This window comes from Anolis carolinensis, chromosome 5 (genome assembly GCF_035594765.1).
Source record: "Anolis carolinensis isolate JA03-04 chromosome 5, rAnoCar3.1.pri, whole genome shotgun sequence".
In the NCBI taxonomy this organism is placed as follows: Eukaryota; Metazoa; Chordata; class Lepidosauria; order Squamata; family Dactyloidae; genus Anolis; species Anolis carolinensis.
The window spans coordinates 53,194,277-53,482,634 of record NC_085845.1 but is presented as its reverse complement, the minus strand read 5'-3'; the positions used below and the strand labels follow the sequence as shown (position 1 = coordinate 53,482,634).

Here is a 288,358-nt window from a genome sequence, read left to right as displayed (position 1 = left end):
GGAAGAAGAAAAGATAAAACAGAGGGCAAAAAGAGAGGAAGATAGAAAAGTGAAATCAAGAATTAAAAGAGAAAGAAATCAAGTGCCAATGCCACTGGTTCTCAGCCTCTGGGTCCCCAGATGTTTTGGCCTTCAACTCCCAGAAATCCTAACAGCTGGAAAAACTGGCTGGGATTTCTGGGAGTTGTAGGCCAAAGAACCACTAGCCTAAGAAGATGTGAAGAAAAAAGTTCTGTGTTGCAGATCTTTTGCTAAAAATTGAGCAGTCCACATGCAACGTCATATGTACCTTCGCAGTGCTTTCCACTCCCTCTGTCTGAGCCCTGGTTCTCACTGCAGTCTAAGGCAAAAGAGGGGAGAGAATGAGGAGAGGAGGTGGTCAGGTAAATATTCCAGGAAATCTATAGAGCTTTATTGCAATGCAATCTGCAGGAGCAAAGATCATCATCATGAGGTTCTTGGGGCGGGGGGGGGGGGGGAATGTTAGAAGATTGCTGTCATTGGGATTCTTTCTTGATATGGTTTAGTATTTACTTTGACTCACAGATAAGTAGATCCAGTTTCTGGAAGTCGATTTTTTTGACTAAAACATCTAGACTTCTCCATGGGTATATTGTAAAATGGTACAGCATGAGAATAGCCATACTACTTGATTCTGTGGCATTCTATTCAAAAACAAAAGGAATACTTGAAATTTTTTAAATTAAGACTACAGAGCCACATCGATATTTAGGACTAACTGCTCATTGGTATCAGTGCATAGATCAGAAGCAGAGTATACCTATGTTCTGTTGAATTTGCCAAAACAGATTCATGAACAAAATATGGAATATAGAATGTGCATAATTGCATACTCTTCGAATAGTGTATTACCCGCCATGTATTGAAAGTATAGTGTGCTGTCAAAAATCCCCCTTCTAAAATTGCATTTGCATTTTTTTCATAACACTCCAAATGTTTTAAACATGGAAACAGTGTCCTCTGGAATAAAGATGGCATTTGAGTTTTAAAAATGAGAATATAATATCAAAGTAGGACAAGCTTCAGGCTTTTCATGTTTTAATGTTATTATGTATGACATTATACCACTGTAATCTAATATTCTGTTATGGTGTCACAGCACAAAAAAAAATCAGAATAAACTGATTACAGATCACTCGGGACATGAGATCTAAAAAGCCTGTACAACACCAGCAGAAATTACATACATAGTCATTTCCCTTCTTCCATATATCAGATACATATTTAGAAACCTGAAAAAATGATATAAGGCAGTAGAGGTTTGCATTTTTATCGTAAGTCCTCATAAGTCGTATCAAATTCATTAGATTCATACTTACGAGGTGACATCCAACACGTGGGCATGGCCTGCACCAAAAACTTAGAGAATCTAAACTTACCCAATACGTTTTGGTTTGCATTTTGGATATCTCGGAAGCCTCCCAAAGTCAGTTTTATTTCCAGTGTAAGGAAGCAAAGCAAAGCCCAAAAGGCTGCCTTTCCTCTTTAAATTAACGGCCGTTCACCATTAGGACAGGGAAAACAGGGGGAAAAGCACAGAATTCTGAAAAATGTAGCTTGGGAAGGCAAGGAGCCTATGGCAGAGAATGCAAAAGGCCCTGCCTTAAACTACATTTCCCAGAATTATGCTTGCATCAGAAAGTCTCAATCAGGAGAAGGGAGAAATTTGTCCCTCTGTAGCAGCAGCCAGACAGAGTTCCAATGAATGGTTGATTCTGCAAAGAGGAGGACTGACTGATGCTTCTAGTAAGTAAGTAATTAAGTAGTAGTAGTAGTAGTAGTAGTAATAGTATTTTTTTAAAACAGTGCTGGGCTGGGAAGAAATGGATGGTTCTTGGGAATTCCTTCCAAGTCAATAGGGGAAGCATATTAATTAGTTTAGAGGCTGGATGGCCATCTGTCAAGAGAGTTGTGATGATGCCTTTCTACCTGGAAGAAGGGAGTTGGACTAGATGGCCCTTGAGGGTCCCCTCCAACTCTAGGATTCTATCAAAATATAGAATTGTTTTCTATTGGTTAATATATGAGAGACATTCAATGAGATAGCTGTTGCGGCTGTTATTCAAAAAAACTTTTTTGTCAAAACTTTTTTTAAAAACCCTAAAATCAATAGATGTATGAATAGTTTTAAAAGTTGGAGGAAATGATTCTCTGTTATCTTGTGTCATTGTATAGAAAATTCAAAGATATAGCTCTTGTAGTTTTTTTATAAATTGCCCAACAATTCATGAATAAGTTGAATGTTCTGAAACTTGATGGGCTAACAGTGGTAAATGTGCCCTACCATTGTAGCAAGTTTCACCCCAATAGCTATAAAAATTAGGGAGAAAATGAACCCCTGAAATTTCCTCTATAATAGTAATTATGTGCAATTATGATAATGAAAAAGTAACGAAATTTTCACTAACAATACTTTAGAAACAAAACTCCAGCACCCCCTAATTTTGTAATGGCTTTTGAAACAATTTTTTTCTTGATCGCACATGCCGGGCTGTAGCGCAGGCTGTTGAGCAACCAGCTGCAGCCAGCTGCAATGAATCACTCTGACCAGGTCATGAGTTCGAGGCCAGCTCGGAGCCCTGTGTTTGTCTTGTCTTTGTTATGTTAAAGCATTGAATGTTTGCCTTATATGTGTAATATGATCCGCCCTGAGTCCCCTTCGGGGTGAGAAGGGCAGAATATAAATACTGTAAATAAAATAAATAAATAATGCCTATAAGGCAGAAGGTCTAGAATATGGCATTACAAATCATATAAAGACTTGGAAAGGTTACATTTTTGGACTACAATTCCAAAAATCATCCAACCAGCATGGTTTGATCATTCAGTAAGCTGCAGTCTGAAAAAGTAATTTGTCCAAGCATTTAATGCCTATATACTGTGACACTGCTACTCCTTTCCTATCTGGACTGCTAAAATAGATGTGGACAGCAGTGATGTTTGCTCCTGATTAGGTGTGGAAGCAAACTGCAAAGAATATAAGAAAAAGAGAAGAATCCATCCAGGCCATTTTGGTCTCAGAAAGGTCTCTCTGAGCTGAATGGGTTGGTGAGGCATTTATTTAAGTGGACTGGAGCACTCCATGTTGCTGTAATTGGATGCACTAGAAAATTGTTCTTATTCCACCAGGGAGAAAGCAAAAACTACAGAATTGGCATCCCAGACAGTTACCGTGAGAATTAGATTCTTTGTGAAGGCCCTGGATGCTCAGAGAAAACTAAGTGGGAAAGGCCAATATTTTTTACATTTGAACTGCAAGATGTATCATGAAACAGTAAATGACAAACACAGGCATAAAACTATTGCTTTGCTACTAATGAAAAATTTAGAACCAGTTTTCATTCAATACCTCTCACACTGAAAACAATTCTAAATAAATTTCCTATTGCCAATTTGATATAATGCTTAGGAAGCAGATACATCAGGATATATAGAAAGACATTTTCTGTGAGAGGTACCAGTGCCAAAAAAATCCCTTCAGGAAAATGGCAACCCAAGTGAAACAGCTGGTTTCCATATGAAACACTGAGGGCTTGGGTGAGCAGTTGGTACCCCTTGGCCTATTTGTGAAAGTGTTCTGCTAGCAATCACTTCCTAATTCTGGTACCAAAAAATACCCTGTGATTGTAAAGTTGCTAGTCAAAAATAAGTTTAAAAAAACTTATCGGAACAGTGGAACTGTAGGAGGATGAAGTCATATCCCTAACAAGAAGTACGGCATCGGGATAACAGAGTGGTGACTCTTCATAGTTGCACAACTATGGAGAGGTGCAATAATGATCTTCTTAGGGCTCTTCCAGACAGGCCCTATATCCCAGGATCTGATCCCAGGATTTCTGTTTTAAACTGGATTATATGAGTGTGCACTGCCAGATAATCTGGGATAAACAGAAAACCTGGGATCAGATCCTGGGATATAGTGCCTGACTGGAAGGGACCTTAGTAAGCTGCCACTATCCCTGATTTTGTGACTATTGCAGAATAGCAACTTCATGCCATAAAGTCAAAAGCTTCAAAAAACAAATTTTCCAAGTTCTAGTTCTCATTGATCTTATCTGGATGCCTGATTCTCATAAAAACAAAAGACAGCTTTGCACTTAAAATATGCTGTAGCTATATTTAATTTTGACTACTCATACAAATAGTGATGTTGAAGGTGGTATAGGGATGGGATTTTCATTTTTTTAAAAACAGCGAGGAAGGAAAAGTTACATAGACTCCAGCCGCTACTTGAACAAAATCTGTAAACATGAGGATTTATTTTGTATTTCCATAGTAAGGGTAGTTTGACATGAAGATGGCGTACTTCACTGATGATTGCCATGATATTTTATTTTGTATTCTTCAGTGTGACCTCTTGTCGTCTTTTTCTCTTTTGGGCACTAGTAAGCAAGCTTTTTTTTCCATGTCAGGAGCAACTTGAGAAAATGCAAGTCACTTCTGGTGTGAGAGAATTGGCCTTCTGCAAGGACGTTGCCCAGGAAACGCCCAGATGTTTGATGTTTTATACCATCCTGTGGGAGACTTCTCTCATGTCCCTGGATGGGGAGTTGGAGGTGACAGAGGGAGCTCACCTGCTCACCCCGAATTCGAATTGCCAACCTGTTGATCAACAGTCCTGCAAGCACAAGGGTTTAACCCATTGCACACCAGGGTCTCCAGTAAGCCATCTAATCTGCCCTCATTGTGATAGTGCATACTGAGAAGGATGAGGATGCCTATATCTGTCTGTGGCCCCTTCCACACAGCTGTATAAAATCCACATTGAACTGGATTATATGGCAGTGTTGACTCAGATATTGTAGATTATCTGCCTTGATATTCTAAGTTATATGGCTGTGTAACTCCCCATTGCTCTTAGATCAATGTAATCAGGTTAACTACCTGGTTCATTTCTTTTTGCTTTCCAAATTGGTGATGATGGCAACATCTTGAATCAGAAAACCAACATAAAGAGAAGGCACTTGACATCCTGAAACCCTTCAAAAAGAGATTGTATTTTTAAAATGCAAATGACATAATAAACAACTCAGCTATTGTTTCTTAAGTTTGCATTTTTTTTCAAACCTGGAGTGATTGATTCAGAATTTATTCTTCATCAAAGGTGCATCTACTCAACTGGTTGAATAAGCTTAGAAATGACTAAAGACATTTTGCTTCTTGAGTTCAGTGTTTAGAAAAGTAGCTTTTTTTCAAGCACTGCCTGAAGTGATAGATGAGATGGCATTCCACCTCATCACCATGCAGACTAGTATTTGAATCTCACAATAATAACCATAGAACAACATCCTCGCCACACCAGAGTAGAAAGCTGGCATTTGAAGTACACTGGCACCCAGAACTCTCTTTTTAAGCTTCTCATTGCCATTTCCCACCAGCTGCTCCATATGGTAGATGCCTCACTCTGTCTACAGCAATGGTTCTCAACCCATGGGTCCCCAGATGTTTTGGCCTTCAACTCCCAGAAATCCTAACAGCTGGTAAACTGTCTAGGCTAACATATTAGGCCAGCTCTGGTGAGCATGTTATTCATCCTTATGCTAGTATGTTTTAACATTTTGCAAAATCAGACTTCCACCAACCTGGCACCCAATTAGACTAGAATGTCTGGATTGGAGGTGGTGGGCATTTTGTGCAACACACCTAAAGCACCTTTTTGGAAAGAGTGGGCTAAAAACCTTTGTTTGTTTTTATCTTGTTGCTGCTGCTCTTGTTATATTTACTCATGCAGTAATATGCATTAGGCAAATCACTATTGCTGCCCTGGAATATATTGGCAAACTGACATAATGGGAAATGTGCTTATGGCAAACACAGCAAAATTCTTGGATTCTTTCAAGGACACCCCTCTTTCCACAAGAAACCGTTGAAGAACATGTGCTCTTTTGATAAATCCATTATTTTAATTGATGTTTATGAACCTCTGGAACAATGTTCATTAATTCACAACAGATTCATAAAGGTAAACAGTGATCTCAATTCTGAGAGGAAATATTCTTTATGTACTGCCACCAGAGCCAAGAGCCCCTCCATCACCCCCAACATTGGAAAAGCTTACTGTACATTGATTGTTTCGCAAACATTCTGAGGAAGTAAACTGTAATTACCCTGCCCTCCCTTATGGACATTTATGAAATGTGTTCTCTGTTGGAGGGGAGGACAACAAATAATCCATAGGTTGTTATTTCCTCATCTCTCATTGTGATGTCTCCTGGATTATCCATCATTACTAAGTAAGTTGTTAGGCCCCTCAATTTTGGCAGCATTGGAGCAACAATAGCAACAACACTGTGTTTTCTCTTTAGAACAAGGTAAATGGAGAGTCTGCTCTCCATGTGACTTGTTGTAAATGAGAGGTGAGGTTCTTTCCCATATTTTCAAAAATATTGCGCTAATATATCAGTGCACTGATACAGTGAAAAATTCAGTAGCATAGCAACAAGGATAGGGTGTTGGCCCCAGTGGGTTCTGGGGAGAGAATAACAATCAAATATGGAGGGTAGGTGGTGGTAAGGATGGTAGGTAGGTGGTGGTAAGGATGGTAGGATATCCCATCCCCAGAAGCTGTCCACCTCTATTCTATGGTAATGAGAAGTGGTGGGAATCATGTGAGCCTCCATATCTTATTTGAGTGCAACTCCAATGATTCCTCATAACTGGAGATGTTAACGAGGAGTCTGGAGGTGACACAATTCCTAGTTCAGTTGGGCAGTGTGGTGTGCAGCATCCAAGAAAGTTTCTATGCATCCACTTTCTAAAGGGCCGGGCTTTAACACAGCAGGTTAATTACTAGCTGCAATAAATCTTACCAATCGAAAGTTTGGCAGTTCGAAGCCCAGGGTTGGGGTGAGCACCCGACCTTCAGCCGAGCTTTCTGCCCACATAAGCAGTTCGAAAACAGCGGTGAATAGATAAATTAGGTACCGCTTAAGCAGGGAGGTATTTTATGACACCATAAAAAGGAAATACCAGAAAATGCCGGCGATCAAAAGAAAGGAAGAAGTCTGTGATCAGGGCTGTGATCATGGAGGATGGAGCGACACTGCCCCCTGTGGCCGGAATCAAGCACAACCTCCAGGACACCGAAGATGGGAAAATGCCTATATGCACACCTCTATCTGTTGTCTGTCCTGTTTGTATAACGGCATTGAATGTTTGCTGTATATGTGTTCTGTGATCCACCCTGAGTCCCCTGTAAATGCTGTAAATAAATAATAAATAATAAATTGTCGTGGTGGCATCAGCCTATTCATTTCTGCTTCTCCTGCTTCAATGCTCTCTAGGCCCAAGCTATTCTATAACCCCGAGATAGAGATAAAGTCAAAGGTAAATTGATGGGAACCCTCCCAGGCTTCTTGGGGCATGCTAAAAGTTCATAGTATCTACACACAATGAGTACTTGTGCAGTAGTTCTGTACTCGTTCTCTCTATCTTTGATATCCTCCTTAGGTAGCAGGTGGCAGGCTACAGTGAGAAAATGTCTCTACAACAGACTGTGACTAGTATCAGATCAAGAGGCACTAAGATATCTCACTGTGTGTATGCGAATATTCCAAAATAAAATTCAAAATCCAAACCACTTCTGATCCCATGCATTTCAGATAAGAGATACCCAACTTGTACTCTCCACATGATTCAATTGGTAACAGATTATTTTAGAATTCTTGGAGACAGTTAAAGTTGCAAAGGACTGGGGAGGAGGGTCATCTAAGCTAGTACTTTGTTTAATGCAGGAATCTTGCAACTGCTGGCATTCTGAAATATCCTCAACTCCTTCATCAAGAGAGAACCCTTTGCCAACTGTGAGTATACTCTCTTCATTATGAAATTCTTCCTATGTTTAAGTTGGCTGCTTAATCATGAGATTGTTTATTTCATAATTGTTCTATTTTTATGTCCAGGAAGGAGGATTTTCTGCCTCAGGTGCCAAAATAATTTGACCAGCCTTAGGCATAATGTACCTTGACTTGGGAGTGGAGTGGGGAGTCCAACCATTTGCTACACTGCCTCTGGCAATCAAATGCTTTGGGCTGACCTTTCTGTTTAGTAATCGTGATTTAAAAGCCACCTGCGCCAGTATCAGATGAACTAAACAGACCTTTGTCATTGTTACAAACATGCACATATTCTCTCTGTTACCTTCAGGTCCTCCCTTGCTTAAGATCATAGATACAAACAATCAAGTCAAAGGAGAGAAAAATAAACCTACTAATTCACTCTTTAGAAAGTATCCAGAAATAATATTGTAAGGAATGACTGATTAAAAATTGTGATGTTAGAACTTGCAGGTAATTTGTGATTTTAGCTATATGTTTTTATGTGAGAGAAATAAGGTCGAACATTGTGAAAGCCACCCACTGCATGACTACTCCCACCAGACTCAAATCAAGGAAGGGCTTCATAAGAATCACCACTCCTCTTGATGTTCCTCCAGCAACAGCAAGAGTGTCCCTCTGGGCTGCTAAACCAGGCAATCTCAACTGGATGGCCCCACATGAGGGTCTTCCTCCAGGGGCAAACCAACAATGGGCAACTTGGAAGTCCCTAAATAGACTGAGAAGCGGAGTGGGCAGATCAGAAGACAACTTGGCAAGGTGGCACTGCCTGGAGGAATCCTCCACCTTGTGTGACTGTGGAGCAGAACAAACAACTCCGCATATGTATGCTTGCCCACAATGTCCTGTCTCATGTACGGAGGAGGAGTTGTTTAAAGCTACGGACAATGCGGTCACTGTTGCCCGCTTTTGGTCTAAAACTATTTAGCTGCTTGTGATTTCCTTTATTTCATCACTTTTACATTTATTTATTATGCAATGCTTTTGACACGATTGTGTGTGTGTGTGTGTGTGTGTGTCATTGTTAACTTCCCCCTGAGTTCTTATGAGGAACAGCTGGGTGTACAAAAGGAGGGAGGAAGAGAGACTAGAACCAGAGATCTGAGCATGTTCTTGCAGATTTTTCTCTTATTTTATACTAGCCTGGGTTATTTGAAAAAGTCAAATTTTTAATTGTCCAAAATGCATAAGGTTGTGGATGAACTATAACCCACATCATGCCAAGTGAGCCCCAATAAACTCCCTCAGTACTAAAAGTTTGTTATGTTGGGCAAGTTTGCTTTCTAGATCCATCATCAGTGGGGTTTACTGTGCTCTCTGGATGCAGTGTAAACTATAGCTCCCACCATGATGGGTCAGTCCCCCTCAATTCCCTCCAGTAGGTTCAGTTGGTCATGGGGTTGTGTTTGCCAAGTTTGGTCTCAGTCTATTGTCAATGGGAATCCCAGTGTCTCCAGATGTAGGTGAACTACAACTCCCAGAAATGACAGTCAGTTCCCCCCAACCCCCTCCAGTAAATTGGTCATGGGGGTTCTGTGTGCCAAGTTAGGCCCAGGTCCATTATTGGTGGGGATCAGAGTGCTGTTTGATTGTAGGTGAGCGATAAATCCCAGTACCTGTTAATGTGGGATTTGTGTATTGGTAGTGTTTAAATGAAATGTGTGTCTTGCCTGTATTGCATACTGATTGCATCATCCAGAGTATACTATAGTCTGGAAAGAGTTAATTACTAAGAAGCTGTGATGTCCTTGATATGTGGCTGGAACCAGGGAGTGTCCAGACACAAGTGTGTGTGCATTGCTGATTGCATCTGTTCAGTTCAGTTTTGAGTCGAGTGCTGTCTGCTGGGAGTCAAGTCCTATGTCCATTGTCACCAAGTCTTTTTGTCTTGGTTATTACTGCTTACAGTAAAACTTTGTATATAGTTTTACTAACGTCTTGGTTGTCATTTCGTTCTGCATTCCACTGATTCCATCCAACTGCTGCTGCGCCGCAATTACTCTGACGTTACCTACAAATCCCAAATGTGAAGGCCAGTTCCCACCAAATCCCTCCAGTATGTTCTGTTGGTCATGGGAGTTCTGTATGCCAAATGTGGTCCAGGTCCATTGACAGTAGGAGTCACAGTGCTCTGTCTTGATCCAAGGTGAACTACAACTTCCATCATGTTGAGTCAGTTCCCCAAACCCCTCCAGTATGTTTAGTTGTTCAGTTGCTGATCAATTCTGCTCTGTTCACTGTGTGGCATAGGAAAGGGTAGGAAAGGGTTATGGGAGAGGCAGTGTGTGGGATCATGCAAATTCCACACTAATAGAGAGAGAAAGGAACACTGGGAGGTGTCTTTGGTAGAGGAAAACAGAAAATCTAGAATGAAATTGTCTCTGTTTGAAAGCCTTCAGTTGGGCTGTGGGCAGTATGGTGCTTGTGGAGGATATTGGCAGGGCTCTTGGACATGTTCATGACACTCTCTATAACTTGCAATGTTCCTTGGAGAGAGGGCCATTGGTGACTCCTCAGAACTGGGAGTTTTAGCTGTCTGTGGAGGTGGGAGCCTGTCTGTGTAAATGAACACCCATGCCACATACACACATACAAATTTTTACTTTTACAGTGTTCCCCCACTACTTCGCAGTTCACTTATCGCGGACTCGCTGTTTCACAGGAAAAATTATTTATTTATTTATCTGCCCCATACCCCATTGCTGCCCCCTTGCTTTGTGCCTGCCATGTTGCTCTGGCTGCCTCTGCTCCTGCAGCCAGGGAAGAAGGAACGCCGCTCCATCCGGTCAGTGAGTGAGCGAGCGAGCGAGGGAGGGAGGGTGGGTGAGAAAAGTGAGGGTGGGTGGCAGCGCTGACAGGAGCCTGGATGAGGCAGCCAGGATCATGTTTCTGACACCGTTCCAGCCGGGCCACACCAGAAATGTGGAGGACTCAGAAGAGGGGGCAGAGTCCTCCATGAGTCCTGCCCCTCTTCCAAGTCCTCCACATTTCCAGCGTGGACTGTCTGGAACGGCAGAAGAAACAGGAGCCTGGCTGCCTCTTCCAGGCTCCTGCCGCCACTGCCGCTTGCCCTCACTCTCTCACTCACCCTCCCTTGCTTGCTCACTTACCGAGTCAGAGCAGCGTTCCTTCTTCCCTGGCTGCAGGAGCCATGGCGGGCTCGGAGCAAGGGTACCGCCAGCGCTGGTAGGAAAGGCTTCAATATAATGTATAAATATTAAAATTAAAATAGTGTCCCTACTTCGTGGATTTTCACTTAACGCGGGTGGTCCTGGAATGTAACCCCACAATAAGTGAGGGAACACTGTATTATGTGTATAGATGAGATCGGAAAGTACCTTTCCCCCTCCAAAAGTGTGTGTGTGTGTGTAGAGTGGAGGAGAGAAAGATGTGTATGGCATAAATGGGGTTACAAGGAAAATGCAATGCCAAACAGATCTTTTTCCATCAATGGTACTTTGCCTGTTTGCAGACCATTAAACCACATTGCCCAGATTTTTATGAAACAAAGGGAATGAAGATAGCTATATAGACACACACAGGGAGAAGAATTATCTAGCATGGCTTAGATTGTTGTTGATGATTTCACATATGATTTGAATGAAAGCAGAGTCTGGCTGGCATCACCTACAAAATAGACCCGACAGCTCAGATTTGCACATCCATCCAGAGTTTGAATGAAAGTGTTTGGAATGCCGACTAACACCTGAATACCAAATCTGTTCAAGGAAAAAGGTAAAGGTTTCCCCTTGACATTAAGTCTAGTCAAGTCCGACTCTAGGAGGTGGTGCTCACCTCCATTTCTAGGCCGAAGAGCCAGCCTTGTCCGTAGACACCTCCAAGGTCATGTGGCCAGCATGCTTGCACAGAGCGCCATTACCTTCCCGCCGAAGCGTTACCTATTGATCTACTCACATTTGCATGTTTTCAAACTGGTAGGTTAACAGAAGCTGGGGCTAGCACCGGGAGCTGACCTTTTCCTGCAGATTCAAAATGCCAACCTTCCGGTCAGCAAGTTCTGCAGCTTAGCGGTTAATAAAGCTGCATTTTAGAGCAAAAGGAAAAAAATGTAAGAAATCCAAAATATTAGTTTGAGAGTAACCTGAAACCTGAAGCAGTTGAACTTTCCTATGATCTTTAGAAAACAAAAGAACTTCGGTGACTCTGTGATCAAGTCAACCTGGTAGGTTTTTAGAGCATAACTGACAGATAAGTATTTTAAATTGTCAGATAGGTGGATAGATAGATGAAGGTGAACAGCAGGGTAGAAGTCATTCTTCTTGCGGCTATACCTGCCTCCAATAAAATAGCAGGCTTCTGCAAAGAAATATGTTTTCTTAAAAAACAGGTGTGGTAAATGGAGCAGGTCTATATGGCAACTGCATTATAACATCCCCATTGTAAGCTTGTTTTGCTCACAGATGGGACAGAAGAGACTGTTCCTGCCTCGCGCCTGGTGGGTGGGTGGACAGACAGAAGGCTAGGCAGACCAAATCACTATCTCTGCCACTCCCAGTCAGCCTCGAGCCAAAGAACATACAGCTATGCACTGGCAACAAGAGACACAATTGCCTTTTAAAATCAAAACAAAACTACTGGGCTTCCAGAAGGTTTTTTTTAGCATGAAGGAAGAAGTTTCCACAACCTGTCCACACCCCTCTAGTCTTAGACAGGAAAACAACTGTGATATTTGCTCATATTTCTATTTAGGCTATAAGGTTGCCAGGATTGCAGTACACAGCAATCGATGCTATGTGGAGGAATTTATTTATAAATAGAGTTTGGGAGTACATTTTATGCACTGCTTCTACAGTAGCAGCATTGGCTGGTTTCTTGAGATAGGACGGAGCACACTCTAGTGGCAAACTGTGCACTGCACAGCCTCTTTCAACAAGACCACAATAAACCCACACCAGGTAATACCTTTATTTTGCCAAACAAAACGAACTCTAAATTGTGTGCACACATTTGAGATTGCAATCTGCCTTCATTGGACAAGGTAGGAAAAGAAGGAGACAAAGGAAAAACAAAGCAACCCCCCTCCCAAAAAGCAGGCTTGATTTTCAAATCCCTCAAGTCCACATTATGTTGTGAGTTCTGATTGAGGAAAGTAAAATACAACATATACCGTCAGCTCTCCACATTTGCTGGAATTAGGGGCGGCAGACACTAATTCATTAAATCTGTGAATAGAATAATCAAATCTGCAAAACGTGGAGGGTCATCTGTATTTGATATACGGACAAATTCACTTTCTGGAAAATGACTGGAAAAAGGATGTTCAGAGATATGGTAAAAGGTTATGGTTTTCCTTTGACATTAAGTCTAGTCGTGTCCGACTCTGGGGGGTTGGGGCTCATCTCCATTTCTAAGCCGAAGAGCCGGTGTTGTCCGAAGACACCTCCAAGCTCACGTCGCCGGCATGACTACATGGAGCACCATTACCTTCCTGCCAGAGAGTACTTATTGATCTACTCACATTTGCATGTTTTCAAACTGCTAGGTTGGCAGAAGCTGGGGCTAACAGTGGGAGCTCACTCCGCTCACCGGATTCAAACCACCGACCTTTCCGTCAGCAAATTCAGCAGCTCAGCAGTTCAACCTGCTGCTCCAAGATATGGGTACCTTTCTCTATATTTAATATCTGCCAAGAGAATCTATTTATCATCAGGTCTGGCTAGAAAAATGGAAAATACAAGCAATCCGGTGGTGCAGTGACCGCTTTTGAATATGAGATGGAAGTGAGTTTTTTCTATTATGTGGGAAACTCCAAACCAAGAAGTAAATAAAAAAAAACATTTTGGAATAAGGTCCATCTCAGTGTTTGCCCACACCTTGCTCAGACAATAGACTGCCTCTGGGGCCATGTACAGGCTATGTAGCACACAGGGGAAAAGACTCAGGGGAAACTGCCAAAGAAAGAAATAGACTAGTATTTGAGACAATTGCTACCCTTTGCTTAATAAAGGAGAATAGAACAAGGATATGAGAACAGAACTCATAACCAAATGTGGGTAGAATTCTCTTCAAGCAGCTGGTAATCTGAATATGAGCCTTGTACTACATTTACAGCTCAGAGAAGAGCAGGATGAGACTTCAGCAGAAGTGGGTGGAAAATGAGAGCCTTTTCTCTCTACGTATCTTTAAATATTCATGCTCAAAGTTCCCACTGGAAAAAGATTAACTAGCTAATACTAGTTCCTTCGGGTGAGAAGGGCGGGATAGAAATATTGGAAATAAATAAATATTTGCTTAGCAATTGGACAATGACCAGAAAAAACCATACAGCCATTATAGTGTTACCTATATTCCTCTGTCAGCTCCTCCCTTCCCTTCATTTGATCTCTATCCCGAAAATACAGCAAGAGCTCTCAACAATGTGCCTGCGCTGCAGATAATGGCAGAATGACTACAGAACCTAGAGGTGTGTTGCCAGAAAGGACACTACAGAGCCAAGTTTCTTTCACTTTGAAGGTGCCACCTGAAAGAGAGAGAGCTGGGGAAAGAGGATATCACACAGTACAAAATATTGTGAAAAGCAACGCTAAGTGAACATTGCCAGATAATATACAGCTGCAGAAAACAGACAGCACCAGCATCCAAAAAAGACAAAGAGGTAAAGGTTGAGTATCTAGAAATCTGAAATCTAAAATACGTATTCCAGAAAGCAAACCTTTTTGCTACCTGCTGCCTGCTTCTACCTTTGGGAAAGGGGGCTGATCACATGTCCAATGCGCACTGAATTTATCTTCAAGGAGCCCTGATGGGGAAAGAACAGGAGAAAGTGGGGAAATTTCTGTTTACATAAAGCTCCCACACATGTCCCAGATGCTTCTGCATTCATTCTCTTCCCTGCCAATGGTGACCTGTGGGTGCCCTGGAAATGGACCCAAACTTTTTGTACCAAGCATTTTGAATATGGGAGACTAAATAAAGAAAATTGATGATGATGAATCATAGAATCATAGAGTTGGAAGAGACATCATTGGCCATCCAGTCCAACCCCCTGCCAAGAAGCAGGAAAATCACATACAAAGCTCACCCGACAGATGGCCATCCAGCCTCTGCTTAAAAACCTCCAAAGAAGGAGCCACCACCACACTCTGGGGCAGAGAGTTCCACTGCTGAACAGCTCTCACAGTTAGGAAGTTCTTTTTCATGTTCAGGTGAAATCTCCTTTCCTGAAATTTGAAGCCATTGTTCTGTGTCCTAGTCTCCAGGGCAGCAATAAAAACAAGCTTGCTCCCTCCTCCCTATGACTTCCCCTCACATATTTATACATGGCTATCATGTCTCCTCTCATGTCTCCTCTCAGCTCTTTAAGTCACTCCTCGTAGGCCTTGTTCTCCAGACCCTTAATCATTTTAATCGCCCTCTTCTGGAAACATTCCAGCTTGTCAACATCTCCCTTCAATTGCGGTGCCCAGAATTGGACACAGTATTCCAGGTGTGGTCTGACCAAGGCAGAATAGAGGGGTAGCATGACTTCCTTGGATCTAGACACTATACTCCTACTTATGCAGGCCAAAATCCCATTGTCTTTTTTTGCCGTTGCATCACATTGTCAGCTCATGTTTAACTTGTTGTCCACGAGGACTCCAATATCTTTTCACATGTACTTCTGTCGAGCCAGGCATTCTCCATTCTGTATCTTTACATTTCATTTTTTTTCTAAGTGGAGTATCTGTTGAACTTCATTTTGTTAGTTTTGGCCCATCCCTCTAATCTATTAAGATTTTTTTGAGTTCCACTTCTGTCTTCTGGAGCATTTGTGATGGCACGCCTAAGCCTTTGGGAAAACAATGGTATTTGGCTTTACTCGGGGGCTATCTGAATACCTTCTGTTAAGATCAAGACCCTTAACATACAGAGGCACTTTAGGCAAGGTGGAAAGATAACCAAATGAGTTTACTGAAAACAAGATGAATAAAGGGTTAACTCCACCCAGGACTATTGTAAGATAGCTTAAAACAATACATTACAAAAGGAGATGTTGCTGGTCGCAGTTATCTCTCTGGAGTCTTTGAAAGTCCTCTGTCTCTGGTGCAAAGCAATGGCTCACAAGCTGGAGCTCAAAGGCTGTCTTCCTTCCTTCCTTCCTTCCTTCCTTCCTTCCTTCCTTCCTTCCTTCCTTTCTGAAGCCTAAGCTGGCTTCTGATGACTCTGGGACTGGTGGTATAAAAATACTGCTGAATGCAGTGTTTAGTGCTAAGGATGCCTGTTTTGGATTGCTAGGCCTAGGATTTCCAGACAAAGTCCAGGCCTTTAAACACTGTAGTGCTGCTGCAGAAAGAAAAGAAAGAAGCTTAACAAAAAAGCTCTGAACAGGCAAATGGAACAGACCAACTAAGGCTGGCCTCTAGGGGATTTTATGTTCCACCCCAAAACTAATACAAATTGAGGTATCTGCACTATTGGGAAAACCTAAACAGAGGGAACTGGAGCAAAGGAGAGGAAAAGACTTCACAGTATTAGCTAGCTATCCCTCCCAATTTGGTGTCGTCTGCAAATTGGTGATCATTCCTTTTAGCCCTTCATCTAAGTCATTAATAAAGATGTTGAATAGAAACAGGCCCAGGACGGAACCCTACTTATGGCACTCCACTCATCACTTCTTTCCAGGATGAAGAGAACCCTTAATTGCTTAACCAATTACAGATCCATCTAGCTATAGTTTTGCCTAGCTCATATTTGACTAGCTTGTTTGCCAGAAGGTCATGGGGGACCTTGTTAAAGGCCTTACTGAAATCCAGATACGCTACATCCACGGTGTTCCCTGCATCTACCCAGCTTGTAACTCTATCAAAAAAAAAAAAGAGATCATGAGTGTTGCTGCCTCTTCTCCTTCCCTCTGCAAGTGAAATAGAAAAACCAGGTCTCATCAAAATCCAGCTAGCATTACTCTAGTGAGCTTGTGCTCAACAAGAAGTCTCTGAAATAAAATTTGACCCATGGTTGAAAGGGCTCTCACTCCCTGCCATCCATTTTTAGGGGTGCTCTTAAAAAACATTAAGTACATATATAAAGAATGTGGGGTATAAGAGTCATAATATTTTACATACATAGCTATTCGTACTCTTAAAAACATGGCTTATTACATATATAAATATATAAATAAGAGCTCATTCCCTCTGAAGTAATATTCAATAAGCAAGATGTTTAAGAGCACAGTTGCATGAATACAAATTAATAATATGAGTCATATTACAAATGCATGCCAATGCACAACTGTATTGTGTTCAATTGTATTATACGTTTAATTGTTGATTCCAGATCACAGTGTTGGACATGGCTATCGATGCTGTTGTCAAGCTGGTGCCTGCATAGAGCTCAGAAAAAAGTTCATATCAAATCTTTCACTTCAGTCTGCCCATGATTCGTAATGTACAATTGGGTTCTCTCTTGGATTTCTCCTAGCTCCTGCTGGGATGAAACAACAACAGATGGTACAGACAAAGCTAAGAAAAAGCAACCAGATTATAATTTAGTTCCTGTCTGATAGCATTTGAGAGTGATTTCCACCACCCCACCCACCATGCAACAAATGAATTACATTAACCCTACACTGATTCTTCTGCCACACATACATCTCAACAAGCACAAACACAAGCCAAAAACATTAGGCATGGATATTCTGAAGCAAAGCAGCAGGTTTGAAAAACTCATGACTGGCATAAATCCATTGCCTACAGCAACTCTTTGCTTAAGATACATTGCCATCTAGCAGCGTACAATGTAATCTACAGCCTACACACCATAAAGAAAGGCTTTTAAAGTGCCTTTTTAAAGTACCCTGTCACTCCAAACAATAAGAAAACATTGCTTCTGTGGTTTTCCACTAAAATGATGGGTGGAGGGAGGAAGAGAGGAATAGAAGGGTGAGGAACCACAAAAGATCGGGGTGTGAGAATAGGAAAAGAACAAAGCAAAGAACATTTTAGAAGACAGAAGAGAAATAATGGTAAAAGTAGTTCATCTTTGTCCAAAAGATTCTGGTCAGGACTTTATAGTTCTCTGTGTCCATATATACAACAAAATGTTCCTCATATAAATTGATTATTACCATATTTTTTCAGCAACTTGTGTGAAGTTAAAAATGTTGCGCCATAAATTTCTGGAATGACAGCAGCACACCAGTGTCTCAAGTATGACCTAAGATCATGCTGGCCTTCCAAATGTTGTTGGACTACGCTGTCATCATTCCTGACCATTGGTTATGCTATCTTACCGCAAAGTTGTTTGTAATTGAAAATCAGTGACATAAAGATTCTTCACCACCTTTAAACTGGAGATTAATGAGGCAAACTGGTTACAGGAAAGGCAAAAGCTGCAAATCACAAGTTTTTAACCTGACTCAGCACTTAGAAGACGGTTTTGAAAGGCAGAAGATTACAGGAGCTGTCTTCACAGATCTGTCAGCAGTTTATGACACTGTAAAACATCACCTTCTCCTGAGAAAAATTTATAATATAACACAGGACTACCACATAAGCCGTTTCATAGGAAATCTGCTACATAACAGGAGCTTTTTTGTTGAATTTCAGGGCCAGGTAAGCAGATGGCAAAAACAGAAGAATGGCCTGCCCCAAGAGAGCGTGCTTACTCCATCAATGTTGATCATTTAGAGAAACTGTCAGCAACTGTCAGAAGGGAGAGAGCGTTTCATCAATGCTGACGATGGTTGAATGCTCTCCAAAGCTCTGGGTGCTCTTACTGCCTGTGACGGCGCGAGTGGCGCCATCTATATGTCAAACTATAAGTTTCAAGATTTGAATTGTTGTATCATGCCTGATTTTGCCCTTACTCTGTAAACGTAGTTGGATTGGTTATTTATATCTGTCAATCAATGTTGTTTGTACCTGTTATATTGCTCACTCAGCAAAACTGTTTGGCTCCACCTCTTCCTGGAGTAGGACTGTGTTTCCTCCTTTTCATTTCATCAGCAAGTTCTCTATCGGATGGACGTGAAAGAGAGGCTTGGCTCAAAAAGCCCTTCAAAAGTTACCTCTCAGCACCAATTCTGAGGTTCTTACCCTTGGGACTCACACTTCATGTTCAGGGCCAACCTGAACAACGTTGAGGAGTCTCAAGCGCCTTCACATCAGTCCTTTGGCAACAGAGGAAGACTCTTGTCTTCAGATATAGGTCATTGGACTGAGGCGGAGTTTGCTCCGGCATTCACAGCCAGAGAAAGAGGGATCTGGACAAGCTTCATGGACTTAAACAACCAAAGACTGTAATGTATATTTTCTTTTACCCCCTTTGTGAAGAATAAACCCAGTTTTTGAGTTAACTACAGTGTTTTGGTCCTTGGGAGTTCCAGTTTCCCTAAAGGAGGGCAAGAAGCAATCCCCTGGGGAAAGATGTCACGTCCATGCCTCTTTCACTAAGAGTACAGCCCCAGGCGCGACGGCGCACTGCCTATTACAGAAAAACCCAGCTGATTCCTAATTCATCTAAAATGCAGACATGTGCTTTTCACCTTAAGAACAGACAAACATCTCAAGCCCTGAGGACTTCCTGGGAAGGAATCCCACTGGAGCATTGCAGCACACCTGAACCATGCTCTGACTTACAAGAAGTACTGCTTGACTGTCAAGCAAAAAGTGGGTGCTAGAAATAATATCATACAAAACTGACTGGCACAACATGGGGACCACAATCAGACACAGTGAAGACATCTGCCCTTGCACTTTGCTACTCTGCTGCTGAATATGCATGCCCAGTGTAGAACACATCTCACCACATTAAAACAGTGGATGTGGCTCTTAATGAGACATGCCGCATTATCACAGGATGTCTATGCCCCACATCACTGGAGAAATTATATTGTTTAGTCGGTATTACACCACCTGACATCCATCGGGAAGTAGCAGCCAATAATGAGAGGACCAAGGCATTGACATCTCGTCTAAGTAACCATTACATATTTGATGCACTTTATCTTATCCCAACAGTTAGAAACAATCTTAACATCTATCTCATCCCAAGTCTTCTGTCAACTTGCAGCACTTTGGCTTCCCATTTCATTCTCTCGTTTACATTTACACTCCGCACACTTTGGCCCAGTTCGTTTTTATAATTTTTGCTTTGGTTTTTAGATTATGTTGTTGATATTACTGTGCTTAACTGTATTTTTGTGATCTGTTTTTGTTGTTTCGATAATTGTAATTTATCCAGGCTTGGCCCCATGTAAGCCACCCCGAGTCCCCCAGGGAAGATGGAGGTGGGGTATAAAAATAAAGCTATTATTATTATTATTATTATTATTATTATTATTATTATTATTATTATTCTCTCCAGCCCATCCTCTGTTCAGATGGCCTTAAATCAAGAAATAGTTTTCTAAGATGTACAGAGATGCTCGCAGGAATACCTCAGTAAGCAAGAGTACAAAAGTGGCAGTCTAGAACCCGGAACCTCAATGCGTGGCTGATACCGGATGAGAGACTCCCCCTTGGGCACACAGAAGACTGGGCGACTTGGGAGGTGCTGAACAGATTGCGCTATAGCACTACGAAGTGCAGAGCCAATCTTCAGAAATGGAGCTATAAAGTGGAGTCCCCAACTTGCGAGTATGGAGAAGAGCAAACCACAGACCACTTACTATAATGCAGTTTGAGCCCTGCCACATGCACAATGGAGGACCTACTTACAGCAACACCAAAGACACTCCAAGTGGCCAGCTTCTGGTCAAAGGACATTTAGTATAATGCCAAGATTTTAAAATTTGCTTGTGTTTTAAAATGCATTATAAATATATTCTCAATTCGCTTCTGATGCGATAAATAAACATATCTGTAGATATTAAAAGATTATACTTAATACCAACCCCCTTTATTCTCTTTATGCTCTTAGTGGAAGCACCAAAGAGCCATCACTGCCAGGCATTCAAAAGGGGACTGCGGGCAACTGTGTGGGAAACTCTGGGGCAGTGCCTAGCTTTGTCCCCTTACCATTGTTGGTCATGGGCTGCCATCCCATGGCATTTCCCTGCTGTCCCTAGGTTCCTCCCATGCTGTCCCTGGTTTCTTCAATGGGGATGCAGGTAGTCAACCATATCCTCAGCATGCTGTCAGGATGGAGCCTAATGGAGCTCCGCCAGAAGTAGCCCTGCATCATATGATGGGCTCCAGCCGACTCCTTCCTGACAGCCTGCTGGCAGTGTGCTAGGAATGCGGGGGGCGGGGGGGACCACATCTGATGAGGTGGTAAGCTCACACTTTTCACTACTTTGTGAAGAGGAGTGGTTCATTTTTGTGATATTAATTAATAATGTATCTTAACTTTTATCAGAAGAAGGAATTATCCTGTACTCTATCTTAAGCAATAAATGGCTTTCTATCCCTTTAGTCTTCTAAAATTACTGTAAAAGTTTTAAATGGTTCTAAGTTGTTTTGGTTGTTGCTATCTCGAGATCTTCAATATTATAATTCATTAATAAATTATTTTGTTTTCTTCCTTGGTGGAACATGGATCATGTGTATTACTTTCAGGAACAAACTTCCACATCTACAGATTTTTCTTTTGTTGAGTAAGTTCCCTTTTTAACAGAGATGGTGATCTGCACTCAGATGCCCTAAACTACAGCTTCACTACAAAAGGGAAACCAAAGGAATTGCATATACTGAGGAATTTCATCTTTGTAGGGGAAAAGGAAGTAAAGGGAAGCTAAGTTATCTAGCAAGCAAGAAGGCCCAAATTGTATCCAGGTATTAGGAGTGGTTCCCAGGAGACAAATGGGGTCTACCCACAAAAGATCTGAGTCTATATAATGTATGTGTTGGCCTCCAATAACCTGAATCAGAATTATTTTTTCAGAGTTATTTACTACGGGCAGTTCCTAAGTTATGAACAAGATAGGACCTGTAGATTTGTTCTTAAGTTGAATTTGTGTGTAAGTCAGAACAGGTACATTTTTATTTCACCTCATTTTCTGTTCCTGTGATAATTGGACTTTGAAAAATGTGACTTGTTGTGGAAACAAGGATTGATGAGAAAGCTTCAGTTGAGACATCTTTTAACCATGAGAACTCTTTCATGAGTGAATTTCTCTTCCTAGGGTAGATTTCTCTCAATTCCTGTTGTCTCACCTCCAATTTTAACTAGGAGTTATTTGTAAGTTGGATGTTTGTAACTCAAGGAGTGTCTGTATATACTTTAAATATAAAGTACCATCAAAAATGATGGTTTTTATATTAAAATAGTAATGCCACATACATTTTAATTATATACATTAACAATATTGGCACTTCTGTTATATTTTCAAGTTACTGAAATGTAATTAACATTTTAACATTGTCTAATGTTTAAGGGATCCACAGACCATTGGGCAAACTGACACCCTGGTCAGTCAGCCATTTATCCTCATTTTATACAGCCTCACCTGTAACAAAATTTGAAAAAAATCTGTTCCTGGTTTCAAAGAGTTGTTTCTTGTTTAATTGTGTGGCCCTACTTATTTTGGAGCCCCGGTGGCGAAGTGCGTTAAAGCACTGAGCTGGAAACCGAAAGGTCCCAGGTTCAAACCCCGGGAGCGGCATGAGTGGCCGCTGTTAGCTCCAGCTCCTGCCAACCTAGCAGTTCGAAAACATGCCAATGTGAGTAGATCAATAGGTACCGCTCCAGTGGGAAGGTAATGGTGATCCATGCAGTCATGCCGGCCACATGACCTTGGAGGTGTCTACAGACAACGCCGGCTCTTCGGCTTAGAAATGGAGATGAGCACCAACCCCCAGAGTCAGACATGACTGGACTTAACGTCAGGGGAAACCTTTACCTTTTTACTTATTTTGAAAGTAGTTTAAACTTCAGAGACTTCGTTTCTGTGGCTGCCACAAATTATGTTGAATTGGTTGAGGCTCTTTGAGATATTCATTGAAAAACTATAATAAAATGTGCTGCAGGATGTCCCACACAAACAACATTTCTGCAGTTTGATAACCTTTTTCCATGTTTTTATGATAGAATCAATTAGGAAGTGACATTTACAATCCAAGAACAAAAATCATGTTACATAGTATAATGAAACAGCTTTGACACTATCAGGCACATATCTTATAGGATTCTCAGCCTATATGCAGTAAACTTGTCTTTAGAGATCAGGCCTATATTCTAGAACAGTGGTTCTCAACCTGTGGATCCCCAGATGTTTTGGCCTTCAACTCCCAGAAATCCTAAAAGCTGATAAACTGGCTGGGATTTTTGGGAGTAGTAGGCCAAAACACTTGGGGACCCACAGGTTGAGAAACACTGGTCTAGAATAATATAAAGTATCTGCATTAAGTGATGGAGGCTTTTCCTGCTGTCATGGTTGGAAATATCATCCTACTGTGTTATGATTTCCAGCAGAGCAGCACTCCAATGGTCAGTATGGCTAGGGGACATTTGCAATCATAGAAATAGTGCCATAGTCATAAACACAGAGCAGTTATAGATCCGTAACTCTGGATTATAAATATATAACTGCAATGGAAGCTCTCCTTTAAAAATACACAACATTCACTGGGGAGTTGTGTGGTTTCTGGGCTGTACAAAAGTCATCTGACAGTCAAGTCATAATGCTGTAATCAAGGAATCATATAATCTAATATTACTGCAATCATGCAGTAATCAAATAATTCCCCAAAGTTTTGATTGACTTGACAGATTCCATATGAAGACATTATTTATATGGGTAAGAAACATAAACCACCTATGAATAAACAAACCCTATTATGTTTGGCCCTCAGAAGCCTGAATGTGTTCATCAAGATTCTTCTTTTCTCAATTTGTTTCTAGAAAAGCTACTGACAACAACAAATGAATGCCTTTTTTAAAGTAGTCACTAGTCTTGTGCATTCGGGGTAAACCTTAATCCGTTTCATGTCTCGGCTTTCAGTGGGGCCCCGATCCGTTTCTACTAAGCTTCCCGAAATCAGGAGGGCAGATATTTGTTTTCATTTTTTTGGTGCTGAAATATCTGTTTTCTTTCGGCCCATTATTGAAGGGAGGGGGCTTCCCACCCAGGCTCCTCTTCCCAGTGCACACTTTTGCACGGGGTTTGCCTCACCATCTGAGGAGTCAAAGAGCTCCTTGGCCGGGGCTGAAGACCCATTGCATCCTTGCTCCACAAAGCGTAGGCCCAAAGCACCCGGACCTGCAAGGCCCTGCACCCGAACACCGAGTAAGGAGCGGTCCTTACTCAGTGGTTGTGTTCAGGGCCTTGCAGGCCCGGGTGCTTTGGGCCTATGCACGCAGCAATTGATATGAAAAGCAGGCTTGGAGTCGGTACCCATTCCCGCCTGCCTTTCGGAAAGAGTTTCTTTTCGTTCCAGGGGGCCTTTTCATTCCATGCCATCCAAATGGATGGTATGAAAAGGAAGCATGAATGAACTCCTCAGATGAATGATATAAATACCGGCCCCATGTCTAGTAGTCACTAATACTATCCCCCTCCCCAAATCTGAAATGATCAAATAATTTTCCCAAGATAAATATAAATAACTGTATTGGAATAGCTAGTCATTGGACTAGTTTCCAAATGTATAACCTGATCTGGATCACAGATTAGGGCCAATATTAAAAAGGGCATGCCGGTGATTTTAAGAATGAATCATGTGGCTGTGAAATGTAATGTTTTACCCAGAAGCTTTGCAGCTTAGTTTGCTCACTCATGAGTGCATTCTCCAATGGAAAGACAAGTGACTGAGTCAACGCTTTCTAATTAATCGAGTGAAGAAAATGAAAGCATATTGGAGTTACTGGACCATGAAGGTTTGTGTGCCAATAGTATGACCTCTAATGAAAATCGAGTAGAACAACAACACTTACGTCATGTAAATTCATTTTTAATATGTCAACTAAATCGACAATAGCCACACACACACAAAATCTAAAGCAATAGCTTGCTGCGACACCACAGTGTTCCATCAATAATATTGCAGAAGAATATTATCATGACTATCATTGCACCCAAAAGCTGACATAGTCAAATCTATTTGTTTTGATAGAGGTATTAGGTACATGTAACATGCCAGCAAATTGCTACTGAATCAATATTGTTTCAATAATACACATTGTGCCTTGGTCCCTTGAGAAGCAAACAAATGGGGACCACCATCCATTATAAAGATGTGAGTCCTTATCATTTTTATGTATAAGGCTCTGAACTGATATCATTAGTATGGCCTTATACACCCCTGGGCTCTGCAAAAAATACTGGCACTTCCAACAATAAAATGAATTTCATTGTGAATAAGATGTAACAAATAGTCAGAATTAATTTGCAATTTTTAAACATTATGTTGGGTTTTTGACCACTAACTAATCAGGATTTTGAAATACAGTAGAATCTCACTTATCCAAGCCTCGCTTATCCAAGTTTCTGGATTATCCAAGCCATTTTGTAGTCAATGTTTTCAATATATCATGATATTTAGGTGCTAAATTTGTAAATTCAGTAATTACAACATAACATTACTGCGTATTGAACTGCTTTTTCTGTCAAATTTGTTGTAAAACATGATGTTTTGGTGCTTAATTTGTAAAATCATAACCTAATTTGATGTTTAATAGGCTTTTCCTTAATCCCTCCTTATTATCCAAGATATTCGCTTATCCAAGCTTCTGCTGGCCCATTTAGCTTGGATAAGTGAGACTCTACTGTAATGGCATTTTTCCTGTATAACTCTTGGAGAAGAAGCTGGGCAGGTTTCACTTGCTTTTGCCCTGCTACTAGAAGGACTCTTTTTTATTCATATGGATTTTTAAATTGATAGAAAGTTTAATGTGTGTTTGTTGTACTTTCTTTTAATTCAATGGTGTTTAAATATATTTTTTCATGTCAGGAGCAACTTGAGAAACTGCAAGTCACTTCTGGTATGAGAGAATTGGCTGTCTGCAAGGACGTTGCCCAGGGGACACTCGGATGTTTGATGTTTTACCATCCTTGTGAAAGGGTACTCTCCTGTCCCTGCATGGGGAGCTGGAGCTGACAGAGGGAGCTCATCTGCACTCTCCCTGGATTCAAACCGGCAACCTTCCGGTCAGCAACCCAGCCTTCAAGACAGCAGTCCTGCCAGCACAAGGCTTTAACCCACTGAGCTTTTATTTTTAACATTGCAAGTGGTCTTGAAACCCAGTTTAGGGAGAAAGGCAGAAAATAAATCAAACAAATAAATACTCAATAATATATATGGAGGAACTGTTGGAGCTCAGGATATGACCTCACAACTCTACAGGAAATTATAGCCTCCTTGATAGTATGTGGGAAATTGCAATATCCAGGATCTAGGAATTGTAGTTAAAAATGTAAAGTTTCCAAATTTAGAATTAGATCTTCTCATGGATAATAAGTCAGTCATTTATTATGACTATCAAGTAGAGAAGCAGGACTTTTGCTTTTATGCTGCTTACTGACTTTCTACAAGCATTTGGATCCTTGCTATAAAACAAAACCTTGGTGCTAAGAGTCGATAAAATAGTGTGAACCAAAAAAAGTGTGATGGCACACTGGGGGAAAAGGAAGGCCATGCATCTGGCTACCCAACGGCGATCGGTTTACCCTTTAATATACCTCAAAGCCTTAAAGTAAACACTCTTGAAACTGGTTAAAGATAACCAAAAATATGTTTATTGAACACAGGAAATGGTAATTTCAGGCAGGATTCTTGAATACTGATTCAGAATAACAAATAATAGAAAACAAAGATTGTTGATTGAGTTTAATCACACAGAAAATAAACTCTTTGAAATAATATGAGGTAAAATCACGGAAATTATAACAAAATAAAACTATATTGATTTTTGAATGAAGGCTATAAAGACTATGTGAGGTAAGCCCACAAAGCTATGAGGTAACTATAAGGTGAGTACTAACTATAAGGTGAGGTAAGTACTTTTCTAAATTGGTAAGCACTAGGCTATATGGTAAGCACTAGGCTATAAGGTGAGGTAAGTACTAGCTGTGAGGTGAATACTTTAGGCTTTGATGGTAAATACTCTCTTTAGACCAGTCATGGCCAACCTATGACACGTGTGTCAGCACTGACACGCCTAGCCATTTTTGCTGCCACATGCAGATTGATTGGATGACTATGTCTTTTGTGGTGAAATGTGGTGTGATTTGGTCCAGTGGTTTTGTTGTTTACTCCATGGGAATTATGCACATTACATATATATATATATATATATATATATATATATATATATATATATATATTATTGCATATTATCATTTTATTACTATTATATTATTATTATATTATTCATTATTCATGACTACATTGAAACTAGAATAGAGAGAAATCAGCGTGGAAACTGCAAGAGGTACCATAGATTGTTGTACATGGAAATAATGGTAGTAAATAGTTTTTGATTTATTAAATACAGTTATATATTACAATTATATATTTTTGTTATTTAAACTATACACATTGCGAAATTATGGGTTTTTTTCTTGAATTGACACACCACCCAAATCATGCTAGGTTTTTTTAGTGAATTTTGACACACCAAGCGCAAAAGGTTGCCCATCATTGCTTTAGACTATGGTATCTTTATAGTAAGCACAAGCTGTGAGGTGAAATCTTTCTATAATGTAAGTACAAGCAGTGGTGGTATATGCACTAGGCTAAGAGGTAACTATAAGCTATAAGGTAAGTACACAAAGCTATGATGGAAATACTAGTTATGATCTATACTATCTATGCTGTAGGTAAGTACATAAACTATGGTAAGTACAAGCTGTGAGATAGGTACAAGCTATGGTGGTAAATACATGATATAGGTTGCCTGTTTGATTTGCCAGGCCCAAAGAACCCAGACAATAAGCAGGGGAGAGAAAAACTAAGTAAGACATCACAGAAGGACTATGATAAAGTTACCATGGTGCGTTTACTATTATGTGGGAAACAGTCAGAGCCCCTCAGTGGCACAACGGGTTAAACTGCTGAGCTGCTGAACTTGCTGACCAAAAGGTCGGTGGTTCCAATCCGGGGAGCAGAGTGAGCTCTCGCTGTTAGCCCCAGCTTCTGCTAACCTAGCAGTTTGAAAATATCCAAATGTGAGTAGATCAATAGGTACTACTTCAGTTGGAAGGTAATGGTGTTTCATGCAGTCATGCCGGCCACATGACCTTGGAGGTGTCTACAGACAACGCCAGGTCTTTGGCTTAGAAATTGAGATGAGCACCACCCACCCAAAGTCGGACACGACTAGACTTAACGTCAGGGGAAACCTTTACCTTTAGGAAACAGTCATGTGGATTAAAAGAGGGAAGGGGAAAGATAGTAGAGCATACAGTTGGTCATGAAGAAAGCTTGGTTTGATGGAATTCAGTTAATCGCTCCACTAAGGGACTTTTACCTGCAAATGAAAGGCAAGAATAATGAACAATTGTTTTCAGATTACCATATAACTGCACAAAAATTCTATGACACACTTGCAAATTTATGATGTATCCAGATGAATGTAACTTATGAGCCAGCTTTGAAAACCTATTGGAGTTGAATTAACCAGCTTGATGATTTCGACACCATATAAAGACATTAATGTTGCTGTCATCATAATAATTAATATATCAACTGTTAAGATTATTAAAATGGTTAATGAATTAGGAGTGGCAAATTAAAATTAACTTCAAACTCTAGAATGAAGTGCGAAAAAGCAGACTGTAGGGATGTACTTTGCTTTTTATTAGAGCTTCAAGGTATGCCAACTAGGTGCAAAACTCAAGCTCAAGAAGGTGGAAGTAGAATTTCAAAATTAGGTACCTCTGAGCAGATATTGCACCTAAGAACTGTTTTCCAGTAAAACCAGGAGCGCACATACAAACTTCACACATTTAGATCTGCTTCTTTGCTGGGAACCTTTGAAAACCCTGCCTTCTACACATTCTCATCTTTTGCTTTCTTTGACAACATGCTTTTGGGTTCCCTGCTCCCGAGAAGTTTTTCACTTTCAAAATTCTAAAGAATCATATACATTTATGTAATAATCAAAGATTGTATCACTCCTGCCATGACCGCTACGAAATAAGGGCTGTTGTACTCACGTGTGTGCATTTCTGTATGGATTACTAATGCTAGATTGTGTAATGATATATTAATGATGATGTATTTAGTTTATTAAACTTTTCATTGGCACCAATTTGTAGATCATCTGAGTTTTCAATATGTACTATAATATAGACCATGTCTACCTTATTTATCCCAGTTCTGTACAATATTTACTAATACATTGCTCTGTTTGTGTATAATGTATTTCAGATGTTGCATGCAAGATTTTGGCATTGTTATGCCTATTTCAAATTAACTATCATTAGTCAACTTAGCTTTTTCCATCCTATCAGAAGGTGCATTCGAGAAAGGTCTGCTGTAGATTTGTTATGATAGGGATATCCATGATGAAAGAAAACTTAAACAACTCAAGGCTTTGGCTCTAATATATCAAATTATTAGTTGCCCCTGGCATAATTTTGGAGACATTGCATTTTGAATCCCTGAAGGCACACTGTGTGCAATCTTGTCTACTTATATATGTTTATTCGGGTTAGTAAAGGGAAAGGTTTTCCCTGACATTAAGTCTAGTCGTGTCCAACTCTGGGGGTTGGTACTCATCTCCATTTCTAAACAAAGAGCAGATGTTATCCATAAATGCCTCCTAAGTCATGTGGCCAGCATGACTGCATGGAGCCCCGTTACCTTCCGCCAGAACAGTACCTATTGATCTACTCATATTTGCATGCTTTCAAACTGTTAGGTTGGCAGAAGCTGGGGCTAACCGCAGGAGCTCACCCCACTCTCCTGGATTTAAACCGCCGACCTTTCGGTCAGCAAGTTCAGCAGCTCAGCGGTTTAATCCGCTGCGCCACCGGGGGCTCCTTATTTAGGTTAATAGGCATTTAAAAAACTGAAATATTTTACATGTGACTTGATGCAAGATATATGTCAACAATGCTATTGTAAATTGTGCTTTTGTTTCTTGTTATCATCTTTGTATTGTCTCTTTTCTTTCTTATACCTTTTAACAGCCCTTGAAGCTGGCTTTAATATTTCTAAGGCTTTGAGCGTTTGAGCAAAGCCTGCAATAGCGGCGACTGGCCACATTAGGGAGACAGTGAACCTCACAAAAGGCACACATGCACAAAACAAAGGCAAGGATTAATAAATCCTCACAAGCAGTGCAGTAATTTCAAACTTTTTTCATGTTTTTTTTAATAGAGTTCTAAGAAACTTCAAAACGATAACTGAAACTGAATTGCAAGCCCACACAACCTATTTATACTGAAAAATTCAAACTTCCCTTTTGTCTTCCTGCTGCTTTAAACAGGTAGCACTCATCTCCTCTTTCTTGGAGGAGATGATTCAGTCTGTGAAGTTTTAAAAAAAGGATGAAACAAATAATTGCAGTCAGCTCTCAGTAACTGTGGATTCTGTGTCCATGGATTACCGTATATAATCGAGTATAAGCCTACCCGAATATAAGCCGAGGCACCTAATTTTACCAAAAAACCTGGGATAACTTATTGAATTGTGTATAAGCCAAGGGTGGGACATGCAGCAGCTAAATAAAATAAAATAAAAATAGATACCAATAAAATTACATTAATCGAGGCATCAGTAGGTTAAATGTTTTTGAATATTTACTGTATTTCAAAGAAAAACAATAAACTAGCTCTATAAGTGGAAAAGTAGGGGCAAAAAACCCAATATGGTATTAACAATAACCTAATAATAATAATAATAATAATAATAATAATAACAACAACAACTTCATTTGGATTCTATCTCCCCATGGGGACTCACGCCAGCTGCCAACATAGTAACACAGGCAAACATTCAATGCTTATATAAACAATGCAGAGCTAGATATAGATCTATAATTATCGATACTAATTTCACATATGCATTTCCCATGAAACATTTGCAAATCCTCTGTGTGTGTGTGTGTGTGTGTGTGTGTGTGCATTTCACCTACAATATTTGCAAGCTATATATATATATATATATATATATATATATATATATATATATATATGAGAGCCCCGGTGGCGAAATGCATTAAAACGCTGAACTGCTGAACTTGCAGACCGAAAGGTCCCAGGTTCAAATCCCAGGAGCAGCTTGAGTGCCCGCTGTTAGCTCCAGCTCCTGCCAACCTAGCAGTTCGAAAACATGCAAATGTGAGTAGATCAATAGGTACCGCTCCGGCGGGAAGGTAACAGCGCTCCATGCAGTCATGCCGGCCATATGACCTTGGAGGTGTCTACAGACAACGCCGGCTCTTCGGTTTAGAAATGGAGATGAGCACCAACCCCCAGAGTCAGACATGACTGGACTTAACGTCAGGGGAAACCTTTACCTATTCATATCTATCTAAACATGTCTATATATATTTGTGTGTTCATTTCTCCCCTGTAATATTTGCAAACCCTATATATAGGTAGGCAAGAATATATTCATATCTATACAGACATCTCCCTTTATAAAGATAATTATATAGGATTTGCAGAGACTTGCAAATATATGAGAGTAAATTCACATATAAAAATAATGTATATGTATGGCTAAAGATATACAGGTACATGGATCTATATTGTCAGGACCCTGGCTGCAGAGCACCAATAACCTTACACAGAGGCCAGTCTCTATCTAATATCTTTATTAAAGAAATATATAAAATCAATAAAAACAAGTGAAGAATATAGTTCAGAAGCAGACCTTTCAGATGAGGTCAAATATAGTCCAGAAATGTATTGTCCAATATAAGATATTAGAGTTCAAAGTTTTAATCCACTTGACCGAAACACACACTTTGCCAAGCAATAGTGTGGGGAAATAACAGAGTCTTTAAAGTCCAATGAAGCTTGACAACAAGGCTGGAAATAAACTTGATTCTTGACTAGATCCGTGACTGGAGGCAAGACGAACATGAAGCATGAATAGAGTCCGTGGTAAAACCGTGAGACAAGGCAAGGCTTGAAGCTAGATCCGGAAAGCAAGGAACTGGGATTACGAAGTCCACACACGATCTCTCTCCTCAAGCTGATCAATTGACTCCGCAAAGAATCCCTCGCGCCAAACACCTATATTGGGTCTCGTTTTCCCGCCAACAGAACTCTTTCCCTAGAGAACGAGAAGCGAAACCCAACTCTGTCCAGATGCATGACTCCTTAGAATTTCCCAAGGGAAGCAGACCTAATCAGCCATTTGTTTGGCAGCGATTCTCAGGCTTCTCCGATTAGCCTCCCTGACTCCCCTATCTTTAGAATAATTTTCCCTCCTGGAAAATGGGGGGGAGTTCTGCCCAAGGCCTGTTTGGCTGAATTCTTGAGGGCAAACATCAACATCCTGCAGGTGAAGAGACTCCGGCTCTTGCTGAACCGGCGAAAACCCCATGTTTTCCTCTTCGTCTGCCACAATAGTACTAGGAACAGGACTACAAGGCCCATGAGTCATCACATATATGTATATAGGATTTGCAAAGCCCTGCAAACATATGAGGGTTTGGAAAATTCACATATAAAATTAATGTAGATAGATAGATAGATAGATAGATAGATAGATAGATAGAGGTACATAAGGATTGCAAAAGCTTGCAAGGGGTTAATGCCTATATATCTGTAGGAGGGTTTAACAAATATTTCAGGGGAAAATGCTTTAATAAGATTAATGAATATATATTTTTCTTCTTCCTGACTTGCAAGGGCGTCTTTCCCTTTTCAAAACATTTCCTTGATTAAGAGCGAAGGAGGCTTTGTTAAAGAAAACACACTGATAAGAGAGGGTAAGAGAGAAATATACCATATATTGCAAGCAATAGCCTGCAGACTCCATTGCTGGCCTTGACCTTGACCCCATTATAAGCCAAGGGAGGCTTTTTCAGCTTAAAAAAAGGGCTGAAAAACTTGGTTTATCTTCGAGTATATACGGTAAACCATCCACGACTTGAAAATATATAAATAGATTCCAAAAAGTAAACTTCGATGTTGTCATTTTAAATAAAGAGCACCATTTTATTAAACCATTGTATATAATAATAATAATAATAATAATAATAATAATAATAATAATAATAACAACAAGAATAGAAGACAACAACAATATTAACAACTTTATTTATATCCCACCACCATCTCCTAAGAGGGACTTGGGATGGCATACAGAGCAGCACATGATGGTGCCATACAAAACACATAAAATACATCACCAAAATTATAAATATCAATAATAACACCAATTGACATAAAACAACAATTACAAAAATTAACAAAAACTCAAATTAAATAAAATACTCAATTAAAATGCACCAGTAGTTTCTCTGGCTGCGAGTGTGGTAGAGGCTCCTTCTTTAGAGTCTTTTAAGCAGAGGCTGGATGGCCATCTGTCAGGGATGCTTTGAATGCGATATTCCTGCTTCTTGGCAGGGGGTTGGATCGGATGGCCCATGAGGTCTCTTCCAACTCTATGATTCTAGTTAAAAAAATATGCTATAAAATCAAGGTGAACATCCCAACCATGAACCAAGTTAAATTGTCAACATTAAATGCAGAGTAATATAGTGGAATATAGTGGAATATTCATGGATTTAGGTATCAACAGGGGCAGTTGGTTTTGGATCCAATTTCCAGTGGATATCAAGGGTCCATTGTAATGTATTAAAAACATTACTGTCACTTGGTAATTACTTCCTGATGATTTTGATGTAAACAATGCAACAGGTGCACTGTGCTTAGTAAAGGTAAAGGTTTTCCTCTGACATTAAATCTAGTCGTGTCCGACTCTGGGGGTTGGTGCTCATCTCCATTTCTAAGCCGAACAGCCAGCGTTGTCCATAGACACCTCCAAAGTCATGTGGCCGGCATGACTGCATGGAGCGCCATTACTTTCCCACCAGAGCAGTACCTATTAATCTACTCACATTTGCATGTTTTCGAACTGCTAGGTTGGCAGAAGCTGGGGCTGACAGTGGGAGCTCACCTCGCTCCACAGATTCAAACCGCCACTGGGGGCTTATGTTTGAGTCGGCTTATACTGACATAAGCACCTATACCAACATTTCTTATCTTGGTGCCCTCCATATGTTTTGAACAACAGCATCCGTCATTCCTGATCAATGGTCTGGTTAGGCTTGGTAGGAGCTGCAATACAAAAATGTCTGAAGGGCATTTGGAGAAGGCTCCCTAAAGTGTCAAGGATGTATTTCTCTTTGTTTGTTTGTTTGTTTGTTTGTTTGTTTGTTTGTTTTGCCCCTACTGTTTAAGCAAACATACTGGGAAAGAAAGGTAATGTGTATGAGAGAAACGGGCAGCGATCCCAATGACACCTGGGCAATGCCAGTTATATACATTACTTTTTATATACAAGACGAGGGACCAGCACCAGTTTGCTCTTCTGTAATGGTAATACAGAAGCATTAAGTAAGAGGAAGGAGTGTCTTAATTTTTAATTGATCACTCAGACCCCTTTTAATGACGTTTTCAAATAGAGACTGAACATCCAGTTGCCAAAGGTGTCACAGCAATTGGTTTCTTGAATTAGGAAAGATTTGAACTAGAAAATATTTCCTTTCCCTTTCTATATTCCATGGTTCTCAACTTGAGTAGCACTGGCATAGGGAAAGGTTGGCAATCTGTCAAAAATCACACTGGCTTGGAGTATTTTTGGAATTGTAGTCCACAAAACTATATTTTCTCATTTTTGCAAAGTACTATGTTACAGCTCAGAAGTGAAGATAGTGTTTTTGCCTAGAGGTGAAAAAAATGTAGATTATCCAAGTTTTTTTATGTTTGGAGGCTATGATTCCTGTGATCCCCAAAAGAGTTGACTGCCTCTCTTCTCCTAATCCTGAATCTTTCAAAAGGAAATTAGTAAAATGAAAAAGGGGAAGAGTAAGAAAATAAGATTATAAGAAAGTAAGTGAAAGGTTTCAGATCGGATAGATGAGAAATGTGTTTTTCCCAAAATCGTGTAAATTTTTCTTTCTCTTCAGAACTCGAAAGAGGGTATAATATAGATTTGATAACTTTTAAAATTATTTTAAAATGATTTAAAAGTTACATTAAAAGTCAAAAAGTGAATCATGAAAAGAATCAGAATCATAGAATCCTAGAGTTGGAAGAGACCTCACAGGCCATCCAGTCCAACCCCATTCTGCCAAGAAGCAGGAAAATCGCATTCAAAGCACCCCTGACAGATGGCCATCCAGCCTCTGTTTAAAGACCTTCAAAGAAGGAGCCTCCACCTCACTCCGGGGCAGAGAGTTCTGCTGCTGAACAGCTCTCACAGTAAGGAAGTTCTTCCTAATGTTCAGGAATCTCCTTTGCTGAATTTGAGGCCATTGTTATGTGTCCTAATCTCCAGGGCAGCAGCTTGCTCCCTCCCTCCCTATGACTTCCCCTCACATGGCCTTCATCACGTCTCCTCTCAGCCTTCTCTTCTGCAGGCTAAACATGCCCAACTCTTTAAGCCACTCCTCATAGGTTCTCCAGACCCTTGATCATTTTAGTCGCCTTCCTCTGGATACATCTTCCTTAAGTTGCAGTGCCCAGAATTGGACACAGTATTCCAGGTGTGGTCTGACCAAGAAATATACAGTATAAACACAAAAAAGCCAAGAAAAAAACTGATAATGTTTTTAATGAAGTAAAGCAATGAATGTAAATGCCAGTTTGAATTTAAATGTGTAAAATGGCCTTTCTGAGTAAACAACTGAATTAGATTTTATTGTAGCATCTGAACTGCCTATTTAATGCATTAATCTTTCCCCACTAACACTTTCCCATCTCTAGCTGAAAGTAAAACTCATTGATTCTCTCTTGTGTCTCCATTTCAGGATGTAGTGCAAGAAAGCTTAGCAAGCATGATAAATCACATCAAAGGCTTTCATGTTCAACATGCAAAAAGTTAGCAGGTTCATTGATCCAATTAGCATCTAGGGGCTGCTTCCTGTGCAATATTTTATACTCTATTGCCAATAAGCAAGTGCAAAATAAAGACATCTTAGATGGTGCTCACAGATTATAGATCTTTCTTTTCTCTTCAAAATACATTGATATAAAGAGTGGAAAATACTTGTTTTCCATATCACAATTACATTTAGCGTTACCTTTTATTGTAAAGCAACTAAAACAGTAAATGCAGTTAAACATGATGCATAGAAGCATAGAATGGGAAGGAGTCTCATGAGGCATCACATCCAACTCCCTGATTGATGCATGATCTCCAGGTAAAGCACCTCCAGTTCTACATTTGTTTGTGGATTTTGGGTTTCGTTGTATTTCCCCAGGATTTATAGTCTGTGAAATATTTAGAATTCTCTGCCAGTGAGTTTTGATCATTCACCAAACTTCAGATGTCAGGATTCTGTTGGATGCAGTCAAGGTAGTATCATAGTGCTACAAGTTTGCACTATGACAAATGTACAGATATGTAAACTCCACTTGCCTAACTTCCAACAGACCTCATAACCTCTGAGGATGCCTGCCATGTGGACAAAACGTCAAGAGAGAAGGCTTCTGGAACATGGCCATACAGCCCCGAAAACTCACAGCAACCCAGTACATTTATTTCTTGGTTAAAATCAGTTACAGAAAGTTTCATACTGCATCTGTAGTACTTGAGAACTAACACAAGAGGTCGGTCTTGGCATATAATCTGGAACTCAATGGTGGTTTTATTACAGTAGAGTCTCACTTATCCAAGCTAAACGGGGCGGCAGAAGCTTGGATAAGCGAATATCTTGGATAATAAGGAGGGATTAAGGAAAAGCCAATTAAACATCAAATTAGGTTATGATTTTACAAATTAAGCTCCAAAACATCATGTTATACAACAAATTTGACAGAAAAGGTAGTTCAATACGCAGTAATGTTATGTTGTAATTACTGTATTTACGAATTTAGCACCAAAATACCATGATATATGGAATACATTGACTACAAAAATGGTTTGGCTAATCCAGAGGCTTGGATAAGCAAGGCTTGGATAAGTGAGATTCTATTTCCATTTGAGAGACTAGCCAGCCACATATATTCTGCAAAAAGCTTTTTTACTTATATGCATTACACCACCATGTAAAAATCTGGGATTACATAACAGCCTTTTATTCTTAGAACCAAGACAATAATGTCCTATCCATTTATTACAGGGGGGACCCATACATACTAGAGATGTATGCAAACATTTTTCCTTCATTTCCTTTGTGCTATTGTTTTGTTTTGACCATTCATCTACACAAAATGAATGATGACATTTTCGTAGGAAATGAGAGGCAACACGAAAACAAAAGCCACACAGTCATCGTGCTTGCTTTTGTTTTAGCCCTGTAACAATAAGCAGGTACAGACAGAGGCCTGCTTTCCTATTTCAGTTTATGTGTACCAATGGGTGTGAATAATAAGAATATTATTAATAAAAATAGTACTCTGGGGAAGATCCAAACGTTTTAAAAGTTGGTGGGCTAAAAGGGATTGAAATGCCCTCCGTGTGTGGCGATTTTCACCCCTCTAGCCCAAAAATAAAGGGGGGTGAGCCTCGGAAACCCTCCCATTGCCGCCAATGGCATGAAAATTTTCATGTTTTTCTTTCGCCAGACAAAAATTAATGCTGTATAGGTGTCCCATTTTCATTAGTGGGAACCAAATACCAAAATGAGACAACACGAATGAAACAACACAAAACGAACAGCAATTCTATACAAAAGCACAGCACTAATACAAACATCTCAGTTGAGGCATACACTTGCAGTCTTAAAACATGAAAAAATATTCTCTGGTTGGAGCTATCTCTTATCAGTTATTGACTCTGCACACTGCAAATATATTGTGATATGGAAGAACAAAACTCATGCTGAGTCCAAACGTGCATAGCAATGAAATCAGAAATTCTACCAGCTTGTTTATCATATTACAGCTGGGTTCCTTGAGCAGGCCAGCAATCCATAGCCTCATCTACACTGACTGTTCAATGCATTTTGAAGTTGGCCAGACAACAAAGTCTCTGAAAAGCACACAAAAGAAAGCCCTTAGTATGCATCACTGCTCTGTGGTTTGTGTAATCACAAACCTCTGGGCCTCAAACTAGTTCCAGGAATTCATATGTAATCAACTGCACAATTAAAAGCAATGGTTTACTATAAACCAGGAAATCCCAATTGGATGCCCCCCCCCCACGAGGGTCTGCCTCCAGGGGCAAACCAAGAATGGGCAACTTGGAAGTCCCTGAACAGACTCAGAAGTGGAGTGGGCAGATCAAAAGACAACCTGGCAAAATGGCACTATCTAAAAGAATCCCCCACCTTGTGCGATTGTGGAGCAGAACAGACAACTCCACATCTGTATGCTTGTTCGCAACGTCCTGCCTCATGTACAGAGGAAGAATTGTTTGAGGCTACAGACAATGCAGTCACTGTTGCCCGTTTTTGATCAAAAGATATTTAGCTGCTTGTGCTCCTTCTATTTTTATCAGTTTTATACTAATTTATGCAATGCTTTTGATACAAAATGATGATAATGATCTGCACAATGAAATCACTTTTTTCAATGCTGGTTTAAAACCAACTTAAGTGTTCAGTATAAATGGGGCCTATTACTTTGGACCACAAAGCCCACAATCCTTTAGCTTTCTGGAGGATTATGGGAGCTGTAGTCCAAAAAGTGAGTTTGCCAAACTCCACTGTATGGTTCCTTGGCAGCTGGATTTGTAATGGTGCACCTGCAGACTGCTTCTATTGACTTTGGCAGATTTTAGCAAAAACTAATGGGAGAATCAGTTTTTGCAAATACATCCAAGTTACAGCTAATGAATTATATATTGCCCCCATACTTGCTTTACAGATAGCATCTCCCCCACCCATGTTAAACTTAACCCTCAGAGTGGTATGTTTCTTAAGAATTAATGTTTCTTGAGTTGCCAGAGATACCATTTGAACCTAATCCAATCCAATAAACTTTATGTTGTCGAAGGCTTTCATGGCCAGAATCACTGGATTGCTGTGAGTTTTCTGGGCTGTATGGCCATGTTCCAGAAGTATTCTCTTGCCACATCTATGGCAGACATCCTCAGAAGTTGTGAGACATATTGGAAACTAGGTAAGGGAGGTTTATATATCTGTGTAAGGTCCAGGGTGGGAGAAAGAACTTTTGCCTGTTGGAGGGAATCAAGGCCAGCTAACATCTCCCAACAAGGGATTCCCCCAGGCAGGAATCAGCCAGGCCTTGAAGCTGCAAGGCTTTTTAATGCTAATCAAGGTGATCAGTTGCAGCATTCACAAAATTCATCTTTTGCTCTCTTGCTTCATTTCTTGATCTTTGATCATTTTTTCCTTCAATGCTTGGTTCTGCTTCCTACTTTTGCATTCCAATCACCTTATATTGCCAACACAATTCTGTTTTAGTGTATGGTTGATTTCCTCTTCAATGCTGATGTAGTGTCATTTGATTTTCCAATTTCCTGCAATGGGAATAGAAAGAACTGTTTGGTGGGTTGGAAGCAGTTTCTTATTGCAAAAAACAGTCTGTTAAGAGTCTTTTCTCCAACAGCAGAAGTGCCTGTCTTAGAGAATGGGTTAGCAAGAACCAAGTGGAAGCAGGAAATAGGTTTTAGAATCTCCAGAAAGAGGAATAATAAAGAAATCTATTCTTTAGATAGAATATCCTGATTCCCACTGAAGAATAAAAATACTAGGGAGATATATTCCAGCATGTCATCCTCGATGAAGGGAGAGAGAGAGAGAACACATGCCCAAAAAACAATAAATGCTCAGTTACAATAAAGAGCAGTGATTTGAGTAACCCTGGATGAACCAGATAATGTAATCTGCCCACAATGCTTTGGTATAGGTGACAGGCAGTTGAAATAAGCAGGCAACAAAAGAAAGATCAAGTTGTTTTTAATTTCACTTTGTAAGGCATTTTATACCTAGCAGATAAGAGAATAGTGGGAATAAATGTGGAAGCTGTTGCATCTTTCAACAAGAATATCATTCACTTACCGTGCTTTCTAGCTTCCTGGTTCCCAATCTATTATATCTTACATTTTTCCACATTTTATTTTCTTGCAACTTGTAACTGAAATGGATTTAATTGGCATTGTTAACACTTGATTCGAACACGATACTCAACATTAAATGTATAAAAGTTGTACTCAAGATACGCAATACTAAAAGATAAGTAAACAAAAACAGGTACTGCTACATTGCGTAGCAGTGTTGTTGCAACAACATCAACAACATGGAATGAATTCCACACATGACTGCTTAGAAAGGGTTTGCCCAAGGCATAGCTGGATGGATCAGCTGAGAACAAAGAACAAAGAGATGATATTAATCTATGTAGTCCCTTTCTCCTAGCGATATGGCTTTCCTATCATTAGCTAGAAAGAGCATAAATTGATTGGGCCAGTTTGCCGCAAGGGCATCCTTTTAGTGAGAAGTTAGAATAGGTCATATGTGTGTGTATGTGTGTGTGTGTGGATTAAATGACAGTAGGAATACACTCTCAAGCCTATGGCTGCACATTTTGGAGTGGGAGAGAGTTAATTGTATTTGAATTGTCATAAGTTTGTTTTGTTTAAAAGCAGTTTAAACTCCAGCAAACTTTTTTGTTAAATTAACCACCACATGTCTTAAAAAATACACAGTCCTTTATGTGTGTTGTGTTTGTTTCAAACTAGAATGCTGAAAATCTATATTTAAAGCCACAGCTTGATGATGTTTACTGATGGGATTATGTTGTAGAATTAGCACACTTTGCCATCTGTCCATACAGACTTTTATGTTGTTTGTACCTATTAATATGGCAAAATGTGTAAGTATGATGAAATACCACAATTCACATGTGCCCCCATGGTCGTATTCAATATGAACTTCTTGAACAAATTCAGAGAGCCTGATATATTAATAAAGGTTAGTGGCTAGAATCATACTGGGATCATTTCCTTCATTCTCTCCCTGTCTTTTGCTCTTCTTTGCAGGACAGAGGTCTGATCCATCTGGTGATCTTGTGTGCATAAACACTACACAACATGGTGCAGCACCCAAATGGGAGACAAGGGGCTCTTTCATCATGTTTCCATATTTCACAGTATAGCTCCTCTTCTCTAGGCCTCAAGGTGAGAAAAAATTGAGGGAGAGAGCAATGCCTCTATGTAGCTGTTGCGAAAAGCCTACTATTGATTCTCAGTGGTTCTCAACCTGTGGGTTCCCAGGTGTTTTGGCCTACAACTCCCAGAAATCCCAGCCAGTTTACCAGCTGTTAGGATTTCTGGGAGTTGGAGGCCAAAATATCTGGGGACCCACAGGTTGAGAACCATTGCTTTAGGGAATCCACTTAGAAATTTCACTTTCTCTCCAACTTCAGTGTTGGCTGCCTCGGGAATCACTGATTATGGTATGGCAGGTACTTCTTTGTGGTTTTTCTAATTTTATTCTTAGCTTTCCCAGTTCTCTTCTCACAATTATGAGAAATTCAATGTTTGAAGCCACAGTGAAATTTCTTTCTTGGTCTGGGGTATGTTGGATTGCAGTTTTGTTCAGAGGAAAAAAGCATGCTACAAATGTCTTTCTGCTTTGGCTCATCTTAGGAAGTTGATTTCTTATTCTTCTTAATTTAACTTATTTCTCACCCTCTCTGTCTCCCTCTACAACTCCTAGTCAAATGTTTCTCCCTTTCTAGCTCTTTATATCCTTCCACCAACAATTTCCTTCCTAATATTCTCCTTGTTCCACAATCCTTTTCTTTTTCTCATTCTTATCCTCTTAGTTTCTACATGAGCCCCCGGTGGTGCCATGGGTTAAATCCTTGTGCCAGCAGGACTGCCGACCAAAAGGTCGGCGGTTCGAATCTGGGGAGAGTGGGTGAGCTTCCTCTGTCAGCTCCAGCTCCCCACGTGGGGACATGGGAGAAGCCTCCCAGAAAGATGGTAAACCATCAAATATTCATGCATCCCCTCGGCAACATCCTTGCAAATGGCCACTTCTCTCACACCAGAAGTGACTTGCAGTTTCTCAAGTTGCTCCTGACATGAAAAAATTTCTACATCTCTGAGCTAAACATCTCGTTGTTCCCTTCTTTCTTCTATACCGTTCTCCTCCTCACCCAGAATTCTTAATAATCTTTTTCCATATTTCTCTTTCTCCTCCTACTACCCTTCACATATCTTAATGGTCATTCATCTGCTCTCTCCTTTCTTAGCTCCCTCTCACTCCTATCCTCTTTCTCATCAAATTTGCTTGGCTATGTTTGTCTTTGCCCCCACAACAAAACATGGAAACCATGTCAGCGTGGGGGTCAGGGTGCATGCTGGGTGGGTTTCTTCAAACTCCATCAATCATCTTCTCCAGCACCCTGATGAATTGGTTGCAATCGTCTGCCACACCAATTCCTCTTCAATGTCAGACTCAAACACATCTGTTGTCTGAAGTCCAAACATTTATTTCAATATCTATAATATATATTTACAAAGCACAGCAAAAGCCATCACTCTGAGCTGGCATTTCTCTTTAGCCTCTCACCTCTGCAAGCACCAGCTCAACACACACAGAGATAAGAAAGCACATTCCTCAGTCTGCAGGAAGTTCTGACCTCCAAAACCGGAAATCATGCCTAATAGGTCATAGCAATCACAACAGGCTGTCAGTCAAAACTAGCCTGCTGTTAACTGTTTCATTACTGAAACACACTCTCTTGCCTAACAGCAGAAAATACTTGATTTACATTTCATACACATACAACCATAATCCAACAAACCATGAGTGGAATATGTTATATAAGAGCCAATTCCATTTCATTCCACTGCACTTTTGACTATAGGTAAAGGTAAAGGTTTCCCCTGATGTTAAGTCTAGTCATGTCTGACTCTGGGGGTTGGTGCTCATCTCCATTTCTAAACCGAAGAGCCAGCATTGTCTGTAGACACCACCAAGGTCATGTGACCAGCATGACTGCATGGAGCGCCATTACCTTCCCACTGGAGCGGTACCTATTGATCTACTCACATTGGCATGTTTTCAAACTGCTAGGTTGGCAGGAGCTGGAGGTAACAGCGGGCGCTTAAGCCGCTCCCAGGATTTGAACCTGGGACCTTTCGGTCTGCAAGTTCAGCAGCTCGCCGCTTTAACACATTTCGCCACCGGGGTTCTGCTTTTGACTATAGATGTGCCTAAATAGAATGCCATTGTTGGATTCTCATCATCATCTTCTCCTCCTCCTTCAGCACCACCACCACAATCTCCAAATATTTAGTGATTATTAGTAGCATATTTTAAAGGGCAAAGAAAAATAAACAACTATTGCTCAAAGCAGAACTTAACAAATGGTCTTTGAACAGACTAGTCTCTTTCATACTATACAATTATAACAAGGAATACGACTATTCATCACACTACCAATTACTCCCATTTGACATAACTGCCATCCTATACAACCCTGTGATTTGTAATTTAGACAAGCACTAAAGCTCTCTGGCAGGGAAATTTAAATATGTCACAAATCAAAAACAAGAATTATACAATATAGAGCCACATCAGTTAATGATGTGGTATCAAGGTGGTATAGCTATAGTGACAAAGAAACCTACATCTTTGATGTGTTCAACATTAATGCAAGTATCATTATTTCATTTGGTCCTGCTCCAGTTTGGACCAACATTTGGTTTTAGGCTTTAGGCTGTTGTTATAGTGTGCATCTTCAAGTCATTTCCAACTTATGAAGACTTAGAGTGAACATGTAGTAGTTATCATGGCAAGATTTACCCATAGGGAGTTTGGCTTTATTGTCTTTGGCAGCTGTCACCCAGTGGGTTTCCAGGAATGAGTAGGAACTTGAATCCTATCCTCCTGGAGTACTAATCCAACACTTAAACTGGGATGTTTATCAGAAATATTTAGCAAACATCTAAGCTTTCAGTAAGTTTCACTGTCTTCACTCTGACTTACTACTAACATTTTTATTCTGCTTATCACTATACCTCTAGTGTCTGCCAAATCAGGAAGACATTTCATGCATCAGATGAAGCAGACTTTGACTCAGAAAAAAAGTTTATACCCCAATAAGTATGTCAGGCTTTAAGACCTCTCAAAATGGTTTTTTCCCTAACTGCTCCTCCTCTGGGGTTTGTATACTATCTGCCTTCCAAGAGTCATCTTTGATCTTTGTAATACAACCAAAATGTGACACACTTTCATACGGGTCACATTTTTACATTGGCTAGGAGCAGCATTACACTCCCTTAGGAATCCTAAAAGATTCAGCCTAATATATTATATTGCTAGTGCTCTGCAAAAACCAGAAAAACTTAAAAGAGTTTAAGAAGGTCAGGGTGCTTATCTGTAACTGTATTTCTTTGAGTGGTCATATGTGAATTCACACAATTGGCTAATCTGTGTAGGCAGAGAACACTGTTCGGAACCTTCTAGAATCACTAGGCAGAAAGGTTATGGAGGTAACCCCACCCACAATCCTGAGGCTATATTAGCCTGGGTTGCTACTGAAACCCCTGTTTTGAGAGCACCTGTTTGAAGCTCCTGTCCGGGTGCAGATTTCTGTAATGCTTCAGAAAAACTTGAACCCAAGAGTCAGAAAAACAAGAGGGTCTGCCCATCTTTGTAAATGCCAAGAAATAGCAGACAAATTAACAGAAGATAAGGAAAGGGCCTTTTCAGACAGGATTCCCAGGAAATTGAGGATGTCAGCATTGGTGGTCTGGTGGGGAGAAAACCTCTTGCCTTCCAAAAAGGCAACAAAACACCCCCCCCCCCCCAACGTATAACTTTTTAGTGTTAGGCTTATGGCAAACCTCCAATATGTGGCAGATTGCCAGGTTCAAAGAGGCTAGAAATCGATCCTCCATGCTGTTAGGTGTAGGGTTACGACATTGAGAGGTCTATGCAGGAGGAAAACAGCAATATTTGTGTTGAGACATCAGAAGTAGTTGGTGGAACCAATATCGCCTTGGCCACCATGGGATGATCCGGATGCACCAAGTGGCATTGGTCTGGAATTTCTCCAGGACTCTTGGGATTAATGGTATTGATGGAAAGGCACTCTAAGGATGGATTCAGAGGGGCCCTGGTGCAGATCCTCTGGCATTGAGCATTGATGGCTGTGGTGAAGAGGTCGATGCCTGGATAGCCCAAACTTCGAGGGTTATTTTTTTTTAGCCATTTTCTTGGCCTTTTTCTTTCTGGCTTCCTCTGCTTTGTAAGCCTTCCCCATTGTCAGGGGTTTCTCTGGAGACAGAGTGGGCTCTTGGATTTCGTCTTCTTTGAATGAGAAGCAGCCACTTCTTCTGTTGAATGTTTCATGGCAGCCTTCACTGATGACATTAAAGGAGAAACAGGTTTCCCCAAAGTGAATGCGGGGACTGATGCTGAGGGGCCCACGTCTGAGTGCTTCGACCCAGTTTGGGACTTTGAGGTCAAAGCAAAAGGTGAGGAAGAAGGTGAGAGGGCCTGCTGCTACAGGGAGAAACGAAGCCTTGCCTCCTAATTCTTCCATGCTTGAGGCATAAAGGTCTGGCAATGGATGCAGGAATGTCCTTCGCCTAAGCAAAGAAGGCATTTAGAATGCCCACCTGTGTCAGGGAGTTTACCCGAACACTGCTCACACCACTTGAAGTGAGTTGTGGAGACCACACTGAACTAGGCTGCAAGCACTGTACTCATGGAGCGAGATTACTCAAAAGTGGAAGCCTTCACAACGCAAGGTTTTAATGGAAATTCTCATTAGAGGCTACAGCAGAGACTAAATTTTATAATAGCAAAGTCCAAAGAACTAACGAACTTGAACCGACTGCAGTGCAGACGAAAAGAACTGAGGGATTCTGGCAGCAACTGGGCCTTATATAGCCTTGGGATGGTGGGTGGAGTTACCGCCGAAACGTTTCTGCCTGGTGATTCCAGAAGGTTCTGAACAGTGCTCTGAAACTGTAAAATTACCCTATTTTGATTCACAGACACCACGAAGAAGAAATATCCCTCCCTCCCCCACCTCTCTCTCACACACAAACACACACCTTTACTTGTTATCTTACAGCAAACAAATGGAATGCAAATACTTAAAGAAACACCTCTCTTGGCATTAATCCAAAGCCTCTTTTGGTCCAACATCATTACAATCACATGCTGATTGCCATGGAAACTAGGAAATTCAGAAACAGATCCAAATGTCTATAGTGGATGCTTAGAAGCAACAAGCAAAAGAGAATGCTTTTCTCTGAATCTTATACTATGATAGTTTAATCAGTATTTCTGTGTTTCTGGACACTTTGAAATGGAAGGAGTGCATATTCCTCTTCCTTTAGCCAAGAAGGAACTGACTAGTTTCAAATTATGGGTTGGGGGAGGCAAAATTGGGGCATTGCCTTTCCAAATAATTATATCCTTCCAAATAATGTTTTCCTTCATTCCCCAAATCTTTCACACCTAGAACTCCTACATTTGCTATCCTGCTTTCCTTTTGTACCTTTTCCCTGTCCCTTTTATTTAGACGCCAAACTGTATTGCTAGGTGCTCAGCTGAAGCTTTAAGTAACTGAAATGCTAGATATTTTAGGACTGAAGAAAAATTTCATGTAGAAGCTGCATGATTCTTATTTGTTGGCGAATGACCTCATTTTTCCCCCACCTAGCTACACTTCTTGGATACAAACCTGTCTTATAAGATTCTCCAAAAATACTGAGTGAAATACAATTTTACAAAGAGTACTCAAGCAGCCCAAAGAATAGTGTGTTGGCACATGATGTGGTTTCTGTCACTAGATCTCTGATCTTTCTGTAGAAAAGCATCACCCAAGTATAACAAGGATGTAAGGCAGTTTATCTGACAGAGATCTCAAATTCTAGGTAACAGAATACCTTTGGTACAAAATAACCCATTACCTCTATATCTCATCTACTATAGGAAATGTTACAGATCTTCAAAATGGAACCTCAATTTGAGTGGAGAAGAAAATTTATTTTGCAGTTTTAAAAAATTGCTAGTTATTATCTAGTAAAGGTAAAGGTTTTCCCTTGACATTAAGTCTAGTCGTGTCCAACTCTGGGGGTTGGTGCTCATCTCATCAAGCTGAAGAGCCGGTGTTGTCCATAGATGCCTCGAAGGTCATGTAGCCAGCATGACTACATGGAGCACCGTTACCTTCCTGCCGGAGCGGTACCTCTTAATCTACACACATCTGCATGCTTTCGAACTGCTAAATTGGCAGAAGCTGGAGCTAATAGCGAGAGCTCACCTCGCTCACCAGATTCAAACCATCGACCTTTTGATCAGCAAGTTCAGCAGCTCAGCAGTTTAACCCTGCACCACTGGGGGTGGCGGATATTGTTTATAATAAAGCAGATATTTCAGTTACACTCAAAAATAAGTGAAGGACATTTCTGTCAAGCACACATCTCTTTGGCAGACTACAGTGTAAGTATTGATTCAGTCTAACTCCATGTTTTCAAGATACTGGCACACTGCATTTGAAAAGGGATATTTCACCGCTGAAACAAAGTGACCTTCACCAAATGAACCATCTTTTAAAAACTCTTAAAAGATACAATCACAGAAGTGCATGAACACAAAGAAATGGAGCATACGTTAACCTTGGCAAGACACATTAATATTTGCAGGGTCAGAAATATGCCTTGATTATCTGATAAGACATTGCAATGTAATTCAATCCTACATGAATGCTTACATTATTCGTATTTAACATATTTCTAGGCCATCTTTTAAGAAGTCATGGTATGAAATTAAAATGCAATAAAATTACAATTAATTCCACCTTCCCAAATATTAGCATTGTACATTTTAAACCACCAAGGACCATCTACATAAAGACATCAACTTCGTTCAGTAAACTAGCTCATTTATAGCACATGGTAACATTAGCACTCACTTGAAGGACTGTGATGATGAAGCAGAAAAATGTCTATTCGACTTGAGTTCTGCACTGGGGCATCATCACCAAAAAGGCCCTATCAGTCAGAGTGTGGTTAGTCCATGAGTGAAGGCTATTCTTTTACATAATCCTCATTACTTGCCATTGTCGTTGTCTGGAAAATGTTAACTGTTTAAAGAAACTTCAACTATTATGTATCTGTTTCCTTAGAATTATGTGATATGTTCTCATGCAGTATTTCATCTTGCCTGTTTCTTTTGCATTTTTAAAAGGAATACATTTCACATATCAATTTACTCAACTGAACTTAATAGGGTATCATACCAACAAATACCAAAGACCTGTGGTATCAATTGCTGATAGCCAAAACACTTTTGCAAATTCCATTGATTTAAATGGGTCTGCTCTGGTTGGGATTATAAAATGACTCAAGCTTCAGAACTAGTGTTTCACCTAGGCTTTTTTGGTTTATTATTTCCCTACTGGACATCTCCATAGCCTGATTTTGTACCTTTTTTCTGGGTCATTTTCATACATATGTAGACTTCTAATAATACAAATAATGTTCTCTGTTTTGTTCTATTTTTCAAAAAAGACGTTATCATTGTAGGGTTTATTATATCTCCATATATTATTAGCCTATAGTTTAGAATGTGTTACCAGTAGAAACTGTTTTTATGTTAAGTTTGAGCCATTTTGGAATCAAATATTTGCCAAAAAAAGGTGTATTGGATCTCGGTACAGAGTCACCGTACTTTAGTAATCTGAGTACTAGTCTATGATTCCAGCAGACCAAAGTTCAAATCCCCAGTCAATCATTGAAATCCACTGGGTGATGCTGAGCAAATCACACCCTTTCAGATTAAGTGGATGGCAATGGAATACTTACTATGAAGAAACCTTGTACCAAGAAAACCTGTCAGATCCAAACCTTAAATGTCAGTGAATATTTTGGGATGTGTAGCTAACAAAGCTGTGAATACGAGTAGATCAGAATGGTACAGCCAGAGAAATATTTGTGTGAAACTGAAATGAGCCAGTCGTATAATACAGGAAGAGGCATAATTGCCATCTGTACGATCCTTTCCCAGATTTCTTTCAACTGTTCAATAAAAACATTGTTTTGAACATATATAGTGAAGGCTAGTTAGAATTGACATATTTTTCATGTAGAAAAAGCCACAGCCTTTTAGATTGTTAAAACAATTAATACATCAGATAACTTAGAAAGCAATAGAAACCTTAGCATAAGGTTCAAAGACTCCTGTGATATGATATCAGCTGAACATGTAAAAGAGCTGCTTAGGTAAAGTCAATTATGATACTTTAATGACACATTTCATTTGTATATCCTAAAAACTTGCTATTAATTAAAAAAATGCAGGTCTCTCTTAGGTACATGGAACTACAGTAGAGTCTCACTTATCCAACATAAATGGGTTGGCAGAATGTTGGATAAGCGAATATGTTGGATAATAAGGAGGCATTAAGGAAAAGCCTATTAAACATCAAATTAGGTTATGATTTTACAAATTAAGCACCAAAACATCATGTTAGACAACAAATTTGGCAGAAAAAGTAGTTCAATACGTCGTAATGCTATGTAGTAATTACTGTATTTATGGATTTAGTACCAAAATATCACGATATATTGAAAACATTGACTACAAAAATGCGTTGGATAATCCAGAACGTTGGATAAGCAAGTGTTGGATAAGTGAAACTCTACTGTATTAATGTTTTTAAAGTTCTTCTGAAGATATCTGGATGGTTTACAAAATAACTCCTCACAAAACTACGCGCTAAGAACCTAGTTTGGTCCCTAAGTAATGGATGTTTTCTGAGACAATTAATTAGTGATAACTAATTCACACATGCAAGTGTGCACTTGGCATTCAAGCCAACAAATATGGGACCCAGCATTTATTCCAGCATTCGATCTCTTTGAAAGAACCAAAATTAATTTAGAAACAAAGAAAAAGCTCTTCATTCTTGAAATCAAGGCTTGGTTTTTCACTGAGGTGGCAAAGCTGTGCTTCAATGACAAAACTTGATTGCTAGGGAAGGTTAACAACCAGTGCTTCTCTAAACATAGAAAAGGACATGTCAGGGAGATATCCAGGTTCAAGTATATAAGAATATAAATACTGTAATAAATAAAGTAACCTAGTTTCATAGGTCCAGGAATTAAAAAAATAAATTGAAAAACAACCATGTCAATCTCGATCTGCAAAAGTATAACGTAACACAGATTTATTGCCTTAATGACACATTACTTAAGCTGTTTTCCAAATCTTTTTATTGTTAGTTCATCAAGGACTATGATATGGAGGGAACCCTTACTTAAACTGAAGAGAGAAGGGGAAAAGATACTCAAGATAAGCAGCATGCCCCCAGTCCTTCGATCTTTGAAAGGTACTTTCTCCTCAAGTTCTTCCACAGGAATCAAGAAGTCAGGGTGTTCAGTCTTAGTGTATCAACATCATTTAGTTAACTTTAGCTTAGTTGGCAATACAGTGAGATGTTACTGTTCTTAAGTGTTAGCAGCATGTCACTGTATAAGTTTAAACATTTGCTACTGCCGCTAGTATTGGGATCTTGACCTCACTGAGACCAAAAATCAATGTTATACATGTGATTCATCCCCCCCCTCTCTCTCACACACACAAATTATAGCTTAAGCATATATACAGGACAACACAGAACAATACAGAGATCATTAACGTTATATTTATTTATATTCCAGCTTCATACAAAACTGGATAGAAGCATAAACATAGTACATTTCTACCATTTTCAACAAAAATATATAACCAATATGTACAATTATTGTATTAAAAATACAAAAGGATACAGACTCCACCAATGTCTTTCTAAAAGACATACAGGTACAAGTAGTATCAAAAAGTATGAGGAAATCACCAGTTAGTTGTACATTCTGCACTTGACATCACAGAGTGAACTGAGATTAGCAGTCCTATGGTCTACAATTACTTAATGCCTATATAACATTTGTGCAACTTGTGATACAGCTAGGTTTGTTTTGTCTTGCTATATGCACATGAGGTCCATAGCCTATATAATGAAACTGGCAAATGCATATTACATGTAAAATTACAAATGCATAATTGACAATGTGATATATAAGCAAGTAGACAAAAAGCCATGATTACAGAAGAAAGTAGAATTAAATAAAGCACTGACTTTATTCAATACAGTGAAAAAACACTGCAATTTGATCTTTAGAAGTTGAAGCTATTTACGTTTATCTACTGATCAATATGATCAGCTGAGTTCAATGAAAAAAAATCCAAGACCAGCAGTTCCTCACATCTGAGTACTACTCGGATTGGCAGCCTTCACTTTTCCGGAGTCTGTGCAAAACCAACATAAAAATAGGGGTTGGGGATGTCATTCCTCAAGGGTTAATAGCAGCTGTGAGCAGGTGATTGCTATCCATTGGCCTTCTCTACACATGAAGTGTTCCATAGAAGCCGTCCAGTTGTGAATAAGTTTGTACTACAAAGGCTGGCCGATCCTACATTGATTGTTTCTCTTTAAAAGGTCCATAATTTTCCAATACTAAGCCAATAGAAACAAGGTTCTTGGATCAGTATTAGGAGTTTGCATTAGCAGCAGTTTTCTCAATTGCATTAACTGTAGTGTTATTATAATTTATTTGTGACAACAACTATACAAGGGTGGGGGTAAGTGAAGGAGATATTTGAAAAGGTGAGGTTGCAATTTGTACTCTGATTGGAAAAAAAAATCTTTCATTCACCATCCTGTATTCCTCAAGACACAGCAGAGGGATACAAAAGGTTTTCTTTCTCCGCTGATTACTCGCAGTAAATTCTACAATGTATCAGCTGTGCTTTGAGTGGAACACTAAAAATGGAGCTCGAAAGTCAATGAAAGGCTGAATCCTCCCTATAGGTCATACCATCTTTATTTAGCCACAACAATCCCCCCCACCTCCCCAAAAAAGTAGTCCAGGCTGGCAAACCATTCTTAAAAAGTACAAAATAATACTGTAATTATGCAGGTGTAACTTTTTCTTCCGTTCTGCACACAACATTTAAAATAGCAACAAAGGCATTGTAAACAAACAAACAAGCACTGTGTACTTGAAGGATTCCAACACATTTTTTCCTAATAGGTTAAAGGCCAAAATGTAGCTTGTCAACTAGATGATCTCATTATCCCAACGAGGTGAAGTGCTAGGATCATGATTAAAATCTGAGGAAGAACAAAACAAAAATGCTTCCAGGCATCAGGGAAGTGCAGTCAGACTTAATCATTCTGATGTGTTGATCTTGGAATTTGGAATGATACTGTGTGATGTGGCAGACAGCGACAGTGGCAGCTGGGAGGACGCTGCACTGTGCATTCAAGCAACGCAGTTTGAAAAGTGCCAGGGCGATTTCTTCACAGTATTTCACATGCAAAGGGGAGAAGTGTGGGGGGAGAAGGGAGAGAAGAAGCCCCATGCTGCTTTAAGGCAGGGAAGGAGGCAAACAGGTCCACCATCCTTTACTTAGAGTTCCAAGGCTCCTATACTAGGGGCATCATCTTGTGCTCTCCTTTTAGTTGGCTCACTCAGGATCCAGAAAGCCCCACTTCTTTAGACGGCAGAGACTTGCTCATCTTCTGCAAACACAACAGGACAGAAGGGAAATAAATTTCATGGTCTTCAAAGCTAAATATCCCATTTTAGTTTCATTGAACATGGACACTTCTAAATATTTTGGACCACCCTTCCTTGGTTCCCCCTTTACATTAAACACTATACATCATAACTTAAATGGCACTCTGACATTTACAATTCAATGTCATCTAATTATTATTTTACTCAGCAGGGATGTAATTTTTACACATTTATAAGAAATAGTCTGCAGCCCTGAATGTGGCTGTATTAAACCATAGCCTTCAAATCTCCAAAACAAGAGCACATTTCATAACAGCTAGGCATACCAATCTGTGCAATTAACCACCTCTTGATTTTAGATCAAAAGGAAAGCTTTGAGCATTCTTTCAACAGGAGTTCAGTCTGAGAGAAAAACAACACACCATACTAAAAAATCCAAAAATATGGCATGAGCTTTGTTAACAGCTGAAAGACTTGAGAGAAACCTAGAATGCTCGTCATAAAAACAGCAATCTTAACAGCTGCTTTTTTATCTACTATAAACCATTAGGTAACAATGCAGATAAAATATGCTAAGAGCCTGGTAACAGTAGGACCATCTTCCCTGCACCTGCACCATCTCTTCAGGATAAAAAAGCACTTTGGAATGTATTCATTTTCAAAATGTGATAACGTGTTTACCATCCTCTTCTGTTGAAAACCCTTGAGACTGATAGTGAGCAAGATGTGGGTCTGACTCATTTGGTTTATGCCACTGAGATTTGTTCACAGGCCTGGCAGATGAATGACCCTGTGTTTGCTGCTGGGACGCTGGCGGTGAAATCCCTGGGGTTTCGCTGGAACGTGCCACCATCCTAGACCTCTGAAGTGCTACGTTGTAATCTGGTGGCTTTCGGGGTGGGTGGGAAACGCTTTCTGCGAAGTCGATAGGTATTCCTACATAACCAGGTGGGGTTGGTGGTGGTTCACGATAGCGACCCTCTTTTCGAGCTGCAGTAAAACAGCAAATTATTAGCAATTATTTTTTTCAACATATTTGTTGCAGAAATTATGACTATTTGTACTTGGCTGCATTAAATCTTATTAAAGGTAGCTCTAATGTGCTGCCAACAGAGGTCAGGTTTCATAAGAGTTTGGCATTAAAAGTAAAACAGAGTGTAGATACAAGTCAGCCAAATAGTAGAACATTTATATCTCTTTGATTTTATTATGATGCAGAATGTGTATTTTAACCTTTCCCATTCAAATAAAGCAAGATGCAAAAACGCTTTGTTCTGGCTGAATTGTGCCAACACACCCATGTTACATACATATACCAAGGGATTAGTATTATATGTAATATATGGATGTACACACATCACTTATAACACTTTTAGATGACATATCAATGCACTAGCAAAGATGCAGAAGATGAAAAAAGTGAAATGAGCAGTGAAGTCGGATAAAACCTGGTCCAATTATAGAAGTCAGCTTGTGATGAGACTATATTATGCACACAAGGCAAGATGGCACCTTGAAAAAGAATCTCAAGCTTAGGTTCATAAATAACAGTTGATAAGATGACATTGCAGTAGAAGCAATATGACAGTGTTTTCATCTTTTAGCAAAAATGCAAATAGCACTAACCCACTTTACACCTTGAATATTTGTTAGAGCTACAACTGTTTGATATAGAGTTTTCTGACCTGAGTTCACATTCTGATAAAATGAATGTTTTCCCTAAATTTCTCCAATTAACTTAAAATAATAAAATGTATTATTCGGATTACAAAGAACAAATCAGCATGTATACATTCTTCATGTACTGGGTTTTGCTTCCTTTCGTATGCACGGTAATTCATAAAAAACACAAAACTTTAAAAAGGTAATTTTTTGATGAAAAAGGTGGAGGAAGGATGAAAACTTTAAATCCCATGAAGAAATATTTGGGGTAAGCAAAAGAGGGGGTTCATGGGGAGTGTCCCTCTTGAAATGCACTTCTGGAGCATGAAGAGAGAATTATGATTTGTAATTGTTAGTTAGTTGCTGAAAGTGCTGTTACATTTGATTATATAATGTTTATCATATTGCTGCAGCAACAGATAATTAAGTGATCATTAGTTTTCTGGGTCCCTTTAGATAGAAGCTTGCCTCTCCACTTTAATTCTATGAAGCTGCAGGCCGAGGGAATCAGGCACTGTTGATTGTCAACAGGGAGTGAAAAGCATATAAAATGGAAGGTCCCATTGCTACTCAGTCTATATAGATCCAGGACGAACCTTTCTCCTTCCTTAAAGTCTTACTAGGGCTTGTGGGCCTTCACCTCTCTCTGTAACAGACCAGCTGCTTATTAAGTAATATAAAAACATGAAAAAGCCCTAACGTCCCTAAAGAAATCATGATCTAAACTTATTTATTTATTTATTTATTTACAACATTTATATCCCGCCCTTCTCACCCGAAGGGACTCAGGGCGGCGTACAAATTGGCAACAATTCAATGCCTACACATAATTAAAACAGCAATGAAAATCCAATAAAACAATTAAAACAATATAAAAATATAAAACATATTATTAAAATCCATTCCTCCAAAAACCTCGTGCTGTAGCCGTAAATCAGTCCGGAATAGTCTCATTTCTGTAAAATGATTTAAGCAGATCCTTTTATTCTCTAATATTGAATGACAAGTCCCATCATTTCCAGTGAACACAGCAACTGATGGGAACGAGGGAAGTTGAACTACCACTCATGTGCCACTAATAGCACCATGAAAGTGTGAAAAAAACCTTGTGATAATAGATTGTCACACAGATCATTCCATAAAAATATAGTGCTTATAGTATTCCTAATGATATAATGCTTATACACCCACACATTTAAGGACATTGGTCTAAACCAGTGGTTCTCAACCTGTGAGTCCCCACATGTTTTGGCCTTCAACTCCCAGAAATCCTAACACCTGGTAAACTGGCTGAGATTTCTGGGAGTTGTAGGCCAAAACACCTGGGGACCCACAGGTTAAGAACCACTGATCTAAACTTACTAATAAAGCTGGAAAACAGAACCAGAGTTTCCAATGATGATGAAATGTAGACAACATTAAGACAAGTTCAAGACACTATTTATCAGAACATCAACCCAATAATGGATTATTTGCAATAGGAAGCATAATTTCTCATAGCACAATGGCTTTACTGAAAAATCAAAAATCAGATAAGACTGTAAAATGATGTTATGTTTTGCTTTAAAAAATGGAAAAATATTTGAAAAATGCATATGAATATAAAATACTTTATCGTAAAAGAGTTAAACTTACCAAGAAGACCCTTTGTATTACTTGTTGACACAGCTATATGAGCTGACATGGGAACTGGCCGTGAGTCCTCTGCTGATAGAGATGTTATGCTACTGGTTTCAGCTTCAATTGACACATCCTTCCCACCCCTACGTTTTATGGTACCTGTATCACCTTCAGAGTCCTCTCCCCAGTAGCCTGTGGAGGAGGCCCAGCTTGCTCTGGACTGTGCTTGATCAAGGCCCTCCCTACCTTGACTCTGCCTGCCATACTTTGTGCCATGATCGGAGAACATCATCGGGTCCATGTGGCTGCCTGAGGCCCATAGTCCTGCCCCATCGCCTGAACTATCGAAATGAGCATGTCCAAAAGGAAGGGTTTCCCAACTTCGCTGGTGCTGTATTGTCTGAATATTGTCATGGGAACCACTTGAGCAAGAAGTCCAACTGCCACGGCCACTATCTGCCGCATCAAGTGATGCTCGATCTCCCTGATCCTGGGACAGTTCCTCTGTACTGGGTGAAGAAAGCATGGTTGCCCCAGCATACAGGCCTCTGTTCTCTGACAGTGGTGCATAGGAGCTACAAGGAAATGAAAATAATGAAAACAATATATATATTACAATGTATATAAGCACTAGCAACTAGAATACTAAAGGAACAGTGTGGCGTTCATTATTTTGCCACAAGTAGAAGTTAAATTTTAAATTTAACTTCTCTACAAGGAATGCACACCAACCTACAGTTTTACTTTCACCTCATTCCTCATTTATTATCATCATCATTATCATCATCATCATTACTATTATTATATTTATACCCTGCTTTATTTTTCCCAAAGGAAACTCAAAGTGGTTTAACATAAAATTACTGGCATACAATTTAAAATATACAAATATGCAAACATTAAAATAGAGTTAAAGATAAACAGTATTTAAAAAATCACAGTTAAAATCCATTAAAACATATTCAAAGTTAAGAACCACAGCATTTACCCAACCTTAAGGCTAGCTGTGGTCAAAGTTGTACGGAGACCTCAATAAAATTTTGTGGATCAGCTGAAACACAGTATCAAAAGTCCTGCCATGCATTATTTTTCCAGAGGGAAATCTAGATTGCGTTAGTCTCAATTCCCACTTATTGTTCCATTCCAATGACATTATCAAAACCCATCTATTTTATATGCAGCCTGGCTCCCAATTGGTCAGGGCGAAGTCCACATCCACGTTCTGCGATTTCTGTTATCTTATGCTATATATTGAAATCTAAATACCAAAAGGACATATCAACCTTGAAATCATATTAAAGCTATATTATCGCCATGCTACTCTTCCAAGTCATAAGGGTATGCATAGTTATAAAGTGATGCATCCCTAATATATGCTCTCAAGTGGAAACCTAAACCCTTCAAGTAACCTTTTAATAAAAAACATAATTACACAGACAAAAAAAAATACCCTAGGCTGTACTGATCTGGTTCAATCATGGCTCTTCTGTCAATTCTGCCCACTCCAAGATTAGTTTCCACAATGCTGACGGAGTGCCTCTGTCTCCTTTCATCATGTAGTGACACTGGCATTGAGTCAAATGAAGAATTGCTGACAATGCTAGACCTGGAAGAAATTTCACTGTGACCAGAGTCTGAGAAGTTATCCACTGTGCCACTGGGAGCAAGAGTATAACCTGCACAGGGAAAATAATTATGTCACTTAATTACCAAGTTTCCAGCATTTGCATTAAAATTCAAACTGTAAATCCCTTTAATCTGATTTTATATTTTTATCAGAAGAACAAATAAAATACAATGTCTCAGCTATTATACAAGTTGGAATGTTTGTCTTTCTGTCATGCATAATTGAACACAGAGTCACCAAACTTGATGTGTTATCTAATGGGGCTGAAATGACAATAATACGCTGCAGAAAATGGAGCCAATCCAGCAACCATTCCGTGTGCTTTCCAAACAAACACTTTGTATTTCTTATGCTTATGGTATAGTAATACACAAACCTGATGAAATAAAACTTGATATTTACATTTAAGATCTGATATTTCATATGTTGTTTATGTTTGAGGCTGATCAGTAAACTTCAGTCCAACCCCCCCCCCCACTCAGATAGCAGTTTTATTATGTTTTGCAATTAACATGGTATCAAACAGATTTTAAATACTTCAGATACTATTACATACATATTTGTTTTATTAACATTGTTTTATTTATCTATTTATTAAATGTATAGCCTGCCTTTATCTCAAGGTGAGCTTAAAGGCATCAATGCTTGATAAAGTTCCTAGTTTCTAACAATTGCTTAAGTCAATACACAGATCATTAAAACATATAAGGCATAACATTCAAAATGAAATAAAAGTACAGTGGGCCCTTGGTATACAATGAAGTTTGGTTCTGGGATGCCCTCATGGATATCAAAATCTGTGAATGCTCTGGTCCCATTATATACAATGCTGTACTAAACCGGTCATAGCAATAAAAGCAATAATCATGAAACAACAAAAGCTGAAATTATAAAAACAAATCAAAATACCATACAATCAATAATTTCATAATTGAACAGTTTGTTGCGCTTAAATGTGTATATTTACTTCAATTTTCAGACTTCATCATTTGAAGAGGGAGGGGAAACTTATTTGCATAATTGGATTGTGGGAAACTGAAAACAAAACCATTTGGCATCTTAACAGAACAACAAACTACATTCATCCTAATCATGACTGGAGAAGAAACCATTAGAGAGAGATGAAAAGCACTTGATGGCACTTATATACCTTTCCTTGGAGAGCTCTGAGGTGAAGTGGGAGGAGAAGACAGCTGTGACGACGCATTTGAAATAGTGTCCTCAGCTTGCTTCTTATGACGCTCTAAACTGCCTTCTTCAGAGAGTGAAAGTATTTTCTTTAAAGCTTGTGGGGAATTTATCCCTTCAAGAAAAGAGACACATCAACATTTCTATACATATATTGTATTAAATATAACAATGTTACGAGGATGAAAACACTGAGCTCTGGCAGTTTTTTCTAGTAAAAGCACATATGTTTTTGTGGTTTTTATGCAGACTACTGGTTGTATACTAATGGTTCTCATACCAATCAAGTTTAGACCATGGCTTCTGATCTGGGGGCATGTTTAGTGCTCAGTTTAAACTGGAAAGGAATCAAAACATACAAACAAGAGTAAATGATGTCTTCTTAGTCTGTATTGGTTTCAATGGGATGTCTATACAAATGTTCATCTTCAGAATGTGGAGGGAGATTTTCATTGAAAACAATGCATTGTAGACAGGCCAAGCTGCAGTCCAATGCTTATCTCTTTATTTGTTCTTCAAAAAAAAAAGCCCATATTTTGGGTGAATGCAGAGATCCAGCTTTCCTGTACTGGCTGTTTCACTCTCTGCCAGAGCAGCACGGCAAGCCAAAAAGCATCAGACCAGCAACCACAGTAATGAACTTCCATAACCTTTTTTACACCACAGTTAACCCAAAGATACTGCTTGCTTTACATTTAGTGACATTTGTGACATGGTGCTGTCATACCATCATGAAATACACAGAGTCAGCAGGAAAAAACAGGTGATTCTGAACATTTACAAAGCAACTGTTCTGATGCATAGCAAAAAGGTGCATATAGGATAAGTTGGAGTGTTTAGGGAATCCCCTGGCAGTTCACCTATGTTCTTGCTTTACATCAAAATTAATTTCTGACCTCCCAACATTTACCATGGTTTCCCTGGCATTCATGACTAATGTTCAAAAACTGTAATAACAAGAGAATATTAATAATTCAGAATTCTGAATATGCACTTAGCAAATATTTGGATATATCCATTTTATTAGTTATCAGCCCAATTTCATCTGCTTCAAACCACCAGGTGCCTTAAAATATATTTTTATTTTTGCAATGCTTGGCAATTATCACAAGTTATGTTTGATCGCCAACACTGATTTAGTTAGCACTTGTTCAATCAATGCAATGCAATAATAAAAATATAGGAAAGCTTGCTTTTTCCACTTTGCCATGTGTTAATTCTTTATTGTGAAAATAAAATACTTAACTTCTGTCAATCGTTTAATAAAAGTATCTTTAAAAATGTTATTGAGATTTTGTTGAACAACATCAAGTATTTTTTCTACAAGGCGGAACTGTTCACAGCACTTACCGAATGGTGGGAGGTCCTTGACTGGTACTTTCTTACGTGAAGGATAAAGCGACACAGCAGGGACCTGCAATGCTTGGCTTGGTTTGTGTTGCTGCTGTACTTTTTGCTGGAGTGCTGACCTATGTGCAACTGGAGATGTTTCAGGCTTTCCAGACCGCTTGTCCCCTGGAGTCTTGGGTACTGGAGCAAAAAGTAGAAAGTACACTGTATTAAGACTGTTATCAACATTGTATAGAAGTCCTTGGATTTTATATTAAACACATATAGAGTGAGAGCTCTGTTAATCTGTGTAAACAAAAACCACAGTCTTGTGGCAAGAAAGGTTTTATATTAAAAATTAACACATAGTGGATGAAAGGTCTCCCTCGATCCCAACTGCACAGAGAGAAGAAAAGGGAGTATCCCCTCCCACATTGCCATCCCCTTTTCATTTTGTGTCACATCTTATTCAAACTATAAACCTAAGAATAGGGAACTATTTTGTTGTTGCCTTGATTGTAAAATGCTAGGTACGACGATACGGCTACTTTAACAAACAAATGAAATTTTAAGTGGCCTAAACATTTGTGGAATACAATCAATTTCTTCAGACATTAATAAGTTTTATCAATATCTATTTTAAAAGTTACTGGGCAAATGAGGCACTCTTTGAGTTCTAAAACCTTTATCTTTTAAAGTCCTATGCAATACATTATCACAAACTATACTAATATGCCATCTTAACATAATAGTGGAGAAGTCATTAGTTTATGTCTGCACAAAATAAAAAAAATTGAGAGGCATAAGTAACCTCAGATTTGTTATAAATCTTTAGACAAGTCCAAGAGAAGTCTAGATTAGTTAGCAAGAAGGGAAATAAAATACAGATTGCTTATTATCATTTCCCTTCTTGCTAACCAATCAACACCTCTCTTGGCCTTGTCTAAAGATATATAACAAATCATGAGTCCCTAGTTAACACAAATACTAATCTGCAGTCAAACAGTACCAAAATAAGACATGCATAAACAAGTATTTCTGTTGCAATTTTATATTGATTTATTTAAATTAAAGGGAAAATACTCACATGTATTGCTGGCTGGTTCACATTGCAGAGAGAGGGCCTGGAGGCTCTCTTCATCCATCTCCAGGTCTAAATTAGAGAGATACTGCTTGACTTTACGAGCCATCTGGGCATCTTCATAGAGCTTTTTGGCATTGAGGAAGGAACTGCGCCGAACCCGCTTTTTGTGTCCACCTGTCTGTGCAACATCTAATACTGCTGCATTTGTACTTCCTTGACTGAGAGACCTGGGATGAAGGAAGACAAAATGATTGCATAAGCGTTACCCATCACCACATTCTTCATTGAACTTGAAACATGTAAAGGTCTGCATGAATATCAATCTATAGCAAAGCTGACATGCCTCAGTCAAGTACGTCATACAGCCAAAACAAAGAAAAGGATAACATCAAGAATACTATCAAACTCAGCTGTAATGGCATGTATGTATCTATTAAACTATGTCCCTGAGATCTAACCCGCAAAAAAGTGGAACTTTTTATCTCTGTAAAATGGCAAAGCTATTTTTCTAACAGTTGGCTGGGTACTTGAAAGAGAAGAGCATTAATTCTGGCTCATGTAGCAACAAGGGATTTCAGCCAAACTTCAAAGAATTTTAAAACAAGCTACATTCAAAAACATAGCAGAAAAGGCTCTTTGTATGCTTTTGGATACATCTATTAAAATATTAATTCCACTTATGACATATCAAAAATCTTATTCCCACCCACTGTCCCCAGCTGAACAGGACTTGTTAAAACTCTATTAGTTAATGAGAAAATAGCATGCAAATCTAAATGTTTCTCTGTTTGTGAGATATTTTGCTTCCAATTTGTTAACAGCAAAAATGAAGGCTGGTTTGTAGAAAGACGATGTAGTTAGTTGAGCTGTAAAAAACATTGTAATAAAATATAGAATACAAATAGATTTGGATAGCTTTTTAATTTAACAACTATACATTTATTTATATCCAATTTCTATCTGAACCACCATCATGCAATTTCATTTGATGACTTCTCTCTATGACTGGTTCGTATAAGGTAGTTATAGGCTGATAGATGAAAATGAGTAATCTCGTAGCTAGCATTTCTATAAGGTTTCACAGCTCTTGGATTTATGATTTCAAGCAAAAGCAACACTGGGATTAAATACGATGCAAGTACAAAAGGGTTAACAAAAGGGGGAAGCAAATAGGATACAATTCAGAAAAGAATGGAGGTCCGCACATGTTCTCTCCAACCACTTACCCCAGACTCCTCCACTTCTTCTTCCTGCAAGTGAGAGCCATGAGTATTGAAGCATGGATTTAAAGAAGAGACAGAGAAGGATTATAAGCTTAGAAGGAAAAGATCAGACTTTGGGACAAGTAGTACCAGAAAGCCCAGAACAGCCTTCTCCAAGTCAGCACAGTATAGAATACTATAATATTAGGATTAAAGCGTATTTCACATCAAGCTCAATTCACATTTATTTAATTACACCTTTAGCACAAGATGGTACTCTAAACCTTAGAATACATTCTGCTCCTCTGAACTTCCCATAATATATATTTCTTTAAAAACATTTATGCACTCAGTTGCCACTCTCCACACAGTGCACCAAATAGAATCATTTACATGTTTTAATAGATTTAGTGAAAATGCATTTATAACTACCTGTATTTAAGAAACAAATAGCAAGCAATTAAATGTTTATTAAATTCCCTTTACCTCCACAGCCCTTAAAAAAAAAAACTATCTAAGAGATAGACATTCTCCCTGTAATGCCTCTACCAGGAAAGGAAATTTGATTATTTTTTTTTAAAAATTGTTTGACATGTAAGTCTAGCTTTTGTCTTTAATTTTGTTATATTTCAAAGCACCTCCAGCTAAAAATGTACAAAACCTTCTTCCAGTCTGCCTTTCTTGACAGAAGAGTGGCCAGTTATGCAATATTGGTCATAAGTGCTGTAAGCATCCCTAAGCAACACTGCAAAACTTTCTCAACTTTCTTCCTGAAGGATAGATTGGTGGAAAAATTGGGCAGGTTTTGCTGGACAGTTTTCAGTAAGTTCCTACAGCAGTATCAAACTGCCCTGCTTCCGGAAGAAAACATTATAGGAGTGGGTTTCATAGCCCTGCATAGATGACCAGTTATTACCTTTGACAAAGGATGGCAATATTTCCTCCATAATAAGCACATTTATTGAGGGCTCTTATCTTGAATTAACTTAAAATTCAAAGATGCGAAACAATGGCTGCATCCCAGAGAAATGTGACCAATAGGCTAACATTACAGTTGTATTTCATTATGTATTTCACATGCATTTCTATTGATTAAAACAACTCACCTAGTCCTGAACATTAGTGCAGGATCCATGTTAACAGAAGCCATTCGACCCACATGACGGATCTCTTTCGCAATCATCCGCAGTTTCTCAAAATTAACCAAACCTTCTACTTTTGAGTCATTTCCTAGATGAGCGAAAACATTACAGGTAATAACTAGAGAAGTCTGCTCTTAATAAAAAAGATTAGATCCAATATAGTTTATGCTGTATTGATTCTAAATACCCAATACAAGGTAAACATTTAAATGTTTTTCACTTACCTTCATGAAGGAATGTAAGGTCCTTTTTTATTACAGGGAACAGTGGAATAATTGGGGGCTGTAGGTTTTGGCTATTCAATACATTGCGGTATTTTGCCATGTTCCTAGATGGATCAAACAAATCCTGAAGATCTTGAAATAATTTTTCATATTTGCTTGGAAGTTTTTCCCAAGTAGTACGCAGTCTTGCAACAGGGGCTAAATTCAGGCCGCTAAAGAATGAGTTTAAAAGATTTAAAGGTGATTAAGTAGGAGTTCAAAAGTTATTTAGTGTTCATTTAACAGATAGGCACAGCACCCCAAATGTGCACTCTTATATGACGTTTTTGAAGTAAGAACAAAAATAAATGAATGCCAGTTGGTTAAAACATCAATGCTATTAGATAAAAACTCTGATGTCCAAAAGGTATCTTTAAAATATGGATTTTGTATGGACTACATGTCCAAACAGTGTTTGTGAACTAAAGAGTGAACAAAAGATTATTATAGCAGTGATATTCCATTCTTTTCCTACTAAAGAACACTCAGATATTGCTTTCCAAGCAACGTGGAGGCAATAGACACATTTATAAACAAGGGCCATTTGGGGTACAAATATGTTGCAATGATCATCAGTAAGCATTTGTTACTGCCAGATGGAAGAATTGCAATGAGTAGCACACTGAAGTCTATTCAGGAACTGCAGCTGTAAAATGCTATGAGTCATTCCTTTAGTATACCAGCAAAGGGAGCATGTTATTACCAGAGGTTTAGAAGAGGCATTGACTAGCCCTGCTCATTTAGATGCTGTAGTGATATTGAGGATAAAAGCCCTCTATTGTCCAAGTCCTAGATAACTGTCATTCAGTTACAGCCAGTATCTTCAAGCTGAGATAGGCAACTAAAATTCTTGAATTAGGCAATCATAAAATTAATTGTTTCAGATCGGCTAACAAATTTTTACATGATCCTTCACAACAGTTATCAGATTTCTTCTCTCATTAACGATTTTGTATCAGAGTATTGTCACATAGCCCAGAAATGCCTTAGATTGCTGACGATTTTGATAAACACTTGATAAAGCTTCATTGTTTATATTAACACAGTAAATTACAATCATTTTGCCTACTGGCTACAAAACTGAAGAAAGTAATGGGTATAAACAGTATTCCCTTCTTATTATCTAGCATCTTTTCATCATGAAGTATCACTTTACACACTATTCCTTATTAAAACTTATGTGGAATTGCAGGAAAGAATTATAGTCTTGCTTACCTTATTATTGCAAACATAGAGTTGAAGTTCTTGCATTCCCTGCAGTGCAATGCTATCTTAATGAAGTGCTTAATTATCTTCATTCTTTTCAGTTGGTTGGTTTCTCGCAGAATCTCAGATGCTACCCAAAAGGTTTCTTGGTTTATTAATTCTTCAAACTTTTTCAAATTAGTACAGCTAGATTTTGATTTCAGTTTGAACAAGTCATCTATATACTCCGTAGGCTCAATGTTGCGGAACAGTTCAAAGTTACGCATTGAAAGCTGGGTTGCCACCTCAACAGTGCTGAGCTGTAGTAGTGAAATTTGGCTCTCTCTCAGCAATTCCTGAGCATCTTCATCTGAACATAATGTTTCTGTCTCCATGTTATTTTTCAGATAATACCTGAAAAAAGCAAGTTTCCCAGAAATCAATTCATATTTTTCATAAGGAAATAGCTTGATTTGAAATGACACTTCATTCTATTTAGTGAGTATCTTCATTTATAACCTGATATGGATGATGATGTCCTCTTACCTTCCACTAAGTTGTATTCTATCAGCTAGTTTAGAGAGCTGATCTGGAAGTCTCCGCTGCTTGATGACACCCTCTGGAGTGACTGAGACTTCACATAAAGAATAAGCATCAGGGGTAGTAGTGAGGGCAAACTCTCGGATTGCTTGAATTACCACTTCCTTTGCAGTTGTGTCCTTACTGATCATAATGTAGCGGCTTTGCTGATCTGCTTTAAAAACCCGCAGAACCTGGTCTGGTAAATCTGTAAGAAGAAATAAACCCAGTATTGTTATATAAGTCATATCAGCATCAGTTGCAGTAGGAACACATATATACTTTGGATGCCTTTTTAAACTTCTTGATCATTTCTTCTTGCATGGATGCCATCTACTATTCTTCTGTTAGTACATCATAGTTTTTCTGTTCTAAAAATGGAAAACCCTTCCAAGCAAGATAAAAGTAGAATAAACGTTGTGACTTATAGGCTCCTTCACGCTTTTACCCAACAAGTAAATGATTAGTACACTCTATTTTTATACATACTGACTGTATAAAGAAGCAGCAATAAACTGCTTAGTTTATCATGAGCAAGGCTTGGGTTTACCAGCTTCACCCTCTCCTCCTCATTCTGTTTTTACTCAATTATGGTTCAGACATATATTGGAAGGTGAATGCAGAAGCTTGTGGTTCACATTTGAAATGATAAAACTACAATATACTGTTGCATCCATATACAGAAACCAGACATGTTTACACATAAGGCTACAACATGATTTAGTGCTATATACATGAATAAATGCTTAGGCTCAAAGAGACCTCCTCCCCTGCAGTTAGTAAAAAAGACCTCAACTGCATTCATTTGCAATGAATACCAGCTTTTGGTCAAGTACAAACTTAACAAGAAAGCTTATCAGGTGTTCAACATGAGCTAGGTTACTTCTAGTGGCCAATGTTGTACATCTATATTTTTTTCCTTAAGTTATGTCAGGAAGATGAATGAGATGTGAGGAAGACTCTAGACACCATCCTATTATTCTCTCAGATGAACAGATTGAAAAAATCAATGTGCATGTAGTATTCATCAGTTAGGAATATATTCCTCATGTATTAAATGCAAATTCCACCCTCTTCTCATACATACATGTGTGTGTGTGTGTGTGTGTGTGTGTGTGTGTGAATGAGAGAGGGGGAGAGAAAGGCAGAGAAGTCGATCAAAAATATTTGGAAGCAGATCTTTGTGCAATGTTCTGCTCTATTAGAATAACAGAATCAGAAAACAGGAAGTCCCTAAGTTACAAACTTACAAATGACTCATAGTTAGGAACGGCAGTGAGAGAAATCTATCCCTTGGAAGAGAAATTCACCCCTGAATGGGGAAAAGGTGTCTTCACTAAGAGCTTCTCACCAAACCTTGTTTCCACAACAAGCCAATTTTTTCAAAAATCCAATTATCACAGGGACAGAAAGTGAGATGAAATGTTCTTAATAGGGGCCCAGACAGTGAAACAAGCACCACAAGGGTGTTAACCCCTTCCCTATACTACCCAAAGTGTGTGTGTGTGTATACATACATACATACATACATACATACATAGGTAAAGGTAAAGGTTTCCCCTGACGTTACGTCCAGTCATGTCTGACTCTGGGGGTAGGTGCTCATCTCAATTTCTAAACCGAACAGCCGGCGTTGTCCGTAGACACCTCCAAGGTCATGTGGCCGGCATGACTGCATGGAGCCCCGTTACCTTCCCGCCGGAGCGGTACCTATTGATCTACTCACATTTGCGTGTTTTCGAACTGCTAGGTTGGCAGGAGTTGGAGCTAACAGCGGCCGCTCCCGCCGCTCCCGGGGTTTGAACCTGGGACCTTTCGGTCTCCAGCTCAATGCGTTAACGTACTTCGCCACCGGGGCTCATACGTACATACATATATAGCTGGAGTTACACTTAAAAATATACCTGTTTCAACTTACATACAATTTCAACTTAAGAACAAACCTATGGAACCCATCTTGTTCATAACTTGGGGACTGCCTGTAGAGGGGAAGCATGCTTTGCAAAGGTTGAGGGGCATCACACAACAACATCATAATTGGAAACAGGTGCTTATAAAATGCACCCGCCATTTTGGAATCTTCCTTCCTCAGTGATATTTGTTGGAACTGGAAGGATAAATAGCATTGAATGGCAGTCATAGGATTACCAGGGTCTAAGCATGGAATTCTAAGCACGGTATTAGAGACAAGAGTGGTATTATCCTCTAAATTGAAGACAAATGACATCAAGATGTGAAATCTGTAGATCCAGATTTCTGAAGCACAAATGGGTTTCTCTATTAGAAATAAGGTCATGTTGAAAAGCGAATTGCCCTCAAAATTAAAAATTTTCAACAATAAAATCTGAGGAGGATGGGGAAAGAGGTAGGATAAGGGGGCGGGCTTCTGGGGGGGGGGTATGGGGAAATGGTAGGGTTTTTTTTTTCGTGTCAGGTGCAACCAGAGTTGCTTCTGGAGTGAGAGAATTGGCCATCTGCAAGGACGTTGCCCAGGGTGAAATGATGATTTATGGAATCCATTTTTTAATCTTTCCTACATATTGCATGGTTATCAACAGTGCAGGTTATCCAATTGCATGGTTATCAACATTCAAACACACATATGACATGGTTAGAACGGTCAGTCACATTTTGCTTAATGTGTTGATTTTTATACTGAAACACCTGGGCACAGTAATGTGATCCCAGATCTTCAGTTATTATTTCATCTACCACCAGCAACTTTATTTTAAATAAATAAACAAAAATATGAAGCTGACAAAATAAGAGATGTATAATCATCTTAGAAAATATGGTATCAGTGGGCAGGTTTTTTGGTTGCCAGATGGTAACTTAGAGATGATGGATAGAATTCAATAATAAAAAGTTACACAAGTGTCTAATTTTTTGTTACTAACGTTTGTATAAGAGATATTCCCTAGTGAATACATGAGCCAAACAGATGAGATAGATGTCCTTTTTAAATCAAGTGGTGTTTTATGCCTGCTGCCATGTTAAAAGGTTATTCTTTTAAAAATCAAATATGTTTTTGTGATATCAGTGTTGAGGTTCGATGTCTTTTTCAATAGCATTCTATATTTTTTACATAATTTAGATGTTTGAGCCCTCCAGATGTGCAGTTTTAATTAAAACTTTAATTGTTCCCCCTTTTTTGCAGGTTTAATCATGGTTGTTGGCATTTGCAGACTTCTCAATATTTTTTATAAAAAATCTGAAATACTTTCCCAGCCTGGTAAAGTTGTTTTATAATATATATTGCTGTTAATCTAAAATAAAAATTAAAGTATTAGAAATCCTCAGCATAAGGCATAGATACAAATGAACAACTATCTGACTACACACTTGCCCCAAGCTTCTTATTTCAAGCCATAACAAAATGACAGTTTTTGCAAACTTTAAAACCATATATTTTACCATTGCTTTGCTGAAATGAAACTGAGAGGTTTTCCTAGCTGGTCAAGTATTTTTATGTGACTGGGACCACCAGGCTGCATGAAGACCACAGAGTCTTTGCCTTTTGGTCCTGTGTCTTAAGATAAAACCAAACTTTACCTCTTTGAGCTTTTTGCCCCTACTTACATGTCTTTATGACCCCTTCCCACACACTTCTATAGGCATATTATCAAAGCACTTCTATTTCTATAATTTCTGATCACCTCCCACCCAGTTCCAGATGCATGACAATTCTTCCCACAACTTTGATGTGATATTTAAAAATCAAGCATAGATTAAGTTATCTTTGAAATTTGACATTCTGCAGCTTTTATGCAAAAATATATTGGAATTGTAGACACGCAATGTACATGACTGCACTGAAAGATATTTAGAGTTTTATTTTTCCATTTACAGAAATAACTTACTCCAATTTTAAGCAATTGTCCCTCTTGCTATGAATATCCCAACACTAAAACATTAATTTATAAATCTACCTAACTCAGAAAGCGGTTTAAAGGTCCTCCCTAAACTCTAATCTATTCCTCCAGGCTATAGGGAACAGAAATTTTGACAAGCTGCTTTCTTTCTGCTCTACTACATCCCATTTCCTGAATGCCTCCCAGATCCCCATCTTTAGCACGATCTGAAGTCACAACAAAACAATTTAGACTCTTATGTTTTCTGAAGTTTAACGTACATATTACAACTACAGCCCAACATTCCTTAAATGTCTTAAGGAAGCATTGTATGTTAAAGCAGAAACGAGAATTTGAAAACAAATACAGTATCACTAAAATGTATACTAGTATGTAGTTAGCACCAAAGCAATACAACATATCTATTTTCCTACTTCATCTGTTGTTTACTAGCCTTTTGCACTGACATTTTCTGCTTCTGATCATCTCTCCCCAGTCATTTTCCATGCCCTTATCTATACACTTTATACACTGAGTACTTATATTTCCTTGTCAGTCACTTAACTCTATCTCATCCACTTTGCACCTTACTCTTTACTGCACACATTATTTCCTTATCCTATCAGGTCCTAAGGCATACTTTTCCCAGAAAAAAAAAACTATTACTGAATTATCTTTATCTTGCCTTGTCTGTTATTTCACTACAATCTTATTTTAGGGGCATCAAAAAGCTACAATGCAATGAGTAACATGTTCTGGATGCACACATGGAGTCTCATATTCCACCCCCCCCCCCCCCCGATTCTTTAACATGTGAATCCAAAACAAGTTACAACATTTTCCCTGTCTGTACAGAGATTATGACAATGGCACATACTATATTTATTAGTTTTCTTCAGCATATTAAATATAAATATAGAGATAGGATTTAAATATGAAATGCATTTACACATCTAAAATCTGGAAATACAAACAAGTATTATCAAACTAAACCAAGGGCCATCTCAAATTGCATGTTGTATTTAGGCACATGTCTGATTGTCATTGTGGCACGTGTGAATTTTTCACACCCATACTTCTCAATTGCCACTTCTGTTATGATAAAGTAGCATTTTCACATTATTCTCAACTGAATACAAGGTGCACCTGTTTTTTATAGTTCTGTTTTAGCAGCTATTCACAAAATATGAGATGGTTCTATGAGTACCTATGAAAACCTGGTGCTCACCTGGTGTTGTGTTGAAATCTAAGATCCGATGATGTGACTGCAGTAAGTCAGGATTGCTTGAAGAGAGTGTCCCACTGACAGGCAGAGCAGGAGGAATGTGCTTGGATTGCCTCAATCCTACAATGCTGTCATCCTGAGACTGTCCAATTCCAATATCACTATATTGGTGGGGGGAATGCAAAAACCATTTAGTTGTTATGCTATCTACAATAAAGGTGGAGAGCATGTGAACCTGTTGATGTTCTTACACTATGACCCTGACAATCCTGAAAGATGGTGGCAGGGATTAATGGGAGATGGACTTCAAGACCATCTGGAAGGCAACCAGTCTGCACCCTCATCTAGAAAAACTGGAATTTCTTACTTTACAGGGAAGTGACTAACACATCTCTACCTATTTATACCAACAAACTTTACAGATGCAGTAGACTCTCAGTTAACCAGAATTCGAGAACCAGAACTTGCAAGCAACCAGTAAAAAAACTGAACTGCATTCACAAAGCTCTTTTTACAATACAGTAAAACTGTGTTACATGAAGTTAAGTTTGCATTACCCTTAATTTGCTTTTAACTACTTTATTTCAATATTACTATCAAGTCAATATAGAGTTTACAGTTCAGGTAATAACATTAGTTTGGCCCATTTTTAAGAAAAACTCTCAAGCAACCACAAACTACAGTTATCCAGCACCTACCAATCCCCATGGGTGCCAGCTGAGTTGACTGTATTTGTAAAAATAACAATAGTTTTGGGGAATGAACTAGCATGAAGATTTAACAAATGTATATTCACTATTATGGTAACAAATGAACTGGCTGCAGTACATTAGATATCAATGATGACACTATAAAGCTCAAGAGTATTATATTCAAGATATGCAAATATCTGTGACAACATATTTTTCAAGAAAAAAACTGCATATTTTTTCTCTTTGCGTCATTTCTGTGCTCAGATTTAATGCTTACTAAGAGCATTAAGTTTATTTTCCAAATTATGTTGCAGAACTGCAGTAAAACAAGTTAATAAGTTTACTATATAACTTACATTTCTAAAACAGTTAATCTCGAGCCATTAGAACATATAGGTAGTGGATTTATGTTCAAACTTATTTATAGTACAACATCTAAATCATAGTATCCATCAAAAATCCTCCAGTAAATTTAGTTAACTACAACTGTCTTTATTTTCTGATAAATATTGAATAATATACTGGAAAGAATTTTAATTCTGAATTTTAAAGATCAACAGGATACTTGAAAATATTAGGTGAAATCTGATATATAGAAATTCAAAATATTCTATTTAAAAAAAAATCTTGGCAACCATCACAATATCAATTAAAATACAAGACAGCCATGTAACCACCATGTCCTGTTCTATATTAGTAATTAAAGCTGGCAAAGATATATCTGCAAATCATTCTTATGTTTCTAAACTTTTCATTTAATTATTTAAAGAATCTTTCAAAAGCAAGTGCCTCATTAGAATCTGTTCTCAGCTACCTCCATTTTGAGCACCCTAACGACAAGGAAAGGGAACTGAATAATCACCATATATACCAGACTACATAATTGAAAACCAAAGGAACCACATTCTATATATACTGGGAAAACAATGGCAACAAATCAAGATGTCCATGGCCACGATCCAGAGAGCACATATGAGTCTCATCATGAAATAATGGCATGCACATTACAACTTTTAAATGTTTTATATCTGAATAGAATCTTTACACTATAAAGTGAAGTGTAAGTCAATGTGTTAGATCAGGTTTTGGATATGTAAAGTTTGTCATGTGGGTTTCTGGATTGTAGCCTATAACGTTCAGTGAGATATACTACGCTATGTAACCACATGGATTACACCAGCTGAATACAAGTATTTTTTTCTCATGCTTACCTAAACAGCTCCCTGAGCAAAACCCATCAAAATGCATGGAGAAGGAAAAGTGGAAATATCAAATCATATAGCCAATAAGACTGATAGGAAACAAAGTGCACATGATGTTTATGAATGAAAACATAATATAGTGAAAATATGAATATTTGGTTCAATAGGTGAGCTAGGATGATATGAGAAAACTGTGGAGGAAACTGTATTGATGATCAATTACTTCTAATGCCTGAGACCACACATCAGCACAAATGACCACATATCAGTATGGAATGGAGAATCGGGCACCAGAACATTAATGTGACTGCTCTTGCAGAGTTTGCAAGGTGGGTCATAATTGAATCATCCTCCTCTTTTGCATTAAAATGATAGAAAACAGTTACTTTAAACATCTATTTTCCTGTTTTATGCTGCAAATGATGTGGGGAAAAAGCAACCTAAAGCATTATCAGAGTAGAATACTCTTTTTAAAATGCTATGAGAAACCAAATAGGTCACTGCAGAGTTACTAAATTATCCTTGACTCCTCCTCCCTCCTCCTCTCAGCTGTCAAAGATGAGACAAGAATGAGTCAGATATCTAAGCTAATGTACTATGTATGAGTCAGAGGAAAACTCTATAGTGCTGTATGTCACACTTACTTATATGGTTTTTGAGGGAGGATACTGATGCGGGTTTTGTCTAGTATTTTCTTTAGCTTGTTTCGCCCACCAACAGTGTTGGCTTTGCTTTTCTTGGTTACTTTTTCCAATCCTATCACCTGCTCTACGTCAACAGCAAGATCTGGGATAGAGTAACGGCTTGCTTTTTTAATATCACCAATTTTAGGGAGATGAGGAGCACCATTTCTTTTGTCTTCAGATAACCTTGTTAGAAGTTCCTTAAAAACTGCAAAGCAAGAGAAAAGATGGAAAACATACAGAAAAAAACACAGGAGAAATTACCATATGCATCTTGTATAGAATATGAAATATTGTTACTAGCATTCAAATATGAAAATTATTTGACTTTGGATACACTGCTCCATTCTGCCAAATTCTCCAGATTTACTCTTAAGCCACAAAACTGACTCGTCATGGCATCTTTTATCCTCTGCATGATGGAGTTTTTAAGACTGAATGATGCTAAAACCATGTCAGTCCTTATTTATGAGATGTGAATGGAAAAGTGTTAACACATTGTCTTTCCATAAAGTCACAAAGTATACATGGTGGCAGTAATGAGCCATAACACAGAGGTCATAGAAGTTCTCTCACTAAACTAATAGGAAACCTACAAAGTATTGTGGCCTGTAGCAATCAGCCTCAAGAAATAACGTTGGTGACTTTACACTACCCATTTTAGAGCAATTCCAAAATGGCTTTCATTACGTGACAACTTAATCTCCTTTGCTAATATTAAAACATTATGCAAATATGCATAATGTCTGCCTACTTATGTATTTTATGTATGACATCAGAATATATTAGCACAAGTCGGTTCTGACCTTAATCTATCCTAAAGTTTAGAAGCTATCATTTGTATTTTAGGATTAGAACTTTACATTCCCTTACTGGGGAATGAATAAAAACACCTACTTATGAAAATACACGTATAAGTCTCAATTGCAGGTCAATTTATCACCTATTTTAAAAAAAAATCAGGAACATAACAAAGAAATTATTCAGATCAATTATTTGTTCAGCCTTCTACTAATAGTCATATTATCTCATCATTCTCAGATAATACATCAAAATGCAGATGCTAGAACAATGTAATGTACAGACTATTTCACAAGGTTGGCTCAAAACAACATGGAAACTGTTTCTACCATATTCTGCACAATTATGCCTGGTTAATCCATTGACCACTGGCCTATGGAGTACCTCACATTTCAGTTTTGTCCCCTATACTATTTAAAATAGTGAGAGGTCTCTGAAATTTGGAAGACACACGTTAACAGATTGCTAATGATACCCAAGTCTATTTATCCTTTCCATCCAGCTCCATGGAAACTACTTTCAATTCTAAACAGATATCATAAATAAAAGACTGGATGAGAGAAAACAAGCAAAAGTTTAATCCAAAAATAGAAAGAGGTGCTTCAGGGAGATGGATTCAGCCTAAACTGAATGGGGTTACACTCCCTGTGAAGACACAGGTTTTTAGTTCCACTTCTGAATTCAGTCCTAATCTTGGAGGCCCAGATTTCGGTGGTATCCAGGAGTACATTTGCAGAATCAGAGCCAACCATACAATCAACAGCTAGTTTGAAAACAAAAAAAGTATTGTCCCCACTCTGAACTGCTACTGGTTTCAGTTCTTCCCTATTTGAGGAACTCAAAAAATGTTGGGACTTTTAAAAAGTAGCAAAATAACCATTTGGAAAACTCAGTTTCAATTCAATGAACAGAAGAAGTCTTATGCAGATACGTGCAGAAGTAAAATTAGTGTATTAGAATATAACTGACACTGAAAGTATGCTCTATAACATACCAAATAGGTTGGTTTTCACAGTGATCGATAAATGTGTATTATTTCGAAGAATTTCCATGGCTTTTGATAGCTGAATGTTTTCGAAATTTTGGCCATTCACCTCTAATATCTAGGGGAAAAATGAAATATCATAGTGTTTCTGTTTACATTTAATTCTCACAATTTCAAAAACAAACAAGCCAAATTTAGATTACAAACCTGATCACCACGTTTCAAGCCTGCTTCAGTAGCTTTGCTGCCTGAATCCACACTATCAACAAAAATTCCAAATCCCTTTTCAGATCCTCCCAACAATATGAAAGGTAAAGGGGCTTCCCGAGATGGCTTCGTTAAGGTTATCATTCTTCGTTTTGCTTTAGCAGCACATGCAATATTTAGCAGCCTTAGATGTCCACCCATTTTCTGCAGAAGGGAAAAAATAAAATGAATGCAGAATGATTGGATGCAAATACTATGGCCAGCATATAGCATTACAAGCATTTCCTTCTTGCTTAATATTCATACCTCTCTTTCCAAATTGTTCTCAAATTCCTCCAAAAAACGAGTCATTGCAGGATCTCCCTCAAAATCATTGAAGTGATTGTTCACCCACAACAATACTACCCGTGTAACCTGTAAGAAGGATATAACATTAAGGTAGATTCTTCACATAAACACATTTTTAGATACTGTTTTCACCTGGTTTAATATTTGATATATAAACAAACGGTTCCCCAATTGATCATGTAACATTTCATTTTCAAAAGCAAGGTTTCATGGTTGCTTAAAATCTATCTCCACTTTCTTTTCAGGAAACCAAAAAACTGGCATCATATAGCTCACCGTAAAGCACATATGTAAATTAGAAACTCTGCCACAATTCTTTCAGTAAACTACATATGTTGAAATGCTAGCAATCGGAAAGGACATCTCATTTTTCCTTTGACAAACCCCAGACCTTTCAAGAAGAAAACTTAAATTGCTTTGTTCTAATTTTTTTCTTAGTATCCTTTTCAATCTCCAAAGCTATCAACGTCAAAGAAAAAGTTGTAGCCTTAAGAGTATTTTTAGAACTTTGTGGGATTCATTTTAAAAGAATTTAAAATAACAATTTTAATACATTTCCTTCACCCTCATAACAATGACTGACCAATCAGTCAGTAGATTTTTTCCAATCTTCTTTTAAACAGTTAACAACTTTGAATACTTGCTATTTTACTAAAATTAACCCAGGAAACAGTGTAAGAAATGTTTTCCAAGGGAGTCAGCTTTGAACTATTAAAAAAAAAGTTCACAAATAATTTTGGGGAGGGGTTGGTTCTTAAAAAATGCCCAAGAATCATGTTAGATTTTGCATGTTCCTGTAATATGCTTTTTAGTTATGCTACCTTAGTTCAAAGGAGAGACTTCACTCTTGCAATATCAGCACATTGATTCACTATCAATAGCAGGCATGGACAAACTTTTTTGAAAGAGGGCCACATGCAAGCCAAGGGCCGGTGCGGGTTCACATGTGGCTGTGCAGCCGCGTGTGCCCGCAGGGAGCTCCCCTTTGTGGCCCGCCATGTCCCCCCATGAAGAGGAGAGGTTGACATGTGGCTGTGCTAGGCTCCCGAGATCTGCACAGCTGTGTGTCCTCTTTGAAGGAGGACACAGTTGCCCGCCATGTCATCCCACGAACAGGAGGGCTTGACACACAGCTGTGCAGAGCTCTGCATGTGTCTGGGAGGGTTGGGGTCAGAGCTATGCCACACAGCTGTGGCTGGAGGCAAAAGCCCAAGGGACCGCCTCATGGGCCTGAGTTTTCCCATGCCTAATCAATAGCCACTAATCATTATACATATTTTAATAATGGACAGCAAATACAACTGCCACTTGTATGCATTTACAAAGTACTAAATGTATTTGTCTTTGCGAACAATAATCTGAACTTTAATAATACAGGACTAGACTTCAATATGAAAATAAATTCTTACAATGCACTGTTAGGGAATGATTAGATATGGTGTTTTGAAGGAAAATCCCTGTTTCTTGAGATGCCTCCAACAGTAAGGTAATTGCAGACAAGTAGTAAGACTTCCTAATCTAGCAGATTTCTAAAAAAGTAATATGTGGAATGTAACTATGTGATGTTGAAAGATGAGTAAAGAACACAAAATTTCACACTATGTATGGATGTGTATCCTAGTGCTAAAGAAAATAGCAGAGCTACATTAATCCAAAACCCCCACAATTTGGAACCAAAAAAAATGAAGCTCAGCACAGCAGCTTAGCCTTGAATGATTCATTTTTCATTCCATCACATCTTTAAGTAAAAATACTAGGTACATGGATCTGACTACACACAAACTGCTTATTTAGGTATTAGGCCACATAAGCCATAAACAGGAATTGCTATTTTTAATATACAATGTTCCTTCGCTACTTCGTGGTTTGCTTTTCGTGCCCTCGCTGTTTTGTGGGTTTCTAATAAACACTAAATAATAGTATAAATCATAAAATAATATTATAAATCCCTTATAAGTCCCTCTTTCTACTTCTTTCCTAAGGGGAAGCCTAAGGAAGAGAGAGAAAAGGAGGCTGAAGCAGCTTTGTTTTTGCCTCACAAGGCAGCGGCAATGGCGGGAGCACGAATGTGCGTGCTTGAGAGGCGAGGAGGGGACAGACAACACAAATATAGCATCCCTACTTTGCGGATTTTCACGTTTTGCATGTGGTCCTGGAATGTAACTCCCACGATAAGTGAGGGAACACTGTATAAAACAAATCAAAGGAACTAAGAATTCCTCAGTCTTTCCAGTTTACATAAAATATATCCCAAAGAATTTACTAATTCTTAATACACAAAAGGACATCATGGAAAGGGAGAAGAATCAGGAAATATATTTATACTCCTTTATACTATTGTTTTTAAGTTAGGTGTGCTCAGTATGTTTAGTCCTCACTAATTCCTCAGAAGTTTTATTATACCAATAATTAGATCAAATGTAAAACTAAATCTCAAACTCCTGTAAGACAGAATTTTAAAAAACTTCTTCTGAACTAAATAATAGGTGTGAAGGTAAGACGTGAATGCATCTGTCTCAAAAACATATGTGAATGAAATAGCTTAACTGACTCTCAGTTTTAGATGAAGATAGGCATATTACTGGTTCATTTAGGTACAAGTATTGAAATAAAAAGGCGGAATGCAAACTATAGTCTTTCATCTGTGTGGAAATGCTTCCCTCATTAAAAAAAAAAGATTTCCCCTGCTTTTCATCAAAATACAGGTTTATCGTTTGTTTTAGCTCCCAAATGACATATATTAGCATGCAGGCAGCTAAACTTTAGAAGGTCATTATGAATGCAACCTTATCCCTGAGGCTAGGATCATTGAACCATTCCAATAACTTCTTTCCCACTTCCATTGGACTGGAAAGGAAGGTTCTGTAAGTCAACAGGAAATCCTCTATAAATGTTGGATCCACGACTGAATGTTCTTCCACCAAATGCATTGTTAACCTTTCTGGCGTCCCCTAAAAATATAAATGTTCAAACATTAATGCACATTAACACAATTCTTCTTGTAACGTCTTGTCTCTTTAGTTAAAATTAAGATAGCATGGTGTAGTTAAGGTACAAGTAAAGGTTTTCCCCTGACATTAAGTCTAATCATATCCAACTCTGAGGGGTGGTGCTCATCTCCATTTCTAAGCCGAAGAGCCACCGTTGTCCATAGACGTCTCCAAGGTCATGTGGCTGGCATGACTGCATGCAGCACCGTTACTTTCCCATCGGAGCGATACCTATTGATCTACTCACATTTGCATGTTTTCAAACTGCTAAGTTGACAGAAGCTGGGGCTAACAGTGGGAGCTCACCCTGCTCCCCGGATTTGAACTGCCGACCTTTGAGTCAGCAAGTTCAGCAGCTCAGCGGTTTAGCCCGCTGTGCTACCCGGGCTGTAGTTACTCGACTATATTTGCAATCAAAAATGCTCTGAATTAAAAAAAAAAATTGGGTTTTTTTTCCTGAAAAGATGATTATTCTCGAATATCTACAAAATAGAAGAGAATCAGTACCGCATTAAGATATATACTAAAGCTAGATAATGAGAATCTGTTCATATATAAGATTATATAAAATGCCATTATGTACCCTGTGATATTCAAAATATACCTTGATAACAATATGACCTTTTCTTGTTCCAGTGCGATCCAATTCCCTATGCTCTTTTACCATAACAATCTCTCCTTCTTCTTCTACCTTTTGCATATTTTTTTCAACTTGGTTGAGGATGCGACAATAATCTTGCTGGGCTATGCACACAAACTAGAAAAGAAGACATATTGCAAAAGTTGAATCTTCAAACAAAATTATTTCATTTTTTTCTTGCTGTTTTTTCCTTGCTAATTGAAAGTATAACAGAAACAATAAAGTTAAAACTTTGACATGGTTAGTTTGATTAAAATACAATGAACTTTAGACTGTTACTTTTCCTTGATTTACCTTTGCATTAAGGAGCATGCTTTTTCCTCTAAATTTGTTATATATGAGATTAGTACCCACCCTGTCCACCTTCCGTAAAGACATGAACATTTGGATGTTTCAATGTGCCTTTCGATTTATCTATTGACTATGCCTCCCTAGTCCTATTCATGTTCTGGCCTTATAGCACTTTATTATCTGCTCCGTCCTTACAGGTGTATTGCTCTAGCCCTTGCCCCACCCTCCTAGATATGGACATGCCCACTGTTCTCAGCTGCTGGTTGCTGGTTTTTGTTGTACTTATGTTTTTATGATGTCTGTTGTTGGTTTTATTGTTTTAATTATTGACATGTAATGTTTTTAATTTGTGCTATATTTGATTTCTGTTTCTGTTGGGCTTGGTCTCCATGTAAGCCACCCTGAGTCCCTTTGAAGAGATGGTGGTGAGATATAAGAAGTTGTGGATGTTGTTGTTGTTGTTGTATCAAAATAGGATACTTTAGATAAGAAACTAAAATTGCACAGATTTCACAATTTCTATTTCAGAATACCTGATAATTGAGGTTATTATAAACAAGATATTTTTCTATCCTTGCAATGTTACCATGATTTTACACAGTGAATGAACAAATGTGCCTTTCTATAATTTCTGCTACACTAAGTTGCTGCATAAACAAGTATGCTAAATTCTACTATCATACTTGCCTTAGGAAAATGCATGATTAATTGATTCAATATGTGAATTAATGACTATTACAGTAATCTCATACCACTATTCCCCCTCTTCTAATTCCCCAAATAACAGTTTGTTGACATTTTATTTAGGGAAACTTCTAGTTTTTGTCTCAAGGGCCTATAAAAGTGATTGGTGGAAGGCAAATTCCTCCTATGTGGTTTCAACTATTAAATTAAATAGCGATTTCATCTCTATCATCATGATAGTATTTCCTATCATAAGCAAATAAAAACAAAATCTGTGAATATTTCCATCAGGCATGTAGGCCTCATCTTTCCAAGCAAATTGTACATTTCTAAATTGAACAATGCACATTATATTCCAAATTTCTTATAATTACCAAGGCTTGACAATTAATTTTGTTATAGGATATATCAATACTATGCAATTAGATGCCATGGCTCTGTTTAATAATAACTTGGAATGTATAGTTTACAGAGATATTTAAAACCCAATGGTACAGTTCAGGGTAGTAAAGTAAATAATGCTATGTACCTAACCAAACTATAAATTCTAGGATTCCATTGCACTCAAAGAGGGATCAAACTGCTATTGTGCAATATGGATATAATCATGTTAATAATTATATTCCATTTATCTTGAAACATCAAACTTAATCGTCTTACCTCAAATCTATTGAATTTGCTAAATCATTTCTTACTATGAACAGTTGATATTGATTTTCTATGCCCATAATTGAGAAAAAAAATTCACTGCTCAGTAAAAAACATTTTTTCCTTATTTCTAGATTAGACAGTCATATATTTATCTTGGTACTGTTCCAATTTCCGGGCAGAGACCACTAGGGGATGATAGAAAGAGAAGGACAGTCCATTGGGGGGGGGGGGGGGGAGAGAGTTGAATGCAGAAAACGGTTTTCCCAATTTTTGCTGGTTATTCCCCCTCCCCCCTCCTCATATCATAAATGAGGGTTGTTTACACAATGGAGACATGGGTGGAGGGAATAACAAGATAAGAGGGGGAAATGGTTTTCCTCCTTCAGCTCACCCTCCACCCCCATAAAATGGACTATTCTTCTGTCTCTAGCATCCCTAGAGGTCTCCACCCAGATAATGAACAATACCTTTATCAAAGTTATTATTTTCATATGAACCTAATGTCATAGCTTCATTCAGATACAATTTGAAATTATGGTTTAATGTTGTATGTTCACTCCCTTCCCATCCTGTTCTCAGAGTCTGGAATTCCCCCTTTCACATGTTTTAGTTCACTGCAATTTATCATTATGCTTGAACTTGGACTTGTAACTCTAAAACTCACACTAAACTATATTGTGACCAAACCATTCAAAAACGTGCATACTATTTTAAAAACCCATTTCAAGTTCTACCTGGCAGTCATCCACTTTGGTTCTCATTACTCCTTTCATGTATTCTTTGTCCATGGTAGGAGAAACACCAAAACTGTTTCCCATGCATAATATTTCTGTTCTTCCATCAGGATACGTGACCTCCACAGAACCATTTAAAATAACAGACCAGGAGTCCAGCTAAAAAAGAAACACAGCATGTAGAACATACAAACAAAGCAAAGCCATTTCACTTTCACAAGCAGGATTACACAAATTTTCTTTTAGTAATTGTTTGCATCAAGGAATGGGAGAGACGTGGGCATATACTATATATACTTCGAATTGTCGGTTGTGCATGGTGTGGCATAATGGCACCACTTTGCTGGATACTTTGATAAAAAATGTTTACACATAGAATATAGAAATACAGTCAATCATCCACATTTGTTGCAGTTAGGGGCACAAGTCACCCATGAAGTGAAAAGCCTTAAAAATTGCCTGAGAAAACATTGTCTAGGAATCTCAAGGTATCCCAGCGCATTTCTACAGTCCACTTCCATAGAAAGTTGACCACAAAACAGCACTAGATAACCCAGAGCAGTGGTTCTCAATCTGTGGGTCCCTAGATGTTTTGGCCTTCAACTCCCAGAAATCCCAGCTGGTAAATTGGCACTGAAGTGTTGAAAATCTGCATGTTTATTCAGGAATTTAGAAATGGGCAATGCTGCCAAAGACAAAGAAGGAGCAGAAGGCACAGTAACACTCCTCTCCATCTCACTTTAAAATCAATTTAAGCTGAGTGCGAAAGCTTGTGCAAGCCTGGCTCCAGTCAAAAAGCAGGACAGAATCCTACAGGCCAAGAGGGCAACAGCCAAGCATAACTAAAAGGAAGTGAATAATGGTTGAGACGTCTAGGGCCTTTAAGTTCCTAGACAAAGTAGAAAAAGTGAGATCTCAAGCCAATACAGTAGAGTCTCACTTATCCAAGCTAAACGGGCCGGCAGAAGCTTGGATAAGCGAATAACTTGGATGATAAGGAGAGATTAAGGAAAAGTCTATTAAACATCAAATTAGGTTATGATTTTACAAATTAAGCACCAAAACTTCATGTTATACAACAAATCTGACAGAAAAAGTAGTTCAATATGCAGTAATGTTATGTTGTAATTACTGTATTTACGAATTTAGCACCAAAATATCATGATATATTGAAAACATTGACTACAAAAATGGCTTGGATTATCCAGAGGCTTGGATAAGCGAGGCTTGGATTAGTGAGACTCTACTGTATATTAAAAAGGCACAACTTGCGTGGCTTACTCATGATAATCAGAGAGCTCCACAAGGAATTATGAACTAAACAGGTCAAAGAAAGAAGGCATAGGCCACGCCAGACATTGAGTGGACCTATGACAGATCATTCAGTGCAAAATGATATATATTGGTAGCAGTGAGGAAATAGGTGGCCCATTAGTCACTCACTGATTTTTTATTTGTTTAACACTGGGGTGTTGAACAAGATTCTGTTAAAGGAGTCTCCTGCCTACTAAAAGGGTAATCTCATGGTCTTCCTGTAACAAACTATGGTAAAGATGGGCTTAAATAATTTTTTACTTAGATTAATTTCAGTAACAGGGTAGCTGCAATGAAAAGGGTTTTCTGTGCTTCATTAGCTATGGCCATGGATGGAATTAATGCTTAGTCTACACCATCATGTTAGGATTCATAGAGGGCCTTAAGTTATGGGTTGAATTACTGAAAAAATGTATAATGGGGTGTTCAACTGGAAATCCAACTGGAGCTGGGAATGAGCCTAAAGATTCAAGTCCAAATTTTATTAGGGAGTACTATATTTTATGGTGTATCCCTATGGCTACTGATGTGCACAGTATGGGTTGAGGACTGAGTTGGATCAGACATGTTGTGAGAATTTATCCCCACCTTAATGGTAGTAGCAATAGGGCAGGAAGCATTTGCTAATACTAGGATGGAAGTGGTACAAACATCGTAATCACCTTACTCTGAGTGGGTTATGTGTTCGCCTTATTTGCTAGTATTTGCTTCTCAGTAAGGTACATTCGCAGATGCATTGTCTTAATTCCAGGAAAATAGCATCAGAAACAATATACAGATTGGTAATACTTGCAGATGATCTGTGGTTACTTGAAAATGGAGCATAACTCAACAACAGCAAGGATTTATTGTGCGCCACAAAGCAGTTTCTGATGTATGACGACCCTAATATGAGCCTATCATGAGATTTTCTTGGCAAAATCTGTTCAAAGGGGAGTTGCCTTTGCCTTCCTCTGAGGCTAAGAGAGTTTGATTTGCCCCAGTTCACTCAGTGGGTTTCCATGGACAGGGAGGTATCTGAATGCTGGTCTCCACAGTCATAGTCCAACACTCAAAGCACAGCACCATATTGCCTCTGCTTAGCTAATTATTTTGGACACAGTGGTCAGAGAAGGACAGGTTGCTTACCTGTAACCATGTTTCTTCGAGTGTACTCTGTGAATTCACACTAATGGAGAGGCTGCGCCTGCGCAGGTCCCAACGGAAACTCTTCCCAAGCTGAAGTTTAAATTTTGGCGGTAGCCACGCCCCTCCGTCCCCGGAGGGCATATAAGGCAGCCCTCGGCGTCTGCTCTCCAGTTCCTACGCCGCAAAGGCAACGAGAAAGGAAGAGGGTTTGCCAGAGGGGAAGGAAGGGCGGGCTTGTGTGAATTCACAGAGTACACTCGAAGAAACATGGTTACAGGTAAGCAACCTGTCCTTTTTCTTCGTGTACTCTGTGAATGCACACTAATGGAGACTAGCAAGCTTAGGTCTCGGAGGCGGGCTAAGCAAACCCTGACAACGAGAAAACTGTCCAAACATATGTTTATTAAACATGAAAACATCAAAGAAAACCCTGGTCCAAGGACCCATTAAGGTATTGCATCAAACACACGCCAAACACCGAAGGCAGTTCGGTCAGGCATGATATAACCCTTTAAGAGCACATGTGAAAAACAGGAAAACATCATTCCCCTAAGGGGGAAGGCAATAGCAATAAGGCACGGATCATCAGGAGAGTAGTGCAAACATGTACCAAACAGGAAAAAACAACAAGAGGGTGGCATGAGAAAAAGCACCCACATAGAAGTCATAAATGCAGAAGGTTAGGACAAGCATGAGGATAAAACCGCCCTAGCAAAGGCGGCATCCTTCAAAGTCTTTTGGTCTAACCTGTAGTGAGACACAAATGTAAGGGGGTTAGACCAGATCGCTGCCTTGCAGATGGAGTCCAGGGAAATGCCCCTTAGGAAGGCAGTCGACGTGGAGAGACCTCTCGTCGAACGCGGGCGGACCGACGGGGGAGGAGGTCTTTTGGCTAGTTCATAGGCCAGTTCAATGGCCTGAGCAATCCAGTGTGAGAGTCTTTGAGAAGAAATAGGATTGCCCAGTTTATCTGGGGCATGGGCCACAAAAAGTTTTGGGGTCTTTCGAATGTCCTTAGTACGGTCTCGGTAGAACAGAAGTGCTCTACGCACATCAAGGAGGTGCAGTCTCCGCTCAAGGGGAGACGAGGGGTCTGGGAAGAAAGCGGGAAGGACAATGTCCTGGTTAAGGTGAAAAGCAGAGACCACCTTGGGAAGGAAGGTGATGTCCGGACGGAGAACGGCGCGGTCGTGATGAAAGCGGAGGTAGGGTTCATCGACCCGAAGGGCCGCCAGCTCCGAGGGTCTGCGCGCTGAGGTTATGGCCACCAAGAAGGCAACTTTCCAAGAAAGGAGACGTAGGTCGGTCGAGGCCAAAGGTTCAAAGGGAGAAGCAGTGAGCTGGGAAAGGACAAGCTCGAGGTTCCAGCCCGGGGTAGGAGGTTGGGCCGGTGGGCAGATGTTGTTGTATCCCTTTAAGAAGGTCTTGACGAGGTGATCGGAAAACAATGATGGTCTACCATGCTGTTGAAAGCACCAGGATAGAGCGGCCAGGTAAGATTTCATAGAGGCAAGAGAAAGCTTTTGTTCTGCTAGAGACATAAGGAAGTCCAGCACAATCGGTACCGAGGTTGGGAAAGCAGTGATCCCTCGGGAGCGAAGAAAGGAACGAAAGCGAGAGACTTTATAAGTGTAGGCCCTGGTTGTAGCCGGCTTGTGAGCTGCGCGGAGGACCTCTTGTAAGTTCTGCGGGAGGGAGGTCAGGCGAGAATCCTCCAAGCAGTGAGATGTAGAGAGGGGAGATCCGGATGCAGAATCTGGCCGTTTTCTCTGGATAAGAGGTGTGGTAGGAGAGGCAGAGTGAAGAAGGTCGCCTTGGAAAGATGAAGAAGAGCCGGGAACCACGGTTGACGAGGCCAGGCTGGCGCTATCAGGATCGCCGACATCGGTACCGATCGGAGCTTCTGGAGGACCTTCGGTATCAGAGGAAAAGGCGGAAAGAGATAGATTGGTTCCGCCGACCAGTCCAGAAGGAAGGCGTCTCCCAGGCAGCCTGGAGAGGAGGACGGGAGAAGTCTTGCCCCGTACCGAGGCAGCTGAGCGTTCTGGGGAGAAGCGAAGAGGTCTAGGGTGGGGAAACCCCATTTGAGAAAGAGAGAAAGAAGAGTCTCGGGGTCGAGCATCCACTCGTGGGAGGAAGTCGTCATTCTGCTGAGGGCATCTGCCAAGTCGTTGTGGATCCCGGGAAGGTGAGTCGCCGAGATTTGGATGTTGTGGGCTATGCACCAATGCCACAGTTGGGAGGAGAGAAGCATCAGCTTCCTTGAGCCCGTGCCGCCCTGTTTGTTGATGTAGAATACTGCTACTGTGTTGTCTGACTGTACGAGGACAGATCTTTGGGAGATCAGGCGGGAGAAGGCTTTCAGAGCCTTGAAGATAGCAAGGAGTTCGAGAAAGTTTATGTGATTGGCCTTCTCGGAGGGAGACCAGAGGCCCCGAACAGTGAGGCCCTTCATGTGGGCTCCCCAGCCGAAATTGGATGAGTCTGTGGTTATGGTGATCGAGGGAGGAACCGAGTGAAACGGAAGACCCCTGCAGACGTTGGAGAGGGACTTCCACCAGAGAAGCGACCGACGAACATGAGGCGGGATCGAGAGAAACCTCGAGTTGGGGTGGCGAAATGGCTTGAAAACATCTATGAACCACCTCTGCAGGGACCGGAGACGGAGCCTGGCGAACGGGGTCGTGAGGACTGTGGAGGCCATGTGGCCCAGCAGTATTTGAATGGATCGAGCCCGAACTCTTCGGTGGGTCTCGCAGAAGATGATTTGATGACGGAGAGCTAGAAACCTGTCGAGCGGGAGCGAGACAGTCTGAGCGATTGAGTCGAACAGGGCGCCGATGAAGCGGATCTTGTTCGACGGGTTGAGGTGAGATTTTTCGTGGTTTAGCTGGAGACCGAGAGAATCTAGAAGAGAGAGGGTGTAGTCGACGTGTCGACGGAGTAGGACAGGGTCGGATCCGACCAGAAGCCAGTCGTCTAGATAGGGAAAAACTGTGATCCCCTGGAGCCGGAGGTGGGCAGCCACGACAGCGACGACTTTGGTAAAGACCCTTGGGGCGGTAGCGAGGCCAAAGGGCAAAACGGTGAACTGGTAGGTTTGGTCGAGGACCTTGAAAGAGAGGAAGCGCCTGTGGTTTTCTCGAATCGCCACGTGGAAATAGGCGTCTCGGAGGTCTATAGACACGAAGTAGTCTCCGCGGTGAAGCATCGGGAGGATGGAGGCGATGGAGACCATCCTGAACTTGGTTGGGCGTATGAAGACATTGAGCATGCGCAAGTCTAGAATTGGGCGGAGGCCCCCACCCCTCTTCGGGACCGTAAAGTACCTGGAGAAGAAGCTTTGAGGGTCCTGTGCCGATGGAGAAGGCCGAATAGCCCCTTTGGCGAGGAGAGCGTCGACCTCTGCGAGAATTTCTTGAGAGGGGTTGGAGAGAAGGACCTGACCGGTGGGAGGGAGTTCTTCGAATTCTAAGGCATAGCCTTCTTGGACAATTTTTAGAACCCAGGCATCTGAAGTAATAGATTTCCACCGGTGAAAGAAGGGAGCCAGGCGGTCTATAAAGAGACCATGAGGTTGATTTGGTGGAGGAGAGGGGTGCGGAGGAGTGAGAACGACATCGGTACCGGAGAAAGAGTCTTTGGAAGGAGAGATGGCGTCAGGAACGCCGGATAGGTTGACCAGCGGTGGGGGTGGCCCGGCCGCGCTGTCTTTGAGGTTGTGCGGCCCGACGGGGCTGTTGGCGATTTTGGTTGTTCGATACCGAGGGACGTCTGAAAGATTGCTGGCGGTAAGAAGGAGGCGGGAAGCGTCGAAAGCGTTGAGGAAACCACTTGGTGCGGTGAGCCTGGGGTTGATCGCCGCATTTAGTGGCTAGAACTTTAAAGTCATGGTTGGTTTTAAGCTTGTCATCGGTGCCAGCATTAAAGAGGCCCATGGCGTCGAAGGGGAGGTCCTCGATGACCTGCCTCGAGGAAGAAGATAAGCCGGAAGATCTCAGCCAGGCGTGGCGGCGAATGGCAATGGCGTGGGCGATCATCTTGCCGGCCGTGTCGCCCGTATGCTTAGCCATCTGGATTTGATGATGCGCTAACGAATCGGCCTCTTGTTGGAGGGTGGACATGACCGACCGGTCTTCGTCGGACAACTTCGCGAAGAAGGGCTGAGCTTTTTCCCAGAGGATCTGCTGGTATGCCCCCATACAGGCCCCATAGTTCGCCATTCGACAAAGTAGAAGGGCTCCGGAGTAGAGCTTTCTGCCGACCGCGTCGAACCTTTTACCCTCTCTGTCTGCAGGGGTAGTGGATTCACGACCGGAGGACTGAGAGGCCTTCACGACCATGGAATTCGGGTCGGGGTGGTGTTTAAGCCATTCTAAGGTGTCGTCATCCGTACGATACCAAGACTCGATTCTCTTCGAGGTAGGAGGGATCGAGGAGGGGGTTTTCCACGAAGATTGGATAACATCGAGGAGATAGGGTAAGAACGGCAACAGCGTGGCTGGAGGGGCCTGGGCTTGGACCCGTTTGAAAACCGGGTCAGTTACTGCTTTGGAAGTCTGTTTAATTTCTAAACCCAGGGCATCAGCCATTCTAATCATTTGCTCGGAGAAAGCCCGAATGTTGTCGGTAGGCGAAGGAGGATCCACCTCATAGGCATCATGGGGAGGAGAGAGATCGAGGCCTAAGGATACCACCGAGGCCGAGAGAGCAGAATCCGGGCGATCAATCTCTATCTCATCGTCCCCAGCCCCTTGAGGGGACTGGGGGGGAGATGACAACACAGTCTCTGGTGGCGGCACCGCCTCAAGAGCAGGAGCTATCTGCAGCCGAGTTTGTTTGGAGGCCGAAGCCTGGACCGCTCGAGCCAGGCGAGTGGTTTGTCTACCCCGTTCCGGTGTCGAGGTCGGGGGAAAAAGCTGCTGACGAGATGAACGATGAGAAGCAGCAGGTCGAGGAGATGGGACCCTGACCACTGTCTGAGTGGAGTGGTGGGGTGAGTCCTGCAACTCGCCGTCCGAGAGTTGGTGAGGAGAAGGCTGGCGAGGTCGCTGAGCGGGAGCGATCGGAGAAGACCTTCTAGAAGAAGTTGCCGAAGAAGGGACATCCATCTTGGAGGAGGCAGAAGAGGAAGAGCGTTGGGTTGCCCTCTTCTTAGCGAGCGGTTGTTTTGATGGAACCCTCAGGGATTTACCCGGTGTGGGAGGGATCATTGCTGAGTCGGATTGGGTCCGACGAGCTTCCTCATGAGCCCTTTTAAAGGCGATCTTCATCGCGGAGGTCGATGGAGGAGCCCCGAGCTGGGATCGAGCCGAGGAAACGGAAGCTACCGAGCTCGACGTCGAGGAAGGACCGACCCGACCAGAACGTGTCGACACCGTGGCCGTGGTGAGAGTGCACGGTGGTTTAGCGGCCTTGGACGACCTGGAGGCTCTGGACGCCTTAGACGAGACCGAAGGGGCTTTAGCCGCTGAAGACGACATCGATTCCGGGTTAAGCGGCGACTTCGTGCCCGAAGTCGACGGAGCGGGTTCAGGAGCGAGCGATTTTTCGTAGAGCGCCGCTCTAAGCCTCGCGGCTCTATTTTTTCGAGCCTGGGCCGTTAGGGCCAGGCAGAAACGGCAGGTACCGACGACATGTGCTTCTCCGAGGCAGTAGAGGCACTTGGCGTGGCCGTCGGAGTCAGGAATTTTAGCGGCACACTGAGTGCAGCGCTTGAAGCGAGTCGTAGACATGAGAATCCGAAGTGAACCTTGCGGCGGAAAAAAAGGAACTGGAGAGCAGACGCCGAGGGCTGCCTTATATGCCCTCCGGGGACGGAGGGGCGTGGCTACCGCCAAAATTTAAACTTCAGCTTGGGAAGAGTTTCCGTTGGGACCTGCGCAGGCGCAGCCTCTCCATTAGTGTGCATTCACAGAGTACACGAAGAAAAATATACTTTCAAACTCGTATAAAAGCAATGTATCAATCTCATGGAAATGTCAAAATTTAACCAAGCCAATTCATCCATACTGAATTCAATACATTAAAATAATACTACAACATTATTTCCTTGTCTGGTATTTTTAGGAGATTCAAGTAGTTACAATTTACTCACCTCTTCTCCATCATTTAGAACTATGGTCCCTGCCCTTTCTACAACTGCAAACACCATCACTGCACAGAGTTCTCTCCTCACTGACATTGTCATATTAGCAAAAGCTGGTAACTGATGCATGAATTCCAATAGTTGTTCTAAAAGAAAGTGGGTGAAGTGAGTTACACATATGTAAAAGCAAAAACATCTTAGTAGGAAAAGTTCAGAATTCTGAAACTAAGATTATTCCATAATGTTATACTGTATTTCACAAAAAAATATCCTAATTGTTTGTCAGGTGCTCACTCCAACACGGGCTGGTTAGTAGCCAGCTGCAATAAATCACTATGACCAAGAGGTCATGAGTTCGAGGCCAGCCCTTGTCGGAGTGAGTACCCAACCATTAAAATAAAAAATAGCCCTGCTCGTTGTTGACCTAAGCAACCCGAAAGATAATTGCATCCATCAAGTAGAAAATTTAGGTACCACTTATGTGGGGAGGCTAATTTAACTAATTTATGACACCATAAAAATCATCCAGCAGCTTTTGGAATGAGGAAATATCCAAAGACTAGGCGTCACAGTGGATGATGAAGCAGCTGCTCCCCCTCTGGCTGGAATCGAGCATACCCTCAGGAAGCTGGAGAAGGTTAAATTGCCTCTGTGTCTCTGTCTCTTGTCTCTATGTTCATATGGCATTGAATGTTTGCTATGTGTGTTTACATTGTGATCCGCCCTGAGTCCCCTTTGGGGTGAGAAAGGCGGAATATAAATACTGTAAATAAATAAATAATAAATAAATAAGACAGTGTAGTCCACCCCACGGCCAGCAGGCTGCAGGTGGCCCACTAATTCATTTTTGCTGGCACTTGCCCTTCTTACTGCAAAAATATTTTAATTATGTAATTAGATAGTAATGTTTTAATTATGTAATTCAATATTAATTATGTAATTCATTTTCTTTCTGGAATGTCTTTGGCCCTCACATTACTATACTAAACTTTGATTGGCCCTCAGGTAACTAAAGGTTGGACCACACTGGTCTAAGAGATTGATTAAATTAAGCATTTATCCTAAGCATATATGTTAAAAGGGTTCTCATCTTAGCACATCCTATCCACTGATCGAATTATTGTTAGGTGTAATATTCCTGAAAGCTATTATAGATTTCTGTAATTTATGTGGGATATGAACAAATAACAATAATAAAGGAATAAAGGAATAAAAACAACTGTTTGTGGTTCAACAGGAGCAGGCAACACAGCTATCAAGTGTGTATACATTTAACAAATAGTGATAGTCAATTCCACGATATTTGATTTTCTATTACTGCGTTAAATTCTAATTCATTCAAGTAATTCTGGAAGGATCTAGAATCCTACTAAAAGAAAAGCCCTCTTTCTGGCTTCTGTATTAGCTTACCAATATCATCATCTGTTCTGTCTATTGGGTCTTTTTCTAAGCAGTCTCTAACAATATCCCTACTCATCAGAGGATCAGAAGCCCTCTCAATATCTTCTTCATCATCGTCATCCTCAGAATCCACTGCTGTCTCTGGTAACCCGCTCAAGTCCATGTCACCAGCTTCACTTTCTGTGGCCTGGAATGATGATAAAAATTATTCTACATAGGCAATTCTGTGTCTTGGTATGATATATCATAATTAGCAACATGTAAATCACACATAAAAACTATACCACTTGGTGCTGAAAGAAGTTGTAAAATTTATTGCCTTGAATGTTCCTACCCCTACATCAATCTCCCTCCCTCTCCATTTCTTCCTAGTCCCTTAGCTTCTCCAAATAGTTTTTATGTTTTAGCTTTCAACATACCTGTTTTTTATCCTTTTAGATTGAAATGTATAATGTTTTATGAGACTGTACACCACTTTCTTTATGCTGGTCTATGACCATAATAAAGATTTTTGATTTATTTCAGAGATACTGGGTATAGTCTTTGTGAATTTGTAAATAATAACTAAGGAGTTGGAAGGCTATGAGTTAGAAAATGACACTGTCTTCAAAAGTGGTAAAAGGTGGATCAGTCATTCTAACATCAACACCTGATAAAATTCTAGAACAATATATAAGTAATTGGTCTGGGAAAGCGTAGATAAGAACTCCTCAGTTGTTGATAACAATGCCATGCTGCTAAGGGTCAGCATGAGTTTATCAATAGGTGATGCCAGACTATCCTTCTCCCTCTTAATTTACACTCGTCTAGCTAGATTGCCAGAGTATGGGAATACCATGAACATACTACATCTTGACTCCAACAGAGCACAAATTTCCATGATTTTCTATCTGATATGATTGTAAAAATGAGTTTATTTATCCTTTTGTTCTTAAGTAGATCTACATTTGGCAAGTAAATATACATGAATTCCCATTAATGCTTCTACACCAACCTGGAGGGATTGATTTATTCCTTTGTGCTGTGCTTTTTGACATCATTTCAACATTATTTGAATCAAAGTGCCATGGTGACGCTTATCAAATCTGCTGATAGCATCTAGCTGGAAAGAATACCAACTACACTATTTCCATCAGGCAGGGACACTTGGACAGAATTAGGGTATTAAAAGTGTTGCATTATCATCAAAGGCACAAATTTAGGATGAAGACATCTGTTGTTAGCAGATATACATAAAAGAAATCTATATGTCATAGGGGACCACAAGATGAATTTAAGCCCATAATCCTATTGGACCTAGTATAAAGACAATTGCAGAAGCAACAAGTGAGGAATTAATTGACCACCATGTGATTGGTGACTTCAAAGTCCGGCACCCATTACACAATGAGGTATCCAGCTATGACGGACACTTTAAAGAGCTAGGCATGTTTAGTGTAGAGGGGAGAAAGTTAAGAGAAGGCACAATGGTTATGAAATACCTACGCTATTATGGAGATTTCCAGACTGCTAGTGCTAGGTCTGTGCTGTAAGAACTCTAGGAGAAACCACTTTCCTCTTTGAGCAAGAGCTTCAGCTAGACATTGTTTTGACCAATATTATCAGCTGACTAGCACTCTCAAGGCCAGAGAAGAAGCTTTGTTAGTGTTACTATCACAAGAAAAGGAATACAGTTTTTCACATAACTGACAAATGTGGAAATGCCGTGGCTATGTGGGTTGTAATTGGTTAACTGAATCTGCACTTAGTATTGCTTATTCCTGGATCCTGGAGTTTGCTTTTGTTTCTCTTGCTGATTGTCTCATTCTGCCACAGTTTTACACCTGATATTCATTGTTTGGTAAGCAATGAAATAAGAGCTTCATTCTAATTTTTTTTTCTCTTTTACATACTTCCCAAAGTGCTCAGTTTTTCTTGCACACTGTAAATAAATATACCTCCTTTGAGATATGTGAATGTTGGTAATGTCATAAAGCTTTGGCACTAAATCTATTCCTTGCTAGTCTCTTGGCCATCATTGCAATATAATGGCTTTTGCCTACTGACTAATTTGATTTGTCATGTTATTGTCTGGTTTATTTTTACTTTGCATATATTATTCATTGTATTTATTTATGTTATAAGTTGCCCCCAGTCCTTTTGGGGAGATGGAGCGGGGTATAAATAAAGATGACGAGGATGATGTTAATTATTATTAAGGGAAACTGTGGCAGCAGTTTCCCCTAGTTTACTTCGATTCTCTGGGATGTTCTGTGAGATTCCCTGTCTCAAACTGGATTCCACAGAAGGCGTGTTGGTGACATGAGAAACATCCAGGGCTTCTGTTCACTTTGGAGACTATTCTATAGAGGTTTAGGAAGTAGACATTAGGATAAGTGATGCTTGGTTTAACAAGATTCTTTATATTTCCCCTATGGCTATACTCTGGAATCTCTGATGGAGCAGAAATGTTTGCTGTCACTTCAAATCTAGAACCAATGGATGAAAATAGTAAGGAACCAATCAGGGAAAACTACATCACACTAAGGGATTTAAGCAGATTACTCTGTGGAAGAGATGGGCTCTTCTTTTCTAGCTGTATCTAGTATTAGTCATTTAACCACCATTTGTTAGGTGAATTGAGCAGAAATTGGACTAAATTACTTACAAGAACCTCTCTAATTCTTTGAAAATAAGGCCAAGATTTTACCAAAATTTCTATAACATAATTATTTAACATAATCATTAGGGCCTTCCAAGAGATACATCATAATGATATAATGGTGTTAGCATATAGTATACAGTATTATTCCTTTTAATAATCAATAATCAGCTAACAAATCCAATAAAAAGCATGAGATCTCAGTGTGCTTCATGAATGCCAAGAATGGCAGAAGTACTTAAGGAAGCAAGTCGATTCCCAAAATCAGTTAGTAAAAACTGACAATGCCTGCCACAGAGAGGATGTTGAATACCAGGGTGGGTGAAATACACTGCATCTGAGCAAGCCAGGGCCCTTGGCTGCTCTCCTTGCTGCCCATCTAGCAATGGGAAGTATCCTTCCACTTCCCACTTTTCCCTGCTATCCAACCATTAGCTGGGCAATTCAGAAAAACTGCTTTCAAAGAGCTAAACTATCAAAGACACTAAACAACACTATAAATGGCTATAACCCTGCCCCCCAACAGACAAATAAAAATTACTTAGATGCAGGGGAACACAATAAGTCACTGTGCTTTCATCACAGATGAATTATACTATGTGCCAAGTCAAGTCTGCTATAGGTCATACAAAAATGAGAAGAAGAAAAACAGCCGCACATATCTTTAGGTCATTAAAAGGTACTCAGAGTTAAATACATTTTAATGTTTCAATTTTGAGACCAAACATTTAATAAATCCCACACATATCTGCCTGTCATCTCAAATAAAGCTGCTTTTTTCCTCAGACCTTGATTTAGTGTCATAGCAGCTACTAAGCTTCAACTGTTAGGATTTTAAGGAGATGAAGAGTCTACTGAGAATGTTCTGAAAACCACTACTTTCAAGCTAATGCTTACAAGGGATAGGTAAAACAGTATAGATCAAGCAGATGTATAAAAGGACAAGCGGTCTTCTTAAAGTGAATTTGTTTAACAGGATGCACATCCTAGACTTTTTCCAGTTACAAAAGAATTGAAATAAGTGGTTCATGCTGCATAGCTAGGTGACTGCTACATAATTTTAAAAACATAATGCCATACACACGTCCTGAAGGACCTGTAATGAATGAAATCTAAGAGTTCATATTATTCCATTCAATTTTTATATCAATGAAATAATGAAAATATTTCTTCACTTTAAGCAAAGGTAGGTGTCACAATGGCCTAACATGGGACCCTGGAAGCAGTACATTTTGAATGACAGCAATATTTTTGTCCACAAATGACCAATAACATTTGCCATACTTCTAGGGAAGGGTATTATTACTCATTTCAAAATATTTGGGGGCATTTCCCTAATCCTCTTTGGGGTTTTATTTTAGTCCTCTATGAGCCATGAGTAAACTAAGACCCGTGGGCCAGACACTGCCCTCTGGGCACCAAATTTTCCCCATCTTTGGAAATAAGGATGTGGTGGCCCGCTGCGTCCTTACGCTGAAAGGACAAGGGAGAAAGGCATGCAGTAGCTGGGGGTCCTCTGGAGTGTTCTCAGCCCACCACATGCCTTCTTTGAGCCCTCCTCTCGGCATAAGGACTGGTGCCAGCAGAAGCATAACACGGGGGAAGAGGCTTTGGAGCCCCCTCAAACCACTCCTGCCTCTCCCTTCTCCCGGTGTCAGGACAGGGTGAGGCCCTATCCTGATGCTGGGAGAAATCCATTCTGGAAGAGGAGGCAGGTGGCGGGCAAGGCGTCTCCAAAGCCCCCTCGCCTGCCACTTGTCTCTTCCTTCTCACAGCATCAGGACAAAGTGAGTCCCTGTCCTGATGCTGGGAGAAGCCTGGTCTGGGGAAAGAGGCAGATGGGGGCTGAGGGAGCTCCAAATCCCCCTCAACTGCCACCTGAATCTCCCGTCTCCCGGCATCAGGAGAAGGTAAGGCCCCGTTCTGATGCTGGAAGAAGGAGACAGGCAGTGAGGAGACAGGCTGGTGAGGAGACAGGCGGAGGTCAGGGGAGCTCCAAAGTCCCTTGGCCCCGCCTGGCCCTTCTTCCGGCATCAAGACGAGGCGAGGCATGAGCCCGGACTAGGGGAGGAGGCAGGTGGGAGCCAAGCAAGCTCCAAAGCCTCACCCCTCTCCCAGCGTAAGGAGGGGGCAAGCAGCCCCATCCTTATGCTGGGAGGAAAGCCTGAGGGTGATCCTCCCCTGCCCCCACCCCTCCTGGGTCCTCCCAGCCAATGGGAAGAAAATGGCCCGTAAATGAAGCATTGTCACTAGTTTTATTTTTTATTGATTCGATCGTATGTTGTGTATTTATGTTTATTCTATTATTTTTAAATTGTTATATGGTTCTGATTTATTATTTGTATTGTATTATATTGTATTGTTTTTATCATGCTGGAAACCTCCCTGAGTCCCCTGAGGAGCTAGGGCAGTATATAAAGTTGTTGTTGTTGTTGTTATTGTTGTTGTTAGAAACTGCCATGGAAAATTAAGAGGCTCCTAACAGTGATGAATACACCACAGGAAAATCATTGTCAAGACCATACAGAGGAAATTCAAAACCTCTCCAATTAAGCAATTGCTTCCTGCATTTTCACGAGAATAGCAGCATGAAGGTGCTCAAAAAGGAAACATGCAACAAATAATTCCAAAATACCAGGAGTGTCAAACAAATTTTCACCAAGGGCCACATCAACCTTATGGTTGCCTTCAAAGGGCTGTTTGTAAGTGTAAGACTGTATAAATGCAATGTGGCCCTGGCACTGAAAGCTTTGCAAGCCACATAAAATGACATGGCAGGCCAGATCCGGCACATGGATCTTGTGTTTTACATGTGTGCCATATGCCAAGGAAGGAGTCAATATGATTCCTAACTACAAGAAGAAGAAAATAAAAGTGGTTGGGAATTCATTGCTCAGAGGTACAGAAGAATCCGTCTGCTAGCTTGATAAAATGAATTCAGGATCATGCAGTCTTCCTGGCACATGTATCCAGGATGTCACTGACAATCTGCAAAAATCATCAAGAACAAAGATCAGTACTCCTTTCTCCTTATCCATGTGGGTACCAATGGCACAGCTAAGAGAACTGCTGAACAGATCACCTCTGACTATGAAGTTTTGGGCAGAAAGCTCAAAGGGTCTGAGCACAGGTGGCACTATCGCCCATTCTGCCAGTGAGAGATAGAGGGCTATATAGGGACAGGAAGATACCAAAAGTTAATGACTGGCTATTTAGATGGTATAGATGTCCAAAAAGAACATATGTGGCAGAAGAGCAGGGGAAGTAGCATTTTATGTTAAATACAAATACCACTGAAGGGAGGCCTTTAAAAAATGAGCTTGCTCGATGTTTAAAAACATAGGGAAATGGCCAGAAGTTTGGAGTGCTACCAGCCATTTGGGGGCAAAGAGAGTAGGACAACATGTGTGGTTTATTAGTTGTACTTTGCTTATCCTTGACTTAAATGTTAATTTTAACAGAAAAGCCTGTGAATTTGATATACTACCTGCTGGCACATATTTGTGAACTTACCAATGGCTGGATCAGGAGACAAAAATATGTGGGAACAAATATTTATGAATAGAGCTAGTCAATCACAGATGGTCTTTTCTGAATGGTAAAACCATCAAACATCAGTGCACATGCTTAAGCTGCTTTTTAAAACAAATATACAAATTATGTAACACTTCCTTTTCAACAAAGCCGTGTTGTTAACAGTAACAAGTTCTTTGTGACTAGTTAGGCTTGTCCATCTCGATGGTACACATACTTCTCTTATGTGAATCGTGGTATTTCATGACAATATTTTCATGACAGAGGAGGAGAGTATCTAAATTCTGGCTACCAGACATTTCTAATCAGGTAATTAATCTCCAACTTTAAATAATAGGATTTTTCATGAGTACAACAATTGGTTAATCCAGAATTCTAACAAGAGCTTGAATACTATCCATTATTACAGAAGAGTACAAACTGCTTACCCCGACATTCTAAAATATTAATGAACAAAATAGTATATATTTTAAAATATATTTTTGAGGACTTCAATGATCTCCCACAAATAATGATTTCTGGATAATCACATATTTCATTTTGGCAAGGACTTCTTGCCCCAAATTGATTTGTCTTTTATGTATAACACATGACATACAAATTTAGAAACAATATGAATATTTAATCAGGAATTTTCTCATATTATTGCCAAAAGCATCTCAAGATTCAGCTTCATGATTTATTCAAATCAAAGGAGATCTGTAAATGCATTTTCATTGCAAACAGCTGCTCTTAAAGTTGAACTATTAAATATTTGCTTATGAAGCAAATACAGGAAATAGTTAATTGAGCATGCAACACCATAAATGAAGTTTACAGCTAATATTTTTTCACTTGATAATAAACATGGTACTAAACAATTAATTTTGTATGCAATTATAAATGCCTATATAACAAATTACAGAAATGTGATGTTGAAGAAACAAATGATACAACAAGATCCACAACACAGTAAGCAATATTAAGGCAAGGTCTACACAACTGACTGCTTTACAGATAGATATTAATGTAGATGTTCAAGATGCAACAATTTTGCAAAGAAAGATTACCCTGTATATTAATGTATATAGAAGTCTAGAAATTTTAATAAAAAAATCAACCCAAAATTCAGGGTTGGCATATCCACAAGTCAGTGAGAGTACTGTGTCTCAATTCTTTTTTTTTAAAGGAACAATCCCTTCTCTAACTAGAGTGGTGAAAGATGACAGTTGAATGATCCTCAACTTAGCCACAATTCTAGCCTCAAACCTGCTCTCAACTTATACATGAAGTCGACTTCTACACAGTACATATCTAATCACTTTCTCAGATCCACAAAAATCTTATATTGCCACCATTTATCTTCCAAAACACTTCTTGTGTGTATGTGTGGGTGGGGGGGATTAATGCTTAATAGCTCAAATTAAACTAGTTCCTCCATGAAACAAGTAGGAATGTCAAAAAGATTAGGCTATGAAGTGGCATTTATTCCCAAGGGTTGTTTGTAACTCTAAAATGAATGTCTATCAAATGGGTCTATTATCAAAAAGAAAATTTAATACTTGACTATATGACAGGAAATGTAAATGATAGAGCTCTATTTCTATAGAACAGCTTTCTGAACCATGTACTTTTCAGATGTGTTGAGTAACAACTCACATCAGTCCCAGCCCACAGAGCCAATGGCCAAGGATAAAAGGAAACATAGCTACAAACAACTTGAAGATTCCCTGGCAGTAGAAGGCTACTGTGGAGTGCAGATCTAAGTCAGGGCATGGGAATCTATGTTCTTTCAGAGATTATCAAACTCCAATTACCATTAGCCCATGGTAAGGCATGATGGAAACCACAGATGAAAAGATATAGAGGACCACATGTTTTCCATACACTGTGATTGGAATATTTAACTAGTACAAAAGGTAAACTGAACCACTCTGGATTCCACTGAACTATTCGTGGGTACTTTAAAAATATTCTTAATGGGTGAACTATAATTGGTTGCTCGCATACCTGGTAAATATCAGACAGGCTGCTGCTTCCTGAATCACTAGTGATGCTACATCCTGAATGACTAGATGAAACGTGGGTCACCTGTGGGTGGAGACTGTCAGTAAGGTGCAATTTTGTAAAATCTGCAGGAAGCTGTAGATAGAAATAGAAAAGATATAATTAAAATGTATATCAAGGTATGACAGCCAAAGTCATTTAAGTGGACAGGATATTTTTTCTGCCAATATAAAGTTGTACATAATATTTTAAAGAATTTTTAGTTTTAAAAATATAGGGCAGAAGTGTTCAGTGTTTAACAAGTGATTAGATTATTTCTCTAGCCATCTTAGTAGCTCAGACTTATACTTTTAAGATATGTGACAAACAGAAAAAGATTGAGGGGTGTAACTTTAAACACAAGAATGCCATAAACACTGCTAAAACACAACTTCAAGGTACACTTAGTCACAAGTGATTCCCAGAAGAATCATGTAAACCATCTCAAAGGAATCAGTGCCAATTATCATGAGTATATTTAGGACTGCAGCTATTGACTTTAGTCAAGTAAACACCTTAGTAATGCTTAAACGTAAGAGCTTTGAAGAACAAGGTTAAAGAGTGAATGCCTAGGTTTTTTGGAATAGGTATCAGTGTTCCTGATAATTGTATCATTACAAAACCAATTATGAATAGAAAAGTAGGCTTTGACTTGTGAAGCACAAATATAAAAGCTCTGTCATACATCATGCAACATGGGAGTTAAAGGAATTGTTTTGACAGAAAAAGACACCCTGAAAATAAAAATTGCAGGCTAGAAATGAACAGTGTGAGGTCTCGAAGTTGTTTATTTTCTAGTATTTGTTTGCTACACACTGTGCTATTTGTATTGGTAAGAAGAAATTAAATTCACATATAAAAATATCCATCCCTCAAGCTTTCATTGTTTGCTGTGATCATCTGTTAATCAACCACACCTGTCTTTTGTGCTTCTAAATAATACAATTTGTATGAATTAAGAAACACTTCGGCCATCTGCTGATTTCAAGGGATGTACACACTGATATGACTACAATTCTAGGAGCTGTATTCCCCAAATGTTTCCCATAAATGTATACATCCTTGATGGTTTAATTCTAGACATTTTTTGACATTTTCTCCCAAAATGTATACAATCTGAACAGGATTAAAGATTCCAATACTAGAGAAATGTTGCAAAGTTACAAAAGAAATGTTAAATGAAGTTTGCAACTCTGTACTTTGACAATGCAAGCACCTCACTGTTGCACAATTTGAATACTTTATATAAAATTGTAAGTTAAGATGGAATGAAATTATAATAATATTTATTATTCAATATAAAAGTATTCACTTTGTTTTCAAATAATAATCATAGCTATTATTAGCTGTTAGGTGGTGGATACATTTTTGGGACACTCTGTATAAGAAAAAAATAACCATTTACAGGTAAATATAGAAGACTCAGAGGATCAAGAATGTGAAATCATGAAGAGTGTGTTCCATAATATTGCTGACTCAACAGTGCAAAACAAGTAGATATGTAGTAATTTAATGAGAATCTTCATTAGAAAATTCAGTAAACAGTTTGTTGAGGACAGCTTCAGGAAGTGCTTACAACCTTGAACCCTTTTCCTTGGGAATGAGAGAATGGGAAGAAGCAAGTGAATTTTCCATTTCACTATTCTAATCAGTTTCTTTCTACAATGTTGGAAGTGATCCAGGAACAGAAATAAATGGATAAACCAATATAATGAGCAAAAGGCAAACAGAGGGACTTGGAGCATTCAACTAAACTGATCTCTAGGAAATCAGACTGATGAGCTGAGCTTTTTAGGGGGCTATTCACGCACAAACATTTGCACTTATTAAGAATTAATACAACACACATCTTGTTCCAATGAGTCAAACTCCAAGCATTGGCAGGATTGTTCTCATTCCACAGTAAGTCTATAAATTAAAATAATAATTTATCCTTTTCTACTTTGCACATATCTACTCTGCACATTTCTCCAGTCTGCAAAGTTGCTTTCCTTTATGCACATGTTATTTCTGGTCTTCCCTCTTTCACCTTCTCTACTTTAGTCAGATTAATTTTATCTGAATATTAAGAAGAATCAATAGTGGAACAATGGGATGGATCACATTATTATTGGTCTGTGCAGGTTCTGTATGTGTTCATGCATACATCCAACATGTGTTGGAGGGGAGGGGAGGGGATTGGATCTTGCTTTCAAGTCCAGTTTTGAATTTCCTGTAGGTACTCTCTGACTTTTTTTTTTTCGTGTCAGGAGCAACCGGAGTTGCTTCTGGAGTGAGAGAATTGGCCGTCTGCAAGGGCGTTGCCCAGGGGACGCCCGGATGTTTTGATGTTTTACTATCCTTGTGAGAGGCTTCTCTCATGTCCCCGAATGGAGCTGGAGCTGATAGAGGGAGCTCATCCGTGCTCTCCCCGGGTGGGATTCGAACCTGGCAGCCTTCAGGTCAGCAACCCAACCTTCAAGTCACAAGGCTTTTATCCCCTAGGCCATCGGAGGCTCCACTGTCTGACTAAGCTGTACAAAGTAATCATTTTCACCATTTCTCAAATACAAATCAACACTATTAATTTTCACAATATATAGGATTAGTGTACAAAGATAAAATGCAGACCATTTCTCACATGCCAAAATGTCAGAATGGTTGCTTTAAATTTGCATGGGCATTTCAGTAGACAGACAAGACACCACTGTTCCTCCCATCGCAAGATTGCTCATTTTCTATCCTTGCGTGGTGTATTCATGTGCATTTAATACAGAAACCCGTAACTTCCTTGTGTGGGGTAATAAACGTGCTATAATAATGTGTCCTACACATGCTATATGATGAGCATAAATATTGACTCAATGAATACATACACACACATGTGAAGCAGTACTTTTCAAAATATGAGATGGCAGGTCCTTTTTATGAAATATAAGAGAAAGAAGAAAAGGAACTGAAGTATAAAGAGTAAAGATATGTGTTGATAAAACCTGAGAGAAATTAACAATTCCCACAATCCCTTTTGGTGATGGGATCTGGATCATTTGCGAATTGCTCTCAGAAACACTGAAGACAATACATTGTCCACTCCTAATTTAGACTAAGCAAATATGCAATTACACTTGACACAAATGTAAGACAGCACATATCACTATATCTCACTGAATCTTTAAAAAAAATGATGACACCATTCAAAAATTAGAAAAACTTGAACATCTCTGAGGCAACAGTCAACAGCTGAACATTTTGCGAGCTCTTGTGAGCTCATTTCTTTTGGAATCTAAAATTCCGGTTCCTAAAAACTAGAAACATTGGCAATACATTTCATTATTTTTCTTAAGTTGCATACCATACCCAATTGTTCAAAATATATTTGCAATGTAAACATTTTAATCCATGATCTCAGACAAAATATCTTCTAGGTAAGAAAATGTTTTTATTAAGCTTCTGTAGAAATTGCAAGCTGCTAAAATATAGGTAGAAATCGTAACCCATCATAACAAAAAGCACAACAGATGGAAGATTTTGTTTACATTGCGATTTAACAGCAGAAATATATGTTGAGATCCAGTTAAAGATTCTTAGGACATATGCATGTACACCCAGGTACAGGAAAATAGATACAGAAGGCATCTGCTACTGGACTATTTAAATAGCACAGAAATTATGATCTAACCCCAAGAGTTTTATGCTCCCTGTGTTCTACACACATATTTCATTTTTCTGACATGCTTTTTCTCTTCTTATGGAAGAGTACCAAATTAATAAGGTAAGCAAAAAAAGATATGATTAAAGTGTTTCCCAAACATATTCTGCAAAACATAGAAGCAAAATGTATATTCATCTGCACTGCTGAAAATTCACCATGTGAGTGTACTTGAAATAGTCAACAGAAGTTCAAAAACATGCAACAATTTTCCAATATGAAAAGATGCACCATTAATGTTAAGGACACATTTAAAATGTTCAAAGCTCATCATTATTTCAACAAGAAGTTGAAGGAAATAATTAGGTATCTCAGTTACATGAAGAAAGTATAAAGGTGACAGTGAAATGTTCTGTTATTCATCATTTCTGAGTGATCTTATAGAGAAGCAGACAAATTGCTGACACAGCTCAAACAAGTCCAAAGACAAAGATATTTCAAGGTCCCTTGGGTATACAGTGTTCCCTCACTTCTCATGGGGGTTACATTCCAGGACCACCTGCAATAAGTGAAAATCTACGAAGTAGGGACACTATATTTATTTTAATATTTATACTTTATTTTAGCAGTTACAATATACTGTACATTGGCAGAGAAGAAGAATGGAAGCTAAATAACCCTTTTTTATTTCCAACCCTTCCCTACCCTCCCCCTTCTCCCTTTATTTCTCCCTTTCCCCACCTTCCAAAACCCTTTCTTATAAGCCCGCACACCGCAAAAACCCACAAAACAGCAAAAATACCGCGATAAATGTGTACATTAATATTAATTGAAAACCCGCAAAACAGCGAGGGAGCGAAAAGTGAACCGCGAAGTAGCGAGGGAACACTGTGTACACACACACACTCCTTTCTACGAAGCAAATAGAAACACATTACATAATTGTTTACTTCTGGAGCCTGAAATATGCATAAAATCACATCTTGAACCTTTCATCTGTATAAAGCTGGCATGGGCAAACTTGGGTCCTCCAGGTGTTTTGGGCTTCAGCTCCCACAATTTCTAACAGCATGGCTGGTAATTTGAAGTTGCTGATGGTAGGGAACCAGGGAAAGAAATGCTTCTAAAATTGCTTTGAGTCCAGTGGAGGAATTGCAGCATGTGTTTTCATGTAATGCCCACCAATGTTAAAATACATGAGCCATGTAACACCATGGTATCCAGGGTTAAGTTCCTTTACAAGCTGCATTTGAACCAGTCTTTACTATCATGAACAAAATACTCAGGGTAAGCCATGCATATAGATTTCTAGTAGCTCAAGATGAAACACCATGAAGTGGAAGAGGAGACACAGTTCTAGTTTGATGGAATTTACCCACAAACAAGAATGCAGAACAAATTACAAACATTAAGAATTAAATAATCTTGATCCCAATAATTTACTTTTACTGGGTTGCTGTGAGTTTTCTGGGCTGTATGGCCAAGTTTCAGAAGCATCCTCTCCACATCTATGGCAGGCATCCTCAGAGGTTGTAAAGTCTGTAGGAAACTAGGCAAGTGGGGTTTATAACTGTGAATGTTGTAATTGGCATGAATGTTCACACTTGCCTCAAACAGACAAGAGTTCTTTCTCCCACCCAGACATTCCCCAGATATATAAACCCCACTTGCCTAGTTTCCAACAGACTTCACAGCCTCTGAGGATGCCTGCCATATATGTGGGTGAAACGATAGGAAAGAATGCTTCTGGAACATGGCCATATAGCCCAGAAAACTCACAGCAATGCAGTGATTCTGGCCATGAAAGTTTTTGACACCATAATTTGCTTTTAGTAACTTAACTGAACAGAGGAACACTTTTTCCTAACAAACATACCCCCTTTTATCTCCCTTCCTTAAAATATGTCTTCCTTTATTATGATTTAAGAGGTGGACTTAATTTTTTGGCTCTCTGGTCAAAAAACAATAAGGAAAAATATCCTTGTCTAGTTCAAATCATCCAGAGATCTACTAATAAATCCTTCTCTACCTTCTGCCCATAAAAGCTTATGCCATCATAAATCTGTTGGTCTTTATGTTGCCATATGTCTCTGTGATTTTTGCTGCCACAGATTAACAATATACTTCTCTGGAAGTCATTCGCAACAAAAGTGCCACAGAAAGTAAGTCAGAGTCTCCTCATGTCTATCTAGAATTTGGTGCCTAAATATTTTTTTCTTATAACTTTGATTATGTGATGGCTCTACTTCAGTTCATACACAAGATTTCTATGTGTTCCTTGATTCATCACTATTTCCCTGTCCCAAACCTCAAAGCCCTCTTCAACCATGCCCTCATTCTCTCTGGTCGTATCCCAATTTACACCTTTCCATTGGCTTTGATTCTACAGTTTCCTTCTGTCTAATGTTCAGGAGTCTTTCTACGCTCTCAAAAAACTCCAGGCTTTCTATTTTACTTCAATGTATGTGTGGAAGTTTTTCAAAGACACAAACACAATTTTGCTTTCTTTATTTCATGTAATTCACTTCTCAATGACTCTTATCTTAGTTTAATCATTTTTACTTCCCCCCTATAGCAACTAAAACAACCATGTATTTTACTCCTGTCCCACTTCTCTATTCTGTGTCAAATTGTAGATTGAGCCAGGGTTTTGTCTTCTTTCAAAGTATCATGCAAACTGTAAAATTATGCATAGTACCAAGTACAATGCAAGAGGGAGGGCAGGAGGAAGGAAAATAATTCACTATACTAAGCACTGTACTCCATGTACAAAGTTATATGGGAGCAATAGGACATAGATGGTTTCAATTTTCTCCTCTATGTATTGTTATTGCTTAATTCAATTAGAAACATTTATGTAAAATTAATTTCTATAATAACTGAAAGCTGGCAGTTCACCAAAAGGCTAGGAACATAGGTTGCCTACAACTGATGGTAAGAATTAATCTTATAGGATACAGTTTCAAGGCAATTCATTTCTTCATCTAAACAAGTGAAATGTTTGGAAAAAGTATTAGTTGCATGGTCCAGCTATTTAAAGCCCAGCAGTCAATATACTTAATTACAGAACAATGAACTGATTTATATTGATTTCATTTATAGACATGATGAAGAGAGACATGCTCAACACAGTGTTAAATCAAACAAAAGTTTTATACTGGAATTCCAATACCTCCTTAATGTTTCTCTTTGATCTTATTTATAGAAAACACAGAGCTCTTAGTATTCTTTTACATGTACTGTACACTTTCTCATAGGCCCATTCCACACAGGTAAATAAAATCCCACGTTTTCTGCTTTGAACTGGAATATATGACAGTATGGACTCAGACAACCCAGTTAAAAGAAGATATTGTGGGATTTTCTGCCTTGATATTCTGGGTTATATGGCTGTGTGGAAGGGCCCTAAGAGTAATGTAGGAAAATATTTGCCTGTTTATAGTAGTATGGACATATAAATATAAACAGTTACAGTAGAGTCTCACTTATCCAACATAAACGGGCCGGCAGAATGTTGGATAAGCAAATATGTTGGATAATAAGGAGGCATTAAGGAAAAGCCTATTAAACATCAAATTAGGTTATGATTTTACAAATGAAGCACCAAAACATCATGTTAGACAACAAATTTGGCAGAAAAAGTAGTTCAATACGCAGTAATGCTATGTAGTTATTACTGTATTTATGAATTTAGCACCAAAATATCACGATATATTGAAAACATTGACTACAAAAATGCATTGGATAATCCAGAACGTTGGATAAGCGAGTGTTGGATAAGTGAGACTCTACTGTATTTAAAATGGCCTTCTAGTTCTGATCATCTAGCACAAAAATAAAGACAACTGCTAATGTATCAGCTTCCTGGTATAAGAAAAGACTGAGTTACTAGTCAGGTAACTAATTTTGATCTAAGTAACCTGAGACTGAGAAAATATGTAACTGAAAAACTATAGCTCAATTAAATTATTTGTTCTCAAAATAGATTTATGCACGTATGTGCCTAACATGATTTCAAGCATATGCTGCTGTAACAAGTGGTTTTGGATTAGTTACTGAGTCCCTGTGTGCCTTAAGACTGCAGGATCTTGTAGATCCTTCTTTGCAGTCGTTTCAACTTAATGAAACAATCTTCTTATAAACGGCTATGAGCAGTCAGCATATTTGAAGCTAAGAGGGTTTGAATATGATCAAAGCTGAGATGGGAGACCATATGCAAGCTGCTCTGAATTTCCAGAGGAAAAGTAGAACATGTGTGCCAATAACAGGACTCTCAATCTTACTGATTTTTGATCCTGAATTCACTGCTAAACAGAATTTCATTCTTATCATATTTTATGTCTTAGTAGTCATCACACTTGTTCTACAAAACAGGCTTCTTATCCTTTCAGTGGCTAAATTTAGTCTTTAAAATTGTGAGTGATGGCTGTAATATTGTTTTAATACAATTTTACAGCTGTGTTGATATTTTTACTTGAATCATCTTGGTGACATTTTTGGTGAGTAGTATATAAAAACCAAAATAAATAAATACAATTGTACAACTTCTTAAACCATTTACCATAGGATTAGGTAAACTTTCTCTATCACACATTTCTAGATCAGGGATGGGAATCAATTTTTTCCTCCGAATATCCCATTGACTATAGCCAGCATTGCCAATGCTGAGTGAGGCTTTGAATTGAGGTCCAATAACATCTTGAGTGGGACACTGCATTATTCCCTGCCCTGCTCTTGACTTTAAGAGGAATACTTGAGAGGGGGTCTTAAATTCAAATTTATACCTTTGGCCATAATCCAATGAAAAATCAAGCATATCCAAGTCTGTTCTGCATAATGGCACTCCCAAGTTTATGTGTAACAATCTGACTTTTGTAGTTCCTATCAAGGTCTCCTATAAAGTTTTCCTTAACCTTGCAGGCTTTACAAAGTGAGGAAAGATTTATTATTCACTTATTATTTCTAATTGAACACTGTAAACTTTATCTCATTGAACAGAAAAAGTCATATTTACTGGTCTCAGAGTATCAGAGGGGTTTCTTGGTTTTGTATTTAAATATTCTTACTGTGCAAAGAAGAAAGAGAGAAGGCTTGCAGGTACCACAGCATTTTGATGAGCAAACAGATGATGAAAACTATATTTCCTGTTCTCTACTTGGCCAGAGTGAGATAAAGGCAGTGCGACCAGATCCACTACAGAAAGACCGTTCTTGGTATACCAGCCACTGGGCAGTTAATGAACTCCAATGGGCATCCCATCAAGTTATCCTCTCATATTTAAGTAACATTAGAAATTAAAGTATGATTTTCATAATCAAAACGCTATAGACAGGGTAAAGCTAAATAATGGCTTGTTTTATATTCTTTCGTAATAGAATGAAACTAGCAAGATCAAAACTAATCTGATGCCTTTTAGAAAACCAAAATAATTGTTCTTTATTGTCAATTCAAAGCACACTGATATTTCCAGAGATGTTTAAAGTAAGAATTTCAATAATTTAAGAATGGTAGAAATATGACAAAATCTGGATAACTAGGTTCAAAAATGTTGCATATAACCATGTAAGATTGCTTTATCTGAATTATTTTAATTTTGTACATCACAGCAGAACTGAGGTGGGGGAGACTATGTGTCAGTGTGTGCATAACTGAAATAATGGTGAGGTAGCAATAATTTTTATTGATTTTGCCCTTCCAAAAGAGGACACATTCTCTCCAGGAAGGAGCAACACAGCAGGGAAGCAGGACTCTGAGTGAGAGTACTTTAGAAAGCCAGTTCTAGCACATAATAGGAGGGGTGAATGGATGAGTTATAAGGTTGGATGAACAAGAAGATACAGAAGGGAAGGGAAAGAAAACCCTCTTCCTTACACACACACCATGGGTGTTTTTTTCTACAGTTCCTGTCTGGAGGCTGTTGCCACTGCCTTGGGCGGGGGATAAAAGGTATTTCTTGAGGCAATCAATATAGATGTTTCTGTGTTGGCAAGGCAGCCAAGATATAGACAGGGCCAGTGCCAGCCGCCAAGTCTATATAATTCTGCTGTATAAACAGCAATACATATCCTTTTCTGCCTTGAGGGTTGCAGCATTTTTAATACATGGAAGATGCTTATTTAATGCCACAGAAGCAGAAAATGTTGCAAATCACCTAATGGACAATTCCTGCAAATGGCATATTCATTACCACAATATAATGTCCTCCTGTATCCAAACAACTGAGAATATTTTCGGATCAGTCATTTCAACAGCAAGTAAATTTGAGTTGAACCCTAACTGTTGATTTATAAATCAGTAGCTGAAATGACCACAGTTATAGTAGTTCTTCCTGTCAGAGATCAGCAAAACATTTTCAGCCTTCTCAAAGCGACATGGTCCTCAGTCATTTGTAATATTAGTAACACTACAATAAAGATGCAGCCAAGCTGATAAATTCTGGCAGGCAGTATTCAAATTATAGAGGGGAAAGTTGTTAATAAAATCCAAACTCTGAAGCCAACTCTCAATGGATGACCCAACCAGGTAAGAGTAGGAGAGAAGATATGAAAGTTACACAGCACCGAGAAGCCTGTCTCACAACAACCTCTCCAAACTTGGAACTGAACACAGAGAAGACCCTCTTTTGACAATATTAGGCTTATGTGGGATAATTCAGTCTGTCTAGCAGCTGGTATCAAGTCATATACAGCACTGTGAATTGTGCCCGAAAACTGGCAATCCCATGCCTACATATGACAGTACTCAAGATGGAATACATTTAAAGCATATTTTACCATGGCAGCTCCCACATCTACAAGTCCTGGCTCTGGAAAAGTATTCCTAGTCACCACTTAAGCTTGGCATCCAGGCTCAGAGCTGAATCCAGGAGGATTGTCAAAATGTGAACGTGCATCTTCAAGGTGAGTTCAATCCCTTCTACAGATAATTGCTTCTAATATTCTTTTTAAGATGGTTTGTATGATACTTACTTTGCTATCATTTCAACAACAGAGAAAACCTTATTTCTCTAAATTTTTGTTGACTGCAGAGCAGTCAAAAGGATCAACACGCCTGCTATATGCCAAGGAAATGCTGTGGTTTTAATTTTGAATGTGCATTGAATATGTTTGAATGGTTTTTAACTGTGAATTTTTAATACTGTTTGTATTTAATTCTGTCTTGCTGTTTGTATATTCGTATATTTTAAATTATGTGCTAATGCTTTTATGTTAAGCCACTTTGAATCTCCTTTGGGAGAGATAAAGCAGAGTATTAATAATAACAATAATAGTAATAATAATAATAATAATAATCTGTAGATCAACTAAAAGGGAAGGATCTTTCAGTTCCGAAACCTGGCACCATCTCCAAGTGAACAGAATTTAGGTTGATCACTATAACAATGCCCTTCACTCACATTGTGCCAACAAATGGCAAGATGAGTGTCTGAGTGTAAGCCACTCTCTCCAGACTTCATTCCCAAACATTTAATCCAACATCATGTTGCACTTTCTCAGCATGCAAATAGTTTCATCTCTTGGCAGTCCGTAACGCTTCTGGTACGTCTCCCAGAAGGAGGGAGGAAGATGTGCTGTTAGTCTGATCAAACATGGCTTTTCTTATGTAAGTTCTTAACTGTGGACACAAACTCGTATTGCATAGCATAGCTGTCTACTTGGGATTCACTTCAATTTTAATCAAGTTGAAACAGGGTAAAAAGTTGAAGTTTTTCCCTCTATTACAAGACAATATATTAGCAGAACACATTCTCTTGAACATGGGGAACTATGCCACATCAAGTACTCAGTTCCCCAAGATCAGTTTTCTTATGAGAGATGTCATTTGATCAATTTATGCTAATGACTGGAATAAAAGGACTTTGTATCCATTAACATCCTAGTGTGACTATGAATGGATAGCCTTACAGAACTTCATACTAAGCAGTTGAACCTGAAAGAAACAGTCACCTAACTGGAAACCAGGAAGATCACTTCCCGCCCAACCTTCACCCTCCCTATCCCCTCATTCCAGAATAAAATTAATGCTGCACATTTAGCTAGCTTTGGCAACAACCAAAATGATATCTGATTTAAATCAATTAATTATCAATTAATATCCACTTTAAATTATTTTTAAATAGAAGTTTTATCCTACAATAAATTTCTTAAAACACACCTGAATAGAAACATAACTTATGATGAGCCATGGAGGACTGCAATTTATAACGCTAAGATTAGCAGTTCCAAAGAACTTCTTCAAGCTCAGCCACCCACCACCCACCGCTTGAAGCATAGGCAATGTCTTCAATACTTTGAATACCGTCATAACTAAAATCCAAATTCAAGCCAGAAAAAAGTTTCTATCATCTTACTTTCCCTGCCAATTCCTCAACTCCAAATGCAGCTTTCCTCTTACTAGTCTGGTGACAGCAACAAATTAAGGCAGGGGGAGGGAATCCTATTTCTTTGCTTTCTTAACACTATGCCATTCAGTGCACACAGAAATGTTTTGGGACAGTTATTACAGTCTGGGAAAACGATGTATATGTACGTGTACCTCCAAAGTTGACTGTTAACATATAGTGACCCCATGAATTTCACAGGGTTTTCTTAGGCAAGGACTACTCAGAAATGGTTTTGCCTCTGAAATATAGCCTACAGCACTTGGTATCCACTAGCAGTCTCCCCTTCAAGTACTAACATGGGTGATCCTGTTTAGCTTCCAAGATCAGATAGTATCTTATGCCTTTACGATATTTACTACACAGACCTAAAAGCCATAACAATTTTATTCCAGGAGCAGTGGTCTGGACAGTGCTAGGCCAACAGAAAGGGAGCGATGTCTTATTTCCATATTGCTATTGCCAGGACTAAGCCAGTGAAGTAAAGAGATATTATTCTGGAAATAGATGACTGGTAATGAGCGCGATTTGGTAATGAGTAGAGCTTCAGACAGCAATCTTCTTCAATTAAGAAGAAGATGCCAAGGTGGTAGCTTCTGGTTCTTTGAGTTAATCTGAAGTGACCGACGAAAAACCACTCATCTTTAATCAAGAATTGTGCTGGGTGTAAGCTTTATCAGCTTTTCAAACTGTGACCATCCAGAGCTGCCCGCAAGTCCAATATTAACATATACTTCTGAGTTCATCATTAGCCAGAAGAACAAAAGTGCTGGCAGTTCAAGTATGGAATCACACTGCTCATAACACAGAAGAGAGGCTGACAAAACTGGCTATCCACAAGTGCCTCAATGAAATCTTGCCAGAAATTAATAAAACACATTGGCACCAACTCACTACCAAAGCTGTCTACAGCACTCCAAGAACATCCGGCACTACTTCTTTAGAACTAGACTGGTAGGTAACTCCCATCTATACTTTCCAGCCTGGAAAGTGATGAGAGATGCCAGGAATATTAGTTTATATACATCTGAAAGGCTAGATTTCTCAGCCTTACCATACAACAACTGTGGTCTCTTCGATTCAACCCACATGTTCACAAATCTTCATTTGAAAACCAACATTACATCATTACAGATTACATCAGCTCAGCAAGTAACAATAATACATTGTTGATATCCCTAAAGCATTGCAGTGAAAATTTACTGGAGGCAAAATTTCTAAAGCTTTCATATGAAAACTCACGTATCATTCTGATAGGCATTATAAACAGACAAAACGCTTAAGTTTCAGCAGTGATGTTCATTTTATAGTATAGTGTATCACATTTTGCTACAGCCAAATAACACAACATGATCTCTGTCAACTTCTATGCCAGGATTGTGCAACTGTGATCCTCCAGAAATGTTTGGCTACAATGTTTAGCCACAGTCAGCAGTCAGTTATAAGGGAGTTTGGAAGCCATAGTCCAAAAAGCGGGACTGCAGTTCCATGTTGAATAAGATCTAGTCCCTAAAAGCAATATGTTTTAATGTACAAGGAAAACAATACTGTAAAATAAAACCTATTTTCTTGGAGCAGCATTTGAGTTTTCACACATAATCCTTAGGGAGGGAGGGGGAGGCTAACTTCCTATTAAGTGCTACTGCTGTCTTTTTTTCTGTTGCCACTCATTTCAAAGCATGCTCACTTCAAAGTGGCTTCTCAATTTGTTCTCAATAGACCCATACAACTTGCTAAGAAAAATATATCCTAAGAATCTGTAATTTCAAAGAGCTAGCACAAAGGAGAGTGCTTCTGTTGTTTTGCTTGTTTTTGGCAGCAACACACTAGCTAGAAAGACCCAAAACAGTGTTTTAGATGACAGAAGTAGCACCACTGATATTTGAGTTCCTCTGGTTTCCAAATTACTATAGCATGACATTGTTCTTTCAGTGTGCACCATGTTCAATTACTAAATAAAAGTGATAGGAAATTGCATTCGGTTTTAGAATTCCTAGATGAGAATTTAAATATGCGATGAAGTAAATTTTACTCCATAGTAGATGTATAGACTTTACTTTACTATATATCCTACTTATCAGTGCAAACTATATCTAATCTCTATGTAAAGATGTAGCTCAACAGCCTAATGAATAATTAACTAGAAAGAAGGCCCCTAAAAATTGCAAACTTGTTCATAGTATTCTGAGAGCTAAATTCAACACAAGCCAAAATAAATGAAATTATGAAGTAGCAGCTTAGTAAGTCTACTTAAAAACAATTTACTGGTATGTTGATTTGTAAATTTACTGCTTACTACAGGCATGGGCAAACATGGGCTCTCCAGGTATTTTGGACTTCAACTCCCACAATTCCTAATAGCCGGTAGGCTACTACATATGTGCACACATAATAGATTGTATGAATGCTTCATAAAGCTGACAAGGCCACAGCTATAAAGTTCACAGTGCATATTTATATTAATAAATGTGAGAATATGAAAAACAGCTTTTAGAAAATCAATGCATGAGTTTACATTCATAGTGTTAAGTCTAACAAGCACTACATCATTGCAGACTTTGTGATAGTTGGGCGCCTTCAATAAATTTATGATCTATAGCAACCCTACAGTGAAACTATCAAGGGGATTTCTAGGCAGGATTTGTTCAGAAGATTTTCCACTACCTTCTTCTAAGGCTGTGAGAGTATGAATTACCCAGTTGCATGACCAACTGTAGACTCAAACCCTATTCTCCAGAGTTGTAGTCCAGTGTTCAAACCAGTACACTGCTCCTAGATGCATACTATAACTATCCTAGCTATGTTAATTAGAGATTTAAAACACTTCATTAAATAAAAGTTCAGTTAATTATTCCCTTCTTCTCCTTTTGACACTCCAGCTACTGATGCAAATGAGAGGGAAACATGCAGCTGCTGCCCACCTAACTTCTACTATTCATTTGTAATATTTATATTCCATCATTTCCTTTTTTTAAAAAAAGCTGATAGTTGCTATCATGAAACAACCAAGCAGGAAACATCATGACATATAATAAAAACAGAATTTGAGGGGTGTTAATCTTCCATTTTCCTTCAGAAACATCACCTTGTGCTTTGCAACTTGTAGTTGCATTTTTCACACTCTCCTAAGAAGATGTGTATTGAAAATACAAGGGAAATGTGTCTTGATATAAAATAAAGTATTTTTTCTGGATAGAAATTGAAGGAATGTGTAATTTTGCCTGCTGGCTTCTTAGACACATTTGGTTACCCATTATATAAAACAAGATGCTGGAGTGGAAGAAGTTTAGTCGAACCCAGCAGGCTCTTGTATGTGTATGTGTTATTTCTGGTTTCTAAAATCGTGAAAGATATTGGACTCTTTCACTGGGAGTCTATTCTCAGTTGTATTTCTCTTTTAGTGGAGAACTGTTCAATACTTCTATAAGCCCACAGCAATTTGCAATACTTTGCTCTAAGCTGGTTATGTTGACAGAATTTGATTATTTTCTGAGTGTAAGTGGTCCCGGTTTTCAGGAAAGCAGATCATCCTGAGATGAGAATGACAATTAAAGTACTTCTGGTCACAAAGATTCATCTCTACCTTCAGGAGAAAGTAGTGTTATTCCTTTATATAATTATTAGAGGACGTTACATGAGGAGGTGATCTCCATGTACCTTTCCCTAATTACAGATACCAGATTTAGATGCCACCCAAAAAGTGATTCAGGATGAGATGGAAGCCAAACTCACAGAGTATGTAGTATCATAAAGAGTACCTGAAGCATGTGTCAAACTAGTGGTTGCTTTTCAACAATTCAGTCACACCTGGTGCAGAAAATGGATTGCTTCTGTTGTTAAATTCTAAATATAGGGTTTTCATTTTTGAAGTCACTATTTTTAAATTTTGAAACATTAAAAATCACAATGTGATTAAGCCTCGCCTATAATATTCTTGTAGCATTCTTTTGTGATTCTCCCTTACCTATGTACCATCACTGCTGTGTACATTTTCTTAAACTGGCACACAAATGCAAAACTTCTAAATCAATATTACTGTAACATCAATAGGATTACCATAAAGCAAGTGATGTGATTGTTCAAGTTTGTCCATATATGCTCTATAAACTTATAGCCACAGAATTACTAATATTATTTCCAAAAGCATAATACATTGACTAATCGCAATTTTAACAAGCTGTAATAACTAAAGAGTTAGATTATGATGGAACATTTCTTAAGACTTTGTAAAAATGTAAAATGATGAATCTAGGCCACAGTTCAGACAGCCATGCAAATGGATTGGCACTGCCCAAAGGGGCTTTTGACTTCTATTTCTTAAGCAGCAACCTTCTGCACAGCATGGTAAACTGCTTTGGAAACTCAAGGGAATTTCCAAAGCAGTTTGATCAATGCGGCACTAGGGTGGTGTGTCTGCCATTCAAAGAAGAAAAAACAAAAAAGGACACTGTGCCAGGCACACCTAATATCTCTCTGGATTTTGGCCTGAAATCTTTGGCACTCAAGGCCCATTCTCCTGAAGACAATCTATTCTGCCTATGAACACTATTTTCACAAACAACAAAACGTTTCTACCTTTGGGATTACTGCATGGCAAGTAGTGAGGTAAACTCATGGGACCAATTAAAAGGGCAAGCATTACTTAAATTATTCCTATTTTTGTCAAACATTATGACATAAGATGCCCACAAAGATGTCAGCTAAAATTACATACACCTTTTAAGTAAACAAAATGTAATTCTGCCTACAGATATATTCCACTTCAGTATACACCTTGAACAAATCTTAACTTTAAAAGGAATATGTCAGAAGTTCAGCTGAAGTACAAACTGTATAAAGTACATTATTTCAAAGTTTTATATTTATAAGCAAGTAACTTCTACATTTTAACCATAAAATATAACAGTATTAAATCAAAACCGACACTACATCATGTGCCTGTTTTTCCTACTTGAACTGAACAGCAACATCATATTTACAATCAAAAGTAAATGAGCATGTAGGCACTTACAATTTAAAATTACATTTAAATTGAGGGAAAGTATTTTCACAATACAAACAAAATTTGCCATACTTACTGAGTGCTTTTCCTGCTGGCCCATAACTCCATGGTTAGCTGGGATTGCTAGAGGTTTCATAATGAACAAACATATGCTGAACTGAATTTACACATCATGTACCAATGTCATATGGATAGCAAATCACCCTCTACTGCATGAAATTAAACAAACAAAAACCAGGGAAAAAGCCAAGCCAAATGTTGCTCATAAATCTCCCACACTTGTAGTGCAGAAAAGCAATCCAAACAGCAGCATTTGTCTCCATTTTTTATCAACTTGAAGTCTTAAGCGTGCAAGGATGTAAAGTGCCTGGCAACACCATACATATCCAGCATTCTTCTACAAGAACGAGAGCATTCCCTGAGAGCGAAAGGGAGGAAAAAGAGGAGGAAAAAAAAAGCTAAAATGGCTGACTGCACACAGACTCCCTCAAAAAAAGAGCTTAATACAGTATTATATTAGTCAGGATGCAGAAACAAGCTTCCTGCATTCAGTCGAGCATTGTTAATATTCCAGTTTAATTTGCAATCACAGTAATAGAGAACCCCTCACCCCCGCTTCAAAAAAAAATCAGGGCAGAGCATGTGAATAGGGACCTCCTCCCCGGCTGCTAATGATGCTGACAGGGTGACCAGCGATCTCTGCTCCACTCAACTAACCAAGTTCTCACAATTAATCCAAGCAGCATGACATTGACGGACATTTAATTTAATGATGCCTGTCCGTCACATTCAAGAAAACCATGCCTACCACCTAAGGAAAAACAAAACATAATGGCAAAAAACCACCAAAGGCACACACACAGAAAGAAAAATAAGAAAAAAACCCCTACAGAATCATGAATCTGAATGTAATACGCCAATATAATTACGTTATTGTGCTTACTTTGGAAGACCATGGCTGCAGGCAGTTGGCATAGCAACGCACAAGGAAAGCCATTTCCTGGGTAGAAAGAACGCTTCCTTTTCTAAATAAAAAATTCCTCTTAGGATACAAACGGCATTGCTGCTTCCTGCAGAAAGCAAAGACACTGTAGTCTGTCTCTTAACCTGCACACAGGCACACTCAATGCAGTTCTAATGATGTAAGTGGATCTCTCCCTGTCTCCCTCCCTCTCCCCCTATACATTGAAATATTCAACTCAAATGGAAGACACATTCCTTGCGGCTCGCCCCCTCGGCTGCTTAACTATTTCACTCATTTAGGTACAGATGGACAATTCAGATAGAGTAACAAGCGCTTGCCTGTATTATGTCAGCTTCTGTAGGTCAAGCAAATCCCAGAGGGGAAGGAATCCATTGATTGCTGGCTCAAGTGAATACCACTGAAGGTAGGGTGGGAATAAGGGAGAAAGACTTACTTGAACAGGCTCTGAACTAAATACCATTTTTCACCTAGATGAATATAAGGCAATGGTGCTGCCTAACACCTCCTCCCCCTCTTCTTCCCCCACCCAAAAACACTATTGCAGCAAAAGCTGTAAATATATGTATCAAGCCTTTATTAATAGCATACTTGACAAGCTTTCGTGGACACACAGGTATGAGACTGTTGAAGCTTCAGGTAGGGAGTGAACTGAACGGAGTCCAGCCATGCATGTTCACAACCCACAGCTGAAATTCTGCTTAAATAAAGTCTGCACTTTGCCACAGAGAATGAACATGCAGTTTCCATTTTAAAAAGGTACACAGCACATAGAATGCACTGCTAGAACAGGCAGACGACACCCATTCCATTTCAATAATTACAGTATGTCTCTTCAAGTAAAGCTTCATTTTAAAAATGGAGAAATTAACCTAGCCACTCCCATGTAAAAATAGCTCTGTCATGAGATTCATATGATCGCAAATAAGCTAATGGGCACATTCTAGCCAAAGAACTTATGGCTACATCTGTGTATTATCAATGCATTATATTTTTATGAAAATCAATATTTTAAACTGGGTTTTTTTAAAAAAAAATCAAAATAAGACCTCTTTCTGAAATCAGAGCCCATGGATGCATACAACTTTGCAAGATGAGGGAGAAAATCAGGAGGGACAAACTGTTCATTGTTTCTGCAACTGTGGTAGCAGTAACCAAATGGACTAAAACAACAGTAAGATATGTATTTATGACTAAAACATATGCAACATCTATTAGTTAATCTAATTTACTACACAGTGAGACTGACTTTAGGTGAAAGAGATGAAAAGCTCATTTGGCAGAAAAAAATGTTCCTTAAAAGTCTGGCTTTATAAAATGGTTTTCTGACCTAAATTAAACCAACTTCCTTATTGGCTTTGCAGAACAGTGGGTTTGACTGAAGGTTTTTACTATGAAAAATCTCTCCCTACTGTGTGTGCATTCACACATGTTCCATCATATTTCAAAAAGCACTGCAAAGTATAATGGGAACACAGTACAGTCACTTAATGCAAAGATCTTCAGGTAAGGCTGAAAACACAGCCACAGGATACAACCAATGGCAACAGATGTCCTTATTACTTCTTACAACCACAAAATAGATTTCATTTGTTATTGTTATTTCCTATCTAAAGAGGCCAAATTAGGAAAACTCATTCCTATTTGGTTTGCACTGAAGATTCAGGGAGCAAATGCAAGTTTCATCCATGATTTTTCTCCTACATCTTATATAATTGCATTCATTCCCTGTACCACTCACTTCCTGTGGCTTCTTCTTATTGATGCCTCCAGGTCTTTTGAGTCACATGCAGACCTTCATGGTCCTGTGACTATATTTGAAGTGTATCAGGTGATACTGGAATAGTTAGAGAAGATTTCAGTGAACCTTGGTTGGGAAAGCAAGAAAGACATATGAAGAAGTATAGCAACTGTTCCTCCAATGACACATCCTGGCTGTCTAGCAAGAGGTCCCATAGTCCAACACCAGGGAGATCCAAAGGGATTTCTCACAACAAAAGTGGGTGTATTTATTTATTTATTTATTTATTTATTTATTTACAGTATTTATATTCCGCCCTTCTCACCCTGAAGTGGACTCAGGGCGGATCACATTATACACACATAGGGCAAACATTCAATGCCCATAAACACATCAAACAGAGACCGAGACAGACAGACGCAGAGGCAATTTAACCTTCTCCTGAGAGGATGTTCGATTCTGGCCACAGGGGGGAGCGGCTGCTTCATCATCCACTCTGATGGCACTTCCTCATTCCAGGTCATAAATTAGTTAAACTTGCCTCCACACTTTTATAAGTAGTACCTTAGTTCCTGCTTGATAGATGCAACTATCTTTCGGATTGCTAGGTCAGCAACGAGCAGGGGCTATTTTTTATTTTTAATTAACGGGTGCTCAGCCCGCCACGGACTGGCCTCGAACTCATGACCTCATGGTTAGAGTGATTTATTGCAGCTGCTCAATAGCCTGCAACACAGCCTGGTGTAGGGCACCTGGTAAGGGAAATGGGATGCCAGACAGACTACTGCCTCTCCTCCCACATGCCCAGGCATGCCTTGCCTGCTATACCCAAAGCCCAGGTGGATAATGCTGAGAAAGATTAACTACGCCTCACCAAGTTCCATCCAGACATGTCTCCATAATACGAGCCAGTTCAGTACACTCATCCAGGATCAAGGATGTTTTTCCATTTCACTGAACCAACATTGAACACCTGCATTTTCATCCCTATTGCCAAGGGGGTCTGTTGCCAAGGCTATCCAAATCTTGTGAAATAGAGGGAACAGTTTGGGGTAACCAACACCCCACTGCTCTCTTCTACCATGGTAACAGAACTGTCTACTCAGACCATGTCTCCTTTTGCCCATTACTGTCTTAACGGCTGCTTCCCATACCATGCCCTCTGTGCAATACATTCTCTTGTGCTACCTTACAGGTTATTTAAAATGTTGCAAAAAGTCAATGCTTTCCCCCCTTTTTAGGACAAACGAAGCAGCCCTCGCCTCATTCTTGGAGTGGCTCCCCCAAAGGGGCAATCTTGCCACAACATGTACACAGCTTTTATCCTCTTGTAAAGTAGACAGCAGGTCCTCTGGTTTATTAGCCATTACTTGGAGCCTGGTTCTGGCAGGAGCAGTCTGGAACAGCCAACAGTCCACCAAGGGAAGTGAGTGCAGCACAAAACAGTCAGGTAGCAAACAGTCAGGGTGCCTTATTATTAGAATATTATGTATAAAATTATATTTACACTGTGTATAAGGTGCACAGCAACTATAAATGAATTGTTTTTAGACTTGAGTCCTATCTTCAAAATATTTCATGATGCATAAGCAATATTCCAAAATCCAAAACAATCCAAGTTTTTAGGGATAAAGCATACTTGATTGGCAATAATTTCTAAACAACTCTTTCCTCACTATTTTCCAGTTCTATTGACTAACAATGTATATGCTGGCTGGACTCCAAAGACATCACTTCTAATTTCAAACATATGGACACATTTATATTCATGAGAATTAACTAATACACTAAAAAAAACCTCTACATCCATAGGTCCTATCAGAACTTTTGTTAAGTTTCAAATGCTTAAGGACCATAGTCTTGAAGTTAAGTCTGTGATGGATAGATGGACAGTCATCTCTTCTTGTTGTCATGTTATTATTGCCTATTGTTTTGTTGTGGATAAAATTCCATAGGACAGATGCCTTACCCTTGTTCTTGAACCCACAGAAAACCTTGATGCAAAATGATCTAAGAACATCTAGTGAGCTGACTTAATGGTGGAGTAGTGTGGTGTAGTGGTTTGAGCATTGGCCTATGACTCTGGAGAATAGTGTTCAAATCCCGTCTCAGCCATGGAAACCCGCTGGGCAAGTTACTCTTTGACAATCTGTGAGAGGAGCAAAAGCAAACCCCTTTTAAACAAATCTTGCCAAGAAACCCCCTTGATAGGTATAACTTGGAATTGGGGTTGACATAAATTGGAATTGACTTGAAGGCACATAACAATAAATGTTAGATATAATTTCTCACCACAAATATTTCTGCTTTTGGGTTTTCAATCCACACTGTAATTGTTCAATATTTAACAGCAATGTTGAAAAACAGGAGAGCTTATTACTTCTCCTCAAAATGGGATTAACCAGCAGACAGATGAAGCAAGAACTGTGGGAATGCCTCACAAAAGACTGATGGGGGAATAGAATGCATGTTTAAAAACCTCTACTCAAAAAAGCTATGGAAAGTAGTACCAAATCATAAGTAGCTTAAACTGGTGCACATTTCCATAATTCGCAGTGAACTGTAGCTTTCCATCACACACCCTGTAGGTACACGTGCCGTTTCCTTCCAGTTTGAGGAGAGTTCCAAAAAACTAGGATATAGAAGGACACTTAGCAATTGCACAAGGCAAGCTACAGTGATGCAGCAACAGAAGAGGAAGCTCAGAATAACCGTCTAATAAAATTGCTGGCTCCTACTTTCAAGTTCTGATTTTTAAATTTCACTGTACTGCTCAGCATTATTCATGTTTTCTTCTTCATTGCAGAACACGGCATTTTTAACCTGCAGCTTCCAAAAACATCATTTTAAATCAGTCCAGAAGATTACTATTTTAGCAGACACATCACTTACATCTGGCACATGTAAACCTTCTACATACATTCAGTTCAGCTGCAGGAAAATGCAAGAGAGATGTGTTTAAAAGTAGAACTTAGTGCTATTTGCTCTAAAAAACTAAGTTGCATTTCTTTCTTACTGGGTGTGCTATGGCCCAAAGTAACAAAATAAGCGATCTTTAGTTATTCTAGTATTGTATAGTGCTAATTATTCCTTTGTACTACATAGTACCTTCAAATTCAAAAATCTCATTGGAAATGCTGCAATCTTACGAGTATGTAAAGACTGAAATATATGACATACCGTGTTTCCCCGAAAATAAGACAGTGTCTTATATTAATTTTTGCTCCCAAAGATGTGCTAGGTCTTATTTTCAGGGGATGTCTTATTTTTCCACAAATAATAGTTCACATTTATTGCTGAACAAAAAAATTGAACATTTCTTATATACTGTAGTGTACAGTAGTTGTCATCACAAACCAACATAACTAGACAAACTATGAATCCTATAAAGAATTTCTTGTTACTATCATTATTTCCATGTACAACTGGTATGTACATTTACCAATCCTGCATGCTCTGGTGTTCTGTTTGGCGCCGGGCATGCTTCCAAATAAAAACTTTGCTAGGCCTTACTTTTGGGGGAGGCCTTATATTTAGCAATTTAGCAAAACCTCTAGTAGGTCTTATTTTCTGAGGATGTCTTATTTTCAGGGAAAAATTTGTGGCAAATTTGATTTTATATATGTAACCAGTAGTAGCTTGCCTGAGTTGAAGGAATAAGATTAATAAATGGCAGTCCTTGCAGCCCAATTCTGTCACAGTTTTGAAATATCGGAGATCAACATATTTTTTATTGCTATCATCCCAGGAATCACAGTTCAATGTGTATCATTGACATATGAACTATGTTTGTCCTTGCAGTGGTAGATGTGGGAAAGGAATTTGGGGGGGGGGGGGGGTTACCTGATTTTGTATAACAAATGGGAATCAAATATCCTTCCCAATCTATGGATACTCCACAGGAGATCAATCTCTAACATTAATCTATCCATAGCTAATAAACATGTCAAGGAATAAGCAGACAGAGACATGTAAGTACAGAAAGAGACACCTTTGGTTTAGCAAAAACAAACTTCTAATGGTTTAGCTAACACAGCTCTGAATAACATTATTCAGTTGATCAGTGCTCATTCTGCAAACTGTTAAAAAGAATTTAAGGTTGAGAAAAAATATGTTGTTTTCTTATGCCCTAGAAATAACCAATAAGAGGGGGACAGAATAACTCTCATTTTACTGGAACTACACCTTCCAAGTCAATAATATAAAAGAAGACATCCTTTTTATCATTTCTACTTCCTGTTGGTGAATGTGTGATGGGATAAACACTGAAAGCTAGCTGCATTTAATAAAAATATTTCTTAATACTTCTAAGGTATGCGATCTAATTTTTTAAAGGATTGTACAACATGTTTGCACTTATCTTCATTTACATTTATTTTTGCTTGATCATTTATGTAATTGTTTCTTAAATAATTTCAGTACTGTATTATTAGTATTATTATGCTGTATTATATTGCATTGTACTATACATTTTTTCTTAGTAATTTTGTTAGTATTATATAAAATGGACAAAATGTTACACAAGGCCTATATTGTTTTATTATTCTTATCAAAATTTCCATTAGAATTATATAGTATATGATATACTAAGAACATCCTTTCCACAGATGTCATGGTGCTTGCATCTCAACTCCCGGAATTTGCTATTACCTAAGGACATGATGTCACTATCATGTAAAAGTGTCAGAAGAAAATTATGCAAGAATATATTTATTAATCTCAAAGAATCAGCTCTCAAATAATGACTGTACATCAAACCGTAGCTCAGGAAAGAGAAAACAATTACCTGCCCCTTTTGGATTAAGTAGTGTTCACATTAGGGGTGTACAGTCATGTTAAAATTAAGTTTGAACTAAAATCCAGTTATTGTAAAAAAAACAAAAAAACAATTTAACTCTGGTTTCATGGGAGGCTGCTTACTTTGAGTAAGCGAGTTGTCCCTCCCCCTTCTAAATTTTAAAAGTTGCCTTTGTGAACACACACAAAAATATTGTGCCCGTTGCTTGATATTGTCTACATACAAAATACAAAGTCTTCCTATTAACAGATATGTTTCCCCACCCCTACTTATTCAGACTGAGGGAGTGAGGACATTTGGCCATTTGTCAACTAATCTGGATTCTGTCTGGGATCCCTTGTCCCTTCCAGGCACCCTGAGTGACCAATTTGGGATAATACTTAAAACCAGAAAAGCAGAGTTAACATCAACACTCCACTTAAGTATTGGAATCTCAAGATATTTATCTGGGAATTGAACAGACTTTTTTGGAAATCTTCTAAACAATTTATTATATTCATTCATAACCATATAAACATGTACATTCTCCTGAGGGGAAACACAGACATGCCTATGTCTGAAGACTGGCTTTTATCACATTGAGTTGCATGTAAGATATCATACATCAATTGCATCATATGGTTATTAGGATGTATCAGTTTCATAAAGACTGAACCTTTATTTCTCTGCATCTTTTTAACAGGCTTTGTAAAGTGAACATAGGGGATCATCATCCTTCTTAAACCATATCACTTAGCTATTTATTCATCGTCATCAGGTTCTTTTATACTTTCCACAGAGACTGTTATGGCATTATACAGACATTTCATAAAAGCTTTCACAGTATAGAATTCTGTCCTTTTATTGCAACCAACCCATCTATCTATCCATCAGATGAATACAATCTTATCTGTTGAGGCACTATACATCTAAAAAGGTATCTGTGAAAATACTTGCATTCAACCACCTTGAGCACTGTTAAATCCTAACAGCATCCATTACACCTATAAGCAGACTAACAAGCATCTTTAACACTCATAATGGGACATGCATATAGTTCAACATAGCCTAATTAGTTCTCATTAATATTAATTTTCTTTTACCAGAATGTCTGAGCAGTTTATTAGTTATCAGAAACAGTTGTCTTGAAGGCTATACTTTAACCCTTTTTTCGTATGTTGCAGACTGCCAAAGGCTATCTAACCTGCCTGTTTTTATTCTCTCCCTAGCTTTCTCCAGGATGTCAGTTGCTTGATCAAAATAAATCAAAACTAAGATGCCCGTAGTTCCCACAATGATGATATCCAATCAAAACAGAAATCCTTAAATATGTCACCATCTGTGTTACCACCTGAAAGTTTTGCCTGCCTATTTGCATCAGCTAGTGAACCTGTAAGATGGATATTCTTGGTCAAATCAACTGGACATTCACTCATCTTGATTACAAGTGCCAGGCATTACATCTACTATAGATCACAACTCTTACCTTATTTACATTCTAGTAGGCATTTTTCAGATTTAAGCTGTTGTTAGGTTCTCAGTCATACATATACACTAACACTTCTAGCTTCCTATATTATAACTTAGCTCATATATTCTACACTGGACAAAAGCAACTGGACAAACTATTTCCTGATTGAAGCCAAGCACCAGGACAAACTTCCAAAAAAACAATGTGGTGGCCAGTGGAGATGGCACAAAACACATCTAGGCTTTAGTACAGCACTGTATAGATACAGTAGAGTTTCACTTATCCAAGCTAAACAGGCTGGCAGAAGCCTGGATAAGCAAATATCTTGGATAATAAAGAGAGATTAAGGAAAAGCCTATTAAACATCAAATTAGGTTATGAATTTACTATTAAGCACCCAAACATCATGTTATACAAAAAATTGACAGAAAAAGTAGTTCAATACGCAGTAATGTTATGTTGTAATTACTGTATTTACGAATTTAGCACCAAAATATCATGATTTATTGAAAACATTGACTGCAAAAATGGCTTAGACAATCCAGAAACTAGGATAAGCGAGGCTTGGATAAGTGAGACTCTACTGTATGTGAAACAGCAGAATTATTATATTCTCAACAATTTCCTTTATAGTTTTAAAACTGATGTTTCCAGACTGGAAGGATAACTAAGAGGGAAGTCAAGATTTCTCCATTAATGTTTTGATGAAAGCAGTATGACAGAAAAGCAATCACACAGGCAAATCTCAGTTTTGTCTTTTATAGTCTGTTTTACACACCAAAATATTTAAAGGAAAGAAAAGAAAATTTCCCTGAATTATTTCTAATATAGAACTATTTAATCTTAAATGTAACAGTATCAAATATTACATTTATACATACAAATGTCTTAATAAAATTATCTTATTTTGATAGTATCTTATCAAAATTCAAACCTCCTCTGTTGTAATACAAACTGCTTTGTTGATTCATTTGCTAATATTACAAACCCTCTGTACCAATGTCCTTCTGGTGGTCTGTTTCTGCGGATGAATCCATAATCCACATCTTTAATACACCAAGAACTGAACACAGGCATATTAGTATTCAGCTGGGTGGGCTGGTGACATCTGTCAATCTTGTTTGATTGTAGATTGGATCGTTCCCATTCTTGTTTTTAGGTTTTTAAGTATGCTGTAACATTTATATTTCCTACTGCTTAAAAGACCTACAGTATTTATAAAGATACCAAATATTTTAATGCATAACTCATGCTTAAGTAGCTATTTTAAAACAGGAGCGTTGTAAACTATGGAAGAGTTTGTACCACTCCAGTTACTAAATGCCAGCTGTTTTGTTAGCAGGATTTAATAACTAAATGCGAAATGCTTCTCATATGCAAAAGGACGCAACGCCTAAGCTCCAGAAACACTTTAAAATCTACTTTTTATTGTACTTTAAAGGAGAAAACTTGTTGTTCGTATTTGTTTCACTAAAGCTTATAACTATAAGACATTGAAAAGAGGGCATACACTAGCATCCTAGTAAACCCAGTACATGTTCATCATTTTCATTTTTGTGGAATGTCTCTAATCCAGGATTTTCTTTTAATCAGCCTTGTTCTCCAATAGCAGAAAGGATCACATTACAGCCTACATTCAGAGAGAGGACAACTGAATTACTGAATTATTTATTCACTTATTATTTAATTTTGGCAGTAAACCTTCTTGGCAGTGAACCTTCTAATCTTCTTGCCTCTACAGATAGAAATGGAAACACTTTAGAACAGGGCTTCCAAGTTCCATTCCAGCAAGGTGGCCCAGATTAGAATAATCAGTGGTAGTGAAAGCTTCAGAGATGACCAGGAGGATCAGCAGGGAGAGACTCCCCATGCCCAGTTCCCAATAAATGTCATCCATCAAGATGCCCAACATTCTCTCTCTCATAATGAGGTCGAAAACTAGATTAAAATGGATCAAGACAATCAATTTCATTTGAGAAGCCCTGGAGTTGGGAGACCACCATACATTACTAATACGTTGTCCCAAAATGGAATGTTGGACACTGGTAGTTGGACGCTGATAATTATTAGAAAAAGATTCAGGGAAAGTCTTTTCCCCCTAATGGGGTCCTAAAACCTAATCCTTGTAAGAAGGCATTGACAACTCTATCTACTAATACAGTCCTCCTTTGACCCTTAACAAGCCAAGGACAGGTTTCTAATACATATGCAATAGCTTTTTGTTCTCCCACTGGGCTGTATAAAATCCATTAATAGTGTACAAACATGGGCCAAATCTCATGTCGTGTGGAACTGAAGCATACTGCCATGTAAATAAAAGCTAGTCTACTGCTCTCTGTAAATCAGTAGGTCAGGGAAACAGATTGGAAAATACTGGGGAATGTCTGACCCACAGTAAACAAGCAGACTGTCTTAATCAATGGCCTCTGGGGGATACCTTATAGATGACCCCTAGAACATATTACCAACAATTTATTCTCTGTTAACCAGATATAAAGTACAATTACACTGAGACTTGAAGAAAAATGTATGCATTTTCAAAGCAGACTATCAGTTCAGTCACACTGATGAATGTGATGTATTAAACATTCAGATTTTACCAAAGAAAATAAATATATTTGTTTTATTTTCACACTACAACTTCCTCATTTCCATGAATAAATCATGGTTGCTTTTTCATTTTTACAGGAAACTCTATCTACTTTACTCACAAAGCTCTAATGGTATAAGCTTTTCTAGTAGAAAATCCTAAATGTGGGGAAAATATCTTACTACTCTAGTAAGATACCTATTTTAATTCACAATCCAAGATGAGCCAGGAGAAAGAACAGAGAACTAGAAGTTATATATCAATTTAAAGGTCTTCTTTGTCACAAGATTTTAGCATTGAATGACAACTTTCTCAATGGCCATTCTGAGTGACAAGACCTATGGAAAATACCACATTAGAGTTGATTCTCACATATAACTGGAGTCTTCTAGGCCAGTTATTTCTTATTCCGGATTCATGATATAACCAGACTGAAGACATGTAAGAAAGGTCCCAATAAATTCCTGAGTTAAACTAAGGACTTGGAAGTTGTTTAAGAACCTTGTAAGCACCTTAAATGAATATCCCTTCTACACACTTATACACAGATTTTCTCTTCTGCTCTGTGACTACAAAAACATTTCAGTCAACACCTTCTCCAAGAGTCCACAATGTAATATTTATTTATTTATTTATTTATTTATTTATTTGCGGCATTTATATCCCACCCTTCTCACCCCGAAGGGGACTCTGGGCGGTTTACAAGTATATATACATACAATTATAATAGTGAATTATTATTATTATTACCTTGTATTACATCATAATATTATTATTAATATTACATGTATATACAATATATTATAATATTAGTATAGTATAATAATATTATATATTATTATATCATTAAATTGATACAGGAGACATGTCTTCCTGGCCCCACCTTCTTCATTCTGGTCCAGAATGGCAGTTAGACCTTGGGGGGGGGGGAGTGTTCCCATCTGATGGTAAAGGAGACATGGTGACTAAAAAATAAATTATATCATGAATCCGGAATAAATTATATCATGAATCCAGAATAAGAAAGAACTGGCCTAGAAGACTCCAGATATATGTGAGAATCAACTCTAATGTGGTATTTCCCATAAGTATTGTCACTCAAAATGGCCATTGAGAAAGTTGTCATTCGGTGCTAGAATCTTGTGACAAATACTGACATGAATTGCAGAGACAGAAAGACAAAAAGAGAGACAAATCTCTTTTAGGAAGATAAGCTTGTTGGGGTGGTGGTCACAAAATTAATTGCCATAACACTCTGATAACAAATTAGACTCCTGGGATTATGCCACCTCTTAGCAGGATTTAAATAAAATAACCACTTTTTAAAATGTTTCGAACATCTTAAGACATGTCTCCAGTTTCTTCTCTGGATTTCAACTGCAGATGCCTACCCCAGTTTCTCCTCCCTCCCCAACATATATGATGGACATCAGGTTAAAGGAAACTCATATAGGTTCTGCTGCATTTTGTTTCTATTTCTAACTATGGAAAAATTAGTTCTCTATAAACCCAATGATTTCCTCTCCAAAAACAATAGCAAAGGAATATCTATGACATATTAAGATATTGTTAGCAATCTTTAAACTGAAAACCTTACAGAATGTAGTTATTTGTTACCATTATTGTTCAATTCTTCAACATCAAACTAATGCCTAGACGATCTGCAATATTACAAAAGTATGCAAGATGTCCAATTATAGGTAAAAGTTTCCCCTGATGTTAAGTCCAGTCGTGTCCGACTCTGGGGGTTGGTGCTCATCTCCATTTCTAAGCCGAAGAGCCGGCGTTGTCTGTAGACACCTCCAAGGTCATGTGGCCGGCATGACTGCATGGAACGCCGTTACCTTCCCGCTGGAGAGGTACCTATTGATCTACTCACATTTGCATGTTTTCGAACTACTAGGTTGGCAGAAGCTGGAGCTAACAGCAGGCGCTCACTCCATTCCCCGGATTTGAACCTGGGACCTTTCGGTCTGCAAGTTCAGCAGCTCAGCGCTTTAACACACTGAGCCACCGGAGGCTCCTGTCCAATTATAAATTGTGTTATATTCACCTATAAAAAAGTAGTATCAAAACAGTATCAAACAAATCTGAGTTATTACAATATTCAATTTTCACTGCGCTTACAAACAAATTGCAATTATGGAAAATACAATTACAATTCTTTCTTATAGAGTGCCGTCTATATTTAAGGGGGAGAGGGAGAGGGCATGCTCAGAATGACTTCACATCTGAGCACCTCATACAAATAAAATCACTAGGTACAAGAAAAGATAGTTATTGAAGAATATCTTTGTAACATCCTTAGCTGTCTTATATGCTTACAAGGCAGTTACACATAGGAGTGTCAATTTTCACAAATTAGAAACAGGACCCAGACTGGTAGGCGTATTACTGACACCTAAATAGCTTGAAATGCAGCATGGCTTGATATACAACACCCTTATAGCACTGAATTTCCAAAGCAACCAAAAGATGGACCCAATTATGACATCAATACAAGCTCTTCTTCCACAGGGAATGAAAGAAGAACAAATCCCAGTGGATACACACCAGGTCTGCCGGAAAGATGATGTAATACATATTGACAGAAATACCTCCTCGGATAGAAAACTTCGTAAACAGCAGATCTCATACTACCTTGCACTACTTTGAAATGCCACGAACTCTTATGGCAATTTTTTTTATTGTCTGAATAAGAAATGTGCATGAAATAAGATTTCTGAGGTTACAGTATTCAGTTTGATTATATATGTATTTATGTCAAGGAATAAGCTGTAGACAAAAAAAAACAACTATATCTGCCACCATAGGCCTGAATAATCTTTCCACCCTGATCTTGGTTATAAAATTAAAATCAACAACTGCTACCAACATTTTGCACACGGTTTCGTATTTTCAATTTTTCTAACCTCTGCATGATGTTCAGGTGACAGAATGAAATGTATGTCATACAAATATTATTAAACAGGCAAACGTGGTCCAGACCTGTAGCCGGGGGGGGGGGGGGGGGGGGGGTTCACACACACACACACACGAAATGTTTCAGGTTAAAAAAACTAGTTTACTCATGAGTTGGTTTACCAGTTAATATACATGAATTAACCAGGATATTTTTAACATGAAACATTTCGGGTGGGGAGTTGAATCCTTAACTCCCCCCCCCCCGATACAGCCTGTTGTGGTCTCTTCTGATACAGCTGGATATGTTTTTAAAAATATGACATACAACTTAGCCTTTTTCTTTTAATTCAAATGGTATCTTTTCATACGCAGAAGCTATAGTTGCTTTCAAAATAGTAAACAGATATCTAAAAATCATGAAATGCAACATGTAAAATAAGGTCTTTCCCTACACCTGTCACCTATAATTTGATAGTGGCAGGACAGATGTCCTTAAAAAGTTTTCGCATCATGGCGGCGCTGGGATGTTCCAGATCTATGAAGTTTATGTGATTATAGCGGTTTCAGATTTGCTGGTGATATGAAATTTGAATAGAAAATCCTGTGTAAAAATGATGTAGATGCACTGGATGTGACTTGCATGTATATGCACATGTGCATGCATCCATGCTTCAGTTTTCTCTCTCTTCTAAATCTGTCTCTCTTCTAGGCGTTTCTGTCTTTCTCTTCCTCTTTCCTAATTCCCATAGTAACTGCTTTCTCTGTCAGAAAACCACTAGTTACTCTGTTGTCCTTACTCAACTCCCCTACATCACTATTGACCATACAGTGTTCCCTCACTTATCCCGGGGGTTAGGTTCCAGGACCACTCGCAATAAGTGAAAATCCATGAAGTAGGGACACTATATTTATTTTAATATGTATACATTATTTTAGTAGTTATACACTATTTTAAGTCTTTATCAACCAATCATGTGTTGGTAAATCGCCTCCTTCTTCTCCTGTTGCCGCTTGGGCTCCTTATCTCTCCCTTCAGCTTCTCCTTCCTCCCTCCTTTAGGCTGTAAATTGTAAATTTTTATGATTTATAATATTCTTTTAGAGTTTGTTGAAAAACTGCAAAACAGCAAATCCATGATAAGTGAACCGCAAAGTAGTGAGGGAACACTGTATGTACACAGTGTCTAATGCACATCTTTTTTGGCTACATTACATCTCCAAAATTAGAGTGGACATTAGATTCAATGGAGCATTAGAATCATGAGTTGGTAAAAGGTGCCCACCCTCCCTGCCTGCAACGCTGCTGGAGGAGCACTGGCCCTTTAAGGTGCCACTGTCGCTGCTTCAGGCATGACCACCGCAATGAGATGATATAAGGTTGGGCGAACAAAGAGTCCTGAGGAAGTCCAATTGGCCATCTTTTTCTTCTCCCAAAAGAAGCTGGTCAATTGGACCGCCATGGGATCGGAATTGGGGAAGAATTCTTACATTTGATATCAAAATTGAGGTGCACATTACATCCAATGCTCTGCAGCACTCAGGTAAATACAGTACTTCCGTTCTACATTTTCCTCTCCCCCCCCCCCCATTCATTTCATTCTTTTGTCCCCAGTAGCCCAGGTCACTTCCTGATCTTCATACCACCTTCCTGTCTAAAACCCTGTGATCACTCCATTCTCCTCTCCATAGTTCTTCCAGATTCAGCCTCCTCCATTATGGAACAAAGTGTCATCCATCCATCTATCCATCAACCAACAACCAGATTCATTTCCTAAAGTATGTTTCAGGTTGCCACATAATCACAGATGAATTCTTGGGAATTACTGAATTATTGGGACATTCCTTTGACCAACCGGTAATTTTTTTTTTTGTTCATATGTCTTGGAAGAGGAAGAAAAGATGAGAGGTCTCTTGAAGGTGGTATGAAAGAGCTCTGTGGAAGCAGCAATAGCCATGAGCGCCACAATGCAAAAGTAAAGCCTAAAGTAGTTTAGCCAGAAGTATTATCAACAATGACTCTATGCACATTAGTGACTAACAGAACTTTTTGTCATACCCCTGTATTTGTACAACTTTAATAAATTAAATACTCTTTTTAACAAATAAGTCAGTTAAAAGAAGGACAGATCTAATTAGTTTTCTACCTAAAGCATGCAGTGCTGCTACCCAGCCTTTAGCAATGTGATTGGTTTAAAAACTATTTTTAAAATGATTGAATTAACAGAATGATGAGATATAAGGACCAAAAAGGATTGTCAGCATTCTTCATCGACTGCTATAAAGCCTGAGGCTGTATTTGTCTACAGTAAGACATCTCATACTAAATAGAACATTTAGTGCAAGCATATAAAAAAGGGTTTGAAGATGAAAATGTAAGCCAAGCTTATGAGGGCATGTCAAGAGGACTTAAAGTTGCTACTGTAATTACCACCACCACCTAATCCATGCATGCAAATAAGGTCAAAATGAGTAACAGCAACAACTTTTGTGACAGCATGGAAGGTTCATAAGAGCAAAATTCAGGAAAAAGACATTAACAACCAAATATTGATTGCACCAATTGTTAGTAAAACTGATGAGAATGCCGAGAGAGAAAATAAGCTGTTTTGGTCAAAGGAGAAAGCGTAGTTAGTTAGTGCTGAACAAGTTTCAGGGATAACATGGAGCTCTCCTACCTGAAAAAGTTTTATTTTTATATCAAAGATTATATTATTCATTTTCTCACACTTTTATACTAATAGAACTACTAACAAGCAATAAATTTTCCATTTCCCCATATTCTCTTCCATTCTCAGAATTCCAAGTTATAATTTGAGTGTGTGTGTGTAAAGATTGCACTTTTTACTTGTGAAGAATCTTTTTAATGCTATTATATGACACATAAGAGTTTTAAACAAGTTAAAGCATTAACATTAGTACTAACAACACATGCCCCCCGCCCCAAATCTACAAGAGCAGAATTGAAGTGTTTGCAACAGAAGGTCATGCACATGTTCACCTCACTTCAATGTCATGACATTTTGAATACAATCTATTAACATCTTCTACAAAATGCTGGTGCTGGACAGTAGAATGTATACTGGTTAGGAAAAGAAAAACTTATACGAACCATATTGAGGTCATAAATAATATGTGAGCTGTACAAAAAGTATTTTCTCTGTGTTATATAAAGATGCCACATGACAACTTCTAACAACAAAATATGCCACAATGGATTTAAAACGCAAAGCTGAAATGGAGATAGCAGGGATGTCACCAAGCTCTACATTTTGTGTGTTTCACAGAACCTAAAATACATATCAGGTTGTGGAAAAGAAGCAGTGCAACACAAATTCAGCAACAACACACCAGAATTAAGACATCAGTCACTTCAAGCTGGGGGAGAGGGAATATAAAGTGTTACAGGACCATACACGTAAGTTACAATACCTGCTGTTTAGTGCATTCCTGTGAGCCAAAATGAAATGAATGCCATAGAGGGGGAAAGGAAAAGATGAATATTATCAGAGGTGCCAAAACATTTACTACTATTATGAACTGTTATTATGTAAGAAAGATTTCTTTCTTGAGCTGAAAACAGTCCCCACAAACATTATCACTATTTTACTATAAAGTTCTATCAGTATTGCTAATACCTATTAAATTATTCTTGTTTTAAAGAATCTACATTTACTACTTTGCCCTGATGTGTAATCTTCCAAACACAATCAACTAGGTATATACCATATTAGCAAATACATACGTAATACACTGAAAAACTATTCATACATTATATTGCTGAAATTATTTGCTATCTTTACAAGCACAACAAAAAGTCAAGTCAAATCTCTAAATTTTAAACTTATAGCAAGCAAACATTAAAGTCAGAGCCAAAATAAGCCAGTTGCACATATTTCTACCATGTGTTTGGAGAGTTATCTCTTCCCACAGACTGATTAACCTTGAGTAATTGAAAGATGAGACATCAGACATCTCTTTTGCAGTTAATAAAACTTCCCAACCAAAAAGTATACCCCATTACTATACAATGTATCAACTTTATAAGATCTCATTAACATTCTATACAAGAGTAAATAAATGAAAAGCTGATTAAATTCAACATAAAATAAAATGTGGGGTTACATCAAAGCCAACTCTGAAAATTAAGCCTTCTGTCACACAAACAAAATATATCAATACCAAGTGTCGACTATTTCTGAAGTGTACAGGCATCCAAAAGAAGTATTTGAAACTAACAAGATATATAGATATTCTTATGAGAACAGGATCCACATCGCTTATAGACAGATATCGACAAGCATGTATATGAGTGTACACACGGACTTTCAAAGCACCTCTTTATTGAGACAACATAAATTTTATGAGGGTCCTTGGACAAGGAACAGTAGACGAGCATAAATTTTAGGACAGAAAAAAATGGTAAATCCCCAGTACTTTAGAATCAGAGAGAGCATATGAAGAATTCAAATTGCATAGAGGAGATGATTTAACATGTTGCACCATCTCCCTTTTTGAAAGCCCACAAGAATAAACATGAACAGGAGGATCAGATCAGATAGTCATTTAGGCAACTCCAAAGTTTGCCCATGCCTAGGCTAGACCATATTGCAGTGATTCCCAAAGTGGGCGCTGGAGTGATCTAGGGGGGGCGGTGATGGCACCTATTAGGACACGGGGGCGGGGCCAGAGGAGGGGCGGGGCCTCTTCCCAAGTGCCGGAGACAGGGCTGAGCACCTGAGGGGCCTGTTAGGACACAGGGGGCAGAGCTAGAGGAGTGGAGGTGGCTTCTTCCAAAGAGCCCAAGACAGGGCTGAGAAACTATACCTCTCCTGAGACTCTTGTTGGGACAGAGGCCGGAGCTAGGGAACGAGGCGGGGCCTCCTTCCAAGAGCCCGAGACAGGGCTGAGCCTCTATACCTCTCCTGAGAGGCCTTTTAGGACTAAAGGGCAGGGCTAGGGGTGGGGGCAGGGCCTCTTCCCAAGAGCGCGAGACAGGGCTGAGCCTCTGTATACCTCCCCTGAGGTGCTTGTTAGAACACAGGGGCAGGGTATAGAGGTTCAGCCCCGTAAGGCACTTGGGAAGAGGCCCCATCCTCTCCTCTAGCCCTGCCTCCTGTGTCCTGGCAGGTGCCGCAGGACAGGGATAGAAGCTCAACCCTGCCTCAGAACTCGAAACTCCGCCCATCCCAGTCCTGGCCACCCATTTGTGGCCCCGCCCACCTCCTCTCGCAGCCCTGCATCTTGGACTAGAGGAGAGGCTCAGCCCCGCCATCTTGAGCAGGAGCCACGCCCACTCCTCTAAGCCATGGCCCCCTTTCCAGGGGGTGCTGAGTCATATTTTTTCAGGAAAGGGGGCAGTAGGCCAAATAAGTTTGGGAACCACTGCCATATTGGAACTGCAAAGCAACAACCTTTAAAGAGCAGCATAGCAGGAATTCCATATGAGTCAGTTTTCCAGCTGATAGACAAAAAAGGTGAGGTGCTGGTGCTCCATCCATCTAAAATGGGTGGGCAACTATGGAAAACTAGGGGGTACATTAGGCTTCCAGAAGACCTTAAAAGGCTGCTCCCACAAAAAGAAGTGTCTCCCAAATGCTCCCAAACACGTTCTTGAGGATATGGTGACATATTTAGAATCTTTCCTGGACCTATAGAGGGTATCAGAAGGTTAGAAAAATGTGTGGGGGGGGGGCTTGGTTTTGACCTTTGGAGGGTGTAATGGGCTCCAAATATGGTGAAGATGGCCTCCACATCCCCTAGAGATCAATTTTTGCATTATGGAAACAAAATGGATTTTTTTTGTCTCATAAAGGGACCACACATTGACTTTGTCTGGTCCTGATCTAAAAGGCAATTACTAGATCTCCCGCCTTTCCAACACTAGTCACAAAAGGAAGAAACATTTTTCAAAAGAATAAAAAATTATTGTCTTTCAGGAAGCATTGCAGATTTTTTTCTGTTTATCAAGTCAGTGAGTGAAAACTATTTTTGAAGGATTTTTTTCTTGTAGTAAAAAATGTAAAGCAAGCTATACTCGATATCTATTTTTGTTATTATGGGAGTTGACACCACATTCCCGGCTGACTGTGTGTTTACATAAAACATTACTTTATACAGTTAGGTACCAGAAGACTATTCAAATACACGGTAGTATGAAGTCCTGTACTGCAGAAGTTCCTGAAATATTTAGCTGATGCTAAGAATTAGGAGATAGCAGCACTCTTTAGTAATTTGACACGACAATAATGATCTGTGAAGACTTTTGCCCTCAGTTCAAGAATGCAGAATAGTGAACATTTGAAGGCAAAGACAATGCAGACATAATGCTCTCTCAGATGATAAAGTCATGGTTCCAATTTGTTAAAATACAATTTTATGTTAACCACATCAGTGGAAATGACACACTCTGGTCTTTTTCTCATATTGAGGGGGGGGGGGAAACGGAACAGTGGTGTGAGCAGATAACAGTACACAGCAAGCTTTTTTCTTGTCTTTCCTTCTTTCAGTAAGTGTATACAGAAATGAATATTTTAGTCATGGAGTTACTCATATGATATAAAACCAAAACAAGTAATACGGAATGGAGATCAAACAAGAATCAAGCGTTTTAAGGTTACATTTTGAATCTGTCTTTTTTGTAAGTATTTTTACACTTTTCCAAATACAGGCAATATACTGTTACCCATAGGCTTATCCACCACGTGCAAAAATAGTAAATTTAAAGGCAAATCATGGTCAAATTAATCTTTCACATAAACAGGAATTTGGGCAATTGTACACAAGTCACCAAAGAAAGTGTGATTACTGTTTGTTTCATGTGATAATCTAATGATACACTGTACTAATAATGTGGATATCTTACCGTATGATAACCTCTAGGTAAAGGTGGTTTTCCTACTGGATAAGCATCAACAGTATCAATAATAGTTTGCCTTTCCCCTTTTTGATTGATTTTCCTAAATCTTCTTCGAGACTGTCTGTGAGATGCTTGTCGTTGAAAATATTCTTCATTTTCATCCATATAATCCACCTAATAAAATAACAAATGTTGTAAATGAGTAAAATATGATAAAAAATAAATTCATATGGAGGTTTCTTCTCTACTGCAGTTGTGATTAGCTATATATTCATTTTCATTTGAGATGTAATAGATGAAATAACACTTTATTTGTTATCAAAATCAATAAGAGGTCAGTGAAACTATGTTTATAATGCAAACTTATAATGGGGACAGTTGCCCATTTTTTCCTTGATTTCCCATAGAATGCTAGTTTCTCAATGGAAAAAGGAACGTTTAAGGAGAGGAATATGAAGACTTCCTGTGATTTCAATGCACCATTATGGAACTTCTCATTCCATCCTGTAACAGCTAGTTCATATAAGAAAGCAGAAAACTTTTTTTTCCTGAAGCAAAACTATTTCAAAAGATGTTGGAAGAAATGTCGTGCAATGATAGATTACATCATAATACCAAACCCCCATTCACCCCACATCAATCTTATGACAGATAAGTAACAAAAGCAGGTCCATACTTGGCACTTAGCTGCCATTTCTATTCTGGAGAAATAAGGGCTTTGCATTCTCCATTAGTAAGATAATAATGTATTGCTCTGGGTGATGAGAAAACATCTTAACATTTATTCTGTAGTAGAATCTATGCCTGTCCTAAATGCCACTAAAATTATTATTATTGAAGAATTAGCTCTTATGGTAAATCATGATATCCCATGCTAGGGATGAGGAGGGAAAGTACCCGTAATCCATATGGTGATTTTTCCTTTTAACGGAGGGAAAGATGAAATTGATAACCAAAATAAGATATTTAAAATATATTGTTATTTTTCTCTTTTGTGCTAACATGGACTTTTATCTAAAATGTCTTTTTGAGAAACACAACAGACACAAAATCATTAATTATGTATTATGGTTCTAGCAATGCTTGAGGTGAAAGAAAGAATTAAGTGACATGTTGCAATAAAGCTGTGGGATAGTCAGACCGTATCTGTTATGATTGAGCCTCATGGCTCTGTTACTGACAGACGTGGGCGTAAGACTCCTCGAGAGTCAGATACTCTCGAGGAGCGAGAAAGAAAAAGACTGCGAGACATTTTTGCAGCACCATCTGACGAAGAGTCTTTTGAGGGGTTTACGGAGAGAATGGAGGAGGGGCTGGTTAGCTCGGAGGAGGATGAGATGGATTGGACTCGGGTAAGGGAGGAATTGGGTGCCACTGGTCATGATGGGATAGAAGATGAATGGGGACCTTCAGGATTAGACCCATGGCTTAGCTGGAGGGATGGGACGGGATCCACAGCTGGAGATGCTGTGGGGCGTAGTCAGAGGTGTTCCAGCTCTGATGAGGAAAGTGATGAGGAAACGCCCGGGTTAAGGAGGACAGCTGACAGTGATGAGGATTTGTAACTGGCATAAAATGGGGCTTGGGAGCAATTGCAAATTGCGTTGGGCAAGGTAATCTGGATGAACGCTTGGGATCTGTGTGGGACGCTTTCCTGAAGACTGGTGTGTTTTCCTGTGCTGAGACGTAAGTTGTTTTGGAATTCAGGGTCAGACGGCGGGAGGAATTGTGTGGGCATTTGTTTGTGCAAACCTGTGCTTACTCTTATTAGCTTGACCTTCCGTCGTCTTCTTGACGGACGCCATCTCCTGTTTTGAAAACTCGGACTGAACTGACCACGGCTTGTCTTCCCCCCTTCTTGGACTTGGAATCTACAAACGTCTGCTTCTGGCTTTGATCTACGGAAAGGAACTGGGTCTACTCTACTGCTACAATCCTTGGCTGATCTGTTCGTGTTGGAAATCCTGTCTGCTGTGTGTGTGGGAGCGACACAAGTTACTCTAAGCACAGTGTTGGCAGCAGAGAGGAATCTGCTGCCAATTAGTTGCATTCTTTTGTATCTTTTGTTCCTCGGCTTTTGTATTGTTTATCCCCAGGCTGAAGCAAGCAGTTTGTTTTTACCCGGATTAAACTCCGGTTTAATCCGGTTTATCTTTTGAACGTTTTTCCTTGCCCCTTTTTGCTCCTAAAGGCTAATACTGCCTGGCCCTTGTATTTTACGGGCATTTTTGAGTTCTGTAATCCAATAAACTCTGTTATCTTGAACCTTGTGGCGTTCTGTCCTTGACAGTATCAATTATGTCTGGTTGAAAAGTGGAGCAGCACCCCATCTCATCCCATTGTGAGCACTAAAGACTAAATAGAATATGCTTAAATTCCCTAAAATAAAGGGGCTTAAGCAAGCCTAGGGATGTTGGATTTAGGCAGAAGATTAGGGCAAAAAGGTAATTCCATTATTTGTTAACTGTTTTATTAATTATGAAATGTTATATGAGAAAGCTTCACAACACACTCATTTTTATATGCAATGTACTCATTTTTATATGCATTGAAACATATATTCTGAATCTATCTCAATTAGAATATGTGAACTCTAAAGACTATTCCTGAATTCTTTTCACAACTTACTCAATTAACAAATGTAGATAAGTATTTCGAACACTGGAGTCTAATATGTTTAAAGTATAATCAGATAACTTTAACATACCAGAACTGTCTCAATGAAGAATTGAATCACCTCTGTGTTATATTTACATTTTGTTAATGCCAATGTAGTTTTTCCTTGTATGCTGACTTATTTAAATATCATTTTTAGTCTGTAAACATACTGCCTTGCAGTCTTAGATAAATTATTCTATAGAAAGGCTCAAAAAGAATATGTCTTGTAGTGTTATGCTTTCGTATGGAATAGCTTTTTGTATTTGTTCCTGCTAACGAAAATTGGGCACCTATACGAAAAGAATTTTCGTCTGGCTTATGGGAATAAAAGGAAAATGTTTGGATAATTGGCTGCAATGGGAGGGCTTCCGAGGCTCACCCCCCGGCTCGGTTTTTGGGCTAGAGGGCTGAAAATCACCACACACAGAGGGCATTTCAACCCCTTTTAACCCACGAATTTTTCAAACATTTGGGTCTTCCCCAGAGTACTATTGTTATTATTAATATTATTATTAACACCCATTGGCAAACATCAGCTGTCATGGGGAAGCAGCCCTCTCTCAGACTTAGCTTAGGGTCCTGGAATAACGATTGTTATTTATATTAATATTAAGACTTATTGGTATACATCAGATGTAATGGGGAGGCACTCCTCTCTCAGACTCAGCTTAGGGCCCCAGAGTAACTATTGTTATTAATATTATTAATATTATTATTAAGACCCATTGGTACACATCAGATGTAATGGGGAAGCACTCCTCTCTCAGACTCAGCTTAGAGTACTAGAGTAACTATCATTATTTATATTAATATTATTAACACCCATTGGTACACATCCGTTGTAATGGAAAAGCAGCCTTCTGTCAGTAACTGCTTATTGTTACGGGGCTGAAATGAAAACGAAAGCAAGCATGATGACTGTGCGGCTTTCATTTTCGTGTCGCCTTTGTTTCCTACGAAAATGTCATTCGTTTTGTGTAGACAAACGGTCAAAAAGAAACGAACAAAACGAAGGAAAATTTTCCGCACACATCTCTAATGTCTTACTTTTCCATTGCCTGTAACCAAAGGAAAAAAAAATCTCTAAGGCAGTGGTTCTCAACCTGTGGGTCCCCAGATGTTTTGGTAAACTCCCAGAAATCCTAACAGCTGGTAAACTGGCTGGGATTTCTGGGGGTTGTAGGCCAAAACACTTAGAGACCCACAGATTGAGAACCACTGCTCTAAGGGAGTAAGAATAAGTAGAGGTGGCAGTTGCTCAAAATAGGAAGGAGGTCAGTCAAATGTTGGATATAATATTATCTTCTGTAGTAATTCTCTGCAGCCCAACTGTACATTATTTGAGAAGGGCCTTCAATTCTCCAGAGAGGCTTTTCCACAGAGACAAGAGCCTGGCAAACATTCTTTCTATAAATTGACCTAATGCACCAAACTTACTTTAGAATCCAAGCAACTAACTGGGTCTTTTTAATCGTACACATACTTTATAAAATACCACTATTTTAATGTTTATTTAAAATAACCTGAAGAAATTATGAAGTTGTAAAATGCTGAAATGTACATTTCTGTATTTCTTGCTGCTGCCATTAATCCCTTTATGCTTACCACAATCATCTCTGATGGTTCTAGAACAATGCATTCACACCCACGTCGGAAGCTTCCTGCAGACCGTTTGCCAAAACTGAAGGAAAAGAAGAAAGATTTATTAAGATAGCCCTCCAATTACTTCATGCTATATACCTTCTTCTAGCTTATACTGGAAAGATGAGAAGCATACTGATGTACACTAGCTCTAGAGAATGTGGATGAATATTTGAAGTTAATTGTTTATAATTGACTCACAATTTTAAAGGCATCCCCCTTTATTCACTCCTAATAACGTCCTGTTGCTAGCACCACTTTTGTGAAGAAAAAAACTCTAAATGCTAGTGAGACTGGCAAAGGTGGAGCTCTGATATGAGCCTTGATACCTAGAATGTATTTGAGCTACAGGAAGGAATAAACATATTAAATTTTAACACCATGCTGCAATTAAATTCACAGTAAACTACTGTGGGGAAATAAAGGTATCTTCAACTTAAGATTACATGCCTTTACATTGATTTAATAGCCATGAAAAACAGAATCCCACATTCTAAAACCTAGATGCAGATACTTTAGGCTCCATCTCTCATCCCCTTCACCAAAACCCTAGAAAAATGTAAATCAGTGAAAATATATTAGTATAGTACATTAACATAATATGGATCTACTATAAACATGAAGCAAGAGAGACTACAGAGATGCTAAACATTAAAATTCCCCCACTGCATGCCAAAAAGGCCAAACATACACAAACACATGTACCCCCAACTGCCCCAATCTTCAGATGTTCCACCAAGATGGGTATGAAATTAAATCTACAGACTTGTAGGGATCCTTGGAGTTATAGTTTGTTGAGGCTCCAGCACTCTTTGGTCAACAAAGTGAATTACCTTGTCAAACTACAATTTCCAGGCTTCCATAGCATTTAGCCATGGATTTACAAGTGTTGTCAAATTTAAAAAGTTCAAAAGTGTATATGCACCCTCACTCTGCAAGCTAGGCAAATCACACCACTACATACGTATGCAACACAGGAGCGAGCAAAGTGAAGTCTGCTGCTTAGATGTAGATGCCAGACGATTTGGAGTGCCCCCCAGGATTGCTGAAATGTTTAAAAAGGCCACAAATGCCCGCTCGCTAGCACTGGGGCCATATGGGCATTTTTCTCATTTTTTCTGGTGATCACAAACCATTTCATACACAGGAAAAGCCTTTTTTGTAGTATGATAAACTTAAATCAAATGGATTTTGATAGCCATTATGTTCGACATGCCTTGTTAAGAATATAAAATCAACACAAAATGAAGGTATATTCTAGATTGCCTTTATGGCTATCACCACATGAATAATTATTTAAAAGAGAAGTCAAGCTTTAAGACAGATGGATAACTCAAAATGACATGTTGGTGACACAGAATAGAAAATATAGGATGAAAACAAAAGAAAAAATTGGAAAAGATGGATATAATGTGAATTGATAATCAATACAGGCAATTGATGGAGAGGTCCAAAATGGATAAACAACTTTATAGTGTTGAGTAAATTAAGCCAGATTTAAAATCACAATTGTATAAAAATCGTGACATTGAATTCCGATACAGAACATATGCCATCCAGTAGTTACTATCTGCTCGCCCACAGAAAACCATATTTAATAATCTGGAGCTGATGTGGTCTATCCAATGCTATTTTCTGAATCAGCACACCAAATAACCACAGGAACAGGCCTAAAAACAAAGACACCAAGACACCCTGCTTCCAGGCACCATATGGAACAGCTCCGCTTAGGGTGAGGGAGGAGGAGGAGAAGCAGCAGTCAGGAGGCTTGTTGCGTCTTTCGCGGGCAGCCAGCCTTTACCTGTTACCTCGGCACTATAAGAGGGTTTCGTGAGCCCAGTCCCCGAGTTACCAACATCTGACAAAAGGTGTCTCCACTGAAGCTTTCTCTCCAACCCTTGTTTCCACAACAAACCAAATTTTCCAAATCCAATTATCACAAGGACAGAAAATGAAGTGAAATCTTCTGAACAGGTGTATAGACAGCAAAACAAATACCACAAAGGGTGCTAACCCTTCCCTATACTATCCAAAGCTAAAATATAATTTTGGCTGGAGTTACACTTTAAAAAATACCTGCTCTGACTTACAAGCCAATTCAACTTAAGAACAAACCTTGGCAGTATAGGCAGACACCATTTGCTTTAAGAAGTCCTTACTATAATGGGTGCCCTACATTTCTACAAACAGTGAAAAACACATGCTTAGTTTTCAATGAGCAAAAAGACATACACAATGGTGCCATTGTATTTGATTTAGAGATATTTAACTTAGTAGAATCTTTTTAGGCTAAGCGGATTCAACAAAAGAGGGAGCAAAGCTGATGGTCCCATGTTAGTTTTACAGAGGGCTGTGATGCAAATTCCTGTTCCTCCTCTATTCTGGCTACTTTCAATATGATTCAGCTCCCTACTCTATGTCCCATTTCAAAGTACAAGATCATTTATCTCCTCTCCAACTAGTTTAATAGAATCATTATTTCCCATTTACATTCTAAGGATCATCACCAATTATCCTTGACAATTAAAAGACAGTCAGTTTAACAGAAGGTCAATAAGCAGCTGTAACACTGTCCCGCTCCCAAAAGAAAACAATCAGGCAGATTTTTCTTTTCCTCCTACTAGAAAATAAATAATGCTTCAGAACTAAGCCAAGATGTTCCCTACTCTTCAAAAATCTGGAAAAGTCTCAACAAATTGTCAAACCAATCTATACTCCTTAATAATTCCACAGCCCCCAATGCAAACCCATCTCTAAAGAACAAATGTAGCACCCTTGGATCCCAGAGTTTTTCTTTCATCTTGATATTCCTCTGTCCACTTCCCATACTTAACCATACCATCACCTAAGGAGAAGTAACACATTTTAAAGGCACAGGAAAGGAGTCTACTCATTTAGTCCTAATTTAGGACTAAATAATCTTTCCCGACAATTAGCCAACAATCAACTTACAAAGAATGGTCACCAATCAGCTGAGATGCCACAGACCAAATGCAGCACATAGCCACATCATTCTTCCAATTCCTCTACAGATCACATTACCAATACCATGAGCAGGGCCATCATGAGATCAGTCACATGACCCAAATACACCACTTGTGTACTACAGAGGAGTAAGGAAGTAGCCTTTGTGTGTAACAAATCTGCTGTGCTAGTGCTTATTCTGGAAAATTGGCCCCCAAATCAGTGGTACAGCATAAAATGTTCTCTTGCCCCATTCCGACCTTTATGGATAGATCCTGTTTTAACTTACTAACTATGGAACATGTCTGATTACAAATTCTCATGGAGTCTGCTGTCTGACAGTAAGAAGCAGACTGAGACCAATGTTATGAAACCATGCCAGGGTCTGTTAACTAGAACAAACGGTCCTTTATAATGAGAACTGAACATTTTTCCTAGAACAAGCGAGTCATAGGACCAATTAGAGTTACTGATTAAAATTATGCTCAAAATCCAATGGCTAGTCCCAACCTGAGTAGACTCACCGAATCAACAGGATTTACACATATATTGATTTACTGTTCTATAACAGGTTTAGACCTGTATTTAACTACTGGTAAATGACACAACTGTTTATATTTGATCCAAATATTTGCTTTAACAACTTCATAGCCTAAACTGAATGAGGCTAAACATTTGTTTTTTAATTATTTATTGCATTTTAGATAGCGTGACCAATTGATTGAACATCCTATCTTTTTCCCAGTGCTGAAGGCAGCTGTACATATCTTCATCGTAATTTTATTCTGCATCTCTTACTACACTATTTTGTTCTGCATGAATATTGTAGGGATACAACAATAAGGATTCAAGACAAAGCTTGCTTCACCATAGGTTCATATGAATAACCATTCTGTATTTTAGGACTGTCCATTTTAAAAAAATGCTTACAACTGACAAAGAATCAAAGCCTTGCTAATTTGCGAGGGAAAAAAGAACTGGCACTGTGTAATTAATTTTACAACAATATTCACTTGTGAAAAAAGCACCATATGGTACTATAAAAAACAAATAGTTCCCAAGGGAACAAATTTAGTTGTTATGTATATAAAAATTACCCTCTAGTTACACCATTTCCAAAGCTGATTTTAAAACCAAGTCATTAGTAAGTTCTGTTTTATCATTTAAGGCTACACTTCTATAGACAAATCTAAAGGATAAGTTTCACTGAATACAATGGGTCTTACGTCTGAGTAGACATGTACTGAACAGCAACATAAGTTGATGCATTACTTTCAAAGCATTGAGTATGATTATTTTAATATGATATGGTTTTGTTTGCCATAATGCCAGTTCAGGATATCAAGTTCAAAATGTTGACTATATTTACAAAGACACACATTTTACAAGTACCCTAATAACTAAAGATAGCAAAGAAACATAAATATTCTCTTACCAAAGGAACCATCTGCATGGAACACAAACCATGTTTCTGCATCTCTTTTCAACACAAACTCACAAAGATAGACTTTAAAATGGTTCAGCATATTCCTTAGAAAGGACAAAATGCAAAGAAAGCACCAAATACATCTGATTCAAGTCCAGAAACTGTGTGCAGCCAGTACTTTTCAAGCGCATATTGCTAACAGTCAGCATAAGAGCAGCTTACTGTAGAAATTTGCCCCCAAGCCAAACATATCCATAAAAACAATTCTTGAATGCTCTGTTATTTAGAGTCATTGGAAAGAGAAGATACAGTTACTGCATATGGTGCAAACATACATATGAGCAAACTGTAGACAAAAAAAAATCAATTGGTCTAACTTTCCTATGCTACCCAGGGGGTGGGGGGGGGGGGAGGGGAGACTATGTCACTGAGAGAGCTAGAGAAATTTCCTCATCAGTGTCCTATTCACAAACATACAAATTGTCTGGGATGCTGTAATACATATCAGCAAGTAATTCAAAGCTTCCAAACAAAAAGTTACAGTAGCTAAGCATGAAGGCTTCTGTCAGTATTCATTATTACTCCCTTGCCGGGCCCCTACATTCTTAATTTTCACTTCAGTCCAACTTCCCAATGGAATGTAATTCATCACAAGCCACATAATTCCATGTTAATTCCCTGGCATTTTAGAAATTAAAATAAATCCTGAAGTCAATGTTTTATGCAATGCTTTTTTAGAACTTAAAATTTGTATGGAAGCCAAAGTAATTTACACATTTGCAAAATATAAATATTACAAATTCAGGAGTGAGAATGAGCACCAACGTGTACATACATACATTTTCCAAATAATCATAAACTTAAATAAACACATCCCCCACATTTTAAGCAAGAAATTTACACTAGTTATAGCCTGACTGCAGAAGCAGTGCACCCTAAAAATATAAGGATGGTGTGCTCCTGCTGGTGACATCAGCCTAGCAAGATGAAATTAAAGCAGTAGATAGCAGAACATTTGCACAATTCCAAACTGGAAATAAAAAACGATGTAGCTTACCATAATATGCCATCTATCTGAGTTTGTTTCAGCACAATATAATTCTGTTAAGGAATTTGCATGAACCACACTGCATATTTTTGAGATCTTAGTATGATCTGCAGACCCTGTGCAGATCCCACCCCTCACTGAACACTGAATTAAATGTTCTCCAATACACCTAGTGCTGTCCACCATCTCAGCTGCTTTATATCAAGGAAGTCCCGCTTCAACAAGCAGCAACTTGGTAAAATAATGCAAAACAGCTCTCCACAAGCTCTGGTGGCTGTTTAGGACATTGCAATGTTTTCCATTTTTAGAGGATTGGGGGAACATTGTGTGATGTTCCAAGGTTAACTTGAGGGGCAGGTAATATAGTCCCCTACTCCCACCCCTACTCTATACTTATTAATCCTGCTGCAGTGATGGAACACTTCCTACAATTTACATCAATTCAATTTCATACTCAGATCTATCTTGCCATAGTTCACCTTCTAGAAACAGATAATTCCAATGAAGAAGAGAAGGCAGACTGCCAGCAATCTGCATCTCCTTATAGTGGTGGTCTTTCCAAGTCTCAGAAGCCGGGGAAGAGGCAGAAAAAGGCCTACAGGTGCTGAAGATTACCAGTAAGGTACACAAAGAGACTGCACAACTCCCACTGGTTGTTAGGTAGGAGACTCTGACCTATTTAGGCACCTGTGTCTGTAGACAGCTGACTATAAATCTCCTAGTCACTAGTCATGGGCCATTTGGATGGCACAAAACGGTAAAACCCCCTCCAGAATAGAAACTTCAGTCAAACAAAAAAATGGGGGAACAGTAGCTGTTTATGCGGCTGATTTTTGGCGTGTCAAGCACCTCTTACTTGAAGCTCGGTGTGCTCGGCTGTAGGCCCTGGTTAGCAGGGCCTTGAGCCAAGTGCTGAACCCGCTCGAATGTAAACCCTGACTGACAGGGCCTAGAGCTGAGTGCCAGGCCAGCTAGATGTAAGCCCTGGCTGGCAGGACCTACAGCCTGAGCGCCAAGCAGCAGGCAATGGGACCAATCGGATGCAGGCCCTGGCCCACTGGCAGGGCCTACAGCCGAGCACTCAACACTCTTACACCTGGCAGGGCCTACAGCTGAGCGCTGAGTGTGCGGAACGCTCAGATGTAGGCCCTTGCTGGCAGGGCCAGCAGGCCCTGGTGCTTTACCTCCCATGGGCCAAAAATCTTCATTTTTTTCAGACTTTGGGTGGAAAAATTCATTCAGATAGGCACCTGTTTTCGGAAGTGGTGGATGGAAACAGAAACGAGGCCGTACAAATGGGGCAAACAGAAATGGATAGCGATTCCATACAAATGCACAAGAGACTACTAGTTACTACAAAACAGTTTTGTTGCTTTCAAACCTCATTAGCAACTAGCAGAAGTTTTTGGTGTTTCTGTTTTCTGGGCCTTGGACTGGCTACGATTTATGACTTTGCATCCCCACCACCATATATGCACTATTTCTCCTATTCACCAAAGTTTATGTGGATGATTTACAGTAGAATCTCACTTACCCAAGCTAAATGGGCCAGCAGAAGCTTGGATAAGCAAATATCTTGGATAATAATGAGAGATTAAGAAAAACCCTATTAAACATCAAATTAGGTTATGATTTTACAAATTAAGCACCAAAACATCATGATATACAAAAAAATTGACAGAAAAAGTAGTTCAATATGCAGTAATGTTATATTGTAATTACTGTATTTACGAATTTAGCACCAAAATATTATTATTATTATTATTATTATTATTATTAAACTTTATTTGTACCCCGCTAGCATCTCCCGAAGGACTCGATGCGGCTTACAAAGGCCAAGGCCTCAACACACAATATAACAATACAAAACAAAAAGCAAATTAAAAACAATTAAAACAGTATAAACAACAAGCAATAACAATACGCTAAACACAATAGAACTGGGCCGAGCCAGAGTAATGGGTACAAGATTAAAAGTGCTGATGTGACAGGTGATATATAAGGTTTATAGGGCAAGTGCAGAGTGCGATATGCGATCTTAATTCTAATAAAGTGCTTATGGGACTTGGTATTGGAGATTTCCTATTAATCTGGGAAGGCACATTGGAACAGCCAGGTCTTCAAGTTCTTTCTGAAGACTGCCAATATAGGGGCCTGTCTGAGATCCTTGGGGAGGGTGTTCCAGAGTCGGGGGGCCACCACAGAGAAGGCCCTGTCTCGTGTCCCCACCAACCGCGCTTGCGACGCAGGCGGGATCACGAGCAGGGCCTCTCCAGATGACCGAAGTGAACGCATGGGTTCGTAGACGGAGATGCGGTCACGGAGGTAGGATGGTCCCAAACTGTTCAGGGCTTTGTAGGTAAGCACCTGCACCTTAAATTGGGCTCGGAAAATAAATGGCAGCCAGTGGAGCTCCTTGAACAGGAGGGTTGACCTCTCTCTGTAAGGGGCCCCAGTTAACATCCTGGCTGCCGCTCGTTGGACCAGTTGGAACCTCCGAGCCGTTTTCAAGGGCAGCCCCACGTAGAGCGCATTACAGTAGTCCAGTCTGGAGGTGACCAAGGCATGGACCACCCCGGCCAGATCAGCCTTCGCGAGGTACGGTCGCAGTTGGCGCACGAGTCTCAATTGTGCGAAGGCCCTCCCAGACACTGCCGACGCCTGAGCCTCAAGCGTAAGCGATGAATCCAAGAGGACTCCCAGACTGCGGACCTGTGGCTTCAGGGGGAGTGTAACCCCGTCCAGCACAGGTTGCCACCCTATACCCCGGTCAGGTTTACGATCGACCAGGAGGACCTCTGTCTTGTCGGGATTGATCTTCAGCTTGTTCCTCCTCATCCAGATAGACACAGTGGCCAGGCACTCGTCCAGCACCCGAGAGGCCTCCTTGGAATTAGGTGGAAAAGAGTAGTAGAGTTGTGCGTCATCTGCATAGAGGTGACACCCAACTCCAAAACTCCGGATGACCTCTCCCAGCGGTTTCATGTAGATGTTAAAGAGCATGGGAAACAGAGTAGAGCCTTGCGAGACCCCACAGCTCAAAGGCCAGGGGTCCGAGCAGGCGTCTCCCAGCTTCACCATCCCAGGATCGACCCTCCAGGAAGGATCGGAGCCACGACAAAACCGTGCCCCCGAGACCCATCCCAGAGAGTCGTCTCAGAAGGATACCATGATCGATGGTATCGAAAGCCGCTGAGATGTCCAAGAGAACCAACAGGGTCACACTCCCCCTGTCCAGCTCTCTACGGAGGTCATCCACCAAGGCGACCAAGGCTGTCTCGGTGCCGTGACCAGGCCTGAAACCAGACTGTGACTGATCTAGGTAGTTGATGTCATCTAGAAAGCCCTGGAGCTGGGAGGCAACCACCCGCTCCAGCACCTTACCCAAGAAAGGGAGGTTGGAGATTGGTCTGAAGTTGTTCAGCACCATGGAGTCAAGGGAAACCTTTTTAAGGAGTGGACGAACCACAGCTTGTTTCAGGTAAGATGGAAAAAACCCCTGCTCCAACGATGCATTAATGATCAACACAAACCAATCAACCAGCCCCTCCCTGGCCGATTTAATTAGCCAAGACGGGCAAGGGTCCAGAGCCGACGTGGTTGCCCTCACAGCCCCAAGGACCTCCACCACGGTCTCAGGAAGAACAAGCCTAAAAGAATCCCACAAAATTGGACAAGCAGATGCCTCAATCACCTCCCCTGGCACTGTGGTGAAATTGGAGTCGAGCTCAAGGCGTATCTGAGCGACTTTGTCTGCAAAATGGTGTGCAAAATCGCGACACCGAGTTGCTGGGTCGTCAAAAGTCTCCTCCACCACAGGTGGCTGAAGGAGTTCCCCAACGACCCGAAACAACTCCGATGATCTATTTGCTGCAGACGCTATACGGGTAGTCATATAGGACTCCTTGGCTGCCCGTATAGCCACGGTATACGCCCTAAGAAAGGCTGTAGCCCGTGCTCAGTCGGACACGTCCCGAGAACTCCTCCAAGTGTGCTCTAGCCCCCTCCTTGTATGCTTCATCACAGCCAGCTCCCCGGTGAACCAGGGAGACGGCTTGTCATGACGCAACGTGATGGGGCGTTCGGGAGCGATCGTATCTATCGCCCTGGTCAATTCCCTGTTATAGAGATCGACCAAGACGTCGACAGGATCGCCAGGCTCCATGGCAGGAAGAACCCCAAGATTCCTCAGGAATCCCTCCAGATCCATCAGTCTCCTGGGGCGGACGATCTTAATTTGTCCTCCACCCCTGCGGAGGTTTAGGGTCGCCAAAAGCCTAAAACTAACCAGATAATGATCAGACCATGACACAGGAAGGGTGTTTTGTTCTTCCACTCTGATCATTCCACTGTCCGCCACAAAAACTAGTTCGAGTGTGTGTCCAGCCTGATGGGTAGGACCAGCTATAATTTGTGATAGCCCCATGGTCGTCATGGCGGCCATGAAATCCTGAGCTGCACCAGTCAAGGGGGTCTCAGCATGAATGTTAAAGTCTCCCAGCACCACCAGGCACTGGGAGACCAAGGCCGAATTGGAGACCACCTCTGCTAGCTCAGTCAGGGAAACTACTGGGTCGCGGGGTGGGCGGTACACAAGCAGAAACCCCACGCTATCACGGTTCCCCACCCTCAGGTGGACGCACTCAAACCCAGATGCTTGCGGAACAGAGCATCTGACCACGGCGATGGATTGCCGATAGACAACTGCGACCCCTCCTCCGCGCCCCCCCAGCCTGGCCTGCTGATGCACTCTGAAGCCTGGTGGGCACAGCTGAGTGAGATTTACTCCCCCCAGCTCGTCCAGCCAGGTCTCGGTAATGCAAGCCAGATCCGCCCCCCCATCCAGGATCAAGTCCTGAATGGCAGCGGTCTTACCATTGACGGATCTGGCGTTGATCAGCAAGACCTTAAGGCTTAGGGGACTGCCATGGGGCCTACCACTTCCTACCTTTTCAAGGGTCGCAAGCACTCTGTTGTGCTTCTCCCTAGGGTGTTGGTGACCCGCAAGTCTCCTCCCCCACACGACCTGAATGGCTCCCCCCTCCTCCGGTCCCCCCTCCCCCCCTACATGGTTGGGATCTGTGGCTAGTCAACTTTCAGAAGAAGTAAGGCTGGAGTATAGTCTCCCTTGGGCTTCACGTAGGGATGCTTCCGATGTTAAACTGGAAGGAGAGCCATCGAGGGAACTAAGTGGACTAAACAGGGGAAGTGTTCTTGGGCGGGAAAGTGTGGCTGATTGTATAGGGACAACTGGGACAGATGGAGTTTCAAATTGGTACAGACCAGGAGGGGGGGCCCTAACCGGGGAGCTATCTGTGGATTTATTACAGGGACCTGATGGAAAAAGGCGAGCAGGTACCACTGTGTCAATAAGGGGGCAAATATGAGGGTCCACAACTACTCTTCTGATGGTGATGCCCCACTTCTTTAGGCAAGATCGCATTGCCAGTAGCTCACCAAGCCATACATTGTCTTCCGGTGTAATTAAAAGACACGTGGAACGGTCAAGTGACTGGTAGTCCCTCCGCAGCCAAGTTATGGCTTTCAATCTTATTTCCCAAGGTCTTTTCAATAGGATTTGGGCCAGAGAGTCACAAACCGCCCTCCTAGAGGTCCATCTGCCTCTATTGATCCTTAGGTCAGCAATGTCCACCGCAAAATTGTCTGTCATTAGGAGATGTTGATCCTGAGTAGAAACTGCGGTTGGCTGAGTAATAGGATCTGATGTTAAATTAGCAGTCACGATATATATCAAGATATATTGAAAACATTGACTATAAAAATGGCTTGGATAATCCAGAGGCTTGGATAAGTGAGACTCTACTGTATTTGCTTAATAACTTCAAGACTGGCTGGATACAACTTGGCAAACTGACCAATGTGGTGCCACAGGGTTCTGCTCAGTTCTATTCAACATCTTTATCAATGACTTTGAAGACAGAATAGAAGGCATGCTTATCAAATTTGCAATGACATCAAACTGGGAGAGATAGCTCCATATCCTGCATAAAACAAACTCGCCCCTTCCTCAATGTGACATCCTTTCAAGTATTTAAATAAGGTTATGTCCCCTCTCAGTCTCTTTTCTCCAAGCTAACCATACTCAGCCCTCTAAGCCACTCCTCACAGGACTTGGTTTCAAAACCTTTGTTCATTTTGGTCACCCTTCTCTGATGATCGGACAGACCATCTTGATTGTGGAACCGAAGCTTCGTTCCCAGTGAAGATGATCCTGATTTATAAAGAAGTTTGCACAAGAAACAACACACCATACACATTCACCACAGGATCAGAATCCAAAATGATCTTAACAAATTAGAGAGTTAGGCCCAAACTAACAAAATGAATTACACTAGGAAAAATGTATGGTACTACACTTTCGCAATAAAATGAAATGCATTGGGGTGACACCTGGCTTGAAAAAAAAAATACATGTAAGGATCTAGTAGTGTTAGTAGACCACAAGCTGAACATGAGTCAACACTGTAATGTGAAAGCTAAAAAAAGCCAATGCATTTGTAGACCGCATCAATAGGAGTATAGTGTTGGGATCATGAGAAGTCATAGTCTGACTCTATTCCAGTTTGATTAGACCTTACCTAGAATACCATGTACATTTCCAGGCACCACAATTCAATAAATATATTGAGAAGATAGAACATGTCCATAGAAGGGTGACAAAAAAAATCAAAGGTTTGGAAACCAAGTCCTATAAGGAATGGCTTAGAACACTATGTTTAGTTTGGAGAAAAAACAACTGAATGAAGATAAAGAGGGCCTTCAGTATCAGCTGAGGTTTGGTTTCAGTAGCCCCAGGGATATTATCATCCATGGAGAATAGGAGAGAACTTGGGATCTTTGTAGCAGGGTAGGTCTACACATCAGTATAATGCTCTGTACAAAGAAAGATCACTATAGCCATGTTTAAATATTTGAAAAGATATTACATGTTGCATGGTGGAGGGGAGCAAGCCTGTTTTCTGATGCTCTAGAGACTAGGACATGAAGCAATTGATTCTAATTGCAGGAAAGGAAATTCCACATAAACATGAGGAAGACCTTCCTGATGGTAAGAACTATTTAGCAATGGAACGTGCTTCCTTGAAGTTTGGTGGAATCTCCTTCTTTGGAGGTTTTTAAACCGAGGCTGGATGGCCATCTGTTGAGGGTACTTTAATTGTGTTTTCTGCATGGCAGGGGGTTGGACAGAATGGGCCTTTGTAGTCTCTTCTAACTCTGATTCCATGACAAGTGCTAAATAGCCACTTTCTTAAGAGATTTACTAAGACTTTCATTAATGAATACATTAATGAATACAGGAATGAAGGGTTCTTTGTATCAAAATGGCAAGTCACATTCCACAGCGTCCAAATCAACAAGACAATTAATAACCCATATTGTGAACAAATAATATGTATCAAACAAAGTAGCTCAAATTATATGTGTGACAAGATTCAAAATCATGGATGAAGAGAACCCAAGATATACATTATTATACCATGAGATGTAGGATATAAAAGATGTTAATATTTTCAAACGCCTTGGTAAAGCCCCATACTTTTGGTTGGAAAGAAATGTCATAGAAGTGCATGTATTTCTTCCTCATATGTAGAAACAAATAAATATAGAGGGGTGAAGGGGTCTGGAATCTCCTGCATAAAATGTCTTTGAATTTAATCAGGGTGCTACTTTAACACCTTGATAATTAGGAAAGTTTCTTTTGTTGCAGGTTGGAAGATGTGCCCCGTATCACCACCACCACCATGCAGGCATTACTGGCAAGTTTTCCTATTCACTAAAGGTTTGATAGTTGAGATGCAAAGTATAATATTTAAACAAATATATATCTGTCAGATGATTAAAATTTTCTAGCAGGAACCTCTTCTGTATCCCACTGTTGGGACCAAATACCATATGGATTTGTAGGAGAGTCTTCTTGGCTGAAGGATTCAGTTGTGAAATTCTCTCTCCTTGGAGGCCAGATGTTGGTCTAATTTCAGGACAAAGTTAAAATTGCCTGCATCCACAAGTATTTTAGGCCAAGTATTTATACTTTGATTTTAGTTTGTCAGACTGTAGTTTTGGCTTTGATAATGATTCTGCTGAATTGTCTTAAAACATTTTAACACTATATTAAGGTCTTCAGATATAAGATGGGATATAAATGTTCTACTGCAGCACAGAGACACCAAAAAACCCCCACATAAAATCAAAATTCCTATAGAATAATAGCAAATAAAATAAAATATTAATAAATATCAGAACATGCATCCAGATATGATAATAATATTCATTTGGGAGAAAATGTAGAAGCCATACTTTGGTCTCTTAACAACTGGACTAGAACAACTGGACCTTTCTGATAACAATTTGCCAACAGATTTACACACAGAGCTGATAGAAGTTGTTGTAAGCAAATCTATTTTTCCTGAGCTATCTTTCTAACCTTTGGTATCCACCTGTACAAGGAAAATGTAGTTATGGTCTCCAAAGTGCTGTTAATCAAACCTGCAGTACCATTTCCATGGCAGCTATGCACAGAGCTCCCAAGAGCTTAGATATAACACCATATGGTCTATCCTGCCTACAAGATGAAACCAGGCCCTACCTACACATGGTGCACGAATGTCTGATTATTTCTACTCCCAAAGGCAGCATAAAGACGACGTACTACATCCCAGTACTGATTTGACAATAGCATGGAGAGCCTAAGATATAATCATGATACATGCTATTTCTCAGAGGGTGCGGAGGTAAAGATATACATTTGTGAGTTTTCCGTTTTTATACATAAATGAATATTCTCTTCGCAATTCATGTCTTACTGAACAATAGGCAACTCCCTGGCTAATAAGTTTCAGGTAACTTTTACAAGCTGCCCATTGTATAATGAAGCATTCTCTCTTCTAGCAGGTCTACCAAGTCAATTTTAACTTGTGAATTCTAACCTGCATTGTATTGGTCCTGTAGGAATGTTGTGATATGTATTTTAATAGTGTTGTGTTTTATGTCTGTCTTTTAACCCTGTTGTACCATGCCTTCAGTCGCAAAGAAAGGTGGTGGTGGTTGTACAAAACAATCTGCTTTCACTGAAAACTAACCTGGATGAGGACAGAAGAAACCCAAGTTGTATATATTCATCCTCTCACTAAACCAGAGAAAGTTTATCCCAAACTCTACTTGCAATTTCAACTTTTGTATTAAAAAAAAACCCTACCTATGAACTATCAACAGGATGCTCATTTTTAAATAGGTCAGATTGGAATTACATACCGTATATACTCGAGTATAAGCCGACCCAAATATAAGCCGAGGCACCTAATTTTACCACAAAAAAATAGGAAAACTTATTGACTCAAGTATAAGCCAAGGGTGGGAAACGCAGCAGCTACTGGTAAATTTCAAAATAAAAATAGATACCAATAAAATTACATTAATTGAGGTATCAGTGGGTTAAATGTTTTGAATATTTACCGTATTTAAAAAAACCAGTAAACTAACTCTACAAGTGGAAAAGTAGGGCCAACAAAAACAATGTGGTATCAACAATAACTTTATAACAATCATCATCATCAATAACAACAGCTTCCTTTGTATCCCACACTATCTATCTCCCCATGGGGACTCAGGCTGACTTCCAACATAGGCAAACATTCAATGCTCATATAAACAATGCAAAGCTAGATATAGATCTATAATTATATATGCTAATTTCACATTTGTATTTTCCCCTGAAACCTTTGCAAATCCTCTATGTGCATTTTCCTCCTGCAATATTTGCAAGCCCTATTTATCAATGTTTATATCTATCTAGACATCTGTGTGTGAGTGTGTGTGTGTGCATTTCCCCCTATAATATTTGCAACCTCTATATATCTATATTAATATCTATCTATCTATCTATCTATCTAGACATCTATCTATATATAGATGATTATATCTATATAGGACGCAGATACTTGCAAACATGTGAGGGTAAAATTCATATATAAAATTAATGTATACACATAGATACAGATATACAGGTACATGGAAATCTCTAGATATCTATATGTATATAGGATTTGCAAAGACCTGCAAACATATGAGGGGAAAATTCATATATTAATGTCTTTGTAGGGGAAATATCTATATAAATATTTACAAACTCTGAAGCATGCATTTGCCGAAGGAAGAAATGCAAGCAAAGCCCCCCTAAAAACAACTTTGGCCTCTTTTCTCCTGCCCTTTTCCACTTTCTCCATTTTTCAAACTCTAAAAGTAGCCACAAAAGGCTTTTTAAAACTTCTCTCTCCCTCCCAAAAAAACCCATCCCATAAATAAAAATAAATACACACCTTCTCTTGCTCTCCTTTCCCTCCTTCCATTCCTTTTGGCTCAAATGTTCTTGCAATAATAGTAATAATAAAAATAATAGTAATGAATCCTGCAAATTTGCAAGAGTCTTTCTTTTTCTTTCCCTTCCACCCATGCAATATTTTTCTTCCTGGCTTGCAAGGGTTTCACTGCACTCTCCTTTCGCTTTTGAAAACATTCCTTTCTTCTCTCTCTCTCTCTCTTAAAAAAATAAGATAACTCCAGCCTGGGAGGAGAAGTGGAGGAGGGAGGATTTGGAAAAGAAAACATACTATGGCCTCCAGGCTCCACTGCCGGCTTGACCTTGACCCCATTATAAGCCGAGGGAGGCTTTTTCAGCCCCCCAAAAGAGATTTAAAAACTCAGCTTATCTTCGAGTATATACAGTAATTTTGTACAGTTTGGGACCCGCCTACCTTCATGACCGTGTTTCCCCCTATGAGCTTGCACGAGCTCTTCACTCTTCCAGGGAGGCCCTTCTCTTGCTCATGCCTCCGTCACAAGCTCAGTTGCCGTGGACGAGGGAGCGGGCCTTCTCGGTAGTGGCCCCCTGGATCTGGAACTCCCTCCCTAGGCAGATCAGGCAGGCACCCACCCTTGCATCCTTTGAAAAGGAGTTAAAAACTTGGTTTTTTCATTGTGCATTTGAATATTTCAGTCCCCATGACCGAAATTTAAATTAATGAACTTTCCTTCGCACTGTTCCCTTTACCAACAGTTAATTTGGACGTCCGTCCCCCACCCCAACGGTCGAGAAACGTTTGCACTTTGTGTCCTTGCCCCGAAGCACTTTATAACCATACTATTATGCTTTAGTTTAAATGGCCCCTCCATGCTATCCCCCTCCACCAAACTGGTGGTCCATCTTAATTTTATTGTTACTCATTTTATGCTTTAAATGAGTTTTTATGGTTTAATGTATTGTTCTACATAATGTTGATTTTATTGTGTTTTTATTCTTTGTGATATGTTTTAATTGTTGTACTTTGTTTATTGTTTTCGGGCCTTTGTCCGGTGTTAGCCGCCCTGAGTCCCTGCTGGGAGATGGTGGCGGGATAGAAAAATAAAGTTACTTACTTACTTGTACAGCAACTGATGTAAACCTCACCAGTTACTATTGAGATGAAATAAAATATGTACACCATGGTGATTGAGTATAATCTTCTTGATGGTGGGTGGGTGTGTGAATGTGCAAAGGATTCCCCTATCACAATGAAGAAAAAAGGCTCATGGAAAATACGGTTTTAAAAAAGCTACTGATCGTTACTATACAATGAAGCTTAAGCATTTATGACCTCTCCAAAAGTCCACTTTTCAAAGTGTTTCAGAGTAAATACTACCTGATTCCATAATACTGAGCCTTTGTAGATTATGTTTACAATTTCAATTGTAAAAATAATTTTAGACACCATGTATTTGTATCAGCAGAGTTTATTTGGGTTTAGATGTTTTCAATATCAGAACATGGAAAGCCAAGTGAAAACAACTATCATAATGTCTTATTTATGAACACAGGTGGAAAAGAGTACCTTTCATATTTAGAAGCAGCAAATCTGATAGTAGAGCTGATTGTCACTTCCATAAGACATCATTTAGTACTTTTGCTTTGTTACATTTTAAAAGGTAAAAGAAAAAAGCAGCTACAAAGAATCTGTTGAGGTCTAGGTCTAAAGTAGTTTGCATATTTTTCTGGAAACAGCTGAACATGACTAGCACTCCATCACTGGCAACTTAAAATCTTGTTATCATTTATTACTGCCTTCCAGAACACAAACATGTAGTGGAATTACAATGATCTATCATAACTGTCTCATCTTTCTTCCAAAGATGAACAGCATTTTAGCCTCACAATGGTGGAGTCCCCCTGGTGCAACAGGTTAAACCGCTGAGCTGCTGAAATTGCTGACCGAAAGGTTGGCAGTATGAATCCGGGGAGTGGGGTGAGCTCCCGCGGTTAGCCCCTGCTTTTGCTAACCTAGCAGTTTGAAAACATGCAAATTGAGTACATCAATAGGTACCATTCCAGTGGAAAAGTAACGGCACTCCATACAGTTATGCTGGCCATATGACCTTGGAGCCGTCTATGGACAATGAGCTAGAAATGGAGATGAGCACCAACTGACTAGACTAGACTTAAAGGAAAACCTTTACCTTTAACTAACTTTGTGGTGCAAAATTAGATGAGATATTACAATTTGACTAAAACTCAGAAAAGAGCAGATATTGCTCTGCATTTTCTCAGTCTGAAGTACTCTCAGCTGCCATTCCACCCTGATTCTTAAATATTAACCTTTTCTTTCTTCCATGTGAGAAGTCTATGAATGCAAATGCAAACCATCTGAAATCTCAGTTTTAAGGAATTTTTCCCTAGCTGATTTGTCATCTGTTGTTCTAAGCATCTGCTCTCTTCTTGCTACTCCAGTAATGTTAATTTATAATAATCATGTCATCTCTAAGATGTAGATTTCAAATGATTTCCTAATGGCTAAGGCAGCCCTCGGAGACATATCTGATTTATTCTGTTTTGTTTCCAATCTACGCATTCTAGTTTGTTTCTGTGTGCATACTAGTGCTTTCTGTGGATTGAGTGCAGAAGTCTAAGACACCGAGCACTGCTAATGTGAAACCTCTTTGCATGGCAAGAAGGTAGTTTGAAATCTTGCACACACTTTTTGTAATAAACAAAAATCATGAAGTGTAACTAACTGATCACACTCTCTAGTAGAGGGCAAAAGCATTTAGACACAGTTCTTCTGATTCTATCATTTCTAAATGTACATAGTTCTCCTGCTAAAATTGACAAATATGCTATCAATTTAGTTGCTATCGTTACTGAAATCCTGATAGAATGTGTGTAGTTTCCTTGTGGTTCTAAACTACGTCTGCGCAATACCTTCCTGATAGCCTCAGGCAAGCTGGCATAAAATTGATTTAAATGCTACGAGACACCAAAAGCTAAGGCACACAGGGAAAGAATTCAAGAGAGACCTTTTCAAGGTTGACTTAAATCTGTATCAACCCCTAACGTGGCAGTATTTTATCAGGGCTTTTTTTCTTTACCTCTAATGCACAGAAACATTTAAAGACTAAATGCAAATGCAGATTTAAAATCCAACATTTATTTACTTAGAATATAGGCTCAGTTTTCATATACTAGTGATACATCTGGGTTTAGAAAAAGGTTGTTTGAAAACGTTAGCTTTATGTCAATCTACTTGAGCAAATAATATCACACAAAGAACAGGTGGGCTGAATCAGCAGGTAAACAATTAGGAAACAGACTTTTACCATTTTATACTACCATAGGTAACAAATGCACCCAAAACCTCTGCTATATAATATCCAGCAGACAAAGCATCACTGTCAGTTCCCAATGCCTTCATTTCTACCTCACGTGTTTAGATCCTTTTCTAATTTTTCTTGTAGTATGTGTTTAATAAGTATCAGTACTACAAGCAGAATCAGAAACCAAGTCATTTAGATTAATCAAAGAACTCTGAAGACATCTCTTTTCCTAGGATTCAATATAGTTTCTGACAAATTCTCCAAGTGAGCTAAGTAATATGTAAGAGTTTCCAAAATTTAGGTTACATGATTTTTTTGTGATTTATCTTCAACTTTGTAACTTTTCCTCCAGTTGTGCAAGACCTGAACACCTTTTCAAATCAAGGCCTGTTGACTGAGACAAGAACCATATGAGGTTTAGGCATGTTAACTTGCTAACTTTTTCAAACAATACATATATTTGATCCTTTGAAGATGCCAGACACAGATGCAGGGGACACGTCAAGAGAAAATGCTTCTAGAACATGGCCGTACAGCCCAGAAAACACACAACATCCCAATACGTATATTTAGTTGTTTCCCAGTGTGGTAACATAGTATGTTTTGGCACAGGTTTTGGATATAAATAAAGGCTGACACAATTTTATAAAACTGGGGTTACTTTGAAACAATTTTTTTTCAGACCAAAAAAAGAAGCCATAAAACTCGCTGAATTATAGCCCAGCTGCTTTCGATCTAAAGCAGTAATTCTCAACCTGAGGTCCCCAGATGTTTTTGGACTGCAACTCCCAGAAATCCCAGCCAGTTTACCAGCTGTTAGGATTTCTGGAAGTTGAAGGCCAAAAACATCTGGGGACCCCAGGCTGAGAACCACTGATCTAAAGTGATTCATGAATAGCATAATATCTTATTTTTTATGGAATTTCTATTTGTCTATTACATAGATTTTTGTTCAACATGCAAAGCCAATTTGATATCTTGATCTATGACAGAGAATCTAAAACAACTCAGCTATAAGTACTTGTTCACCACTTGAACATTGTTGAGTGTGTAAGCAGACCCAAGCATTCTACAAATCAATGCATAAACATAACTTACTTTGTAATAACAGTATTCTTCAGCACTAGCAAAGTAAAACCCAGCACATTTTGGAAATTTCAGGCCATAGGCTTAGATCAGGTTAAATGACATTTTAGACAGAACAAATAGTCCCTACTAGTGTTATGATTGTGGGAACCATGAACCCTATTTTTGGCACCTTTGATGAATATTATGATACAAACTTATAAAACCAATCTTCACTTGGCCACATAAAGCAAATAAAATTAGTAGGCTTTTAATATGAAATAAACATTTCCCTGTTCTACTAAGTTACAGATAACAAAAAGTACCATTCCAAAGGGTCTCTACTTATAAAGTAGGGCAAATACCAGGGATCACTGTCTGGTCTTCCTTTGAGGAATATAAGTATTTGCTGAAATTACTTCTAAAATCTGGTGAACAGTATAAAACATGTAAACTATATTAGGCTCCTTCTTTTTTTGTGCAGTATCAGTAACTGATATTTCATTTAATATAAAACTATCTAAATATATAACTCATTTTAAAATATTTAAGATGCAATACAAGTTCCAGTCATACCTGCTCCTTGGTAAAAACATCGATTCTTTGATAAATACTGAACCAGACAGAAGGATATACCAACAGGTTCCAACATCATCAGGGCTGAAACGAAAAATAAAAATAAATATATTAGAATTTGGAATCCTGTTTCTTAAATCTTTTTGAATCCTATGCTACAGGAAGCATATCTAACTATCTAAATTATGAAATAAACAACATATCTACCTAATTATAATTCTGAGTCAGAAACAACAGGAATATAACAAAGCAGAATTTTTGGCCTAACCCATACAGGGTTTTGTTTTGTTTTTAAACGCACAAGACTGCAACACTGGTATTAAAATGGAAAGCAACTTGTTGTCCACGAAAACTCCAATATCTTTTTCACATGGACTGTTGTCGAGCCAGGCACCACCCATGCTGTATCTTTGCATTTCATATTTTTATTATTATTATTATTATTATTATTATTATTATTATTATTATTATTATTATTATTATTTTGCGTAAGTGTAGTATCTTACATTTGTCCTTGTTGAAATTCATTATGTTATTTTTGGTCCAGTTCTCTAATCTGTTAATTCTGATTAGTTATCCCTCCTAATTTGTTGTCATCTGCAAACTTGATAAGCGTGCCCTCTAAATCTTCATCTAAGTCATTAATAAAGATGTTGAACAGTGCTGGGCCCAGGATCCAACCCTGTGGCCCTCTACTGGTCACTTCTTTCCAGGATGAAGAGGAACGATTGTGAGCACTCTTTGGGTTTGGTCGCTTAACCAATTACATATCCACGTAACAGTAGCATTGCCTAGCCCACATTTGACTGGTTTGTTTGCAAGAAGATCATGGGGGACCTTATCAAAGGCTTTACTTAAATCAAGATATGCTACATTCACAGCATTCCTTGCATCTACCAAACTCTATTGAGGAAAAAGAGATAAGAATAGTCTGGCATGACTTATGAGAAATCCATCTTAACTTTTAGTAATCACAGAATTTCTTTCTAACTGGTTGCAGACTTCCTCCTTAACTATCTGCTCCAGAATCTTTCCTGGTATTGATGTCAAGCTGACCCGATGGTAATTGTTTGGGTCCTCTTTTTTCCCTTCTTGAAGATAGGGATAACATTTGCCCTCTTCTAGTCTGCTGGGACTTCCTGTTCTCCAAGAATTCTCAAAAATTATTACCAGTCTGAAATTACTTCTGCTAGTTCTTTCAGTTACTCTTGGATGTAGTTCATCTGGCCCTGGAGTCTTGAATTCATTTAGCATAGCCAGGTATTCCTGGACTACTACTTTACCTATTTTGGGTTGTATTTCCCCATTACCTCATCCGCTCTGTATTGCTTAGATTGAACACCAATCTCCTTTTGGGAGAAGATTCAGACAAAAAAAAGGTGTTGAGCAGCTCTGCTTTTTCACTATCCACTGTTAACATTTCACCACCTGCTCCATACCCTACCATTTCCTTTTTCTTCCTTCTTCTACTGACATAACCAAAGAACCCCTTTTTTTGTTTTTAATCTCTCTAGCAAGCCTGAGCTCATTTTGCGCCTTAGCCTTACAAATCTTTTCCATACATATGTTGGTTATTTGTTTGAATTCCTCTTTGTGTTTTCCCCTCTTTTCCATTTCTTGTGCATGTCTCTTTTAAATCTTAGCTAAGTTAAAATTTCTTTGGACATCCATTCTGGTTGCTTTACACTTCTATTTTTTCTCCTTCCTGGCACTGTTTGTAATTGGGCCTTCAGTATCTCGCTTTTAAGAAACTCCCATTCATCATTAACACCCTTCTCTTTTATTATTTCTGTCCATGGAATCACGTTCAGTATTTCCTTAAATTTCCTGAAGTCAGCTCTCCTAAAGTCTAGAATGCATGTTTGACTTCTCTTAGTTTCACCCTTCCTTTGTATCACAAACTCTAGGAGCATATAGTCACTTCCACCTAAGGATCCCACCACTTCCACTCCATTGACCAGGTCCTCAGTGTTGGTTAGGATCAGATCGATAATAGCTGATCCCCTTGTTGCCTCTTCTAACTTCTGGGCAATAAAACTGTTTGCAAGGCAAGTGAGGCATTTGTAGGACTTTGTACTCTTGGCAGTTTGTTTTCCAACAAATATTAGAGTAGTTGAAATCTTCCATTACTACTGAATCTCTTCTTTCTGCCTGTTTGGTCAAGGAGGCTTCATCCAGTTCATCAATCTGGCTTGGAGTTCTGTAGCAGACCCTCCATGACTACATATTTTCTAGTCCTTGCTCACTTAGTTCTTATCCTGATGCTCTCAACCTGGTTTCCAGGATTTAAGTCATGAATCTCTTCACAGGTGTAAACATTTTTGACATATGCTACTCCACCCCCTCTCCTGTTTCTTTGAAATAGGTAATATCCCTCCATTGCTACATTCCAGTTATAGGTCTTGTCCCATCAGGTTTCAGTTATGCCTATTACATTTTAACTGTTTTGTCATGCAAAGACTTCCAGTTTATCTTTTTATTTCCCATGCTCTGGCCATTAGTGTAAAGACATCAAACCTGTGGCACAGTCCCCTTAGCTGTTTATTTGAGATTATTGTCCTCTTGCTGCTTGGCACTTGTGTTTGTCCAAACCTCTCTTTAGCCTTTTGGCTGTTCAGTCTGCGCCTTAATAAATTATGGTTCCCAAGGAAATTGTCACTCTCCCCCTCCCAAGCTAGTTTAAAGTCCAACTGATCAGGATGGCCAGTCTCTGATAAAACAGTTAATAATTTTCCACCCTCCATCGCCAGTCCTTTACACATCTGTTACTCTAGTAGAACTCAACCTCTGCACTATTCTTGCCTCAATATCTTGTGGCATGCTTCTTCCTAAATTTATACCCACTTCCACCAATATCAATTTCTGTGGCAAAGCCATTTCTGCCAACCTAAGTCACAACTAAAGAACATCTTAGCCTAGCCTTTTATATTTACTGATGTTCAACAAGCTCAACTCCCATAGTGAATTCCTAATGTTCAGTCACTCTTCCATTCAACCCTGCTTCAGTATCTAAAACTGGGTCAAGTCTCTGTTTTAACTTAGCATGCTGCTGATGCTATCAGACAATGTAACACATATCATATTCTAAGGAAAATTGTTAGAAATATGGTAATACCTTACATTAAACATATATATATATATAGTCCCTGAAACTGAATTAGATTTAGAATCTTCTTAAGAAATCCCTCACAACTGGCAAAAGTAATCAATTCACTGAGATGTTCTATTATGCATTTCATTAGGAAGTTTTGCATCTACTAACTGCTCCCCCCCCCCACACCCACACACACATACAAAAGTAGCACATGGCAACTCCTTGTACTAGCATTCAGGTAACAATTCCTAATTGACATATATTTAACACATACAACTTGGAAGAGCTGAAGCTTTTTCTAAAAGTTGAATCTCTTAAATTTTATATATGCATAATCAACCAGAAAAATCTTGAACATGTCTGCCTAAGGTCTAATGTTGGCTAGGAAGCACTCATTTAAAAGACACATTCCCAATAGAATATGCAAATAAGCAATTTTGATTTACTGCAGTGCAGACCTGGCCAGATCCCAAGGCAACTTTGCCAGCTAGGAATAATATACCTTTGAGGAGAATGAAAATGGCAACAGACTAGCCTGGCTGCAGCTTCTCTTGCATTATTAAATATTCTACTGGATGACTTTCACAAAAGCCAATAAGAGCACAATGAGAATATAAATGCATTTCTTGAAGAGATCTTGGCATAATGTTTGAAATTAGAACACTTATCTTTATTTACACTTCAAAATCAGGCTATTTAGAAGGCTTTCAAATGTTTTCAGAGATAAGTTTTTGAGATATTTCTTCCTTGCCCAACATGTCATAGTAAAATGCAGACTGAGTGCATCTCCCAAATGCATATGCATACATGAGTGCAGACATGCGCACACAAACTTCTCGTAAGTAATTATGTTTCCTTGAGAATCAAAGCTTTGTATAGCTATAACCCCTATGGCCCACAGTTCACCGCAGAACAAAAGCAGCTGTCACCACATCTTAGAAGCAAAGGGCACCAACTGCCTTAGGAAACTCTGTAAAAGGCATTATAAGAAACTGGCTAAAATAGTGTCTCCTTCCCATAACCAAGTTATAGATTAAGCAGAAGAAATCTTGTCATTCTCACACAAATTTCCAAATGGATCCATGCCTCTAGCTTTTTCCCATGTGGACATCTACATTTTTGATATTTTGGTATGTTTCAAAAATGAAGTCTGCTGACTCTTTATAGTCCAGACTATATTGTTTAATTGAAACTCAGGATAGCATTTATAGTGACTGATTTTCTAGTTCTTCTTCCAAACCCTTATATCAGTGATACCTCCAGGTATAAGAAGAACAACTAATGAGAAAAAATGTCTTCTCTTTGGTTGTACTACAATCACCTATTTGCTTACTCCTTTACATGTCTGAGCTCAATTTGCACATCTATTTTTAAAGAGCACAGAGTTAGTAAAGGATAAAGAATATTGCTCTTTCTTTTGCCACTGTTTCAAAAATTTCAAATAATATTTTTTTCAGGGTTTTAAAAATCTTCTTATTGTTGTACAACTAAGCTATGGAAATGCATTACTGTTATTTTTAAATTAAAGGTTTTATTACTAATTGGGATCTAGCATTGTTTTTGACCTTCCTTGTCAATCTTTCCCCACATAAACTTTCTGAAAAATTTGCCAAATTACAAATACTGTAACATCAACTGAAGCATTATATAGATTCATTGAGGAAAGGTCTGCCCATAGTGACTAGCTGTGATTAAACACATGCATTTGGAACAGTACTAGAGGGCCTCTCCATAAGCATGTTGCTATCCATTTTAGAAAGCCACATGCTGAATTGGATAGGTCTGTGTTCTGATCCCCCAAAGCTACGGTATGTTTGTATATTTTGAATAGTTCTGAGGAAAAAATATTGTTGTTATTTAGCATGAAGTCACCTTTTATGATGCTTACCGTATCAAGGAGACAGCTAAGACCCATGGTCATTAACATGATGACTTGAGTGAGTCTGCCTCTTTACTGGTCTTCCTCTTTCCCCTACTGTCCTCCTCCACACTTAACATAACCATCCCTTCTAATTAATCATGTTGCATCACAATAGTTTAAAAATTGGTCTCCCACTTCTATCACTTTTGCAAATATTCACACAGATGTACTTTGATTAGCACATGGTTCTTTTCAATTTAACTTGTGTTTCCTGTACTGAACAGTTTTTCTTTACCTATCCTTTCCCTGTCTATATTTTCTTCTTGACTGTAAAGTATTTTTATCTTTAAACATATGAATAGCATATTCCTGCCCCCCCATTCACTCTCTTCTTCTCAATTTTAATATACTCCAATATCACTTATTTTTGTTTTTTGTTAAACCATCAAAATCCTTTGCTCTCTCACTTACTTCTTTTCCTGATTCTTTTGGAATGAACTTCCCTGTAACATTCATGTATGTCATTGTCTTGTTTCCGTCTTCTTAAATATTCTATAATATTTCATAACGATGGTATCTCTTCTTTCACTTTTGCCCTGATTAAAGTCATCCCTTTGTCTTGCTGACATTTTGCTCTTACAAATCTCAAAAATCTCTTTCCACCCCTTTTATTCTTATTTCTTATATTATCATACTGAGGATAAGAGCTGCCTTTTCTTTTTTCTCTACAATATTTAGTAATATTAAGCACCTAACAAATCACTATAACAATTCTGCAGCCATTTCCTTGCCTCCCACTTACTTTGGTTTTTAGAAAGAAGATTCTAAGCAATTGATTTTAAAGAATTCTGTTACAGGTCATAATTACAAAGATTAGCTGAGAGGGTACAATTATAGCACAATTCCTACCACCACTGTGGGTTCATTGGTACATAGAGAAAGTGACGGTGGTCATCCAGCCTACATTTGAGCAACTGAAAGGAACCTGCATTTATTCAGAATTATAAGCTTGCCATCATGTTGTGCTCAGAAAAAATGTGCCCTTCAAGTTCAACTTATTACCATCATGGATTTTTTTTAACCCTGCAAAGAGAAGTCTCTCACAGAAAAGAATCTAGGAGAAGTAAAACTTGGATTTCACATCTTTCAAAGCTATTTTCTGTTTCCTTTAAAACCTTTATTGTTTAACAAATCCTTGAAACTGGGAAAATGGTCTCAGTGGATGCATACTCTTTAAACTGTGTGCCTATCAAGGCCCCAGGGTAAAACCTTCCTTCAATAGACAGTATTTTTATCCTATCTTCCCATGTCGATTCCCACACATTTTCTTCTGCTAAAACAGAGTACCAGAGCCTATGGTATTTTGATTTCTATCCAAAACCAGACGGTGCACATACCCTGTTTCCCCTAAAATAAGACATCCCCAGAAAATAAGACCTAGTAGAGGTTTTGCTGAATTGCTAAATATAAGGCCTCCCCCGAAAGTAAGACCCAGCAAAGTTTTTGTTTGGAAGCATGCCCGCCGAACAGAACACCAGATCATGCAGGTTTGCTAAATGTATGTACCATAGATTGTTGTACATGGAAATAATGGTAGTAACAAGAAATTCTTGATAGGATTCACAGTTTGTCTGGTTATGCTTGTTTGTGATGACAACTACTGTAAAGTATATAATAAATGTTCCTTTTTTTGTTCAACAATAAATGTGAATTCTTTTTCATGAAAAAATAAGACATCCCCTGAAAATAAGACCTAGAGCATCTTTGGGAGCAAAAATTAATATAAGACACTGTCTTATTTTCGGGGAAACACGGTAGGATTACAGCCAAAATTTCTTAATATTGATATATCATGTTTTGCCTATGAGATAATACAAGCACTCTGACAATGACGAAAAGGAAAATAGGCCAATCAATAATATATAGCTTGATCCTAGTGGTGGCCAGTTTGAAGAAAAAGCCTCAGGACTTACTAAAGTGAAGAAAACAAACCCTTGTAAATGTTCGTGGTCAAAACAAGCGCAATCACAATACTAGATTACGTTATTCAGCCAGTCTATTTACAACGTGACCCACAAAGCAATTCAACTGCCATTTAAGACTGTACAGTGGGATTAAGACAGAATGTGATGGTTCATATGTCACACTGTGATCTAAATCACTTTGCACAATCATGAAATCTCTTCATGAAGTTGTAAAGCCAAATAATATAAAGCTGTCAAGGAGAAAATTGGTTAGATAAACTGCCATAACTTTAAAATAGTCATTTTTTCCTCCTTATCCAATATGGATTCAAAGGGCAACATTAAAATTTAAAATAATCACAATAAGACATCTGAGATCTGAAATACGTAATTTCATAAAATATCGCAAAGGTTCTCCATAATATAAATACACAAGAAGTGTACAAGCAATTTCAACTAAGATGTCTACTAAAAATGCAACCAACAGGCACGAATATCTCTATGTGGTATAATTCAAAGACATAGCTGTGATAGTCTGGCTCAGTATGCAAAAGGATATAGTAGTACCTTTGATACTGAGAGAAAGAAGTTTGACGAGGTAGATTCAGTCTACAAAAGCCTATGCTACAAAAGTCTTTCTCTCTGTTTCAAGAATGCTACAACACCTGTTGTCAAGGACAGAACGCCACAAGATTCAAAGTAACAGAGTTTATTAGATTACAGAACTCAAAAATGCCCGTAAAACACAAGGGCCAGGCAATTTTTGCCTTTAGGAGCAAAAAGGGGCAAAAGTAAATGTTCAAAAGATAAACCGGATTAAACCGGAGTTTAATCCGGGTAAAAACAAACTGCTTTCTTCAGCCTGGGTATAAACAAAACGAAAGCCAAGGAACAAAAGATACAAAGAATGCAACTAATTGGCAGCAGATTCCTCTCTGCTGCCAACACTGCTTTTAGAGTAACTTGCGTCGCTCCCACACACACAGCAGACAGGATTCCAACACGAACAAATCAGCCAGGGATTTTAGCAGTAGAGTAGACCAGTTCCGTTCCGTAGATCAAAGCCAGAAGCAGACGTTTGTAGTTTTTCCAAGTCCAAGAAGGGGGGAAGACAAGCCGTGGTCAGTTCAGTCCGAGTTCTCAAAGCAGGAGATGGCGTCCGTCAAGAAGACGACGGAAGGTCAAGCTAATAAGAGTAAGCACAGGTTTGCACAAACAAATGCCCACACAATCCCTCCCGCCGTCTGACCCTGGATTCCAATCAACTTACGTCTCAGCACAGGAAAGCACACAAGTCTTCAGGGAAGCGTCCCACACACACACACGAATCCCAAGCGTTTGCCCAGATTACCTTGCCCGACGCAATTTGCAATTGCTCCCAAGCCCCATTTTATGCCAGTTACAAATCCTCATCACTGTCAGCTGTCCTCCTTAACCCGGGCGTTTCCTCATCACTTTCCTCGTCAGAGCTGGAAAACCTCTGACTACGCCCAACAGCATCTCCAGCTGTGGATCCTGTCCCATCCCTCCAGCTAAGCCATGGGTCTAATCCTGAAGGTCCCCATTCATCTTCTGTCCCATCATGGCCAGTGGCACCCAATTCCTCCCTTACCCGAGTCCAATCCATCTCATCCTCCTCTGAGCTAACCAGCCCCTCCTCCATTCTTTCCGTAAACCCTTCGAAAGATTCTTCGTCAGATGGTGCTGCAAATATGTCTCGTAGTCTTTTTCTCTCTCGCTCCTCGAGAGTATCTGACTCTCGAGGAGTCTTACGCCCACGTCTGTCAGAAACAGAGCCATGAGGCTCAATCATAACACTATCCCCTCTCACAAAGGCCTCCTCCCCCGATGGCGGAGAAGTGGCAGTGATACCCTCCGCTATAGCACCACGACGACTAGAGGTATCAAGTTTCAACAGCGAACGATGAAAGACTGGATGGACCTTTAAACTAGACGGTAAACGCAAACGAAACGCAACAGAAGAAATCTTTTTAACGATAGGAAAGGGACCCAAATACCGAGGCGCAAACTTTCCCCCAGCCTGTTTAATATGTTTGGAAGATAACCACACCAAATCCCCTTCTTCCAACTCCTCCCCTGCCTGCCTGTGGCGGTCAGCCTGAGTCTTCTGCGTTGCCTTAGCTTCCAACAGTAAGCGACGGGCAACATCATGCAATGCAGCCATTTCCGTAGAGCGATACACAGGGTCCGAAGAGACCACATTGGTCGACGGCGCCACACCTCCCCGTGGGTGAAAGCCATAAGTTAGCTCAAACGGCGTATGCTGACTAGACGTGTGCACCGCATTGTTGTAAGCAAACTCCGCCACCGGTAGCCACTTCACCCAAGCCGTGGGTTGATCTAAACAAAAACAACGCAGATACTGCTCTAAGAGCCCATTAACCCGTTCCGACTGTCCATCCGTTTGCGGATGAAAGGCTGAAGAAACGTTTAACTTAGTCCCCAAGCACTCATGGAAATGTTTCCAAAAGCGTGACACAAATTGCGGAGCCCTATCTGAAATAATCACCTCGGGTGCTCCGTGCAAACGATAGATGTGCTTAGTAAATAGTAAGGCCAACGTAGGGGCCGCCGGAATGGTTGAACAAGGAATAAAATGAGCCAGTTTACTAAATAAATCCACCACCACCCAAATACAAGTATAACCCCCAGACTTAGGCAAATCTGAAATAAAATCCATGGAAATGATTTGCCATGGCCTCTCCGGAACAGGTAGAGACGACAACAACCCTCTAGGGCGCCCGACAGGCGTCTTACTCTGCTGGCAAACGGCGCAGCTGTCACAAAAGCGCAGAATGTCTTGCCGCATCTTTGGCCACCAGTAGCTCCTGGTGATAAGCTGTACGGTCTTGAACCTGCCAAAGTGCCCAGCCATGGGTTCGTCATGGTGGGCTCTAATCACCTCCAACCTGAGGGCCCCCACTGGTACGTAAACCTGCCCCCTACGCACCAATACCCCGTCTTGATCTTGGAGATGCGGCAGTATGGTACGGTTACCTGCTGAGAGCAGCATCAGTTGCTCCTGTGTCCACACATCATCTTTCTGAGCCTCAAGGATCTGGTCATGTAACCCGAGCTCATTATCTACAACACACAGCGAGGCAGTAGGCAAGATGGTCTGACATACTACCTGCTCATTGGTCTTAAATTCTGGCTTGCGGGATAAAGCATCGGCCCGCAAGTTTGCCTTCCCCTCCACGAACTGCACCTTGAAGTTAAACCTGGAGAAAAACAAAGCCCAGCGGATTTGACGCTGGTTTAACTTCTTTGCTGTTTGCAAGTGCTCTAAGTTCTTATGATCAGACCTGACCACGATCTGGTGCCGTGCCCCTTCAAGCCAGTGCCGCCACACCTCAAACGCCACCTTAATCGCCAACAACTCCTTCTCCCATATGGTATAGTTCTGCTCGAAGGGTGTTAGTTGCCGCGAGTAAAATCCACAGGGACGCAAGGTCCCTGAGGAATCCTTCTGAGACAATACAGCCCCCAACGCGTAGCTAGAAGCGTCCGCTTCTACCACGAACGGTTTGTCAACATCAGGATGGGTTAGTATGTTGTCCGATTGAAAACTAGACTTAAGTTGTAGAAACGCCTCGTGAGCTTCCCGCCCCCACACAAATGGCTGTTTCTTGCGCAGAAGCTGCGTCAAAGGTACCGTGAGCTTTGCAAAATTCGGAATAAACTCCCGGTAGTAATTAGCGAAACCTAAGAATCTTTGTACATCCTTCTTAGTCCTCAGCTCCTGCCATGAGTTGACGGCGTCAACCTTATGTGGGTCCATTTTAAGTTCCCTACCTGACACTACATGACCTAGGAACTCCACTTCAGGCACATGAAAGACGCACTTGGAAGCCTTGGCGAAAAGCCCATTAGCCCGCAGTCGGTGCAGAACCTGCTTGACATGTTGACGATGTTCTTTCTCGTCCTTAGAAAAAATCAAGATATCATCCAAATAAATCACTAAAAATTGGTCAATTAGGTCCCTGAACACATCGTTCATGAACCTCTGGAAGACCGCAGGAGCATTACAAAGCCCAAAAGGCATGACTCGGAACTCGTGGCATCCGAAACACGTGTTAAATGCCGTCTTCCATTCATCCCCTTCCCGTATACGGATTAAGTTATAGGCCCCCCGCAGGTCAAGCTTGGTAAAGACCTTAGCCCCTTGCACCCTTGATAACAGTTCCGAGATTAAAGGGAGCGGGTACCTATCCCGAATGGTGTATTTGTTTAGGATCCGATAGTCGCAGACCAGCCTAAGTTCCCCAGTCTTTTTGGCTACAAAGAATACTGGTGCCGCAGTTGGAGAACTAGAGGGGCGAATAAACCCCTTGGCTAAATTTTCATCTAGAAACTCCCGCAAAGCTTGCCTTTCCGGTACAGTCAAGGCATACAGCCTCCCTGCTGGCAGTTTCGCACCTTCTGCCAACTTGATGGCGCAATCATATGGCCTGTGCGGTGGTAATTTGTCCGCTTCTCTTTTACAAAATACATCAGAGAACTCCCCATACTCAGCAGGCACTCCCTCCATATCAGAATGAGTAACATTTAAAGTGCAACAACCCTGCCTCTTTAAAATCACTTTACGTGTTGCCCAATCTACTTGTGGGTTTACTACAGCTAGCCAATCCATCCCCAGGATCACATCATATCTAGGCAAGCTCGTAATATCCCACACAAACGTTCCCGTTACTCCCTGCACCTCCCACGTTACTGCTGAGGTTTCCTGGTTAACCACCCCAGTCTCCAGCAGTCTCCCATCTGCTCCTTCCACCCACACGTCGCATGCCTTGCGCACTCTAGGAATGCCATGCTTCTTAGCAAACTCCATATCTATATAAGAGACCGTGGCTCCTGAGTCCAGCAGTGCCAAAGTAGAAACAAGTTCCTTTCCCCCAACAGATAATGTAATGGGTACGAAAACATGCTTCCTCCCCTCAGTTGACTGCTTGAGGAGCCCTAGTGCGTTGGACTCACGTCGCACTAGGGCTGGCCTTTTCCCGAAAACTGGGAAGGTTTCACATTACAATTTTTGGCAAAATGCCCAGCATTCCCACAGTACAAACACAAGCCCAGCTGCCTCCTACGGCTCTTTTCCTCTGTAGACAGCTTTTTAAAGACCCCAAGCTCCATGGGCTCTTCCCCCATCACCACAGGTGCCCTGGTTACATGCATGGGTGGCGCACACATTGCTTTTGAATGTTTACGAGCCTCGAACCTTGCGTCTAAACGCAGCACCTTAGCTACTAAGGCGTCCCAGCTTTCAGCCGGCTCCAAGCGTGCTAATTCATCCTGGAGCATATCACTTAACCCGGCAGTAAATAAAAGCATGAATGCATTTTCCCCCCAATCCAGCTGGTGGCGATACAGGTTAAACTTATTTAAGTAATCCAAAACAGTCCCCTTTCCCTGTTTCAACCGATACAGAGCCCACCCAGCGTTCTCCGTGCGGAGAGGATCCCCAAAAGTATCAGTTAACAACTTTTTGAAATTATTCAAATTGTCCTTGACTGGGTCATTTCCCAAAATTAAATTAGTGGCCCATTGTCCTGCGGGACCGGTCAACAAACTCAAAATAAAGGCCACCTTGCTAGTGTCTGTAGGAAAAGCATGAGCACTGAGCTGAGAAAAATAAAGCTCCACTTGTGCCAAAAAGGTTGGCAACTTGCACCTGGTTCCGTCAAAGCGTTCAGGAGTCAAAACATGTCCTTTCACGGCATGAGCTGTTTGGCTAACGGTAAAAGCCGTTTGCAATTGGTCTAATTTGACCCTTAACTCATCCATCGTCTTCCTGACGGGTTTATTGCTGCAATAAACCTTTTATGGGCGTCGGGCAATCTGTCAAGGACAGAACGCCACAAGATTCAAAGTAACAGAGTTTATTAGATTACAGAACTCAAAAATGCCCGTAAAACACAAGGGCCAGGCAATTTTTGCCTTTAGGAGCAAAAAGGGGCAAAAGTAAATGTTCAAAAGATAAACCGGATTAAACCGGAGTTTAATCCGGGTAAAAACAAACTGCTTTCTTCAGCCTGGGTATAAACAAAACGAAAGCCAAGGAACAAAAGATACAAAGAATGCAACTAATTGGCAGCAGATTCCTCTCTGCTGCCAACACTGCTTTTAGAGTAACTTGCGTCGCTCCCACACACACAGCAGACAGGATTCCAACACGAACAAATCAGCCAGGGATTTTAGCAGTAGAGTAGACCAGTTCCGTTCCGTAGATCAAAGCCAGAAGCAGACGTTTGTAGTTTTTCCAAGTCCAAGAAGGGGGGAAGACAAGCCGTGGTCAGTTCAGTCCGAGTTCTCAAAGCAGGAGATGGCGTCCGTCAAGAAGACGACGGAAGGTCAAGCTAATAAGAGTAAGCACAGGTTTGCACAAACAAATGCCCACACAATCCCTCCCGCCGTCTGACCCTGGATTCCAATCAACTTACGTCTCAGCACAGGAAAGCACACAAGTCTTCAGGGAAGCGTCCCACACACACACACGAATCCCAAGCGTTTGCCCAGATTACCTTGCCCGACGCAATTTGCAATTGCTCCCAAGCCCCATTTTATGCCAGTTACAAATCCTCATCACTGTCAGCTGTCCTCCTTAACCCGGGCGTTTCCTCATCACTTTCCTCGTCAGAGCTGGAAAACCTCTGACTACGCCCAACAGCATCTCCAGCTGTGGATCCTGTCCCATCCCTCCAGCTAAGCCATGGGTCTAATCCTGAAGGTCCCCATTCATCTTCTGTCCCATCATGGCCAGTGGCACCCAATTCCTCCCTTACCCGAGTCCAATCCATCTCATCCTCCTCTGAGCTAACCAGCCCCTCCTCCATTCTTTCCGTAAACCCTTCGAAAGATTCTTCGTCAGATGGTGCTGCAAATATGTCTCGTAGTCTTTTTCTCTCTCGCTCCTCGAGAGTATCTGACTCTCGAGGAGTCTTACGCCCACGTCTGTCAGAAACAGAGCCATGAGGCTCAATCATAACACTTGTTTGCATTTTTTTATGTAAGACTTATAAAAGATTTTCCATATTAACACCCTAAGTAGAATGCAGACTAGATATAGCTACTTAGCTCATTTTATCATTTTATGCCAATACTTGAAAACTGTGTCATTCTTGTTCCCCATTTATCCACTCCAGAATATAACTTAAGAGGACATCTTTTGAGCAAAGATCGTAAAATGTGGATCTGCTATTTTTCCTATGTCACTTCTAAAATAAACGGACGCCACACTTACTAGTATAGAACTTCATTGGCTTCATGTCTTTCATATCTCACTGTTTCACACATCATTCTGTAAAAAGAAAGAAAATTATCATTAAAAGTTTCATTTCTTCGTAACACTACGTAACAGAATTTGAAACATTTTCTGTTCCTGGTTTGAAAGTGTTATTTCCTATTTAGTTGTGCAATATTTACTTTTAAAGTAGTTGTTATACTCCATAAACTTCATTTTTGTGGCTGCCACAAACTATCTTGAATTGGTTGAGACTCTATGAGATATTTATTGAAAAACTATAGCAAAATGTGCTGCAGGATTTCCTGCAAAAACAAAGTTTTTGCAGTTTAATAAACTTTTTCCATATGTTTATGGTAGAACCAATTTGGAAATGACATTGATAATCCAGGAACAAAAATCATGTTACATAGTGTAAACAAACCTATTTGGCAATCATGATTAAGCTTTAATCTCATGTAATTTTACATCTTAGTCAAAATCAGTGCATTGTTATCAGTTCTCTGTCTTAAAAGTTATCAAATGCACTAAAGCAATGCATGTAATGACAAACTGTATAATTAATGTCTGACTGCACTCTAGCAATTCCTTTATACACACAAAACAGAATGCATATGCGTTATGTGCAACACGAATTATAATCAATCTTAGGTAACTGAAAATATTAGTCTATTCACAAAAGGTTATTTTTACTGTAATTGTAACAGAAAAATTGTAACAGAGATATGCCTCTCATCATCTCTGATAACTTACTGTAACTGTAATTATTTCTAATCAATCAAATACTTTATCAAAAGTTAGGAAAAGATAATGGATAAGTATTGATGATTAATTATTGTAGGTTCAAACTATCTGCCCATTCAACAACAGGATACTTTGCCATTATTACTTTGCACTTTATTGACTACTTCGGCTGTGAACTACCTCTCCCATTTTGAAATATTCTGCACTTTGGCCCAGATCCGTGTTTTAGTCTCCTGTTTTTAACATTTTATGCTGTATGTTGATTCTTATGATTGTTTTATTGATGTTGATGTTTTATTGTGGGAATATTTGTTTCATTGTTTTATTGCTGTATGTGTCGGGCTAGGCCACCATGTAAGCTGCTCCGAGTCCCTCCAGGGAGATGGGGCGGGGTATAAAAATAAAGTTGTTGTTGTTGTTATTATTATTATTATTATTAGTAGTAGTAGTAGTAGTAGTAAACAGAATGGTAAACTTTCTGTTTTACTGCAGTAGTTAAAGTCAGTTATAGAGGCAAGAGATTTGGTCTCATCACACAAAATATAAATCACATTAAAATAAAATGGATATACAAAATGCTCAAAATATTTCTGACTATACAGATAGGGATCGAATTGATATTAACAGAGGAGCAAGTTTAACAAGTTAGAACAACAAGGTGTCCTGAACTGGTTTGAGAGGCAACAGCTATATAATTGGAAAAAGGCTTGGTTAGGTAAAAATCCCAGATGTAGAAAGCTGAATAAATATGAAGAATGGCTAAGTAAACTTAAAAGGCAAGAAATAGCAGGGAAAGGATTACTTGGGAAAATATACAATGGATTAATAGGGGAAGAAATAGGGCCAAAGCTGTTAGAAAAGATCTGGGAAGGAGACCTAGGGCCCCTGACGGATCTCGACTGGAAAAGGGTTCTAAAATGGAGAGTAGTTAAGAATCTGTCAATAAGATTAAAAGAAATGTATACAAAGTCATATAGAGATGGTATACCACACTAGCTAAACTACATCAGATAGATAGGAAACAAAGTAACCTCTGCTGGAGATGTGGCATGCATAAAGGGACATATTTTCATCTATGGTGGAAATGACCCCAGTTGAAGAATTTTTGGAACAACATATTTATAGATATTGGTAACATTATAGGATTAAACATCATTAAACAAGAATTGGTGATTATTTTACTCACAGTGGCGAGACTTATAATTGCAAGCAACTGGAAGATAGTAACAAATCTCACACTGGAAGCATGGTATGGGGAGGTACCGAACATAGCCTTAAATGACAAATTATCAATGGAAATGAGGGTGTTCAGGGGGGGGGGAAACTAATAGAACTGATTTTGATTTATACTGGTCAGTTTTTATTAAATATATCCTAGAAAGTGAAAAAGGAAAACAATACAACCTTGTTGGTCAGGAATTTTGGATATGACATTTGTTTAATGGTTGACTTATAAATCTTATGGTAAAGGAAATGATACTTGTTCAGGCCTTGGTGGTGGGCTTATGTGTTTGTAAAATGTTCATTGTTTTGTGTTCTGTTTCACTGTAAGTTGTCAATGTATGTAAATAAAAATTAATTTATATTTTTTAAAAACAGGGGAGCATATGAAAATGATTCTGTAGAAAAAACAGGAACTGAATGAGTCAAAGGCTCAACAACTGGCTCATCTGAAGTTGCATGAGAAGCCACCTGGAGGGCCTTCTCAAAACAATGAAACCTTAAGGAAAGTGGTCCAGTTTTTCAACATTTCCCAAATAAGACTTGTACCAATAATATGATTTTCTCCATACCAAAACAAATACCCGTTGAAGAAAGAGCCCTTCCAGTTGTTTGAAGAGAGGGGCCATAGAAAAAGGAGGGAAGGGGGGGGGGACTGAAAGTCATGATAAAGCAAACAAATTTCTTGCTTTTTTAAAGAAAGGAAAGGGGATTAAAAAAGACAAGAACACAATAATATACAATAGGAATAACAGAAAAATGCAGGGATAAGAATCTACACAGTGGGAAGAGTCCAAAAAGTGTTACTCTGCCAGTAGATAGTTAAGAGTCACAACAGCTTAGCAAGCTGGGATATGCCCAATACACAGGAAGGTGTGGAGTGTCCTGCCAAGCTTCAAAGTTCTAGAAAGCTCAGCTCTGCACAGACATAAAATCCATTAGTATGAAACACGGAGACCACAAAAAGAATAATTATGTGACTCAATTAATAGCACCAAATTCTGACAAATTTATGCAATCCTAGTTCAAAAATAGAAAGGGTAATTGGAGGACAAGAATAAAGAGATATAACCATCTCTTATTCATATTTTACTGAAATGCATGCTTCCCTTTCAGTTCCAGGCAGACACTTACATTCCTTGGGGCTCTCCTACTGCAAAGAAAAGTCTTTCAAGTCACCTGAGAGCTCCAAATCATATATTAACACTGGGAAAGTTAATACATTTACTTACTATTCCAGAGCAGGCAAAGAACGGATAGTTAAAAAGATTCATCAGAAGATTAACAAGCAGGTTTCAGCTTTTGGGATTTGCAAGAAAAATGGAAGATTCCCCATTGTCACTTCTATCAGCATTTTCAAGCTCTAAGAAGCAATTTTATGCCATAAGATTTGCTTTGACTTTTTGCTTTGTCTTTTCCTATAAGTTGCAGCTCATATGATCAGGTTATTAAAAATCTAAAACGATAAGGTCATTAGAAAAAGAGGACAAACTCTACCTGAACTCCTAATAGGCATTTTTTCATCTTAACAACCATGGTTACAGGGATCATTTGAGGAAGAAAGGGATACAGATATCAGAAGACAGGTGGCAAAAGAACTGTCTACTCATTGGGCTAAATACAATTGCGAGCCCAGCTAAAATAAACCCATTAAATCAGTGGGACTTATGTAAGGGTTGACGTCTGTCCCATTCATTCTTTCACCTAAGTGAAACTAAAAATTGGATTTTGACCAATTAAAAGCCCTGACCCATCCCATCTTTCACAAACCATGTGTTTTCAGTAAAATAAATCAAATTAAACACATCAGTTAGAAAGCAGATTTTTTGAAAGAGTCAAATTATTTTCCCTAAGCCTGGGAAAATGACTATAAATGATTATATAGTTTCACCCTATAGACCCTACCCAAATACACTAAAGATCCTGTCTGATCTTAGAAGAGTTAGACATGATTAGTATTTGCATGTGAGACTGCAAATGAATATCAAGTGCTGTAGGCTCTATTTCAGATTAAGGAACTGCCAAAACTATCTCTGAGTATTAATTGCCTAAGAAATTTATGGAGTCACTGTAAGTTGACAGGTAACTTAAAGGCTAAATACTCAGACATGGAAGTATTGAATAGTTGTAATCCACCTGTATATTATATATTACTGAAGTGATACCACATTGGAATTGCCGAACCTGTTCTAGAAGAATAAAATTAAGATGAAAAATAAATGTTGTTAATGCCACATATCATGTACCGATTAATGGGGTGGTTTTTTTCTTAGTACAGTTTGTGTACATACTATGGTTATGCGCACAAGCGTTTAAAAAATACGTTTCTACGGCTTAGGTTTTGGATTAAGGATTATGCGTGAGATTTTTGGACAAATGGAACTATGCACTTTATATGCTTTTAAGTTTTGTATAGTGTTTATGTGTATTAATGCTTAGTGTAAATTGTTTTTAACTGCTTTTATGTTTTACTGCACTACTAGTTTTTATCGGCATTGATTTTTTGCCGCCTTCTAAGCCGCCTTGAGTTCCTTCAGGTGAGAAAGGCAGGAAATAAATAAATAAATAAATAAATAAATAAGGGAGGGAGTGAGGGAGATTAAAAGTATCATTTAACAGCCAAAGCAGTATAAAAGCCACACAATGCATTTTGCTGTATTGCTGCTGAATGGTAAAACCCAAAAGACAGGAATGCTTTTTTATTAGGAAAGAAAAGATATGTGTGTGCTTAAGAATAAACAAAACAAAATTTGGACAATAGTGAAACTTGAGAATGCCAGCCAACTTCAGTGGCTACTTTTGCACCTCTGTTGTCCATTTATACGTCTTGTCTTCTGAGCGCACACACATTCACAGGTTTACATGGCCTGGATCCAGGGATTTCATTAGAGGATTCCAGGTTGAACCCTACAGAGACTCCAACATAAATTGCCTTCACAAAACCATATGCTAAACATTCTGTATTCAACAAAGAAAACTGGCAACAAATGCTGAGGTCATGGCCATGAATCATCTTACTTACAGGCTGCTGCCATATTTTGGCAAAGTGATAGTAGTGATATCACTCTTTCAAAGGAAGAACTTTTGGCCTTGAGGCTGCCAGTGACCAATTGTTAATGTAAACACCATGCTTTGTGGCAGGAATGTCATCACCTTTTAGCAAAATAATTTCAAGTCATTATCATCAAACAATGTACATTGCTTAGAAGTGTGATTGGGCACACAGCAATGAAATAATAAAGGAAAAGAAATGTAACAGGAAAAGGAGAAACAGAATGCTACAGTCTTCCATCTTTTCAATCTTGTTTTCAAACTGTCCAAAATGGTAGAAGAGGTGGTGATGGTTAATCTTTTCTTCAGAACTGAGATTAAAAGCAGTTAATTCAGATTCAAGGCAACAAGGATTCAAGGCAAGAGATGAAAAAGTACTGAGTCTATACTTATTTACTACAATGGCTTTTTATTTTTAAAGTGACAGTTAAGTCTTTTCCCTGGAAATTACAATTGAGGCTTGTATATGTATTTAACAGAGTTTTGGTTTTTAATGTAAATTAAATTAAAAGACATTTATAAGTGCTTAATAGAGTCTATTCCCAACAGCTCCAACCTCAACAGAGTGGCCTAATTGTAACTTTAAACACTTTATCAACAACCCACATTCAAATGAAAAGAATGAAGGAACCACTAGCAGCTTCCATTTGCCATAGATACCCAAATTTAGCCCTCCCTTCCTTAGATTATTGCTGCCAAGTGTGTAGTTTCATAGAATCATAGAATCATAGAATAGTAGAGTTGGAAGAGACCTCATGGGCCATCCAGTCCAACCCCCTGCCAAGAAGCAGGAAATCGCATTCAAAGCACCCCCGACAGATGGCCATCCAGCCTCTGCTTAAAAGCCTCCAAGGAAGGAGCCTCCACCACAGCCCGGGGGAGAGAGTTCCACTGTCGAACAGCCCTCACAGTGAGGAAGTTCTTCCTGATGTTCAGGTGGAATCTCCTTTCCTGTAGTTTGAAGCCATTGTTCCGTGTCCTAGTCTGCAGGCAGCAGAAAACAAGCCTGCTCCCTATGACTTCCTATGACTTCCCTTCACGTATTTATACATGACTATCATGTCTCCTCTCAGCCTTCTCTTCTGCAGGCTAAACATGCCAAGCTCTTTAAGCCGCTCCTCATAGGGCTTGTTCTCCAGACCCTTAATCATTTTAGTCGCCCTCCTCTGGACGCTTTCCAGCTTGTCAACATCTCCCTTCAACTGCGGTGCCCAGAATTGGACACAGTATTCCAGGTGTGGTCTGACCAAGGCAGAATAGAGGGGGAGCATGACTTCCCTGGATCTAGACGCTATACCCCTATTGATGCAGGCCAGAATCCCGTTGGCTTTTTTAGCTGCTGCATCACATTGTTGGCTCATGTTTAACTTGTTGTCCACGAGGACTCCAAGGTCTTTTTCGCACACACTGCTGTCAAGCCAGGCGTCCCCCATTCTGTATCTTTGATTTCCATTTTTTCTGTCGAAATGAAGTATCTTGCATTTGTCCCTGTTGAACTTCATTTTGTTAGTTTCGGCCCATCTCTCTAGTCTGTCAAGATCGTTTTGAATTCTGCTCCTGTCTTCTGGAGTGTTAGCTATCCCTCCCAGTTTTGTGTCGTCTGCAAACTTGATGATCGTGCCTTCTAACCCTTCGTCTAAGTCGTTAATAAAGATGTTGAACAGAACCGGGCCCAGGACGGAGCCCTGCGGCACTCCACTTGTCACTTCTTTCCATGATGATGACGCATTGGTGAGCACCCTTTGGGTTCGTTCGCTTAGCCAATTGCAGATCCACCTAACCGTAGTTTTGTCTAGCCCACATTTTACTAGTTTATTTGCCAGAAGGTCGTGGGGGACTTTGTCAAAGGCCTTACTGAAATCCAGGTACGCCACATCCACAGCATTCCCTGTATCGACCCAACTCGTAACTCTATCGAAAAAAGAGATCAGATTAGTCTGGCATGACTTGTTTTTGGTAAATCCGTGTTGACTATTAGCAATGACCGCATTTGTTTCTAAGTGTTCGCAGACCACTTCCTTGATGATCTTTTCCAGAATCTTGCCTGGTATCGATGTGAGGCTGACCGGACGGTAATTGTTTGGGTCGTTCTTTTTTCCCTTCTTGAAGATAGGGACCACATTCGCCCTCCTCCAATCTGCTGGGACTTCTCCCGTTCTCCAAGAACTCTCGAAGATAATTGCTAGTGGTTCTGAAATAACTTCCGCTAATTCCTTCAATACTCTTGGATGTAGCTGATCTGGCCCTGGGGACTTGAATTCGTTTAGAGAGGCCAGGTGTTCCTGGACAGCTTGTTTCCCTATTTGGGGTTGGATTTCCCCCAATCCTTCGTCCATTCCATGTTGCTGAGGTTGAAGATGGCTTTCTTTTTGTGAGAAGACCGAGGCAAAGAAGGCATTGAGCAGTTCTGCCTTTTCCCTGTCCCCTGTTGCCATCACCCCATCTTCTCCTTGCAGAGGCCCTACCGCCTCCTTTTTCTTCCTTTTTCTACCAACATAAGCAAAAAAGCCTTTTTTGTTGTTTTTTATGTCCCTGGCAAGCCTGAGCTCATTTTGTGCTTTAGCCTTGCGAACCTTTTACCTACAGGTGTTGGCTATACGTTTGAATTCTTCTTTGGTGATTTCTCCCCTTTTCCACTTCTTGTGCATGTCACTTTTGAGCTTTAGCTCAGTTAGAAGTTCTTTGGACATCCATTCTGGCTTCTTTGCACTTGTCTTATTTTTCTTCTTTGTTGGCACTGTTTGCATTGCGCCTTGAGTATTTCACTTTTGAAAAACTCCCATCCATCCTTAACTCCCTTCTTTTTTAATATTGGCGTCCATGGAATGCCGCTCAGTAATTCCTTCATTTTTTGGAAGTCAGCTCTCTTAAAGTCGAGAATGCGTGTTTGACTTGTCTTAGTTTCAGCATTCCTTTGTATTGCAAACTCCAGGAGCACATGGTCACTTGCCCCTAAGGATCCAACCACTTCAACTGTGTTGATCAGGTCTTCCACATTTGTTAAGATTAGATCAAGAGTTGCTGATCCTCTTGTTGCCTCTTCTACCTTCTGGACCATACAATTGTCTGCAAGGCAAGTGAGGAATTTGTTGGACTTTGTACTCTTGGCTGAGTTTGTTTTCCAGCAGATATCGGAATAATTGAAATCGCCCATGACTACTATATCTCTTCTTTGTACCTGTTTGGTCAGCTGTTGACAGAAGGCTTCATCAAGTCCTTCATCCTGACTCGGAGGTCTATAGTAGACACCCACGACAAGATCTTTTTGAGTCCTGGTTCCCTTGATTCTTGATTTCCAGTATTCACATTTGACATTTCAGAACAGTATTAGGAAAATTAGTTATTCACAATTTTTGCTACCTTGTTCTACTTGTGGCTTGTTCACCAGAAGCAATCTTAATCTAGTCATTGTTATTTATGTTTATAGTAAAGGTAAAGGTTTCTCCTGACGTTAAGTCCAGTCATATCTGACTCTGGGGGTTGGTGCTCATCTCCATTTCTAAGCCGAAGAGCAGGCGTTGTCCGTAGACACCTCCAAGGTCATGTGGCCGGCATGAGTACATGTGGCCGGCATGAGTGCAAGGAGCGCCGTTACCTTCACGCCTACTCACATTTGCATGTTTTCGAACGGCTGGCAATGCAGGATTGCTTTTGAAGTTGGTCCAGAAACTATATTAGTGTAGAAAAACAGCTCCAAGGATGTTAACACATAAGTGTTTCTGTAAGTAACTCTGTGGTTTAAAGAAGAAAAAATCTGACTGTTTAGTTCCGTTTAAAACTAATGCATAGTACTAACACTTGCTTTTTTACCTACTTGAATCCAATTACCTTAGAGATGGCTTTCTTCCACATTAACTAACATGATCCCTAAGAACAACCAACAATGCCTGTTTCCCAGAGCCCATTCTGTATTAAAGCTTGCAGAATCTTTGCAAGACAACTTTTTTCTAGCTGCATATTCTTCTTCTTCTTCTTCTTCTTCTTCTTCTTCTTCTTATTATTATTATTATTATTATTTTATTGTATGACACAGCAAACAAGATAGATATGCTGGATTTCGTTTCACAAAATCACAAGTCGAACACTTCCCAAGTGTCTAGGACTGTGTGATGTATTTTCGGATGATGTGTGCAGATCCCAGTAGGGTGCAGTTGACAGATCGTAATTTTGTCAATGTCTATTATTTCCAAATGCCGATTGAGATCTTTTGGCACGGCACCCAGTGTGCCCATCACCACCGGGACCACCTGCACTGGTTTCTGCTAGTCTTTGAAGTTCAATCTTGAGGTCCTGATAGTGGCTGAGTTTTTTCTGTTGTTTTTCGTCAATGCAACTGTCACCTGGGATGGCAACATCAATGATCCAAACCTTTTTCTTTTCCACAACTGTGATGTCTGGTGTGTGGTGTTCCAGAACTTTGTCAGTCTGGATTCGGAAGTCCCACAGTATCTTTGCGTGCTCATTTTCCAATACTTTTGCAGGTTTGTGATCCCACCAGTTCTTTACTGCTGGCAGGTGGTACTTGAGCCATAAGTTCCAATTAATCATTTGGGTCACATAGTTGTGCCTCTGTTCGTAGTCAGTCTGTGCAATTTTCTTACAGTAGCTGAGGATATGATCAATGGTTTCGTCGATTTCCTTGCACAGTCTGCATTTTAGGTCATCAGCTGATTTTTCGATCTTGGCCTTAATTGCATTTGTCCTGATGGCTTGCTCCTGGGCTGCAAGGATCAGGCCTTCTGTCTCCTTCTTCAGGGTCCCATTCGTGAGCCATAGCCATAGCCAGATCTTCTCCTTATCAGCTTTTCCTTCAATTTTGTCAAGGAACTTTCCATGCAAGATGAGTCCACAGCAGACACTCCGCTGGCTGTGGAATTGGACACACGTCGGACACTTCCCAAGTGTCTAGGACTGTGTGATGTATCGGTGAATAATGCGAGCAGATCCCAGTAAGGTGGCCTTCTGCAGCTGGCAGATGGTAATTTTGTCAGCGCCAATTGTGTTTAAGTGCAGGTCAAGGCCTTTAGGCACTGCACCCAGTGTGCCGATCACCACTGGGACCACCTTGACTGGCTTGTGCCAGTGTCTTTGTAGTTCGATCTTTAAATCCTCATATCGTGTCAACTTTTCCAGTTGTTCTCAATCCTGCCGTCACCTGGGATTGCGACATCGACAGACAATCCATACTTTGTCTTTTAACACAATCGTGAGGTCAGGAGTATTTTGCTCCAAAACCCTGTCTGTCTGAATTCGGAAGTCCCAGAGTAGCTTGACATGCTCATTCTCTGTCACTTTTTCCGGCTTGTGATCCCACCAGTTCTTGGTTGCTGGCAGATGGTATTTGTGGCACAAGTTCCAATGAATCATTTGAGCAACGTGTTATGCCTCTGCTTGTAGTCTGTCTGTGCGAGGCATAACACCATATTATTATTATTATTATTATTATTATTATTATTATTATTATTATTATTATTATTATTTATACCCTACTTTTTCTCTCCACAAGGAGACCTAAAGTGGCATAGACCTTCTCCGAAAGGGAGCAGCTAGCATCAAGACTGCCCTTCTCCAGGCAAATGGAATGAAACCCATAATCCACAATCCATTCTGGCCTATCAAAATGAGCAAAATATATCATGCAAGATTTTAATGATTCACTGGTTTCTTCATTTGACAAAAGATGTAAAATTAAGATACAGAGGAAAAGTGATGATTTTAGAGGCCTGCATTTTGTATCAGATGTCATTTCTGTTGTAGTTAAGTTGGTTTAAAGGTATGTCAATGTAGGCATGGGGTACTTCTCCCTTGGCCACGGGGGGAACAGTTAAAGGGCAGTGAATTGTAAACTACATTAACAGTAATAAAATAATTGCTCTCGGGATCCAGGGTGTCTTTTGTGAAGTTACAGGCCCCCTTCCTTGGCAGAGAACACTGAATTTCTGTCTATATAGCATTACAGTCAGCATTTAAGCTTCCGAATTTTGCACGAGATGCAGCTTTGAAATTTTCTTTGAGGGCAGCCATATGTAGACTGCATTATAATCATTAACAAGGAGACTACCAGTGCATAACTACTGTGGCTAGGCAGCTGGTATGTCAGTCAAAGCTAGCACCAAGTGCTCTGTGCCATAGAGTCCACGTTGGCCTCCAGTGACAAGGATGAATCTAGGAACACTGCCAAGATGAGCAAGGGTCAAGCTTACATGTGGGTGGGCCAAACTGCTACAAGCATTTTCTCAATATTATCAGGCCCCAGTAGCTGAAGTTGATCCCATGAACATTGACCAGATGGCACACTGGACACCTCAGTGTAACAAGTGCCATGTTAAATTCTAAGCAAATGCAAACAACTATTTCTTGGAAATACTTTTACAATGTGAGTTGCATTCCTGAACTGTCTGGGCCCATGCCCAAAAGACCCTATTTGAAATAACCCTATTGGATAGGAAGTTGAACTTACAATTCCAGTGGTGTAATATGATTATTTTTTTTTTGTCCCATCTCACTGCTGCATCCTGTTTGGATTGACCGAGATGCTGTTGCAGAATGTCCAGAAACTGTTTATTATTTATTTATTTATTGACTACATTTATATCCCGCTCTTCTCACCCCGAAGGGGACTCAGAGCGGCTTACACATCAAATGAACATACAATATATTATTAGCATAACAATATATTATTAACAATATATTATTAACATACAATATATTAATAGCATATTATTAACTACCTGATCAGAAGGCCTACAGCCAAATTTTTAACTGGAGTTGTATACAAAGAACACATGTAACAGCTCCACCGATGCTTGGTCTATTTCTGGGCATGAACATGTCCATGTTTTGAGATAGTCCGAAGAGACCATTCTAACTGTTTCACCATCCTCACAAAGGGTCCTTTCACTGACTTTCAGCATATCCTGAACCTCCTTTCTTCATTTCAAATTTATGAAGTTTTAGTTTAAACTTCAGTGTACCTTTACATAAGCAAGCAGTTTTTCACTATGCATCATCCAAGTAAAAAGTTCCTTTAAAAAGATGAAATACTATCATTAAATAGCTTACCTGAGCTGATGTTCTCTCAAATTAGACAAAGCTTCCATTCCATGTAAATAAGAATAGACTATCTCCAGATCCTAGAAGAAAAGAAAACAAACATTAAACATTTATAATCAACACAAATCACTTGCAACAGTAAGTAATAAATATGGGGAAGGGACAATATGCATATTATGTAGACACTGTCTCTAAAAACAAATTGAGGATTAGTCTTATATACACACAGGAGACTTACTAACGTACTCCATAAATTGGTATAAATTGGTCTGCTTAAAAGAGTATTATTGGAACTCTGTATGTTCTTGCACACACTTTTGACACTTGGACAAGAGGGGGAAATCAAGAAGATTTTTAACCAAAGGATTACACTGACAAATGCTTCTCTAACCATACAGTATCACAAATCTTAAATGCATGCTGCAAGCTACAATATTACTATAAATTGTGGGTGAAAAACAACACAACACACATACACAAACTTGGAACACTGCCTCATCATGCCCAACTGTGCATATAGGCAGGGTTTCGGGGTGATTGACCTTTGCCTCTGGGAGTTGTAGTTCACCCTTATACAGACAGCTCTGAACCCAGCTGACTTCAGATGTGGACCAAACTTGGCACACAAGTTTCTCAAATGACCTGGGCACTGCCGAGTCTCCAAGCTAATCTATATCTATATCTTCTATATCTTCTATATATATAATAAAAGTCAATGTTTGTATGCGGCGGGCGGTGTATGTATGTATGTATGTATGTGTGTTTGTGGCAGCTTTCTGATTGGCCGGCACTATCACAGGCCACTGTGACCACCAGGAATGACGGATCTGGACCAAACTTTGCACACTTAATCCCCATGACGCACTTTACACCCTGGTGCCATTTGCGGGACAATGGACCATGGGTGATGGGATTTGTAGTACTTTCAATCGCTACGGGGCTCTGGGAGTTGTAGTTCACCCTTAAACAGACAGCACTGAACCCAGCCGACTTCGGATCTGGACCAAACTTGGCACACAGCCCCATCATTCCCAACTGAGCATACAGGCAGGGTATCGGGGTGTTTGTCCTTTGGCTCTGGGAGTTGTAGTTCACTCTTATACATACAGCACTGAACCCAGCCGACTTTGGATCTGGACCAAACTTGGCACACTGCCTCATCATGCCCAAATGAACATACAGGCAAGGTTTCAGGGTAATTGGCTCTGGGAGTTGTAGTTCACCCTTATACAGACAGCACTGAACTCAGCCGACTTCGGATCTGGACCAAAATTGCCACATAGGTTTCTCAAAAGACCCAGGCACCGCTGGGTCCCCAAGCTAGTCTATATATATAAAAGAGTGATGGAATCATGGCACTGAGCAAAGCAACTAAACTACGGGCCCCCCAACCTCGACATTGGACAATACAACCCATCATCCACGCCTTAAGGTTGAAACAACACAAAATCACTTCACGCACCTCCACATGGAGAGAACCCACAACGCCCCATCGGGAGCCATGCCGGGAGGGAAAGAGAAAGTATAATGGCCGGCCAGCAACAGGGAAGGCAGGCAATGGGAAAAAGCTGTCCCCTGGGTCCTAGCGCCCGCCCATCATCTGAATCATTTATCTCCACTCCAACCTTCTACAATATCCAACCCATTTTAATACTCTATATTTTAAATATATGCTATGAACCATGACAATCAACACAATCTCTCTAATATTTTAACAAGCTTAAAATCACAACACCAAATAAAAAACAACACTCTTAAAACACGGGAATGCCAGACACTAAACAATCAGGGCCAGCGAACACCTCCCACGATCTGCCATGCAGGACATAATCCAAGCACTCCCAACAGATGGCCACCCAGCCTCTCAATAATAATAATATTAACAACAACATCATACAATCCTAATGTTTGCAGAGGCTGACTATTTCTGTGGCCCTGACATGTCACATCTCTTTATGTTTGGAACCTTTAGAGTGTTTGCTTATCTTTTTCACATAGAAAGAAGATGGCTGTATACTCAGAAAGGCCTGACTATTTCTGTGGCCCTGACATGTCACATCTCTTTTTATGTTTGGAACCTTTAGAGTGTTTGCTTATCTTTTTCACATAGAAAGAAGATGGCTGTATACTCAGAAAGGCCTGACTATTTCTGTGGCACTGATACGTCACATCTCTTTTTATGTTTGGAACCTTAGAGTGTTTGCTTATGTTTTTCACATAGAAAGAAGATGGCTGTATACTCAGAAAGGCCTGACTATTTCTGTGGCCCTGACATGTCACATCTCTTTTTATGTTTGGAACCTTAGAGTGTTTGCTTATCTTTTTCACATAGAAAGAAGATGGCTGTATACTAAGCTAGGCCTGACTATTTCTGTGGCCCTTACATGTCACATCTCTTTTTATGTTTGGAACCTTTAGAGCAGGGGTCCCCAAACTTTTGAAGCAGAGGGCCGGTCCACAATCCTTCAGACTGTGGAGGGGCTGAATTATCATTTGAAAAAAAATACAGTAGAGTCTCACTTATCCAAGCTAAACGGGCCGGCAGAAGCTTGGATAAGCGAATACCTTGGATAATAAGGAGGGACTAAGGAGAAGCCTATTAAACATCAAATTAGGGTATGACTTTACAAAGTAAGCACCAAAACATCATGTTATACAACAAATTTGACAGAAAAAGTAGTTCAATATACAGTAATGTTATGTTGTAATTACTGTATTTACGAATTTAGCACCAAAATATCACGATATATTGAAAACATTGACCACAAAAATGGCTTGGATAATCCAGAGGCTTGGATAAGCGAGGCTTGGATAAGTGAGACTCTACTGTACAAACAAATTCCTATGCATACTGCACATGTCTTATTTGTAGGGCAACAACAACAACAATGAAAGAATACAATATTTAAAAATGAAAACAATTTTAACCAACATAAATCTATTAGGATTTCAATGAAAAGTGTGGGCCTGCTTCTGGCCAATGAGATAGTCAAGTTAATTGGGATTGTTGTTGTTGTTGTTGTTGTGTGCCTTCAAGTTATTTCAAACTTTGGCCGAGCCCAAGTCTAAAATTAATTATTTATTTACTGCATTTATTTACTACATTTATATCCCACCCTTCTCACCCCGAAGGGGACTCAGGGCAGCTGTATGCACATACAATATACTATATTATTAGCATAACACAATATTAGCATTATATATTACTATATTGAACTATACCACTATACTATTATATAATATGTAATATATACCATATAATTAATTATATGGTATTACTCTTTGTATTATATTGCAAGATAATAAGATTATTATCAATATTATATGTATACACAATATATTATATTATTAAAACTGATATAAAAATATTATATTACAAAACTGAGGGTGGGGGCCAGGTAAATGACCTTGGAGGGCCGCATCCGGCCCCCGGGCCTTAGTTTGGGGACCCCTGCTTTAGAGTGTTTGCTTATCTTTTTCACATAGAAAAAGGATAGCTGTATAAGGATAGAGAGGCCTGACTCTACTGTACATACTAAACATAAAGACAACCATACAACAGACATTCAATACCACCACTAACTCAAATTTCTCACCAACACCACCAGACAACGCCACAGCAACGCGTGGCCGGGCACAGCTAGTATATAATAAAGTCAATGTTTGTATGTTTGTGGCAGCTTTTTGATTGGTCTGGCGGACTATGTATCAGCTTTCTGATTTGCCGGGCAGAATATGTGCCAGCTTTCTGATTGGCCGGGCGGATTGTGCCAGCTTTCTGATTGGCCGCCACTTTCACAGGCCACTGGGACCGCTGAGGCAAAAACTACTACCAACAGGCTTCGGCCTACTCTCTCTCTCCTCAGAACGACGCTAGCTGTGGTACACTTAACAGCCTTTGGCCTACACTTTTGTAATCAAAAATACCACTGGGACCACCAGGAAGGCCGGACCTGGACCAAACTTGACACACATAACCCCTAGGACCCATGAACCCACTGACAACGGATCTGGACCAAATAGACCCAACATGGCCAACTGTGCATATTGATAATAAAAAACTTTGGGTGCTAGGAATTACAGTTCACTCACACATTCACAGCATTCTGAATCCAACTAATGATGGAAAATAATTATGTTTTAATCCTCAACATTGCTCCAAAGAAGGCAGCTTCTGCCTGGGTCATTACCAGAACTGTCCTTCTACAAGATAAGACAGTACTTTGCACAACAGACTGAAGAGGAAAAAATGGCTATCTTGTTAATCTTTCCTTTTAAGGATTGTTTTGGCTGTCTTTATGAAAACTTTTATTTCCTCCCCCCCAACCTTACCCACCCACCACCGGGCCCCTTTGGCCCCTCTGCTGACATGTTTAACGCCTTCCAGGCTGGCCCCACGCTGCTAGGCCCAAAAAGAGGATGCCATCTTGCCTCTTCAAGATTGCTCCAAAGAAGGCAGCTTCTGCCTGGTTCATTGCCAGTAACAAAAGACTGAAGAGAAAAATGACTATCTTTTTAATCTTTGCTGTCATTATGAAAACTTTTATTCCCCCCCCCCCCCACACCTTACCCACCCACCACTTGGCCCCCTCTGGCCCCTCTGCTGACATGTTCAAGGCCTTCCAGGCTGGCCCCATGCTGCTAGGCCCAAAAAGAGGACGCCATCTTGCCTCCTCAGCATTGTTCCAAAGAAGGCAGCTTTCATCTTCTTTGTAAGGCCCTACTTTCTTCAAAAGACAGCAGAGAACATCGTTATTATCTTTTTAACGATGCCGTTTCATGCTTATGAACACTTCTAGCCCCGAACTTCTGGCCTCGAACCCATGACCTCATGGTAAGAGTGATTTATTGCAGCAGGCTGCTCACCAGCCTTCACTACAAGATGTTGTGGATGTTGTCCATCTACAACCTTATGCATTTTATTAATGGGATAATTCATTTAAAAAAATTAAAATCCCCTTTCAAATAACCTGGGCATCGCCAGGTACCCAACCAGGTATAGTAATAAAAGTCAGTGTTTGTGGGTATGTATATGTGTATGTATGTATGTATGTATGTAGCAGTGTATACTTCCGCCCTGGACTCCGACTACCACAGACCACTGCAACCCCCCACAAAAGATGCATCTGGAGCAGTTTGGACAAGGATGGACCACGGATGAAGGAATCTGCAGTACCATCACCTGCTTTACAGACCACACAACCCCCACCAATGACTCCTCTTATATACTGCTGAGGTTTTTGGGAGGATTGACCACAAATGATGGGATTTCCAGTACCTTCAGCCCCATCCAGAAACTACTGCAAACCCTATCAGCCATAGATCTGCATCAATGGGCCCATTCATAATATCCAAAACAACTCAATGCCTTTCTCAAATAACCCGGGCACCGCCGGGTCCCCAAGCTAGCATATAATAAAAGTGAATGTTTGTATGTATGTGGGTATGTGTGCGGTGGAGTATGAGGCAGCTCTCTTATTGGCTACTGCTTCCGCAGGCCACTTAGACCGCCAGGAATGACAGACCTGGCCCAAACTTAACACACTTAACCCCACTTAACACTTTTTGTCTTGTGTGGTTTGGAGCAGGATGGACCACGGATGATGGGATTTGCAGTACTTTCAATAGCTTCGGCTCCCACAGACCACTGTGACGCTCAACTGTGACGGAACTGGACCAAACTTGGCACACAGAATGCCCATTACTTCCTTTACGTCCTGGGGCAGTTTGGGGGAGGATGGACCAAGGATGATGGGACTTGAAGTACCTTCACTCACTTCTTGAGACCACAGCAACTGCCACAAATGACAGAATTGAACCAAACTTGGCAGACATATCCCAAATGACACACTTTACATGCTGCAGCAGGTTGGGGGAGTATGGACCAAGGGTGATGCGATTTGCAGTACAGTGTTCCCTCACTTATCGCTGGGGTTAGGTTTCAAGACACCCGCAATAAGTGAAAATCTGCGAAATAGGGACACTATATTTATTTTAATATTTATACACTATTTTAAGTCTTTATCAACCAATCGTGTGTTGATAAATAGCCTCCTTCTCCTCCCGTTGCCGCTTGGACTTCTTTTCTCTCCCTTTGGCTTCTCCTTCCTCCCTTCCTTAGACTGTAAACTATAATTTTTAATGATTTATAATAGTCTTTTAGAGTTTATCGAAAAACCTCAAAACAGCGAATCCGCAAAAAGTGAACCACGAAGTAGTGAGGGAACACTGTAACTTCATCCAGTTCACCTCCCACAGACCACTGTGATGCCCATGAATGACGAAACTGTACCAAACTTGACACACTGTTGTATTGTTGCCCACTTTACGTCCTGTTGCAGTTTGGGGGAAGAGGGACCATGGATGATGGGATTTGCAGTACCCACACCCCATTCACCTCCCACAGACCACTGTGATGCCCATGAATGACGAAACTGTACCAAATTTGACACACAGGAGCAATGTGACCCGCTTTATCTCCTGGTGTTGTTTGCGGGAGAATGGACCAAGAATGATGAGATTTCCAGTACCTTCATCCGATTCACCTCCCACAGACCACTGTGACGCACAGCAGTGACAAAACTGGACCTAACTTGGCACACAGAATCCCCATGACCGCCCTTACACCCTGGTGCAGTTTGGGGGCAGATGGACCATGGACGATGGGACTTACAATGCCTTCACTAACTTCCTGAGAGCACTGCGACTCCCACCAATGACGAATAAGGACCCATATATCCTGGTGTGGTTTGGAAGAGTTTGGACCATGGATGATGGGACTTGCAGTATCTTCACTCATTTCCTGATACCACTGCAACCCCCACCAATGTCTGATCAAGACCAAACTTGAAAAATATAGTCTCCATGACCAACTTTACATCCTGGCGGTGTTTGGAGGGGATGGACCATGGATGATGGGACTTGCATATGGGAGTTGTAGTTCTCTGCACCAACTGAACCCAGGTGACATTGAATCTAGACTAAACTTGGAACACAGACAAATAATGCCTTTCTGAAATGACCCGGGCACCACCGGGTCCCCAAGCTAATATCAAATAAATTACAATAAAGTTAAAAGAATGGAATGCACTATATTAGAAACAAACCAAAATTAGAATTTCCTTTGAATGTTTTTCCCCTCTATGAGATGGCTAAACAACAAAAAGGAATGTATAAAAAACTATTCAGTAACTGTAATTTGAAGTCAATATCAATTACTATATCAAGAATGCAGGAAGGGAGAAGGGGATTAATTCAACAACAACTGATAAAAAATGTAAATGTGTTCTCTAGATCCCAAAAAAAGAAGTTCACGTTATTCACTTTTTATGTAAAAAATGGATAAAAACAAAAATTGCTTCAACTACCCTTTTTGATGGTGTATCAATATAGCTCCATAAATGCATAAGAAATTTGACAAACAGCACAACAATAACAGGATAACAATTTTCAAAGGGATAGACATGATAATCTACTTCAGTATATTTAAAACGAGGAAGGAGGAAAGGGGATAGTCCCGTGACACTATTAAAATTCTTAAAATTGATTTATTTCAGTATAAGTGTTCATAGATTATAAATCAGGCATGGACAAACTTCAGCCCTCCAGGTGTTTTGGACTTCAACTCCTACAATTCCTAACAGCCTGTAAACTGGCTGGGATTTCTGGGAGTTGAAGTCCAAAAAAATCTGGAGGGCCGAAGTTTGCCCATGTCTATTATAAACCATTCCTTCAGAGGCCTAGTGTTTTAATAATCCATAATAGGTGGGTCACCTGAAGAAGTAAAATAAACTGTGCAGCACATCCACCCCAACTCAGTGAGATTTATTTTCCAAAAGATATTCCCAGCATCAGGTTAGAATAATAAACATTTAATTTAATTGTAATTTAAACATGAGCTCTTCAATCTATCAAAGCCAGTAAATGCAACTAGAAGTAACAAGGATATGAAAAAATATGATCTATGATTAAATAGGAATGGGCAGAAAGCTACATACAATTTCTGTTCTCTATATGTGCAAAACTAGAAGTCTAGGGAAAAAACAGACCAGTCCCAGGAATACTATGAAAATAGATCAAAACTGGGTCAACATTTTGAGCTACTGCATCAGAGATGCCAACATTTGTTGTCAAGCAATCTAAGTAGTTGCTTTGAAGAAGGTGTGATTCTCTGAATAGCTATTCCACAAAGCACTAAGGACAGAGCATGTTAGGAAATAGCTCCCCCTGCCATTCATCAACAACACAAAAGGAATTTTTCAGTAGCTCAAAACCTCTCCTCTTCTCAAATTGCAGAATACTATCAACTCTGTGAGTTTCTAGAGAAGCAGCCATGCTAATTTGTTGCAAGCACACAAACAAAAACCCAACTGAGTTTCTCATAGTATCTTACATTATTCCATGGAGGAGACTAAAATAGATAAAATCCCGTAAAAAGATTATGCCATAATCATGATATTTAGTCATAAAGGATGGGGTGGGCTACTTCCAGGCCTGCATACTCACAAGATCTTAAAGAATTGCACTTGAACATCCCCCCTCCCCCCCCCCCCACACCTTTTTTTAATTTAAAAGTTTATTCCACCATCTGGTTTGGAAAAAGCCCCCCTTCCATGCTAAAACACATGGGACAAAAGGTGAAACCTTCCCCCCTACATCTTTTGAGACACTAGATACACAAGTAAATCCTGAGACTATGCTTTACAGCAACTAGGCACTCTGTAACAAATAAAATTTAAATGTAGTCATCAAAAAGTAATATGCTCTACATGAGGAGTGAGGATCATGTGATCAACTGGATGTTGTTGGGCTGAAACACATAGCAGTCCTAGCCAGTGTAACCGAACACTCTAACAACATCTGGAGGAAGAGATTATTCCAAACTGTTTTCTAGGTATTCCTGGCAGTAACACAGAATTTCCACAAGGTGGTAGTCTCGGCCATCTTGTGTGTTTGAAAAAGTCACAAAAATAAACTGGGTTATCAAGACAAATATAATTCTGCCTGAGCAATGTTTACGTGACCCCAGGTATATAGGTATATAAAATAGGTATACAAATTTTATTTCCTTCTTGTATTAAATAATGGGGAAAAACAGATGTAAAGGCTCTAAAAGAATGCTTAAACAACAATTTATGGATTTTAGTACTCTCCCATTATTTGGAGTATACAGTATATTGTTGAAGTTCTATTTAGTCATTTCTTGCTCTGCTCTGTTCATGTAATGAACTGAAATGCTGCAGTTGCATCACATATTTATTACTTTACATACATTTAATTAAACATTTATTTACTGTTTAAATGAATAATGATAGTATCTGTTTCTCCTAAAATATTATGATTTGCTTGATTTCAAGGGAAGAGAGTTAAAATGAGAGACATTTTGCACAATTAATGTACAGAAATTTAATTTCTACTCTATCTGCTGCTCGGCATTCAATTAATAGTCTTAAATGATTGATATTAAATGAATTATGCCTGAATTTGTTTGCAGTGCTAATTCTGTATTTCTTACAGACTGCTGTTTTATTACTGTTATTACTTAGTTCGAGCACAATTTTATTATGGAATGTTAGCATCTCATTAATTGTTCCACCTCGAGCACACAAATCTCTGTAATTGTTATTAGCTTAAACTATTTCAACAGAAAGACATGGTAGAAAACATTCTACATGTTTCCTCAAGATATAGAAGAATTTTGACAACAGGCTTTTTTATTGACATTAATTATGCACCAAGACGGGGTATTTTTTGTATGCACCTCACACTTTTGACAGTCTCTGAACACAATGTATTAAGCAATTAGGAGAAAGTTACATTTTAATTCAAGTCTAAAATGCCAAAAACCTAGAAATAAGAACATTCTGATAGGAATAGTGGAAAAGGAAGGCAAACTTTGTTGAAATCAAATCTGGATAATCAATTCATCACCATCAAGTCTCAATAGCACTGAGGCTTGGAGCAAGCTGAAAATCTTCAACTAGACTTTTCAAAGAAATGTCATTAGGGAAACCTTGTTAATTAAACAGGATGAATGCCCATCTTCCATTAGACCGTGCTTGTAGTAAAGGAATGTAGTGTTTTGTCTTAAACCTAAATCGTGTGTGTGTGTGTGTGTTTGTGTGTGCACGTGCATGCAAAAACAGAATGCTCTATGATGCAAGTATTATGAGTTCTCTACTACGAAATCACAGATAATGTAATAATAATTGATACTTGAAATTTTGCTGCATTTATATACATTAATCATCCACTACCATTCAAAATCAAAGAGTAGATTTTTTTTTGTAGCATGAATAAATAACTATAGTTATGCTGAACGATTTTTGAAGACTTTACCAATTATATTTTACTACTTCATTTGTGTATTTATTTTTGTTAGCTTAAGGCTACATATTACCCAAAACAAAGGAAATCTTTGCTACAGCTAAACATACAAATGCATGTTAAAGAACTATTCCTGTATCAAGCAGAATTCAACTCTTCTTTCTTTGGCAGGAAACAAGATTGCTTAGCATCACCAGAAAGGACATGTTGTGTGCCTGTAATGGTAGTTCTTTGAATGGTCATTGCTAAACTCACACAAATTGGTCATCTGCACCTGCACAGTGTATCATTCAGAATCTTTTAGAATTCTGACGTAAGTGCTTTGGTAATAGTCCTGCCTACTCCCCATACACCATACCAGTGTGTTATCTGTCTGAACCCTTAGTTCCCTGGACACGGAAGCATCCAAGAATCTAAAAAGAAGGAGGACACGACAAGGAATTGTGTGAACTCATAGGTGACCACTCAAAGAACTAAGGTAAGTAACCTACCCTCTTCTTCATGATCTCGATAGCTCACACAAATTGGAGACTAGCAAGCTTCTAAGGAGGAAGTGTCATGCCACACAGGAAAAGGAACAGCAGTCCCAAACACAGCTTCTCCCTGAGACTTGATATCCAGTCTATAATGAGGGATGAGAGTGAGAAGCTGTGACCAGGTGGCAGCTTTACAGATGCTGTGCAGAGGGGGCCCTCTCAAGAAAGCAGCTAATGCCACAATCACCCTAGTCAAGTGACTTCTCACTTTGGCAGGATACTGTTTGCTTGCAAGTTCACAGCCCAGATGATAGATCATTGCAATCCATTTGAAAAGATATTGTGGGGAGACTGGAAGTCCTTTCTTCCAGAAGATGAAGAGACAAAAGGGTATTTATGTCTTCCTGAAAGACGTAAAAGAAAATGAACCATCAACATAGAAGCCAGAGCCCAGCAGACACTCAATGCCAGAGAGCTTGATTAAGCTTCCTCAAAGCCAGATTTATGTTATCCAAGGATGCATTACCTTCCATGCCACTTTTACTAGTTCTTATTTTTCAGATATCACAAACTAATAATACTTTTTACTACAAAACTCTTATCTCTACTTGCTCATTAACTTCTAGTATTTGCTGATGCAAACAGATTTCCTGGTAAACGAGGAGTGCTGTCATAGTCCCCTGCTTCCTATCACCCAACAATCAGGAGGGCACTAGAAGCATGCCACCTGCTTCTGGAGGTATTGAAAACTAAGCTATGAAAGAATATTAGGCCAGATAGATATTACAAACCTTGTTTCCAAATTCAATAATTTATCTGAATATTTTCCCCAAATGGCAGGAACACAATTTAGAATTTGCTTAAATTACTTAATAGACAAAGACCCTATAATAGTATTTGGACAACAACTTTGAATATTTTCATTAAATAGGCAGATTTTATGTTGAGATGTAGAGCATGTGTCAGGTTCTTCAACAAAATAGATTTGCTTTTATAAAGATTAATTAGACAAGCAAAACATCTCATGTTATCAATTTTGAGATCTATCAAAAGATCACAACTTCTTCTATGGGAAAAGCAATGAAACACTGGTAGACAAAGAGAGGGGGAAAAAGAGAAGACTTTCAGAGCATGCAATTTCCTGCAAGTGAAATTCCTGTTATCCATGCGCCAAATAATACTGTAGAACTGGTACACTATACTTTCAGTATTTGACTACAAATACATGGAACATACTTTACTTGTTTCAATATTTTTTGGCTAATTAGACCTCATATTACCAACTGAACAAAAAAAAACTACTTCTTACTGCACATTTGATTTTACAGCTGCACAAAATGTGTTCAAGCTGGATATTAGAATAATGTCTGCAACCTCCCCCTTCCAGACCTCTAGAACCAGATCAAGAGAGGATTTGCAGAGGACCAGATGGTAACAGGGAGATGGCCCGAGACTCCCTTGTCCTGCTTTAAGCACAAGCCAAAGATAATTAAAGTTAGAATGTTTCATGTAGTTAATTACAACCTACCTGTAGAATATCTGGAAAACCGTATCAGGAAAATTCTACAAATAACTAATGCAACATACTGGCGTATATGTTGACAACATTTAATAAAGCATTTTAAAGAAGCTTGGAAATTCATAACCAAAGAATATCTTCTTCTGATGTATGTGCACTAAACTATAAATTCATTTTATCAGATAGAATGTATTAGTTGATGACATAAGTTTTATTACAGAAAGCCCAATCACAACAATGAATTCAAATTGACTACTTGTTAAACAGTATTATCATCTGAATTTTTTTAAAAGCACTTACTTAGCTGTATTTAATATACCATTGTTTTCAAATGTAATTTAAAATGCCTGAGTTCAAATTTTGGTCAACCAGAGTTCAGGTTGATTTTATGTTACCTACAAATTGAAATTGGAATTATATACTTTATAGAAGTTCCTGACTTCCAATAATGAAGAATTAGAAATAACACTGAAAATGCCCGAGTTAGAAAAATGAACAATTATTAAAAAGTGAAATGAGTAAGAAAGTATTCCATACTCCTATGCATATTTGCCGGGGGGGGGGGGGGGGGGGGGAGAGAGACGCACAGAAACAGATCTCATTAATATAGGACATTTTTATCAGAAATAGCTTTTTTGTCAGAGAGAAGAAAAAGATATACACATAACACTCTCTTTTTGAATTACAAATTAGATACAGTACTTTTCAGCTTATTACACTGACTGTTTTCTAGGTATTATTATTATTATTACTATTATTATCATCTTTATTTATATCCCTTCTTTCTCCCTGTGAGAACTCAATGCAGCTATTATTTATTACACACTAGTCAAGTTTAAAAAGTGTAATACAAAAGTTAAAAAAAACAATTAAATAGTAACAGTGTGGTAAAAACAGAATTAAAATACAGTAAATACAATAAAATGGCCTTTAAAATTCATATTCCCCCCAGTCCCACGGAACTTCCCCAAAGGAACTTCAGAATGACTTAAAAGATTCCCAGATTATCACAACTCCAGGTAGCTTACAAATTGATCCTACATGGATTTACTGAAATGTGTCTTCAGAAGCACAGGTGTGTTGCAAGTACAGTAGAGTCTCATTTATCCAAGCTAAACGGGCTGGCAGAAGCTTGGATAAGCGAATATCTCAGATAATAAGGAGGGATTAAGGAAAAGCCTATTAAACATCAAATTAGGTGATGATTTTACAAATTAAGCACCAAAACTTCATGTTATACAACAAACTTGACAGAAAAAGCAGTTCAATACACAGTAATGTTATGTTGTAATTACTGTATTTACGAATTTAGCACCAAAATATCATGATATATTGAAAACATTGACTACAAAAATGGCTTGGATAATCCAGAAACTTGGATAAGTGAGGCTTGGATAAGTGAGATTCTACTGTAGTAAAATACGTTCTTCAGCATTACTTGTTTAACAGAAAATGTAGTACTAGAGAGTGAAATAGCATAGAAAAAAAGGGCATAGGTTTCTACACCATAGAAAGAGCAGTTCAATATGTATCAGAACCACTTTATTCAAAACTAACAACATGCATGTGTAAAATCAAGCAAGCAGTTCCGGTATATCTTGCATAAGTAAAGGTGTTTTCCAAAATGCCTCCAGGGATGACTTTTTCTTTCATCGGCCACCATTTTACATGTAAATTTGATTCTGGGGGCCAAAGTTATGGATCTTTTTTGCTTTGTTCTGAAGTGCTGGGGACAGGTTATCCTTTTCTCTATTGGACTGTTTAGACATACTTCAGTTCAGGATTTTGGAGACAGCTATTGTTTACTTTGCCTATTGTGTGCAGATATGCTCACTACATACATGTAGCTTCAACCCAACACCAAAAGTGTTTTCAGTCTTTCACTCCAACCCAACAGAGGATAAGGAACAATGGGTAGGTATAAAAGACATTTGCAAAAAGTAGCTTCACTGTCATGAGACTTTGTTAACTTATGTATTAATTATGATTCCCAAAGAAGAGATCCTGATAACTATGCAAAAGAGCTACCAAACAAATTTACATCCTGGTTTTAAGTCATCAACCCAGAGATTTGTGTCACTACATTGAGGTGTGAAACTGACATACTAGAAAAATGGTCTTGTAACTGCAAAACCTGGACCAGACAGCTGAAATGAAATTGATGAGTGCAATGACGTTACCCTTACAAAGACACTTTGATGATATGCAATGTGTAGATTTCACTGTAGCATGCAGACACATCTTGTACTATAGGTTCTGAATTCAAAATGTGTGCATGCTCACCGAGAGACAGAGGCAAACGGCATGAATTTTTGTATGCATGCTGATATGAGAGTTGGTGGCAGGTTTGATCTTCTCAGGTGAGGGGACCCTGCTACCCTGTTTCCCTGAAAATAAGACATTCCCTGAAAATAAGACCTAGTGGAGTTTTTGCTAAATTGCTAAATATAAGGCGCCCCTGAGAGTAAAACCTACAAAGGTTTTATTTGGAAGCATGCCCATCAAAGAAAACATTAGAGCATGCAGAATCGGTAAATGTACGTACCATAGATTGTTGTACATGGAAATAATGGTAGGAACAAAAAATTCTTGATAGGGTTCAGTTTGTCTGGTTATGCTGGTTTGTGATGACAACTACTGTACAGTATATAATAAATGTTCTTTTTTTTGTTCAACAATAAATGTGAATTCTTTTTCATGGAAATATAAGACATCCCCTGAAAATAAGACCTAGCGCATCTTTGGGAGCAAAAATTAATATAAGACACTGTCTTATTTTCGGGGAAACACGGTATATAATCACATAGTCAGTGTCAAGTCATTCCGAAAGTAGACTGGCGTTGAGATTTTAACAGCCTTGTACAAAAACATGTTGTGCTTTTCTATGTAGTACCGATTTGATCAGTCCTACCATTGTATTATATAGTTAAGACTCCAGGCACTTTGGCAACATTTATAGTAAACATAGAACTGAGTTGAGTTGTGATTCCTTGAATTAAACTCATTGTATGCCACAACTCATATAATATCTAGATGCTGGTTAGAGGCCTGTTGCAACCTAAATACGAGAGTGAGAATAAAATCTTCAACAATATGCTGTAACAAGTTTGTGAGGAATTCTGAAAACGAAGGTGCAGAGAGCTGCCACAACTTAAAGCACCACAGTGATTACACTTCCTTCCAGGAAGGTGTGCAAATCACCATCTGGTACTGTTTTATTTGATGTCTTCCAGCAGCATCTGATAGGAATAAGTTTCTTGCCCAGGCCTAACTATTTTTTGCCTATATGCTCTGTCCCTGTTCTTGGCTTATTATTGTTACGAGTGAATATACAGTGAGATCCAAGTGGTTAAAATTCTAAAGAATGAAATTCTATATTCCTTCTACCTCTGAAATAGATGCTGCCTTGGTCATCCTGTATAATACCATTCAAAGGAAAGGTTCAAAGACACTATGGCTCTTTTGATTTTCTTGGATCTTTTGGGTATGGCTGCAAAGCTAATAAAAACATCTCTGAATTCTACTGGAAAAGTATTTTTTATAAAACTTATTTTTCAAAATCTCTTCAACCTTAGAAGCCCCTTTGACATGCAAAATAACTATGGTCATAACTATTAACGCTACCATTTAACCATTTAACTGCTTAATAATACCCCTCAAACTGCGCCTGCAGAAGACTCAGCAGAGAAATGTGAAGCTTTTTCCCAGTTCTTTTCAAAGATAATCACTTTGATTCGTTCCGAGCTTGATGCCACGGTTGATGCAATCTCTGAAGATGTAGCGAGAGCACCTGCTTGTCCGATTTTGATGGATTCATTACAATCTGTGCAACCCGAGGACGTGGACAAGGTCCTTGGAGAAGCAAGAGCAACCACATGCATCCTAGACCCCTGCCCATCCTGGCTGGTTAAAGAAGCCAGAGGGGGGTTGGTCGAGTGGGTAAGAGTGGTGGTGAACACCTCCCTCCGGGAAGGCAGACTTCCAGCCAGCCTCAAACAAGCTGTAATAAAACCGCTGTTGAAGAAGCCATCACTTGACCCCACTAATGGGAATAACTTTCGGCCTGTTTCCAATCTTCCTTTTTTGTGCAAGGTAGTGGAACATGTGGTTGCCTCGCAACTCCAGGGGTTCTTGGTTGAAACTGATTATCTGGATCCGGCACAGTCTGGCTTCAGACCGGGGCATGGAACTGAGACGGCCTTGGTCTCCTTGGTGGATGAGCTCTGCAGAGAGCTGGACAGTGGGAGTGTGTCCCTGCTGGTTCTCCTGGATCTCTCAGAGGCCTTCAATACCGTAGACCACGGTATCCTTCTGGGTTGCCTCACTGGAATAGGCCTTGGGGGTACGGCATTGCAGTGGCTCCAGTCCTTCCTTGAGGACCATACCCAGAAGGTGTTGATAGGGGATAACTGTTCGACCCCACAACCATTGTCTTGTGGAGTCCCACAGGGTTCAGTACTGTCCCCTTTGTTGCTTAACATCTACATGAAGCCGCTGGGTGAGATCATCCGAAGTTTTGGAGTTCTGTGTCATCTGTACGCATATGATATCCAACTCTATCACTCCTTTTCTCCAGCTTCCAAGGAAGCCGTCCAAATCTTGAACCGGTGCCTGGCTGCTGTGTCGGAATGGATGAGGGTGAACAAATTGAAGTTGAATCCAGACAAGACAGAGGTCCACCTGGTCAGTCGTAAGGCCGAACAGGGTATAGGATTACAGCCTGTGCTGGATGGGGTCGCACTCCCCCTGAAGGCACAGGTTCGCAGTTTGGGTGTCCTCCTGGACTCATCGCTGAGCCTGGAACCCCAGCTTTTGGCGGTGGCCAGGGGGGCCTTCTCAAAACTCAAACTTGTGGGTCAACTGCACCCGTACCTTGGGAATCCTGACATGGCCACGGTGGGTCCATGCTCTTGTTACATCTCGTTTGGACTATTGCAATGCGCTCTATGTGGGGTTGCCTTCAAAGACTGTTCGGAAGCTAGAACTAGTCCAACGTTCCGCAGCCAGGTTATTAACTGGAGTGCCATTCCGGGAGCATACAACTCCTCTGTTGAAGCAGCTCCACTGGCTGCCTGTTAGCTTCCAGGTACAATTTAAAGTGCTGGCTTTGGCCTACGAAACCTTAAACGGCTTTGGTCCAACTTACCTCTCCGAACGTATCTCCCCCATGAGCCGCCCTGCAGATTAAGATCTTTGAGTGAAGCCCTGCTCTCGGTCCCGCCGCCGTCACAGGTGCATTTGGCGGGGACAAGAGACAGGGCTTTTTCGGTGGTGGCTCTGCAGCTGTGGAACTCTTTGCCAAGGGAGATTAGGGAAGCCCCCTCACTCATATCTTTTGGAAGCAGCTGAAGACCTGGATGTGGGACCAAGCATTTGCCCATTCTAGGATATGAGTTGATATAACCTGATGTATTCATTGGATTAATGTGAAGTCGAATACAGACTAGCTCTGACGTTTGGCCCAATGCTACTGGCCCTGTTGTAACGGTCATACAGTGTTTTACTGTTTTAATTGGGTATGATATTGGTTTTTAAGTGTGTTTTATGACTGTAAGTTTTTATTATATTTTGTATTATATGTGGCAGTAATCTTGCCATTATGTAAGACTGCTCTGGGTCCCCCTGGGGGAGAAGAGCGGTATATAAAATAAATAAATTAATTAATAACTATTGCTGCTGTTCCATTCAGAAATTTACACTGTCTCCTGAATATGGGCTAATAAGAAGTCAAGGAGTACAGTTAAAATAAACTCACCTTTGCTGTGTCCATAGCTATTTTTGAAGTTGGCCACGGGCAAGGGTTGACCAGAAAAATGGAACAGATGATTGGAGAAAGTCAATAGGTATGATGAAGATACTGTATATACTTGTTTATAACTTTAAAAATTTAGTCAACCCAAAAAGCCTGAGTCAACTTAGCCACACGTCAATGTAAGCACTGTACCTTTCTTTCCCCTTAACAAAAAACAAAAAAGCATCCCCTCCTATGACAAGAGTGGCAAAAGGCAAGAGCTTAGTTTTTCTTGGGAGAACCTAAAGGAAGCACCAACATCTCCCTACTCCGTCCATCATGGCACCACTTTTGGTCTTTTTGAATGCCTGGGCAGGAAAATAGATTTGGCAGAAGCTGACTACCTGAGGTGACACTGGAGCTTTCCCCTCTCCATGAAATGACTCTCAACTTATCCACAGGTCATATCAAAATCTAAAATTTTGGCCCTAAAACCTGCCCTCAACTTATACACATGGTTGACTCACGCACAGGTACAGTATTTACCTTTTATACCACCTGATTATTCTGATTTGGCATCTTAAGATAGGCTCTCCTTACTGTCTACAGATTAAAGGGAACAAAACTGCCTAGCCTAGAAAAAAGCAGCAAAGTAATGTTCCAAGAAATGAGGTGAAGTGCAGTGCTTAACATTCATATAGAGTGAAGATTTTATAAGTACATTTTCTAAAGACTGAGAAGAGTATTCTGCGCACACAAACAAGTGTGTCAAGTCTCACTTGAAAGTGCTTTTTAAAATTAGATACACCAGCTTAGAGATAATTATGTCAGAAAAAGCATAACAATATTTGTCAGGAAAATAAAACTGCACATTTTGCAAGGAATGCATGAAACAAGTCCCCTTTCCATAAACTCTGGTAATTATGCATTTATAATGGGAGATGCAATGACAATTGCCTGACAGATCTTAAGAGAAATGGCAGAGAAATACATGGTCAAAGAAATCGTTAAAGAAAATACATTAGTGACTGCTTATGAGCTTTAATCAAGATCATGTGGTAACCATAAACAGCCTGTATACCAGAATTGACCTGGATGTTGTGAAGTGCAAGCCTATGAAGGAAATATCTGCCTGATGAAGAATGAACTAACATAATTTTGGTCTTCCTGGGTTTCCTTCAGGTCTCTAAAAGCTAATATAAAAAGACCGGTTTGGGGTGTTCACCAGGACTGACCCTTTCTTCGCTTGCAAAGTCAGACAGGATCTGATACCTTAGAATATTTAGGCCTAATTATCATGTTCCCTTATGAGTTGTTTTGGATATCGCTTGTGTACCCCAATTTATAAGGACACTGCAACGAAATACCCTGTATGGTTTTTGTTTTTTTTTAGTTGTTTATACGTTCAGTTGCTTCCGACTCTTTGTGACCTCATGGACTAGCCCACAACAGAGCTCCCTGTCGGCCGTTGCCAATTCTTCAAACAAACAACTCAGCAAACTATCTAAATTTTATGTCCAGCTTTGCTGCTATAAAGAACCAGCATGCTCAACCAAAACAACAATCACATTTCTGAATTACACCAACCTTTACATCTCTTTTCCTCACTAATTATTAAAATAAATTGACTGATTTATTTACTTATTTCGTGTCAAAAGCATTGCATAACAAATACATTTTAAAATGATGAAAAAAAAAGGAAATCACAAGCAACTAAATAGTTTTAGACCAAATGACTGATGAAACCAGGACAAATAAAATGCATATAGATCCCCCAAATAAAACTGGAAAAAAACAGGAACAAAATCTGTGACTTTCTGCTCTTTTAAATCAATATGGACACTCCCTAATTTTCTGCATTTTTTATGTTGTAAATCAGGTCAGAGGCCTGTGGAAACAACAGACAACACATAAAGCGAATTTCTGTACTCCGTGCTTCTTCCCTAAAACCTCCTATTTTGTTTCATCACCTAGCCTGATGAAGAGTTCTGGAGCACTCAAAAGCTTGCTATATTTGTGTACTCATGTAGTTATAACAACCCTGAGGCAAACCTATCACAGGGTTTTCTTGGCACGATTTGCTCAGAGGAGAGTTGCCTTTGACTCCCCATGAGGCTGAAAAAGTGTGACACCAGGTTTGCACAGCCAAACAGGAATTTTAATCCTGGTCTCCAGAATCATAGTTCAACACGCCAACACTATGATTTTGTTAAATAAGGTAATTTTTCATTGAATAATGTCTCTAATAAACTAATGCAATATCCTACTGTGTACAATGCAATTAAATATATAAATAATATTTTCTTGAATTAAAGTTTCATGTTTTTATTAAAAGTAATCACATCTAGTGTGTAACCACTCAAATGAAACAGTACAAGGACTTAATGATCCACCCACATAAGCAGGTTTAAGTACTTCAATTTAAATCAACAAAATTCATGTAACATATGCTGCTGCTAAAGCTTTTAACAGAATAAAGAAAAGAAAATAAGACATCCAAGTTTATGATGCCATAAAGAAAAGACAAATGGAAAAGAGGCTACATGGAAAATTAGAGCCTGTCACCACTTTCATTCAGGAGGAAAAACGTGAACAGAAAATTACAGGGTGCACCTATGTGCCTCTCTTGCCTGGTTTGCAGACACTATTGGAAGCCATACAATTAAAGGACTCAACATATAATGTTAATAATCTGGAGTGTGAAATCCATTCTCACACCACATTATGTTTTAACTACAAAATGGAATTTTGGCACCACAAAATCAATCTTCAGTCAAGCCATTTATACAGGTCACGTCTAGATAACTGAAAAAAAAGCAAAAATTTAGTCCCAAAGACATCCAGTATTCTTTTATCTACAATAATAGAGGAAAATGTACTCCTAAGCAAAAGTAGAGACTAGGGGAATTCATAGCTGTAATCATTATTATTTCACACTCACTTGTGGCTTCCCTATCAGCTATTGGCCTACTTGGTAGCTTAAAAGTTTCAAAAAATGTTTTCAGAAAACTATGACTTTTTACAACTCTTGAAACCAGGGTTCAATTCCCTGCTTAATTCTGAAAACCCATTGGATGACCTTGGGTTATACTCTCATCCCATAAACTGGGGAAAAAACTTGAAGACACACAACAGCAACAACAAACCCTTTGGTAACAATAAGTCATGTGCTGTTAAATCTTTGTCTTAAATTCGAATTTTAGATTCCACTACAATGGATCAACTGAATTAACTGCAAAAATTGTAAGTTAATAGTTATGCATATCCCACTGCTTCATTGCGTCAACTTTAGCTCAGACTACTAATTGGACCAAAGCTTTTGCCCTATCAGCCTTCAACTGCTTGAAACATCTGTCATCATAGCTAATAGTAAGGGGCTGTGGGAAATGTAGTCCAAATATCTAGTGAGTCAAACTTTATTCAGTCCGGCATTATAACAAAATATTTCTACATAATAAATTACAGAAGGCAAACACTTACATTTTCAACTTTCCTTTTTAGTTTAATAACCCCTGGTGGTGCAGCGGATTAAACTGCTGAGCTGCTGAATTTGCTGACCAAAAGGTTGGTGATTCAAATCCAGGGAGCGGGGTGAACTCCCACTGCTTCTGCCAACCTAGCAGTTTGAAAACATGAAAATGTAAGCAAATCAATAGCTACCATTCTGGCGGGAAGGTAATGGTGCTTCATGCAGTCATGCCGGCCACATGACCTTGGAGGTGTCTACAGACAAGACCAGCTCTTCGGCTTAGAAACCCCCAGAATAAGACAAAACTAGACTTAATGCAGGGGAAAACCTTTGCCTTTTAAAGTTGCCATAGACTAAAAAAATTGAGAGTACTAGACTTTTCTGGTTATAAATTATTCACAACAGAAAAAAATTAGTGATAATTTCTGTAAGGCACTTTCACTCTGCAAAGTCCACAATGCTCACTTCACTACCTACAGAATATCCTACACAGCATGTGATCATCTTTAGGCAGTGAACTTTTGATATTGTAATCCTAGGCACACTTGTGTGCAATGGGCCCTGCATTCAATTCTATTTACTGATAAATAAACATGCATAGTATTTTATATATCAAAATCGTTTCATTCATAATAAGAAATGCTATGAGAAAAGAAGGCTCTAATTTATTATAAACCAAGCTGACTGCAGCTTTTCCAAAGTAGTTCACATGTAGTCAATAGGTCATGACCTTTTTCCAGTAGTCTGCTTTCCAATAAACTAGTGTGCCACAATGGGCATGACGTAAAAAAAATCAATATGCATTTATTGGAAAACAGGGACCTGCTTTTTCATACATCACATATGTTAACAAATGCCTGTATTAGACACCAGTGTTCTCAGTGAATATGTAAAAAAACAGTTGTTATAAAACACTGCTACCCACACCCCTAATAAAAAGGGATTTTTAAAGGAATGTATAGTTTTCCATGAACAACAAGCCAGAATGAGACAGACGGCGTCCTCTCTTTTGCATAAAGCCTCCGAGGGTCCTCCATCTTTAGACCCTTGCCTCTCTCTTTTATCCTCCTAAACATAAACTATATTTTATTCTACTTTATTCCTATAAATCTTTTAAATATGTTCTATTTTATTTCTGAAACAGGAAACATCGCCCTCTACCTGACTTAAGTCAAGACGCCAATTATCCAGCTATTGTGCCATGCTGGGAAACAGCCCCGGGTGTGGCTTAGAAACAAAAAACCTCTGGCCATTTCAACATCCTTTATTTTTGGCCTGGGAAAAAGACGTTTACATAATCCCATCATCATGCTCAGACATCCAAGGACAAAACTTCAAAAACAAGATCAAGCAGTTACCATATTTATATCTATTCCTTTCTGTGTAACGTTTATCCTTTAATATAATGTATCTATTTCTCTAGTCTGAAATGTATAGACAGTGCTTTTATTCTACCTTATTCTTAAGGACAGGTTGCTTACCTGTAACCGTGTTTCTTCGAGTGTACTCTGTGAATTCACACTAATGGAGAGACTGCGCCTGCGCAGGTTCCAACGGAAACTCTTCCCAAGCTAAAGTTTAAATTTTGGCGGTAGCCACGCCCCCCGTCCCCAGAGGGCATATAAGGCGGCCCTGGGCGTCCGCTCTCCAGTTCCTGCGCCGCCAAGGCAACGAGAAAGGAAGAGGGTTTGCCAGAGGGGAAGGAAGGGCGGGCTTGTGTGAATTCACAGAGTACACTCGAAGAAACACGGTTACAGGTAAGCAACCTGTCCTTTTTCTTCGTGTACTCTGTGAATGCACACTAATGGAGACTGGCACGCTTAGGTCCCGGATGGTGGGACAAGGCAAACCTTAACCACAAGTTGATGTCCAAACACATCTTTATTAAACATAAATAACATGGCCCGAAGGACCCATATAGTAACACAAGCATCATGCCGAGAGAGGAATTCGGCAGGACACCAAATAAACAATTTCCAGCTTGAGGAAAAATAAGTACTGTGCATCACCTCCGCAGAGGAGGAAGGAGAAGTACATAAGGCACAATAGTTCAGAAAACAGTGCAAACTAGAACATAGACATGGCACAACGAGATGGCCAAACACGGGGGCATCTGATAGAAAGAACCATGAGGGTGGGCCCCCAAGGGCAGAGTGGTAGGTAAGTATCGATAATAAACTCTTAGGACAAACAGGAGGACAGAACCGATCTAGCAAAGGCTGAGTCCTTTAAGGCTTTTTGGTCCATTCTATAGTGAGAGACAAAAGTAAGGGGGTTAGACCAGATCGCCGCCTTACAAATAGAGTCCAGCGGGATACCCCTTAAAAAGGCGGTTGATGTGGAAAGACCTCTCGTCGAACGTGGGCGAACGGACGGGGGAGGTGGACGTTTAGCCAGTTCGTAGGCAAGTTCAATAGCCTGAGCAATCCAGTGAGACAGTCTTTGCGAGGAAATAGGATTACCCAGCTTATCTGGGGCATGGGCTACAAAGAGTCTCTGAGTCTTACGAATGTCTTTGGTGCGGTCCCGGTAGAAGAGAAGAGCTCTACGAACGTCGAGGAGATGCATCCTTCGTTCCAGAGGGGACGAAGGGTTCGGAAAAAAGGCAGGGAGGACAATGTCCTGGTTAAGGTGAAAAGCTGAGACCACCTTAGGGAGGAAGGTGATGTCCGGGCGAAGAACGGCTCGGTCGTGATGAAAGCGGAGATAAGGTTCATCAACCCTAAGGGCTGCCAGCTCCGAGGGTCTGCGAGCCGAAGTTATGGCCACCAGGAAAGCTACCTTCCAAGAAAGTAGACGCAGGTCGGTAGACGCTAGAGGCTCGAAAGGAGGAGAAGTCAGCTGGGAGAGCACGAGCTCGAGGTTCCAGCCCGGCGTGGGTGGCTGGGAGGGCGGACGGATGTTGTTGTACCCTTTTAAGAAGGTTTTCACAAGATGGTCAGAGAATAAAGATGGTCTACCATGTTGTTGGAAACACCAGGAAAGAGCAGCCAGATAGGACTTCATAGAAGAGAGCGAAAGTTTTTGATCCACAAGAGTCATAAGAAAGTCCAATACTATCGGTACCGAGGTCGGAAAAACTGCGATGTCCCGAGACCAGAGAAAAGCACGGAAGCGGGAGATTTTATAAGTGTATGACCTTGTCGTAGCCGGCTTGTGAGCCGCCTGGAGGATCTCCTGCAGGCTTTGCGGGAGGGAGGCTAGGCGAGAATTCTCCAAGCAGTGAGATGTAGAGAGGGAAGATCCGGATGCAGGATCTGGCCGTTTTCCCTCGACAAGAGGTGTGGTAGAAGAGGTAGAGTGAGAAAGTTCATTCTGGAGAGGTGGAGAAGAGCCGGAAACCAAGGCTGTCAAGGCCAAGCTGGTGCTATTAGGATCGCCGACGTCGAAATCGACCGGAGTTTCTGGAGGACCTTCGGTATCAGGGGGAACGGCGGAAAGAGGTAGATCGGTTCCGACGACCAGTTCAGAAGGAAGGTGTCTCCCAGACAGCCCGGAAAGGAAGCCGGGGGAAGTCTCGTGTCGTTGAAGCATAGGGAGAATGGAAGCGATGGATACCATCCTGAATTTTGTAGGGCGTATGAACGTATTGAGCACGCGCAAGTCCAAAATGGGGCGGAGCCCCCCTCCCCTCTTCCGGACCGTGAAGTACCTGGAGAAAAAGTTTTGAGGGTCCTGTACCGATGGAGAAGGCCGAATAGCCCCTTTGGCAAGGAGGGTGTCGATTTCGGCGAGAATTTCCTGAGAGGGGTTGGATAGGAGGATTTACCCTGTGGGCGGGAGCTCTTCGAACTCCAAGGCATAACCGTCTCGAACAATTCGGAGAACCCAGGCATCCGAAGTAATAGACTCCCACTGATGGAAGAAAGGAGCCAGGCGATCTGAAAAGAGACCGTGAGGTTGATGTAGCAGAGGGGAGGGCTGAGGAGGAATGAGTCCTGCATCGGTACCGTAGGTATAGGCCCGAGAAGGAGAAAAGGCGTCAGGAGCGCCGCTGAGGCTGGCCGGAAGTGGGAGTAGTACGGCCGCGCTGCTTCTGAGGGTGAGTAGGCCGACGAGGTTGTTGGCGGTTCTGGTTATTTGAAACCGAGGGACGCCTGAAGGACTGGTGACGGTAAGAAGGAGGCGGAAAACGGCGGAAGCGTTGGGGAAACCATTTGGTACGGTGAGTTTGAGGCTGGTCTCCACATTTGGAAGCTAGGACTTTAAAGTCATGGTTAGTCTTGAGCTTATCGTCGGTGCCGGAATTAAAGAGGCCCAAGGCGTCGAACGGAAGGTCTTCAATAACTTGTCTAGAAGAAGAAGATAGGCCCGACGACCTCAGCCAGGCGTGACGGCGGATGGCAATGGCATGGGCAATCATCTTACCGGCAGTGTCTCCTGTATGTTTTGCCATCTGAATTTGATGGTGGGCTAGGGAGTCAGCCTCCTGCTGAAGTGTAGACAGCACCGAACGGTCCTCGTCAGACAACTTTGAGAAGAAGGGCTGAGCTTTCTCCCAAAGGATTTGCTGATATGCACCCATACAGGCCCCATAGTTCGCCATTCTGCAAAGTAGAAGGGCCCCAGAATAGAGCTTCCGGCCCACCGCGTCAAACCTTTTACCCTCTCTATCCGCAGGGGTATTTGACTCACGACCGGAAGTCTGTGAAGCCTTAACGACCATAGAATTTGGGTCGGGATGGTGTTTTAGCCACTCTAAGGCATCATCATCGGTGCGGTACCAGGATTCGATCCGTTTTGAGGTAGGAGGGATCGAGGAAGGAGTTTTCCACGATGCCTGGATGACGTCCAGAAGGTAAGGTAAGAACGGAAGCAGTGTGGCCGGGGGGGCTTGGGCTTGGACCCGCTTGAAAACCGGATCAGACACCGCCTTAGAAGTTTGTTTGATCTCTAGACCTAGAGCATCGGCCATTCTCACCATCTGGTCCGAAAAGGCCCGAATATTGTCCGTGGGTGAGGGAGGATCCACCTCGTACGCATCGTGAGGAGGAGAGAGGTCGAGGCCGAGAGACACCACCGAGGCTGAGAGCGCGGAGTCAGGACGGTCGATATCGATCTCATCGTCCTCAGCCCCTTGGGGGGACTGAGGGGGAGATGAAAGCACAGTCTCTGGGGGAGGCAAAGCCTCAAGAGCAGGAGCCATCTGAGGCCGAGTTTCTTTGGAGGCCGAAGCTTGGGCGGCTCGAGCCAGGCGGGTGGTTTGTCTACCCCGTTCCGGTGTCGAGGTCGGGGGAAAAAGCTGCTGGCGTGACGGACGATGCACGGCAGCAGGTCGAGGCGACGGCACCCTGACCACTGTTTGGGTGGAGTGGTGGGGTGAGTCCTGAAGTTCGCCATCAGACAGAACCCGAGGGGAGGGTTGACGAGGCCGCTGTGCAGGGGCGATCGGAGAGGATCTCCTAGAAGAAGTCGCCGAAGAAGAAGGGATGTCCTTTTTAGACGAGGCAGAGGAAGAGGAGCGTTGAGTCGCTCTCTTCTTAGCAAGCGGCTATTTAGAAGGAGCCCTCAGAGATTTCCCCGGCGTCGGAGGGACCATTGCCGAATCAGACTGGGTCCGACGAGCTTCCTCGTGGGCTCTCTTAAAGGCGATTTTCATCGCGGAGGTCGATGGAGGAGACCCAAGGTGGGATCGAATCGAAGACACGGAGGCCACCGAGCTCGACGTCGAGGAGGGACCAAGTCTGCCGGAGCGAGTCGACATGGTGACCGTGGTGAGCGTGCACGGCGGTTTGACGGGCTTAGCTGATTTAGAGGCCCTAGACGCTCTCGACGAAACCGAAGAGGCTTTAGCAGCCGGTGCCGACATCGGTCTCAGACTCGCCGTCGACGACGCGCCCGACGTCGACGGAGTGGGCTCAGGAGCGAGTGACTTCTCGTAGAGCGCTGCTCTAAGTCTCGCGGCCCTATTTTTTCTTGCTTGAGCCGTTAGGGCTAGGCAAAAACGGCAGGTACCGACGACATGGGCCTCTCCCAGACAGAAGAGGCACTTGGTGTGGCCGTTAGAGTCAGGAATTTTAGCGGCACACTGAGTGCAGCGTTTGAAGCGAGTAGTAGACATGAGAATCCGAAGTGAACCTTGCGGCGGAAAAAAAGGAACTGGAGAGCGGACGCCCAGGGCCGCCTTATATGCCCTCTGGGGACGGGGGGCGTGGCTACCGCCAAAATTTAAACTTTAGCTTGGGAAGAGTTTCCGTTGGAACCTGCGCAGGCGCAGTCTCTCCATTAGTGTGCATTCACAGAGTACACGAAGAAAAAATATACTAAATATAAAAAATGGTCTAAACAATCTGACCTCTAGACCAAGGGCCATTACTCAGGAATGCATTCTCAGCCTCAGCCAGTCCAACTGCTCTTCTGTAGCCACCTCAATTGACTTCCTGAAGACCTTCCCATTGTCTGCCTGGAAAACCCATTTGTTGGTTTCAAGAAACAGGAAGCCTGGAATGTACCTCTTTTAATTTTTTTTTGTTGTTTAATATAAAACTGGATTAAGCTTTATTTCCAGGCTGTGCCCTCCCATGGGGGCGGCTCTGCAGCCTCCACTCTAGACCAATCCTGGCGTCGATCCTAGGCAGTCTCTTTTCTGGCCAACTGGAGGCAGAGGAGGGATGATTCAAGCTGGAACAATGGTAACCTTGTTGTATATAACTATGTTGCACATTGCATGTTCACTTATGGTGACTTTCTACCTCTGTGCTATAGAGAGTGCATCTAACCTACTGCATCTATGCGTGGTTTGGTAACTGCACAGTGGCAGACAGAAAGGCGCTCCAAAGGGTCACCACTTCTGCACAGAGAATCATTGGTTTCACTCTCACCTCTTTAGAAGAACTTTATAGTTCTCGCAGCCTAAAGAAAGCCTTTGACAACATAAAGCTCAGAGTATCCATGGGGATCCATCTCACCTAATATATATTTTTAATTGCCATATTGCAGATGATACAGGGTGACAAAGAAAAGGCCAAACAAACTGAGAGATAGCTTTTATCCTAGAGATGTGGCTATGTTGAACTCCATGGTTTTGCATTGATGTGGTACTGAGGCATATAGAGTTTTGAGGGGGGGGGGAAAGATAGAGAAGTTGGGAAATAGGAAATAGAAACCCTTAACTAACACTTCCTACCTTGTATCTGCTGTCTTCTTCATAATTTAAAAAAACTGTTCTTTTTGTCATAAAACTTATTCCTGGTAGATTAACTTTCCAGCATCCCTTGAACATCATTGAGGATCCTGTTGTTCTTGTCACTAACTTTTCTTTTTTCTTCTTCTTGTTATTCCAACATCTCTGCACTAAGAAGTATCCCTTAATGCTATAAAAACCCCAGTATTTTCATTTTCTTTTCTTTTAAATAGTCAATAAAGAGATGCCATTCTTCTTCAAATTTGGAAGAATCTGGTGATTGTATAAGCCTTGTCAGTTTGTAGACCTCTGTAATGTCCAAAATTTTTGTAATCCATAAATCTTGGGTGCAAATTTCTTCTTGTTTCAAGTTGCCCTGATCATTAACCAATCCTACAATGAGCTGAAATAACAATGCATACATCATGCAATCACAAGACTCAGGGATTAATTAACAGAGAACATCTGTAAGAACAAAGGACAAAGAGTGCTGTAACTAGATTTTGAAGCAGGAAAAAGATCAGCAAAGAAACAATAACTAAGTCAGTATTTATCATTTCACATCAGCACATCCTTTAATGAACAAGTTGTGGTTTATTATGTTAATAGCTAAGAATCAATTTTAAGCATATCCAGTTGTAGCAGATATTGAAGTATGTAAGCTAAACCCAAGCAGATTAACATACGTATCAGCAGTATACCACTAGTAACAGAAACAGGCCCAAACTGATAAAGTGTGTGTGTGGGGGGGGGGGGGTATTAATTTACCAGCTAAAGTCCCAAAATGATAAAGAGTTCTGTTGTTGTGAATGGGTCTTCCGAGGTTGTGAGTGATAATGGTGGGATCAGGAGGGGAAGGAAGAATCCGTGCGAGGAGGGCTCGATGGAAGATTTACACAGGGAGATAGATGGGGAGTCTTCTGAGGAGGATTCATGTGAGGATTTGGAAGGGGATCCTGAGGTGGAAATGGATGCTGAGGAACCGGTGGTGGCGGAGGAGGTTGGCATAGACTGGGCACAGACTCCGGAGGATCTTGGGGAGGAAACTGGGTCCATGGATGCTGTGGATGCAGGAAAGGCTTGGGTATCTTCAGAAGTAGACCCCACATGGTCTACCTGGAGGAATGAGGGCTGTTCCACAGTGTGGACAGAGTTGGGTGTGGACAGGGTGATCTTGGTTCTGATGAGGAACTTGGGACACCTGACCCTAGGGCGTTGGAAGTTTGGACGCCCAAGGGAACCTAAATAAATTGGGGGGTTTTGGCCATTATTCTTTGCGTGTGGCAAGGTGTTGCTGGGCGCCATTGGGTTTCCTGTACGTGATTCTGAAGACTGGCTTGGGACTTTGCAACCGATGTAAGTTTGATCCAGGTTATTCTACAAGGGAGGGCTGGAACTGTGTGGGTTTTCTTGGACTGCCTTGTTATTACTATTTTGCATTAGCTGCTGTTCGCCTCCGTTGTCTTGGCTCTTTGTGCCATCCCATGACGTGGACCTTGTTGTGACGACTTCACCCCTTGGACCTTGGACTGGAATTCGACTTGGCATATTTCTTCGCTACCAAACTTGGCTTGGTATCGTTCTCATCTCCGTGGCTGTCTACTGTTGCTGACTGCTGGCTTCGTCCCCGACTCTGACGCTGTTTCCTTATCCCGATTTCGGACCGGCTTGACTTTGTTACAATGCTACGCTCCTTTAATTCCTGGCTTGGCTCTCGACTCCGCAGCGGCTTGCCACTATCTCTTCAGCATCTTCCTGCTTTGCTTGCTTGTGCCGCTTTCGGCGAAGAGCTTTAGCCTGGTTTGGGTTTTTGCTTTAGTTTTGGGATTTCTACTGTACTTCTGGGGTTTGGGGAAGTTTTGGGTCTTTGGGACTATTTACCTTTGTGTGTTTTGCCGTTTTGAGCCTGTTTTGTGATTTTGAGCTGAATTCAAGCGTTTTAGTTTTAATCCGGAATTTATCTCTGGATAACCCAGATTATACACCAGTTTGTACTTTTGCTGTTTTCTCAGTTTTGACTGCTTGACAACACTGAAAATTAAGTGTTTAAAGCTTCTGGACAATTTACTGAACCGTTTTTGAGTTGTTAATTAAATAAACTATATTTTCCTCTCAGTTGGCATCTGACCTTTGACATCTGTGTTAATTTTTAAAAGAAAAGAAAGCACAACGAATTAAATTATCACAGCAATTTTAGTTGAGGTATTTGCTAAGGTTATCTGGTCAAGAATTACTCAGGCCCATTTTACTGGAAAGAGACAGAAAAAAGAGTCACAGGGCACCTCAGTCAATTTTCTTTTAATGTGATGACCCATGGGCCTTGTAGTCCTGCTCAGGACATTGTAATTCCTGATGAAGATGAAAACTTGGGTTTTTTACCTTCCCAGTCTGAACTGGATTCCTCTCAGCCAGATCTTTCCCAGGCAGATCTGGGAACCTTGCACCTGCAAGAAAGTTGTCTCCCAGAAGTATGTCAAACAAGCCCAGAGCCTACTTCTCCCGTGTTCTTGCGCCGGGAGTTTTGTAAACAACAGAGAAGTTTGGAATCAGCTTCGCGCAGGAGTGCGAGGATTGCAGCTAAGAATGTAGCCAATTAAGACTGCTTCTCGTGAGAATCTTTAAGGAGTTTAACATCTGGTCTCAGAGTTTAGCTTTCGTTTCTGATTCCCAGAGAACTGCTTCGGTGGGAAAGTTAGACTCTATATAGGTGTTTTACCCGCGTAGTAACTTCGCGGAGTCAATTCGTCAGCCTACGGAGCGAGTTGTGTCTGGACAGCGCGCTCCGATTCAAGCCTCGCTCCCGCTCAAGCCTTGCCTTGCTATCCAGCCTTCGCCTTGCTTCCCAGCCCTTGTTTATCTACGGACTTTGCCTTGTTTCCCAGGACCAATCCTTGCCTTGTTCCACGGATTTTACCAAGTTATTCCACGGACCTTGTTCTTGTTCCTAGTTACCTTGTTCCACGTTTTAAGCCTTGTTTCAAGTATCAAGTTATTTCCTAGCCTTGCTCAAGTTTATGGACTAAAGGACCTTGTCATCTCCCCTCACTTTGCCTGGCAAAGTGAGTGTTTCGGTTATTGGATTACAACTTTGGACCATAATATTTCTTATTGGACATTGCTTTTTTGGACTAATTTTGACCTTTCCTGAAAGGTCCGCTTCTGAACTAACTTTTACATTTGTTTTTATTAACCTTATATATTTCCTTAATAAAGATATTAGTTAGAATCTGGCCTCTGCGTATGGTTATTGGTGCTCTGTAGCTGGGGTCGTGACAGTTTGACTCCGCCACCCTAAGCACCAATTAACCTCGGCCAGAATGTCTACCGGAACCGTGCCCGGTGGGCAGCCACTGAGCTACACCATCAGCAAGGACGAAGTGGATCGCATCCGCGACAGACTCAACGCCCAGGATGGAGAAATAAAGGGCTTGCGGGAGCGCGGAATCCGCCTCCCGGCCATGGCGTTGCCTACCAAGTTTACTGGAGAAGCTTCTAAGGTTCATGTTTTCCGTCGCCAATGTCAAGCTTATCTAGAGGCCCGTGATGCCGAGTTTCCCCAAGAAGACATCAAAGTGGCGTGGGTTTACAGTCTTCTAGACGGGCCAGCGGCCAATTGGGCGACGGCACTGTTCGACCAAGCCTCTCCACACCTAAGATCAGCGCAACACTTCTTGGACCACCTCAAGGAGACTTGGGGAATCGAGGACAATTTGGAGGCAGCCGGTCACAAACTCCGTCGCCTTTTCCAAGGAGACAGACCTATGTCTCAGTATATAGCCGAGTTCCGAGTGCTGGCCCACAACACCGGCTGGAACGATGTAGCCCTCAGAGGACAATTCCGGGAGGGTCTCAACATTGAAATGCTGGAAGAAATCTCCAAGGTGGATCCTCCCCAGACCCTCGAGGCACTCATTGATCAATGTTTACGGGCTGAAGTCATGATTGCCAACAGGAAACAGTGGGTTCGAGGCCAGGGCAGTAGAGCCGGGGCAAAACCCCCCGCTCCCGCCAGCGTTCAGCCACGTCCAGTGTGGAGACCCCCACCGCCAACCCCATACCCCAGAGGAGGCGAGGAGGTGCCGATGCAGTTGGGCAATGTGCGTCCCAGACTAGATGCCGCCGAGAAGGCCCGTCGTCAACGCTTAAACCTCTGTTGGTACTGCGGGAACGGGGGCCACTTCGCCAGAGAGTGCCCAGCCAAAGGGAAGCCTGCCGCCCGTCTTGCGGCGGCGTCCTCCACGGAGACGAAGGCGTCTGAGCCGACTGGCACACAGCCGGCGGGGGAAGCCAACGACCGGGTGTAGAGAGGCTCGCCAACCCGGTCAAAAAATCCATTCAAGAGCCGCCAACCGGGGTCCTGTTCCTTCTCGTGGTCACATTATGGTCAGCAAAAAGGGGACCCGTCATGATCCACGCCATGATAGACTCTGGAGCTACCAACAATTTCATTGATAGAGAGTATGCCGACTCTCTGGGATTACAATATCATGATTTCAAGAATGCCCGTGTGGTGCAAGCCATAGACGGCCGCCCCCTCAAGACGGGCCCCGTAAGTCAGTGGTCGGAACCCACCAGGATGTGGATAAGGGAACATATGGAAGAGATTTCCTTCTTTGTTACCGAGGTTCCCCATTTCCCTGTGATTTTGGGAATTCCATGGCTGACTCTCCACGACCCTAACATCTCCTGGTCCAACAGAGAACTGCAGTTTGCTTCACCGTACTGCCAAAACCATTGCCTCGTAGCCAAGGTCTGCCATGCCACAGACACCGAGCCCATCATCACCTTGCCAAAGAAGTACTCCGAGTATTGGGATGTATTCAATGAGAAAGAAGCCGAAAAATTACCCCCACATAGACCTTATGACTGTGCCATTGACTTGGTGGAGGGGGCCCCGATCCCGCGAGGGCATCTCTACTCCCTGACTGAACCAGAGCAAGAAGCTCTCAGGGAATTCATAGAGACAAACCTTCGCAAGGGATTCATCAGACCCTCTCAATCCCCAGCCGCCTCCCCAGTGATGTTTGTGAAGAAGAAGTCAGGGGAACTACGCTTGGTGGTGGACTACAGAGCATTGAACAATATCACCAAGCGGAACAGCTATCCCCTGCCCTTAATCTCGGATCTACTGGATCGGCTTCGAGGAGCCAAGGTTTACACCAAGCTGGATCTTCGGGGGGCTTACAACTTAGTTCGCATCAGGGAAGGGGACGAGTGGAAGACCGCCTTCCAGACCAAATTCGGATTATTCGAGTCCCGAGTTATGAATTTCGGTTTATGCGGAGCTCCCGCAACGTTCCAGCATTTTGTCAATGACATTTTTCAGGACTATCTAGACAGGTTCTTGATAATCTACCTGGACGATTTTTTGGTGTTTTCTAGATCACAATCAGAACATGAGAACCACGTCAAAATGGTGTTACAACGATTGCGGGATCATGGACTTTATGCCAAGCTGGAAAAATGCGCCTTTGATCTACAAGAGGTAGATTTCCTTGGTTACCGCATCTCGCCTCTAGGGCTTTCCATGGATCCAGCCAAGGTTTCAGCAGTATTGGAATGGCGGGCGCCAACTAACAAGAAAGAGGTGCAGCGTTTCTTGGGGTTCGCGAACTATTACCGCAAGTTCATTCCAGATTTTGCCCGCTGGTCCGACCCCATCACTAGCTGCATCCGTGGAAAGCAGCCTTTCCGCTGGACTGATCAAGCAGAGAAAGGGTTCCAGCAACTAAAGAAACTATTCACCTCCCAGCCAATTCTACAGCACCCAAATCCTGGAACCCCTTTTGTTGTGCAAGCGGACGCCTCTGATGTGGCAATTGGGGCTGTACTCTTACAACCGGTGGGAGATCACCTCCATCCCTGTGCCTTTTACTCTCGTCAACTAACCACACCAGAGAGGAATTACACCATTTGGGAAAAAGAACTACTGGCCATAAAGGCAGCCTTTGAAACTTGGAGACATTGGCTAGAAGGGGCCAAATTTCCCATTGAAGTCCACACTGATCATCGTAATCTAGAACATCTAAGAACTGCCCGCAAACTAAATCAGAGGCAGCAACGTTGGGCTTTATTCTTCGAACGTTTCGACTTCCAGATTCATTATGTGACCCCAGCCCAGACCAAGCAAGCAGACGCCCTGTCACGTAAACCGGAATACGCTGCAGGACGCAAGGAGACCTTTGAATCCCAACTATTACAACCCGGGAACTTTGCCACGCTCACAGTGGGGAACACCAAATCCATTCCCATTGGTTCAACTTCCTCTACTCCAGGACCCCTCTGTGCTCAAGAAATCAGGGCTAGTCAGCAAGCAGATGCCTGGGCGCAGGACCAACTTCGCCAAGGTCTGCATTTTCCCTTTTCGCTTAAGGATGGGCTGCTTTGCTATAGAAATCATGTTTATATCCCACCCGGACCGGGCAGGGAAAAAGCGCTTCGTCTGTGTCATGATTGCAAACCAGCAGGACACTTCGGACTATTTAAAACCATGCATCTGATCCTAAGGGATTTTTGGTGGCCCAAGATCCGCAAGGATGTGGAAAAATATGTCAACACCTGCCCAGTATGCCAGCGCTCCAAGATAAGAAGGGAGAAGCCCTCAGGGCTTTTACACCCCCTTCCTACCCCATCTCGCCCATGGGAAATAATTTCTGCGGATTTCATCACTGACCTACCACCTTCCTGTGGATTCACCACGATCTTAGTGGTGGTGGACCTTTTCACCAAGTTAGCCCATTTCATTCCCTGCGAAGGCCTCCCCACGGCCAAGGAGACTGCGGATCTATTCCTTCAACATGTTTTCAGACTACATGGATTGCCCAAGAGTTTAGTCACAGACCGTGGATCTCAATTCACCTCTCGTTTTTGGAAGGCGCTACAAAAACTATTGGGCATAGACTCTCGCTTATCTTCAGCTCATCATCCCCAAACAGATGGGCAAACGGAGCGCACCAATGCCACCTTGGAGCAGTATCTTCGCTGTTATGTAAACTACCAACAGGACAATTGGGCTTCTCTGTTACCACTGTCTGAGTTTGCCTACAACAATGGAGTTCAAGCTTCTACAAAAGAAACGCCGTTCTTTGCAAACTACGGCTTCCATCCACGTTTCTTTCCCCCTGTCATTGAAACTTCAGAAGTTCCCGCAGCGGAGGATTGGCTGCAGGAACTCACAGCGGTGCAACAACTTTTGCTCCAGCAACTGGACCAAGCCAAGGAGGACTATAAACACCACGCTGACAAACACCGCCAGCCGGGCCCCGAAATCAAGGTAGGAGATCGGGTTTTTCTGTCCACTCGCTTTCTGCCCTCCCACCGCCCTTGCCGGAAGTTAGATGCCCGTTTCATTGGTCCCTATCCAGTGGTGGCGCAATTAAACCCCGTGACTTTCAAACTCCAACTTCCGCGTTCAATGCGCATTCACCCAGTGTTTCACCGTTCCCTGCTCCTTCCGGCGGATGGTGTGCGTCCTGATACAGACCAACCGGCCCCCCCTCCTGTTTTGATGAATGGGGAGGAGGAGTTCGAGGTTGAGGACATTTTGGATTCTCGCTTTCACCGCCGCCGCCTACAATATCTCATTGACTGGGTGGGTTTTGGCCCTGAGGAACGCTCTTGGGAAGACGCCTCCACAGTCCATGCTCCTGAGCTAACCCGTCGCTTTCATCAGACCTATCCCGCCAAGCCGCGACCTCGCGCCTCGGGGAAAGGGCCCCAGTTTGGGAGGGGCCTTGAGGAGGGGGATAGTGTGATGACCCATGGGCCTTGTAGTCCTGCTCAGGACATTGTAATTCCTGATGAAGATGAAAACTTGGGTTTTTTACCTTCCCAGTCTGAACTGGATTCCTCTCAGCCAGATCTTTCCCAGGCAGATCTGGGAACCTTGCACCTGCAAGAAAGTTGTCTCCCAGAAGTATGTCAAACAAGCCCAGAGCCTACTTCTCCCGTGTTCTTGCGCCGGGAGTTTTGTAAACAACAGAGAAGTTTGGAATCAGCTTCGCGCAGGAGTGCGAGGATTGCAGCTAAGAATGTAGCCAATTAAGACTGCTTCTCGTGAGAATCTTTAAGGAGTTTAACATCTGGTCTCAGAGTTTAGCTTTCGTTTCTGATTCCCAGAGAACTGCTTCGGTGGGAAAGTTAGACTCTATATAGGTGTTTTACCCGCGTAGTAACTTCGCGGAGTCAATTCGTCAGCCTACGGAGCGAGTTGTGTCTGGACAGCGCGCTCCGATTCAAGCCTCGCTCCCGCTCAAGCCTTGCCTTGCTATCCAGCCTTCGCCTTGCTTCCCAGCCCTTGTTTATCTACGGACTTTGCCTTGTTTCCCAGGACCAATCCTTGCCTTGTTCCACGGATTTTACCAAGTTATTCCACGGACCTTGTTCTTGTTCCTAGTTACCTTGTTCCACGTTTTAAGCCTTGTTTCAAGTATCAAGTTATTTCCTAGCCTTGCTCAAGTTTATGGACTAAAGGACCTTGTCATCTCCCCTCACTTTGCCTGGCAAAGTGAGTGTTTCGGTTATTGGATTACAACTTTGGACCATAATATTTCTTATTGGACATTGCTTTTTTGGACTAATTTTGACCTTTCCTGAAAGGTCCGCTTCTGAACTAACTTTTACATTTGTTTTTATTAACCTTATATATTTCCTTAATAAAGATATTAGTTAGAATCTGGCCTCTGCGTATGGTTATTGGTGCTCTGTAGCTGGGGTCGTGACATTTAATGAAAGATTTATAGTGTTTTGTTAAAGATTTCATAGCTCCTGACAACAAGTGGTTTCTACAGATTCACTTAAATCACTACTGATTCACTTAAATCATGTATTTTAGCACTGTCTGGACCGGATGGGATAAATAGAGTTGGAATGCTTAACTTTAAGGGAACTTCACATGGCATGATTAATTTCAGGGGATACAGAAGGCAGGCATACATTCATATGTGCAAATTGCACATGATTATTATTATTAATATTATTATTATTATTATTATTATTATTATTATTATTATTATTTTATTGTGGAATATATATATATATATACACACACACACACACACACACACACACACACACACACACACACACAGAGAGAAACATACAATCTTGGATATTCCACAATCCAATACAGTAATTTTTCCCCAGTCCTGCCACCTCCCCATTCCCACCCATGAACCCTCACCCTTGACTTCTCCTTACGTAATATGAAGGTACAGGAATACTATTGAATATTTATTCCTCAGTATGATCAAGCATGTAATCATTTCCCTTGATTTCACCAGCTATTCTATTACCACTCAGATTCCTATTAATCTTATACATAGCTGTCTGTCTGAGGTTCTCAAAAATTGCAAATTGACTCCAATGCAATTATCTATATAAAGACACACACACAAAATTCACTTGAAACACCGAATAATTAGAGCAAAATAACTACCTCATTTCTCATTTGCAGCACACATTTCTGCAAATCTATACCACTCAATATTTGCTATATTGAATCTCCATTTTAACAGAAACCCATTCATTAACAGAAATTCTCAAAACAGTGTCCAGCATCATTTGTGGAGGAACTTAAAATGAACAATTAGAGCAAAACATAGTATCAACCAATTAACAACAACTAAAATATTCTATTTGGCAACAAATGAGCAATGTCAGCACTCGATGAAACTCCTTCTAGGAAGAATTGCAAAGCCAGAGAACCACCACCAACCACTTCTTTGTTAATATGTGAAGCACTTGGGAGACTCACAAACACACATGTTTACATCTCAATGATAATTATTATATCATTTTGTTATCAGTATCAGAAAAAAATGCAAAATACTATTAGCCCTCCATATTTGCTGAAGTTAAGGACAGGACCTCTGTGAAAATGAAAAAAACCCCATAAATTTAAAAACCACTTAAAAAAAAACTTGAGAAAACACCTTTCTATGAATCTCTAGTTTCCAGCATAATTTTATGGTCAATTCCTGGGAGAAACTGACCACAGTGCTACACTGGGGGATCTGTAGACCCTTAGAAAGGACATTTTAATTTAATTCATTAATAATCAAAAGTCAAACCTGCAAATGTGGAGAGCCGCCTGTATTCCTAAAACAAATCCTTTGACTCAAACATATCTGAAAATACATCTCCACACACTGCTGGAAAATTTGAACAAGTCAAAGATTTCCTTTTGTTTTACAACTTATATTAAGAAGTTAGGCTTCTTAACACAATGCTTAATCCAGTTGTAAATTCTTTTGACCTGTAATCTCAGGAACATTAAGCAGCCAAACATAGTCTCTACATAATTTCCTGTTCAGCAAGCTACCTAGACTTGTTGCATGCCTTCCATGTTTTTTCCAACTTGTGGTGGTCCAAAAAAAAGCCTATCACAAAGTCTTCTTGGCAGTGGTTACCCAGTGGATTGGAACCCTAGTCTCCATAGCTGTATTCCAACAATTAAACATAATGATGGCTCTCTCTACCCCACATGGTACCTAGACTACAACATACAAAATAGAGCTGATCAAGTCATTGGGAAAAACAACTAGGTATCTCCAGTAAGGCCTAAGTTTGCACTAAACTCAGATTATGTATGTCTGTGAGACTTGCTCTCACTCCATGCCCTTACGAATATCTAATCAGAGATCCAAAGATACAACTTAGTAGAGTATCAACACAATGGAGATTGCCTGCATCAACACAAATGCACCGATAATCCCAAATGCTACTCTAAGCAAGAATAGATATTTAAGTAAATTCAACCACATGTAGTGATTTTTATTAGAAATTCTTTGTGTCTTGTTGCTATCGATAAGCTCTTTGTGTCAGGAGGTTGCTGAGTTGTTCAACAAGTCAATTTCCCAGCATACCCTTTCCATTATATAGACCTGTACAAACACTTTGTGTTCTCAATATTTTCACCATGATTTACTAAGCTTTGAGTTTTCTACAAAACAAAAACAAAACCACAAAACATCTCTTTCTTAATTTATTATTTCTAGAGGTTGTGTGTGTGAGAGAGAGGGTGTTCCACTCCTCAGCCAAATATCTCAGATTGGCATACACAATATTTCATTCCATTTTATTCCAACAACAATTCTGTGAGGGAGCTAGATTTAAGAGATTGTGAATGACCCAATATGTGTATGCGCGCACATAATTATCTGTGCACATATACATATGTTTATTTGTATATTTTCTTTCTCTTCCTCTTCTCAGACTATACTTACTCCAAGAAATCACAGTTATTTGACAGTAGGATTCTTCTGCATGCTCAGTTTAATCCTTCAAATATAAAAGAATAGGCATCACAGTTCATGCACTAACTTTTCCCCAGGGTGAGGAGAAAGAAAAGGATCTTGACTGCTTAAAAGTACATCCAGGTTTTCTTTTTGGCTGGAATCTTTGGGGAAATATCAGACTATGTTTTAAGTTTTCTTCAACCAATCAGAATTCATATGACATCACTTTCAGTGTAGGTGACTGCTGTTCAAAATGAAAATTCAATTTTTATATATGAACTGGTCTCAGAGGAAGGTGAGGAGCAGAACTCTTCTATCAACTTTACACAGTTTACAATGCCCTAGGGCTGTTGGTTAGAAAAACTGGCTTCTAGTTCAACATAACAGAGCACAGTTGAAACCCTGCTGGAAATCTGCTTGTGTCAACAATGATCCTTGTGTTATGCAACCTGTAAAACTGTGTTTAGTATAGATCACCACTTTCTCTGAAAAACTTGATTAGCACAGTGTATGAGAGTAGTGAAATAACCTCAAAAAGGACTACATGGCCTTTTTTTCTGGAGGCAAGAGCCCTAAGTACATTTACTGGGGATAAAGCTGTACTGAAATTAGATTAATAAATATTCTCAGGGTGATAGCCTTAGTAAGAAAACTATTTAACACTAACAGAGTCATGGCATTATACACCAGTCAAACAGACATATACCCAAATAATACCCTGGTTTTTGAGAAAGCATTAGGATGTTTTATGCAACATGAAAATACTTGTGGGGGGGAGCATTTGTTTCTTATTCCATAGTAAAAATGTACAAGCAAACATGTAAATCCTTAAGTAGTACCAACTGTTATATAAATACATACTTCCTGTGACAAAAAGTTAAAATTTTACCTGGTGCCTCAAATACATAAAGTTTTACAGATAAAAATATGCAAATATTTAGGATTTGTGTGAAAACAATTTCACACAACATATACAAAATGCCATTAAACAAGCAAACTCAGTATCACACATAGCCTTCAAATTGTTTTGGTTTCCAAGAATCATGAAAAAACAGTTTCATCTCCTTAGCCCTGTAGTCCTCTACACACTTGGTTCAGGGGTTATACAGTTGGGTGGGACTGAAATATCAGTCCTACTGAGTTGTTTGGGAGGGAACACAGGGAAGGAAAAGACATAAAGGTCACCTTTTGTGAACTTCCTTCCATTCACAGCTTTTGGGATCCAAACCATTGTATTTTTTTAGTCTAGGTTTCTCACCAATAAATCTATTTTAGATATATTATTTTAGACAGGGAAGAAGGATGTTAGTGGGGAGGGGAGCAGCTTTATATCTGTATCATGTTTTATTGTGTTGTGTTAACTAGGTTTTAATATTATGCTGTATTTTAATGATTTATTAGGACTACTACTATTTTGCTATTATATTTCTGTTGACGACATGCAGAGAACTAGTTTTATGAGTCACATAATATAATATGTGGGATGAGGATTTCCTTCATTAAGAAATAACAGCTATGCAAGAAAAGTCTCCATCTGTACTTGAATATAAAGGCATTTCATACAAAACAGTTCTAGACTAAAACCACTTCAAAATAAAGTGCCTGAACCAGAATATTACTGCGTGGGAAAACTTCACCTAAAGTTTTTCTAACCAAAAGTTTCTTATTGTATGTACACTTCTTTTCTCATTTATTTTGACTTGAATAATGAGATGGAAAATGGAAAATATGTATTTATTACATTATGGAACTGAACTATTTTTTACTGTTTTTTTATTATTTCTTGTCCTTTGTACATTCTCTAATATTTCTTCATGGGTTACCATCTTGGTCCAGAAAACATTTTTTGATAAATGTTTTAAGTTTTTATAGCAACCTATGAAAATAGGAGCTTGTACATGCTATACAGTGGAACTAAGAATACATAATAACATACATATTCTCAAAGCTAATTTTAAGCTTTTGTTGCAAGCTACTTTATTATCTTTATAAAGGTACTTTTGGTCATATCTACACTATTCTTATAGCATAGTATGGCTCCTGCATTGTATGAGAGCCAGCATGTCATAGTGGTTTATGTGCTGAACTAGAATTCTGGAAACCAGGGTTCAAATCCCTTACTGGTCTATGGAAATCCCCTGCAAACAAATCTTGCCAACTAACCCTGTGACAGGGTTACTTTAGGGTCACCAGTAGTCAAAAATGACTTCACTGCACTCAGTACCATCATGATCTCGCCATTTATTCAACTGCATTCTAATGTATTTATATTTATCAGCTGCCTACACGTTTTCATTCAGATCTTGAATTTCCTGATCTGCTTGCCTTTTACTAACTGCTATCTATGTTCATTATTAGGCCATGTTAATTACATAATTTACTGACTTTATGCATTCTTATGAGACCATTTAAGATGGCAACTATTAATACTGCATCATCTGTATATTGGATGCTATTAATAATCACACAACTATTCATGATACAGTTATGTGAATCTGAAAGTACTTATTTAAAAGGTTTGCTAAGAGTACAAAAACATAAATGATAGCTGAGGCAGATTTTTTTCAAAATGTTTTTTAGGCTCCATAATATACAACATCTTTAAAATTCACAGATTAAAGACATTTGAAAATACGCATATCCCGACCCCAACCGTAAATTAATATTTATACCACAGAAATCCCTAGTATTAAGAATAGTTTGGCTTTTGCTGAACCAATAGACATGAACAATTAGGAGGCCCAAGGCTGCCAAAGCTCTACATTAGCATCTGAACACAACCAGGTCCTCATTATGATTTAAATTTGAGCACAGCTTTTATTTCTATCCATTTAACGGCACCAAGTGAGGGCAAGGTACTGACAGTTGTGTTCTGTCAAAGAACAATTGTTCCTAAATTAGCTATGTGAAGTCTCTGAATACACATGGTAACCTTATCCTTGGTCCTCTGAGAACTGTTCAGATGACTCCATTTCCTCACAATTCCATAGAGTTCCTGTTTACCAAAAATATTTCTTCCCACTAAAATAACTCCAACTTTCATGTAACAAAAATAAAATCTGATTGCTTTGATCTCTCACATCTTCCACTGGCCTGCAACAACATGCAGGTGATCTCCTACTGGTAGATCAAGATTTTCTTGGGAAATTGATTTTGCAAGTGGCATTCAGATTAGAAAGTCTGCTTCAAAACAGACTGGGACTCCGACTAAATTTTCTCACACAAAGAGAGAAGGGAGCCCCCCTTAGTTAGATGACATATCTGTTTGGGAGTAGAGCTCTAAGTTCTCTTTTTATTAAATGGATGGGGAAGGTTGGGATGGAGGGGAAAAATGTACACAAAGGATGGATTAATTGAATGCATTTTTGAATCTCTGAATGAATAAAAGTCTAAGGGTCATCACCCTGGTCAATACATTTAGTTATCATTCTGGCCATCGTGGTCACCCCATTTTTTCAGTCCACCTCCCAATTTACACAAAGCCTCTGCATTCTCCAACCAACAAAATGTTCAGTAAATGAAAATCACTCTTAAATTGATAGAACTCTACCGCTCTTTTTGGCTACAGCTTCCTTTATCCCTGTGCCACTTTGGATTGCAGGCAGAGAATTTTGTGGATTGTATGTGGCCCCAAAGAGAACTATTTGCAAGTGCTGGTTTTGATGCTATCAGCAACATACTCCTCAAAATTATTTTGGATCCATGCTAGCTAGCTTTCCGTTTCCTTGTGTAAGTTTGAGATCTTTCATAGTTCTCATTTGGACAAGACTTCTACTTCATGAAGGAAGCATCCTCCCCCTCTAATAGCTTCCTTTGTGCTTCTTGTTAGCCACGCAGGTGACCTCCTAGATCATTTCCTGACCTATGATAGCTAACTCTCCATTACTGTGGGTTTTGAGTAGCACCTAAGCCCTTTCAAGTGTTCTGACCCCTATGACTTCTCATTTTAATTTCCTTTTTACCATTTTTCTGTTTTAAACCTATTTCCTTAAAATAATTATGTTAAAGTTTGCTGATCATTTCCTAGTCATATATAATTTAAATGTTACATTGTCATGGTCTTCTTAACATTTGTAACACTTAACACTGCTTTTGGTAAGTCTAGATTTTTGTTTTTTGCTGGGTACCTAGAACTTCTTTGTCTTTGCTGGGATGAGAACATGTACTAAACTCAAGAACAGTTACTCTTCCCATTATTACTTTTAATACTTCTTTGATTTTGTTCTTCTTTTCAAGATTAGCCTGAGCATTCAGTTAGTGAGTGATAGTGTGTCTTCAGCACTATTTGTGGGAGTGCTATTACTTACAGCAATTCTGTGGAGGAATCAGTCCTCTTTAAGGTTCCTAATTTAACTCACACTTCCCACTTTTTCACATACAGAACAGTGATACTTTCAGCATGCCCTCTTTGTCGGTCTATAGTTTTCATTGAGAGATCACAATGTCCTATTGCTGTGATGGCGAACCTATGACTCACGTGTCAAGCACTGACACACGTAGCCATTTTCGATGACACGCCGCAACATGTGGCTGCATACAGAGGGCTGCATAGAGAGAAGGACGTTTCATCCTTGGCTCCTGCATGGCCAGGTGCAGTAGCCGAGAATAAAACATTTGCTGTAGTGTAGTGTAGACACTCCGTGCCGAAGGTCTGTAGGCCAAAACAACAGAACTCCGGCACAGAGTGTCTAGTTCTGGGACTTTCGGTTAGGCCTTTAGGGAATCTTTGACCTCACTTCCAGCTGGCGGAGCAGGGAGCAGGGGAATGGTGAGGGGACCCATCTCTGGGGGCCTTGTGATTGCATTACCAGTAGCCATATAACCACAGCAACCATCATCCAATCTACTGTTCTGGGGTGTCGTGGATTTCTAATTGACCATCATTATTTAGATAAGTGAGAGGGAGACTGGGAGAGGCGAGGGCCTATGCCATGGGTGTTGTTTCCTGCCATTAGAAATACAGCAGAGTCTTGCTTATCCAACATAAATGGGCCGGCAGAACTTTGGATAAGCAAAAATGTTGGATAATAAGGAGGGATTAAGGAAAAGCCTATTAAACATCAAATTATGTTAAAAATTTATAAATTAAGCACCAAAAACATAATGTTTTAAAACAAATCGACAGAAAAAACATTTCAATACTTAGTAACGTTATGTAGCAATCATTGTATTTACGAATTTAGCACCAATGGCAATGTATTGAAAACACTGACTACAAAAACACCAATTACTAAAAGGCAGACTGCATTGGATAATCCAGAACATTGGATAAGCGAGACTCTACTGTAGTGAAGTGACACACCACTCGAGTTATGCTCAGTTTTTTGGCAAATTTTGACACACCAATCTCAAAGGGTTGCCCATCACTGTCCTATTGGCTCCCTTCATTCTATCTCATTTTATATGTTCTAGCATTAGCATAGAAGCATCCATGCACAGTGTTTCTAGTGTGTGTGTTTTCCATGTAGACTCTTCAGTCTTATTCACAGGTTATCATGTTTTACTGTCTGCTCATGGCCTGTTTCCACTTTGCCTCAATCTTAACAATAAAAAACATATCTTTCCATCGTCTGGTAAGTTTCAGGTGGGGTGGGATGGTTACCAAAGAGGTATTGGCCTGATGAATATCCTAACTTATGACACTTGAATCTGGCACCAATCTTGTAAAGGGGAGAGTAGTCCATAGAATGGTGGTTCTCAACCTGGGGTCCCCAGATGTTAAAAAGTAGAGTTTAGTTTATAGCTTCAAAACATTTGAGAAGCAATTATGAATATCATTTTACTTTTAGGACAGTCTTTTTTAATCTTCTTGTAAAAGATTTCCACTCCATTCCAGTGAGCATATGTACATCATGCCCAGTCACTTTATTCCCCATTCAATTGCTAGGTGCAATGGTTTATTTTCTAAGACATGTCTTATGTAATAACATTATCTAAACTTCCATGGACCTTTATATTTGTTTTAGTAATTCATTTTTTGCAACTTGTTAAATTAATATATTCATTTTCCCATTTTTATAGTAATACATTCATGGTGTTGAAGTGCCTTTAATAAAGAGATAGACCTGCGCAAATGGATAATTAGCTTTTCATAGAGTAATTAATATTACGCGAGCAATGAAAAATAAAAATGGAATTTACACCTTCGCAATAGCTTTTTTCCAAATTGGCTATCTTTTTTTGTTTAATCATCTTTAAAAATACCCAAAGGAATATCGTTTCCTGTAATCAGAAGTCTGAATTTGTAAAAAAAAAAAGAAAAGTGATAGAAGTTATGCAGGAGCTTAGGAAATAATTCTCCTTCTCGAAGCAAATACAAAAGCTGGAGTATTAGACAGAATATCTTTAAATGGCCACTGAGTGAAAGCTTATTGCAAGCCGGCTTACTGCATTATGACGTGGGTTTCAGGCAAATTCCTGACTTTGTGTGGTTGAAAAAGAACAGGTTAGGCAACTGACTTTCCTTTTTCCAGAAGTTTTTACACTCAGAGAATACTTTTTAATTAAAAATCCTGAACCAACATAGCCAGTAGATCAGTCACTAGATCTCTATCAGTCAGCTATCACTGACCTTTGCTTGTGACTTTGGTATTTTGAATCTATTTTGGCTGGGGTGTTAAAGTCAGAAAAGGCATTTAGAACATACCGATTCTAACTTTTGATCCATCCCTATTATTATTAATATTATTATTATTAACAATACATTTTATTTATTACCTGCCTCTCCTGATACTTCGAGGTCTAAATACCTAAAGTACAGAAAACCAAATAGAAAAACCATTGAGCTACTGGTTGGAAATAGAACTTAAACAAGCACTAAAAGAGGATAAAGAGACTGCCAAAAAGCCTGGTTAATACTGTCAGAAGCTTCTAGTAATTCTGGATACAGATTCCCCCCAAATACTTTGTTCATCAGCTGTTTAAGAATTTGAACAGAAGGGCACTACAGCACACTTGTGAGTTTTTCCATGTGCAAATTATTGGATTATTGTTGATTATAAATTGTATATCAGCCAATAGTGAGCTACTGCAGCAAAGAAGGCATTAATAGAAACATGGTTTCCAAGTCAAAAGAAAATAAAAGTTCCACTGTAGTCTGTGTTGCTCAGGCCTCATCTGGAGTATGACATTCAGTTCTGGGCACTACGTTTTAAGAAGGGTATAGACAGGTTGGAGCAACTTCAGAAAAGCAGAAAAGGGGAACAACAATTATTAAAGGTATGGAGGACATATATGTGAAGAACAAAGAAAGCTGGACATGTTCTGCTTAGTGAAGAGAAGACTGAGGGGTAATATGACACAAAGATGTCACAGAAAGGTGGTGGCAGGTTTGCTCTTTGCTTCCCCAGATGGTAGGTCCAGGTCTAACAGTGTAAATCAGGGGTCCTCAAACTTTTCAAGCCATGGGCCAATTAACTGTCCCTCAGACTGTTGGGGGGGGGGGGGGGACAGACTATACAGTAGACTCTCACTTATCCAACACTCGCTTATCCAACGTTCTGGATTATCCAACGCATTTTTGTAGTCAATGTTTTCAATATATAGTGATATTTTGGTGCTAAATTCATAAATACAGTAATTACTACATAGCATTACTGCGTATTGAACTACCTTTTTTTGCCAAATTTGTTGTCTAACATGATGTTTTGGTGCTTCATTTGTAAAATCATAACCTAATTTGATGTTTAATTGTCACAACCCAGGCTGCAGAGCACCAATAACCATACACAGAGGCCAGAATCTATCTAATATCTTTATTAAGGAAATATGTAAAGTCAGTAAAAGTAAATGTAGAATATAGTTCAGAAGTCGACCTTTCAGGAAAGGTCAAATATAGTCCAGAAAAACAATGTCCAATATGAAATAGTAAGGTCCAAAGTTGTAATCCAATAACCGAAACACTCACTTGCCAAGCAAAGTGAGGGGAGATGACAAGGACCTTTAATCCATGAACTTAAGCAAGGCTAGGAAGTAAACTTGATTCTTGGAACACAAAGCTTGATTCAAGGCAACAAGGAACGTGGAGCAAGGACAGGATCCGTGGTAAATTCGTGGCAAGGTCCAAAGACAAGGCAAGGTCCGTGGAGCAAGGCAAGGTCCTGGGAAGCAAGACAGGGCTGGAAACAGGAGCAAGAACTCGACCGCGGGAGTAGCGTAGTCCACACACAACCTACTCCCATAGCTGACGAATTGACTCCGCAAGATTCCTTCGTGGGCAAAACACCTAAGTAGGGTCTCGTTTTCCCGCCAAAGAGCAGTTCTCTGGGGAACCAGAAACGAAAGCTATTCTCTGAGTCCAGATGCATGACTCCTTAAAGATTCCCATGGGAAGCAGGCTTAATCAGCTGAATGCTTTGCAGCTATCCTAGCGCTCCTGCGAGACACCTGCTGAGCGCCCCTCTGTTGTTTACAAAAATCATGGCGAGAAAATGGGGGAGATTTCGGCTCAGGGCTTGTTTGACAACCTTCTGGAAGACAAATCTCCTGCAGGTGCAAGGGCTCCAATTCTGGCTGAGAAAGCTCCAATTCTGGCTGAAACGGTGGGAAACCTAAGTTTTCCTCTTCATCTGTCACAACAGCGCTAGGAACGGGACTACATGGCCCATGAGTCATCACACTATCGCCCTCCTCAAGCCCCCTCTCAAAAATGGGCTCTCTCCCCGAGGTGCGGGGCCGCGGCTTGGCGGGGTAGGTCTGATGGAAGCGGCGGGCTAAATCGGGGGCATGGACTGTGGAAGCATCTTCCCAAGAGCGTTCTTCGGGGCCAAAACCTACCCAGTCAATGAGATACTGAAGGCGGCGGCGGTGGAAGCGAGAATCCAAAATGTCCTGAACCTCGAACTCCTCCTCCCCATCCACCAAAACAGGAGTGGGGGCCGGCCGGTCTGCATCAGGGCGCACTCCATCCGCCGGAAGGAGCAGGGAGCGATGAAACACTGGATGAATGCGCATAGAGCGCGGGAGTTGAAGTTTGAAAGTCACGGGGTTAAGTTGCGCCACCACTGGATAGGGACCAATGAAACGGGCATCTAGCTTCCGGCAAGGGCGATGGGAGGGCAAAAAGCGAGTGGACAGAAGAACCCGGTCTCCTACCTTGATTTCGGGGCCCGGCTGGCGATGTTTGTCAGCGTGGCGTTTATAGTCCTCCTTGGCTTGATCTAGTTGTTGGAGCAAAAGTTGTTGCACCGCTGTGAGTTCTTGCAGCCAATCCTCTGCTGCGGGAACTTCTGAGGTTTCAATGACAGAAGGAAAGAAACGTGGATGGAAGCCGTAGTTTGCAAAGAACGGGGATTCTTTAGTTGAAGCCTGGACACTATTGTTGTAGGCAAACTCCGACAGCGGCAACAGGGAAGCCCAATTGTCCTGCTGATAGTTCACGTAACAGCGAAGGTATTGTTCCAAAGTGGCATTGGTGCGCTCAGTTTGCCCATCCGTTTGGGGATGGTGAGCCGAAGATAAACGAGAGTCTATGCCCAATAGTTTTTGTAGTGCTTTCCAGAAACGAGAGGTGAATTGAGTTCCACGGTCTGTGACCAAACTCTTGGGCAAACCATGTAGTCTGAAAACATGCTGAAGGAATAAATCTGCAGTCTCTTTGGCCGTGGGGAGGCCATCGCAGGGAATGAAATGGGCCAATTTGGTAAAAAGGTCCACCACCACTAGGATCGTGGTGAATCCAAGGGAAGGTGGTAGGTCAGTGATAAAATCCGCAGAAATTATCTCCCATGGACGAGATGGAGTAGGAAGGGGATGCAGTAGCCCTGAGGGCTTCTCCCTTCTTGTCTTGGAACGCTGGCATACCGGGCAGGTATTGACATATTTTTCCACATCCTTGCGGATCTTGGGCCACCAGAAATCTCTTAGGAGCAAATGCATGGTTTTAAATAATCCGAAATGCCCTGCTGGCTTGCAGTCATGACATAGACGAAGTGCCTTTTCCCTGCCCGGTCCTGGGGGGATGTAGACGTGATTTCTATAGCAAAGCAACCCATCCTTAAGTGAGAAGGGAAAATGTAGTCCTTGGCGAAGTTGATCTTGAGCCCAGGCATCCGCCTGTTGACTGGCCCTGATTTCCTGAGCACAAAGGGGCCCTGGAGTAGAGGAAGTAGATTCAATTGGAGCGGATTTGGTGTTCCCCACTGTGAGCGTGGCAAAGTTCTCGGGCTGCAGCAATTGGGATTCAAAGGTCTCTCTGCGTCCTGCAGCATACTCCGGTTTTCGTGATAGAGCATCTGCTTGCTTGGTCTGGGCTGGGGTTACATAATGGATCTGGAAGTCAAAACGCTCAAAGAATAAAGCCCAGCGCTGCTGCCTCTGATTTAACTTGCGGGCAGTTCTTAGATGTTCTAGATTCCGATGATCAGTATGGACCTCAATGGGAAATTTGGCCCCTTCCAACCAATGTCTCCAAGTTTCAAAGGCTGCCTTTATGGCCAAAAGTTCCTTTTCCCAAATAGTGTAATTTCTCTCTGGGGCTGTTAGTTGACGGGAGTAAAAGGCACAAGGGTGAAGGTGATCTCCCACTGGTTGCAAGAGTACAGCCCCAATTGCCACATCGGAGGCGTCAGCCTGCACAACAAAAGGGGTTTTAGGATCTAGGTGCTGAAGGATTGGCTGGGACGTGAATAATTTCTTTAGTTGCTGGAACCCTTTCTCTGCTTGCTCCGTCCAGCGGAAAGGCTGTTTTCCACGGATGCAGCTGGTGATTGGATCAGACCAGCGGGCAAAGTCTGGAATGAACTTGCGGTAATAGTTCGCAAACCCCAAGAAACGCTGCACCTCTTTCTTGTTGGTTGGCGCCCGCCATTCCAATACTGCTGAAACCTTTGCCGGGTCCATGGAGAGCCCTAGTGGCGAGACACGGTATCCCAGGAAATCTACCTCTTGTAGATCAAAAGCGCATTTTTCCAGCTTGGCATAAAGTCCATGATCCCGCAATCGTTGTAACACCATTCTGACGTGGTTCTCATGTTCTGATTGTGATCTAGAAAACACCAAAAAATCGTCCAAGTAGATGATCAAGAACCGATCTAGATAATCCTGAAAGATGTCATTGACAAAATGCTGGAACGTTGCGGGAGCTCCACATAAACCGAAATTCATAACTAGGGACTCGAATAATCCAAATTTAGTCTGGAAGGCGGTCTTCCACTCGTCCCCCTCTCTGATGCGAACTAAATTATAAGCCCCCCGAAGATCCAGCTTGGTGTAGACCTTGGCCCCTCGAAGTCGGTCTAGTAGGTCCGAGATCAAAGGCAGGGGATAGCGGTTCCGCTTAGTGATATTGTTCAATGCTCTATAGTCCACCACCAAGCGTAGGTCCCCTGACTTCTTTTTCACAAACATCACTGGGGAAGCGGCTGGGGATTGAGAGGGTCTGATGAACCCCTTGCGAAGGTTTGACTCTATGAACTCCCTGAGAACTTCTTGCTCTGGTTCAGTCAGGGAGTAGAGGTGTCCTCGCGGGATCGGGACCCCCTCCACCAAGTCGATGGCACAATCATAAGGTCTATGTGGGGGCAGTTTCTCGGCTTCCTTCTCATTGAAAACATCCCAAAAGTCTGAGTATTTCTTGGGCAAGGTGATGATGGATTCAGCGTCTGTAGCATGGCAAACCTTGGCTACAAGACAATGGTTTTGGCAGTATTTAGAAGCAAACTGCAGTTCTCTGTTGGTCCAAGAGATGCTGGGGTCGTGGAGTGTCAGCCATGGGATCCCTAGAATCACAGGGAAATGAGGGACCTCGGTAACAAAGAAGGAAATCTCTTCCATATGTTCCCTTATCCACATTCTGGTGGGTTCAGTCCATTGGCTTACTGGACCTGTCTTTAGGGGGCGGCCATCTATGGCTTGCACCACCCGGGCGTTCTTGAAATCGTGATATTGTAATCCCAGAGAGTCGGCATACTCTCTATCAATGAAATTGTTTGTTGCTCCTGAGTCTATCATGGCATGGATCATGACGGGTCCTTTTTTCGCTGACCACAAGGTGACCACTAGGAGAAATAGGACCCCGGTTGGCGGCTCTTGAGTGGGGTTTCTGACCGGGTTGGCGAGCCTCTCTACGCCCGGTCATTGGCTTCCCCCGCCGGCTTTGCGCCAGCCGCCTCGGCCGTCTCCGACTCCACAGTGGATGCCGCCGCCAAACGAGCGGCGGGCTTTCTTTTGGCAGGACACTCTCTGGCAAAGTGGCCCCCCGTCTCCGCAGTACCAACAGAGGTTTAAACGTTGGCGGCGGGCCTTCTCGGCAACGTCTAATCTGGGACGTACATTGCCCAATTGCATCGGCACCTCCCCGCTTTCTCTGGGGTATGGGGCTGGTGGCGGGGGTCTCCACACTGGACGCGGCTGGATGCCGGTGGGAGCGGGAGGTTTTGCTCCAGCTCTTCCACTCTGGCCTCGGATCCACTGTTTCCTGTTGGCAAGCATGACTTCGGCCCGTAAACATTGATCAATGAGTCTTTCAAGAGAGTTTGGAGGATCCACCTTGGAGATTTCCTCCAACATCTCGATGCTGAGACCCTCCCGAAACTGTCCTCTGAGGGCTATGTCATTCCAGCCGGTGTTATGGGCCAGCACTTGGAACTCGGCTATGTACTGGGACAAAGGCCTGTCCCCTTGGGAAAGGCGTCGGAGTTTGTGGCCGGCCGCCTCTAAATTGTCCTCGATCCCCCAAGTTGCCTTAAGGTGATCCAAGAAGTTTTGTGCGGAACTTAGGTGTGGGGAGGCTTGATCGAACAGCGCCGTCGCCCAGTTGGCCGCTGGCCCGTCTAGGAGACTATAAATCCACGCCACCTTGATGTCTTCTTGGGGAAACTCGGCATTACGGGCCTCTAGGTACGCTGGCATTGGCGACGGAAAACATGAACCTTGGAAGCTTCCCCAGAAAACTTGGTTGGCAACGCCAGGGCAGGGAGACGGGCTCCGCGGTCTTTCAAGCCCCGTATCTCTCCCGCCTGTGTATTGAGCATATCCCGGATTCGGTCCACTTCATCCTTGGCAATGGTGTAGCTGAGTGGCTGGTCACCCGGTCCGGCTCCGGTAGACATTCTGGCCTGGTTTAATTGGTGCTTAAGTTGGCGGAGTCAAACTGTCACAACCCAGGCTGCAGAGCACCAATAACCATACACAGAGGCCAGAATCTATCTAATATCTTTATTAAGGAAATATGTAAAGTCAGTAAAAGTAAATGTAGAATATAGTTCAGAAGTCGACCTTTCAGGAAAGGTCAAATATAGTCCAGAAAAACAATGTCCAATATGAAATAGTAAGGTCCAAAGTTGTAATCCAATAACCGAAACACTCACTTGCCAAGCAAAGTGAGGGGAGATGACAAGGACCTTTAATCCATGAACTTAAGCAAGGCTAGGAAGTAAACTTGATTCTTGGAACACAAAGCTTGATTCAAGGCAACAAGGAACGTGGAGCAAGGACAGGATCCGTGGTAAATTCGTGGCGAGGTCCAAAGACAAGGCAAGGTCCGTGGAGCAAGGCAAGGTCCTGGGAAGCAAGACAGGGCTGGAAACAGGAGCAAGAACTCGACCGCGGGAGTAGCGTAGTCCACACACAACCTACTCCCGTAGCTGACGAATTGACTCCACAAGATTCCTTCGTGGGCAAAACACCTAAGTAGGGTCTCGTTTTCCCGCCAAAGAGCAGTTCTCTGGGGAACCAGAAACGAAAGCTATTCTCTGAGTCCAGATGCATGACTCCTTAAAGATTCCCATGGGAAGCAGGTTTAATCAGCTGAATGCTTTGCAGCTATCCTAGCGCTCCTGCGAGACGCCTGCTGAGCGCCCCTCTGTTGTTTACAAAAATCATGGCGAGAAAATGGGGGAGATTTCGGCTCAGGGCTTGTTTGACAACCTTCTGGAAGACAAATCTCCTGCAGGTGCAAGGGCTCCAATTCTGGCTGAGAAAGCTCCAATTCTGGCTGAAACGGTGGGAAACCTAAGTTTTCCTCTTCATCTGTCACAACAGCGCTAGGAACGGGACTACATGGCCCATGAGTCATCACATTAATAGGCTTTTCCTTAATGCCTCCTTATTATCCAACATATTTGCTTATCCAACATTCTGCCGGCCTGTTTATGTTGGATAAGTGAGACTCTACTGTATTTTGAAAAAATGAATTCCTATGCACATATGAATTCCCTATACATATCTTATTTATAGTGCAAAAAACATGAAATAACAATACAATACAACAATACAATAACAATACAATACATTACTTAAAATAAAGAACAGTTTTAAACAGCATAAACTTACCAGTACAAGCAGTCTTCAAGTTACAAACAAGATTAAGTTGAATTTGAATATAAGTCAAAACATCTACATTTTAAGGGTACCTTCAGCCCTTACATAGAGAGAATAGCCTCTCTCCCCCCCTCCCCCCCTTCTCTCTCTCTCTTAGATAGCATAGGCAAAGGTTAACACCTCTGTGGAGCTTCTTTTGTATTTGTACCCCTTTTCAGAAGATTTCACCTCACTTTTTGTTCCTGCGAGAGTTGAATTTTGAAAAATATGGCTTGTTGTGGAAACAAGGATTGATGATAAAAGCTTCAGTGGAGTCACCTTTTCCCCATGATAACTCTTTCCAAGAGAGAATTTCCATTCCGAAGGGTAGATTTCTCTCACTGCCTGTTGCCTCATTTCTCTTCTTAACTATGAATTGTTTGTAATTCAGAGGATTGTAACTCAGGGACTGCCTGTGATTCAACGGGAAGTGTGGGCCTGTGTTTGGCTGATGAGATAGTCAAGTTAATTAGGACTAATGTTGTTACATGCCTTCAAATTGTTTCACAATTAAGATGACCCCAAGTCTAAAGTTTAGGGCAGGGGCTGGGTAAATAGCCTTGGAGAGCTGCATCCAGCCCATGGGCTTTAGTTTGGGGATCCCTGGTCTAAAGTTACAGGACAATAGATTTCAATTGAACATTAGAAGAAACTTCTTGACAATAAAAGAAGTTCAGCTATAGAATCAACCGCCTGGGAGATGGTAGTGTCTTTTCTCTATATCTTCAAAAACAGGCTGTCTTTTTTAATGTACACCAACAAAAGAGTTTTGGTGTCTGCAGCATTTTCTTAGTCACGGACTGCACTGAAGAAGTGGCAGCAGGATCCCAAGGGATCTCTACAGCTGCTTGTTCGTAATGCATCCTAAGAGAGTGCTACAGATTTCATTTCCCAGCATCCCATCTGCAGAGCTTCAGAAATCCTTTGGTTTGGACACTATCAGGCTAAATAGATAAGTTTTAGAAGGCTGGATCTTTGTCACTGCAGTTACACTTGACAATGAAGGATCTAGATGAATCTTTTAAAATGTTACAACGCCCCCCTACTTATTGCTAGAACAGACCGGCATAGCTGTTCTTCAAGAATAACTCATAGTACTATCTTGCAATTACAGTAGAGTCTCACTTATCCAAGCTAAAGGGGCAGGCAGAAGCTTGGATAAGCGAACATCTTGGATAATAAAGAGGGATTAAGGAAAAGCCTATTAAACATCAAATTAGGTTATGATTTTACAAATTAAGCACCAAAACTTCATGTTATACAACAAATTTGACAGAAAAAGTAGTTCAATATGCAGTAATGTTATGTTGTAATTACTGTATTTATGAATTTAGCACCAAAATATCATGATAAATTGAAAACATTCACTACAAAAATGGCTTGGATAATCCAGAACCTTGGATAAGCAAGGCTTGGATAAGTGAGACTCTACTGTACTAATTGTTTAGAGACACAGTTGAATCTCCTCCCATTGGCCTTGTGCTATCAGAAAACCTACTAAATAAAATTTTACCAAGATCAACAAGCTGTCACTACATATTTGGGGGAAGTATTTACAGATCACCATTGGAAAGAAGTATTACTGTATGTTCATGCCCACATGTGCTACAAGCTAGCTCAGGTTTCCTTCCACAACTATTTAGCACTGACTAATTAAAAACTGCTGCTATTTTAAGAGAATAATTTATTCTCTGGAATACCATTATAGCAGCACATGTTTATTTAATAAGAACCAAGAGGAATTATTTGTAATGTCTACATTTGGTGCGTATATCTCAAGCAATGCAATCTCTCCTAAACGTTTATTTATTTATTTATTTATTTATTTATTTATTTATTTACAGTATTTATATTCCACCCTTCTCACCCCAAAGGGGACTCACATTATATACATATAGGGCACACATTCAATGCTCATATACACATAGAACCGAGACAGGGACAGACGCAGAGGCAATTTGACCTTCTCCTGCGGGGATGTTCGATTCTGGCCACAGGGGGAGCAGCTGCTTCATCATCCACTGTGATGGCACTTCCTCATTCCAACGTCGTAAATTAGTTAAATTTGCCTCAACACTTTATTTTTAATTTTATTTTTATTTTATTTTCGTGTCAGGAGCAACCGGAGTTGCTTCTGGAGTGAGAGAATTGGCCGTCTGCAAGGACGTTGCCCAGGGGACGCCCGGATGTTTTCATGTTTTTACCATCCTTGTGGGAGGCTTCTCTCATGTCCCCGCATGGAGCTGGAGCTGATAGAGGGAGCTCATCCACACTCTCCCCAGGTGGGATTTGAACCTGGCAGCTTTCAGGTCAGCAACCCAACTTTCAAGTCACTTAGTCCACTACGCCATCTGGGGGCTCCTCGCCACTTTATAAGTGGTACCTTATTTCCTACTTGATAGATGCAACTATCTTTCAGGTTTCTAGGTCAGCAACGAGCAGGGGCTATTTTTTTTTAATTGACAGGTGCTCACCCCGCCACGGGCTGGCCTCGAACTCATGACCTCATGGTCAGAGTGATTTATCGCAGCAGCAGGCTGCTCACCAGCCTGCACCACAGCCCGGCCCCTAAACCTCCTAAAGATTGTTGTGTGTTTTCCGGGCTGTATGGCCATGTTCCAGAAGTATTACCCTGTTTCCCCGAAAATAAGACATCCCTGAAAAATAAGACCTAGTAGAAGTTTTGCTGAATTGCTAAATATAAGGCCTCCCCCGAAAGTAAGACCTAGCAAAGATTTTGTTTAGAAGCATGCCCAGCGTCTGCCAAACAAAACACCTGAGCATGCAGAATTGGTAAATGTACAAACCAGTTGTACATGGAAATAAAGGTAGTAACAAGAAATTCTTGATAGGATTCAGTTTGTCTGGTTATGTTGGTTTGTGATGACAACTACTGTACAGTATATAATAAATGTTCATTTCTTTAAACAATAAATGTGAATTCTTCTTCATGGAAAAATAAGACATCCCCTGATAATAAGACCTAGCACATCTTTGGGAGCAAAAATTAATATAAGACACTGTCTTATTTTCAGGGAAACACGCTCTCCCCTGACGTTTCACCCACATCTATGGCAGGCATCCTCAGAGGTATATCCTCTGAGGATGCCTGCCATAGATGTGGACGAAACGTCAGGAGAGAATACTTCTGGAACATGGCCATACAGCCCAGAAAACACACAACCACTCTGTGATTCCGGCCATGAAAGCCTTCAACAACACAATCTCTCCTAAAGTTTTTGAAATGGCTGGGACCCTTGACACTCAGACCTTTTGTTGCTGCTGGGTGCCGTCAAGTCAATAACTGACGTATGGCAATTCTAAGATGAGACTATTATAGGGCTTTCTTTACAAGATTTGTTCAGAAGTGCATAATATTAAAACAACAGAATGGTCGGAATCTAATTCTGTTTTTTTCTGGGGTTGTGCAGAGATGAAGGGAGACAGAATAAATCTTCAAACTCCCAAGAACTCAATTTCTCCAATGCTTTCAATTCCTTCACTGCCTCTGAGACTGCTTCTTCCTCTTGGTACAATCTACACAAAGTAATTCCAATGGCTATTCTATTCGTTTCTGTACATTATCAAATATTAAATTTACCTAACTCTTTTAAAATACCAGGATATGAAAAGATTTTCCAGATTTTTTACCTATTTGGAACTTTCTAGCAAAACCCATGTTCTACAAGAACTCTGAAATTCACCAGAAATTTATTTATTTTGTTCACTGATACCTCTACTTTCTCCCAATAATGGGATTCTAGGCCATTCAGTTTGCTCCAGGGTCATTCAAAAGTCCATATACCTGCACATCCACATCATGTATATTGTTTCAGAATCTTACGGCCACAGATTGTCAACCCCCTTTGCCATTAGTCTGGATGACTACTGTAATTATCTTATTATGGGAAGGAGATCAATGCAATCTTTTGTCAAGGCCTGCATAGTAGCACAGAGTTCACTATCACCTGATGGAGATGGAAATAAGGAAAAGGCTTCTCCTGAACAGTGGGCATAGGAGAAGCAGAAGAACAGACATGTGATGTAAAATCAGCAACAAATAAGTTCATCTCGAGGAAGCCCATCAAATGAGAAATATGTATTGTGAGCCTCCTAGAACGACTGCTGAAGTTGCTTTCCAAATTCCAACTTCTGAGATGTAAGATGTAACAAATGGCAGGGGCTGGTGAAGTGTTCTTAAAAATTATTTTAAATGTGCATTTGAATTGTAGCATCGTACACTGAAGTTTTCATGACTATCTCTTTACATTTGTGGTTATGTTTTATCACATAGTACTTGGGATTTGATATTACGAAGTAATGTGGCTCTGAGCAAATAATCTCTACTTATCTTTTTCCCCAATGGAGGGTAAGCTTATTTCGGTAAAACAGCTGGAATGATGTAGAAATCTTAATCTATCTGGACTGCTAGGTGCTACCCCTATCATGACTAGTAAACAAGGAAACCACCATGAGAAAGTTGCCAGATTCCTCTCATCACAGTGAAACTACAGAAACAGCAGATGTAGAATGTTACCTACCACCACATTAATGTGCTACCACTTGCATGAAATGAAAAGGTGGTATATTTCCAGTAACATAATATTTTCTCCCACTAATACTGTGCTAAATTGAGTCCCACATTCCGAAAAATCCAGATTGCACATACAATGGGCCCTTGGTATCCATTGGGGTTTGGTTTAAGGATACCAAAATCTATGGATGCTAAAAACCCATTATAATATACAATGGTGTAATAAAATGGCACCCCTTAGATAAAATGGGAAAACGAAACCTTGCTTTTAAAAATATTTCCAAGCCATAGATGCTCGAATCCACAAATAAAATGCACTGACTATATACATACTGCCATTTGGCAGTATCTTTTTTAATATACTTCGAGGCAGGAAGAGAGGCAGGTAATAATCATCATCATGATTATTATCCAAGGGGAATAAAACCAGGTTGCAAATATATGGAATAAACAAAATTAAATCAAGTTGTGTTACCAAAAAAATACAGAAAAAAATCTCGATCACATGCTTGGCTACATCCTATGCTTCCCTGTATCTGATGTTAAAAACAATCCTATGTTCCTCCTGCCTTGAAATGAGGTTGAAGTTTCATTTCAGATCAGAAATCTAGCAAGATGAACTAATCAGAATATACAAGTAGAATTCATTATATCCAAAGGCAAAATAGGACCACACATAATGTATTCATAATCTAGGAAGACGTGTCAATTTGTTTAAAATACGTATTTGTTAAGATATATCAATATATAAAAAATTTAACAATACTCAGTAATATAGAAGTGAACTAGGAAGTATAGAATAACAAGAGATTAATCAAACTTGGAATCATTCATTCCTAGCAGTTTCACTCTTGGTTAGATCCCACCTAAGAGGAAAATAGCTGGATAGAAGCTGCTTCATGGAAGAAAATCAAAGGTGTGGGAGAGGACTAGATCCCTATCTCATGTCTGCCCATGCTACTTTTGAAAACCTACCCACTGATTAACATGAATTTGACAGCTATTCAATTCATGCCTGCTCATGTAACTAGAATAAATTTTTAGCTTGGTACCCATTTATTATTTCTACAGATGTTATCACCACCATATAACCTATGGGGTTTTTATCCATGAAACTAGGCAGAGACAAGTAGTTATGATACCTCACCAGATTCTTGTGATCTAAAACAAATGTTCATGGTTTTGACACATTTTATGTAGCTTAATTAATATTCCTCTCATTCGCCTTTTGCAAGTTTACTCAAATATACACACCTAAGAAAGTTTATCCTTCCTACTTCAGAAAATTAAAATCACACAACTTTTGGGTTAATTAACTAAGAAAGAATTTAAAATGCATTCCAAGAGTATCTGAAGTTCTAGGTTTAATTATTAATAATGATAAGATTTTTTTATAACCCACCCTCTCTTCTCAAAGGGATTCGGGGCAGTTTCCAAAAGATAACAAAAATGGCAAACATTAAATGCCCCAAAGCAGACAAACAACAATCAAGACAACACATGAAATAAATATATTAAACTCAATATAACTTATAAAGCAACCGAAACTGAGGGATAAACTAACTAAATATAATGAACACAAGGAGTTAAACCAATCAAAACACCATATATTAATTATGCATTTAGAACTTTGAAATACCTTTGCAAAATGTGTTGATTTTATGTTTTAGAAAAATAATGTTGCTCACTGCTTGTTACTCATGTTACTTGTTACTCACTGTTGTTTATTAGTAATCAATCATAAAATAACAAAATTAAAATTAAATTTAACAATGGTTCACAGGCCTTCTACAACTCTCCAAAAATAATGTTTTAACTTAACAAGTAAATGGTATGTTAATTACATCCCAAAAACTAACCACCTAGAGCAAGAGTCCACAAACTAAGGCATGCGAGTCAGATGAAGCCCTCCAAGCTAATTTACCTGCCACCCACATTAAACTTTATACAGTAGAGTCTCACTTATCCAAGCCTCACTTATCCAACGTTCTGGATTATCCAATGCATTTTTGTAGTCAATGTTTTCAATACATCGTGATATTTTGGTGCTATATTCGTAAATACAACAATTACTACATAGCATTACTGCATATTGAACTACTTTTTCTGTCAAATTTGTTGTATAACATGATGTTTTGGTGCTTAATTTGTAAAATCATAACCTAATTTGATGTTCAATAGGCTTTTCCTTAATGCCTCCTTATTATCCAACATATTCGCTTATCCAACATTCTGCTGGCCGGTTTATGTTGGATAAGTGAGACTCTACTGTACTTAGGTTCACTCTAAGTCTGAAACTACTTGAAAGCACACAACAACAATCCTAATTAACTTGACTATTTATTCAGCCAAAAGCAGGCCTATACTTCCCACTGAAATATTGGTAAGTGTTGATTAAAATTGTTTTTGATTTTAAATACTGTATTGTCCTTCTGTTTATTATTTTTTTTGGAGACTCCCTGTGCTGGCAGGACTGCTGACTTGAAGGTTGGGCTGTTGAAGGTTGCCAGTTCAAATCCAGGGAAAGCGCAGATGCGCTCCCTCTGTCAGCTCCAGCTCCCCATGTGGGGACATGAGAGAAGCCTCCCACAAGAACGGTAAAAACATCAAAACATCTGGGCGCCCCCTGGGCAATATCTTTACAGATGGCCAATTCTCTCACACCAGTAGCGACTTGCAGTTTCTCAAGTCACTCCTGACACAAAAAAAGTTTATTTTTGCACTACAAATATGATGTGTGCAGTGTGCATATGAATTTGTTCCAATTTTTTTCCAAACTTTGGTCCACTTCCCCCCACCCCCCAGTGTGAAAGACCGTGAACAGCAATGTGCTCCAAATAATACCGTTACTGTTAAGACAATGTTATGAAATACTACGTCATCCTTTCTCAATGTTTTAATCTACAGGAACCCGGAATCCTGCACTAGATTCATCAAAAGATGCAAATAAATGATTAAATACAAAACTGTTCTTGAAACCCATTTCCTCTTTAGGCTAAGTAACCTTTTTGCATTCAATTGAGAAAGGAAGAGGAGAACCAATTCTCAGTTTTGTTTCTCCTGTCCTTTGCTAGTGAATATATTTCTGCATCTCTGTACTGGCACTACAGAGCTAGACGACAACCTGCAAAACAGAAATTTAATTCATTGTTTTCCCCCCAGCTCTAATAAATACCATATTACACTTGGAATCCATTCAAAAATGACTTCCACATAGAAACCTAATAATGAAGAAAAATTTCAGCTATGCTGAGAAGGGTGTTACAGAGCTACTATTGTGTAACTCTATCTAAACATGCAATACACACTCCTAACTAAACTGAGAAATAACTGATTTTTTCAAGAATATTTAATGTTACAGTTTGATTACATGTGTTTATTGCAGGGATAGGCAAAGTTGAACTCTGAAGAAACATATGACTTCGGCCAAAGCTGTGTTTGTGGCCCTCAACTCCTACATACCCACCAGACTGTGGTTTATTTTGGGCCAAAATAAGGGTGAAATGCATGCCCTGGAAACCTCCGGGAGTGGAAATTCACCCTACTACAAAAAATCCAAAAACAAAATTGGATTTCCAGAAATTTCTAATTGCTCCTTTTAGTTCCATGACACTTCTTGTATCTCTAAGCCTCCAGGAGTAGAAGACTGACTTTAGATCCACTCCTGGTTTATTGTATTAAACACACCAAGACACCTGCCTATCCAAGATAAAACGCTTGTCAAAACACTTCATGAATCCCCAAAAATATATATTGTATCCAAAAGCACACAGTTCCTTCAAAGATAAGACCTAATTAGTACTGGGCCATGATATGAAACCAAGGAATATTTGCAATGCCTATAAAAATACAGCTTTAGCTTTGCCACTAGCTAAAATGACTTACACTAAAAACTATATAAAAAATACAAGACATTACACATCAGCATCACTCTTTGTATGCAATATCTTATAATAGGTAACTCCTGAGGGGAGTGATGACAGGCTTTTTGCTCTCCTTAGGACAGTGGTTTTCAACTTGTGGGTCCCCAGGTGTTTTGGCCTACAATTCCCAGAAATCCCAGTCAGATTACCAGCTACAGTAGAATCTCACTTATCCAACATTTGCTTATCTAACGTTCTGGATTATCCAACACATTTTTGTAGTCAATGTTTTCAATACATCATGATATTTTGGTGCTAAATTCGTACATACAGTAATTACTACATAGCATTACTGAGTATTAAACTGCTTTTTCTGTCAAATTTGTTGTATAACATTATGTTTTGGTGCTTAATTTGTAAAATCATAACCTAATTTGGCATTTAATAGGCTTTTCCTTAATCCCTCCTTATTATCCAACATATTCGCTTATCCAACATTCTGCCGGCCTGTTTATGTTGGATAAGCGAGATTCTACTGTATTATTTATTTATTTACTTACTTACAGTATTTATATTTCGCCCTTCTCATCCTGAAGGGGACTCAGGGCGGATCACATTATACACACATAGGGCAAACATTCAATGCCCATAAACACATCAAACAGAGGCAGACAGACGCAGAGGCAATTTAATCTTCTCCTGAGGGGATGTTCGATTCTGGCCACAGGGGGAGCAGCTGCTTCATCATCCACTCTGACAGCACTTCCTCGTTCCAAGTCGTAAATTAGTTAAACTTGCCTCCCCACTTTTATAAGTGGTACCTTATTTCCTACTTGATAGATGCAACTATCTTTCGGGTTGCTAGGTCAGCAACGAACAGGGGCTATTTTTTATTTTTAATTGACGGGTGCTCACCCTGCCACGGGCTGGCCTCGAACTCATGACCTCATGGTCAGAGTGATTTATTGCAGTAGGCTGCTCACCAGCCTGCACCACAGCCCGGCACATAATAATAGTTATGTTGTTAAGATAAGATATAGTTAAGATAAGCCGAGTTTTTAAGCCCTTTTTTTAAGCTGAAAAAGCCTCCCTAGGCTTATAATGGGGTCAAGGCCGGCAACAGAGCCTTTAGGCTATTGCTTGCAATATATTATATATGTCTCTCTTACCCACTCTTATCAGTGTGTTTTCTTTTGCAAAGCCTCCCTCCCTCTTAATCAAGAGAATGTTCTCTCTTTCCTTCCTTCCTTCCTCCTTCCCTCCCTCCCTCCCTTCTTTCCTCTCTCCCTCCCTCCCTCCCTCCCTCCCTTCCTCCCTTCCTTCCTTCTCTCCCTCCTTTCATTCCTCTTTCCTTCCTCCCTCCTTTCCTTTCCTTTCCTTTCCTTCCCTTCCCTTCCCTTCCCTTCCCTTCCCTTCCCTTCCCTTCCTTCTTTCCTTCTCTCTTTCTTTCCTTCATTCCTCCCTCCCTTCTCTCCTTCCTTGCTTCTTTCTTCCTTCGTCTTTTCCTTCTTTCCTTGCTTCTTTCTTTCCTTCTTTCTTTTCTCCTTCCCTCCCTTCCTCTTTCCTTCCTTCCTTCTTTCTTCCCTCCCTCTCTTCCTTCTCTCCTTCCTTGCTTCTTTCTTTCCTTCTTATTTATTTATTTATTTATTTATTTATTTATTTATTTATTTACAGTATTTATATTCCGCCCTTCTCATCCCAAAGGGGACTCAGGGCGGATCACATTATATACATATAGGGCAAACATTCAATGCCCATAAACACATAGAACCGAGACAGAGACAGACAGATGCAGAGGCAATTTAACCTTCTCCTGAGGGGATGTTCGATTCTGGCCACAGGGGGAGCAGCTGCTTCATCATCCACTCTGCCCGCACTTCCTCATTCCAATGTCATAAATTAGTTAAATTTGCCTCCCCACTTTTATAAGTGGTACCTTATTTCCTACTTGATAGATGCAACTATCTTTCGGGTTGCTAGGTCAGCAACGAGCAGGGGCTATTTTTAATTGACGGGTGCTCACCCCGCCACGGGCTGGTCTCGAACTCATGACCTCATGGTCAGAGTGATTTATTGCACCACAGCCTGGCCCCCAACTCCCAGAAATTAGGATTTCTGGGAGTTGAAGGCCAAAACATCTGGGGACCCACAGGTTGAGAATCACTGCTTTAGGATCATCTTCTACACTATAGAATTTATTTAGTTTGATACCACTTTAATGGCCATGTTTCAATGCTATGAAATAATAGTTCTAGTTTTGCAAGGTCTTTAACTTTCTCTGCCAAAGATTGCTGGGCTTCAGCAAACTACAACTTCCATAATTTTACAGCATTGAGCTATAGAAATTAAAGTGGTATCAAACTGCATTAATTCTACAGTGTAGAAGCACCCTTTGTCTGCCTCCTTTCTTGCCTGAAATTGTTCCCATAGGGAAATTTGTGACAGTCAGTCCATGGGAGTGGGCAGTTCACTTGAAGCAGGCTCTCAGATAGTCTTTCTTAATATGTCTCCTTTTCATTTCAGAATGTTTCCTACATAACTGATAGGGGATGATGGCCCTATGATCCATAACCCCCATTTATTCACTACTAGACAAGGTGAACGTAATACAATCTGAAGAGAGAGCTGAGGATTGTGATATCAGAAAGGTCATTCTGAAAAACTCTGGTACTAAAACAATGCTAACATTGCTGTAATAATTATTTCTTGCAACATTAAAATACTTTTAATCACCTACTCCCCTGTAATTGAATTTAGGTACAGCTACTTGAAGGAGTATTTCCATTCTTGTATTGTTTTCTCCACAAACGTGGCATTAATTCTTCATTTATGTAAAAAGTCAAGAAGGTGAGGCATAAGTGCTTAAAATGCAGTTTCAGCCCTTTTTATTCAAAAAAAGTGCTTACATTAAAAAAAATGCTTAGCCTCAGCATTCCTCATCACTTACAAAATGAAACCTTCTAAAGGAATTTTGTTTTTCTGTATATTCTGGGAGTTATTTAGGCATGTTGTCCTTAACTGTCCTTTTACTATATTATATTAAAGTAATCACAGACTGGGGCCCCTGGTGGCACAGTGCATTAAAGCGCTGAGCTACTGAACTTGCGGACCAAAAGGTGCCAGGTTCAAATCCCGGGAGCTGAATGAGTGCCTGCTGTTAGCTCCTGCCAACCTAGCAGTTCGAAAACATGCAAATATGAGTAGATCAATAGGTACCGCTCCGGCAGGAAGGTAATGGCGCTCCATGCAGTCATGCCGGCCACATGACCTTGCAGGTGTCTACGGACAATGCCGGCTCTTCAGCTTAGAAATGGAGATGAGCACCAACCCCCAGAGTCGGTCACGACTGGACTTATCGTCATGGGAAAACCTTTACCTTTACCTAATCACAGACTAGTAATAAAAATAAATCTTTTATAAAAGATCCTACAACCTAAAGTTTTATTTTCTATATAAATTTTAACCACCATTGTAGAAATGCAAAAGTTTCAAGAAGTCTAAAAAATCTATTATTTCTAACAGAGAAAAGTATTTTCCCTACTTTCTGAAGGGACTATTCAACCGTACCACTGTTACTTCTTTATCAGCTTTGAATTTTCATGCAGTACTTTAAAAATCATTCAGCATGTATGATTGACTACCCACACAGGTTGTTTTGAGAGCTTATCAGAGCTAAAAGTCATTTTAAGTTATGGACAATTAATTTCTCTCATACAACTAACATATTACTAAAATAATAGCCAACTGAGGAAGCAATCTACTTTTGATTACTACCTAACAACACAGTGAAACACATTATTTAGCATCATAATATTTCCTAAAGTTTGCGATTATGATTTCCACAGAATGCATAATGGTCTGTGAACCCATGCATAAAAGCATACAATGTACTTATTCATTCTGAAATTCTGAGAGCAATTTCTCACACGCAAAATTTTCTCAACCATTTTAGGCACTGACACCTCTTTATCAACATGTTAAAAATGTTCCACAACTGTTTTAATGGGAATCAGAAGAGTCTTCCCTCCCTGTATCTAAAATCCCTCTCACACAACTCTAGATCTAAACTCTTAGAGGTGTGAATTGGGGAACAGACCCACCTTTTAAGAAGCTGGGATTGGGGAAATGAGGTTTAGTGGATCCTCAATATTTTAAAGAAAAACTCAATGAATCCAAGGCTGAAGTTAAAATTGCTGGAAGAAACATTAACAATCTTAGGTATGCAGATGATACCACTGTGATGGCTGCAAGAGAGGAGGAGCTGAGGAGCCTTAGAATCAAGGTGAAAGAAGAACGTGCAAAAGCTGGATTGCAGTTAAACATCAAAAAAAACCAAGATTATGGCAACCAGACTTATTGATAAATAAAGCCTGACTGCTCACTGAAGGGAATGATATTAAAGGCAAAGATGAAGTACTTTGGCCCACAATGAGAATATAAGATACCTTGGAGAAGATAATGATGCTAGGGAAAATGGTAGGAAAAAAGAAGAGGGCCGACCAAGGACAAGAAGGATGGATGTTATTCTTGAAATGCCTGACTCAACCTTGAAGGTGCTGAGGATTGCTACGGCTGACAGGAATCTCTGGCGTGGGCTGGTCCATGAAGTTATGAAGAGTCAGAAGCGACTGAACGAATAAACACATACACATATGAATAAAGATCAAAACGTAAATGTGAACAGGAGAACAGTAAATAGTATGAGTGAAAAAAGTCACACTGTGTGTCTACATGAACCAAAAAAAATGTTGCAACCACACCTCCATTAGTATAAATATCTGTCTGGTGCTATAAGTCAAAAGAAGAGCTGGAGTTCTTAGGCTGGAAAGACAGGAGTGCATGACTTTATTTAGCATACAGTAGAGTCTCACTTATCCAACACTCACTCATCCAACGTTCTGGATTATCCAACGCATCTTTGTAGTCAATGTTTTCAGTACATCGTGATATTTTGGTGCTAAATTTGTAAATACAGTAAGTACTACATAGCATTACTGCATATTGAACTACTTTTTCTGTCAAATTTGTTGTATAACATGATGTTTTGGTGCTTTATTTGTAAAATCATAACCTAATTTGATGTTTAATAGGCTTTTCCTTAATCCCTCCTTATTATCCAACATATTCGCTTATCCAACGTTCTGCTGGCCCGTTTATGTTGGATAAGTGAGACTCTACTGTAGTTAAGACTGTCAGTAATCACCATTATCAGTAATACAGCAGTTCTTTGGGGACAAAAGATATAAATCAAATAAATGAATGAACAGGAAATTATAAAAACTGCAGGAATATTTGAATATTAGTTTAATGCTTTCTGTGTCTTAAAAGTTGTTTTTTATTGTTGCTATTATTATATTATTCCAACTTTTTCTCTGTCTGGGACTCAAAGAGGATTTCAAAAAATGAAAACAGATATAGCAAAGTTTTACATCACAGAAAAAAATATATAATTAAAAGTACAGTATCAATAAAATTAAGAGCATTTAAAAGCAAATAATTAAAAAGAACAAATAGAAGCAACGTATGAGATAGAAGGCTTTTTTCTTCTGATCAAGAGTTTTGCAAGTCATACAGAAAGGCGGGTGAGCTGCTGAAACAAGGGAACTGTACCCTCCTGGTAACCAGTTACCTTTGTGGAAATGGAAACAGAGCAAAAACACCATAAATAAAACATGTTGCAGTAGTAAGCAGCAGTACAAACAAAACACTGAGAAAAAGGTGTTCAGAAAAAATCAGAGCTGTCAAGAAGCAGGATCAGTTATTTCTTAGTGTTACATGGCAAGCAGAACAATTCTGGATCAAACTAGTCACTTTAGAAATGTGTGAACCATAGTAGAGGAGGCAAGATAAAATAAGCCCATGCCACAGCTTGATGTTTGGATGGACCTCCCACGTCAGGTTTTAAGAACTTTTGACCTCCTAAATGTCATTCCTGTTCCAGCAAATGCAAAGACATGAAACAAACATTAGTATAAGCAAGGAGAACTTGTGTGTTGCAGTTACCTTCATTCTAGTCAAATACAGCTAAAGGGAACATTTCTGCCCCAGCTTCAATAAAACAACATGGCCCTGAAGAACAGCAGCATTCTCCATGAAAAAGTAGTTTAGTTGAATAAACAGCAAAGAGCATCACTACACATGCAGCACGAATCAATTTTTTGCACTGCAAAATAAAAACACATAATGTGATGGAAGTTTCTTTGGAGCCTTTTATACAGAGGCTGGATGGCCATCTGTCGGGGTGCTTTGATTGTGATTTTGCTGCATGGCAGGGGGTTGAAAAGAATCCAGACCTGACTCTGTCTCTTGTCACTGCTTTCACACTGCATCCCTAATAGAAGCAGGTTGCTTTCCTTGCTGTTCTCCCCTTCTCCTCTTTTTTTTTCTTTTCTTTTTTTTGGGGGGGGGGAGGGGCTGCTCATTTGTGTATCCAATTTATATACAGATATATATAATGACTTGAGGAATTAAAATTTCTATCTCTAGAAATTTTAAAATCAACAATGTAATTTACACATACCCTACTTTAACCCTTCAATTAAACAGATCCTTTCCTCCTTAGCTTTTCCTAAATATGAGTGCTACATGCCCTTAGGGGTTTTCCTTGACTTATCCACAAGTCAAAGCAAAAATCGTAATTCTGGCCCTCAAACTTGCCCCTGACACATACACAAGTATATATGGATCTCCTGCTGGTTTGATAAATGCTGTACACCACACTGTCTAGTGGAAAGCAATTTACCATTTTTTTAAAGAATCAAATTAGCATAGTGATGTGAGGAAACATGTCTTTAAAGTGGTTTTTAAAGCACACATCTCCAGTTCATGTTTCAATGCTGCTACAAGGACATATTTTTTTCAATCTCAATTAACAAAGAAAAATGATCACTTAACCATTTTGTTACTGGTTTTGCAATCATCCTAGACAAAGCCTTCTTATATAATTGGAATTCTGCTGAAGCAATATCTATAAAAATCCAGTATGGTTTAACAAAAATATGCCATCAGTGATTTAACTCCAACTATACAGTAGAGTCTCACTTATTAAACATAAACGGGCCGGCAGAATGTTGGATAAGCGAATATGTTGGATAATAAGGAGGCATTAAGGAAAAGCCTATTAAACATCAAATTAGGTTATGGTTTTACAAATAAAGCACCAAAACATCATGTTAGACAACAAATTTGGCAGAAAAAGTAGTTCAATACGCAGTAATGCTATATAGTAATTACTGTATTTATGAATTTAGCACCAAAATATCACGATATATTGAAAACATTGACTACAAAAATGCATTGGATAATCCAGAACGTTGGATAAGTGAGTGTTGGATAAGTGAGACTCTACTGTACTTGCATTTTGTACTTATTTCCGGTTCATTCGAAGAATGCCTTACACTCAAGATTACTAGGAATAGTCCTTTCCATCTTTCTCCACACACCTCCCCCAATTCTTTGCCATAGTATTGTCTTCATAATATTTCTAGGAATGTGATGACTCATGGGCCATGTAGTCCCGTTCCTAGTACTGTTGTGACAGATGAAGAGGAAAACTTGGGTTTCCCACCGTTTCTGCCGGATTTGGAGCCCTTGCAGCTGCAGGATGTTTGCCCACAAGAAGTCAGCCAAACAAGCCTTGAGCAGAAATCTCCCCCATTTTCTCGCCGGCTTTATTATAATCAAGATAGAAGCGCTCGGGAGGCGACTCGCCGGAGCGCCAGGATAGCTGCCAGACAATTAGTTGATTAAGTCTGTTTCCCTTGGGAAAGTTTAAGGAGTCCTGCATCTGGACACAGTATAGGTTTCGTTTCTTGTTCCCCAGAGAAAGTGTTCTTTGGCGGGAAAACAAGATCCTATATAGGTGTTTGGCCGCAAAGGAATCCTTGCGGAGTCAATTCGTCGGCTTGAGGAGTGAGATCGTGTGTAGACTTCGTACTCCAGTTCCCAGATCCCGGATCAAGTTTCCAGCCCAGCCTTGTACCATGGACTTCTATGGACTCAGTTCTTGATTCATGTTTGCCTTGCTTCAAGTTTGTTCTTGCCAAGTCTCAATTCTTGCCTTGCCTTGCGTTTTAAACCACGGACCTTGCTACTCAGATTCAAGCCTTGTTTCCCAGTTTCCTTCGGATTTACCTTAAGCCTCAAAGACTATGGACAGTTCCCCACACTATTGCTTGCCAAATAGTGTGTGTTTCGGTGAAGTGGATTATAACTTTGGACTTTAATATCACATATTGGACATTGTTTTTCTGGACTATATTTGACCTTTCCTGAAAGGTCTACTCCTGAACTATATTCTACACTTGTTTTTACTGACTTTATATATTCCTTTAATAAAGATATTAGATAGATTCTGGCCTCTGCGCATGGTTATTGGTGTTCTGTAGCCTGGGTCCTGACAAGGAAGTACAAGATATTTTCATGTCTAGAATAAATAACAAGTCTTTATGCTTTCCTCCTTCCTTTATTATTATTGTAGTCTGTGAGGGCTCACAGACTACAATAATAATAATAAAAAAACTTTAATTGCACAAGTCGCAATGTATTTTCTAATGTCAATGAGCATCATAATCTATTGTGCGATATAAAAGCACCACATATCCAAGAATGCTTGTGCTTCCAGAATCAAGTATTCTCCCAAAAACTAGGGCTAGAAAACACAAACATAAAGTAGAGCCTCATATTGTTTAGGAATAAATAAACGTACTATAAAATTACATAAAATAAAAGGAAACATATATTTCTCGAATTGTGGAACATTTTTTTCCCCTGACATAATTCCAATTTTCAGCCTGCAACGGGAGACACTTGGCTTTCCCTGAATGAATATAATCTCATAACCATCAGAACACATTATGTCTGCATAACTGCATCATACTTTACCAGAAAATGGCACGCAACATTTTTGTCCCTTTCCTCTGTGTGAATGTAAAATTAGAGGAAACACAATTCAACACATAAACCCAAAACTATTTTTTCTGCATAACACAGCTTTTGTCTTTTTCTGTTTGTCACTTATCACATTCACACAGAGCTTTCCCATTTTACTAAAAGGAGGGTGTAGTGGAGCTAAGCTGTCAAATTCTGTGTCATTGCAAATATGTCATTAGAAGATGACATCATAGTTGTAAAATAATATTTGGGTTCTATGGAACCTTTCCAAAGCTTTTCTAGACCTTGCAACAATCACAAATGAGGTCATTAAATCATGAACCCAACATCACATGCTTTTGTCCAGCCCAGATGTTCTTGTCAAACTCAGAAATTACTGTAATCTGTTGTGTGACTTTAAGTTGTTTTCAACTTAAGGTGACCCTAAAGTGACCCTAACGTTTTTCTAGTCTAGATTTGTCCAGATGCCATTTGCCTTTGGTTTTATCTGAGGCTGAGACAATGTGACTTGCCCAAGGTGACCCAGTGGGTTTGCACAGTAAAGCAGGGATTTGAACTATCACTTTCAGTTGCAATTCAATGTTCAAACCTCTACTGCATCACAATTACTGTTTATCCATTATGCACTTCATCTAGAAGTAAACTGCTATCGTACTTTATATCCACTTTAATTGTAAGGACAGTATAGCATACTGGAAAATCTCTACTGATAGCAAGCATTGGTCATTCTGTTATGTGCAGAAGCAGCTAAGAAAATCGGTCAGCTATCTGTATTAAAAATAAGTGAACTGTGAAGATGAGCTGATTAAGGGGAAATTTATTTTGGTGATTTTGCATCGCATCAATTTTTATGCAATTCTAACATTTTATTTCTCTTGTTTACAATAGATAGAAGTAGTAAACATTGATTAATCAGCTTCTGCCACTGTGAAATTAAAGCTGACTTTCTGCCCATAGCATTACAGAAAAACAAAGAAATTTAAAGTGCCTTTTCAATCCGTTCTATCACACATGACTATGTCTAGGAACATTCATAGGAATTTTAATTCTTTTGTTTAAACTCTTGGCTGCAACTTTAAACCATTTTTCACTACCATTACTGTTTTAAAATGAGGTGCAAGTCAATACACACTAGTATGCTAAAAAAAAACCTTTTACTTCTGACTATATGTGTATAGGCCTGTGTTATAAATTAGTAGAAAATAAGACTTAAATGAGAAATTGGGGGAAAGAGATTCACACACTCAAATTTCATCTATTACTCTTAGAACTCATAATCAGCCTTAGTATTATAAAAATGTTTTGACTAAATTATCATGGATCGATTTAACATGCTATGAACAAGACGCGTTAAGAAAAATAACTGAAGTTTTTCCTAGTAGATGCATCAGAACATTTATGGACATTTGTTATCATAATAGTTAATAGGGGTATGCACGATTCCATTTGGCAATTCGGGAAAATTTGGTGATCTAGTAACTGGATCAGACAGGACAGGATCCAGCCGAAGCCTTAACCAGAACGGATCACAAGCAGCCAGATCTTTCACCTAATGGGCGCGATGGGGCTAAGTGGCACTCTACCTGAGGCGGAGACTGCGGTGTGTGGACAGCCTTGCAAATCAAACAAGAGCGGATGCCCGACAGTGGAAGTGCCTCTTCTTTCTTCCCCAGTAGCCTCCTCCATCCCTTCCTAAAGGCCCCTCCCCTGGCGGACTGCCTGCTTGGGGCAAATAAGGCCAGAAAAAGAGAAAAAGGCGAGAAAGGCTTCCCCAAGCCTCTCCTCCAGAAAGAACCCCGCCAGGAACTCACTTTCCCAGGAGCACTTTGTGCAACGCCTGTACTGAAAAAGCCTCTGTGCTCACTCCCAAGGCAAGATGGGAGTCGAGGTATTTCTCTCTGTGTGTTTCTCACATTTATTTCTCAGCCAATCAGTGGCCTGGTTGACTGTGCCCACTCTCCTCCCCTCTTGTGGAACACATTGGTTGGGACTTCAATTTCCAGAACCCCTCCTGTGTGGTTTTTTTTAAAAAAATGTTATAGTAAAAACTTTTTTAAATTTGCCAAAAATCAGTAGACTGGTGAAACGTTTTGGAACTTTGCAGGCTTGCAGTCGCAAATGTGACCTACAAGTGAGGCAAGTTTCATCCTAATAGGCCTTTAAAAGGTTTCCCCATTGGTGCCAATGGATTGAATCTTACCAGACCAAAAATGGCACCCCCTCCCAATTTCAGGAATTTCCCAGAAAATTGAATGGGGGGAACCAAAAAAATGAAAACAGAATGGTTTTTGGGCGTTGCACACATCCCCAATTGCTAGCATTAGAGGCTGCAGCCTACAAATCCAATATAATATGGACAAAGTGTTATAGAAATAATGATATATTGCAGGCCTTTTTATCAGAGAGCAAAAACAAGCGCCATACACATACTAAAGGAGCACTCAAAACAACAACAACCTGTGATTAAAGTATTCGACTGATCCACTTTTTAAAGTTTTATACACCTCTTGTTTCACCAAGAAATATGAAACTGAGCTTCAGTGCAAGTAAAAGCTACAGTTCTGATGACAGCACAACCCATAAACACAACCCATAAAGAATAGGATATGTAGAAAGTCATATGAATACTTAAATAATATAACTGTATTATCGTAAGACTTGTTCTGCAATTGTATATTCTCATCATAGAAACAAATATTTATGAATTACAGATAGCAGTGCTTCTCCCTCCCCAATTTGATTCTAGAATTAGGAAGTGAAACTGTTATTTCCAATCGCCACCAATGAATTCTTCCCAAAGTTACTTTCACATCAAGGATATGTTCCACATCATGACACACACAGAATGACAGACCTGTTGTTACAGGCAGTCCCTAAGTTACAAACATCCAACTTACAAATGACTCATAGTTAAGAACTGGGATGAGAAAACAGGAAGTGAAATAAATGTAACCCTAGGAAGGGAAATTCACTCCTGAAAGAGTTAACATTGCGAAAAGGTGTCTTCACTGAAGCTTTATCACCAATCCTTGTTTCCACAATGAGTCAAACTTTAAGAAAATCGAATTATCACAGGGACAGAAAGCAAGGTGAAATCTTCTGAACAGGGACATAAATAGCAAAACTAACACCATGCTATCCAAAGCTTTTTTAAAAAAAATGGCTGGAGTCACACTTAAAAATGTACTTGTTCCAACTTACAAACAATTTAAACTTAAGAACAAACCTACAGAACCTACCTTGTTTATAACTAGGGGACTATATGTATTCCACAATTTTTCAAATATTTAACTGCTTTATTATATACTGTTTCTTTATCCTTGTCATCAGGCTAGCAATTATCCTGCAAAAAAAAACTCTGCCTAGAAATAAATAACAAGAGAAATAATCTATGGACAGAAAATGTACAAGTGGAACAGTGTTTATCTCATGAACACAGTGCATGCCTAATATTATTAGTTCGTAAATATAAAGGCCTTTGTTACAAGATTTAAAGTAAAGCTATCACTATTACAATGCCGCGGTTTTAAACAGAATGCAGTTCCGCCCAGAGCTGAACATTCAGCCCAAGAAAGTAATTAGTAATAAATCTACATTATAGCAGCTATACAATTCCTGAAATACACAATAATCACTGGCCAGTAATTTACTAAACCAGATAGCTCTTAAGACTTCTGGAATGTTATTACAAGACATTAATTCCTCTTTCAATGAAATTCTGTATTCAGAAACTGTTATACAATCCCTTGATTTAATGATTTCCCAATAGATATGTAGATTGCTAGAAAAATGCTTGGAGCACTCAACCTACTTAAATAGGTTTTTTAAGGAGGTTGGTAAGCAGTGCTGATCCTTGTCAATAGGGAAAGTGCAGCAACATGTTTGAAGAAACATTATGCAGTTTACCAGCATTTGTTTATAAAGAAGTAATGGCAAAGCTGGAAACATTCTCTATTAAGATTCAAATTGATAGCTCAGCACTACAGTGCTTCATTGACTTTTTGACAGCAGCTTCTTGCAACAGACTGTTTCTATCACTTTTCCTGTCATTTCTTGGGTTTTTTCCCCTCTTCTTGCTGCCCAGCTCCAGGCTTTCAAACATTCTCAAGCATAAAACTGATGCTTATACATATCCAAATATTCACAATTTTACTCCCACAGTAATTTTAACCTTGACTACTCTACTCTTACCTCAATTTATACTACAACCCAAGTTGTCCCATTTAATATATCACATTAAATATATTTTCTTCCTGACATCAACTACCTAATTCTTTTTAATATGTCGCTTTCCATCACTTTGATCACTTTACTTTTATTCAAAAATCCTAGGTCTCTTAGGCCCCTTCTACACTGTCATATAACCCAGATTATCAAAGCAGATAATCTACATTATTTGCTTTGAACTGGATTATATGAGTCAACACTGTCATATAATCCAGTTCAAAGTAGACAATCTGGATTTTATATAGCAGTGTAGAAGGGGTCTTAGTAGTAGCACCTTTATAATTTGTTTTCACATATATTTGGAGCTATTTTAATTCTGTCTTTTACTTGCATATTTTAAAGTATGGAATCTATTATACTATTCTACATTAAATATTGGTCCAAAATATCCACCAGATAATCTTTACATGCTTCACCATCATTATCCATTGCTATATGTAGTACAGACTGTTGATTATCTATTATGTGTTTAAAACTATCTATGCTCGCCACATAAGAACTTTCATTTCACACAGTGTATAATGGAAGCAATATTTCCCAAAAAGAATTTTTCATCAAATTAGTTTGATAATCATTGTGTGATGGAATGCAACTATGGACTAGATCTGCACTCAGATATAAAATTCACTGAGTATGACTATCTTCCCATCTCTCATTTTAGTGATGCAGAGATAAGAGAAGGAGCCAATCTGTACACTGCCCTGAGTTGCAGTACTAGCAGAACAAAAATGTAAGAGATTAATAATCATTCAGTATTGACATTCTAATAAAGATGTAGAATTCTGCAGCCAATAGTCTCCATCTCAGAGAGTCTGTGAATCCATTCCAGATTTTACTGCAAGTATCCAAGGCGCTGCATCTATTTTTATGGAAGGCGCCCATGACACGAATCACTGATTTAAAGTTCAAATGAAAACCTGGAACAGATTAATTGCCCCACTTACATGGAAGTCATCACTTTCTACACTACCACATTGAATTTCTCAGCATATAAAGGTCCCCTAGCTATGGTGCTACTATAAGGTTATTGTAGATGCTCAGTCACCTCCTACAGTGGCATATTAAAATATGGCCCAATGTTTAAATAATCATAACTGTTATACATGAATCCCTTCACCCAAACTTGTCTCCAAAAGCTATTACCACACACTGAAATCTATTGCTTTTCAAAAAATTCAGTTATGTTTTTGTCCACTAGTCAAAAGTTACACACATATAAGATATATTATCACCACAATTTCTCTACAGATATTAATCAAGAGTTCTATTTGTAAGATTGTAAGGTAAAAAAAAATACTGAAAGTGATTTGCAATCCAACGATAGAACAAAAGGTCCCCATGAGAGTGCACTCAACTTATGTATGAGTGGGTTTAAACGTTGTGCTCAAATACCTGGTGCTGCCTGCCAAAGGAGGAAATAACAGGTTCTGGTCACAATAAAAGAGAAAGTACTAACTTTAGTATTTATTTATCATATCAGAAGCAAATGAGAATACAGCTATAATGTATAAAAAAAACCCACAGTTAAAAACTTGACCAGAAGCTTGTCACTTCAAGTGCCTCTGGTGTCGCTTTAAGAAGGTCCTCCACTGTGCATGTGGCAGGGCTCAAGCTACATTGTAGTAAGTGCTCTGTGGCTTGCTCTTCTCCGCACTCGCATGTAGTGGACTCCACTTTGCAGCCCCATTTCTTAAGGTTGGCTCCACATCTCGTGGTACTAGAGAGCAGTCTGTTCAGCGCCTTCCAAGTTGCCCAGTCTTCTGTGAGCCCAGGAGGGAGTTTATCATCCGGTATGAGCCACTGATTGAGGTTCCGGGTTTTTATCTGCCACTTTTTGGACTCTCATTTGCTGAGGTGTTCTTGCGAGTATTTCTGTAGATCTTAAGAAGCTGTTTCTTGATTTAAGTCGTTGACATGCTGGCTGATATTTGAACAGAGGATGGGCCGGGGATGTCAATACCTGGATCCTTTAATTGCTGGCTGCTACTTCCCGGCGAATATCCAGTGGTGCAATACCGGTTTAACAGTATAATTTCTCCCGCAATGTTGGGTGTAGATATCCTTGTGATAATGCGGCACATCTCATTAAGATGTTTTAACGTGGTGAGATGTATTCCACACTGGGCATGCGTATTCAGCAGCAGAGTAGCAAAGCGCAAGGGCAGATGTCTTCACTCTATCTGATTGTGATCCCCTGGTTGTGCCAGTAAGCTTTCGTATGATATTATTTCTAGCACCCACTTTTTGTTTCATAGTCAAGCAGTGCTAATAACTTTGCTAACCTTGTTAATAGAAAAGAAAGAAGCACAGAAATATTTTAGCTTTAAACAGCCTTTCCGATGCATGGGAGTGGAAACGGGTTATCACCATCCTCCCATTTCTATTGGATTGCAGTGTTGCACCAGCAGAATCCCATGCTGGAATCCTCTCTAAAATGGAAGCAAACAGTGGTTCTCAATTTCTAGGGTGAGGCTTAAGAAACTTTTTAGACATTAAATTGTTATAGTCGGATCTTAAGATTCTCTTGGGTTAGGAGCACAGGATTCATGCAACATTGGAAAAACTACAAATAGCTCTTGGATCTCTCTCAATCACCTGTGCTAGCTGCAAAAGGAGGAAGTAACAAGTTCTGTTACAATAAAACAGAAAATACTAGGGGAAAGAAAGCGGAGTTGTCAGAAGAACAGGAGGGAGAAAGAAAACTTCCTCTTTCCCTTCTTTCCCCTTTTTTTCTGTTGAAAACATGAAGATGGCACACACAGCTATTGTGCCCTTGAATATGGCTGTGATTGCATATGAGCTGCATCATGGAAGGAGAGAAGCTTTGCAAGTGGTAGATGATCAATGGAAGATAAATAGAGAGTCAAGAAGATGGCTAATGCAACCATCCTTTCAGGCAAGCTTGGGGCTCCTTCTTTTTCTCCAAAAGCCCCCTCATGATGGCAAATAGGCACTAGAAATCTGAAGCAGGCTGAAGAACGAAAAGTAAAAAAGAGCATTTTCTCTTCTGCTACCCCTGCTCCCAGTTTTCCACTCTTTTCACATCCCCTCATCCCATTCCCTTCTCTCTCTCCCTTCCCAAATTTGCACACAGCTGCACACTAGAAGTATTCATTTTCCCCTATTTTGTTGGGCATCCTGAACTCTTAACACACACAAAAGCAGTAGGCCAACTGTACTATGACAAGCAGAGGGGTACAATGCCTGCATATAGATATAAATGAGGTCACATGGGGAAAACCTTGAGAACCACTGCTTCAGTGTATTATTATGTCTTTATAAAATACCTGGAAACAGTTCTAACTCATAGACTGTAAAGAAATGTATTAATAATAACTATTCTGGCTTGATTGAAGTTACCACAAATTACATTTCCTTCCTCCTTCAACAGTAGATGCATTCTTTGGATGTCGGTCACTAATGAGCAATACACACACCTCAGAATGCATGCATTTCATTCTTCACATCCCCTTCATATTTAACTGATGAGACAACCAAATTACTATCTAAAGATAGCACAAGGTCAGTTCCAGCTGATGACGTACAAAACAAGCCTCAGACGTGTGTCCACCAAACATAAGAAGCCTCATAGCTATATCCACTCATTGATAAGTATTTTGAAAACTTTAAGAGGCAGAGGAATTTGCTGCATAGTGGCAAAACAGCCTAAACTGACTACAAGTTCCTCAAAAGTTAGCTACCAACCAAGACAACCAGTAAAAGGACAAATGCTGAAAAGCAACAAAATAAAGACATGCTTATCTACACTCCAGATGCAAAAAAAACCCCCAAAACTCTTTATGGTTCTGATATATTCATGGAGCAATTGTAAAATACGCAACCTTCCCAAGAAAAAAACTAAGGGTGCATCTAAATTGTAGAATTAATGCAGCTCCACACTACTTTGCCATGGCTCAATGCTATGGAATCATAGGATTTGTAGCTTGGTAGAGAAGGCTAAAGATCTTGTAAAACTACAATTTTCAGGATTCCATAGCATGGTGTCATAGCAGGTAGTCATGTCAAACTACATTAATTCTACAATGTAGATGCACCCTAAGATATATAAAGATGAACATTCAGAGATACCACTTAGGTCATACCATGACATTCTGACTTTAGCTCCTTCAACACTATACAGGCAGTCCCCAAGTTATAAACAAGATAGGTTCTGTAGGTTGGTTAAGTTGAACTTGTATGTAAATCGAAAGAGGTACATTTTTAAAGTGTAACTCCAGGATGTGTCTGCGCGTGCATGCATTTTGGATAGCACAGGGAAGGGTTAATACCCCTGTTGTGTTTCTTTTACTGTCTGTGCCCTTGTTCAGAAGATTTCACCACACCTTCTGTCCCCGTGAGAATTAGATTTTGAACATTTTGGCTTGTTTTGGAAACAAGGATTGGTGATAGAGCCTCAGTGGAGACATCTTTTCTCCATGATAACGCTTTCAGGAGTGAATTCCCCTTTCTAGGGGTAGATGCTTCTTAACTTCTTGTTGTCTTGCCCCTTTTCTTAACTATGAGTTGTTTGTAAGCTGGATGTTTGTAACTCAGGGACTGCCTGTGATCACAGTCACAAATAATTTCAGTGCACAATTTTGTCAGGACCCAGGCTGCAGAGCACCAATAACCTTACACAGAGGCCAGAATCTATCTAATATCTTTATTAAAGAAATATATAAAGTCAATAAAAACAAGTGAAGAATATAGTTCAGAAGCAGACCTTTCAGATGAGGTCAAATATAGTCCAGAAATGTATTGTCCAATATAAGATATTAGAGTTCAAAGTTTTAATCCACTTGACCGAAACACACACTTTGCCAAGCAATAGTGTGGGGAAATGACAGAGTCTTTAAAGTCCAATGTAGCTTGACAACAAGGCTGGAAAATAAACTTGATTATTGGCTAGATCAAAGACTTGAAACGAGGCAAACATGAAGCATGAAACAAGGTCCGTGGCAAAACGTGAAACAAGGCAGGCTTGAAACTTGATCCGGGAAGCAAGGAACTGGGGTTACGAAGTCCACACACGATCTCTCTCCTCAAGCTGATCAATTGACTCCGCAAAGTTCCCCTTGCGACAAGCACCTATATTGGGTCTCGTTTTCCCGCCAACAGAACACTTTCCCTAGAGAACGAGAAGCAAAACCCAACTCTGTCCAGATGCATGACTCCTTAGAATTTCCCAAGGGAAGCAGACCTAATCAGCTAGTTGTTTGGCAGCGATTCTCAGGCTCCAGCGATTAGCCTCTCTGACTCCTCTATCTCTATTATAATTGTCCCTCCGGGGAAACGGGGGGGAGTTCTGCCCAAGGCCTGTTTGGCTGAATTCTTGAGGACAAACATCCTCCAGGTGGAGAGGCTCCGGCTCTGGCTGAACCGGCGGAAATCCCATGTTTTCCTCTTCGTCTGCCACAATAGGACTAGGAACAGGACTACAAGGCCCATGAGTCATCACAAATTTATACAAAATTCTACATAGAGTGAATTGGAAAACAGTACCTATAATATCATGACACTTAACTGTAAGAAAAGAGCTCTACACAATTTTCCCCATTGTTCTAAAAGTGCAAGGGACCAGCTCCTGGTGTGTTATTTTTTAGTTCATGTTGGAAGCATCTCTGTCATAAATCATGGATAACAAGCTGTGACAACCCACAGGTTCAGATGCCCTCATTCCCTTGATATTAAATGAGGGAGGTTAAAACTTTGTATTTCTGATTTCCAGAAAACTGTTTTGAAACTTGTGGATAAAATCAAAAACTAAAAGTGTCCATATACTAGGAGTTGGAACTTCTAATTTTCTACTAATACATGCAGAAAAATAAACAGAGGACAGACTGTTTACTCACAAATATCCAAGTCACAGTCCTGTCTAAGTTAAGCATAACAATTGTAGCTTTTCAAAGCATATCTTCTATAGCCATAACAGATACTCAATAAGTAGAACTAGAAAATGTTAAGCTCATTTATTAGTGTCTCTATTTTACTTTAAAAAAAACATCTTAAGAATTTGTTACCTCAGACTACACTATGCCACACACATGGCAGTATCACTGAGGTCATGCTGCACACAATCACTAACAACATCCCTACTACATGACCTAAAGATCATGTATGGAGCTTTCAAGCTTGGTAAACAAGGATACATCTCACAAATTATAGACTCTAACCAGGAACAAGCAATTGAAGAGAACGTAAAGGAAACATTTTGTCCCCCAAACATCCCAGTCCCAGAATGCTCCAAAATAAATTGCTGTGCAGCAAAAAAATAAACCTGAAGTGACTTCCAGCTTCTGTTTTCTGTGGCTGATTTTTTGTGGGTTTGTAGCTCACACAACGCTCCAGAAGTGGCAATTTGCTCTTTGAGCCTCAGGCAACCATTTCCCTATCCCAACTCTTACTATACTAGACCACATGTCTAGAATCAGCGACACAAGACAGACTCCCAAGATTCTGTTAATGCTTGAACAGACCAAAGAACAACAGGCTGCAGAGTAAAAATTATGTATTGATGAAAAAAAAATGATTGGATACAGAAATATCACCACAGACTGGAACTGAAGGATGCAGAAATTCCCAGGTTCTACTGAGAAGAGAACTGGAAAGTTTAGATTTTTTTCAAAGTCAAGATATCTTAACCTAGTGATTATAGTCACCATTACTGAAAACAATAAAAACACTACAATCCCTTGCTTTTACTTTTATTTTCATAGAGATTCCTATTCTGCCTGGCCACAAGCACCAACACCAGCTTTTTACCACTGTATGAAGTTTGTCTTATTCATGTTCCACTACTGACCTCTACTCCATTTTCTAGAACTCCAGCAAACACAAAATATAACCATCATTCTGATTCTTTACTTCTTTCAGTGCTACTTTTGTCTGAAACTAGACAAAATTTCAAATCCCTCATAAACTTCTAAAAAATGAACTAGAAGGTGGGTTGAAGGGTAATGACACATCTAGTTGATTCAGAAGAAAGCAATAGGGGCTATCTAACACACTGAGGGCTACATAAGACATCACAGAATGTATCACTTGCATGCATCACAAAGCAGTGTTCCTCTGCAACAGCCAAAAGAAAATATGTGCAGTCAATATGCTGCTTTCCAGTTTTTTTATTTCCACAGAACAATTCGTCCTGTGGATATTATGAAGTATCCCAACACCCTATATGCAAAAATAGCTTGAACATTTGATTGGTGTTTGCTTCTAGCAGTGAACAAAGTAACATGTGATATTGACTAAATAATGTATACCTTCCAGCTCTTAACTATATGAAAAATGTGCATCAAAACTGTAGGAATAGACAGAAAGAATTTGCACTTTGGACTGGGTAACTGGGTGACCTTGGCAAGTCATTCTCTCTCATCCTCAAAAGAAGACCCACCTTTTGAAAACATCTTGCCAAAATATATTTTTAAAACACTCATTACTTTAGGGTCTCCATAAGACAGAAATTACTTGAGAGAGCACAACAACTAATAACTCACCGAGCATTTGACTTGTTTAAGGGATGGTTAGCAAGTCAATGTCCTGGACTGGCTTCATTTCTGTTTCATTTTTCTTTCTTTTCTTATTTTCTTTTATTATTTTCATTGCTATAGGTTTCTCATAAGAGTTTGTGGAAACTGAGCTTTAGGGCAAATGAAATGATGTTTGTTTGGTTCATATTATGTACATGTGTATACAGTAAAAGCAATAAAATTGTAACAGGGTTGACTGGCATTCTGAAGAGGAAGAAAAAGAAAAGTAGTAGTAGGAGGAAACAGATACAATCTTTTTCTTATGTACCTTAATTCACTCAAAAATATTACTTTGAAATGAAAAACAATAGGAAGACTATCCTATCCTATCCGATTTGTCATCGATTCACTCCTTTGGGCTTCACACAAATCTACCATTTGCCAAAATGTATGATCCTGAGCTTTTCTTTTCCATTTTTGGCTGAATAGATTAAACGTTGGCAGAATAAAGTTCAGTGAGATAACTAGATAACTAAAAGTACACAGTGATAATCAGTATAACCCAAAATTAGCCCATCTGTTTAATTAATCCATTTAATTATCTCATTTTACCAGCAGTTATTTCTTCCCTCTTTTCTTGTATTTGTTATATCTACTTTATTAATTCTCATTATCACTTCTATAAATGAAGTGTTTCAAAGTCACTGCAACAGGACAGAGACATCAACAAAAACCACAAGGAATATTCAACAGATTCAACCCTTAAAATACTATAACCAGCAAATTACCGTTTTGCATGGTATACTATTTTTTATGTTTCATATTCTGCTAATAGATACCAAATGAGTAAGTCAGAATTGTCACTTAACATATTACCATTCAAAATGCAAAAGTCTGAAAGATTTTCACTGGAATCCACACAGTTTTACGACATACATCACAAAGCAGTCATTCAGATCCTTTATCAACAGCACATTTTATTTTGGCACTCATGTGTGACACACATTTATGCATACCTAAAAACCAAGATACCCCCTGCAAACTGAAATTCTTCATCTTTTTTTCTCCTATTGACAAGGCTGGAGTAAGCAGGTGTGCTGTAGCAGATGAAACAAAGGAAGCACTGTTCCAAAACCCTGAGAACTACTCAAAGCTTGAACATTTATGCCAATTAGGAGTTTCTAGCATGAAAGGCATTTTAATTCTGCAAGTTCAACATATACTGAGTTTATGTCATAACAAAGCAGAGGTTTTCCCCCAAACTGAATTCACAAAGGAATTGATGCCATCCTCAGTCTAACTGTTCAAATATATTAAGAGGTCTTTAAACAGTTACTTTTATCAAGGACAAAACTATGAGAAACAAGAGCAGCTGGCAAAAAGCTGAATTTCCAGGGCACATTCTCCCTGTGATGTGATCTCACCAGTCTACATTAATTTCACAGTTTATATCCAAAAATAAAGTGAAGTAAGGTCAAGATTAGTGCATCATGTTCACTTAAATTGTTACTGAATACATACTATCTTGCAAAAATGTATACTAACTCAGTTTGTTTAAGAAACCAGGATAATTTAAATATTACTAAATTATCTCAATTGGTGACAAGCACTAATCAGGGGTATGTGCCAAAGAAGCAACGCCCATCTGCTGCATTAGTCTTTCTTCCCCCTCAGCCTATGCAAGAATTGGCATTACAAAAGGAATCTACTTGGATTTCTACTTTTAACACATGGCTGCTATTGGTTGTTCTAAAATACCCTAAAGGGCAGATTATTAGAACCAATGAATAAACAAGCAAGCACATATATCTGAAATCATGCTCTACTGAACGAAGTGCAACTTACTGACAAGGAGCCATGCTTATGTACAATATAAGCATCATTACATTTGGTTTTTGAGAGCAGTATGAGCAAACTTCAAATGCAGCATTTTGATGAATGAAAGAACAGAAATGATTACATGAGATAGTATTTGTTTATACAACAGTGACACATACTTCCTAACCATAGGAATTTTAGATTTCAATTCTGTCTTCAGGTTTTTCCAGACTAACCTAGAACATTCAGGATACTAAAGGGGTTGCCCATTAATATAAATCATATTAGTCAACAATTTATTTCACATCCTGTTCATAGTCAAAACCCTAATTCAACTTTAGAAACCAGATAGTCTACTTTTTCAAAGTAAAATAAACTGACTAAATATTTTTAACAGCTCATCTCGTATTGTCTACGCAAACCACGGGTGCCTCTACACCAGTGGTTCTCAACCTGTGAGTCCCCAGGTGTCTTGGCCTACGACTCCCAGAAATCCCTGCCAGTAGTTTTATGTTGCCTCACGGAACTACAACTCCCATGATTCCAAAGTACTGAGCCATGGTGTCAAACTGCATTAATTCTACAGTGTAGACGTGCTCCAAATCTCCTGCTGGGTTAAGTGGAATTTAGTGCCACATCAGTTTGTGGGGATAGGTCTGTGACCCTGATCTTCACATCTATTACATGAAATAGCTGTCATTATGAATTATTACATATGTGTGTTTAAGCTTATGTATCCATTGCTTTGATTCACTTTGTGCATTTACACTACAGCCTGTAATCCACTTCAGATGAAACACCCACCCAAAGGGAATTCCCAAATACTAGATAAAGCCCTCTTATACCCAACCATATGTGCACAAGCTGTGTATTGGGCCATTACATGCCTGTGTAAACCTTCCACATTCCATTGAGAATTCCACCTCCATTTAGTGCATGAGGAAAAAAGGATGACTTGGTGGATACAGAAGGTATACAAAGGCCTACTATTACCACTGTTATGCCACTCACATGAACACAAGAAAGATGATTCAATCAATCCTGCAGTATCGATTGCTTCACAGAACATACAGTGAAGGCACAGAAATTTGCAATATTACAATAATGATTTTTTTAAAAAAATATCTTCTGCAAAGCTTACAATATTGCAACTAGAAATTTTAGAAAATTCATACACCAACATTTAGGGGGAAAGCCCCTTTCCTTCTCACTTTTTCCTTTACTTTGGTCATTTTGCAGTGGTACAAAGGTTAGGACTGCTCACCCATATCAGTTGCAGAAGTAGAAATGCAGTCAACGTAACCTCCAAGATACTTTGGAGGGAGGATATAAATTATTAACTGAAAGCAAAATACTTAGATTTCCAGAAAAATCTAACTTGAACATTTATTTATAAAATAACCACTCAAGTGAATGTACAAAAACAAGCCAAGCAAAAGCTTAGTTCCCTGAGGTCATCATTAAATATTTATATTCATTAATATACTTATTGGGACAGTACAGATTTAAAAGAAAGATGCCCTGGACAACTCTGAAGCTATGCAAGAAAACATTAAAGACTGGCAAAAACAACAAAAATCACAGAGCTACAAAATATATTATAAAATTAATGACCTCCAATAAACAATACAAAACCCATTTGCAGACCCAAAGGTTTGTAGTAGTGATAACCAAGTACATTTCCTGCAATCCTATTTTAGTGTTTTACAATTAAGAACCAACTTTGGCATCACTAACTGAAAGTTACTTTCAAAGTATAATGCTAGAGTGTCTTTAGTCTGCAGATACTTCATATTTGCAGTGCTAATGCAGCCATAGCATTCTGGATTCAGGATTCTGCACTGTTTTTTTGTATTGGTCCCATCTCTGCAATGAAGTTAAATTTCTTCACTGCGTCATTTATGCATTAAAAAAACCTGGCACACAACAGTAAAGTTTAGCACTTCACTTTTTTTGGCAGAACGTATTTTGTTTCTAATGGCTTAGCTACCCTGATGGACATGATGGGAGATGCTCAAATTTAGTTGGTCAATCTTTTTGTGATTGTCCAGCTGACAAGTCAAGTCTTTGGTTTTTTCTTATTCTCATATGCAAGTCATAAAACAAGTACTTAAAATGCAGTTTGCTCTAGGCCAAACTACACATTAACAAAAAGAATCCCGGGAAGCAGAACTGTGCCCCTTTATCTCCTTCTAAGTAATATAGTAAATATTGTTGCAGGAGGGTCAAAGAAGAACACAAAAACAATAAGTCTTAAAGCAAAATTCTAAAGGCCAGGGTTATTTTTAAAAGCAGATACCTGTGGTTTTTTTCACTTTGAAGCCCATTATGCATACCGTAAGTCCATTGAAAATGAAAGCTACTCTAAATAACGTTATCAGTAGGCAAGGACTTCAGGATGAACAATCTTTAGTCAATTAATTTGACATTATTACTTTAACATTATTGTTGGAAAGGGTCCAATATTACTGACACATACAACAATTAAACATTGTTAAAATAACATGCGGAATTTGAAGACAGCAATACAAGCCCTTTAGAAAACAAGACAGATGGCACTAACTCAAAGAAGTAAAGTAACTCCATGAAGCATTAGCTATTGAGCTAAGTCTTCATAGAGGGATCAGTAAAAAGCTTATTTATCTTTAAACGATTGGCAGTAATAACCCCTGTAGTCACTATTTGAAAGCAGAGGGAATCTGCTCAGCTTAACGCAACCTTAAAAGGGTTATCCTGTAAAAATGTATTCTCCGAGCATCTTCTTCCACTTCAGATCCTGTTTGCTAAATGCTAATAATCCAACAAAGACACTGGGCCAACTCATGACATTCCACAGAAGCAGGGCAGAAATAAAGTGTACAGGTGGATAAAAATATTTATTCAATTATGTAAGAATTTTCTTTCCACTTCTGAGCAACATGCACTTGCCAGAAATGCCACTATGTGTTGTGGAATGATAGAAAATGGCAAAAACAGCAAGAGAAGAGCAGAAATTGAGTTTAACTATCTATTTAAAGTAGGCAGTGGAAAATTCTAAACAGCAGTGAGCAGTAAAACAAATACATCAAGTATGGTAAATGTGTATTCATTGAAACATTATCTTTCCAGAAAGAATGAAAGGCAAGTGGACAGCTGAAGTAAAATATGCAAAAGAGACTATGATTTAGTACACTACCATCTCCCAGAAAACAAAGAAACCCAACACAACAATATTTTTAAAAAAATGTGGAAGGCAGTGCACCCCAAACATTTCTGTTTACCTTACCAAAATTAAAAATTTTCACAGAAATCCAGAATATAAACTGGGGAGGGAAGGCATTCTAACAAACCAAACGAACACCCCACAAAATTAGCTATATATGAATCTGTCTGCCTGCTGAAATGAATGCTCAATTCAAACTTAGAAATAGGAGAGGGTCAAAACTAAATTAAGCACCCATCTTCCTTCTATGGCTTACGATGCTGGTGGAGATGGGGGTAGGGAAAATAAGTGCTGCTGACTGTGAATGAATGAACAGCTTTCCTTCTCATAAGGAGAAAAATGATTAAAGACATTTGAAAACAGATTAGCTCATGTACCCATGCATATAGACAGGAGGAGGGAACAAAATTAGCCAAGTTGTGGTTTGTCTGCAAGTATGCACACTTTTTGAGAAGGCAATTTCATTTTAACTATGTTTGTCCTTTTCAATAAAATCCTGCAATATTCAAATCTTCCCTCTACCCTCCTGGCAGGCTCACATTCCCCACCACAATGAAGATGTAACATTTTCCAAAATGACATAAAGAAGAGCCCTCCCACAGTGGATTGTGCCAGCATGGATGTGGCTGTGAAAGCATTTTATGGGCCATCTGAATCAAAGCATTTTTGATAGGCTACTGGAATCAAGGACCCCTGGGAACCCATTCTGAAAAAGGGAAGGACCCTCTCTATATAGGCCAGGAGGTCTCTTCTTTGGACATAGACAAAAATAGATAAATGATACTGAAATTGGAGGGGGGAAGGGTTAAAGAGATAGGGAAGTACTGAAGGTGAAAAAAGATAAATTATGCTGAAATGGAGGGGGGGGTGTTAAGAGGTACAGAAGTACTGAAAACAAAAATAAGACAAATTACACTGAAATGAGGTAGAAGAGATAAAGTACAGTACTGAAGATATGGAGGATATAGTAGAAGAGAGAGAAGTACTGAAGACAAAGATAGATAAATGATACTCAAAGGGTGGGGGAGGGTAGAAAAGATAGGGAAGTAATGAAGATGAAAATACACAAATCTTATTGGAATGAGGGTAGAAGAGATGGAGAAGTACTGAAGACAAAGATAGATGAATTACACTGAAATGAGGTAGAAGAAATACAACAAAATACTGAAAATAAAAATACATTATTGTGATATGGAGATTACAGTATGCTAGGTTAGCATTGAAGACAAAAATAGATAAATGATATCACACTGGGGGGAGGGTAAGACGAAATAGGGCAGTACAGTACTAAAGGCAGAAATAAATGATACTGAAATGCGGGGTGCAGTAGAAAAGATACAGAAGTACCGAAGGCAAAAATACATAAATAATACTGAAATGGGGGTAGAAGTGAGAGAGAAGTAGAAAACTGGAGATAAAAATAATATATGCCATTATGGGGGGAATACAGTAGGTTAATAAGAAAGACCAAAATAGGCAAATGTTCCTGAAATGGAGGGGTGAGAAGAGACAGGGAAGTACTGTACTGAAGCAAAAATAAATTATACTGAATGGGGGGAGGGGGAGAGAATACAGCAGATAGTGAGGTACTGAAGATATACATATCTAAATCATATTAAATAGGGAGTAAGAGAGATGAAAGTACAGTCCTGGAGACAAAAACAAATTATACAGATATGGGGGATATGGCAGAAGAGAGAGAAGTCCTGAAGACAAAAATAGATACTGTATGATACTATCATACAGTGGAAGGCATATGTATTAATATTATTATTAAAATACAGAAGTGCTGAAGGAAAAATGCATAAACAATACTGAGATAGGGGGTTTAGAAGAGAGAGAGGTAGAAAACTGGAGATATTATTATTATTAAGATACAAAAGTACTGAAGTACTAGATAAATGATACTATCATATAGTGGAAGACTTATTATTATTAAGATAAGGAAATGCTGAAGGCAAAAAAATGCACAAATAATACTGAGATTGGGGCTAGAAGAGAGAGAGAAGTAGAAAACTGGAGATTGTATTATTAGTAATGTCATAAAGATACAGAAGTACTGAATCCAAAATGCACAAATAATACTGAGATTGGGGGCCAGAAGAGAGAGAGAAGTAGAAAACTGGAGATATTCTTATTAATATCATTAAGATACAGAAGTAAAAAAATGCATAAATAATACTGAGTTAGGGTTTAGAAGAGAGTAGTAGTAGTACGCAGTATTAGTAGAAAATTGGAGATTAAAAATAATGTATACTGATATGGGGGAATATGGTTGTATCCAGAGAGAGAGAGAGAGAGAGAGAGAGAGAGAGAGAGACAGAGACAGAGACATTAGTGATATGGTTGTTGTATGTCTTTCGGGCTGTGTGGCCATGTTCCAGAAGTATTATCTCCTGACGTTTCGCCCACATCTATGGCAGGCATCCTCAGAAGTTGTGAGGTATGGATTAGTGATACTTAAATTATCATTTAAGGTTAAGAAGAGACAGGGAAGTGCAGGCATTGAAGGCAGACACATCCATGAGGGACAGACAGGGAAGTACAGCAGTGGAGGCGAAAAGGCATGAGACACTAATGAGGGAGGCAGAGTGGAAGAGATAGGGGAGGAGATGAAGAGGGAAATACATTCTGTTGCAATGGGGTGAGGGTTAAGGGGGTGAGGTAAGTCCTGAGGAACAACAGAGGAGAAGGAAATGGAAATAGGGGAGGGTCTCTCCTCTGTCTGCGCCCTACCTGGGGGCTCCTCTCGGCCGGGTTCTTCATGACCGCTTGGCGGAAGTTGTTATCCACGTAGGACGCCATCTCGCCCTCCGCGGGGCCCTCTCTGAGGCGCCGGCCTCTCTCTGGCCCACGAGCGAGGGAGGGAGGGGGGAAGCGGGGAGGGGAGGGGGCGCTGGTGGTGCTCCTGCTGCGGCTCCTGCTCCTCCTTCCTTCCCCCTCAGGGCCGCTCTCCCTCCGCCTCAGTGTCGCCGCCACTCGGCCGGGCCGCGCTGCTTCCCAGCTCCGCCTCCGTGTCGCCGCCTTCTCCGCGCTTCCCCCTCCGCCGCCGCCGCATCCCCTCGGGCGGCAGGCAGGGCGGGAGAGGGGCCGCCGCCGCTGCGCTGCCTTCTCTGCTCGTGAGAGGAAAGGAGGCGCGAAGAAAGGGGAAGGTAATGCGGGACCGTCGGCTGGGCCCTCCGCTCAAGGCAGGCGCGGCCTCCCGCCCTCTCGGCCCAGGCTTTGTGCCGCTGCCACCATGGTGAGGCGGCGGAGGGAGAGAGAAAGGAGAAAGAAGCCGAGAGAGGCGAGGAGGAGGAGGAGGAGCCCGCCGCCTCAAGGGCCCGCCCCGCTCTTGCCTCCTTCGGCCCCTTCCACAAGATGAATAAAATCCCACATTCTCTGCTCTGAACTGAGTTATATAGCAGTGTGGTCTCAGATAACCCACACAGCCACATAACCCAGAATATCAAGGCAGAAAATCCCACAGTATCTGCTTTGAACTGGGGGCCCTACCACACAGCTGAATAAAATCCCACAATATCTTCTTTGAACTGGGATATATGGCAGTGTGGACTCAGTTCAAAGCAGATATTGTGGGATTTTCTGCCTTGATATTTTGGGTTATATGGCTGTGTGGAAGGGATTTCATACAGATGTGTGAGAGCCCTTCCACAAAGCCCTATATCCCAGAACATCAAGGCAGATAATCCATAATATCTGCTTTGAACTGGGTTATCTGTGTCCACACTACCACACAATCCAGTTCAGTGTGAATTTTATACAGCTGTGTGGAAGGTGCCTTACTATTCGTTCTTCCTCATGTTGAGATGGAATCTCTTATCCTGACATTTGAATCCATTGCTTCGTTGTGCCCCAAGAGCAGCAGAAAACAAGTTTTTCCTCCTCCTCAGGTCCCCTGGGTTATATGGCTGTGTAGAAGGGCCCCTAGACAGGTCCTATATCCCATGATCTGAACCCAGGTTTTCTGTTTATCCTGGATTATCTGGTAGTGCGGACTCATATAATCCAGGCAGCCATATAACCCAGGATATCCAGGCAGAATAACCCATAATATCTGCTTTGAACTGGAATATCTAAGTCCACACTGCCATATATCCCAGTTCAAAGCAGATATTGTGGGATGTTATTCACCTATGTGGAATGTGACCTCTTTTCAAATGCTTTAAACATGGCTGTCATGTTCTCTTCCCTCAAACTTTTATCCAAGGTAAACATATCTTTATAGGGCCTGGCTTCCAAACCTTTCACCATTTTGACCGCTCTTCTCAGCTTTTCCATATCCTTTTTGGATTGTGTTGCCCAGAACTGGACACAGTATTGTTCCAACTGAGGTCTGAGCAAAGGAAAAGAGAGTGGGACCATGGCTTCTCTCGATCTCAAAACTATACTTACAGAAACATAGAATTGGAAGAGACCTCACAGGCCATCCAGTCCAATCCCCTACTAAGAAGCAGAAAAATTCAAATCACATTATTTTGATGCAGCCAAAATCATACTGGCTTTTTAACTGCAGAAGGACGCTGTTCACACAGATTCCTTGTTCAGATCTGAGCTGCCTCTGTGGCTTCTCTCCCTTCCACAGTAGAAATGTTGTTGTGCCTTCAAGATATTTCCAACCTGTGGTGACCCTAAGGTCAGCCTGCCTCAAGATTTGTTCTGGAGAGGTTTGCCATAGATTTCCTCTGAGGCTGAGAGAGTGACACTTCATCAAAGTTACTAGCAACTAAACCATCCTTCAGTGCAGATTGTTGTATACCTTCAAGTCGTTTCTAACTTAACATGGATTTCTAACTTATCAAGGTTTCTTCGTGGGGGGGGGGGGGGGTTGCCATCGCCTCCCTCTGAGGCTGAGAGAATGTGACTTGCCAAGGTCACTCAGAATATTAATACTACAGTAAAACCACTGCTCCAGCTCTCAGTGCAGTGTTTCGTGTACCTTCAAATCCTTTCTAGAATCACAGAATAATAGTGTTGGAAGAGACCTCATGGGCCATCCAGTCCAACCCCCTGGCAAGAAGCAGGAAATCTCATTCAAAGCACCCCTGACAGATGGCCATCCAGCCTCTGCTTAAAAGCCTCCAAAGAAGGAGCCTTCGCCACACTCTGGGGCAGAGAATTCCATTGCTGAACAGCTCTCACAGTTAGGAATTTCTTCCTGATGTTCAGGTGGAATCTCCTTTCCTGTAACTTTAAGCCATTGTTCCATGTCCTAGTCTGCAGGCAGCAGAAAACAATCTTGCTGCCTCCTCCCTATGACTTCCCCTCACATATTTATACATGGCTATCATGTCTCCTCTCAGCCTTGGCAAGCTGAGCAAGCTAAACATGCCCAGTTCTTTAAGCCGCTCCTCATAGGGCTTGTTCTCCAGATCCTTGATCATTTTAGTCGCCCTCCTCTGGACGCTTTCCAGCTTGTCAACATCTCCCTTCAACTGCGGTGCCCAGAACTGGACACAGTATTCCAGGTGTGGTCTGACCAAGGCAGAATAGAGGGGGAGCATGACTTCCCTGGATCTAGACACTATACTCCTAATGATGCAGGGCAAAATCCCGTTGGCTTTTTAAGCCACCGCATCACATCGTTGGCTCATGTTTAACTTGTTGTCCACGAGGACTCCAAGGTCTTTTTCACATGTACTGCTGTCAAGCCAGGCATCCCCCATTCTGTATCTTTGCATTCCATTTTTTCTGCCGAAGTGAAACAGAAAAAATGACCTATAGCACCCTAGAGCAACTTTGTCATAGGGTTTTTCCAGCCAAGGTTTCGGCAGAGATGGTTTGCCATTGCCATTCTCTGAGTGAGAGAGTGTGACTTGTCCAAGGTTACCCAATGGGCTTCCATGGCTGAGTGAGGATTCGGTCTCTGGTCTCCAGACACATGATCTGATACTCAAATCAAAACACCACACTGATATTACAGTTGCATTAATCCTGTGTCCTTAATTTGGAAAAAAAACTGCCAATGGTAGGTAGGAGGAAAAGAGGTCCTCCACTTTAACTCTTATCCTTTACGCTAAACCTCAAATAAAGTGAAGGACCTCTTTCCCTGATCCTTGCCTAAGTTCATTCCCAGAATGTTGATATGCCCTTGGTAAGCAGTACAAAGAATGTAACCATATATACTTGTGTATAAATCAACCTCATGTATAAGTTAGGGCCAAAATTTTGCAGTGGATATGACCCATAGATAAATTGAGGAGAGGAGAAAGCACTCATGCTGCCTCAGGGGGAGCATTCAAAAAGGTCAGAAGTGGTGTTGTGCCAGAAAATGCTGCTTTTACATTCTCTCAGGATAGACTAAGCACTCAGGTTTTGCTTTTCTATTCAGAAAAAAGGGAAAGTTAAGATATAGTGCTTATATTGACTGGGGATAAATCAACCCAGGTTTTGGGGTCAACACACAGTAATCAGTATTCATCTTTGATTTGAATGAAAATGCCTCTCATCTTCTAGCAGAGACTGAAAAGCTTTAAACACTTTAGCCAGATCCTTGTGTCCAGCTTTTTAAAGGCACTTGGAGATCCATGCACATATCTGAGAATCACTTTCCAACGGTGCCATCCCATCATATGGCATTGCCATATGCATGTCTGGACTTCTGTGAACAGGACTTACAGTGGGCCCTTGGGCCTCTTACACACAGCTGTATAGAATCCCACATTATCTGCTTTGAACTGGATTATATGGCAGTGTGAACTCAGATAACCCAGTTCAAAGCAGATATTGTGGATTATCTGCCTTGATATTCTGGATTATATGGCTGTGTGGAAGGGCCCTTGGTATCTGCTGGGGTTTGGTTCCAAGACCCCTGTGGATACCAAAACCCATGGATGTTCAAGTATTATTATAAACAATGGCACAGTAACATAGTGTCACTTATATAAATGGCAAGATCAAGCTTTTTTAAAAAAATCACGGATAGATAATTCTGTGGATAGAGAATTCGTTGATATGGAGAGCCAACAAAATGTTAATGATCTTTTGGGGATGACACCCTAACAGTGTCAAATTGGCCTGCTCAAGGAGTGGCTTTTTAAAACTACAGTAGAGTCTCACTTATCCAATGTTCTGGATTATCCAACGCAGTCTGCCTCCTGCCCAGAGCCACAGCTGTTTCTCTAGGCAGCAGGGACTGAACTTTTTATGGATTTAACTTCTGACAATGTTGTTACTTCAAGTTCATTTTATGCAATTATATCTTTATTTGTAGTCAATTTTTTAATAGTCAGTGTTTTTGTAGTCAACTTTTTCAATACATTGCAATGTTTTCGTGCTAAATTCGTAAATATAGTAATAACTACATAACGTTATCGTGTATTGAACTGCTTTTCTGCCGATTTGTTGTAAAACATGATGTTTATTTATTTATTTCCATCATTTCTATCCGGCCCTTCTCAGCCGAAGGGACTCAGGGCAGCTTACAAAACTGGCAGAATTCGATGCCAATACACAACAATACAAAAGAATAAAAACATAAACAGTTAAATACAGATTTAAAACAGAGTTGGACATCATCTACATAGAGATGACACAAGCACTGCGAAACTCCTGATGATCTCTCCTAGCAGCTTCATGTAAATGTTAAACAACATGGGGGACAGTACAGAGCCCTGCGGGACTCCACAAGACAATGGTTGTGGGGCCGATCAGGAGTCCCCCAGTGACACCATCTGGGACCAACCCTCCAGGAATGAATGGAGCCACTGCAAAGCAGTATCTCCAAGTCCCATCCCCACGAGGCGTCCCAGAAGGATACTGTGGTCAACTGTATCAACGGCCGCTGTGAGGTCCAGCAGAGCCAGGAGGGACACACACCCCCGTCCAGCTCCCGGCGAAGATCATTGACTAAGGCGACCAAGGCTGTCTCGGTACCATGCCCTGGCCTAAAGCCAGACTGCGCCAGATCTAGAAAATCAGTGTCCTCCAAGAATGCCTGGAATTGTGAGGCAACCACACATTCCACGACCTTACCCAGAAAGGGGAGATTGAAATAGGCCGAAAGTTACCAAATTGAGTGGGGTCCAGTGATGGCTTCTTCAACAGAGGTTTGATCACAGCCGTTTTTAAGCTCGCTGGAAACTTGCCTTCCCGGAGGGAGGCATTCACCACCACCTTCACCCACTCGGCCAATCCCCCTCTGGCTTCCTTCACCAGCCAGGATGGGCAGGGGTCTAGGATGCATGTGGTTGGTCTCGCCTCTCCAAGGACCTTGTCCACATCCTCAAGCTCAACCAATTGAAATGAATCCATCAAACTGGACAAGTAGATGCTCGTGCTACATCCTCAGTCTGCCGTTAATATAAAGTCAAAGTCAGAGTGGATCAGAGCGACTTTGTCCACAAAGAACCAAGCAAATGCTTCACAGCGGGCTGTCAAGTTGTCAGGGATCCCACCTTGAATGGTGGGATTTAACAACCCGCTGACAACCCGAAACAGCTCCACCAGACGATTCTTTGCAGACATGATATTGGCTGCAAAGTATGCTTTCCTTGCAGCTTTTATTGCCGCGGCATATGTCCTAAAATAGGAGCATAGTCGTGCTCCGTCTGATTCGTTGCGCTCCAATCTCCACACACACACTAGTTTCCTCTTCTTTTACTTCATCGCTGCCAGCTCCTCGGTAAACCAAGGAGCTGGTTTAGGTGCTTAATTTGTAAAATCATAACGTAATTTGACATTTAATAAGCTTTTCCTTAATCCCTCCTTATTATCCAACATTTTTGCTTATCCAATGTTCTGCCGGCCCATTTATGTTGGATAAGCAAGACTCTACTGTATTTGTTTCTCTGATAACACAGTGTTGTATAAGTGTTTTGCTGTCCAGGTTTGCCTATACAGTAACTCCTTGTGCATAGAAAAAGCGGGATATAAATAAACATAATAATAATGGTCCCAGTGGTGATCGGCACACTGGGTGCAGTGCCTAAAGACCTTAGCCTGCACTTAAACACAATTGGCGCTGACAAAATTATCACCTGCCAGCAGCAGAAGGCCACCTTACTGGGATCTGTATTCATTATTCGCCAATACATCACACAGTCCTAGACACTTGGGAAGTGTCCAACGTGTGATCCAATACAACAGCCAGCAGATTTCTGCTGTGGACTCATCTTGTTGTGTTTCAAATAATAATAATAATAATCTACACGCATCATCCGAAAATACATCACACAGTCCTAGACACTTGGGAAGTGTTCGACTTGTGATTTTGTGATACGAAATCCAGCATATCTATCTTGTTTGCTGTGTCATAATAAAATAATAATAATAATAGAGATTAGTTGGTTAGAGATTCCTGCCTGGCTAGCTAAGATTAAACTAGATCCAAGTCCATCTTTATCCAGCTTTTCAAGTCACCTTTTGGGTGTTTTACACTGCAATTATTGTCAACCTAGTTTTTTAAAAAACTGAAATCCAAAATACTTTTGGTCCCAAACATTTCAGATAAGAAGTACTCGGCCTGCATACGCACACAGTTCCATCTATCTCCTTTATTTTGGTATTGGGGAAAAAATCTATCCTGTAGAATATATACATGAAGCTACATCAATTTCATACTCTGGATCAACAACTAAATTCCATTCCTGTGGCCATGATATGTTTTCCCAAAGCAATATAGCTATTGATTTTCTTCACACACATACACACAAACACCCACACTCTCACTAGTTTGCCATGTGACACAATGTCTGCTTCTCTTTGTAAACGCCAATGCACAGCACTGGGGGCTGAGCAGATGATGTTTATTACAATACTTAGCAGATATAATGCTCTTGTGATCATTACAAAAAGGCAGGTCAGTATTATTGCCTCCATGTTGCATGTATGAGACAGGGTGACAGTGACTGGGACATAGTAGCTCTTTTAAAGCTATTTGATCCTAAGGTAAGATTCGAATCAATGGCAACATGACTTGTAATTATTTCTGTCAACAGCAATAGTTATGTGGTATAGGCCTCTTTACCAGGACAGAGGGATCATTCAGCTCTTCAGATGTTTTGGGGCCCCTTCCACACAGCTGAATAAAATCCCACAATATCTGCTTTGAACTGGGATATATGGCAGTGTAGACTCAGATATTCCAGTTCAAAGCAGATATTGTGGGTTATTCTGTCTTGATATTCTGGGTTATATAGCTGTGTGGAAGGGCCCTGGGATTGCTATTCCCAGGATTCCTCACCATTGGCCGTTCTAGCCAGGACTGCTAGGACTTGCAACCCAACAACAACTAGAGAAGCAGATTATTCCACCTTGATTTAAGACAAGAGTAGAGAAGCAAATGGTTTTCTACTTCAGTTAGCCCATCCAACATGGTTATTGTAGAAGTTTTAGTCCAAAATAACTGGAAACTCAAGCCCCCCCCCCCCCTTCCTCCCAAAGGAATCTATTTTAATATAAAAAAACAGTTCAGGTATTCTGATTTTTGCAAAAATAAGCACATTATGAAGGGGAGCAGGCTCACTCTAGACTTCATGAACTTGCATTACCTTCCATAGGTGGAATCTTATTTGTGGCTTCTTGTTACTGTGTACCATCAATTGTGAACCTATTACAGGAGTTTCTTGCCAAAATTTCTTGAGGGTGTTGCCATGGCATTTTTCTGAAGAAATGTGGATTTTTCTACCCAGAGAGTTTACATGCCTAAGCAGGGATTTGAACTCTGATGTCTCAAAGTCCATGCAATGCTTAATCCACTATACCAGGCTAGCTCTCATTTATACTAGTGTCTTATATATAATATTGGGCAAATAGTTGCATTTTCTGGGAGATTTTGCAAGTGTGGTCTTCTAAACAGGGTTTCATAGGTGCCGTAAATGTTGTGTGAAAGGCAAGCATGAAGTATTACTACATGATCCATTAAAGAACAATGCAATCCACTGTCATTTTGGCATTCCTTTGCTGTGCGAGTGGAGTTATCCTACACAACTGCTGAATAGGATTTTGCCCTTTTTTTGGAGGTAGACTTTCTAAAAAGTCTGCATGGAAGTCCTCTCTACAGTTAAACTCTGAAAAGACAAGATTTCATATGGCACAGAAAAGACCTCCATAGAAGAAGGCACCCTGCCTGAAGCACACCCAATGTGGGCAGACTACATGCAAATTTTTTCTGCCCAGAATTATACCAATTTAGTAAAATTAATCTGTTGTATACAGTTGACTCCCTTATCCAGAATTCCAAAATACTCCCAAATTTTCCACACGGGTGCC

At 40.0% G+C, this 288,358-nt stretch overlaps 1 protein-coding gene across 7 annotated transcripts; it reads right to left on the bottom strand.

The window, feature by feature from the left end:
• Positions 1 to 50,435: 50,435 nt before the first annotated feature.
• rapgef2 (Rap guanine nucleotide exchange factor 2) lies at positions 50,436 to 280,016 on the bottom strand. 7 transcript variants are annotated; one of them, XM_062981227.1, is made up of 30 exons: positions 279,884 to 280,016; positions 188,973 to 189,043; positions 176,895 to 176,951; positions 162,715 to 162,798; positions 141,959 to 142,034; positions 137,702 to 137,869; positions 134,269 to 134,286; positions 99,330 to 99,461; positions 91,175 to 91,352; positions 89,774 to 89,910; positions 81,235 to 81,393; positions 78,839 to 78,991; positions 78,031 to 78,195; positions 75,203 to 75,310; positions 74,897 to 75,100; positions 74,699 to 74,807; positions 72,865 to 73,111; positions 70,330 to 70,487; positions 65,218 to 65,458; positions 64,702 to 65,085; positions 63,448 to 63,659; positions 63,188 to 63,311; positions 62,106 to 62,129; positions 60,883 to 61,106; positions 59,817 to 59,996; positions 58,429 to 58,581; positions 57,102 to 57,327; positions 55,667 to 56,226; positions 53,051 to 53,359; positions 50,436 to 52,371 (listed from the first exon to the last, which is right to left on the bottom strand). In XM_062981227.1, exons 1-30 carry the CDS (start codon positions 279,950 to 279,952, stop codon positions 52,346 to 52,348), a joined length of 4,956 nt encoding a protein of 1,651 aa, XP_062837297.1. In that variant the 5' UTR covers positions 279,953 to 280,016; the 3' UTR covers positions 50,436 to 52,345. The 7 variants fall into 7 exon arrangements, with proteins under 7 accessions (XP_062837297.1, XP_062837301.1, XP_062837299.1 ...); XM_062981231.1 differs by having other exon boundaries at positions 55,898 to 56,226; XM_062981229.1 differs by lacking the exon at positions 62,106 to 62,129.
• Between the last annotated feature and the right edge of the window lie 8,342 nt (positions 280,017 to 288,358).

What these genes read in the sequence shown, in the direction of transcription:
- rapgef2 (XM_062981227.1), bottom strand. Translation starts at nt 279,952, where the DNA reads ATGGCGTCCTACGTGGATAACAACTTCCGCCAAGCGGTCATGAAGAAC. An exon ending in GCCTGTCTGATATTTACCAG is followed by an intron (nt 91,353 to 99,329) that starts GTATGCGAGCAA and finishes TCATCATTCCAG; the next exon opens with GCCACAGAAAGTGAAGCTGG. An exon ending in GCACTAATGTTCAGGACTAG is followed by an intron (nt 62,130 to 63,187) that starts GTGAGTTGTTTT and finishes TCTCACTTGCAG; the next exon opens with GAAGAAGAAGTGGAGGAGTC.